The sequence below is a fragment of the Melospiza melodia genome, chromosome W (assembly GCF_035770615.1).
Source record: "Melospiza melodia melodia isolate bMelMel2 chromosome W, bMelMel2.pri, whole genome shotgun sequence".
Lineage (NCBI taxonomy): Eukaryota > Metazoa > Chordata > Aves > Passeriformes > Passerellidae > Melospiza > Melospiza melodia.
In genome coordinates this window covers 17,801,438-18,089,795 of record NC_086225.1, presented here as the reverse complement: position 1 = coordinate 18,089,795, position 288,358 = coordinate 17,801,438, and the positions used below count along the sequence as shown (strand labels likewise).

The 288,358-nt window shown below is 42.7% G+C and overlaps 1 protein-coding gene across 1 annotated transcript; it reads left to right on the top strand.

Moving 5' to 3' along the window:
• The first annotated feature begins 69,730 nt into the window (after positions 1-69,730).
• Positions 69,731-260,648, top strand: LOC134431409 (guanine nucleotide-binding protein G(q) subunit alpha). Its single transcript, XM_063179426.1, has 7 exons — positions 69,731-69,866; positions 160,395-160,579; positions 199,675-199,829; positions 235,168-235,296; positions 236,263-236,392; positions 253,667-253,820; positions 260,458-260,648. Exons 1-7 carry the CDS (start codon positions 69,731-69,733, stop codon positions 260,646-260,648), a joined length of 1,080 nt encoding a protein of 359 aa, XP_063035496.1.
• Positions 260,649-288,358: the final 27,710 nt, after the last annotated feature.

Here is a 288,358-nt window from a genome sequence, read left to right as displayed (position 1 = left end):
TCCTGGCTGCACCCCCCCCATGTCCTCAGCTGGGCTGCCTGCTGCCCGCATATATTTACTGAATTTCAAGGTAAGGACACAGGCTGCACTCTCTCTCTCTCTCTGTCTCCAAAGGGGGGGGGGGGGGAATGGCTGCCCGATGTCTCTTGTTGCTCTCCACCCTTCCATCCTCCAAGGCCTCCTCACTCCCATCTCTGTCCAGGCCCAGGCCTACCACATGGCTGCCCCTCCCCCACCCAGCAGCAGCGGCTGGACGGGGGAGAGATCCGTCCTCCGTCCCTCGAAGTCCCAAGAGAGCGTCCCAGGGCCGAAGCTCTGCTTTTAACCCCTGGGTGTTCTCGGAGGTGTGTCCTAAAACCCACTGGCTATACCAGGTGCCAATATCAAAATCCAAGCACCCATTGGTTTGACCACAACATCCCAGAATTCCCACTTCTTCCTGGTCAAACCACCACACCCCTGAAATGTGTTTCCAGTACACTCATATAAATACTTGTAACAAACAATTTTTCTTACCATTTTCACCATTTCTTTGCTTTTTACTAGATCTGCTGAGCTTGTTTCAGCAGCATCACATTCAAAGCACAACCTGGCTTCCCCTACAGGGCACTCTCCTACGAGTGGCTGCCTAAAAGTGGCAGTATTGTATGCTATCCAATACACTCTCTTATTTTTCTGATGAAGGACCAATTGGGAGGGGTTAACACAATCAGGGTTAGAACTGATGTGGACTCTCGACAAGGAGCTCACTTCCTCCTCATAGAGGGGTTGGTAGTATTCACTGCACGGCTCTGCTAGGCTCCCCAGAGCACCACCAGCAATCAGAGCCACCAGTACTACCCTTCCCAAGAGTCCGGTATGGGTCATCTTGCACAGCCTGCCCACCCGGCCTTGCCTCTTGGGGAATTTTACTGAGGAGAAGCTTCCAAGCTCTTTAGAGTCCCTTCTACCCGCTTCTCTGGTTAAACCTCTCTTGGTCTATTCCCTAACAATTTTGGTTTCCCTCAGGGGAGTGTTCTGTAGAGGATTAACCTGGAGTCTTTAAAATTAAATTGGGGAACTTAACCAGAGTTACTTATTTACAGTCTTAAACTTTTTACCCACATAGTTTACACAGAACAGTTTTGAAACATTTTAAGCAATATTAGAACTCTTGATACCAATTTTTTTTTTCCCACACAGTTCAGGCTTTTTGACTCTTCCTTCTGAGAGTCAACTTTAAATCACAATATACTCAGGTGAATTAACTTGTGATGTGTATGAATTCTTATCCAGTGCCTGGAGGTGAGTGGTGTGGACTCTGGCCCAATGCCAGAGGGAAAAACTGGGAGTCTGGCCCAATGTCAGAAGGAGAATGGGGTGGAGTCCAGTCTAATGCCAGAGGGAGAATGGGGTGCAGTCCGGTCCAATGCCAGAATGCCAAAGGGAAAAAAACTGGTTTTGAATCCTGGTCCAATGCCAGGGGGTGAGAGTGATATGAGTCCAACCTTTTTCTTTTGGTCTGCACAGTCGAATTAGTAATGAAGAGTACCTGAAACGGGCTTTCAAACACAGGCATTAATGGTCTGCAATGTTATGATTTTATCAAAACTCAGTTTCTCTGTTTAATGTTATTGGTTAATTTCTCTTTTTCCATAGCTTGCATGTTTCTCTCATCAACTTCTACATACTCTGTATTTTGCAAGGAGTTGTATTTCTCAGCTAAATTAACTCCCAAAGTATTTTTATTCCCCTATTTTTCTGTGTATTTAATTCACCGGTTTTCTGTTCTATTTTTCAAGATCTTATCTATTCATCTCTTGCTTCTGTTTCTTACTTTCACTTAGAGATTAAATACTTCTTTCAACCCCTTACACTTAAAGTTTTTTTTCTTACACCATTCCTCTACACAATACACTTCCCTCTAAGGAGATGTGGTAAAACTTATAATGCACAATCTACATTATCTCTATTCTAATTTGTCTATATTCACTCTCACACATTCCTTCACATCCTCAAGACACAAACTGGATCCTTATTGCTAGATAATCACGGCTCCCTGTAGCCCCCCTCACCCTGGGGTTGGCCCACAGGTTTCAGTATCTCTGGGCCCCTTGGAAGGGCCCTGACTCTGGTTACCACTTGTGCACTTTCACCTGTGAGGCTGTCTGCGTGTCACTCACGCTCTTACAGCTACGGCTCCCTCACACATCTGGGGAGCGCTAGTCTGGTTTGCAGGTCACACATACTCTTTGGCCACAGCCTCCACCCGCCTGGGGGACACAAGCCTGGTTTGCAGGTCACACACACACTTCCACTGCCCCCTTCCCACCTGCCCGGGAAGTTGAGGCTGACTTTGCTTGTGACTCACTCTCACGCACACAACAAGACAACAACAAGGTACCTTTTACTTTCACATCACTTATTACAAGTTAAGTATTACTGGCCAGTTTTGGTGCTATTGGATATCCTTTCTACCTAGCTGTTTTTGTCTAACCTCAGATGTTTTTTCACTATACTATACTTTTTAGTACTTCATTGAGACAGGACTTATCTGCTCTTGTATCAACCAAAAATTCAAATTCTTCATTTAGGGGTCCCACTTCAAAGTTTACCAAGGGCTCTTCTAGATGTTGCATTGGGTCCCCTATAGTGTAAAGCCCCTGACCCTCTAATCATCACCTTTAAGGATCTTCCCTAAATTATCTTGTTCCCTGGCTATTGCTGCATTGAAACTAAGCTTTCTACAAAACCTCCTGACGTGTCCTGCCTTTCCACAGTAATAGCAATGTCGTTCTCTCAAAGAGCCTTGAGGTGTCTCCATCCCTCTTGCACCTGCCAGTACTGACCTATCCTTGCCTCCTCCTGGTGGTGGACCCGCCCACCCTGCACTTTCTCTAGCTACAGCAACCATGACCTTAGGCTTGGACCTTGCTTTTTCTTCCTCCCTCCTTAAATACACCTTCAATGCTTCTCTTAATAACTCATTCATGTCCTTCTCTTGCCAATCTTCCATCTTTTCCAATTTTCTCCTTATATCAGGCCAAGATTTGGTAACAGATTGGACTTTTAGTAACATTTGACCTTCTGGGGTGTCTGGGTCTATTCTAGAGTACAACTGGAAGTTCCGCCTTAGGCGGTTAAGCGAAGCAGCAGGAGCTTCATCCTTCTCCTGTGTACCCTCAAATGCCAATTGGGTATTAGTTCCTTTGGGAACTGACTCTTTGATCCTCCGTATTATCAAAGATCTATATTCCATCATGGCCTTGCTCCCCTCCTCCTGGATAGGGTTCCAGCTGGGATCTGTTAGTGGCAATTTATGTTCACCTGTTGGCACCTGGGGTCCTGGATGGTTCTCTTTCTCCCATATTCTTATGCCAGCCGCCCTAATCATCTGGACCTCTTCTGGGGAAAATAATATACTCAGGATGGAATTCATCTCCCCCCAAATGTAGATATTTGGACCTAGAAATCGATCCACTTGGTTGACTATGCCCACTGGGTCCTCACCTAAATGCCCCAACTCTTTCTTGAATCCTCTCACCTAAGAAGCAGTTAGGGGAGCATTCACAAAGCCAACACCTCCCGCTACTCCTCCCATAGGAACCTCTCTGAGGGGAAAGAGTTTCTCTGCCTTGGAGGTCTTGGATCTGGTGCTACAGTACGGCCCATCTTCAGATGCCAAACTCTTTTGAGGGATATCTGGGTTGCCCTGAACTTTCTGCACATCAGCAGGTGTATTTGCTGATAGCTGTTTACCGGGCAAGGAGGCATTTGTGTCCCAACTAGGAGGAGGTAAAGGGACAGCAATAGGAGGGGGAGAAGAGCCCAAGTGGATATTAAGTGGAGCTGGAGAAGGGGTGGAGAATGCAGCAGGTGGGGTAGGCACTTGTGGTGATGCAGAAGGAACTGGAGGAGCTGAAGGGGGTAGTGAGGGAATGGTTACTGGAGGAGATACTGGGTCTGTCATAGGGGAAGCTGAAGGGATAGAAGGAGGAATTTGAGCAGGTGGTAATGAGTTGGCAGCCGGGGGAAGAACCGGACCTGCCATTTGAGGTGCTTGAAGAAGAGGATTATAAAGTGGAGGGGCAGAAGGAGGCAAATAATCCAGGGGGTCCCATCTTTTACTAGTCCTATCATCCCCTCCTTCATTTCCCTCTTTCTTCCTCTGTACCTTACAAATTTGCACCCCTTCATCTTCAACAGCGCTCTTTACCCAGCAAGATACATACAGTAATTGCTCAGGATCTGTATCACCTCAAGCTGTCAGATAATTATTTAATTGTTGGCACATCCACTTATCTTTTGTCCCACACCAAGGCCATCCTCCTTGCACCTCTAATTCCGGCCACACTTCCATACAGTAGTGGATCATTTTCACTTCATCTAATCCCTCCGTGGCCTCTATAGAATCCCATTTTACTAACAGTTCTCCTAAGGGACTGTTGGGATGTATATACCTCAGTCTCTTGCCGGTCTTTTTACTACTACAACATCCCATTTTTCAGGTCTCAACAGTAAAAAAAATCCCAAAGGTGCCTCTACTGACCGGGAATTTTAAAAAAACCTTGTTTGAGGAGCTTCAGGCTCCTCCACTGAACTTCAAATTTCTGCCTGATGCTCAGGACTTTATACTGAAACAACTGCCCAATCTCTTGATTGCCCAACTTCCCAACGTCAGGTCTTACATCTATCGGGACGTGAACACACGAAGCCTCGGCCAAGAATCTGGGTCGTGCCTGACACCCTCAGTCAGGAAAAACAACTGCCTGATTTTTAGTTTGCCTAACCTGCCAATTTTTAGGCTTCACCGTATCAGGACTTAAAAGCAAACCACAGCCTCCTTCGCTGGGGTTTGTGCCTGACTCCCTTTGTCAGGACTTACTTTGCCTGCAGGGCTTGTGAGCTATCCGAATCCTTCTCGGGACTGACAAATCTTACTCGAAGCCTTCTTGAGACTTACAAATCCTACTCGAATCCTTCTCAGGACTTTCAAATCTGCCTTACTTCCCTCTGTCAGGACTTACTTTGGGTGCGTGCCACTCATACAACTATTCCCTCTGCACGCCCGGAGGGGGGGAGCCCCTTTTTACCCCTTAGGAGATGACTCACTCAAACTAATTCCAAGTACTGCCCCCTGTTCCCGGCCGGCTTTCTCGTGAAAGACCTAAAACGCCGTACTAAGGGGCCCGCTCTCGCTCCGAGGGTCCGGCTGCCGGCCCTCGTCTCACTCACACATACGTGCACTCGTCTCCCACTCCCGCCACCGGATTTCTCACCTGTCCAGTGCTCCTCTGTGTCACTGGTCCTGAGCCGATCCCTCTGGCCCTGGTAGCCAGCTGTCCTGGAGGTCCAAGATGGCCAGTCCTGTCGTCCTCTTGTGGCATGGCTATTCCGGACGAGTCCCCCAGCTGAAATAAACAGGGCCAGGAGACTTCTTCTCCTTTTTAATGCCTTTATTAAAAGTGATCAGCTCAGGATTGGGCAGCTCGGCAGGGCTGCAGTCTCCCGTCATCTCTCCCAGGGTGACTCAGAGGAGGAGGATATGCGCAGCTTTGTCCACTAGGGGCAGAGCTGGGGATCAGGTCCTCATGGGAGCCTTTAGGGCGTGGTGATCCCTTTGTTTTTACTTTTCCCGGCCCCTTCCCGCCGGCTCCCGGCGTCGGGACGACTCCCAAGGTCAGGGCAAGAGGGACTCCAAAGGTGTTCTGCATCTCTGCAGGCTCAGCACTCGGCTCCTCACGTCCAGACATCACTCCAGTCTCTCAACTCTTAGGTGGCTCGTTGTTTTTGGCGTTTTCTCCGTGCATTTGGAATAGGGGTCCCACACAGCATGCTGGTCCTTGGAGTATTTTGCATATCCCTCCCCTCCAAAGTCTCTTTTCCTCACTGTTGGGGAGGTCTCCACCCTTTACTGTCTGAGAGAAGAGCCATTAACTCGCCGCAGCCAGGGCTTTTACCGATACAAAAACAACTATTAACAACAAGGACCTGTAATTACCATAACACAGGCAGCAGCCCATCAGTAGCGGAAACCTTTTTCTCACAGAAAAAAATCAACTGAATTTTTGTTCATAACATTAGCTGTGTCCGGGAATTCGTTGGCATCTGAATAGATATCTGCTCTCGGGCGGTGGGGGGGGGGGGGGGGGGGGGGGGGATGTGTCAGAGACACGTGTTTAGATTTTACAATCTTTTATAACATACATTCTTTAACAGCATGAATTATTTCTACCATATATTACAATCCCTCCCCTTTAATATCACCAATTTAATTCATGCTCTCTCTATTACCCAAATTGCTAACATCATCTATTTATTTCTACTTCTACCCACCGCCTTTAAGGGTCTTTCACAAAGACAACAAAACTTTATTATATCATTCTATGCTTTCCTTGTGGAATTCCCTGATACTCAGTATTGTTTACACTCATTTTGACTCGTTTCTCAAACTTTGCCAATACTTCGGCAGCATTGCTGGCATACTTCTATTCTCCCAGGCTCATGATTTTAGATGTGTTGCTTCCGGAAGCCAATTCCGGGTCCATGGGCACTATTGCTATTTTCATCCCCTGTACCACAGAATGAATCAGTCTAATAAAACAAGGAATTATACATGGAAGAAATAGGATTCCAGCTACTGAACACAGCACAAAGAATATTATTTTGTTCCACCAGGCCCCATCATACAATCTGTCCCACCACGATGATTGCAAAATCGAATTCCATTTTTGAACTGGGACATAGGCCACTTTCTTGATCTCAGCTGCAAATCCTCTCATGGTTTCCCCATAATCATCAATCTCAATACAACATTCTGATTCATTGAACTTTCCACACACTCCCCCTTCGTTGGCCCGCAAATACTCTAAAGCTATTCGATTTTGGTACACAAATGCCCATACCTGGGTCTGCTGCTGACTTAGTAAATCCAGGGCCTCTGACGTGTGATTCAATATAATTTCTACCACTGCTTTCAGCCTAATCAGCCAGTTCAGTATATAAATCAGAGTCCTACATCTGTAGCTTCCATCTTGAGCCCATGTGGCTGGCCTATAATAATCAATTATTCTCGCAGTCGGCCAGTCTTCCTCCCCCCAAATTTGAGCTGCCACTTATGACAGGTATCATCTTTTTCAGACTTCTTCTCTCCCTCCTCACGGTCTTGTACAAAGGAGCCCCTGGTAGGTTACTTTTCATTCAAGGGAGAGTAATGAAGACTGGCTGGATCATGCCCAGAGTGCATGATCCCTTCCACCTCGGGGGTAACTCACTGTATGCCTTTTTCCCGCAAATCCAATAAATTCCATCCGGGGCTTTCCATCTAATGTTCGTTTTCCCTGGGTCTCCCCAGTATTCTCTCAGGCCCTCCAAGGATTGGTAAGGGTTGGCTCCAGGACTTTTGACCCAGCAAAGTCCTATCTTTCTGTTCCATTCACAATTGGTCTCATTTTTCCTGCTCCGGTACCCCGTAGGGGGTTTTGGTTGCCAGACCTTGCCCTTATTGTTTGAATTTACCGTCAGGGTAGTTATACATGGAGTGTATCCCACCATTTTGGTATATTCCTTTCCTTCCCGACTGATGCAAATGGTTCCAATCACCCTTTGGTCCAAAATCCACCCTTCAGGCCTCTGTGCCAATTTTGACACCCTCGGATTGTCCCATTTCAGGAGCTGTTCTGGAGCCAAACCTTCCCCTTTCCATGGCCATTTCTCTGCTGACTTCAGCCCCCCACAAATCCAGCAATTTGACAATCCCAGTTCAGTTGCAATTTCTTGCATTAAATCAATAAATAAGTTTTGATCCGGGGAAGGTAGTTCCCCATCAGCATATTGTTTCTCAAGCAATTCATACTGTTCTCCCAGAGTTTTTAATCTCTCTTGTTCAATTATTTTCTTCCTCAATTCTGACTCCCTTCTCTTCAATTCCTGAGTGATTTCCCTCATTCTTCCCTCAGGATCCTCACCGTCTTTGTTTTTCACAAAGCAGACAACTCTCTCATATTGCAGTCACACTATCATTTGCCTCTGCCAAATCCAATATGATTGGTTCCCAGCTTAGGGTGAATTTGCTGTCAAATTTGACATTTCTTCCCATCCAATTAATTTTCCCGTTCATCATGCACATCCCCAGCCTTGCATTGTCATACACAATGGATTCACCTGGTGATATGTGACAAAAATCGATTCCATTTTTCCCCCAACCCACATTGTTCGATTACACTGATTACAAACAGGGATTGACATTTCTGCACTCCTTTTCCGTATCTCATGCTGGTGCTTGCCTGACTGCCCGTTCCGTGCCCCTTCCTGGGGATCAATAAGCCAGATCCCTTTGTCCAATTTACATAATTTGACCTTCATGCTGTTCACCCAACAGTACCTGCCAGGCTCCCTGATGCACTCCTCCGGGACTTGGTATGCTGATGTTCCCCCATCTCCTCGTTCAACTGGGACCACCTGAGTGCAATTACCACACTCGTCTGCAGAGCTCTCATTTCCACCTCTCATCGGGACCTCAATGTGCAGACTCTGCGTCCCGCACATGGCTAGGCTCAGGCCAATCATGATTCCCACCAGACGTACACCTCTGCCTTTGCCTCCGCCCCCTGGGGTGCCACCAGCGGCGAAGAAGACCATCTTCGCGGCAGCAGGAGTATTCTTCAGGGAATATATTTTCTGACCTTGCCGCATACCTCCTTTTGAAGGCGCCCCACTGTGAAATTCTGATGGCATCTGAGCTGCACAGTACCTTGATTGATTTCCGGCACTCCACATAGAGAATCTCTGCCTTAGACCTGAGCTTTCCACGCACCCCGTTCTGAAAAATGTGAAACCACTCCTGTGAGTCTAATTCAATGATTCCTAGGTTTGTGACTAGAGTTAGGATACAGTCAGTCAGCTCAAGCTCCTCTTCCAGACACTGAGTGCACAATCCCTTTGGCCTCTGTCCCCTTCTGCAGTGTACAACAAAAACACCCTGACAATATTCACACTTAAAATGTACAAACGGATAGCATACACAGTCAGACAGTATACAACTTATCCATTCGCGGTTGGTCATTTACAAGGATGTTGGAGTTTGATTTTCAAGTCGCCTGGGGAAGAAGTGACCTTCCACTTGGGTGCTTCCTCCTGGTGTTCGACTTTCTTCACCATAGACATGTGTGTCCAGCCTTTCTCTGCAGTTCCAATGGTCGTGTCTGTTGTCAGGAGCACAAGAAAGGGACCTTCCCAGTGAGGGGAGAGGGGTACATCTTTCCAAACTTTCACAAGCACTCTGTCACCTGGTTGAATTTTGTGGATAGCAAATCCCAGAGGAGCACTCTGAGATACTATCCCTTATTTCCTTAGTTCCTGTAAATTTTTGTTGATCGCAACCAAATATGGTTGAATCTGGCTGTCCTTGAGCCTGGGGTGTCCCACCGGCATCCCGTGCCTATATGGCATTCCATATAGCATCTTGAATGGTGAGAGCCCCATCTCCGAATGAGGCATCGTCCTGATATTAAGCAAGGCAAAAGTTAGGCATTTCAGCCAAGACATCCAAGTTTCTAAAATCAATTTAGATAACTGTGCTTTCAAAGTCTGATTTATCCTTTCCACCTGTCCTGAGCTCTGGAGATGCCACAGAGTGTGGTATTGCCATCGAATGCCTAGTGCCTCAGCCATCTGCTTAATGATTTTTGATGTAAAATGCGTTCCTTGGTCCAAATCAATGTAATTCATCACCCCATATCGGGGCACAATTTCCTCCAGTAATTTTCTGGACACCCTCTGAGCCGTTGCCCATGGACTGGGGAAAGCCTCCACCCAATGGGTCAATTTGTCCATGATCACCAGCACAAATTTGAATCTCCCCACTTTGGGCAACTCTGTGAAATCGACTTGAATCCTTTCAAATGGTCCGTACACAGTGGGGCGACTCCCCAGGATGGCCTGTCTTGCCTTAGTCTTGTTAATTTTCTGACAAATCAGGCATCCTTGTACCTCTTGTCTGGCCAATTTGTAAATTCCCCTGTACCCGAAAAATTTCAAAAATTGCTCTGCCAGGGCCTGTGCCCCTCAATGTGTTCGCTGGTGCAGTTTCCTCAAAATTCTCCTGGTAAAACCTTTAGAGACTAGTTCTCTCCCATCTGGCAATTTCCACTTACCTTCTTCCAATTTTGCCCCAATCTTCTCATAGCTTTCAATCTCCTTTTGGGAGGGTTGAGGAGGGTCATCTGGGACCTTGATTCCTTCAATCTCCGGGGTACTTACCATCATCAGTGCCACGGTCTTGGCTTCCTGGTCTGCCAAATTGTTTCCCCAGGTTCGGAACTGAATCCCTGTCTGGTGTCCCTTCACATGGACCACCGCAATTTCCTCTGGCCCCCTTAGAGCTTCTAAGATTTGCCAGATTAGTTCTCCATGCATCAGTCCCTTTCCCCTGGTGTTGATCAACCCCCTTTCTTCCCAGATTTTCCCAAAGGTGTGAACCACTCCAAAGGCATACCTAGAATCTGTAAAAATTGTTCCCTTTTTCCCTTCTAGTCCTTTCCAGGCTCTCAGAACTGCATACAGTTCGCAAGCCTGCACCAATAAACCCGCGCTCAGGGGACCTGCTTCAATCACTTTTCCTGTTCGTCCGTTCACGACTGCATACCCCTATTTTCTTTTCCCATCAATCACCCTGTTTGACTGTCGCTATAGGACACGAAAGATCACAAGCACACCACCACTCTCAAGGTGAAGGAAAAAAGGGGTAGTTTATTTTCTGACTCCAATATTTATAGTTTTACGAAAGTGACAATGGATTGGAGGGTGACAGTGACACCTCTCCATTGACACTGGTCAAACCAATAGTCCATCAACTCTCTCCTCCTCCATAAAGGAATGCAAAACAATGAGTTATTTACAGAAAGTGTGTGAGAAAGTTCACTACAAGAATGTCAACATCAGAAGGCTTAGAAAATCTTAAAACAACAGGGTGACACTTGACCCATCTACAAACAATTTTTCTCCTTCATCTAATTCTTCCTCCTCCAAATCCTCTCTGATCTTTGTCTGCAACTCAACCACTTCCACACAATCATGAACGAGCTCCTCTGAACCTTCCCCAAACAAAAACTGCTCAGGGTTCTGCGCAGTTGTTGTCTGCAGTTCCAAATCCTGTGAGTGAATCAAAACGGCCTCATATTTCAGCAATCTAGCATCAGTGAGCCATTTGTCAGCTTTCTGTTGTAGTATGCCCCACACATTGTGCGGCGTAAATACTACCAAAGGTGCCCCAAAGGTTACCTTCTTAGCTTCCTCCACCAGCAATGCTACAGCAACAATCACTTGCAAGCAGGTGGGCCAGCCCCTGCTGACCGGGGCCAAAAGCCTCAACAAGTAACCCACCGGTTTCCTGACCCCTGCCCAATCCTGTGTCAGCACCCCATGTGCTGTGTGATTGCTCACATCCACGAACAACTGGAATGGTCGCTTCACATCAGGGAGGCTCAGCACTGGTGCCGCTGTGAGTGCTTCCTTGACCCCCCTGAATTCCTCTTCATCCTTTTCCGTCCATTTGACCCTGTCCGTGGTGAGTTTCTCATATAGAAACTTCACCTTTTCGCTGTACCCTTCAATCCACTACCGGCAATATCCCAACAGCTCCCAAAGTTGTCTGACTTCCCTTTTTGTTTGTGGGGGTGGTAAGGCAATAATCCCTGCCACCCTCTCTGGATCCAATTTCTTTTTTCCCTTTGTTAACCAATGTCCCAAGTACCTCACCATGGGCTCTGTGAATTGCAACTTCAACACCTTCAACCCCTTTTCCCCTAAAAAGTTCAAAAGTTCAATGGTGCTCACCCTCACAACCTCCTCCCTTGGACCTGAAACCAACAAATCATCTACATATTGTAGCAATTTTGTCCCCTCTGTTGGTACAAAGTGACTCAGCACCTGATCAAGTGCTTGCCCAAATAAATTTGGGGAATCAACGAAGCCCTGAGGCAACGATGTCCATCTGAGCTGCTGCTTTCTGTTTGTCTCTGGGTCTTCCCATTGAAACGCAAAATAATCTCTGCTGCCCTTTGCTAAAGGACAGGTCCAGAAAGCATCTTTCAAATCAAACATGCTGTACCACGTCTCCTCGGGAGAGATGTTATTCAACAAGGTGTAAGGATTTGAGGCCGTGGGGAACAAAGTCTTAGTTTTCTGATTCACAGCCCTTAAATCTTGCACTAGCCTGTAGCTACCGTACATCTTTTTAACAGCCAGAATTGGGGTGTTGTGCCGAAACATGCATGGCTCCAACGTTCCTTTCTTTATTAATTCATCAATCACCAGTTTCTATCCTTTCCTCCCCTCCATGGAGATGGGGTACTGTTTGACCCGAATGGGGTCTTCTGGTCTCTCAATTTTGACACGAATCGGCTCTATGTCCAACCTTCCAGATTCCCCCCTGACATACCAAACCTTTGGATCTATTTTCTCCTCGTCCTGGATGGTGAGTTTAAACATCCTCACCCTGAGCCGGGAATTTTCCACTGCCAAGCCAATTTCTAGGGCTACCATCAAGTCCCACCCTAGCAAATTAAAGTCTACGTCCCATTTCAGTAATATATTTCCTGTACATCTTTTGTTTTCTGTCTCTATCTCTATATCTTTTATGATTGGAACCTTGAACGGCTCCCCTTTTGCCCCGTTTACCATAATTGAGTCGTCGCTCAGAGAGTATCCTTGCGGTAGCTGCTGCACTTCGGTTTGTTCCGCCCCCGAGTCTACTAAAAACCACATCTCTTGCCTGTAGGGTTATATTCCTAATTTTATCAAGGGCTCCCTCAGTGTTATGGACCCCAACCTGAAAATCCCCTGACACCCCTAATCTTCTTGAAACATTGCCTGGTCCTTGGCTTTTTTGGGACAAGTCCTTCAGATGTGTCCCTTTTGCTTGCAGTAATAGCACTTGAAATCCTTCTTTTGGCTGTTTGGTCCTTTTCCTTGGGTAGAGTTTTGCTTCTTCGTCGGCATCACTTTCGCCGTGTCTCTGACCTGTTCCTGTTTCTGTGCTTCCCTTACTGCAGCTACCAATACCTTAGCTTGAATCTTCTGTTTTTCTTTGTCTCTTCTCATGTAGACCTTCTGGGCTTCCCGGAGCAATTCCTGACACCCCTTGTCCTGCCATCTATTTATCTTTTCTAACTTTTTTCGTATGTCTTCCCAAGATTTTGCTACAAACTGAGTTTTCAACAAAACCGCCCCAGTCGGGGAATCGGGATCTGTCCCTGAATACATTCTCAGGCTCTTTCGGAGCCTCTCCAACCACTTTGTGGGTGTCTCATCCTTTCCCTGGAATTCTCTGAGTACCTTACTTATGTTCTGCCCCTTGGATACCGCTTCTCTGATACCCTGCATTATCATGTTCCTTAGATTTATAATTTTCTGCCTCCCCTCCTCCGTCTGGGCACTCCAGGACGGTTTCTGGTTTGGCCACCTCTGGTCTCTGCTTTCCCCATTGGGATTTCTCCATTCCCAATCCTTGATCGCGGCTTGTCTGATCATCTCCCTCTCCTCATTGTTGAACAGCGACCTCAGGATCGCGTTGAGATCCTCATAGGTGTAGGTGCTGGTCCCTAGAAACTCATCTAGCCTTTCTGCCACCCACAAAGGATCATCCATCAATTTTCCCATCTCTTTCTTGAATGCCCTCACATCTCCGGTATCGATTGGCGTGTGTACGAAGCCGATAATTCCCAGAGCCGTTGACACTTCCTGTAAAGGAAAGATGCCAGGCTTCTCCTCCTCATCCTCACTGTCTCCCATGGTTGCCCTCCCCATTCGCTGCCTCATCCTATGGGCCAGGGGAGAGCTGACTTTGGGGAAAGTTACCTGTTTTTCTTCAGTCTTGGGGAGGGTTGGCGGCAGTGGCTGCTCACATGGGAGCGGAGGTGCCGCCGCTTGTTCACGTGGGAGGGAAGGCGCCGCAGCCTGCTCCGGTGGGAGCGGCGGCACCAAGACCTGACCGAGTGGGATCGCCACCGCGAAAGGCAAGGCGGGCACTGGCGGTGCCTGGGCTGGTCTGGACTGGGGAGGAGGGGCAAAGTAGGGAGGTGGAAGATTGTCCAAGAGTTCCCATTCCTTTCCCTGGTTTGCCGCACATCTGAGAGCTTGTACCAGGTATAAATTCATAAAAGTGTATCTCCACATTTTGGCATACTCAATTTCCTCGAAATCCTGCAGGCAGCGATCGAATACATGGTCGTACAGGGACTCGTAAGTCCATGCCTCGAAAGTGCCAAACACTGGCCAGACCACGTATTTTCTGATCTCTTTTCCTCCCCATTTTTCCATGCAAAAATGTATCATTTTCTCCTTGGACCTCCCCTCTCTCCTGGGGCTGTCATCCCAATGTTCTAGCATCCATCCCAATGGACTTTCCCTTGGAATTTCAGGCAGAACCTTCCCAGGACCCTGGGGAGATTTTTCCTGGGGCTTTTTTTGGAACCTGCTTTTTCCCAACCCCATTTTTCCAAAAATCCCGCCTGCGAATTTTGTCACCTTGTCTCCTCCAGCTGGGACGCTTGATGTGAGTCCCGAGTCTCTGTCCAATGTCGATTTCTTGAGCTTGCGAAACGCTGCCAGTCTTACTCAGTCACGCAGAGAACTGTTCCGCAGACTTTTCAACTGATCTCCGATTTTCTTACCTGTTTTCTCCAGATCAGAAAGCAAACGGGCTCCTGGAATTTTCCAGGATCGTCTTTTTCCCCTTTTTCTGACTCAACCGTGACCGATTCCCCCCTGAACTCCCTACGAGTCCCGGGTACCACGTGTGTTAAGAAAAAGTGTCAGCTTCCCCCTTGAGCGACCATGTCCCTTGCGGGATGGTGGAAATGCGACTGTGGGGTCCACACTCGCTTGGTGATAGAATCACTTCTCACACACACGCTCGGTCACACCCCACTCAACCACGCGATATTCCCGGTTCCTTTCCCGCATGGATTCTTCATGCATGTCAATTTCAGAGTGCAAAATGCACCTTGGTCTCGGAGATCCCCCCTGGATCTTGCCAAGTTTCTGAGAACTGGGCCCGTTTTTATCCCTCTTTGGCTGTGGCTCTGGTTTCGGTTCAGTGATTTTTGATTGGTCTCGGGAACTCCCAATCCTGTTCAGACCACTGAAATCAGCGGGGCACCTTCTGGCCGGGAAGGGGTCCCCAAACCCCAAATTCAAATCACGTCGGGGTCAACAGTGTGTTATAAATGATCAGTCGTGAGCCAAATTATCAAAAATTTTGAAAATATTTATTAATCTTTCTGCGCAAGCGAATTTCGGTCTCCGAAACCACCGCAGCCAAAGAGACAGCGTTGAGTCCGGGGTCGGCACTGGACGAACACAGATCCGACCTCTATCGCATTGGACCTCCCTCTGTTCACAAATACCACTTCTAGCGGCATTGTTTTATGCAGTTTATTGTGCCGGAGGCAAGGGAGTCCAAATTTCTTTCGTAATTGTTCACATTTATGGTTGTTCTTTTCAATGTGCAGAGCTGGACAAAGATTCGCTCCAGGTGCGTAGTCAGTGTTGATGGACTCCGGGGAAGCAATGTATTCAGATGTAAAAGTTTGGTGTCGCTCGCTATCTTGATTGATGCAGTCGGCAAGGTGATGATCAATGATCGCTCTTAGGTGGTTTCCTACGACTCGAGATACCGGTGATCATCGCCCTGGAAGCGTCTATTCTTACGCTAAAGCATCTATCGTTATCTTAGCTGTGTCCGGGAATTCGTTGGCATCTGAATAGACATCTGCTCTCAGGCGGGGGGGGGGGAAGGGGGGGGGGGGGGGGGTGGGGTGGGGGGGGGTGGGCGGGGTGGGGGTGTGTCAGAGACACATGTTTGGATTCTACAATCTTTTATAACATACATTCTTTAATAGCATGAATTATTTCTACCATATATTACAAAAGTGACTTAAGGTCTTCCTTTAGGATGGGGAACTCCTGCTTGCCATCAAGCATGGTTTCATAGACATCTCTCTCTTTGGGCATTTCCCTTCCCATTCCTTTAGTTCCCCTGGCTCACCTGTCAGTAGCAGCAGACAGAGATTGCAGGCCCAAACGCGGCTCTCTCACTGTCACGATCAGTTCCAGGGGTTCGCCGACTGCCGCTAGTCAGGCCGGTTCGTTTCCTCACATGGAGGCTCCAATTGTCGGCGATGGAGAGATGAGACAGAGTAAAAGTTCCCCAGAGTAGAAATCCATTTTGATTTGGGTAAAATGTACATCTTAAGTCTGTAAGGCCTAGGCTAAAGGGGAAAACTGCATCAATGGAGGACAGAGATAAGGGGGAGAGAGGGGGAGACAGATAAAGAGAGACAGAAACTGCTATGAGAACAGGCCAACCTGACCTAGGAATTTTTTCTGATGAAAAAGAACTAGCGGCAAATGTCACGCGAAATCCGTAGAAATGAATATGTATGAACCTATTGTGAAACTGTTTACATATGTATTTGAGAAGGGGATAAAAAGGGATCTGAAGTTCTCAGAAGTACGCATGCATTTTGAGGAGAGCAATCTCTGCATGCGTCTGGTGCTGTAATAAACATACCGGCTTTACAACTTTCAAAAAGTTGTGGAGTTTTTGGCTATATCTCCACAAAACATTTTGGCACCACAGATGGGAAGCCATCTCTGTTGTTTTGCGGAGAAAAGAAGAAACCTCACAACTTTGTAAAAGTTGTAAAGCCCGGTATGCCTTTATTACGACGCGCGCCGGACGCAAGTCCCCCAACAAGGCATGCGCACTTCTGAAGACCTCGGGTCTTCTTTTATCCCCCTTCCAAATGCATATGCATACAGTTTCACAATAAGTTCATACATATTCATTCCGTGTGACATTTAGCACCAGTTCTTCTTTATCAAAGGAATTTCTAAGTCGGGGGCAAATCGACCTTGTGGTCTTTTCTGTTTTTCTTTCTCTGTCTCCTTGCTGTCTCGACATTCGAGTTTTTCCTTCAGCTTTGGCCTCACAGACTTTTCACCTCTCCTAGACACTTCACCTAATTCAGAATGGATCCCCACTCCGTCTCATTCCCCCCTTTCCTAGGAAATAAGTAAATTCTTTTACTTAATGAAAACCTTCACAACACTAAGTGTCTTTTAGTGCTTCACCATGTACTTTTGACAAAGATGTTAGTACAGCTATTTGTTGTAGCATTCTCCAGTACCAAATTAACAATATAATAGATAATCCTAAGCTTATCCCAACTAATATTAATAAAACTACAATGGGGTGGCACAACTTATAAAAGATTCCATTTGCAGTTGGTGACCACCCAAAGATCACATCCCACCAGTGATGATCCATATTTTGTTTTATTCTTTGTAGAACTCTGGTTATCTCCTTTGTATCATGTTGGACAGCAATCAAGGTTTTCTTTCCGCTACCTTGGATTCCTTTCAAGCCTTCCAATAGGTCTTGGTGCTTAATTAATTGTTTTACCAATGTAAGGTTCATCCCACTAGGGGTAGGTGGTAGTCTGTGATACAGTGTGTAATTGGCTTAAATCAGCTGGTGGGATGTTACTGGTACCAAATACGAAAAACCACACCCAATAATCTTAAAAAAATTACAAATACAGAGATGTTTTCTACTAGACAGAATAACATCATTGCTATCAATTTGTACAGCAGCACAAGCAGTTCTCAAGCATACCCCCTTTTCCAGTATATACGAGCACAGTTCTCTGGTCAGTGACAGGATGAATTCAAAGTGACAAATACTCTGTTCAGTGTCCAAACACACATCCTGAGTATTAATAGTATTGCTTTCACAAATAAATCCCATCTGTTCTCTAGTAATGCAGGATTCCAAGTTTACTGTCTGCCACTTTTCATTCATCTTTCGTGCCCACACTCTATGTTCTAAAGGATAGAGTATTGTTTTTTCATGGTTTAATCCAAGAGCAACGATGGGATGGATAACATAAACAGTGGCATTATGTATGGTAAGCACAAAGGCAGTTGCCACATTAGAAACAGGATCATAGGTGAAATTCACCATAGTCCACCAGGATTGAAACTTCTGTTCAATATCAATTGCATTATCACACACAATCTCTTGAATTTCAGCTGGAAAATTACCTTCACCCCTTTCCCATATGATCAGAGCTGCTGTTGCTTGTATCCATAACTGTGCTTGTATACAACTGAAAGCTAAAGACACATTATCTTGTACTATACTAAGTGTGTCTACTATCAACTTGTGGTCTTGGTCCCCGGCCTTTTCATACTTCCTTACTTTGGCCGTACTTTTGAAATCTGCCACTGGCTAGTTCCTAATGCCAATAGAGATTACTATAAAGGCTGCTTCAATTTTGTTAGGCTACCTGCTGCAGTGGCCAGTTTATTCACCAGTATTTCTGAATCAATTCCATTTAAAACTCCTAATCTTTTCCCTAATATGCCAGTTAGATGTTTGTTATGGGGAACAGGAACTCCTTTCTGTCCATGACCATCCCTCCCTGCCAGAGGGGCTCACACTGCAAATTCAGACACACTTCACAAGTGTATCTGACAGAGGTTTAGGTCATATTTGAGGCAGATGTTTGTTCTGAAATGTAGAGACCTCAGGGAATCTCCTTCCCCCTCCAAAGCACCTGATTTCCCAGATGTGTGGCAAGCAGGAATGTCTCTCCTGGTCTACAAAACCTCACCCACCTTGCCCCTAGCTTCAGGTCCAAGCCTCAAGTAAATAATGAAGGGGAAGTCTGAGAGAAGAGCCTAAATTCATTGCAGTGCCTCAGAAGACACTGGGATCAGGTTTCGGCTACTTGAAACATTCAGCACAAAAGTGATGCTCAAAATCCTACAGCCTGCTGCTGAGGTCTGAGGGGGGGTCACTCTCTCTACCTCTTTTAAGCAGAATCCAACCGCCTCAGACTGGGACAATCACTGATCCAGATCTCAGTAGGAAAAGGGATAGCTATAAATAAAGAAAATCACCTTACACTAATTACATCTGGTCTCTCATAAGCTACCATATTGATGACCTGGCACCCTACTTTGATTTCTTCTCCTCTGATTCCTTGAAGAGTCCACAGTTCCTGTTCCTGCCATTCTTGCTCCTCATATACCTGATTCTCGTGGATTACTACAGTAGATATGTTTAAATCTTTTATCTCAGAAGGTTTTCCTATGGATCCAGTATACTGATTAAATGCCAGGGACCAAGGCCATTTAGCATTACTTTGAATAGAGGTACTCACAAGTTCTGAAACTTCCGTTATGATTACACACAAAACAATTCTACAAACTAAAATATGAGCTACTCCCGACCGCAATATACTCATTTTGCCCGAGTAAGTTTTAGTCTCAGTTCATTGTCTCCTGGCGTCACTCCTTAAGGGGTTTCTGGGCCTTCTTCACTCGACAGTGATGAACCCAGGCATCCTGCTCCTTGATTTTGATTGCAGTGAAGGTGGTGAGAAGTACTCGCAGTGGTCTCTCTCACTGTGGTTCTGAAGTCTTCTCTGTAAGAGACATAACATATACATCATCCCCAGGCTATCTAACTCCCTGCTCTGAGTTCCAGCCACATGTTTCTCAACTACTCTGAGCTGTTTGCTTAATGCCACCATGTAGGTGGACATTCTGGACATTCCCTTTGTATTCTATATGGTCTTCTATAAGGCATTCCAAAAGGACTCAGCATTCCTTTAGCTCAAGGTTTAGTTTGAATTTGCAATAGTGCTAGTGGAAGAGCTTGGGCTAGGGTAGATTAACTTCTTGCCCCAGTCTTATTCATTCTCTCCACCTGGCCGCTTGATTGGGGGTGGTATGGGGTGTGAAGTTCCTAATCTATGCCCAGATGGCTACTAATCTGATGCCCTATTTTGGAAATGAAATGTGATTCTTTATCTGAGGATGTTGTGGCCGGAACTCTGAAGCGTGGTATTATTTCTTGTAAAAATAATCTGGTCACCTCTTGAGCTTTGACATTTCTGGTGGAGAATGTTTCTGGTCACCCTGAAAATGTATCTATCAATACCAGTGAATACCGATACCCCCCTTTCCTTGGGAGTTCTGAAAAGTTAATTTGCCACTGCTGCCCATGGCCTCTCTCAGTCTGACCGAGTTTCGGCCGGGGGGTATTTTGAGGTTAGTCTGGAGGCAAGGATCACATTGTCGGCTTACCTGAGTGATAGTGGCATATAAATTCCTGACAACAATAAATTCTTTCAATCAGATGTATGTTCTAGAAAGCCTGTGGAAATTACTACTACTTTAAAGTCAACACTTCATTTCAATGCACTCTGTATCACTCGCAGACTTGGTCATTTTGAGAAAGGAGCCACACTCTATAAAAGGCTTTTAAGTAGTTAGGCCCTAGTGTGTTTTCTAGTGTCCTTCTTTTACTAGTAACCACGAAAATGGGAAGGGATTGCTAGCTCTCTTTCAATAGTAGCCCACCCCTTGCAGTTGTACGTCTCCTTTGATTAGTATTATTGTACTATGGCTTACCTTCGAGGAAAATCTGTACCTCACCCTTTGCTGCTTTCTTTGCCTCTCCATCTGCCAGCTCATTTCTTCCCTTCAATTTTAAGCTCACTCTCTGGTGTGCCTTAATATGCTTTTTCAGGTAGCTGAACTGCTTCCAGCAGCTGGATTGTCTCTTCTTTCCCTGTGAGGTCAGCAGTCCCCTCTCCTTCCAGATGGCTCCATGTCCATGTATGACTCCAAATGCATACCTTGAGTCTGTGTAGATGGTTATTCTCCTCCCTTTTGCCCTTTCCAGGGCACGGGTCAGGGAAATTATCTCAGCCTTCTGCGCAGAGGTACCTGTTGGTAAGGGTCCAGACTCGATTACCTCTCTGCAGGTAGCCACCGTGAACTTTGCAATGTCGCTTTCCTGTCAGTGAACCAGGTCTCTGCATCGTCTGGAGGAGTGTCCCTTAAGTCTGGGCGGCTGTAGTAGGTAGCTTCAGTAGTCTCTAGGCAACTATGGTGTACTGCTTCTTCTTGATTCCACTGAGAAAAGAAGCTGGGTTGACAATATTAGTCACCACTATCTCTACATCGTCTTGCTCTACCATGATGGCCTGGTATTTCAGGAACCTCTGTGGTGAGAACAAGTGGCTGCCCTTTACTGCCAGTTCTGACGACACTGTGTGGGACACTACCACAGTCATTTTTGTCCCAGGGTAAACATGCGTGCCTCTTGAATATTCAGCAGAACTGCTGCTACAGCTCTGAGGCAACCTGGCCATCCTTTGGCTGATGCATCTAGTTGCTTAGAGAAGTAAGCAACTGCCCTTCAGTATGGACCCAAGTCCTGAGCCAATATTCCCTGGGCAATTCCTTGCGTGGAAAAATAGAAAGAAAGGTTTACTTACATCTGGAAGTTTCAAAGCTGGAGCCGACATGAGGGCACTCTTTCTAGCTGGTGAAAGGCCCGTGTGGTGTCTTTTGTCCATTGGAGATCTCAGTTTCCATTGGCAATAAGAGCATAGAGGGGTCTGGCGAACAGTCCATAATTATAAACCCACAGCTGGCACTACCCTGCCATGCCTAAGAAGGTTCGGAAGTTCTTTCGTTGTCTGGGGTTTCAGGGTTTGGCATATGGCTTCCCTGCCTTAAAGTCTGCTGCACAGCACTCACTTCTTACCCCAGGTAGATTACCTTCTGTTTCACTACCTGTGCCTTTTTCTTTGAGACTCTGCGTCCTTGGAGTTCTAGGAAATTCAAAAGGCTTACCGTCCAGGCTTCCCTCATCCGAGTGGCTACTAGAAGATCATCCACGTACTGCAACAGCCTCCTTTCCTCTTGTGGAGCTTCCTAGGACTCTGGGTCTTTGCAAGCTGTTCTCCAGTCGGAGTGGGGAATCTTGAAGCCTTCAGGCACACGGACTATGTGAGCTTGAGTTTGAATGCAAAAATTTTCTGGCTGGCTTCATGGATAGGGAGGCAAAAGAAGGCATCTCTTAGGCCTAAAACAGTGAACCAGGTTAGCTCAGGTGTTAAACAAGTTAGTAAGGTATATGGATCTGCTACCACAGGGTATAAATTCTGTGTTATCTTATTAACAGCCCTTAATCCAGTACTATCAGTTATTGGGTTGATTCCTTCCTTATCTTCCTTCTGAGGGTACTACTCAGTTCTCACTAGTTGTGTTCTTTCCTTAAGCTTGATGCTCATGGGGGATCATCTTTCAGTCTCCCTGGTACAGCAGAGGCCCATACCCTTGAAAACATTTATTTACTTATTCTAATATCTCCTTACTAATGTCTTTCTTAATTTCAGTGTCTGTTAATATTAAGCCTAACATCTTTATATCATTTGACTCCAAAGTAACCTTTCTCATATGGAAATGTTTAGCAAATTGAGCGAATTGTACAAAAGCTTTTAGGTACACATAGTACACATGTTACTTTAAATGGTTGCACAAGTATGCCTTCTCAGACTGGCCAGTTGTTCATTCCCCACACTACAACATAAACATTCTCCACAGGTACTAAAGCTTTATTAAAACTGAATATATGACCCTTGTGTTGACAAAAATTCTTCCCTTTTGGGGAGGTCATCTTTATCCTTCCTCCCTTACCTTGGGAGGAGCCTTTAGCAAATCATATGTACTCATTTTGTGAACTGTGATTGTTTTGCATTTCAGCATGATAATCCTTGCCTGATTTCATACGTTGCTATCTTATGCTGCATGCTGAACAACATGTTTGATTTGCTTTCTCTTTGCCTTGTTTTCCTTTTCAAGGGCCAAGACCAGAGGGCGGTCTGATCTTACAGTCTCTTTGCCATTCTGGGTGATTTCTTAAAACACAAAGACATTTCAGCATACAAAACTCTATCCCATTTATCCTCCTATTTTAAAACAGTACTAACAGCAATGAAGTATTATAAATCTTTTTATTTTCTGAGCTGCTCCTACTGGCAGCCTTCTCCCAGTGAGCCCCTCCCAAAAGGGGCTAATTTAGGAACCTCTTTGTTCTGGTCAGTTCTCATTATTTATTTCTCCTTGCCCTATCTCGCTTCCACTCAAACCTTTTTACAGACCTTCACAGTAGTTTCTCAACTTTCCTCCTATACACACAGCTCCAGGTGGCAGGTATCAGATGTGGTTCCCACACACAAGCTCTAAGACCTTAGGTTCTGAATCCGCTTGACCAGAAACCTCTAATTTACACTCGGGGCATGTGCCCTGAGAGCAAAACAGCAATACCAGTGTTTCTCATAAACACCGAACTGCAATAATACCTGCACATCCAGCTTTTGCTCACAGGCCATTCCCGTGTTCCCTGGGGAGATGGGGCAGCCAGAGCTGTCCCTGTGCCCAGGGGACAGCCACTGTCACCTCACACAGCATGCTAATCAAAAACGTGACATAGACACTATGTTCTGATCAAACAAAATATCAGTCTTTTCTAGTTCTCTTCTTGCATAATCTAATTAAGCACTGTGTCTACTTACTCTTGTTTTACTGCCTTGCAAAAAGGCTGTGCTTGTCCTAGCCGAAACTCTGATATGCCCACAGACACGGACACACGCACCCGCACCCTCCCTTTATCTCAAATTCACTGGAGCCAAGGCTTGAATTGCTGTGAGGGGGAGAATTCTTGGAATTCCTTTAACTCGCTTTATCGTAGTTAAGCATAAATCACCGTACTATAGTTCTCCTATGTAAAATGCTACTCTTGTTGCAACAAAATCTTAAAATCTCCACAAACACTACTATACAATCTGAGAATCAAATTACCACAATGCAGCGGAAGAAAATCACCACACAAAACCACTGGGAAAGGGCATATCTCTCAAAGTGCTCGCTTTTCTCAACACAACACAGCATACCATAATTCAGCATTTACTCACATCAATTTTTCCTGGACTCAATCAAAATAACAGCATACAGTCTAGAGATCAAGTCCAAACATCCAAGGCAAAGGAACTCTCTGAGCTCATACTCACGGTTAAAATGTACCAAATCTACACAAATCACTACATTTAAACACGATAAATACCATCACTGGCATTCCTCCACTCGCTTCTCCGCATGGCACTTCTCTCCCTGCCCCCACAGGCTGCTGCAGCCGGCGCCTCAGGCCTCACTCGGCTGCTTCAAACACGGGTAGTACTCACCCCCCCTGCACTGTAGAGCACTGTAGATTTTTTCTCTTTTATACACCATACACTTATACACTTGCACGATTAGAAACACAGTGCACCGACCACACAATGCACACATTAACCATACAGCAACACAGTGTCCGGACATCACACACACACACAAACAAAACACACACGGGCTCAGCGGTTCTGCTCCATCAGAACAATGAACCCCCAACACACACATACACGGGTTCACCCGGCTCACCCCCAGAACCGCTTGCGGTCTGCTCTATCAGAACGATGAACCCCATCTCTAATACAGCTGCTCTATCAGCTGAACCCAGACGTCTTTGGGTGGTTTACTCCCTTGCTCTCCTTTCCCTCCCCCGGGGTCCCTCAGTACATACCGTATCTTCCTCCGCAGGCCAGCAGGTCCTTGTCTGTCCTCGCAGGTGGCAAGTTGAGATGAGCGGAGTCCCACCAGGAAAAAATCCTAGGGCGCGCCTTGGAGGTCCGTCTATCCCCCCTGCCCCTGCGGGGACAGAGAACTCCTGGCTGGCTCACCATAATGTTTTGCGGAGAAAAGAAGAAACCTCACAACTTTGTAAAAGTTGTAAAGCCTGGTATGCCTTTATTACGACGCGCACCGGACGCAAGTCCCCCAACAAGTCATGCGTACCTCTGAAGAGCTCGGGTCTTCTTTTATCCCCCTTCCAAATGCATATGCATACAGTTTCACAATAAGTTCATACATATTCATTCCGTGTGACATTTAGCACCAGTTCTTCTTTATCAAAGGAATTTCTAAGTCGGGGGCAAATCGACCTTGTGGTGTTTTCTGTTTTTCTTTCTCTGTCTCCTTGCTGTCTCGGCATGCGAGTTTTTCCTTCAGCTTTGGCCTCACAGACTTTTCACCTCTCCTAGACACTTCACTTAATTCAGAATGGATCTTTACTCTGTCTCACTGTCCCCGCAGGGGCAGAGGGGATAGACAGACCTCCAAGGCATGGCCCAGGATTTTCCTGGAGGGGCTCTGCTTGTCTTGGCTTGCCTCCTGCGAGGACAAACAAGGACCTGCTGGCCTTCAGAAGATATGTTATGTATTGAGGGGCCCCCGGGGGAAAAGAGAGATAGGACGGCTGAGTAAGTCACTCAGAGATATCTGGGTGCTCAGCCTGTGGATTCAGCTGATAGGGCAGCTGGACTAGAGACTGGGGTTCATTCACCCTGGGGGTGGGTCGAGTGAACCTGTGTGTGTGTGTGGTATCCGGAGACAGTATTATTGTATGGTTAATGCATTGTGTGGTTAATGTCAATGTGTTTGTAATCCTGCAAGTGTGTGATGCAAGTGTGTGGCGTATGAAAGAGAGAGTGAACAAGTGAGTTCACCCATGGTGTGGAGGGGTGAGTTCTACCTGTGTTTGAAGTGGCCGGGTGAAGCTTGAGGCGAGTGGAGAAACAGCAGTGACAGTATTTATTGTGTTTAAATGTAGTGATTTGTGTAGATTGGGTACATTTTAACCGTGAGTACGAACTCAGAGAGTTCCTTTGCCCTGGATGTTTGGACTTGATCTCTGGAATTTTACTGTGTGCTGTTATTTTGATTGTGTCCAGAGAAAGCTGATGTGGGTAAATGCTGAATTATGGTATGTTGTGCTGTTTTGAGAAAAGTGGGCACTTTGAGAGATATGCCCTTTCACAGTGATTTTTTGTTGTGATTTTCTTCCACTGCATTGTGGTAATTCGATTCTCAGATTGTATAGGGGTGTTCGTAGAGATTTTAGGATTTTGTTTGCAACAAGTGTAGCATTTTACACAGAAGAACTATGGTATAATGATTTTTGTTTAACTATAGTAAAGTGAATAAAAGGAATTTCAAGAATTCCCCCCCACAGCTATTCAAGCCCTGGCTGTAGTGAATTTGAGATGAGGTGGGGGTGTCTGTGTCTGTGGGCATATCAGAGTTTTTGCTGTAACAAGCACAGCCTTTTGTAAGGCAGTAAAGTGAGTGTCTGTGGTGGTTTGACCAGGAAGAAGTGTGAGTTCTGGGATGCTGTGGTCAAACCAATGGGTGCTCGGATTTTGATATTGGCACCTGATGTGGCCAGTGGGGTTTAGACACACCTCCAAGAACACACAGGGGTTAAAACCAGGGCTTCGGCCCTGGGAGGTTTCCCTTCCCCTGTCCAGCTGCTGCTGCTGGGCGGGGGAGGGGCAGCCATGTGGAAGGCCTGGGCCTGGACAGAGATGGGGGGTGAGGAGGCCCTTGCGGATGGAAGGGTGGAAGAGCACCAAGAGACAGCCATCGGGCAGCCATCCCTCCCCCAGGAGAGAGAGAGAGGAGAGCCAGCGTCTGAATTTGATAGCGGTCGGCCCAGGAGGAAAAGGGGGGGGAATGCAGCGAGGAGGCACCGGCCGGAGCAGCAGCAAGTGTGGGAGTGCCGGAGCTCTGGGACAGGCAGAGACTGAATTTTTAACCCTTTCTTTCATGATTGGGACCTCGCAAAAATGCTGATCCTCCTCGGAGCTGAATAAGAAGAAAGATAGGAAATGAGATAACCAAGAACTAGGCCCGAAGGATGTGGAGAAGACTGGCTGAGTGGAGAGAGAGATGATTGGAGTGGCCTTTTGGCTGGACTTTTCTTGTGTAGCCATAGACTCACCCAGTTATATTCCTGTGACACAGAGACTGCATTTAGGGAGAGGCAGTGCCTCAGAACCTGGAGGGTTCATTGTGGGGACCCCTCGGCCCCAGGGGGTTGGAAAAAAATGGGGGGGACAGATGTCCCAAAGCAGAGATTGTGCCATTTTGGAGTGAGAAAAGGCATCCTTAAAAGACAACCCTAAAAGCAGCTCTGGTCCATGCACAGTGGTGAGAGCACTGGGCATGGAAGGAAGATGTCACAAGCGGCAAAAGGACTTTCCGGGCGGTGCTGAGTGACATGGAAGCACACGAGGTTTCAGCGTTTCCAGGGGAAGCCTATGGTGCAAGAAGGACTCCTCTCCTCTTCATGGACTGAAGTTTGAATATTCTAAAGGGTGGTGCCAGACTGGGCAGTTGGTGATGTGGGGGAATGTATTGGATTGGGAAATTTTTGGTGGTGGGGAGGAGGAAAGTGCTTTTTTGTAAGGTTTTCAATTTTTTTTTTCCCTTATAGGTTTTTCCTTCTTTTCTTGTAGTTTAGGTAATAAAGTTTTCTTTATGTTTAAGCTGGAGCCTGCTTTGCTTATTCCTGGTCACATCTCACAGCAGACATCAAGGAGAGGGTATTCTCATGGGGGCACTGGCTCTGTGCCAGGCCCAAACCATGACAGTGTCAGTAGAAACAGTGCTTTAATTAGATTGGGCAAGAAGAGAACTAGAAAAGACTGACATTTTGTAAAACAGAGTTTAGATAGAAGGGATGAATGAGTTTATGGGACTTCAGTTAGTACTATAGAAAGTCTGGACTGGGAATAACCTGCCGTAGGGGATTTAGAGTTCCCTGTAATAAACGGAATAGCCTGCCTCTGCGGGCAATTCCTGAGAGCCTTTGGTGCATCAGGAGTCTGGCACGCTGCATGAGTATTATTGCAGTGTGGAGTTTGCGAGAGGCGCTGGTATTGCTGTTCTGTGTCTTAAGTGTAAATTAAAGGTTCCTGATCAAGCCAATTCAGAACCTGAGATCTTAAAGCTTGTGTGTAGAAAATCACATCTGATACCTGCCACCTGGAGATCTCTGTGTGAGGAAAAACTGAGAAAAGACATTGTGAGGCTTGGGGAGAAACAAGATAGCATTAGGGGAAGGAGATAATGAGAACTGACCAGAGCAAAGAGGTTCCTGAACTAGCCCCTTTTGGGAGGGGCTCACTGGGAGAAGGCTGCCAGTAGGAGCAGCTCAGAAAATAAAAAGATTTATAGTACCTCATTGCAGTTAATGCTGTTTAAAATGGGAAGGTAAATGAGATGAAGTTTATGTATGCTGATATGTTTTTGTTTTAAGAAATCACCAAGAATGGCAAATAGACTGTGAGACCAGACCGCCCTCGGACCCACTGGTCTTGGCCCGTGAAAAGGAAAACAAGGCAAAGAGAAGGCAAATCAAACGCCTTGTTCAGCATGCAGCATAAGATAGCAGTGTATGAAGTCAAACAAAGATTATCATGCTGAAATGCAAAGCCATTACAGTTCGCAAAATGAGTACATATGATTTGTTAAAGGCTCCTCCTAAGGTAAGGGAGGAAGGATAAAGATGACCTCCCCAAAAGGGAAGAAGACTTAGTCTCCAAAAGTATACCCATTCAAACCCATCTCCCTCCTGGCACTTCAATTTCATCCAGAACTAGGATGTAACAGACCCCTCTGCAAGAGGCAGTGAGATCAGAAGAAAGAAAAGGGTGGAATTTTAGTTGATACAGAGGCCATATATCCAGTTTTAAATAAAGCTTTAGTACCTGTGGAGAATGTTTATGTTGTAGTGTAGGGACTGGCCAGTCTGAGAAGGCATACATTTGCAAACCTTTAAAGTAACATGTGTACTATGTGTACTTAGAAGCTTTTTGTACATGCTCAATTCGCTAAACATTCTCAAACGAGAAAGGTTACTCTGGAGGCAAATGATATAAAGATGTTAGGCTTAACATTACCAGCAACAGCCATTGAAATTAAGAAGGACATTAGTAAAGAGATATGAGAATAAGTAAATAAGTGTTTTCGAGGGTATGGGCCTCTGCTGTACCAGGGAGGGTGAAAAATGCCACCCCCCTCCATAGTAATCAAGCTTAAGGAAAGAACACAACCAGTGAGAATTGAGCAGTACCCCCTAAAAGAAGATAGGGAAAGAATCAGCCCAATAATTGATAGTATTGGATTGAGGGCTGTCAATAAGATAACAAAGAATTTATACCCTGTGGTAGCAAATCCATATACTTTACTAACTTGTTTAACACCTGAGCTAACCTGGTTCACTGTTTTAGACCTGAGAGATGTCTTCTTTTTCCTCCCTATCCATGAAGCCAGCCAGAAAATTTTTGCATTCAAATGAAAAAGTCCTAGAACACAGCTCACACGGTCCATGTGCCTGAAGGCTTCAAAAATTTTCCCACTCCGATTGGAAAACAACTTGCAATGATCGACAGTCCTGGGAAGCTCCACAAGAAGAAGGGAGGCTGTTGTGGTACGTGGATGATCTTCTAGTAGCCACTCAGAGGAAGGAAGCATGTGTGACCTAGACGGTAAGCCTTTCAAATTTCCTAGGACTCCAAAGATACAGAGTATCAAAGAAAAGGGCACAGGTAGGGAAACAAAGTAATCTACCTGGGGTAAGAAGTGAGCGCTGAGCAGCGGACTTTAGGGCAGGGAAGCCATATGCCAAACCCCGAAACCCCAGACAACGAAGGACCTCTGAACCTTGTTAGGCATGGCAGGGTAGTGCCAGCTGTGGGTTTATAATTATGGACTGCTCATCAGACCCCTCTATGTTCTTATTGCCCATGGAAGCAGAGATCTCCAGTGGACAAAAGAAGCCACACGGGCCTTTCACCAGCTAAAGAGTGGCCTCATGTCAGCTCCAGCTTCCAGATGTAAGTAAACCATTCTTTCTATTTTCCCATGCAAGGAATTACCCTGGGCATACTGGCTCAAGACTTGGGTCCATACCAGAAGACAGTTGCTTACTTCTATAAGCGACTAGATGCAACAGCCAAAGGATGGCCAGGTTGCCTCAGAGATGTTGCAGCAGTCATGCTGAATATTCAAGAGGCACGCATGTTTACCCTGGGACAAAAATGACTGTGCTAGTGTCCCACACAGTGTCCTCAGAACTGGCAGTAAAGGGCAGCCACTGGTTCTCACCACAGAGGTTCCTGAAATACCAGGCCATCATGGTAAAGCAAGATGATGTAGAGATAGTAGTGACTAATATTGTCAACCCAGCTTCTTTTCTCAGTGGAATCAAGGAGAAGCAGTACACCATGATTGCCTGGAGACTATTGAAGCTACCTACTCCAGCCACCCAGACTTAAAGGACACTCCTTTAGATGATGCGGAGACCTGGTTCACTGACAGGATCAGTTACATTGCCAGTGGAAAGCGACATGCTAAGTACACAGTGACTACCTGCAGAGAGGTAATAGAGTGTGGACCCTTACCAACAAGTACCTCTGCACGGAAGGCCAAGATAAATGCATTGACCCATGCCTTAGAAACAACAAAAGGAAAAGAAAATAAACATCTGTACAGACTTGAAGTATGCAGAGTCGTTCATGCACATGGAGCCATCTGGAAAGAGAGGGGATTGCTAACCTCACAAGGAAAGAAGAGACAATCCGGCTGCTGGAAGCAGTTCAGCTGCCTGAAAAGGCATATTAAGGCACACCAGAGAGTGAGCTCAGAATTGGAGGAAGGAAATGAGCTGGCAGATGGACAGGCAAAGAAAGCGGCAAAAGGTGAGGTAATTATGGACAGATTTTCCTCGAAGGTAAGCCAGAATACATTAATACTAATCAAAAGAGACATAAAACCACAAGGTATGGGCTACCATTGAAAGAGAGCTAGCAATCCCTTCCCATTTTTGTGGTCACTAGTGAAGGAGGAACACGAGAAAACACACTGGGGCCCAACTACTTAAAAGCCTTTTATAGAGTGTGGCTCCTTTCCCAAAATGACCAAGGCTGCCAGTGATACAGACTGCATTGAAATGAAGTGTTGACTTTGAAGTAGTAATTTCCACAGGCTTTCTAGAACACACATCTGATTGAAAGAGTTATTGTCAGGAATTTATATGCCACTATCACTCAGGTAAGCCAACAATGTGATCCTTGCCTCCAGACTAACCCCAAAATAGCCCCAGGCCAAAACTCGGTCAGATCGGGAGAGGCCATGGGCCTATACAGCAGTGGCAAATTGACTTTTCTGAACTCCCAAGGAAAGGGGGGTATCGGTATTTACTGGTATTGACAGATACAATTTCAGGATGGCCAGAAGCGTTCCCCACCAGAACTGTCAAAGCTCGAGAGGTGACCAGGGTATTATTACAAGAAAGAATACCATGCTTCAGAATTCCAGCCACAATGTCCTCGGATAGAGGATCACATTTCATTTCCAAAATAGGGCAACAGATTAGTAGCCACCGGGGCATAGATTAGGAACTGCACACTCCATACCATCCCCAATCAAGCAGCCAGGTGGAGAAAATGAATCATTTGATTAAGCAGCAGATGGTAAGACTGGGGTAGGAAGTTAATCTGTCCTGGCCCCAAGCTCTTCCCCTGGCACTATTGCGAATTCGAACTAAACCTTGAGCTAAAGAAAAGTTGAGCCCTTTTGAAATGCTTTATGGAAGACCATATGGAATACAAAATGGAATGTCCACCCACATTGGGGTGATAACACTGGCCACCTACATGGTGGCTTTAGGCAAAAAGCACAGAGAAACTGAGAAACACGTGGCTGGAACTTGGAGCAGGGAGCTAGATAGACCAGTACATAACATACAGCCTGAAGATTATGTATATGTTAAGTCTCTTGCAGAAAAGTCTTTGGAACCACAGTGGGAGGGACCACTGCAAGTACTTCTCGCCACCTTCACTGCAATCAAGATCAAGGAGCAGAATGCCTGGATCCATCACTCTCGAGTGAAGAAGGCCCCAGAAGCCCCTTGGAGAGTGACACCAGGAGAAAATGAACTGAGACTAAAACTTACTCAGGTAAAATGAGTATATTGCGGTCAGGGGTAGTTCATACTTTAATTTACAGAATTCTTTTGTATGTAATTATAACTGAAGTTTTAGAAGTAGAGAGTACCTCTATCCAAAGCGATGCTGAATGGCCTTTATCCCAGGCTTTTAATCAGCATACTGGACCAATGGGAGAACTTTCTGAGATAAAAGATTTAAACCTATCCACTGTAGAAATCCACGGGAATCAGGTATATGAGGAACAGGAATGGCAGGAATGGGAACTGTGGGCACTTCAAGGGATCAGAGGAGAAGAAATCAAAGTAAGGTGCCGGGGGGTCAATGGGACGGCTTATGAGAGACCAGATGTAATTAGTGTCTCAACTTCTCCTGGTGTATGCGAACACCAGGAAGTTTGTGATGGCCTAAGTGAATCAGACTGTTGGTGTAATTTCACCTTGATACAGCCTGTAGAAGTGACCTGCCTTTGAGCTCGAGTTGCTATCAGACTTTCATTTAAATTCAAAGTAGACACTGCACTTTTTACAACAGCAGGACCTTATACAACCCACACTAGGACTCAAATAATTCAGACTCAACCCGAACTTGAACCTGAAGTGTATGAAATAGGCCCCTACGTAGTAAAGAATGTGGGTGAACAACAACTATCATTCAATCCAGAATGGTCTCTCAAACTGTTGAGTAGCTAATGCAAAGTAACATCTCAAAAATCAAACCAGTCTGCTCCTCCTTCCTAAAAACATCCTTTGAGGGCTGGACAACGTAGTTACAAAGACAAGTATATCTCAAGAGCAGAATAAGAAAGGCTCTAACCGGGATATTAGGGACAGGATTAGGAGTTTTAAATGGAATTGATTCAGAAATACTGATGAATAAACTGGCCACTGCAGCAGGTGGCCTAACAAAATTGAAGCAGCCTTTACAGTCATCTCTATTGGCATTAGGAACTAGCCAGTGGCAGATTTCAAAAGTACTGCCAAAGTGGGAAACGGCCGGGGACCAAGATCACAAGTTAATAGTAGAAGCACTTAGTACAGTTCAAGATAATGTGTCTTTAGCTTTCAGTTGTATACAAGCACAGTTACAGACGCAAGCAACAGCAGCTCTGATCATACGGGAAGGGGGTGAAGGTAATTTTGCAGCTGAAATTCGGAAAACTGTCTGGGATTATGCAATTGATTTTGAAAGGAAGTTTCAATCCTGGTTTCACCTATGATCCTGCTTCTAATGTGGCCACTGCCTTTGTGCTTACCATACGTAATGCCACTGTTTATGTTATCCATCCCATCATTGCACTAGGATTAAACCATGAAAAAACAATACTCTGCCCTTCAGAAGATAGAGTGTGGGCACGAAGGATGAATGAAAAGTGGCAGACAGTAAACTTAGAGTCCTGCATTACTAGAGAACACATGGGATTCATTTGTGAAAGCAATACTATTAATGCCCAGGATGTGTGTTTAGACACTGAACAAAGTATTTGCCACTTCGAAGTTCATCCAGTCACTGACCCGAAAACTGTGCTCGTATATAATGGAAAAGGATGTGTGTGCCGGAGAACTGCCTGTGCTGCTGTAAATATTGATAGCAACGATGTTATTTTGTCTAGTAGAAATCATTCTAATTTCTGTATTTGTAATTTGTTAAGATTATCGGGTGTCATTTTTCGTCCTTGGCCCCAGTGAATATGTATGAACCTATTGTGAAACTGTTTACATATGTATTTGAGAAGGGGATAAAGAGGGATCTGAAGTTCTCAGAAGTACGCATGCCTTTTGAGGAGAGCAATCTCTGTATGTGTCTAGCGCTCTAATAAACATGCTGGCTTTACAACTTTCACAAAGTTGTGGAGTTTTTGGCTATATCTCAGCAAAACAGAGAGACGAGGAGACTGACTCGGTGATCAGAATCCAATTTTATTGTGGGATACAAGCACTTATATACTATTTTAGGGAGACCAGTAATGTGTACTACAATTATTAGGTTAAAATCACATACACAAACTTATGCATATAACATCTCTTGCTTGCAGAGTTTAATGGAATTTTCTTTTTCTGGTAAACCTTTTTGATTCAATCTTCTTGCGGTCTAGGTCTAATTTTCAAAGTTCTGTTTACTTTTGCCAAGGCATTCTGTTATCAAATCTCTTATGTTAACCAGGTCCAAAGTCCATCATCTGTCTTGTGTCCCCCAGCGTTCCAACAGAAACCACCTAAATCAGGCACAGGAGATCTACCCACCTTCTGCCACCTCTAGCCCTCTCCTGTACCCTTTCCAGGATAGTACTGGCCATGCTAACCTGGGCTCTTACCCAACCCATTTTCCTACACCTCTTTACCCTGTGCTTCCATTAACTTCTATGGGACAAGATGGTGATGGCCACATGGCCGTATCTTCCATTTTGAATGCTATGGCGCAAAACTTTCCTGCCCTGGGCACTCAAAATGGTGTTTGGGATCCACCTCTGTCATGATCCACTAGTGCAAGTGGGGGTTGTGATGGTTCTTTAACTGATCTCTGAGTGCAAAAACAACATAGAGGGGATTTCAGTATTAATCAAAACAAATGTACCTTTTATTGAGTGCCCACAGCAAATGCGATAGAAGGATTAGAAAGGAGATAAAGGATAGAGAGAGAGAAAAAAAGGGGGGGATATAGCTACCAACGGAGAGACAAAATCCTCGTGGTCCAGCCAATAGATCCATTTTGTCGTGTTGGGGAGAATCTTGAAGTCTTTGGTTAACTCTGGGGTCTTTTATAGTCTTATGTTGAGGAAACAAGTACAGGACAGTGGATAATAAGTCCATTGAGAACAAGTACAGACAGTTCAGTTCCGAACGGGACAAACCAGTCCCAGCAGTGAGCGGGGCCCATTGTTTCAGGACTGGTACTCATGAGAAACCACTCTTGGTCCAGCAAAGACACCTATAGGCAACACTTGGCAGACATCCGACTTCAGTCAGGCCAGCGCCCTGTGTCAGAATTTTAAGGGTGTCAGTCTCAGTCCTTGGGAGGGAGCTTCAATCTCTATCCTTGACAGCGGTCATGAGGCAGATGAGGGATCTTCTGTGGGGGACCACCAAAGTTAAAGCAAGTGGCATCTGGTCAAGAGGTGGGGAAATTCAGGGGCAGTTGTGATGAACGAGGATCAAGCACCCACCTCAACCAGGCCAGAACTCCAGTCAGCGTCTTCAGGGTCTTAGCCTCTGTCCTTGTGTTTTGCGGAGAAAAGAAGAAACCTCACAACTTTATAAAAGTTGTAAAGCTGGGTATGTTTTATTACGGCGCCGGACACATGCGGAGAAAACTCTCCTCAAAAGGCATGCGTACCTCTGAGGATTTCAGGTCTCCTTTTATCTCCCCTTCCAAATACATATGCATACAGTTTCACAATAAGTTCATACATATTCATTCCGCGTGACATTTATTGCCAGTTCTTCTTTATCAAAAGGATTCCTAGGTCGAGGCAGGTCGACCTTGTGGTCGTTTCTGTTTTTCTTTTCTGTCTCCTCACTTTGGCCTCACAGACTTTTCACCTCTCCTAGACATTTTACCTAATTCAAAATGGATTTTTACTCTGTCTCACTTGTGACGGTCATGTGGCAAATGAGGGAAACTTCGAACCGTTTCTTAAAACCTCCGAGCCCTGCCTCCGCAGTGGGTGCCACCTCTGCATTGGGCGTTCCTCCTGAGGCAGGCACCACCCCTGTTTCCACCCCCGGGACTAGTTTTCCCACCCCCTTGATCGCCCTTCCCCTCGCCGTGGCCCCTCCTCCCGTCACCGCCCCTACTCCAGAGTTCCCCATTCCCGTGTCGGGTTTCCCTGTTCCCACAGTTGCCCCTCTTCCTGCGTCTGCCCCTCCTCCCATTGCCACCCCTGTGTCGGGTCTCTCTACCCCTGCGCCTCACCCCACCCCGCCTGCCCCCGACTCAGCCCCCGTGCCGGGCGTCCTGCCATGCTTGCCACTGTCCCTGCGGTCAGCCTCCTTCCCTTCTCCCCCCCGCCAGCCGCGGTCACAGCGGCCGTGCCTGCGGCCTCCCTTCCCCTCATCCACACCCTCTTCCTTCTCATCACTGCCGGCCTCAGTCCCCGCGGTCAGTCCCCGTCCTCCCTCACTCCTGCCTGCCCCTTTCGCCGCTGCATCCTCCCTTTCCCCAGCCCCGGTCCACCTCACAGCCCCCCCGCTTGTTCAGACAGCAGTGGTTTCTCACGCGGCTGCGGTGGCACTGGGTTTCCCCGCCAAGGCACCAAGTTTCCCTACAGCTGCAGCTTCCGTGCCGAGTTCCTCCCCCATACCGGCCATCCTGGATGCGGGGATTCCCCTCCCAGGAGCTTCTCCCCCATGCCCTGCGCGGATCCCCCGCCGGGTCTCCCCCCGCCCCCTCCGCCTGCTCTCCTTCTCCCCCCACCAGGTTTTGCCCCCCCCTCCCCCCGTAGAATCCTGCTGCTGCTCCCCCGGGTCCCACCCCACACCCCACACCCTATACCCTACTTCCCTCACCAGGAGGGAAGCTAATCAAAACCAATAATGTTTAAGCATGAAAAGCTCCAAGCACCGAGTGTTCCTCAGCTGGGGATCTGGTGCTCAGGCTAGCACATCTGCCTCCTTTCCAGAGGAAAACAGTGATTCCCCAGTTCAGACAGTGAATTTCAGGATCACTGGCCAAAAGTTCAAAGGGAAGCAGTTTCTGATTCTAATTGGGATTTTGCTCAAAAATTACAAGTCCTCACAGCCCCAGTTATATACAAAAGAAGGAGAGTCCCTAAATGGGAATCTATTCCATACAGTGAACTCAAAGAATTATGCAAGGCATCTAAAGACTATGGATGAAAATCTCCATATTTTAAAAATCTGTTACAATTAACTTCCTCAGCTCACGTGCTCATCCCCCATGATCTCCAGCATGTCATGTCCCTCCTCCTTTCACCTACAGAGCTTCTTCTGTGGGAATCAATTTGGAAAAAACAACTAAAAGCATTAGTAAAAAATTACAAAACTGAGGATAACCGAGCTTATTTTACAGTAGAGCACCTGAGCGGGGAAGGACAATTTGAAAATCCACAGCAGCAAGCCCTAAATCTATACCCAGCTGTTTTAGAGGACATTAAAAATGCTGCCCAGAACGCCTTATTCCAAACACCTGATGGTACCACCCCACAACAAAGCTTTGCTGACATTCATCAGAGTATTAATGAGATATTTTGATATGCACTGAGACTGACTATTATTTAGAGATTGTTCTCAAAAAGGCAATTCAAGCCATTGAGGGAGCAGGATTTGAAATTGCTATGGAGAAGATTCAGCACACCTGCCCATGAACCTACCTTGGACTCTGAATTGCTGAAAGGACCATTGTACTCCCAGCAGCTCAACATCAAGGACAACCCAAGAACCCTGAGGGACCTTCATTAGCTCTGTGGGAGCATAAACTGGCTTCGTTCACTGCTAGGGATCACGACCGAGGACCTTACACCCCTTTTCAACCTCCTGAGAGGCTCTGATGACCTAGACTCACCACAAACAATCACACCGGAAGCCCAGGTTGTGATCGAAAAAGTATCAGAGGCACTGTCCACGAGACAAGCCCATTGCGCTGATCCTACTCTGCCTTTCCAATTTGTCATCTTAGGTAAGTCACCCAAGTTCCATGGGCTCATTTTCCTGTGGGACCCCACTCTGAAGGATCAGCTTTTAATCACAGAGTGGGTGTTCCGATCGCACCAACCACATAAGACTATTGCTACACATCAAGAGCTGATGGCTCAGCTCATTATAAAAGCTAGATCACACCTCAAAACCCTAGCGGGGTGTGAGTTCATATGCATTTACCTTCCATTGACATCAGGTGATCTGGAAGCTTTGCTCCAGACCAATGAGCACCTCCAGTTTGCTTTTGACAGCTACCCAGGTCAAATCTCTATCCACCTACAGAAACATAAACTATTTAATGAGTGTTTTAATTTGGTCCCAAAATCATTTAAAAGTCAAACTCCTTTAAAGGCACTGATTGTTTTTACTGATGGCTCTGGAAAATCCCACAAGTCAGTTATGACTTGGAAAAATCCTGACACTCAGGAGTGGGAATCTGATGTTCAAATTGTTCAGTGATCCCCACAAATTGCAGAATTATCAGCTGTTGTCAGAGCCTTTGAGAAGTTCAAACAACCCTTGAATCTGGTTAATGATTCGGCCTATGTTGCCAGAATAGCTGAAAGAGAAGAACATTCCTTATTAAAGGAAGTGCCAAATCCAGATTTATACAGCTTGCTTTCGAAGTTAACATACCTCCTCTCCCACTGAGAGCAACCATATCACATTATGCATGTGAGGTCACACACTGACCTCCCAGGACCAATTACAGAAGGCAACCACAGACCAGATATTTTAGCCATGGCAGGGCAGACCACCCTACCAGACATTTTTAATCAAGCCAAATTGAGCCATCAATTTTCTCACCAAAATGTACCAGCCCTTGTCCATTTGTTTAAAATCACAAGGGCAAAGGCAAGAGCAATTGTGGACTCCTGCCCCAATTGCCAGGAGTTTGCTTTGCCCTCCATGGGAGCCAGGGTTACCCCCCCAAGGCCTCAAAAGTTTACAATTGTGGCAAACAAATGTCACACACTATGCACTCTTTGGGAGACAAAAATACATTTATGTGTCCATAGATATGTTCTCTGGGGCTGTATTCGCATCAGCCTACTCAGGAGAAAAGGCCAAAGACATTATCAAACATTTTCTCCTAGCATTTCCCACCCTAGGCATTCCCCAAGCCATCAAAACAAATAATGATCCAGCTTACACCTCCAAAAATTTCAAACAGTTCCTAGATCATTGGGGAGTGAAACACACCACTGGCATACCCCACTCCCCAACAGGGCAATCTATTGTAGAGAGAGATCACCGTACCCTCAAGAGAGTCCTTGATCAGCTGCACAGTAGAGTTTAAACACTACCAAATGTAGAAAGATTATGTAAGGCTCTTTATGTCATCAAATTTCTTAATAATTCATTCACGGAGCCAAATCCCCCCATTGTCAGGCACTTCTCCAACACTAGCAGAGCTCAGCTCACAGAGAAACCCCCTGTGCTGATCAAAGACCCTGAATCCAAGAAAATAATGGGTCCATTCCCATTAGTAACTTGGGGCAGAGGCTATGCTTGCGTGCCCACAGAATCTGGCCCAAGGTGGATTCCCGGCAAGAATGTCAAGCCGTTCATCAGGTCACCAAATGCAGCACCCAGAGGCACTTTCCCAGAACCTCAGAGACAGCAAAGAGATCAAGCTCAGGTAGCGTGGAGGAGAAGAAAGCAAAAGACTAAATGCAGACATTTGTCACAGAAGATGACTCTCCATTGCTCCAGAAGATCATAAGACTGTTGAATTTTATTCGCTCATTGTTTTGTACTGTTTTCCCTCTTTAGTTGGTTTTACTGCTACCTCACTTTAGTTTGTTGCACTGTTATCACTTCTTGTTTTCCCACCCCTTTTCTACTCAGTAAAAACTGAGGGGATAAGATGGGAAGATGTGAGGGGCTGTAAAGTTATATAAGTCTAAAAATCCATTTTTTCAAACTCACAGATCAACTCATCACCCCCAACAATTCTGCCATATCTCCAGCAGCAGGGAATCCCCAACTATTCCAGATAGGATTTTGGATGCTCCTCATCTTTCCATCAGCTTGTACGTGGATCGTCCCTCAGCTCAATCAGAACATCTGGGTCACACTAGCCAAGACTTTGCAGCAAGACAATCTATGTCTGTCCATGGGCAGTGTGGACAACCCTCTCTCAATGTGCCTGGTAGGGATTCCTTTAGCAGCAAATGAATATACATATACAGATAAGAAACCCAATCTGGTAGACACCTGGGATGGGTGTACCAAGACCCTACCTCGAGCACCAGAGGAACCCCAGTAATTAGAGATTTTGGGGTCCTCTAAAGCTCAATACTGTGTCCAATTTCAATATCAACTTCCCGACCACCACTTGACCTGCCTTGAACTTATTAAGTCTACCCATAGGAAAGATGTAACCTCATTTAATAAAAATTATACCACTCCAAATTGGTACAATTACACCAGTCCTACACTTTCTTCATCCTCACTCCATCCCAAAGCGCTGCCCAGGAGAGTGTTTCTTATCTGTGGAGACCAAGTATGGGCCGGGATCCTCGCATGCCTTCAAGGGGGTCCCTGTAGACTTGGCCAGCTTACTACCCTCACCCCAAACATAACTTTACTCAAAAACTGGAAACAAAAAATGAAATTTTTTGAAAATTGCCATAGCCAAGTTTACAATTGGAACAAAGAAAAGAGAGCCGCAGTCTCAATGTTTTTACCTTGGGTGGCCGCAGCTAAGGCTCTTGGTGAGCTTTCTCACATGGAATGTTGGCTTAGTAAGCAGGCAAACATTACTTCCACTGCACTCAGTGACCTGCTTAGTGACACTGAGACTACCAGGCACACAACACTGCAAAACCGAGCCAACATAGACTTTTTACTGCTTGCCCATGGACATGGCTGCCAAGACTTTGAAGGAATGTTCTGCCTCAACCCTTCTTTACACTCAGAATCTATCCACACAAGCATCCAGAAGCTGAGAGAACAAATAAAGGACTTAAAGGTGGAAAAGAAACAAGATTGGATCAATGAACTTTTTGGACAATGGCGGTTGACAGGATAGGTTTCATCTTTTGTTAAAGGAATTTTTTGGATTGTAATCATTGTTTTTATTGTTTTACTCATGTTTCCCTGTTTAGTTAAGTGTCTGCAAAAGTCCATTGGGGAAGTCTTCATAGTAGGAAAAAACAGGGGAGATGTGGAATCCTCAGGATCTTTCCCCCTCAGGGAATTGCCCAGAGCCCTCTCCTGGAGAGACTTACCCTAGAGTTTCCCCCACCTGGGCGGACAGGAAGGTCTTCCTTGTGGACTCTTGCATAACAGTGATCCGTCCCAGTTCCTTCCCCTTTATGTCCCAGCTTCCCCTGGTTTCTCCTTTCTCTGTTTCATCATTGGTTGTGATATCCCTGGTGGCCAGTCCCTTCTTCCCTGTGATATGTGGGAAAAAAAAACTAACTCCACAACTTGTAAAAGTTGTAAAGCTGATATGTTTATTACAGTGCTGGATGCATGTGGGGTTCGTTCCCCCTAAAAGACATGCACACCCCTGAGAATTCCCGAACCTTTTTTTATCCCCCTTTACTTGTACATATGCATAGAGTTTCACAGTAGGTTCATGCATATTCATTTTACTGGTTTCACATTACAACTTGCAACTAGTCCTTGTACAGAGAGAACTCTCTGGTCATCCTGTCCGTCTCTTGCCTTCATTTCAAAGTTCAAGGGGCCCCTCTTATCTTTTTAGCTTGGAAGTTCACATTCTTTTTCCTTGGCTTAGGCAGTTTTTTGAGCACAGCAGAGTTAACAGACCAAACAAGTTAAAACAGCATATTTCATCTATGCTAGCAAGCTACAGACTTAATAATTCAAAGCGGCACATTTCACCTAAATCCAAAATGGATTTCTACCCTGTTAAATTTCCACTCTGTTTCATTCCCCCCTTTCCTAGAAAATAAGTAAATACTTTTACTTAATAAAAATCCCTATGATAAAAAGTGTCCCTTAATGCTTTACCATGTACATTTGATAAGGAGGTTAACACAGCCACTCGCTGCAGTATTCTCCAATTCCAAATTAGCAATATAAACGATAACCGTAAACTTACTCCAACTAATACCAATAAAACTACAATGGGGTGACACAACATATTAGAGATCCCATTTGCAGTTGGTGACCATCTAAATATTACATCTCACCAGTGATGATCTGCATTTTGTTTTATTCTTTGCAGAATTCTGGTTATTTCTTTTGTATCATGTTGGACAGTAATTAAGGTATTCTCTCCCCTTTTTTTGGATTTTCTTCAAGATCACTATTAGATCTTGGTGTTTAATTAATTGTTTTACCAATGTGAGGTCCATTCCAATAGGAGTAGGTGATAGTCTGTGATACATTGTGTAACTGGTTTTAATTAACTGGTGGGATGTCACTGTAGCCAAATATGAAAAATCACACCCAATAATCTTAAGAAAATTACAAATACAAAAATTGAAGTTATTTCTACTAGGCAAAATAACATTGTTGTTATGGATTTTTAGAATAGCGCAAGAAGTTCTCAAGCATACACAACCTTTACCAGTATATACAAGCACAGCTTTCTGATCAGTGACTGGATGAATCTTGAAGTGGGAAATACTTTGGTATCAAGACACACATCTTGAGCATTAATAGTATTGCTTTCACAAATGAATCTTAGTTGTTCCCTGTGGAGACCCTGGGAGGCATTGCCTGGTTTAGGGAGACACAAGAAACTTCCCTCAAAAATCTGTTAAGACCCTATTGGCTTATTTCCCTGTTCCTATGTCTGTTCCTATGTCCCTGAGCCACTCCCTCCCTATTCCCTGATTGGCCCTGATCTTTGTACTGCCCCAAGACCAGGTTCACCCCCAGCCTCCCTTGGTGTCGCCGTTACGGCGTGGTGACCTGGTTCGGAGTCCGGCACGGTGACCCAAAGCCCAGGGTCACTTGGTCCACATGCTACAGACACCAATGTGGTGGACAGCAAATGGCGTTTATTGGGGGGTCTCAGGGGTTTATAATGGCTTGGGCAGTCAGTGTCATTTCCTTCCGCTCACATCTGGCTGGGTGCAGCCAGGCACGGAGCAAAGGTCTGACTGCAGGGTGAGGGGGGCTTCCTATCTCACCGTACAGCCCGAGATCTTATGCACGCAGATCCCTGACTCTCCACACCTTGGGAGACTGAAAAAGGTAGACTTTCCACGTGTGTGTGCTGGGGACTCTGAACTGCTGAATTAAACATTTGTGGATATCATGCAAAGGCCCTTTTTGCTCTCTTACCCTGGAATTTGCTAGCAGCTATTCGGGCTGCTACAGTAATCTAGTAGCACAAGATTCTAAGTTTACTGTCTGCAGCTTTTCATTCACCTTTCGTGCCCACACCCTATGTTCTGAGGGGTAGAACACTGTTTTTTCATTATTTAATCCTAGTCCAATGATGGGGTGGATAACGTTGTTTTGCGGAGAAAAGAAGAGAACTCCACAACTTTGTAAAAGTTGTAAAGCTGGTATGTTTGTTTATTGCAGCACTGGACGCATGCGGAGATTTCTCTCCCTAAAAGGGCATGTGTGCCTCTGAGAACTTCAGATCTCCTTTTATCTCCCCTTCCAAATACATATGCATACAGTTTCACAATAGGTTCATACATATTCATTCTTATGGACTCCGTGTGACATTTATCGCCAGTTCCTCTCTATCAAAAAGAAGTCCTCGGTCAGGGTGGCCTACCCTTGCAGTCGTTTCTGGTTTGGTTTTTTTTGTCTCCCTCTGTCTCTTCATTATCTCTGTCCTGCAGTTTTCCCTTCAGCTTTGGCCTTACAGACTTTTCACCCTTCCTAGACATTTCACCTAATTCAAAATGGATTTTTACTCTGGGGGATTTTTCACTCTGTCTCAACATAAACAGTGGCATTACGTATGGTAAGCACAAAGGCAGTGGCCACATTAGAAGCAGGATCATAGGTGAAATTTACCATAGTCCACCAGGATTGAAACTTCCTTCCAAAATCAATCGCATTATCCCAGACAACTTTCCGAATTTCAGCTGGAAAATTACCTTCACCCCCTTCCCGTATGATCAGAGCTGCTGTTGCCTGCATCTACAACTGTGCTTGTGTACAACTGAAAGCTGAAGACACATTATCTTGAACTGTACTAAGAGTTTCTACTATTAGCTTGTGGTCTTGGTCCCCGTCCTTTTCTCACTTCGGCAGTACTTTTGAAATCTGCCACTGGCTAGTTCCTAATGCCAATAGAGATGACTGTGAAACAGAGTGGAAATTTTCCAGAGCAGAAATTGAGAGTGGTGGATCCAGGCATTCTGCTCTTTGACCTTGATTGTGGTGAAGGTGGTGAGAAGCACCTGGAATGGTCCTTCCCACTGTGGTTCCAAAGTCTTTTCTGTAAGAGACTTAACATATACATAATCCCCAGGCTGTATGTTATGTACTGGTCCATCTAGCTCCCTGCTCCGAGTTCCAGCCACATGCTTTTCAATATCTCTGAGCTGTTTACTTTATTGAAAGGTGATCCTCTAGGATATTGTTGCTGGAACTCTGAAATGTGGTATAATTTCTTGTAATAATACCCTGGTTACCTCTCAAGCCTTGACAGTTCTGGTGGGGAACGCTTCTGGCTACCCTAAAAATGTATCTGTAAATACTAATAAATATGGATACCCCCCCTTTCCTTGGGACTTCTGAAAAGTCAATTTGCCACTGCTGTCCAGGCCCATGACCCCTCCCAATATGACTAAGTTTTGGTCTGGGGGTATTTTTGGGGTTAGTCCGGTGGCAAAGATCACACTGTTGGGTCACTTGAGTAATAATGGCATATAAATTCCTGGCAATGATTCTTTCAGTCCAATAGGTGTATAGGGCATCTCTTCCCCAGTGTGTTTTGTGGTGCTCCTCCCTTACTAGTGACCACAACAAATGGGAAGGGATTACCAGCTTCCCTTCAATGGTAGCCCACCCCTCTTGGTTGTATGTCCCTTTTTGATCTTTGATTAGTTTTCTGTCTTTCTTATTATATTCTGGCTTACCTTCAAGGGAAATATGTCCATCTGGAATAAGAGCTCCTTCAATAGTTACCTCACCTTTCACTGCTTCCTTTGCCTCTCTATCCACCAACTCATTTCCTTCCTCCAATTCTGAGCTCACTCTTTGGTGTGCCTTACTATGCATAATTGCCACCTTTTCAGGCAGCTGAACTGCTTCCAGCAGCCGAATTCTCTCTTGCTCATGTTTGATGTTCTTTCCTTGTGAGGTTAGCAATCCCCTCCCGCTCCAGATGGCTCCATGTGCGTGCACAACTCCAAATGCATACCTCCAGTCTCCATAGATGTTTATTCTCTTTCCTTTTGCCATTTCCAAGGCACTGGTCAGTGCAATTATCTCGGCCTTCTGCACAGAGGTGCCTTTTGGTAAAGGTCCAGATTCTATTACCTCTCTGCATGTAGTTCCTGCATATCCAGCATGTCGATTTCCACTGGCAACATGGCTACTTCTGTCAGTAAACCTGGTCTCTGCATTGTCCAAAGGAGTGTCCTTTAATTCTGGGAGGCTGGAGTAAGTAGCTTCAATGGTCTCCAGGCAATCGTGATGTACTGCTTCTCCTTGATTTCCATTGAGAAAGGAAGCTGGGTTGACAATATTTGTCACCACTATCTCTACATCATCTTGTTCTACCATGATGGCCGGATATTTCAGGAACCTCTGTGGTGAAAGCCAGTGGCTGCCCTTTACTACCTGTACTGTGGCTGACGAGCAGTCCATCATTATAAAGCCACAGCTGGCACCACCCTGCCATGCCTAAGAAGGTTCAGAGTTCCTTTATTGTCTGGGATTTTGGGGTTTGGCATATTGTTTCCTTGTGAGCCTGCCTGTCCTAGGGTGACATTATGATGCTTGTATCTCCATTCATGTGTTCTGTTTATGCTGGATATTATGTTCTGTGCCTTTAAGACTGGCTCTGAAGAGTGAAAGTTTTGTTTGGGTTTTCTTATCAGCCGCTCCCCCATGGCTGGCAGGACACAGAGATGGGGCAGTACATAGTGCTGCTTTTGCTTTTTTGCTTTTGCTTTTCGCTTTTTGCTCTCTTACTCTTGCTTCTGCTTTGCTTCTGCTTGCTCTTGCTTCTGCTCATTAGCTAGTTTAGCTAAACAGTCCAAATTTCTTCCTGGACTGTTTCTCCTTTCCTTTTTTGAACCAACTTGAACCTGCTCTGGACTGGGACCTGGGAACACCAAGAGTTTGCACCCTATGGCTGCAGCAGCTGCCCCAGCACCGAAGGGACTGAGAACAGAGCGACCACCCCCGAAAGAGACTTCGTGAATTTGTCATCTTTTTCAGAGCGGTGAAAGAGTGGTGTCATCCAGTATTGTACATTTTGTGTGCTGGGGGGTGCTGTGTCTGTTAAATAGAACCGCTTACACAGGAGGTGCCTTCTCTGCCCTCCCTGGTATGTTAGAGGCCCATTGTGGTAGTCAGGGAAAGGCGCTGCGGAAGTTATCGCGATGTCACGGAAAGGCAGGACCCTCTGTTTCCCGTAGATAAGACCCTCTGTTACTCATAGATAAGAAATTAACATAGGAATGTGGCCCCACTAACAGTAAAGCCAGTAACTTTCCACTCCTTACCCAGTACTTTTCCATTCCCTACTAACCATAGATAAGAAGGACAAACCCCCTTTTGACGTAGAGACCCCTAAGACTATAAGACCCCATGAGAAGAAGTAATAAATGCCTTTTGACCGTCCACCACATTGGTGTCTGCGTATGTCATTGGCCCGAACGGCCCTGGAGAGTGGGCCGTCGAGCTGTTCCTCAGAACCAGGTCGCCTACCTTGATCCAGAAGGCAACAGCCCATACTCTAGGAAACACCGGATCCATTATTTTCTTGTTAATTTCATCCTTATTTTCTTTTTCGGTTTCACTAATTGTTAAAATTAAATCTATTATGTCTACATATTGTTGATCCTTTACCTCCAAAATTATCTCCCCATCTTTAAATGTGATCTTTGCTTCCAGCTGCTCCAACAAATCCTTACCCAACAGGGCCTTTGGAGATTTGGGCATATACAAAAACCTATGAATATTTTGATGGTTTGCAAAGTATGCTTTTTCAGATTGGCCAGTTGCCCACTTACCATAACTTCATCATCTGTTATAGGCATTGAGGCTTTATTTAACAGTGAGTATGTTGCTCCCCTGTCTAGTAAAAACTCCATTTTCTTAGTTCCTATCTTTCTACTCCATCCCAACTCTTTGCCTTAATTCAAGTCTTGGGGTATAAAATAGGCTGAGCACACTCAACGTCAATTATTTCTGCTGGGTTTCTTAAATTACTTGAAACTCTCTTTTCTAATAATTCAAACACCCTGTTACTTCTTTGCTTCTCACGACCAGTTGCTGCTAAAATCCTTATAGCTCTCTGAGTAGCATTTGTTTCCTTAGAATAACACAAATGCCAAAGTGCTTGTCCTGGTCTCCTCCACCTAAACTCTGGTTTACAAAATCTTAGTCTCTTCCAGTTCTCTTCCCACACAATCGAATTAAAACATTGTTTCCACTGACACTCACTTTGCTGCCTTGCAAAAGGCTGTGGCTGTTACAGCAAAAACTCTGATATGCCCTCAAACACAGACCCCCCTACCCCCCATATCTCAAATTCACAAGAGTCAGGGCTTAAGTTGCTGTGGGAGGGGAATTCCTGGAATTCCTTTTTTTCATTTTACCACAGTTAAACATAAATCACTATACTGTAGTTTTTGTGCAGAAAATGCTACACTTGTTCTAAACAAAATCCTAAAATCTACACAAACACAACCATACAATCCCAAGAATCTAATTACCACAATGCAGGGGAAGAACCACACAAACTCACTGGGAAAGGGGGTGTTATAAATTGAGCCGACAATATGCCAAGTAAAACAAATTGAGAATTTATTAATTACAGCAGGCAAAGCAATAAGCAAATCAGCGCTGGGTGACAGGGGAGTCTCCGCTGTCACACTCTTCTGATTTTCCGTGGAGTTCTTATACAGTCCTTCTTCCGGGTTGATGTGTAGTACTCTGCGTATTCTTCTTTTGTGTTTAGGTGGTCATAGTCCACCTCCCGGGGTCTGAAGATGAAGGTTGGTAATTTTCCTTTGTCTTATTCCTGGAATTTTTAGGCTCAATCTGCTGAGTTCCTGGAATCCTAGGTTTACTGAGCGGATAAGCTGATACTGTGTTATCAATCATAGCAAACCCCCCATCCATATTAACAGTTGACTAAACAGATAAACAAATCTTTGTGAAACCGATTGTCTTTTGGTTTCACCTTCCTTATCCTTTAAAGTCTGGAAATTTACTTAAACAAACGAGAGGTGATGCAGCAGTCTTACTGGAATAACTTTGTCAGTTTTGATGAACAAACTTAAAGTTTTAACCCATTACAGGGGTATCTCTCAAAGTGCCCACTTTTCTCAACACAACACAGCACACAACACTTCAGCATCTACCTACATCAGCTTTCTCTGGTCCTCACACACTTGACACAATCAAAATAACAGCACACAGTAAAATTCCAGGGATCAAGTCCAAACTACTGGGGCAGAGGAACCCCCTGAGTTCATCTAGCCATGGTTAAAATGTGCACAGTCTACACAAAACACCACCTTTAAACACAACAAATGTCCTCACCCACATTTCTCCACTTGTTACACTTCTCCGCGGGGCACTCTCTGCCCCCACAGCCTGCCCCAGCCGGTGCCCCGGGCCTCACCCGGCCGCTTCAGACACAGGTAGAACTTTTGCCCTCCTGCACACCTTGGATACACTCACTCGCTCGCTCTCTTTTATACATCACACACTCACATGATTACAAACACATGTCCGGACACCACAAGCACACAGATTTTGGGTTCACTCGACTGAGCCCTAGAGTTGCTAGAGGCCACTCTATCGAACAATGAACCCGTTCCCCAAGTCGTTCCATCAACTGGGGACTTCTGCCACCGACCGACCATGCTGTTGGTCGATAGCTGCCTGCAGGCACAGGGACGAGGCTGTGCACTTAGATGTCTCTGAGCGATTTATTAGCCTATCTCTCTCTCCCCCAGGGCCCTCCTTTGATATACATACCGTTTTATCCGCACACCAGCAGGTCCTTGTCTGTCCCCGCAGGAGGCAAGCCGAGACAAACGGAGCTGTCTGGGGAAAATCCCGAGCGTGCTTAGGAGTCTGCCCCCTCCTCCGCCCCTGGGAGGACAGAGACAGTCTCCTGGCTGGCCATGCCAAAATGATTTGCAGGTAGAAAAACTCCACAACTTTGTAAAAGTTGAAAAGCCGGTATGTTTATTACAGCGTTGGATGCATGTGGGGATCGTTTCACGTAAAGGATATGCATACCCCTGAGAACTCTCGATCCTTTTTTAACCCCCTTACTGGTACATATGCATAGAATTTCACAATAAGTTCATACATATTAATTTTATTGGCTTCCTGTTAGACTTGCAGCTAGTTTTTTTTTATCAGAAAGTACAGAAAGAACTCCTTGGTCATCTTACCCTGTCTCCTGCAGCCTCAGCTTTGGTTTTCATCTGTTTCAAAGTTCAAGGGATGTCTCTTATCTCTCTCGCATTTTTCCTTCGGCTGAGGCGGTTTTTTTAAACAGCACATTTCACCTAAATCCAAAATGGATTACCACCCTGGTAAATTTCCACTCTGTTTCATTTACACAGGTAAACCTGGGAGGGTACCCACGGAGGGGATCACAGGTACAGCTGGGAGGGCACCCATGGAGGGTAGCACTGGTAAACCTGGGAGGGCACCCATAGAGGTGTGAGAGATGTAGTATGTGGTAGAGATAATTCATGCTGTTTATGTATAAAATATTGTAAAATCCAAGCTATGTCTTTTGACCACCCCAGCCGGGAGCAGAATCTTATTTTTATTCAATTAATTCCCAGAGGACGTTAAGATAATATCAAGTTTGTTAACGTATGAATGGAACCTTCCTGAGAGATGATCAACGACTTCCCTGGAATGTAGGAGTGATCTCGCACCTCGTAGACTGCATCTACTACACTTATCACCAGCACCACCCTGTTACATGTGAATGCAGACTTCTCTGATGTGTTCTGACAACATCTAGACACCTGGAACCAAACTTTTGTCTAACCCTGCACATGTATGACCCCAGTTCTGTATGTGAAGAGACACAAAGGAACATTTGGTCATCTCTGCCTCAGGCAGAATAAACTGTATATAAGCTCGCTGCATGAAGCAGTCGGGGTGAACCAAAGGGGAGACTCTGACATTTTGGCAGTCAGATCCAGGTTTACCCAGCGCCAATCCCGGGGTTGACGCTGCCTTGGCTGTGGTGTTGTTTTTTTTTCCCCGAAATTCTGTTTCACTGACAATCTAATAAATCATTGCTGAATTTTCATATAAATTTGGCTCCCGATTTGATAATTTATAACAAGAGACAACTGCTCACTTTGAAAATTTAAAGAGGTTTATTAAACCTTAACAAAAATACAACAAAGGACTACATAAAGAAAAAGCTGCAGCGCTGGGAACTGCCCTTCATGCATACCACGCAGCCATTTTTTCTTCAAGATGGATGCTCAGTCTTTTATACCCCTGGGGGTTGCATCAGCTACTCCCTGGCCCCTCCTAAAGTTGGTCAGTCAGCTCTTCTTTGCCATTTATTGGTGGAGATTGCTTTCTTGTAACTTGATTGGAGGTCAGGTGTTGCCATGCTGCACCCCCCCCAGCAACAAGCTTTTCCATTCCCAACTGCCCCAGTTAAGGGACACATGTGCACACCTTCTTTTTACCTGTTCTATACAACCCTGGCTGTCTGATGGCAACAATACAGGGTAGGGGAAAGGGAAATATGGGGAGAACAGAGGAGATCTAAACTACAATAACATAACTATAAATCACTTAAAGCTTTTCTAAACATTCACATAATAGTTATCTTTTAATTGTGAGAGTCAATCATCTCATTATCCATCTATAAGAGGGTAGCACAGGTAAACCTGGGAAGGCAGCCATGGAGGGTAGCACAGGTGAAACAGGTGCCCATGGAGGGTATGATTTACAGAAAGAAAAACTAACTACAAAACTTTGTAAAAGTTGTAAAGCCGGTATGTTTATTACAGCGATGGATGTGGGGATCATTGTCCCCTTAAAGGACATGCGCACCTTTAGGAACTCCCAATTCTTTTTTATCTTCATTACTAATCCATATGCATAGAATTTTACAATAGGGTCATATATATTCATTTTACTGATTTTGCATTACACTTGCAGCTAGTTACCCTTGCAGCTAGTTTTTTATCAGAGAGTACAGAAAGAACTCCTGGGTCACTCTGCTCTGTTTCTCGCAGATTCAGTCCCGGCCTCTGTCTGTTTCAAAGTTCAAGGGGCCCCCCCTCTTATCCCTATCCTTCAGCTGAAGCACTTTCTTCAAGCATAAGGTTTTTTGCGAGAACAGGCAGTCAGACCAAACAGCTATGTTTGCAAGCTACAGACTTAATTCAAAGATGTACATTTTACTGAAATCCGAAATTAATTTCTGTAACTGCAGGCTGTGTTCACAGGGAATATGTTCTCCGGCCAGCTCACTCCCCAAGACCAATGGACAGTCACAAGAGAGGCCACCTCCAGATCTCTACGGAGACCTTCCCAGGTGGCAGTGCGTACAGGGGCTTGCAGCTCCCTGTAGCAGATGGTTGTGGCGTGGGTGACATAGCAGCAACCCAATACGAGGGACTGAGGTGAAGGAATCAAGAGGGATCACTTGTTTGAGTTCTAAGGAAGGTTTATTTCCCCAGAGGAGTCAGGGACAAGTGACAATAACTGAGGGCAAAAAACTGCTTTTAAGGAGGGGAGGGAATAAGGGGAGGATACAACCTTTTACTAATAGGAAGGCATTAGGGAAGGAGTGCAGGGTAAGGGCTATCCAATAGAAGCCAACAAGGGGAAGGACCAAACCTTGCAATCCAATCTTGTTTCGAGGAAGGGATGAAGGACAAGGAACACTTCAGAACAAAAGGCTGTGCTATCATTGATAGACAGGGGGATTGACATACACTTGGCGGGAAAATCTTGGGGTAAACAACTCAGGACTGAACCATCAAGGAAGCCAAATGGGGTACATGGAACGAACCATTACAAACTTATAACAAGGAATATTTAAAACCCACTACAGAAGAACAAACTGTAAAATAACAGAATACCACAGATTTCTACTCTGGAAAATTTCCACTATGTCTCAGGAAGCACAGGTAAACCTGGGAGGGCAGCCATGGAGGGTAGCACAGGTGAAACAGGCACCCATGGAAGGTTGCAAGGGTAAAACCAGGAAGGGGCCCCAGAAAAGGATGACGATCCCATAATACCCCCAGAGAGTCCCTTGGGGAGAATGCTGAGGTCTTGGAACAGATTATACATTCACCCAGAGGTAACTATGGAGATCATGGTAAAATATTGTTATTTTCTGTGGCTAGAGTATAAGTTGCTGATGAGGTTTAATTGGCCACCTTATGGAACAGACAGAATTTGTTTGTGTCAGATTTTGTGGAGGTATTTAGAGGAGAACTGGAAAGGATGGATTGAAAGGGAATGTGGATTGATATGGATTAGACAAGCAACAGGAGAAATCTGTGTGTTAAGAAAAAAAGGGGAGGAAGAGGAAAATGGTGAGGATTGGGATGCAGGTTCCCTGTATCCTCACCTCCCGGAGCAAGGGGATCAGGGAAATGCTGTTCCTATGGCCCCACCTGAGAATAATGATGGTGTGGGGGGAGGGGAGCAGCATATCAGATCTCCCCCTAGAACTAGAAGAGGAACTCAATTTAGAACATCAAAAGTCCCCTGGACCCAAGAGACAGGGTTACACCAAATGCCACTCTGCCAAGTTCCTTTGAGGGGGTCAAGAAGGACGGTTTGGATTTGTAATTGTACCACTTACTACCCAGGATATAAGAGGGTTGAAAAAAATAATTACCCCCATATTTGGACGATCTCATAGGGGTGGGGGAAAAGATAGAGGAATATTTGGGAAATACGGATTATACATAGAAGGACTGGGATTTTCTGTTGGGGATTTTGTTTGGGTCAGTTTTGCAGAAAATATTAAGAGCTTATTCCACCCTCGGGAGTTAGGTTGTTGCAGTATGTGGATGATTTGCTTTTATCAGGGGAACAGGAAAAGGTGGTTGAGGAGGCTACTGTAAAGCTAGGGGAAAAAAAAAACCAACAAATATTTGGGATACATTCTGACTGGGGGGATGATGGTGTATTGATCCAGACAAGACAGAATACAAGGGATTTTACAAGTGCCGTTACCCTGGACAAGGAAAGGAGTTGCTGCGGTTTTTGGGGGTTGGTGGGGTGCTGCAGAGCATGGATTGAGGATTTTTCTGTTGTGGGCGGACCTTTGTGTGACTTTTTAACCCAGGATAGTCCTGGTATTGTGGTGTGGACACCAGAAGAAGAGCAAAGCTTTGGAGAATTGGAGGACAGGTTGGTTGATGCCCCAGTCTTGGCTCTTCCAGACTCGGAGGGGGAATTTGAGCTATATGTGGATGTTAAACAGGATCATGCTAAAGGAATTTTGGTGCAAGAGCATGGGGGAACACCGAGGCCTGTTGCTTACTTCTAAGCTGTTAGAGCTGGTGGCCAGAGGCTGGCTCCATTGTCTGCAGAACTGTGCAGCCACAGCTCTGATGGTGGCTGAGGCCCGAGGGCTGACAAGGGAAGGGTATGTGATTGGTAAAGTTTCACATCAGATTAAAGCTTTGTTGGCTGAGAGAGCCTCTGAGTGGATGACTAGTGCTCAGTTGTTACAGTGTGAATCTTGTTTGATGGAAGAGGAGGATTTAGAATTTGGAAGTGGGGAGGGGTTTAACTCAGCCTCCTATTTGGGCGGCCCTGGGGAATGGGGCCCAGAGGAGACCCATGGCTGTGTTCAGGTGATTGGCCTCTAGACCCTGGCTGGGGAGGATTTGCAGGATGCTCCCTGGCCTGAGGGAGAAAATATGTTTATTGATGGGTCTTCAAGGGTGATAGAAGGGAAACTATTTACAGGATACTCTATCATTAATGGAAGGCAATTAAAAGAAGAGGAGGGGGAGGGGGGGGAGGTTACCACCCACCTGGTCAGCTCAGACAGCAGAGCTGTATGCCCTTGTGAGAGCCTGTGAATTATACCAGGACAAGACAGTGAATGTTCTTACTGATTCTAAGTATGCATATGGGGTGATACATGCATTTGGGAAATTATGGGAAGAAAGAGGTTTTATTAACTTGCAGGGGAAAAAAGTTAGTTTATGAGAACTTAATCTCTTGCCTATCAGAGGTGGTGAACTTACCAAAAAATTAAGAAGTTAGCAATTATACACATCAAGGGGCACCAGGCAAGGTACTCGGATGTTGTAGTGTGTTCTGTTAGTTTGTTTAATTGCTCCCCCATTTTCTGTAATGGTTCTGCCCTCCCAGTTTTTCCCGCCTTAGCTTTGTCAGTTATTATGTTCCCATGGCAACTCCCGCCATGGTATTGTCTGTCATTTGGTTACCTTGGTTACTCCCGCCACAGTTATGTCAATCCTCTCTGTTATATGATTTCCCCTCCCCTGTGTTTCCTTATATGTGAATTTGTTCTCCTCCCTGGGCCCTGTCAATCACTCCCCACTCCTCCTAGTTTGCCAGAATCTTCTGTGCTTAGGGAGACTTGATTGGCTGTGGCTCCGGGGCCCCTCCTTTACATTGCTTCTATTGGGTTATTCCTCATGTCAGTTATCCTAAGTTCACTCCCCTACCTTCCCCTATTGGTCCTTTGTAAACCCCTCCCTGAGATCCCTCCTCCCCTTTATAACCCTGTTACACCTTTTGTTCTGGGCACACGCTGGTAGACACATTAGATTCAACACCCGGGTGTCTGTCACTCCCTGGTTCTACAATAAATCTGACAAGTCTCCGGTGAGTGTCCGGACTCTTTACTCTCGTCGGCCAGCAGCGATTCCGTCCGCTGTGAGCACAGCCCGAAGCCTTCTGACACCGAGGGGTGCTCACACATTTGCAGCTGGGTGTTTGGCCGCCCTCCTGCTAGCCGGACACCTGACTTTAAGGCCACACCTCGCTGCACTCGGAGGAGATAATAGGAAACCGACTGGCTGATGAAGAAGCTCAGAAAGCTGCATTGTTGACAAAAATATCTAAGATCTTCCCTTTGCTGCCAGAGAAACTGTCTTTTCCACCAGAGGAACTTGAGATAGATAAAAAGAGTGGGGCAGAGGAAAGAGGGGATAATTGGTTTACAAGGGATGATAAACAGTGGATACCAAAAGCTCTGGCCTTACAGATATTAAAATAACTCCATGAAGGGAGTCATTGGGGCTCCTGAGGACTGGCAGTAGCCTTCCTCAAAAGGTATGCTTGTTAAAAATAGGTTAGAAACTGTTGCAAAATAGTTGATAGATTGTTAAGCATGTAGTATTAGTTTGATTTTTATATTGTAAAAGGGGTTAAAAGGGTAGTTATAAGAAATACAGTACTCAATGAAATAAACAAAGGGCCAGGAGACTTCTCCTTTTTAATGCCTTTATTAAAAGTGATCAGCTCAGGATTGGGCGGCTCGACGGGTCTGCAGCATCCGTCATCTCTCCCAGGACGACTCAGAGTAGGAGGATATGCACAGCTCTGTCCACCAGGGGCAGAGCTGGGGATCAGATCCTCTTAGGAGCCTTTAGGGCCTCCTGATCCCTGTCAGATGGTGCCCCTCCCACTCTGTCAGCTTGGTCTCACCGCCGGGGTCAACTCCCATGGTCAGGGCGAGAGGGTCCGAAGGTGTTCCGCGTCTCTGCAGGCTCAGCACTCGGTTCCTCAAGTCCAGACATCACTCCAGTCTCTCAACTCTTAGGTGGCTCGTTGTTTTTGGGGTTTCTCCATGAGTTTGGAGATGGGGGTCCCACAAAGCATTCTGGTCTTGCGAGTCACTTTGCATAACCCCCCCCCCCTCCCACCTTCTCAGGTGTCTTCCCTATTCTGAGAAAGGTAAAACAGCTTCGGGCAAGGTCCCCACCCAGGAGAAGGGCCATTACCTCGCCCCAGCCAGGGCTTTTACTAATACAAAAACAACCATTAACGACAACGACCCGTGATTACAATAACAAAGGCAGCAGCCCAGCAGTAGTGGTAACTTTTTCTCACAAAAAAAAATATTAACCAAATTTTTGTTCATAACACTCAAGGTATCATAATACACCTAAGTAAAGTGCACCACCCCCCACGCGAAACGAGCCAGCCTGGACAGAACTGTAATGGGCCAATCAAGTGCCTTAAAGCTTCATGCAAATGAAGGATCCAAAAAGAAACCAATTCAAAGGGACAAAAAACAGGATAAAAAGGGTCTTCTGACCCACTGAATCAGTGCCGCTCCGTCTGAGACATCGGGGACATCACATCGCTACATCGCTACTCAAGAAGATCCAGAGCCGTAGTTGCAGCATCCTCGATGGGAACACTCCTGCTTGCCCACAGGCCCCCGTGCTTTAGGCCTTTCTTTTTCTTATAATAAATGCTGAAATCATTTTAGTACTGGGAGCCTGCTCTCGTTTTTAACATGCTGCTGTGGGTCTTTTTACTCTGGCAAAGCAGGCTATAGAGGGTTGTTTGATTTGTGCTAAAACCAATAACAGTTACAAAGAAACTTGAGGGGGGGAAGGGGGTGTCATGGTTTGACGCTGACACAATGCCAGTGCCTCCATGAAAAATACTTTCCCCCTAGTGTCTGCTGTGAGATGTGACCAGAAATAGAGCAAAGCAGGCTCCAACTTAGGAATAAAGGAAAGAAAACTATTAACTTACAATATATAAAAGAAACACACAGAACTCTGAATGAAAACCTTCCAAAAACATTCCTCGTCCCCCTACCAAATTTCACACACATCACAGTAGTACAAAACCTTGGATTCTCAATTCAGTTACCATCCCTTAGATCACCAACTCTCAGTCCATCACCACCCTTCAGATAATCAATTCTCAATTCATCAGGAAGAGAGGAGTCCCTCCTGTACCATAGGCTTCCCCAGGAAACACAGTTGAAACCTTGAGTGTTGCCATGTCACACGTGGCACCACCCGAAGAACATTTGCCATTATAACATCTTCCTTCCATGTACAGTGCTCTCACCACTGCGCATGAACCAGAGTTGCTTCTAGGTTTCCCTTTTTAAGGATGCTTTGCCCCGTTCCAAAAAAAGCACAGTCTCTCACTTTTGGGACACCAGTCCCCCGCAAATTCACCCCCTGGGGCCGAGGGGTCTTGAGAACAGAGATCTTCTTCTCTGAAGATCAAGGGCACTAACCACTCTCCTTACCCATTGTCTCTGTTCCCGCACTCCTTCACATAACATCACCGCACTCTCTTGGCTCCAAGCCATTGCCTCCCCCTAAATGCAGTCTCTGTGTGTTATGAACAAAAATTCTGCCAATTTTTTTTGTGAGAAAAAGGTTACCACGGTTGCTGCTGGGGTGCTGCTTGTGTTATGGTAATTACGGGTCGTTGTTGTTAATAGTTGTTTTTGTATCAGTAAAAGCCCTAGCTGGGGCGAGTTAATGGCCCTTCTCTGAGACAGTGAAGCGTGGGGACCTCCCAACAGTGAGGAGAAGAGACTTGGGTGGGGGGGGATATGCAAAATAACTTCAAGGATCAGCATGCCATGAGAAGCTACTGCTTCTAGCTTGCTAAAAAAGGACCCCAAAACAACGAGCCACCTAAGAGTTGAGAGATTGCAGTGATGTCTGGACGTCAGGAACGGAGTGCTGAGCCTGCAGAGATGCGGAACACCTTCGGAGTCCCTCTCACCCTGAGCACGGGAGTCGTCCTGACGCCGGGAGCGGACGGGAAGGAACGGGGAAAAGTAACATTGGAAGGGGTTACCACGCCCCAAAGGTTCCCACGAGGACCGGGGACTGGACCCCCAACTCTGCCCCTAGTGGACAAAGCTGCGCATATCCTCCTCTTCTGAGTCGCCCTGGGAGAGGCAACAGGAAGCTGCAGACCTGTCCGAGCTGCCCAATCCTGAGCTGATCACTTTTAATAAAGGCATTTAAAGGAAATAAAGTCTCCTTGCCCTGTTTATTTCATGTGTCACAGGAAAAAATGGTTCTGTCCATGGCCATACAAGAAAAGGCCAGCCAAAGGCCACTCCATCATCTCTTCCCACCTAGGATTCTTCTCAACTCTTCTGACATCTTTCACTTGCATGGGCTTTCATCACACTTGCCCATTTCCTGCTATTTCATTTCTATCTCTCTTCTCATTCAAATCCAGGAGCATCAGTATTTGTAACATTTCCTTCATTCAAGAAAAGGGTTAAAAATTTCAGGGTCTGCCTGCCCAGAACTCCCACGACTGCCCTGCCTGGCACCTTCTCTGATGCACCCCCCCTTCTCCTTAGCTCAAATTTCAAGGTGGCACAAGCAAAGGCACAGGCTCTCTCTCTCTCTCTCTCTCTGGGGGGGAGGAGGGGAGGCTGCCCAATGCCACTCGGTGCTCCTCCACCCTTCCATCCTGCAGGGGCCTTCACCCCCCCTTCTCTGTCCAAGGCCCTGGCCTACCTCACCCGGCAGCATGGCTTCCCCTCCCCTGCCCAGCCTGCAGGCTGGGCAGGGGAGGTCTGACCTCTTTCACCCACTGGAACCAAGAGAGCTTTCCTCTGGGAGTTCTCTGCTTTTAACCCCCTCCCATGACTGCTCTGCCTTGGGCTGTACATCCCTTCCAGAGATGACAGGTGGATTTTACTGAAATGTTGTGAGTAGCAAGATTTAAATATCTTCTGGTAATACTATGTGTTGGGAAGAATGAAAGTTTGACAAGAAAGTCTCAGGTATGTATGCTTGGCAGAAAGATTTTTGAATGTAGAATCTGAAGAAGGAATAGAAATGAAAGCAAGTTTTGATATAGAAGAAAAGAATTGCTGAGCCAGTCTTACTGGATAACTAAGAAGGCAAAGGGTATCTTAGTTAGAAGAGGTTTTTATGACTTAGAGCACAGGATAAAACTACCTCAAACAAGATGTTTTTACCAAGCAGAAAGATAGCACAGGCAAACAAGTCTGCCAATGTTGCAAGTAGAAAAAAAGGTCTCAGAATTTTCCACTGCAAGAAAACTGAAAAACCTCTAGCTTAAACTGTAACGTATTAACTTTTAGTGATTTGAGAATAGTAACATGAATATGGTAATTCTAGTAGCTATGATAGGCTATAGATAAAAGTTAAGGTATAGATTGGTTCCTCTGTATTAAGATGCTCAGAAAAGTATATAATGCATTGTAACCAAAACTAAAGGGTCTTCAGGTCTGCCTGCAGCTGGAGCTGACAGCTGTAGGCACAGGCTCTGTCACCCACAGCCCTGGACTGCTGTAACTCTTGGATACAATAAAATGCATTTTGAAGAGCTGCCTGAAGTCTTGCATCTCTCATTCAGGCTCTTACTAGTATGTCTGTTAACAGAAGCATTTCCAGCCATTTCAGCAACTATGGGATCAGTTATTAAAGTATTTTTGGAACAAATAATCCCAAGATATAGAATTGTAGAAGCAATAGACTCAGAGAGGGAAACTCATTTTACAGAAAATATTCTTTAAGAAGTTATGACAGCTTTAGGGATACAATGGAACCTCCAAAACCCCTGGCACCCCCAGAGTTTGGGCTGGGTTGAAAGGATGAATGGACAAATAAAGAAACACCTCCTGAAGCTGGTGATAGAAACTAAGATGCCATGGGCATGGCTCTTGCCACTGGCTTTGGCAAGAATAAAGGCCAGACCCAGAGGAGATATTCAGTTATTTCCCTTTGAATTGATGTTTGGAATTCCTTACCCTGGTAATTCTCAGCCTAGTGGGGAGGGGGGGAGAGATAAGTGATGTATATTTGAAACAATATGTGGCCAGGATACTGTCTCTTGTGAAATCTTTTTGACAGGAAGCTCAGCTGGCACAGACCCTGTGTTTGGACTTGGCTGTTCATAACATCCAACCAGGGGATTAAGTCCTGGTTAAGGACTGGAAATAAGCACCACTGATGGTGAAGTGGCGTGGGCCTTTCCAAGTGTTGCTGACCACAGAAACAGCCATCAAGACAGCTGAACACAGGTGGACCCATCATACTCAGTTCAAGGTCTCTGAAGCCCTGGAGATTTGGACATCTCAGATGGAGGAGAAGGATGAGAAGCCGCAACTGACACTCCACAGGGGTGGAATGGAGCAGTAGCCAGTGTGTTGACCTTGGGGAAAGCCCTGTGTGCCTGCCCACAGACTGCCTGCTGAAACAGTTTGTGTGGGCATCCCTCCTCTCAGATCTCCAGTCATAGGGGGCCAATCCTTGCTGTCATTGTTTTCTTTATGTTAAGCTGTTTCTGTGCCTTCTCTTGCCACAGGTGGTGTGGAAGACAAAGTAAAAGTGAAAATTAGGTTAGGAGATTAGATTATGCTGTTAGAATGTTTCTCTTAATAATCTTACCTTTATATTGTCAGTTAGGTGGGGGCCAAAAGTCTGAAAATAATTCTTTTAACCTTGGGAGAAGAAGTAGCAAAAATCTTTAACCTTAGCAATTGTTAGGTCTGTGGAGGGCCAGAAGGATCTGAAGACTAGCCATGGGTGGCCAGCCCAGTCAAGCCTAAATGGTGGGTTAGCACCCTGAGTGAGGTCCATAATGCAACAGGATTTTGGGATGAAGAAGGAAGTCCATGGCAGCTTCATTCTTCTGAAAGAGGCATTTACTGTCTAATTAGAACAGGAAACCTATATGAGGGAAAAAGCATTTGTGACTGGACTTTATCTTTGGGATTAGCTTGTTGGACCCCCAACTGCTCTCCTTATGATTGTTCCAGATATCAAGGCAAATGGAATCAAACGCATGTTAAGCTCACTAATGGTAGCTGAGTAAGCTGTTCCTTCCATAATTACCGAAACAATGGAAAGGTGATGGTCCAAATGTTGGAGAATTTTGCTCAGACATGGCTTGAAGGAAAAAAGGCCATGAACATATACAGCTGGTTGAAAAGTAAAAGGCAGCTGTGGGCAGCAAGTTCTCAGGCTTTTTCCTTAACAACAGTAAACACCATGTCCTTGAGTAGTGATGAGAAAGCATGGTGGAAAACATGGAGGCCTTGAATGATAAATAACAAGTCAATAACAGGATGAGAAAAACAAGTATTAGTCTCAACAATAAAACCACAGGTTTCGGCAACAAAGTAAGGGTTGGTGTGTAATCTGCAACCAATGATGAGCTCGGGTTTTGTAATATGTATAAGTTTAATTAACACCACTATAAAAGTGTGTAAGTGAGATCAATAAATCGGAGTTCAATGCTGATCAATTGGGATGGGTCGACTCCCTTCGCTTCCTCAAATGGTGACACCCGATCATGATATGGCAACGCACCATGGAGGAGTGAAGACACGGGTCGGGTTCCGAAGCAGACGTAACAGCAGATAAGCATGGAGAAAAAAGCAGATAAAAAAGAATCTGAGACGTGCCGTGCCCTGGGTGTCGTATAGACGAGCCTGGCCGAAAAGTGCTGCCACGACCTTGAAGAGCTGCAATCAGAGCTGAAGATTTTAGGTATGGAAAGGCAAGCAGCATATGATTTATTTACTGCCTTTTTACAAAAAAGGCAGGTTAAGGGGATAGATTTGCAAAAGGATTTACCAGGGCTTTTGGCTTATGGCTACGATAGGGGAGTTTTTATTAACCCCCATACGGTTCACGAGTTAACGGAGTGGCGTAAATTCGGTGATTTATTATGGGAGGCTACTTTAGAGGGCGATAAAACTGCCAAGAAGTTAGGTAAATTATGGAGGGTCATCCACAATGAATTACTGCAGTTTCAGGCCGAGAAAGAGGCTGCCCAGCAGGCTGACGCTGCTCATGGGTGTAAGAAAGATTACGATCAGCACAGGGGATACAATCAGGATAGGGGAATACCATTAGCCCCTGCAATGAGTATGGTCTTATTACCTGCTTTGCCGCCCTCTTCTGCTTCAAGTCAGGCTACACAGAGCGCTTCTGAGGCTTCCACACCCCCTGAACAACACGAACTATGGCCAAGACCACCCGATAATCTCCCAAAAATCAATGAGCTGATCCCTGGGGCGGAAAACGACCTAGCGGGGGCTATTGCAAGGGAACGGAGGTTGGCCTGGGCTGCGCTTGCCAGAGACGCTATGAAAAAGGGGGATGGGGAGCTTATCAGTGCTGCTACCCAGTTGGCTTGTCCTGTTGTATTCAATCCGCAGGAGGGAGGGGGCATGCAGGCTACTATTACAGCTCTTGATTGGAAATTGCTGTCTCAACTGAGGTCTACTGTTAGTCAGTTTGGAGTGAAAAGTGAGCCAGCTAAACAGATGTTAGACTATATTTTTGATACCAGTCTCCTTCTGGTGAATGATTGTCGGGGACTAGCTAAATTGATTTTTACTCAACATCAGCAGTTGTTATTTAATGCACATTGGCAGGGGCTTGTGAACGAGTGTGTGGCGGTCCAGAGGCAGCCCGGAGACCCTCTCCATGGCATAACTGTTAATGAGCTTATGGGTCTGGGACCTTTTCTTTGTACTGAGGCGCAAGCCTTGTAAGGGCAAGAGAAGTGCTGGGAGGCTATGAAGTTGGTCAGACTCGCTATAGAGAGGGTAAAAGAGCCAGGAGGGATACCCATGTATATGGGAATTAAGCAAGGGGCAGAAGAGTCATTTGGGTCATTTATTGATAAGGCTGCTGCCGCAATTGAAAAGACTGGGGTGCCAGAATATCTTAGGGAGGCATTACTCAAGGCGTGTGCTCTCCAAAATTGTAATTCTACTACTAGGAGAGTGCTTAATACTCTGGGTGCCAATTGGACTATAGAGGAGGCATTAGAGAAGATGGTTTTGGTGCCAACAGGAGCAGAAGCCTTTGTAGTAGATGCAATCAAACAATTAGGGCTAGGCTTACAAGAACAGGCAAAATCCTCTCAAAGTCAGGTGTTAGCTGCTCTTGCACCTCTTCAAACGTCTGCAGCACCGCCTCCGACGGCTAATTGGGGCCAAAAATGCCATTCGGACACCCACAATACGAGTGCCTGCAAGCAGAAACTGGGAAGTACGAACCGCAGTGACCACGCACCAGCTCAAGTCGTCGCTGCAACATCAGCACCCTCTCCTGTCTCCAACCCGCTACCACAGGGAGCCTCGGCTTGGAACCAGCAGACGCCGTAGAAGCTATACTGATGACCCCGCACCCACGAAAAATTCCGACAGGGATTCATGGACCTATGTTATACAGGGTCAAGCTGGGTGCTTTGCTTTTCGGAAGATCATCTGCGTTTTGTTGGGATTATTTGTTTTGCTTGGCGTCATTGGTGTGGACTATATGTTATGGTGCATACTCTTTTCCCACCACTCTAAATTAACAAAGGACTGAGAATTGCTCAGCTGGTGCCACTTGAGCCAAATGACTAAGGGATTACAGACTATAAAAGGACAAGAGAGGGGGGAAAATGGTTTTGAATCCACCGGAGGACTTACCTTACTGACTTTGAACCTTTCTGAGAGACCCAAGAAAAGGGTGGAAGTGGAATTTCAAGGACAGAAAGGATAATTTTCAGGCTTGTTGGACACTGGGGTCGATTCCAGCATTATTAGCCCTAGCTGTTCGCCTCCTCTCCGGGTTCGGGTTCGCATGAATGAAAACAGCTAACAGCTTTCTTTTCCAGTAGTCCAATTACCACCTGCCGTGCAATGCCTGATAAGGCAGGACATTATGGCCCAGTTGGGGGTGGTTTTAACCCTTTGGGGTAAAAGCCATTGCTCGGACCATGGCTGAGGAACCTTGTGACATATGCTATAGAGATATTAGATGTGCTTTTAATGCTTTTACTTATTTTACCTTGTATTTTTAATTATATTCAAAATATGGTCAGTAGAATGATAGAAAAAACCTGGCAGACTAACCTCCTTGCGCAAAAAAGAAAAACGGGGAATTTGTTGGAGAATTTTGCTCAGACATGGCTTGAAGGAAAAAAGGCCATGAACATATACAGCTGGTTGAAAAGTAAAAGCAGCTGTGGGCAGCAAGTTCTCAGGCTTTTTCCTTAACAACAGTAAACACCATGTCCTTGAGTAGTGATGAGAAAGCATGGTGGAAAACATGGAGGCCTTGAATGATAAATAACAAGTCAATAACAGGATGAGAAAAACAAGTATTAGTCTCAACAATAAAACCACAGGTTTCGGCAACAAAGTAAGGGTTGGTGTGTAATCTGCAACCAATGATGAGCTCGGGTTTTGTAATATGTATAAGTTTAATTAACACCACTATAAAAGTGTGTGAGATCAATAAATCGGAGTTCGATGCTGATCAATTAGGATGGGTCGACTCCCTTCGCTTCCTCATCCAAACATGGAAAGGATGGGAATGGGACATGTTTTCGTGGTTACCTTGTAGACTATGAGTTAAACAAATGCTTTATTCCCTTCTGATGTGCTGTAGCAACTCTAATCTTTTTACCATGCATGATCCCTTGCTTAGTACAACTTATTGAACATGCCATCAAAGGGATGCAGGTTGTAGCCATACCTACTGATCCAGAGATGGCTACAAAAGGACATAAATTGATGTAACTTCAAATAATTGCAAAACCAAAAAACCCACAGGAACAGGAAATTAAGTCAATGATAACTAAAATTTGTAAAGACAATTATTAAAAAAATAAGAGAGGCGGGATTGAGAGGAATGACAGATTTGTCTTTACAAACAAGCTGTGGGTCTGCTGGTAGAAAAAACTAGCACTGAGAGATAAAAGAAACAATGGGAAGGATTCCACTGATTGATGAATGGAAAAAGATGTTTGTTTTTACAAATAAACTTTAGGTTTGATGATAAATGAAAATGGACATTGAAAGATGAAAGAAACAATGGGGAAAACCCCTAAATTCCATAAGAATTAAAAATTAAAAGGGAGGGTTATACATTAGAGGGAAATCTCTGGTATCAGGCGTATCGGGAAGTCTGTACCTCTCAAGTACCTCAGCCAATGGGGAAAGAGGGAAGGGAAATGCAGCTGGGAAATTAAAAGGAGGCTGCGTCCTCCAAAAATTTGAGAGACCCCAGGGGAATGCCCCATGGCCTCTCCCTTTATTCGAATAAAGTCAAAGGACTTCTCTGTCTCCTTTTTGGGCATAAACCTCTGATGTTTGTGAATTAATTTTCCAGACAGAGCCATCAGGGACTGGTTCTTCCATACATGGTGGAAGCTTCTAGCAATTTCTCACAGAAGCCACCTCTGTAGCCCCCTCCCCACCAAAAACCATGCCATGTAAAACCAACACTTAGTGAGAAGGCTTTCTATGGACAGAAACTTTATAATGATTTCTGGCTTGGATTCCTCTGCGGGCTGTGAGGATCCTGGTTCTGCATCATCATCCACTGGGTGAATTAATTTGTTTTTTTGTTTCCTTCTCTGGACAGGGGCAATTACTATTGGCTTAGGTTCTCAGTCTAGTTTAGCTGCAGCCTGAGTGACCAGGGTGTCTGCTGATTCATCCTCCCACCCCTCTGGCTGTATCTGCTGCTCTACAGTATCTAGCAGTGTGTGGTAAGCATTAGCCAGGGCCCAGCTTATTGCAATGAGCTGCTTCCTGTTACTTTAACATCACACATATAAAATCCATTTTAATATTTGTGAAAAGCCAATATTATAATATGTATCTATAACATAAATTAACTTTATTATAAAGATTTAGTTTTTATTTCTGTTGTTAATTAAGATTAGACATAGTATTGAAATAGCTGATATATGTATGCTTGTGTTAAAATGCCTGCTTGGATGGGATACCATCTAATGAACATGGGATGAGGACACCTGCTACAGGTATGCCAACTAACGGGCACTCACGGTCTGAAGATAGTGTGGGCTGAGGCCAAAACTGAAGGTGATGATAAAAAAGGACTAAAACCACAGCCAAGAAATGCACATGCTATAAAAAGGTGGATGTGAGGAGGAGCAATGCTAAACAGTTCTTGGAGCATTTAAACTAGTTTGGGAAAAAAAGTTTACTATGCATAATTGTTTATGAATATGTAACAGGATGATGCAATAATGTGAAGGGTGTTTCCAAAATAGCAAATAGCAGGTGTGCTCTTGGCTGAGTGCTGAGACGCACCGACCGTAACATCTTTTGCTCTATGGTCTTTATGTCCTATTGTCCTTTATAAAACTTTTTAACGTTTCACAGGAGAGTGAACGTCTTTTTCCCAATGCCTATGTGCCAGAGAGCCATTATTAAATCAAGCAGCATGGTGACAACTGATTGCTGTACACCAATACAAAGTGTTTCAAACCAGAATGTAATTTTTTTTTTTTTTTTTTACTTTCTCCTGCCCCTTAAAGATAGGCACCAAATTTTGTCCCGGTTTAGAGACGAGTTTAGGAGAAAACTCTCTGGAATGAGTGTTTCCTCTAAAGAAAAGGGCTTCAGCAATCCCTTACTGTCAATGAGAAAATGAATACCAGTGGGTCAAAGTGAAAAAATTCCAACTGTTTATTGACAAAGTGCCCACATGGCAAGGGGAAAAAGAAAGAATAAATGTTAGATATTTAACCGTCAGAACCTTACTTCACATCCTGACCCCCTCCCCTATCCCTCCGCAGAACAGAACAAACAATGAAAAAACCCAAAATGCCAGGGGAAGAAACAATCCGGCTGGCCACGTGGCAAAGGGAAACAAAATGGCGCCGGCTTTTCGTCTCAGGGAAGGGAAAAGAAGTTCATGCAACAGCTCGGGCAAAACAGATGGGAACATGTTGAACCTCTGGCATTGGCCTCCTCCTCAGAGCAGGTGAAGGTGGTGGATTTTGGTGTCCTTTCTCTTGTTGATTCAGCTTTTCCCATGGTCTGGGGCTGGGGGGAGCGGCTCCCACGGATCCTGGCCGACCGTCTCCCTATCGATTGTCTGATCTCAGACCAAAAGCAAGCCGAACAGTTCAAGAAAAAAACAAAAGCCGCTGAAGGATTGCTGCTGCAGTCTCTTCAAGGCCAGGAAAAGGGGAAAAAGAAATTTCTTGCCTAAGCTAAAAAAACCCCAAGCTAGCTAAGCAACAAAATAATGCCTATCCATAGAGCACCAAGCACGACTGGGTGTGAGCCTTTGAACAGAGCTGCTGCAAGAACTCCCCCAGGGCTCCCGCCCCTCCCCCAAACCCACCTTAAAGTTACAGCAACCATTTCTGGGCATAAAGCAGACAATCAGGAATAGAGTATCATCGTAAAATCACCCCAAGACAGTCTCAGGTACCAATAATTGTACTTTTCTATCCGTAAATATAATTTGAGCCTGCTGTTTACTTAATAGATCTCTTCCCAAAAGAGGAATTGAAAGGAATAAGAAGGAGGTGTCTTTACAAACAAACTGTGGGCCTGATGGTAGATAAGGCCAGAAAGGGAGAGGTGAATGAAGCAATGGGGGGAACCATAAATTCCATAGGAATTCCACTAATTCACAGACTTACTCAAGAATATGCTACATCTCTGGATTTAGAGAAAAAGATCAGAGACACAAGGAAAAAGAAAAACATTGGGGGGTAGACATTAGAAGGGGATATTAGGTGTTTTAGGAAGTCTGTATCTCTCAAGTACCTCAGCCAATGGGGAAAGAGAGAGGGAAATGTGGCCGGGAAATTAGGATAAAAAAGAGGCTGCATCCTCTAAAAATTTTGAGAGACCCCATAGGGAATGCCCCATGACTTCTCCCTTTATTCAAATAAAGTTACAGGGCTCCTCTGTCTCCTTTCTGGACATAAATCTCTGGTGTTTGTGAATTTTCCTGACATTCTTAGCACCAAATTTTATATTAATACATTAATCTGGGACAAGATACATAAATATATATACCTACATACATATGAATTTTAAAATCCACATCAGGTAAATAAGAAGATGCTTTTACTGAAATATCATTATTAGTAGTATTATAAAGTTTAGAATAAAATTCACATATTCATTTACTGGAGTTAACATACTTAAAAATATTTAAAATTTTCTTAAATGCTTTTAAACATTATACATAGAAAACTGTTATAAATCTAAACAAAAATTACTCATTTTTTAAATAACAAAAAACATTTTAATGCTCTAAAAACTGAGAACTATATTATTCTATTGACTATTACATTTTCATTTTTTAATTTCCTCTTAGTCATGCTTTATGGTGGACTCTACTTAATTCATATTGACAACACGTGCACAGTTGTAAGCGTGAGCACGTGATCAAAACAGGTGCTGGAGAGGATATTGCATGTGAAACTAAAGGATGGAGAGTGATGCACCCCTCTAACTACCTAATAGACTATTATGGCTTTCCTGGGAGATTTTTCAACATTCCCAGCTATTTATTTAATATGGAGGTAGGAAAAGGTAGGGCAGCTGTGGGAATTTTGAAATATTTTACAAATCCACTATTGTAGCAAGGTGACCCCCGTGGCAGGGAGAAATCATGAGGAGGACTCCATGAATATCAGAAGGCTAATTAATTACTTTATTATACTATATAATTCTATGCTATATTACACTATATTACATTACATCTAAACTGAATCTGCCAAGCACTCAACTGCACACAATCTCGTGACTGTCAGCCGAAAGTCCCCACACACACACGGGGATTCAATTGGTCAGTGAATCAAAACACTCACACCAGAATCCAATTACCAATTCCCTTCAGGTAAACAATCTTCCACAATGCATTCCACTTGTGAACAACACAGGCACAGCAAATGAGATAATAATTGTTTTGATCATTCTTTTCTCTACTTCTCTCAGGTTTAGAGAATGTGAATCCCACAATCCACAAAAAGTAGAACTTAATATTTCCATCCAATTGTGTGCTATCACTCTGGGAGCTACTAAAGGCTATGTTAAAGACAGGCTTTCTAGTACTGGAATTGAAGGCAAGCTGGTCTGGGTTTGTGAAAAAGGATGGTAGCGAAAAGCATTGGTTGAATAAAGGTTATAACAACAGGATAGAAAATGCAATATATCGATGCCTTGAAATGATAGAATATTAGGTTCTTACAAGCAAGGGAAGTATGCTACTGTTTTTATCTGTTGTAAACATCTTTTATTTCTTCTGCATATAACAGAAGTATTCAAGTATTTTCAGGATTACCGGAATAAAAAAGTTACTAGTGTCTAGTATATTTTTATCCCCCACATTTTAATTGCCATCTAAAGGTGGAGAAGATACTTCTTCCCTTGTGTAAATTATTATATTCCCCCCTTTACCTATGAACCAAAGCCATCTCTTCTAGGAAGAGAATGCAGGGGTGAAATAAAAAGGTGCATTTATCGACTAAAACCAAAGGTAGCAAAAGCAAATAAAACACGCATGATCGGGAGCTGCACCCCAGGAATTCCTGGCTTCTCCAGGCGCTCATTCCCATCGTGCAGCGGCGCAGGGAAAAAGCGAAGCGACAGAGGCAGTCCGCCATATTTCTACCTCACCACGCTCGCAGAGACAAGCCATTGAAAAGCCCGTCCAGCTGGGCTCATAATGTTTATGCTCTAGTCCCCACCTGCCTTCTCTTCCTCTCTGGTGGAGCCCTTTCTACTCATCCTCCCTCTCTTCCTTACTACCAGGGCAGGAACGAGCCGCGACAGCTCTTCAGCAGCAGTTCTCCTCGCGCGAGGGGTGAGCGACCGTGCCTGGAAAAAAGGTTCACCTTAAGGAAGTTCGCCCGCCAGGCACACGCTGAGTTTGCCGGGCAGCGGCTTTACCCGCTTTCGGAGGAGCCGAACTCTCGCTTTAGGACAGAAGGAGCGACAGGGAAACGTAATTAACGAGGAGGGGAGGGATTAACGGACATTAGCATTTCCGTGGGGGGTGGTTATTTCGGAGGGCGGCGGGGGTGTAGTTTGCGAGGGATATTCGGGTGGTGGTAGCGGTAGCAGAGGCAGAAGTAGTAGTGAGGGGAGGAGGAAGAGGGGTGTTTGTGCCGAGCAGTTTGGCTGGCGAAGAAAGCACTGCTGCCGCCACGGCTGCAGTGGGGGATGTTTTCATGTTGCTTGGTGCATAATTTAGAGGAGGAGCTGGAAGCGGCGACTATTTGAGGCAGGGAACGGGGGGATTTGTGCTGCTGGGGCCCCGCTTTTTCTTTATCTGTGAGCGGCATCGAGGCAGCTCGCTGCACTTGCCCTACAGTGCCCGGGTGGGGACTTCCGGGTAGAGAGCGTCTTGTCCCCCGGGACTGGTGCTCTGTTGGGGTGTGTGTGCGCGCGCGTTTTTAGGGTGGGGGTTGTGTCTGAACCGGTTAGGAAGAATGACTTTGGAGTCCATGATGGCGTGCTGCCTGAGCGAGGAAGCCAAGGAAGCCCGGCGGATCAACGACGAGATCGAGCGGCAGCTGCGCCGGGACAAGCGGGACGCCCGTCGGGAACTGAAGCTGCTGCTGCTGGGTGAGTGTGGGCCACCGTCAGCACACACGCCTTAAGCGCCGCTGGGGTGCAGCCCAGACATTGCTGTCCCGGGCCCTGTCCGGCTGGTCCCCCAATACATTATATGGCGTGGTTGGTTCGGTTTTCCTCAGGCGCCTGCCGCCTTCACCGCGGGGCGGCCGTGGAGGTGGTGGCAGTGAACCGCTCGTCGTTCCTCCGCCACCGCGTTGTGTGCGCGTGCTCGTGTGCAGGCTTCGCCGAGGCGCTTGTAGCTGGGTAAATAACCGTGGTTACTCTGAGTGGGTTTGATATGGTCGGGAACTCGTCCTTCCAAAATGGAAAGGGAAAGGATAGCTGGTCAGTGGAGGGGGTGTTGGGGGAATATCGGCGATGATGTGTATAGGAGAGTGATGGTAAGGAAGCAGATTAATGAAAGAACTTGCAGGGGGATTGTTTTGCAGATTTCTGGTGCATTGTTCTCTGAGTCTTAGGTTGCTGGGTCACCAGTTGCATTTTTTTTCATTGTGATTTTTATTCAGTGAGGTAAAATAGGATAAGGGGCTTATGCCCAGATTGTAGACTGACTTTTAAAGCAAAAGGAGAAAAAAAATCATAAAGACCAAGATGCATCCGTGAAGGTGAAAAGTAACCTTAAAGTATACTGGTGGATAGCAGGATCTTTAAGACCTTTGGAATTCACCCACTGTTCCAAGAAGTAAAATCTATAGTTTCATTTATCTTTAATTAAAACAGGTTGTTATTTTAGAGCCACGAGTGTGCAAAGGCAATGTTTGTTTAATAGGAATTTGGCTTGTGTTAAAATAAGCTTTTTAAATTAAAACACATTTGTTTGTATATGAGGTGCTCTACTACACTCTGTAGTTCTTGTAATACGGGTTCTGTTGTAGACTAGCAGGCCTTGAAATATGTCTGCACCAGTATTTGGGTGTATGGGAATGTTCCAAGTGGATGTGGGATGTTTATGCCAAAGACTTTAGTCTTGGGTCAGGTACATGAAAGTAATTATTTATATTGGGGAAATAAACTGCCTTTAAGGTGATTTAAAAGGATCTAATTTAATGCTTGCTTATGAATGTGTTACTTTCTACTTTAAATAATACAGCTTGTCTCCTGTATATGGAGAAAGGTATTGGCATCCTTAACTGATGTAGAAAAAGGAGGGGTGGAGACAGAAACAATGCTACCAGTAATAACATTCTGTCTCATTTCGGCCTAATTTTGGGTTGATGGAAGTGTGTGCTGTGGCTATTTCAAGATCCAAAACCAAGATAAAATAGAGGACAGATAGCTTGCATTTAAAAAATTTTATGGATGTTCAAGTATAATTACTTAACTATATGCATTTGCTGCAGGAGAGGCAATTGATGTTTGACTTGTTACTTGGGTCAAAATTGTTGCTGCATTTCCTGGTCTTGCATTAATGCTAGAGGTTTCTCCCAAGTTTTTAAAAATGCATGAAACTTACTGAATGGTACCAACATATACTGCACAGAGAAGGAATTCAGAAATTTGATTCCACAGTCAGTAGTACAGATCTGGTATTATTTTATAAGATCCACCCACTGGTAACAGTAAGTGTATGGTAATGGTAGATTAAGGCCTATTTGTGGCATTACTTTTAGAACAAATGAAATAAAGTGTTTTCAGAGCAAATAGACAAGAAGCCATCACTTAGAAGAAAACACACTGATTGCCTGTATGAATGTTTTCTTCATATATCACTGTATAAACTGTGCTTCTGAATGTGTAAGCATGATGTACATGAAACTGAGGTAAATATTCTGCTTCATACTTGATAGCATATCTGCATTTGAGTAGAAATCAGTATAGAAATTGTTCTTGTGTACACATTTTTCGTGTGGTACTTTGTCAATTGCAGTCACATTTGATTGAAAATGTTTGTGCACATGTAGCTGTTTAATAGTTAATATTGTAAAATGCAGTATAGCAGTAAACCACTGTTGAAGTCACAGGGTTGGATAGAGATTCAAGTTTCAATTTATTAAAAAGCCCCAAACAAACCAAAACTCAAAGTTTCTAAAAATTTGTTTTAATTAGTGTATTTCTTTTAGGTATCTGACAGTACTTTCAGTCACTCTCCAGCCTAATAATTTGTTCAGTTCTTAAGCTTTTGTTATTTGTTTGGGTAATTCATATGGTTAGAATGGACAAAATAGTTTTAAAAATAGGAAAATAATTTAAATGAGGAAACTGGGAAATGTCTGTAGCTGTTAGCCATCCATTTTTTAAATTGACTTGAACTTTACCGTGCCGTTAAGTATCTTTAGTCATCAAAACTTAAAGTAACAGTAGTGCTTAACTTTATTTTATGTAAATGTAAGGCAAACTTTTAAAAAAAGTGCCAACTTCTCAGTCCCACATTGAAAAGTGTTCTTGGATTTAGAAGCCTAAATGGGTTAAAGGCTCTTGAACATGGAACAAAAGGTATATCCTTTTGATAAGGTGAAAACGCAGCTTAAGCTGAGCTCAGTTAACTGACCACATGTGCTTTTTGAACTTGTTGCAAGTGTGAAGTAAAAGGTATTAAATCAAAAGGTTTTAAGGAACAAATGAGCATGTCTATGCCATATTTTTTGATCTCGTTTAAAAATTAGACATACATACAAATGCACATGTATAGCAAATATAAAGTAAAATTCTGTGTCAGAATGGAGGATATTTTTCCCTCCTTTACTTGTAGAAATTATAGTGCTTCCTTGCGAAATGAAATATTTCCCTCCCATCTATGTTGGTTACTGTTACTGTGTGACACATTATGCCGTGTGCACCTTTCTTGTGTATTAATGATATGTTTTTACTTTTCATGAGATCAGAGTTTAAAATGTTGAAAGCAATTTCTGGAAAACTTTGCATGGTAAGATTATTTTAAATTATTAGTTAAAAAATAAACTCTCTCCATGATTAAACATTAAAATACCACTTTTAGGTGCTGCATTGAACATCATTGTCCTGTTTTAATCTACTGTAAAAAATTAAGCAGTCTCTCTTACTATTGTAATTCTAAAAAGTGAAAACTCTAGCATATACACTGAAAATAGTTCACCTAGCACAAGTTGGTTGCAATGTTTAATGTACTTTGGAGCAAATCCAGTCTTCCACTGATTTGATTTTTATCTCCTGTATTTTTGAAATTCTTCTGTATTCCATTACTACTGAACATTTTGTAAAACCTTATGGTTGTTCTCCAGAGCATGAAGTTGTTAGCGTTTGTTTTTTGCCATTGTAAATACGTATGTTGCTATAGTACAAAAAAGTAATGTGTTTTTAGTGTTTTATATGGGTATGCACTGAACAATGTACAGTATTCTGCATGCTTATATTTTAAGCACGTATGTACGTATTTATTGTTAAGTAGCAAGAGGCATGTGATCTAACTTTTCTATGTATATAATTTTGACTGTCATCAGTGGAAGTTTTACCTGGTCTCAGAAAGCAATGTTTGGGCTTAAATGTTAGTTTGTAGCCATAAGCCTTCACTACTGATCATAATATGCCTGTAGACTGTATATATTTGTGTTATGCATTATTTTCTCTTCAGGAGTATCTAAGAAAATAGTCAGCAATATCTTTAAATTTTGGCAAAATTAGGTATTGCAGATTAATCAGGGAAGCAAGGTGTCAAATATGACTATCTTTTCATTATCTATATGTTACCAAAGAAAACAGGTGGGAAGTAAGCCATTTGAATTTAGCATGAATTTCAACTAGTCTTGAGTGGAAAATTTGTTTGTTTTCCAAACCTATAGGATATATATATATATGTTGTAGGGTTTTATTTGTATACCTGTGGTAGCTGAATGAAAGATTTGTGTACAGAACTCTGTAAATTAGCAGACTTAGACTTCAAAAACCTTGAAGAGGAAGTGGGCCCGTCAAGCCAACAATCAATCTTCCTTCTCTGCTGTAATCTGAAATATGTATGCCAATAGTCTCATCTACTTATATAAGTAGATAAACTGATACTACACGTTTTAGGATTTTTTGTACACAATTTAAAAATGCTGGTATTGATTAGCATATCCTAATTGACTATTTTCTTTGCTCTTCATTAAAGCAGAAAATGTAATTATTTTGAAAGAGCATTGCAACCTTTTCTTATTATCTTGTATTGATCCATACTTATATTTGCACTGAACACTTGCAAATAAGTTTAGGTAATTACAACAGTATGTATTTATGATTAGAAAACAAGCAAATAATATATATCTTGATGATGTATGTTGAAACTAGATTGGTAAGTATATCCTAATTTGGAGAAGCTGTTTCTAAAGTTATGTAATTTGATTCTGGATGACAAACACTGATCTATCTTATATATATAGACATATACATTCATTTATAAAAATAACTTTTTGAGGAAAACATAAATCATCATATTGATATCTATGTGATATCATGACTTCACATTTTCTGGAAAAGAGCATATTAATTTTTTAATGCGTGATAAATGAATATTTTATTTTTAGCTCTTTTAAAGAAGGAGGAAAATCAAAACAAAATAACCGAGAAGAAGATTCTTTATAAGTTATCTACTTTAGTTAATGGAAATTAGTTTAGAACCTCAATACTCAAAAAATTCTGACTTAGTTTTGCTCATATGTCAAAAAATCAAGGGACCCAAAATTTGTACTTCCTTTAAAATCATTATTGAATTTGTATGAGAGGGAAACATGATAAAACAGAGGACTCTCTTGAGAAGGGACTTTGGGGTATATATTGTAATGTTTAGAAATATTTCTGGTTTTAGCTACTTAAAATTGTTTGGTGTGTAAAGGCAGTGGTAATTTAATAAGAGACAGCATTTCTTTTGAAGTACTACGACAATCTGCAAAATTAATTCCAGGAAGGGAGAGTATGATAAGGTAGATGTGTGTTTCTTGCTCTGCTGAATGGATTAATACTCAGGAAATGTGTTCTCATACTTGAACAAGATGGCATGCAGCCATTGCTAATAAAATTATGGGACATTTTTCAACATTCAACTCTTATTTGCTCTACTTATTGAAAAAGTAACTTGCAAGAATCAAGAGCAACAAAGTAAAATAAAAACTGAGGAAGCACTTGAAGATTGGAAATACTATGAAGCCATATAAATAGTATTCTTAAAATCAGAGAAGTAAGTGAGCAACAGGCTTTAAGTATTGTGTTAACACTGTGCAAAGAAATAAGATACTGAAGGACACAAGTCTAAGTGATACCACAGTTTGAAAAGTTTTCCAAGTTCCCAGGGAAGTTCTAGGAACAATATATATCTGTGGGTTCTTTTTTTTTTTTTTTTTTTTTTTTTTTTTTAATGCTAAATTTGAGAATAGAATAGTTCAATTGGAAGGGGCTTAAAATAATCATCTAGTCCAAATGCCTGACCACTTCAGGGTGGATCAAAAATTAAAGCCTGTTATTAAGGGCATTGTCCAAATGCCTCTTTAACATGGACAGGCTTGGGGCATCGATCAGATCTCTGGGAAGCCTGTTCTGGCGTTTGACCACCCTCTGGCTAAAGAAACACTTCCTAATGTCCAGTCTAAACCTCCCCTGGTGCAACTTTGAACCATTCCCACACATCCTCTCATAGACATTTTGTCCAGAATGATACTAGCACACAGATGGATAAGCATGTCATGCAATGGATGAGCACCTGGCTCATGGGTCAGGCACAAAGGGTTATAGTGAATGGGGTAACATCAAGCTGCTGACCCATTGCTAGTGGGGTTCCACAGGGCTCCATCTTAAAGGCAGTTCTCTTCAACATCTTCATAAATGACTTGGATGCACGACTGGAAGGGATACTAAACAAGTTTGCAGATGATACAAAAGTGGGAGGAGCTGTTGACTCCCTTGAAAGCAGGGAGGCCCTGCAGAGAGACCTCAACAAATTAGAAGACTGGGCAGTCACCAACTGTATGAAGTTTAACAACAGAAAGTGCTGGATTCTGTACTGAGGATGGGGCAGCTCTGGATGTATGGACAGACTTGGGAATTAGATGCTGAAGAGCAGTGCTGCAGAAAGGGACCAGGGAGTCCTGGTCAATGGAAAGTTGAATACGAGTCAGCAGTGCCCTGGGGTGCATCAGGCACAGCATCACCAGCCGGTTAAGGAAGGTGATTGTCCAGCTCTGCTCTGCACTGGGGCAGCCTCACCTTAGATATTGTATGCAGTTTTGGTCACCACAATATAAGAAAGCTATAAAGCTACTAGAGAGTGTCCAAAGGAGGGCAATGAAGATGGTGAGGGGAAGCCATATGAGGAGCGGCTGAAGTCACTTGGTCTGTTCAGCCTGGAGGAAACTGAGGGAAGACCTCATTGCAGTCTACAGCTTCCTTGTGAGGGGAAGAGGTGTCTCGGTCCCTCTGTGAGCCTCTCAGTAACCCTCGGCCAGTCCCAAGTCAGCAGACACCGGGGGGGGGGGGGGGGGTGGCAGCCCCAACACGGGCCGACATCAGGGAGACACACTCTTGTGCCCCAAGGGTACTGAGGGCACCTAGGCTAGTTGCCTTTGCAGCAGAAGAGACACTAGAGACATCGGTAGAAGATAAAGGGCTGACTCTTAGCAGGGGTTAATCCAAGGTTTTATTCAGGGGCTCAGGGGAGCTCCTGCACCTTAGGGGGCCTCCTGCCAAGAGCACCGGGAGATGTGCCAAGGTTACATTTAAAGGGAGGTGGAAACCAAAAGTAGATAACATTTTACCAACCAATAAGTGACCCTAAGGGAAATACACTGGGGGATAGACATATAGGACAGTGTATGGGGCAAGGCTTGGGGGGCTGACCCCTAGCCTCTGGCTAATCACTCGATGACCTGGACTGAAACTTCTAGATGGAGGGATGGGATGCTGAGTGATTGACAGAGAGCCAGGGTAGGGGTTTGGGGATGATCTCATCCCGGGGGAGGGATAACACAGGTAAAGGGAGGGGGGTACAGTTTGGGATAAACCATTTGGGAAAAATATGGGGATACAAAACAAAACTACTTCAAAGTATTACAAAGTATAAAAATGCACTACAACAAAGAGGAAGGGCAGACACTGATCTCTTCTCTGTGATGATCAGTGAAAGGACCCAAGAGAAGGCCCTGAAGTTGTGTCAGGGCATATTTGGGTTGGATATTAGAAAGAGGTTCTTCACACAGAGAGTGGTTGGGCACTGGAACAGGCTCCCCAGGGAAGTGGTCACAGCACCAAGCCTGCCAGAGTTCGATAAGTATTTGGACAACGCTTTTGGTACATGGTATGACTCTTGGGGATGGTCTTGTGCAGGGCTGGGAGTTGGACTTGATTATCCTTGTGTGTCTCATCCAACTCAGCATATTCTGTGATCTTGTCTGGATACCAGGGAGAAGAGATCAGCACCTCCCTCTCCACTTCCCCTCCTCAGGAAGCTTCAGAGAGCCATGAGGTTGCCTCTCAGACTCCATTTGTCCAAACTAGACAAACCCAGAGTCCTCAGCCACTCCTCACAGGACATGCCTTCCAGCCCTTTTACCAGCTTTGTTGCCCTCCTCTGAGGGCACTTCAAGGACTTTCAAATCCTTTTTTAATTGTGGGGTAAAGAAGTGCATGCAGTACTCAAAGTGAGGCCACTCCAATGCTAAATACAGAGAGATAGTCACCTCTATTGACCGGCTGGTTGTGCTGTGTTTGATGCATCCCAGGATGTGTTTTGCCCTCTTGGCTGCCGGGGTACACTGCTGACTTCAATTGAGCCTGTTGCTGACCTTCACCCCCAGCAGGGCTATTCTCTAGCCACTCTTCTCCCAGTTTATACTCTTAAATTGTTAATCTGAATGTTAATTCTCTTGGTCATGTTAGAGAACGTTGGATAAGAATTCCTGAAACTACTTCTATCCATGTTTCTGGGTAAATGGGTTTCAGCCAGAAAGACAGAAGTTTTCTGTAGCAGCAAATGCTAACTTATAATGCCAGAAAAACTCAAATGCATGAATGCTGAGAAAGGTGTCAGGTGGTTTTAGGAACCTATCAGGCTTGGGAAACTGAGGATCTAATATGGGACTTTGTTTTTTCTAAACCCTGATATTTGCTTTACTAAGTATTAGGCATGTCACTTCATCTCATAGACCAGGACAATGCTAGCAATAAAAATTCAGTGCTATATCTGGATGGGATGGAGTTAATTTTCCTCATAGCAGTCTGTATCATACTGTGTTTTGGATTTGTGACTAAACCAGTGTGGATACCATCAATGTTTTGGCTATTGCTGAGCAGTGCTTTCACAGTGCTAAGATTTTATCCTTTTTTTCCCCACTCTGCCCCCTCCCCCTCCCTTCCCCCATCCCTGATCTCAAGTCATTAAGGGGGGTGGGGGGGCTGGTAGGATGTGCTCAGCAATAAAAGATCTGGGAAATAAGGAGGAAAGAGAAATGCCATTTATCTTCCTAAATAGCATTGTACATGCTGAGGCTCAAAAAGTGTCAAAACAGCCTCATTTTGCTTTACTTAAATGTGTAGCTTTTTCTTCACCTGTTAAACGATCCTTATCTTGATAGACAATGGCAAAAAATGCACTCTTGAGCTAAAAACTCTTACAGATCAACATGCTTGCACAATTCTTGGTATGTTATAAAAAATAACTTTCCCCTGTGAAACATTGTCCTGTTCTTACCTTGAATTTCTCCAGGATTTGCTTCTAGTCACTTGTTATATTTTGACCTTTGATATTAGATATATGACCCATGGGCACTTAGAAACTGAGACCAAGATAGTAATTAATCTTTGTATCGATTATGAAGCTAAATTAATTGATTTCCTAATGCTAATTGTAGGGTGAATTTTTGAATCCTTTAATCATTCTTATAGTTATCTTTCTCATCCTTTCCAACATCACTTCTAAATTACAGACTATGAGAAATAAGCACTGAGGTGTATACATTCTTTGCTACAAGGGCAGAAGTAAAATTTTTCTTGTGATAGTTGAGATGCCACTGTTGAGATTTGTACAAGGAAAACAATGACCTTTTTAGTTATGGCATCAAACTATTCATCTTTAAATGGCTATGTACCATAACTAAAATATTCTTCAAAACAATTGCATTTCAGGGTGGGTTGATTGACCATTTGCAACCTGCTTTCTCTATTCCTATATAGTTAACCTTATATTTACCTGTATTCAGAAGCACAGTCTCTGCCTGTTCCTGGTTTACAGGTTATTCATCATCATATCCTCTTTGTAATTTACCAGTTCACAGCTTTTGTATCACCTACAGATATTGTCAGTAGTAAGTTAAGAGGTATTTTTTTAATCTCATGGGAAAAGATATTTGTTTCTTATCAGAATAGGGGTATCACTGGAATCCTGTTAGAAACAAAGCTGCCTGAGGACTTTCTCTTATGTAATTTAATACTTTCTGCTTAAAGAAGGAATGTGTGCTGTTTGTTTGTTGTATGATACCAAATCAGTTGCTTAGCAGAAGCCTAGTTCCTCAAAACTGCTGCATTTATGAACCAAACCACTATAACTGTTGTAACTGCTTAACTCTTGGTATGCAATCTCTCCCACGTCCCATTCTCATCCTTGGGGTTTTGGAGGTTTTTGGTGATATTTCAAGATTTATGACAGAAGGGCTTCTTGATCAGTTATCCTTTTGATAAGAGGTGTCCTGACTTACTGAGTAACGATAATGTTCTAACTTTAGTAACTGCTCTGTAACATCTTCAGTAACTGCTGTAGTGGAAACTCTTTCGGTGTCACTTTAAAGATGATCTGTGTTTCCCTAAAACCAAAACAAATATTTGCAAACTGTATGTGGATTTTTTGGTGTTAATATGAAGAACCATATCCATTTAATAGAGGACCAATGCAGTTTTAAGTTTTTAGTTTTTGGTTGGTTTTTTTTGCATGAAAATACGAAGTTTAGAAAACAACAAAAAAAAGCCCCTCCCCAGTCTTTGGAATCCTTTAGTTATTCATTTGACTTCTCTTCCCCCCTCCCTCCCCCTTAACAATTTTTAATACTTCTGAAGGTTTTAACTTGCCTATTTCAACTTTCTCTTTACATCCCCTCTTATCCAAACTACTTTTACTGTTTTTCATGCTTTCTTGTTTTGTGGAATTGAGGCTGTCTAGCTATTTAATGAAATGTTATGAAATGTTATGAAATGTCTCTTAGTTGTTCCCATTTTAAATTTAATTGCAGCTGTTCTCACTCCTAATTCTGTCAGGTTTTGTTCAAGTATCTCTCATGAAACATGAAGTATTTGTACTACTAGTTTTGGACTTTTTTTGCTTGCATATAATAAATGTAATCAAGTCATGATAACACCCTCTAAAAATTACTTTTTACTTCGGTTCTGCCGCAAGTTCTTTTTCTTCATATGATAAGATGTATTTCTGTATGGTGCTTTTTTGTGTTAGAAAATCATCATTTCTGAAATACAGACATTCCAATGTCATTTGACTGGGACTTGTAGTATCAATTATGTTGCCCTGGGAGACTCTTACCTCCTTCTGTTTTCATTAAACTGTTTAAAGAACCCCACTCAGTTGTTTGTCAAATCACCTGTGACATGGTCATCTGACATGGTTCTAGCTTTTGTGTCAATTCTTTCTATTAGATTTTAAAGTGAAAACCTTAAAGATTGCTGTCTAGAAGCCAGTTTTGAAGCACAGAAATGTTAATCACTGCACTGACTCATGTAAATCTTTGCTTCAATTATATCTCCCTGTTTAAATTTAATTTGTATATTAGCAAGCTTTTGGGTTTACCACCTATGCATCTAGCATTTTTGTAGACAGTTAAATTTCCTCTTTTAATTTGATACTTTGTTCAATTTTAACCTTATTTTAATTTTTTTCTGCTAAATAAGTACACTATTGTTTTCCCTCTCATCCTTCTCTTTCAGTAGTGAAATAATACTCTGGCCTCTTTGTCCAGTCTGTCTTTCTGAATGTTTTTCATTTTAACAATGGGAACTATCCAAATTCTGCAACTCCATCTTCCACATACATCCAGTGATGCTCTATCATATATTCTTTACCTGTCCAGGAATTTACCTTTAGGTGATCTGGTGGGGTTTTTTTTCCTCCTGGTACGTAACAAAATTGTCATTTAAATTTGATGCCAAGCTAATAAATGTAGAATGTTTAGATATTTATTATTTGGAATAATTGCAATTATTTGTTTATTGGCAAAACTGAAGTATCATCAGTGGATATTCACAGATGACATGTTCACATATGTTCACTTTTGCTGTCATTGTCTGTGTTAAGCAAGTTCCTTCATCTGTTGTCAGGGACTTACATCCAAATAGAGTACACATTAATGAAATAGCTATCCCAGCCATATGCACCTACCCCTTGGGATACCTGCAGACTTCTCTTATGTACTGTATGTGCTGTGTTCATGGCTTGTCTACCTCATGAGTACAATATGACTATAAATTAATGTCTTTGTGAAAGGAGCAATGCTTGGTGAATGTTGGCAGTAGCTGTTTAGCATTTCTGTGAAATATGAAAAAAGTGTTGTTACACCTTGAGAAACAATGACTTTAGAGGACTATTAGAAGGCCTTCTGCAATTTCTGCAAAGGGTCCAAGTTTGTCCTTAACAGCTGTGTGGCTCTTGTTCTCCTGAAGGAATTGAATGCTCCAGGACTTAACTGCAAGTGGAAGGGTCTGGGATGCTTACTGTTTAAGAAAAGTTCAGATGCTAGGTTCTGAATTTATTAAAATTTATTACAGGTTGAGCTGAGTGCCTCCAGACAGACCCTAAACAAAGAAATCCCTGTGCCTTTATACCTTCACAGTCTGTGCACCTGATCTTCATGTGCTCTTCATGTGCCTTGCACACACCTCTTGGTCCAATGGTGATTTGTGGTCTGGGGTCTTCTAACACCTCACTGATTTTATCCACACGGGCCGTGCCAACTTTAGTAGTCCCACATCTGTGCTCATCCAGCTCCACAATATCTTTGGGACTTTTCTCAATTCTGAGGGTATTCCAAAATAATTTCTGGTTATACCTTCTTACATTTTTTCTTTTATCACATTCATTCCCATAACAATTAAATCTATTCCTTCTGGTGTCAACCTTATTTCTATATCCAAAGCCTGCAACAGATCCCTTCCCAAGAGACACACTGGTGAGTCCTCAGCTATTACATTTTCCCCATACGCTCTTATTTCCAATCCTTTGTTTCTATCCTGAAATTTTTTTTGCTGACACTGTCACCAATAAATTCCCTTCCTGTTCCTTTATCTTTCTTTTCACCTTCCATTCTTCCACCTTTTACCTTTCTTCCCTTCCATCGTATACAAACATGGATACACTCAATATTTTTTTACATGTTTACACTTTCACCATACTAGATTTCACAGAATCACAGAATCACTAGGTTGGAAGAGACCTTTAAGATCATCGAGTCTAACCCATGCCCTAACACCACCTCGACTAAATCATGGCACTGAGTGCCACATCCAATCTCACAAAAGCTGAAAATAAAGCACATGAGCCTTTATATATACATTTAAACTTGAAACAGCTCTAAACAACATCCTCCCTTAGCCTTGGCATTTTACTTCCCCAAGCTGTTAATTCTCCTGAGGACCACAGATAATGGTTGTAAAATGCTAACACCGGGGCACTACTTGGCAGAACCCTACGTTGCATAGCAGCGGGATTTGGCACCATGTGCAGGAACGTAGGATACAACTCTGCATTTTGCAGCAGCGGGGAGGTAGGAGCAGGAGCAAGCGAAGGGACAGTGAGCAAAGTGACACAAGGAGATAAAGCAGCTGCAGTTTGCCAAGGTAGGGGGTAGAAGAAAAAGCAAGCAGAGTGGGTGAAACAGCCGCAGCAGCTGCAGTGTAGGGAGGAACATCCTCCCCCATTTCAGATACTAGTTCTGTGATTGCAATCATCATTTGCTTTCTGACTTTGTTTTAGGTTTTCTCCTTGCATAAGCCAAATTATCCCATATAAACAAATAACACATATGATTAGAATGATGATTTTCTAAAGATATTCCTAAAGATGTTTGATGGTTTTGATCAAATGTGTACCTCAACATGGCCAGGTTTTCTATGGATTTATCCTTGTTTTTGTAGTGACAGATGGGCATTCCTCCTGATGCAATTCTATAGCACACTTTTTCAACAGTTCTTTTGTTCCAGACTTTTGTTTTTGTTTTGTTTTATTTTTTTCTTCAATTCTGGAGGATTTCAGCCAAGGGCATCCCCTTCTCTACTCTGGCCATATTCCCCAGTTTTACCTTGTTTCAGAGCTCTAACCCCAAATTTCCTTTTTACATAATTTCAGTGACTTGAACTTCAAATTTCTTTTTTACCAAAATACAGGTACCATTTTTCAGAGGACTTAAAACTCTCTTAGACAAGCTCCTTGTCATCTCTTCTAGAGTAAGGCTGGACTCAAACCTGCCTCCTTGGAATGCTGAATTTGAACCTGCATCCCACTTGCCTCTGTCAGAATTTAAACTCATTCTAGAGAGAAAGCTTCCACTGCAAAGAGCCCACATGAACTCACCTGTCTGCCAGCAGTATGGATATTTGGAGTCAGGCGGATCCAGAGGCAAGACCTAGGATCCCATCTGAGTTGCTGTTTGTTTAAGAAAAGTTCAGACCCTGGCTTCTGAGGCAGAGTTGGTTTATTTCAGCTTGAGCTGGTGGCTCCAGAGAGGGACCCCGAACAAAGAATCCTGTGCCTTCATACCCTCACAGTCTGTGCACCTGATCTTCACATGCTCTTCACGTGCCCCAGGCATGCCTCTTGATCCAATGGTGATTTGTGGTCTGGGTCTTCCAATACTTCATTGGATTCTTTCTTCATGTCCACCTGGGCAGGCCATTAACTGCTCTTATCTTCCAGCTTGGGCCAGCCTTGGGGCCCTCTAGGGTCTCAACCCTTCTCTGAAGGTATCCAATCTTCCTCTGTTTTCTCCCCTGCTTAGCAATTCATGCTGACCAAGTTCTTTTAGAGTTCACCTCTGCTAAGTTTTGAGCAGAGTCTACTCATGCTAAGCTGTAAGTTACAATTAAGCTTAAACTTACCCAATTAATTTCTAATATTCTATAAGTAATTTTTTAAAGTAAATTTATAATCCCCAGCACTTACAGTACATCTCTCTTTCATCATAGTCTAGCTTTTGGACATGGCCAGACAATCTCACCAAAATGAGGATTTGGAGCCTGTGGGACTATGTTGTCCTATGTGCTTGTGGTGACTAGCAGGTTATGTATAATTTTCAGATGTGAATAAACATAGCTGAAGCATGGTTGGGATTTGACTCCTGCTCTCCAGCGCTGACACATGCAGTCTGAGCTCTTGTACTCCCTGAAAATGAGTTTCCTTGTGTAGTAGAACTTTTAAACCCCTGACTCGTTCTGCTTGGTGGGCAGGGATTTTGAGGCTAGTGAGTTCACAGTGAGCATGCTGCAGCATCATCTTGCAGATGTGTATGAGCTATGTTACCAGTTCACCCAGACATTTAATTAGTATGGCTGGAATCTTACTATGCTGTTCCTCACCTATCAGTTCCTTGTGTGCCTAGGGATTTATAAAATATTATTTTGCAGACACTCCTGGGCCGCTATGACTGGCTGCTTGAGGAAAATCTGTGAAAACCTTAGTTCTGCAGTTTTCAGGACTTCCAGCAGTAGTAGGCCAGCAGACTTCTCAGGGAATAGCACCTTCTGCTAGTAGTCTTTCATGTGGGGTAGACAGCAGGATATCTTGTTACTTTGGATTACGGGCTCCAATAGATAGCCTAGGTCTGTCTTTCACCTGAGCTCTGAACATCTACAGGATTGAAGCAGAATGCAGCTTCAAGTAGTTGACTGTAAGCCAAGAGGCATTAAGAATTAACCTGGTGTATTAAACCCCAGTGTGGTCAGCTTCATACCACACCAGTACCAACACCTCCTGATAAATAAGGTTTGATCATTATAAAAACCTCAGCTTTTCTGCCCAGTGCTCTGAGGTTCAGTCTACTGCCAGCAAATTCCCTTTGCACACAAAACAAAGCCTTTAAGTAACTATATTGAGTTTCCATGGACAGGTTTTGGTAATGGGAAGGCTATTGGGGTGGTTTCTGTGAGAAGCTACTGGAAGCTTCCTCCATGGCTGGCAGAGCCAATGCCAGGTGGCTTCAAGATGGACATGCCACTCACCAAGGCTGGGCCAATCAGAAATGGCGGTAATACATCTGTGGTAATATATTTGAGAAGAAGAAAAAACCAAACAAGGTATTGCACAGATGTAATTGCAGCCAGTGAAGAGCAGGATGAGAATATGTGAGAGGAACAGCTATGCAGACACCAAGGTCAGTGAAGGAAAGGCAAGAGGTGCTCCAGGCACTGGAGCTGGGATTCCTCTGCAGCCCATGGTGAAGACCATGGTGAAGCAGGCTGTCCCCCTGCAGCCCATGGAGGACCACAGGGATGCAAAGATCCACCTGCAGCCCCTGGAGGAGACCCACACCAGAGCAGGTGGATGCCTGAGAGGAGGCTGTGACCCCGTGGGAGGCCCGTGGTGGAGCCGGCTCCTGGAAGGGACCTGCAGACCCATGGAGAGAGGAGCCTACACTGGAGCAGGTTTCCTGGTAGGGCTTGCGACCCTGTGGAGGACCCACAGTGGAGCAGGCTGTGCCTGGAGGACTGCACCCCAGGGAAGAGTGACCCACATTGCAGCAGTTTGTGGAGAACTGTTGCCCATGGGACAGACTCACCTTGGAGAAGTTAATGGAGAACTATCTCCTGTGGGAGGGACCCCATGCTGGAGCAGGGGAAGGACTCCTCTCCCTGAGCAGTAGCAGAAAGATGAACTGACTGTAACCCCCATTCCCCATCTCCCTGTGCTGCTGAGGGGGAAGAGGTAGAGCTGGGAATGAGGGAAGGGTGGGGGGAAGGTGTTTTTAAGGTCTTATTTTACTTCTCATTATCTTGCTCTGATTTTGTTGAATAAATTCAATTATTATCTCTAATTCTAGTCTGTTTTGCCCATGATGATAAACAATGAGTAATCTGTCCTTGTCTTTATCTCAGCTCATGAGCACTTCATTATATTTTCTCTCCCCTGTCCAGCTGTGGAGGGGGATGATAGGCTTTGGTGGGTCCCTGGCATCCAGCTAGGGTCAACCCACTACAGTCTTTTTGGTGCTGTGACTCAGATCATGATTTTGAGATAAGGATAGTAATTGGGAGAGGTAAAGGGGAAAACAAGTACTGAACAATGTTAGAGAATAGAATGATCATGGGAAATTAACATTTTCATCTCTTTCCTTCCCAACACTTACTAATGTAAGCGTGCTATAAAGTCAGATCTTGCAAAGGCCAAGATCTACCTGTAGGTTCCTTTTTAAATGTAAAACTGCTTTTCAGTGCCCTTGTGATAACTAGGCAGTGAAATCCTTGAAGACAGTTAGACCTTGACAAATAGGAGATTTTTAGCCTTGAATTAATAATTCTTGGCTCTTAGCAATTATTTTCTAAAAAGGGCAAGCAGACTTTGAATTTTTCCTATTAATCCCTCCTAGTGTTCCTCCATTATCAGAAGAGGCAGGGGAAAGGGCACATTGTGAGAATAGAAGCCACCCCTGTAGAACCCTGCTACTAAAATCTTGCCACACAAACCCAGTACATCTAGAAATAAGGTTTAGGCTTGCATTTGTAAATTAAGGTTTTCCTTCCTGCCATTCTCCTTTTTAATTTAATTGCCTTACTAATGATTACTCTTTCTGGAGATTGTAGGTCAGGATCTTTCTCACTGTTTTCCAATTTGGATGATGATTCAGTGATTTAATTGAAGAGATTAAATCTATAGGAAGATGACTTGAAACCAGACAGGAAATAATTGATTCCCTTATCATTTTCTCTCAGAGTAGAGGAGAGAAAATTATTCTCTCTGCGTGTTTTTTAAATGGAAAACCTCACAGACCAATTGATATTGCAAATTCAAGCTTTTAATGCTTTCACAAAATCTTGTTCTGAAATTGAGCAGACTTAAAAGTCTGTCAGCAAGCAAGGTAGATTTGTTTTCTAATAATGCAGACTATTGCAATTGTATATTGTGACAGAAATGTCACCTAAGAGTGTTTCTTCTTAAGCTAACAGTATCTCTGCAATGATAAGTATCATGGACCTTATTTACCTCCCAGTAATCTCACTAAAATTATAGTTCTTCAGAAAAATGCTGGAAATGACACTAGATTTTGTTCCTGGATAAATTAATGAATCCACACTCACCATTATTTCTCAAATAAAACACTGATTCAGGCTGATCTAGGTTTTGGCTGTTGGGGTTTTTGTTGGTTGGGGTTTATTGGTTGATCTCTCCCCCATTTGCTTTATAGTGTGTTTATGTTGTAAATCACCAGATATTTGGAAAAACATTTCTATTTGTCTTTAAACCATTTAGTGACTATGACCTGGATCCTGCTGAATGATTTGGTTTCTAAATGATCAGGAATTTGCTTTTAAGTGAGCGCTATGAATAAGTATTTTCATGTAATAACTTTTCTGTTTGGAAAAGTATCATACTGATGCTAAATATTCAAGTTGGGGGAGTAGAGAGAATATATTACTCTTGTAGATGATACTGTTATCACCCAATTTATAGACTGATATGGAAAAGAGACAAAGGTACCAAAGCAGTAGCTTTTACTAACTTATGTTGCACTAGAAATGTTTGCTGGGAATAGTAAGATTTTTGTGTTACCCAGACATAAATGCTTGAACTAAGCTTCATGTTTTAATATATTGGGGAACTTGTCATAATTCCATTAAAAAATACTATTTATAGGACTTGCTTGGAAGATGGAACAAATAATATAGAGATTTTTGCAAACTAGTTTGCATGAATAAAACAGAAGAATAATCCAGAAAATATTGCTTATAAATATTTCATAAATTTAGAAATGTTCATGAAGAATTAGACAAAAAGTTTTGTTTGAAATAAGTTGCAATAGTTCAGAAATTGAAAGTAACAAAACTCAAGAAAACAAAATATAACAAACATAGCTATTAAAAAGTGACGGGAAAAAGAAAATTTACAGCAGTTTGCAAAAATGCAGGTGGCAAAAATGCCTTTATTCCACTCGTGGCATTGTGTGGCTGTGTTGAAAAGAACCTAGTTAATCAGCAAATCTACTCTTTCAGTACACTGTTAGCCTATGTTAAGGAAACTTCCCAGTCTGACCATTCAGGAGCCACTCTGGCAGTCACACTCCTGTTATAAATGATCAAATCGGCAGCCAAATTTATAGTTAAAATTTAACAGAGATTTATTAGATCGTTCACAAAAAAATAGAATTTTGAAAAAAAAAACCACCACAGCCAAGACAGCGTCAGCCCCGGGTGCAGGCGCTGGGTGAACCAGGATCTGACTGACAAAGTGACAGCGTTTCCCCATTGGTTCACCCCGAATGCTTCAAGCAGCTAACTTATATACAGTTTATTCTGCCTGAGGCAGGGATGACCAAACGTTTCTTTGTGTCTCTTCACATGTAGAGCTGGATCTATACATGTGCAGGAATAGACAAAGGTAGGTCCAGGGATCCAGATGAATGTCTGAGCACCTCAGGGGAGTCTGCATTCCTATGTAGTAGAATGTAGTAGTAGTTTGCATGCATCAAACCTACTAGTTCTGCTCCTTGTGAGCTCATCCTTGCTGGGAGTTTTTGTGCTTCTGTCACCTGCTCCCGGCTCACCACAACACACTCAGCCCATCACTACCCTTGTAGGTAGTCGGATGGGCCATCTGCAAATAGAACTGTATCTGGGTTATGTGAGGGAACATCAGTTAAATCAGTCCATGGTTTACTTGGGATATGTATAATTTGCTCACTGGTGAAGTTCTCCATCATCAGGTAGAGGCACTAGGCTTGCTGGATTCAAGGTGTTATATCTTTTTAAGATTCCATTATCTGCTATTAGGAAGATCAGTTCATATCTGTGTGCCTGTTGTGGCATCAAAGCTTGGGTCACACACTGTCTCACCAGTATTTTCACCTCATGTGGTGTCATTTTCCACCGATTCTTTCCAGATCTATTCTTTTGATTCAAAGAAAATCACTTGAGAGCCTAAACTGTTAAGAAAGCATTTCTTTACTCAATGTCAAGAACATGTTAGGGGTGTCCTTTCCATAAGCACGCGTTCTCAAGCACTGTTCCCTCAGGTTTATTTACATTTTAATATTCAAAAATTCCTCAAACCATGCCCAAAGTCTGTCTTCCTTTGTTACGTAATAGGTATGTAATTTAATATTTCTTGGACTTCTTGGATTTTTAGTCCTTTGTGTTCTCCTGGAACAAGATAGTCACCTATTGTCCACTGTTTGGAACTGCATCCCCCTTTTTTAGGTTTCAGGGTGTTTTATTTGATTCCAGAGTCTTCCTCATAATGTTTTCTGTTTGAACTTATAGACTTGCGCACATGTCAAATTCCTCTTGTGCTGAGTTGTGCAGTTCTTATCTGGTAACATAAGACTCATACAATTAAATTAAACTCAGTGTCTCGGTTTGGAAAGACAGGAGTCTGCTAAGGAAGGCAGGAGCATCCTCTGAAATGGAGAATGTAAACCCTTCCCCACCCCTCCGAATTGCTATAAATTTTAAATTAAGGGGCTCTCAGGCAAAAAATATGGGAGCAGGAAATAACAGTTCTTTACTAGGGAAAATAAAAAAAGGATAAAATAAACAATGCAGTACACTAGAACAACACTGACAGAGTCAGAAACCCAACCTGACACCCTGTGGGTCAGGGTGTTGGTGGCAGTCCAATTGGAAATGTGGCTGCAGTCCTCCTGAAGTATCAGGTGTGGTTCTGTTGGAGCAAGGAAGATCTGTAGAGGAAGGTGTATTCCTCCTCTGAAGATCCAGTGGAAGAAGAGACAGCTGCTGTTCCTCTGGGGAATCCTGTGGAGAAAGTCGTGCTGGTGTTTCAAAAACTTCTGGATAATATTTGGGTAGCAATGCTTGGCTCCTCCCTCTGGGCGGAGCATCTCACAATGGGATGTTATAGTTCTTATCAGTCATGCAGTGACACTCAATAGTCTGTTATCAGCAGATGTCTCCTCCCCAGGGAGGTGTGAATGTGGTCACTCAAAGAGAGAGATAAAGCAAACTGCCCACTTGACAAAGGTAATCTGCCATACAGATGGTAATCAAAAACAACTTGCATTGCAATCTTCAACACTCAGCAAGGCAAAAGTTAAGGCTTTCATCTAGACAAGTTTTGACTTATTTAGTGCTCTGAAGGTCTTAGGTCATTGTGATCAAGCCACAGCTGGCAAGGTTTGCTCATCTTCTCAGCCCCATGCTATCAATATTCCAGTATGAGCTAATAGCAATTAAAACAAAGCTACGAATGTTGGTTATATGGTAAAACCAAACTATAGATTAAAAGTTACAAAGTTTAAGCAAAATTAAGTAAGCAAAGCTAAATTATAAAATGAAAGTTGCAATGTTTTAGGCAAACTACAAAAACAAGTAAAACAAACTACCGAATTAGGCAAAAATACAGGGTTCTTTGCTTAAGTCTGTTGCTGTTTTCCCAAAATAAAGCCTAAATATTTAACTTTCTTTTGACCCAGCTGAAATTTGGATGGAGATGCATGGTGTCCTCTTTTCACTAGGGCAACAAATAAATTTATAGTGTAATATAAAGGCATTCTCATCACTACTTGCTAATAACAAATCATCTACACACTATAGAAAACCTGATTTGCATGGTGATTTCATACCCTTTAAATCAACCTCCAATATTCATGGAAAAAATGGTAGTGGATCCAAAAAATCCTTGAGAAAAGCATGTCCAAGTTAGTTGCTGTCTTTTCCAAGGCAAGGAAAATGAAGGTTAATTTTTTTCATCTACTGCAATACTTCAAAATGCATTGGGCTAAGTATTGGTTTGTCTGCTTCTGGATATTCTTCTTGTCTTCTAGGGGAATAGAATCCTGTCTCTCTTTGTTTTAATACATAGGGTCTGTGTTGAGACCAACAGTTCCCCATCTTTACTGGTCCCTGCCACACTGGCATATGTTTCTTAAAAGATCTTCTGATGTTGGGGGCTGCCTGGTCTACAAAGACACTAACTGCAAGTGTGTCATTAAAGTTTTGTAATGGTCATTGCCCTGCTGAGCAAACAGACCAGGTTATAGCTGGCCAATTCTCCTGGCACAATGTTATTGCACAGTCCTTGCAAAATTCTACTGTACCTAAAATTTTTTCCTAATTTTGCACAACCTTGGCCAAGGGCATCCCCCTAATCTATGCTGGGTTTATTTCGCATAATTTCAAAAACTACAATGGACTTGATACACTTTTTACATGCTAAAAAAGGGCCTTATCATGGTTTGACACTGGCCAAATGCCAGGCACCCATGAAAGTCGCTCACTCACACTCCCCTGCCACAGCTGGGCAGAGGAAAGGAAAAACTAAACAAAGGGTTCATGAGTTGAGATAAGGACTGGGAGAAAACTCTCCAAGGGCAAAATGGGTTCAACTTAGAAGTATAAAGTGAATTAATTACTAACAAAATCAAAGGAGGATAATGAGAAATAAAATAAGCCCTTAAAAACACCTTTTCTTCCCCCAACCCTCCTTCCCACCGACAGTGCAGGGAGACGGGGGTGGGGGTCCTGGTCAGTTCGTCACCTGAGGCTTTTTTCTGCTGCTCAGGGAAATAAGTCATTCCCCTGTGAGACCATGGGGTCCCTCCCATGGGAGACAGTTCTCCATGAACTCCATCATAGTTCCAATCTCACGAGCAGCAGTCCTCCCAAAACTGCTGTGGAATGGGTCACTCTTCCACGGGGTGCAGTCCTCCAAGGACAGGCTGCTCCAGCTTGGAAGCAGGGGCCCCCTCTCTTCACTATGTCTCCCACTGGATCACAGCATCCTCCAGGCATTGCCCTGCCCCAGCGTGGGCACTTCCCCCATGGACTGCAGGTGGATCTCTGCATCCCCGTGGACCTCCATGGGCTGCAGGGGACAGCCTGCTTTATCATGTTCATCACCACAGCCTGCAGAGGAATCTCAGCTCTGGTGCCTAGAGCACCTCCTCTCTCTCCTTCTTCACTGACTTTGGTGTCTCCATGTTGTCCCTCTAACATGTTCTCACCTCCTTCTCTTCTCTGGCTAGAAAAAACTGTGCCCCACTTTATTTTGATTTTCTTCTTAAATATGTCATCACAGAGGCATTACCGACATCTCTAATTGGCCCAGTTTTGGCCAGCAGCATGTCCATCTTCAGACCCATCAGGGATTGGTTCTGCTGGACATGGTGGAAGCTTCTAGCAGCTTCTCACAGAAGCCACCTCTGTGACCCCCCACTACCAAAAACCAGGCTGTGCAAAACCAACACAGACTTCATCCCCCCTTCTGTGTGCACCAATGGACTCTACCACTTCTTGTGCAGTGTGAGTGACTCCATACCCCCTGCGTGGTACAATGGACAAGCCTGTCACCAAAATCCAGGAATAAAGCTCTCTAACACTCTAATTCCAGTATTAGAAAGCAGCATTACTTTATCTTGGTGCTGGGTGTGCAGGGAATATCTCCACCTATCACTGCAGCTAGCTAACAGACTAGTTTATATCTATGTAACTTATACATATGGGCTAAATGTCCCGGGAATTCTTTTATGGATTTAAATAACTTCTTGGAACTTATATGCATTAGAGGATCTCTGGTAGTCATTTGAGGAACATCTCATTTCTCAAATTATCCTTTTTTGGTCACAGGCCTCAAAAAACCCATTTTCTTCTTCTTGAATGCATCCCAGCGATGTAGTCTGGCCAAGATATACCTTCTTATCAGCATTGCTCAGGCCCACAGTCTTTAGTCTCAAGGCTAAGATATCCACTTGCACACATTAATCACTGATATGGGTGAATACAGGACTAAGCACTGTCTGGTAAAGCTAAAGGAATGCACAAGACTTAAACATTATTTATTACAATTAAACATTTTCCCAATATTCCTCCCCTTTGATACTTGCTGAAATTTTCAGCAAGTCTCACTTAAAAGCTATATAATATTTTGGGTTAAAAAATTTAGTACAATAGTTCACATAAATGCCTACAAAGACTATAATCACTATCATCACAGTCTCTATAATCCATTTGACCCATTGAGATAGGTGTGGAAACCAAGATGATATCTTTTCCAACAACTCCTGAAATCCCCAAATTGTTTCCTAATTAGTCACTACTTTCTGAGTTTGATCAATATAAACACAGCAACTACTGTTAGTTATGGTACAGACTCCCCCTTGGGAGGCCAATATCATATCTAAAGCCATTTGGTTCTAATTTGCTTATAAAATAAAACAATCACGTTACATTTCATATGGTTTCCTACAAAAGTGGTGTTAACACAATCCACTTTGCCTAGTCCTTTTGGGGATTACATCTGTTTATACATGTTCTAGGATAAGGTGATTCCTCCACATCCCATTCCTGATCTTCTTCTTGACTTATATTAAATGAGGTACTTAGCCACAATGCTGCCCATTTTATATCAGTAGGAATTGGAACTCCAATTAAGTGCATTCCTTTTCCCAAATGTTCAGGCATATGAACACATACCTGACAATCACTCAGATTAGCTGTCTTTGTTACTTCCTCTATCAATTTCAGGTGGAGATTGAAGCTCCATTGTTTTCCCAGATCTGATCTCAATGGTATTGCTAAACTTAGTCCACTTAACAAGATAGTTAAAGACTTCATATTGCTTTAAATAGAAATATCAAAATAAAAATACAAACACTATTGTAACATATCTTTGTTTACACATTATTTCCCAATAACTTGTAGTCCTCTCATGGACAGTTCATGTGGGATCTTATTAAACTTTAATTGTTGAGGTCCAGTTGATTCCACTTTCCATTCAAACTTCAGTATGGCTTTAAGTCTGCTGTAATGAATCCATGGACTGATTCCATCAAGCTTGGCTGCTATATGGGTGGTTAACAGAACTTAATATGGTCCTTTCCACCTTTCCTTTAAAGGTTCATCATTCCAGGTTTGAAGATAAACCCAATCTCCTGGACCCTGAGGATGTGCTTGAACATCTAAGGTCACTGGTGATGCTAAAACAATAAACCTATACAAGGATGAAAGTGTTTTTCCCAAAGATATTACATACTTCTGCAAATTGTGATTCCCTATTATGTGACTTTCTCCAGGTATAATTACAGCCTGATATAGTCCCCTATAGAGGATTTCATATGGGCTTACCTTCTCCTTAGAGCTTGGATGAATTCTAATTCTCAACAATGCCAGGGGAAGAGCCTGTGGCCACCTGAGTGATGCTTCCTGACAAATTTTACTCATTTACCTCTATGCTCTGATTCATTCTTTCAGCCTTCCCACTAGATTGTGGTCTCCATGATATGTGGAGATCCCATTTTATTCCCAGATTTCTGCTGAGATTCTGAACTATTTCTGCCACAAAATGAGGTCCTCTGTCTGAGGACATACCCAGTGGTATCCCAAATCTGAATATAATTTTTTTAAACAAACATTGGGATACTTCTCTTGCCTTGTTGGTGCAACAGGGAAAAGCTTTGAGTCACACAGAAAAGGTATCTATTAGGACCAAGAGGTACCTAGGTCCATCCTGCTGAGGTGACTTGGAGAAATCAATTTGCCAGTAATCTCCCTCACTATTTCCTTTCTTAATAGTTCCTAGTGGAGGCCTTTTAAGCATTTTAGGTTGTTTTGTAGACAAATCCAGTATTTCCCTACTATACTCTTAATAATTCCTACCATCCTGATACTAAGCACCTGTGTTTTTAAGTTCTCCATCATTGCTTCTCCTCCCCAATGAGTTTCATTATGTTCTTTCTCTGTTATCTGTTTCATTATTACTTGTGACACTATTACTTGTCGGGTTGGGGTTACCCACCAACTCTTGGCATTTAACTGAGCCTTTAAGGCTTTTGCAAGCTGTTGATCTTGATCATAGTACCTAGGAGTAATTTGGGGAAGCATCCCTTTGATGAAATTACAAGTAGAATACATTTTTCTGCAACCTTAACTTTTCATTATCATTCTACTTAACCTTATGACCTAATATGTGCCTTGCCATTCATTTCTCTCAATTAATTCCCTATCTCACAGCGTTCATCAATTGACTGCATTCTCTCTTACAGCGACCTGTGTGGGTCGCAGCTGGTGATAGAGAGACGGTGAATCTTGTATCTTGATCAGAAGGCTTATTTATTAAGATATTATATATAATACATTATGACTATACTAAATAGAATATAGAGAGAGGTTTGCAGAGCTGCTAGCTAAGCTAAGAATAGATAGAAAAGAATCCCAAACAAAGTTGTGTCCAGGGACTCAGTCCCCTAGCTTGCACTGGTGATTGGCCCTTAATTATAAACATAGGAAATGAACCAATCAAGGTGTCCCTGTTGCATTCCACAGCAGCTGATAATAATTGTTTACCTTGTCTTCTGGAGCCTCTGGCCTCCCGAAGACGCAGAAATCCAAAAGAAAGGATTTCTGTGGAGAAATGTCTGCGACATCTCACCTTTTTAAATTGTATAAAATAAAAAAAAATGCAGATGTGGAATGAACAGGAAATTCCTTCATCTATAAAATATAGAATACTAACAATTCACTAAAACAATCCTACAATATAAGAAAATTGCAAGAAACAATGCAAAGAGAATTCAAGTCCATGCAGCTGAGTTTCAGGAACAGTCCAAGAGCCGAAGTTGTTTCCCTTGGAATATCTGAGAGTCCTTTTTGTCCTGAAACAGACTTCTGCAAAAGAGTTCCATCAATAGCCATCAAAAACCATTGACCGTCTTAATACAATTTTAAACAATTTAAAACAATTTGAACAATTTTTAGAAAATCCTTTTCTGGCCCTTCAGTGCTTTCAGTGCTTCAGCGCTTCAGAGCTGCTGCCCAGTATTTTCAATCTTTTTTATTTAATTTTTAAATTTTTTTTTTTTTTTTTTGATCGAAAAGCAAAAGAGCAGCAGCCAGGCAGAGCAGTGCCAGAGAAGGAAAGGCCCTGGGGGCCCTGGTCCATGCTGGACCAGGAACCCCAAAACTGGCTCACACAGGTGGACCCGGACCGGTAGGACAAACCAGAATCCCCAAAAACATAAGGAGGCCAAGTGATGGCCCTGGCCCAGGAACCTCCTGAGCCCAACGGCCCAGGCCAAACTCATAAGGAAGGCTGTGCCTATCCAGAGGCCTGAACCCTGCTGCCAGCACAATGGCAGCACGGGTAGTGAGACGCTTCCTTTCCCCTAAACCACTGAGGCATGCCAGCAGCAGGGAAATAGAAGCCTTCCCCAGCAATCCCATCTGGGGTCTGGAGATGTTTGTTTCCCACAGCAAACCAGCTATGGTCTCCCCTAATTGTGCCCTCTCCCTCTGCAATGCATCGGGTTTGTCTCTCATCCGCCCCGTGGCATCATCTCCACCCCCTCCGGGCTGGGGATCAGAGGCAGAACTCTCTGGATGCACCTGCCCCCCCATGCCACTAGGGCACAAGAGAGGCGGCGGCCTCCATGGGACAATCCCCGAAAAACCACCCCCCAAACCGCCGAGAATGCTGATCTTAAAAACAGGCAGCTGGACTGCCGCAACAGTGAGCTGGCGGGCAACCCCCGCTCCACGGAAGGAGAGACCCCCCGCCGGGGCAGCTGCTGGGACGTCCGGTGGAAGCAGCGGGGAGGGAGCCGGAACTGGGGAGGGAATCACGCTGATCGTGGGATCCGCCGCAGGCTGCTCCGAGGGTCCCGCAGGTTCAACGCCGTTTTCTGCCACTGACTCCGGGGTCCGCTGCGGAGGTGCAGTCGCAGTCTCCGTCGCAGCGCAAACAGGCAGCAGCGGAGCCGGGAGAAATGGCGGAGCGTCGCTGTTGCTTAGCAACAGGTCAATTGCCGACAGTGCTGTCTCTTCTGCCTTCTCCGACACAGCCTCTTGCGGGGCCGGGGAGGCCGGTGAAACCGCGGGCGGGACCTCCTGGAGAGGCGGAGACGGGATCTCCTGGAGTGACGGCTCTGGCAGGACCATGGAGGAAACCTCAGAGACCGGTGCCGCCCCCATGTCTGAAGTCGGAGTCTGAGAGGCCGACGCTGGCTTGAGCGGCCACTCCCATCCCCCCGGAGAGAGAGAAGGGGGGGAAGGAGAACACTCCATCTGAGCATGCTCCGGAGCAAGAGTAAAAAAAACTTCTTCGCGCTGCGAAGTTTCGCCCCCCCCCGCCGCGAAGCAGGGGGGGCTGGGAAGCCCAAAGTCCTCCCCCACCGCGTCTTCTGCCAAAGGTGGTGGAAACGGAGCTTGGCCATAACAGTTAGAGATCCATTGAAAACAAGCTGCTCTGCGTTTCAGGACTGGGAAAAGCTTTATAAATGCTGGGTAGATAGAAGGCAACACGCGTCCCTCAATGTAGACGCGCTGGATAATGGAGTCCATGCACTCCCAGACAAAAACATCTAAAGCATATAAGACATCAGCAAAGAACCCAAAAAGCTTTGCCCATCGAAAGAATTCATAGATATCTGTTTCTGACAAAAGGAAACCGTCTTCCCTGCACCAATGTTTCCAGAGGGCCATGACTTTCTCCTTTGAAGGGGAGAATTGAATCTCTTCTGGCAAGGCATGGGTCTGCCATACGAACAGCCACAAACTACGAAGGGCTGGTTCATCAGGGATAGAAAAGTGAACAGTACCTTTTGAGAGAGTCCAGCTTGCTCTGGCCAGCTCCACAGGTCTGCTGCTCTTTTCCATCATCTTTCCTGATGGTTTTCCAGAAGAAAGGTTCTGTTGTGGTCAGCCTTGGCTGTGAACTCTATCCAAATCAGGATCTTCAGTTCTTCAGCTCCTGGCTTGAATCCACTTCTGTGGTCACTTCAAAGCAACCATCAAATGCCACACATACAGGATTTTTACCCAGTGCAGCAATTTTGCTCCTCTGGTCTTATCAGATTAATTTTTGCTCTGACACGAGGGGTCACCAGATCTTACAGCGACCTGTGTGGGTCGCAGCTGGTGATAGAGAGACGGTGAATCTTGTATCTTGATCAGAAGGCTTATTTATTAAGATATTATATATAATACATTATGACTATACTAAATAGAATATAGAGAGAGGTTTGCAGAGCTGCTAGCTAAGCTAAGAATAGATAGAAAAGAATCCCAAACAAAGTTGTGTCCAGGGACTCAGTCCCCTAGCTTGCACTGGTGATTGGCCCTTAATTATAAACATAGGAAATGAACCAATCAAGGTGTCCCTGTTGCATTCCACAGCAGCTGATAATAATTGTTTACCTTGTCTTCTGGAGCCTCTGGCCTCCTGAAGACGCAGAAATCCAAAAGAAAGGATTTCTGTGGAGAAATGTCTGTGACAATTCTCCACCAGATGATGTGGTGGTTTCAGTTCAAAACTGGGCAGAAACACCAATTTCGTGTAGTGGTTTTTGTTCACCAATTTGAGAGTTCACCAATTTTGAGAATTCCTGGCCAATGCATCAAAGAGTGTGGTGGGTTTCAGTGCTGGCCAATCACCAGTGCACTCACTTCCTGCTGTGAGATAGGATTAGGAGGAAGGCAAAGCAGGCTCAAAAGTTAAAAAGGGTATAAAGAAAAAATTAATAACGGTAGCCAAAAGAAACAGTAATAAGAATCAGAAAAAAAGCCTTCAGAACACTTCTCCTACCCCCACAACCTTTTCTTTCCCACAGACAATGTGAAGAAACAAAACCTAAAATTTCAGTCAGTTTACCACCTCTAGAATAGTCTTTCTTCAGTTCACTTAGGGAGAGAAGTCCCTCTTATTAAGATTATGGAGACTTCTCCACAAGAAAAAAACCAGTCCTCTCATGGCTCTCTCACAAATAGCAGCTGCCTGGGGAAATCTGCAATCGTGAAGTCCTTCCCATTTTCCACAAGCTTTTCCCGCAGCTGTGTTTATGGGCCATGTCAACTTATGGGGTAGTGTTTTAAAGATAAGCTGTTCAAAGGCAAAAGTTCTCATTATCTATTTCTAAAATCATCTTCATCTCTGGGAACAGAGGTCTTCTCCTGGGAGCACAGGATTACTCTTCTCTCCTTCTCTGTTCAAACTTTCCATAGGATCACAGCTACTTTAACATCTCCTTCCATTGGCATGGAGGCTTTTGCTCAATATCAAATTGAGTCCTTCATCTCCCCATGGCTTTCATGTGTTGTCGGGGACTCTCGCTGGTCAGAGTGACCTCGAGAAATGTTAAAAAGTCTCTTTTTCGAGCCTGGCGCTTGAAGAAGGAGTCAGGGCTCTTAATTTCTCGGTCTCAAGGTTGTTTATTGTTCCTTATCTATAAAATTCTTTCTCCTGTCCTGCCAAGGTCCGCTCAGCAAGACAGTCAGAGGCATTCTCCCTGCCCCTGGGGCAGTGTTATGTCTTTATACTAAAAACTACATGTACACTATTTACCATAACTTCCCAATACCTATCAACTATATTAGACAGTGAGCTTCTACTCTAAACCAGTCTAAAAGTGCCAATATCACAGCAGAAGATGGAGGCCAAGAAGAAGAAGGAGAAAGGCAGGACACGCCCAGATCCCTCCATCTTGTGCCCTGAATCCCCATTCAAAAAACCCCAAAATCTACTTTTTCACCTTGTGATAAGTTCAATATCATTCTACTTAATTTGTCGTGGCTTGCAGATCTTCATCTAAGTTTGGTAACTTGCTCCACGGGTCATGATCAAAACCACAGGCATTTTGGGCTCTGTGCCAGGGTTTCTGAGACCCCTGGCAGGGGTCTTGGCTGCTCAGGACAGCCAGAGGGATGTCCTGGGTCCTGACATCTCCCTCTTCTGTTTGCACCAAAATCACCTCTTTTTCAACTTTGTTCATGGCCCGCCGCATGCAGTGGAAGATGCATGGTTAAATGAGCAGAACTACAAGCCCTATCAAAATATAAAAACCTATCTTTAAAAGTTCCCTCCACAATGGTGAAAGGTTAAAAAATCCAACCACATCATCCATGCAGGATCTAGTGACCTCCCCAAGCTTGTTAATGCTTTCTTGTAACCTTTTGATGTTTTCATGAATTGATTTTGAATGATCTGACATGGTCATGTAGCACATACCTTCAAATTCTTCACACCCATGTCCATGTGCCAGCAACAGATAGTTGATTGCTGCCCTGTTTTGGAGGGTTGCTCGTCTCACACTGTTGATGTCTGTTAACATTTCACTCAGTGTAAGAGAAACAGCCCGAGCATGCTTGCTCAGACAGCAATCCATATGATCCAATTGAGTCAAGGCCACCCCTGATGCTGTCTGTGGTGAGAAAATTGCAACTGCAATTCTCCGAGCCTTGTCCCATGCGTGCACATCATCATCACAATTTGGACTGTGTTGTTCCACTGATCTTTTCCCCTTATGTTTTTGCTCTTTTAAAATTTTCAAATCGGGTGTTAGCAATGAAATTCTCCTAATGCTGCATGGACCACCTTTGACATTTGCAGGGATACCAGGACAAATTCTGTCCCCACAAATGAAAAAGATTCCATGTAGCAACTGTGCTGAAACCTGGAGTGATGCTTTGGCTGTCAACTTGGTGTATTTGCACCAAGTAGATGTTTTTCTATAAATTATATGATTTGGAGTGACATCAATTGTCTTATTTTCTGTTTGTGTCACTTCCGGAAGCTCGAATTTTATGCAAAAATTCATTTTTGTTGACCCTAGAATTTCCACTTCCTGAGGTTCAAAAGGAGCCACAGGAAGGAACTGTGTCCAAAGACGGCACTCATTCAAAATGACCTGTGAAATCTTTAAAGGGGTGTTTTTTGGAATTGGCCCCTCATTCACCAGCAAGCCCACCAAGCATGTTGAAAATGGTTTCCCTGGCCTTGAATGTGTCAAGCTGATGCTGTCTAAACCTGCTGCATAGGCCAAAGTTCCCAAACACTTTATTTTGGCTGGACCATGGGCAGATCTGCCCCATTGCCTAAGGCAATAGGTGGAAGAATGAGGTACATGAGCAACACTTGACTGAATCTCAAGCTCATGGCTTCATTCCTTGTGAGGAGCTTTGCAATGCCATGACGCTCAAGCTCCTGAAAGAAACCCCATGTCCTTGAACTCTTTATGTGCTGTTCGAGGAGATGTCCACGTTCTTGTCCTCTCCTTCTGTCTGTGTGCTTGCCTCTGTTTCCGGGATCTGTGTCTTCTTGTGTCTGAGTCCGATAGGGCTTCATGTGTCTCGCTGACACCCACTTCGGACCTCGCCCTGTGGAAATACAAGCTAAACCCTCGCCCCACGTGATTAGTGTGAAAGGACCTTCAATCTTTCCTGTTTCTGGATTTCTGATCAAAACTAAAGGATTCTCCCTTAGTTTTGTCTGGGTACTGGTAGAAAAATGCCTGATAATTGGTGGCTTGGGTTCTGAGAAGGAGCTGTTGAGAAAATTCAGCACATACAATGCCTTGTTCAACCTCATGTGAGATGTTGCCTCTGACTCCCCCCTTTTTTGTTTATCCAAAAGGGATTTCAGGGTATGGTGTGTTCTTTCAATGATTGCTTGACCTGTGGGAGTGTGGGGAATACGGAATATATGTCTGACACCCCACTTTTTCAGAAACTTGTCAAGCATCTTCCCTGTATATGTTGGACCATTGTCTGTTTTTATTTCCTGAGGCACCCCTAATGATGCAATTGCTTGCAAAAAGTGTCGACAGGCATGTTGTGCAGTTTCTCCTGTGTGTAACAATGCGAAAATTGCTCCTGAAAATGTATCAACAGAGACACGGATATTTTTGAGCTTCCCAAAAGATGGATATTTTGTGACATCAGCTTGCCACAGTTGGAGACTCTGCAATCCTTTCGGATTGACTGCTCCTGTGGATGGAGGTGGTTGCACAACTGACAGACTGGGCAAGCACTAATGATTTCCCTCGCCTGGCTTTTTGAGATGCGAAAGGATTCCATCAGTGCCTGTGCATTTTGATGAAAAAATGCATGGCTCAACCTTGCCTGCTTAAAAATATCCGGTAACGTCTGTGAAATGGGCATGGTTAGCTTGTCTGCCTGGGCATTCCCTTCTGCTAAAAATCCTGGAAGGGACGAGTGTGCTCTAATGTGAGTAATGAAATATTTATGTTCCCTGTTTTCCAGCAGTGTTTTCATACATGATAAGTATGAATATAAGATGTCATTCCTTGTTTCTTTCAAAAGTGAACCTTCCAATTGTTTGACCACATTCGCAACATAAGCTGAATCTGTGATCAGATTGAGAGGTTGCTGGAACAATTGAAAGACTCTGACCACTGCTGACAATTCCACAATTTGTGGTGAACCTTGGACTATTTTTACATCTGAGTCCCATTCCCCTGTGACTGAATTCTGCCACATGATTACTGATTTGTGGGTCTTCCTTGAGCCATCGGTGAATACTGTTATCCTGTCCAATGGTTCCTCACTTACTCTTGGTTTTTCCCTGTAACATATTTTTTGATTTCAGCAATCTGTGACCTGGAAAATGAATTGTGCAAATTCCTGTCTACCCTAACAATGCAATTAACAAGTCTTTTGATTTTTGCATCGCCCAGTCAAAATAATCTTTTTTCAATGGTAAATGAATTGCAGAAAAATTCCTTCCTGACATTGTCAGCAACCTTGCCCTTGCTTTTATGATAATTTGGGATGCCAGCTCCAGGTCCGTGAGGATCGTCTTGTGAGACCTCTGTAACTTTCTCGAGTTCTTTCTGTGCTTCAGGTGTAAGAGTTCTGGGAGATTTGATGTCATTGTCTCCTCTCAGCAGACTGAGCAATGATGGGATATCATCATTTGTGTTCCCCAAGATTGGTCTCATCCAGTTGATTTCTTTGACAAGCTTTTACAGGTCATGCAAATTGCTGGCTTTGGAGCTGACTTCCATTTTCTGTGGTCTTATTGTTCGCTCCGAGATCTTCCACCTTGGACAGAGGCCCAACGGCTTTTCAGTCCTTGGCATTTGTGGGCAGTTTCTCTAAAAGTGTCCAAATGCCCCACATTTGTAGCATTGTCCTCCAGAACGGTTGCTTTTCTTTTCAAAGTTTGCAAAAACTTTATTGATCCTTTCATTGTGCGCTTGGAACATTCTGTCCATCCGTTCTTCCATTCATCCTTCCAGTTGTCCTTCCAGTTCTTGGTTCACGATGGATGCAACATGCTGAAGTATTCCCACCTTGCTGCACGCCTCCACCATCTCTGCCAGGGAGGGTTGATTTGGCATCGCATTGATGACTCGCCTGCAGTCCTGGTTGGCATTGGCAAAGGCAAGGCTCTTGATGAGGTGTGGTTTCGCTCCCTCATCAGTCACCTGTCGGTCCACTGCTTGTGTGAGTTGATCTGTGAATGAAGAAAAAGGTTCAGTGGGACCTTGCCTGATGTCTGTGTAGATGGTGTTTTGGACTCCTGCAGGTGCGATTTGTAGGATTGCCCTCTGTGCTGCTTCCTTGATGTCGTTCAGCACTTCTTGTGGAAGCCTCGCCGCTTGTTGCACTGGATTGTCCTCTGGAGGATCACCTGCCAATTGTGCCAAGGTGAGGTTCACGTTTGGCCCACCCTGGTATCTGGCTCTCAGGTCACTGAGAGCTCTTCTTAATCTCTGTGTGTCTGTAAGAATCATTGACACAAGACATCTAAGATCACAAGGTGTTAAGTCATATGTGTTGAAAGTCCCCCTCCACCCTCCTCCCCCTGACTGAGTCTGTGTTTTGCGGAGAAAAGAAGAAAACCCCACAACTTTGTAAAAGTTGTAAAGCTGGTATGTTTATTACAGCGCTGGACGCATGTGGAGATTGCTGTCCTCAAAAAAGGCATGTGTACCTCTGAGAACTTCAGGTCTCTTTTTATCTCTCTCTCAAATACATATGCATACAGTTTCACAATAGGTTCATACATATTCATTTTTATGGCTTTCGTGTGACATTTACCACTAGTTCCTTTTTATCAGAAAAAATTCTGAGGTCAGGTTGACTTGCCCTTACAGCAGTCCCTGTCTCTCTCTATCATCTTCTGTCTCCCCCCCCTTTATCTCTGTCCTTCACTGAAGTAACTTCACAGAGCTTAGGCCTTGCAGTCTGGCTAAATAACTATGGTTTCTAACCACAGACTCAACTCAAAAATGTACATTTCACCTAAATTAAAATGGATTTCTATCCTGGAAAATTTTCACTTTGCTTCATCCGTGTCAGAGGACCCTGAAGGTTCTGGGGATTCTGGGTGTTCTGGGGACCCATGGGACCCTGGGAACTCTGAAGATGATGCCAATTCCTCCCACACCTAAATGAGCCTTAATTGGTCTTATCCTAGGGCAAGCTATTACAGCTCCATAGCTCAGCCCCCAAGGGGACTGAGTGCCAGAGGCCAGCTCGCTCAGACCAAGGCTGTGGGTCAGCCCCTAGCAAGCAGGGAATATTCAACTCTTATAGTGATTAGCCAGCTCTTATGATTTCAGCTTTGCTTGCTAGGTAGCTTTCCCTTGGCTAGAGGCTCCAGAGAGAGGAGAAGGAGAAGACGCCGTATGTTCCATGAGTATGGCTTTATTGGAGGGGTCCGTGAAGGGTTTCAGCTCTTCTTCTTCTGAGTTACTAGGGGTACAGTATACTACTTTTATAGCCTTGGCCCGGTTCCAATCCTGACCAATGGCAAAAGGTTAGAGGGACCATAAGTGACCAATAGTAGGGTTAACAAGATGTTGCCTTACATGGCTATAGGGATAGGTTGTAGGGCAGATGTCCCTGGAGTCAGGAAGCTTCTTTGCTGCTGTGTCAGCATTTCTATTATTCAGATTCTCCACGGGGCCCTGGCTAAACCTGTGGGTTTCACTACACACACCTGTTTTTTAGGGTTTTTTTTCTGCCCCTCCCTGATTGGTTAGAGCAACTGCCGCCTGCTGATGGCAGGGCGATTCCTTTTCTCCTATCCTTGGGTATTACCGCACCTGAGTGGGTTGCAGCTGGTGGTAGAGAGACGGTGAATCTTGTATCTTGATCAGAAGGCTTGATTTATTAAGATATTATATATAATACATTATGACTATACTAATAGAATATAGAGAGAGGTTTGCAGAGCAGCTAGGCTAGCTAAGAAATAGAAAGAAAGAATCTACAACAAAGTTGTGTTCAAGGACTCAGTCCCCTAGCTTGCACTGGTGATTGGCTCTTAATTATAAACATAGGAAATGAGCCAATCAAGGTGTTCCTGTTGCATTCCACAGCATCTGATAATAATTGTTTACCTTGTCTTCTGGAGCCTCTGGCCTCCCGAAGACACAGAAATCCGAAAGAAAGGATTTCTGTGGAGAAATGTCTGCGACACTTGGGGGAATATTTGGCTGCCTGCTGATAGCTGGCAGACCCCGTGGATTTCCGAGGAATTGCCTCTAGCATTACCTTTGCTGGGGATAAAAAGCTTCAAGGCCGTTTTATCTTTTTTCAGAGATTTTCACAGGGTGTGTGGCTGCCGTGCCCTGTAGGGCTGACAAGATGCTGAGTTACTTCTGGGAGCATCTACCCCCCGTGTTCTCAATTTTGACCTTTCTTACCAAAAGCTGAATCATCTGCAAGGTCAGTCTGGAGTTTGTCCTGGTCACTGTCCAGCAGCTCACACGTGGGTATTTCGAGGCTGGCTTCTGGTTCTCCTCCTTCTGGGTCGAGCTTAAAAGGAGTCGTCTCGGCAGAGGTTGAGATGTTTTCTCTGGATTTTTTCCTTGAGAGTGCCTGTTTTCTTCTCAGGCTGGGTTTCAGCGGCTGATGGCTGGTGGCATGGCTGCTTGCCAAGAGCCCACCTTGGTGCCCTCTTGGAGCCCAGCCAGGGAAGCCAATGTGTCGATTATGTTTTGGCTGGTGCCTGGTAGTTGCAGTGGTGCAATCTTGGCTGAGCCGGCTCGGCCCGGGGCTGCTCCTGGGGGCCAGCAGGTTCGTCTTGGCCCTTGGCTAGTGGCAAGATGTCAGAAATCACAGCCATGGCCAGGCCCACGGCATTCCCCCCTCTGCCTGTTGCCGATGGGGGGAGCTGGCAGGCACCCCGGAGGAAAGGGCCCTGTCTGGCCAAGACAGGGGGCCGTGCCGGCCGGAAGAGAAAGAGAAGTTCCCGGGTTTCTTTTGTCTTTAACGTGTTTTTCACAGAGGCGTGGACAGCGTTCTATTGGCTAAAAGCTTTGCATCACTTCCATAAATGTCTCCCATGCAAAACCATGACACATACTTAGAATCAGTCCATATATTAAGTTTCTTACCTTCTGATAGTCCTAGAGCTCTTTGTAAAGCTCTGCCTTCTGTGCAGATGTATTGACAGGTAGTGGGTTGGCTTCAATTACTTTACTGTGAGTTACTACAGCATATTCTGCTTTTCACTTGCCTTCTGGGGTAAAACTACTGCCGCCTGTAAACAGTTCCCAGTCCAGGTTTTCAGAGGGAATATCCTTTAAGCCTTTCCTGCTGGAATAAATTTGTTCAATAGTTAATTCTCTGATCTGGGATCAAGAAACATAGCAGGATTTAGAGCAGTGATAGTCTTCAATTCCTGCTCTAGCAACACAACCTGATATTTAAGCATCATGCTTGGGGACAACTGGCGCCCCCCCCCCCTTTTGTTCTAAAACAGAAATGACCATATGTGAAGCATAAACAGTCATCTTTTGGCCCAGTGTCAAATTCCAGGCCTCTTTTATAAGAACTGTGGCTGCTACTACTCAAAGGCAGGCAGGACATCCTTTACTTACATTGTTCAACCACTTGTAAAAATATCCCACAGCCCTCTTCCAGATTCCCAACTTTTGAGCTAATACACCTAATGCAAGGTGTAAGCGCTCAAATGTTTCGTCAAGTCTAGTAGTCCTAATGCCAGGGCTGACATCAAGGCTCTTTCCATATTTCTAAAAGCAGTTTGGCACTCAGGAGTCCAATGTAATGTTTCCTTAGAATCCTTTAAAGTCTCATACGAAGGCCTAAGTAACAGTCTGTAATAAGAAATCCATAATCAACACCACCTAGCCATCCTGAGAAATGTTCTCAACTTGCCCACTGACCTTGGTTCTAAGGTTTGACAAATTGCCTCTTTTCTTTCTGTTCCAAGGCTTCACTGTCCTCATGAGATGGTGAATCCTAAATAAGTCACATGTTTTTGAGCAATTTAAGCCTTCTTCTTGGATACCCTGTAACCAGCCTGTTCCAGAAAGTTGAGTAAAGTTATAGTCATTTCAGTGCAGGTCAGCAAAGTAGCTGAGCCTTATGGCCAGTTGAAGGACTTTCCCATTTGAAAGCAAAGGCTGATTTTCAGCTTCTAGAGGTATGCAGAAGAAAGCATCTTTAAGATCTAAAACTGTGAACCATTCATCACCTTCTTTAATAGTAGTCAAAAGTGTGTATGGATTTGCTACTATCAGATGTAGATCTATCACTATTTTATAAATAGCTCTGATATCTTCTCTAACCTGTATTCATCTGAGTGGGGTTTCTGACAGGTAAAATAGGTGTGTTATATTCAGATGCACATTATTTTAATAGTCCATGTAACTTGAAGGTATCAATCAACTTCTGTTACCCTTTTCTAGCTTCTAATTTCAAAGGATATTTTTTCAACCTTACTGGTTTGGCCTCAGGTTTCAATTGTATTTTTACTGGTTCAGCTGCTTTTGATTTCCCTGGAACTCCTGTAGCCCATACCAATGGAGTCACAGCATTTTTGACCTCCTCTGGAATTTCCTCTTCTTTCTTTTCAGGTTGTTGTAACATAAAAACCTGGGCTTCCAGATCTTTACTCTCAGGAATCTGCACTTGTATTTACATATCTTTGAATGAAATCTGAGCATCCAATTTGCTTAAAATATCTCTTCTTAACAGGGGTATAGGACATTCTAGCATATATGAAAACTGGTGGGTTACCCATCTTTTTCCCAATTTAAACCTTAGAGGCTGGAAAAAGGGTCTGCTTTCAGCCTCCCCCGTGACACTGATGCCTTTTTCAACCTAGAAATGAAACAACACACACTTTCTAGATAATATTAGTACGGGAGGTAATATAAAAGTGGATCTTGAATGGAGCTCCAGGGGCAGTTATGGAAGAATGTCCACAAAAGTCCACCCCCACGGGAGTGAATACAGTTTTATAAGTTTGGCAATTAGCATAATTGACAAAAAAGTACCAATTAGGAGGACAAGTGGTGATGCAATTCGCCCCAGGTCAAGCCCCTTCTCTGGAGCCCCTACCCCCCTTGGTACTATCTATACTTTGTTTATGAAAATATGTCTTGAAGAGTTGGTCTCAACCTTGGTACCCAGGGAGAACCAAGATAGGATAGGGGCCCTGGAATTTGTTTTTTCTTTCTGCCTAGGGAAAGGGCATGGAAAATTACTGGGAAACTAGCCACTAATACAATAGGCTACAAATAGATGTGCAATTCTTTACACAGAAAATATATAAGAAAATTTACAGACAATATATACGAAAAAAAGACAAAAACCAAAACGGCATCAACACCCACATAATTTACAGTCTCCTGACTAAATTTTCTTTAATATGTATTTAAAACTGAATGCACCACTCCAGTATCTACTAAGAAATCCATTTTCTCACTCCTCAGTGTTAATGTAACCAGAAGTTCTGTCGTGGCAAGGGAAAACTCGGGACGCTCAATATGAGAATCAGCAAGCTTCCTTTATTGATTAGAGCACCAGACATTTATTTACAACAAGTAATAAGCTCATGCATATTCTGTAAGCCAAACAGTCTATTGGTTATACTACAATATCAGCTCTTCTTCATTCTTTAGAACTTACATTTCTTTTTCTCACGTCTCTCTCACTACTTGTTATCGTACCACAGCTATGCTCAAGGACACAGTGTTTTTGCAGGTGTAGAAACTCAAATTAGCTGGGTTCGGTACTTTTCCAGTCCTTGGTTAGCTATTATTCCAACAAGTTCAGTTGGGGATGACACCTTTGGTCCTCATCACACATCTTACTTCCTGATCAGGAGCTCTGGGTAGAGTCCAGGGTCCAGCAGCTCTTACTTGTTCCTTTCCCCCCAGACATTCCCGGTTCCAGTGTCCCTTATTTTTAACTACCAGCATATCATTCCAGTCAGGGTCCTGGGTTTGAACAATGATTTCAAATACTTTCACAACTTTCTCTGGGTCTTCCCTGATAACTCTTTCTAGGACCTGAGGTCCATCACTGATAATGGTATCTTTAACACTGGCTCCTAAGTTACGGCTGCTTGCCTCAGTGGGACTTGCAAAATAGTTCTGGAGTTCCAGACTGTCTAGTACAGCATTACAGAAACAGTAGCACTGCCTTGGTCACCTGCCAGCCCATGGGCATCATTATCAAAACATTCCCAGGCACAATACAGTGAGGTGATCGGCAGTACAGCAAGCAGTGAAAGCAAAAAGTGGCCACTAACAAGTCCATGACACTGAAATACAGTCAGGGAAGTGGAGACCTATGGCAATTATAGGAGCCTGCTAATTATCAGCTAAGCAGCACTAACAGATCTTGCCATAAGTCTCAGTTTAACCCCATCCAGCAGTGGTAGCTGCTCGTTCATTTTCCTGTCAGCTGAATCATGGAAAGAATCAGAATGGTACAAGAAACTCATTCACTGCTTCCCATGGGCAGGCAAGTGTTCAGCTATCTCCAGGCAAGTGGGGCCCTATCATGTGTAAGTTACTTAGGAAGACAAATGCCATCACTCCAAATGTCCCCTACATCTTCCTGCATCCATTTTATCCCCTCTCTCAGGGGCTACCAGTAAATCAACCTCCTCTTCCTCTGCGCAACCATAATTTTTACAATGCTTCCCAATACTACAAGCTGAGCAGCATCGTTTTTTGGGGTTTTTTTTCCATTCCAGATGATTATGCAGCATGAAAAACAAATCTACATATGACACCTCATTCCATCAATTATAACATTGTATTGTAACTTGAAGTTCTATTCTTTGGCCATTTTCGCCATGAACCAAAGAGTACAAAAGCCACCAATTATTACAATATTCAATTAACTGTCTTCTGGAGAGATAGCCTCCCATTACACCTCCCATCTCTCTACAGTATTTCAAAATACATCCTGGGGGGGTAATTCTCCAAAACTTCCCTTTTGATGATAGGCCAGAACTCATCACAGAATATAATAAAATACAATTAAATTTCCCTTTGAGAGGGATGCACAACACCCACTCCCACCTTTTTACCCCGAGGGGTGTGCAACACTCACATACTGCAAAGCTTGAAACACAGGTCACCTGTGTAAGCTCACCTACAAAATAGCCAGCACAGATTTCAGTATGTAGGCAGTGGGACTCTAACCCACAAGGTACCTTCCTTTTTACCTTTTTTTCCATTTATTATTTTTAATCTTCCATAGGGCTGGCACTCTGGGCGTCCCCATAGTAATGTGCAAGCAAGCCCAAAACCTGGTTTCCAAATTCCCTTTACCTTAATAATCCAGTGAGACTTTCCAGCAGCCTTGTTGTACCCCCTCCAGTAATGCCTTACTAAATCCTAGGGGAACTTGCCTTGAACTCAGCAGATCTAGGGACTGAGAGGATCTTCCCGAATAAAATCTTTGGTGCATGCTGGAGTCCTCAGGATCCTGGAATCTGTGAAGTGTCAACAGAGTTGTCCCATCCGGGTTGCCAGAAAATCACTAAAAATCAGGAATAAAACTCTCTAACACTCTAATTTCGGTATTAGAAAGTGGCATTACTTGATTTCAGTGCTGGGCATGCACAGGATATATCTTCCTATCACAGCTAGCTAACAGACTAGTTTATATCTATGTAACTAATACATATTCATTATATTTCCTGAAACTCATACATATATGCTGAACGTGGCCAAAAATTCTTCTACATATTTAAATGATTTCTTGGAACTCATTTACATTAGAATAATGGTCTCTTGAGGATTGCTGGTTATCATTTGGGGAACATCCCACTCCAAATTATCCTTTTTTGGTCACAGGCCTTTAAAAATGTTTTTTCTCCTTGAATGCATCCCAGCAATGTGGTCTGGCCAAGATATACCTTCTTATCAGCATTGTTTAGTCCCACAGACTTTAGTCTCAAGGCTAATGTCACCAAAATCATTACAAAGAAATATAAAAGCTGTTTTGTTAATTATTAGACATACATTCTTACACAATTTTTGGTCAAATTAAGCAAGAATTAATAAATAAAATAAATTACCAATATACTAGCTGATATTTGTTGCTTCTGGTTTTGTAGCAATGACGTTGAAAAGAGTTCAGCTAATTAAAAAAAAATCCTGGTTGGTAAGTATGAAATATACTTCTCAGGCTTATGAAAAGCTTTTACTATATAAAGGACAAACTTCTACTTTACAAAACAGTATCCTAAATAAAATTTTAAAATGCACTTTATGTGTATGTGTCAGAATTTTATCACCTTTTATGAAATAAATATGCTACAATCAGCATTTAATTAACTGGAACAAAGTTTAACAGTGAAGATATTACAAAATAATTCTTGCTTTTACTGTTTTCTTTTTTGGATGGTGACAGCTCAATAGTATTTGTAATAAAAGAGAATAGTTATTTAGCACTTTTTACATGTTCAGTGTGTTGTACACCCACTAGCTACTTTGTACAAAAGAACATTGCTATAGGCCATGTATTATTTTATATAATAGGAAAAATAGTTATTTATTGATATGAAGAAGACAAAGCAAAATGAGTGAAAACAGGCGAGATTAGATTTGGACCTAGGAAATTAGCTAGCTGAATTGACAGGACATGAGAATCTAAACCATGAACTTTCTTGTCAGTCATTTTCTAACTTCATGGACCAAGAGAATATAAGAGAATTTTTCTCTTATGGCTTCAAATAAAATTAATATATATATATCCTGAATTTAATTATAAAGATTATAATGTCAAGTAAACAAATCATAGTGTAATTGCATTGTGCATTGGTTTCTAAGACTGCCAGTAAAATTCATAATGGTAAATATGAATACATGTATCTTTTTATGTTAGCAATCCTTCCTAGCAAATGCCAAGATATTATTCTTTAATAACATCTCTTTCCCTGTATTGGGTTTACGGGGTGGGGTGGGTGCAGGGGTGTCTTCTGTGAGAATTCATTAGAAGCTGACCTGTGTGTGGCAGAGCCAGTTTCAGCCAACTCCAAGCTGCTGGACAAAGTTGAGACAATCAGTAAAGCTGGTAGTGACTCTGTGATAACACATTTTAAGAAAGGATAAAAAATGCTGTGCAACAGCAGCTGGGAGAGAGGAGTGAGAATATGTGAGAGAAACAATTCTGCAGACACCAAGGTCAGTGAAGGAGGGGGAGAAAGTGATCCAGGTGCAAGGGCAGATTCCCCTGCATTCTGTGGCGAAGACCATGGTGAAATAGCCTGTCCCCCTACAGCCCAGGGAGGACCCCACACCACACCAGGTGTACATGTCCTGAAGGAAGCTGAAGCCCATGGAGAGCCCATGCTTGAGCAGGTTCCTGACAGGAACTTCAGTCCCTGCAGAGGGACCCATGCAGGAGCAGTCTGTTCTTGAAGGAAACCGACCCATGCTGGAACAGGTCATGAAGGACTGTATCCCGTGAGAATGACCCCATGCTGGAGCAGGGAAACAGTGTGAGGAAGGAGTAGCAGAGAGGAAGTGTTATGAACTGACTGCAACTGCCATTCCCCGGGGCTGTTCAGAGAGAGCATGTAGAAGAGTCAGGAGTGAAGTTGAGGCTGGGAAGAAGGGAGAAGTGGGAGTAAAGTGATTTAGTTTTGTTCTTATTTCTCACTATCCTGCTGTTACAATTAATTGACATAAATTAAATTATTTTCCCAATTTAAATCTGTTTTGCCCATGACAGTAACTGGCAAATTATCTCCCTGTCCTTATCTTAACCCATGAGTTTTTTGTCATATTTTCTCCCCCTGTTCTGTTGATGGAGGGGTGTAAGAACTGAAATGAGGGATGCAGGACTCCAGGCGGCTCTTCAAAATGCAGTTTATTACATTCAAGATGTTATAGCAGTCCAGGGTCGTGGGTCACAGAGCCTGTGCCTACAGCTGTCAGCTCCAGCTGCAGGCAGGCCTGGAGACCCTTAGTTTAGGTTACAAATGCATTATATACTTTTCTTTGCTGAGCATCTTAATACAGTAGAACCAATCTATACCTTAACTTTTATCTATAGCCTATCATAACTACTATAATTACCATATTCATGTTACTATTCTCCAATCACTAAAAGTTAGTACATTACAATTTAAGCTAGAAGTTGTTTTTCAGTTTTCTTGCAATGGAAAATTCTGAAACCTTTTTTCTACTTGCAACATTGGCAGACTTGTTTGCCTGTGCTATCTTTCTGCTTGGTAAAAACATCTTGTTTGAGGTGGGTTTATCCTATGCTCTAAATCATAACCCCTTGTAACTAACATACCCTTTGCCTCCTTGGTTATCCAGTAAAACTGGCTCAGCAATTCTTTTCTTCTATATCAAAACTTGCTTCCATTTCTATTCCTTCATCAGACTCTACATTTAAAAATCTTTCTGCTAAGCATACATATCTGTGAGACTTTCTTGTCAAACTTTCATCCTTCCCAACAGAGGGGAATGATAGAGGGGATTTGTGGGCTTATGAAGCAGTTCTACTGGCAGATAAGAATTGCCAAAACTTTGCCCGAGGAACTCCAGCCCCGTGGCATCAGCCTCCGGTTCTTCAGATACTGGTGCTATTGTCTCACTGCATCCTTCTGCCACCCACTGGACTCTGCCAGTGTTAGTGCTGCTGTTTCTGAGCCACGTGTGTGTGTGTGTGTTTTTGTGTGTGTGTGTGTGTGTGTGTGTGTGTGTTGAGGTGGATAAGAAATGAGGAGGAACATCAATAAGAATTTTACATTGGACCTCTGGAGGGCAGACTTTGGCCTATTTAGGAGACTTATTCAGAGAGTTCCTTGGGAAGCAGCCCTTAAAAACAAAGGAGTCCAGGAAAGGTGGGTGCACTTGAAAACAGAGATCTTGAGGGCACAGAAGCAGACTGTCCCTGTGTGCCAAAACATGAGTCAACGAGGCAAATGTTCAGCCTGGGTGGGCAACGAGGTTTTGAAGGAATTTGGGAATAAAAAGAGGATGTATCATCTGTGGAAGGAGGGACAGGTCTCTCAGGAAGTATTTAAGGGGGTTGCTAGGGTATGTAGGAAAAAAAATTAGAGGCCAAAGCTCAGTTAGAACTTAATTTGGCAATTTTTGTAAAGGATAATAAAAAATGTTTTTACAAATATATTAACGGCAAAAGGAAGGGTAAGACCAACCTTTGTTCTCTACTGGATGTGGTAGGGAACTTAGTAAATGCAGATGAGGAGAAGGTGGAAGTGCTTAACGCCTTCGCCTTCTTTGCTTCAGTCTTTAGTGGGAGGATGCTTGCCCTCAGGACAACTGTCCTCCTGGGTTGGTAGATGGTCTCAGGGAGCAGAATGGTCCGCCTACTATCCAGGAGGAGGCAGTCAGAAAACTGCTGAGCTGCTTGGATGTTCATAAATCTATGGGACCAGATGAGATCCATCCCAGGATGATGAGGAAGCTGGCAGATGAGCTTGTGAAGCCACTCTCCATCATTTACCAACAGCTCTGGCTCACTGGTGAGGTTCTAGATGACTGGAGGCTGACCAGTGTGATGCCCATTCACAAGAAGGGTAGGAAGGAGGATCTTGGTAATTATAGGCCAGTTAGCCTGACCTCAGTACCCGGTAAGGTAATGGAAGAGTTTATATTGAGTGTTATTGCTCTACACTTAGAGGATGGCCAGGGTATCAGACCTAGCCAGCATGGGTTTAGGAGGGGTAGGTCATGTTTGACCAACCTGGTCTCCTTTTATGACCAGGTGACCCGCCTGGTGGATGTGGGAAAGGCTGTGGATGTTGTTGATTTGGACTTCAGCAAGGCCTTTGACACTGTCTCCCACAGCATACTCCTGGAAAAGCTGGCAGCTCACAGCTTGGACAGGAGCACTCTTTGCTGGCTTAAGAACTGGCTGGATGGCCAGGCCCAGAGAGTGCTGGTGAACGGTGCTGCATCCAGCTGGCAGCCAGTCACCAGTGGTGTCCCCTCAGGGGTCCGTGCTGGGGCCAGTTCTGTTCAACATTTTTATTGAAGACATGGATGAGGATATTGGATCTTTCATTAGTAAATTTGCAGACAACACTGGGACACTGCAGATGACATCCTGGGAGCATGTGCTGATCTCTTGGAAGGTAGGAGGGCTCTGCAGAGAGACCTGCAATGATTGAATGGATGGGCAGAATCTAATGGGATGAAGTTCAGTAAGTCCAAGTGCCAAGTCCTGCGTTTTGGCCACAATAAGCCCCTGCAACATTATAGGCTGGGGACGGAGTGGCTGGACAGTGCCCAGGCAGGAAGGGACCTGGGGGTACTGGTCAACAGCCAGCTGAACATGAGCCACCAGTGTGCCCTGGTGGACAAGAAGGCCAACAGTATCCTGGCCTGTATTAGGACTAGTGTGGCCAGCAGGACCAGGGAGGTCAACCTTCCCCTATATTTGGCACTGGTGAGGTCACACATTGAGTACTGTGTCCAGTTCTGGGCCCCTCAGTTTAGGAAGGATGTTGAGACACTTGAGCACATCCAGAGGAGGGCAACCAAGTTGGTGAGGGGCTTGGAACACAAGCCCTATGAGGAATGACTGAGGGAGCTGGGGTTGTTTAGCCTGGAGAAAAGGAGACTCAGAGGTGACCTTATCACTCTCTACAACTTCCTGAAAGGTGGTTGTAGTCACGTGGGGGTTGGTCTCTTTCACCAGGCAGCAACTGACAGAACCAGAGGACACAGTCTTAAGCTGTGTCAAGGGAAATATAGGTTGGATATTAGGAAAAAGTTTTTTACAGAAAGAGTGATAAAGCACTGGATTTATCTGCCCAGGGAGATGGTGGAGTCACCATTCCTGGATGTGTTTAAAAAAAGACTGGATGTGCCTCTTGATGCCATGGTTTAGTTGAGGTGTTAGGGCATAGATTGGACTCGATGATCTTTAAGGTCTCTTCCAACCTAGTGATTCTGTGATTCTGTGAAACGTTCACTTCGCACCAAGGAGCGGTGGCCCAATGTTGGACCAGCTCAAGCTTTGTGCTGCTGACAGTCTGTCTTGGTTTAGAATGGGAGGAAATTCAGGGAAGTGATGCAAAGCTTTTTGTGTAACTGACAATCTGTAGAACTACTGAGAAGCTAGACAGGCTTTCTGTGAAGCAGACATGATAGAGATGAAAAATCTCAGGAATTATCTCTTTCTTTTGTGGTCGGTAAGGAAGTGGCGGGCTCTGGTCCCCGGTCCTGGCCAGGCCGGGCCAGGTGGTCTTGCCGCGAGCCGGGCCCTTTCTTCCCTCCCCGTGCTATCTGATGGCGCTTCCCCATTGGCTCCGGTCTGGCCGGGCCTGGCCCTAGCAGCTGCCAGGTAGGAAGGCGGGGGAGGCTGCCGAGCCCTGGCCGGAGCAGGTTTAGCCACAGCTGTAAAGATTTTATAATCAAATTCCTTTCTCTCAGCGCAGCTGAGACTAGAGACTCCTGCAGCTTGTGCAAAAAACTAACTATGAGGCCGATCTTGATAAAGCCTAGTTGCAGCTTTCTGCTACAAGTTACCCGGCGGGTCAGGTAGGCTTCAGGTGTAATGTTAACCTTTTCGGTGCTTCAATCTTCTCTTGAGTGAGAGAAAAGAACAAAATGCAACTGTGTAAAGGAATAACATGAAAACATCAAAGTCAGTAAAGAAGTTAAGTCTCAGATGGGAGGGGTGAGGAAATGCTTTGTTTTTAGAGTTGAAATCTTCTTGTAAGCTATGAAAAAAAGACTTTTTCCTTATAATGGATGAAGCTATGGAGAGATGAAAGTGTTCAAATTGATATTGAGCAAAAGCCTCTATGCTAAGATAAGCAGATGTTGAAAGGGCTGTGATCCCATGAGAAGTTGGTACAAAGAAAGAGAGAAATCTTTTGCTTTTAGAAGAAAAAGATTTCTGTTCTTAGAGATGAAGATGATTTTAGAAATAGATAATGAGAACCTTTTCCTTTGAACAGCTCATCTTTAAAACAATACTCTATAAGTTGACATGGCCCACTGACAAGCTGTAAGAAGGCTTGCAGAAATGGTAAAGATTTCATGATAGCAGGATTCTCTAAGCAGCTGTTACTCGTGATGAAATTGAGAACCATGAGAGAACTGTTTTTTCCTCTTGTGAAGAAGTCTCCATAACTTTAAGAAGAGAGATTTCTCTCCCTCAGTGAACTGAAGAAAGATTATTTTAGAAGTAGTAAACTGACTAGAAATCTTAAGTGTAGTTTCTTTACATTGTCAGTAAGAAAGAAAAGGTTGTAAAGGGAGGAGAAGTTTTCTAGAGGGTTTGTTTTGATTCTTACTACTTTTTTTCCTTCTAGTTACTTTTAATAAAATCTTCTTTATATCCTTTTAAAGTTTTGAACCTCCTTTACCTTTCTTCTAATCCTATCTCACAACAAAAAGTAAGTGTATTAGTGATTAGCCAGCACCGAACTTGCTACATTCTTTGGTGCATTCGAGAAATCTCAAAATTGGAGAAAAATTAGTGAACCAAAACCACTACACAAAATTAGTGTTTCTACCTAGTTTTGAACTAAAACCGCCACACAGTTGTTCCAAAATTCACTCCAGAACAGTTTCTGATTGCGAAGTGCAGCTTTCTTTTGGGTTGCTACTGTTGTGAGCCCAGAAAACCCACCCGAAACAACCCCCTCCGAAGCGGAGCCTCTGCCTTAAACAAAAGCCACCAGGTAAAAGAGGGTTTGCTTGGTTACCCCCGACTTTTTAGAGGCACCCCAGCAATCCCTCAGCTTTGTTTCCAGCTGCAATGCCAGGTCTTAAAGTGACAGTAACAGTTTTGGGGACAAATAGATATGGACTATAAGAACAATTTGGGTTACCCTGGACACCTCTAAATTAATTTTATCTGCTTTAGAGATTTAAAATAATTTAAAATCAATTATGTTTCCTCCATGAGTACATACACATGTGTCTTCTTAGAGTTGCTGAAGAAGGATTTAGAGGTGTTGTGTAGTGTTCAATAAGCCAGTTGACAGCTACTTTGTGTTTCTGTTGATAGCTGTTTGTGTTCCTTTTGCTTGTTTTTTTGTTGAGCTGAAATTATAATATAAAAATTATGAAGAATATTGACTTGTGTGGATAACATTTTAATAGCTGAAAATGTAAGCTAAAAATTTAGACTTGAATACTTCTCATTTGTCTGTTTTACAAAGAAATTATGTATAAAATAACTGTTTATTTAATGGAAGTAAAAGTTTACTTTGGAGAAAAGTTAAAAAAGTTAAAAAAAAAGAAAAAGACAAGCTACAAGGCCTCGTCTCTTCTGTGAGCTGAAATTTCATTATGATTCTTTTTAGGATCTGGTCTTAACACAGAAGCACAAAGAAAACTGTCTGTGAATAAAGCAGATTGAACCCAGAAAAGTTTGAATTATACTCCAAAACTTGATTAAAACTAAACGAGCTTAGATGTTGGTGTCAAGAAAATGGATATATTTCATTTAATAGTAAGAGAGGCAAAGAGAAAGTAATAGAAGAAGTGGGGGGGGGGGGGGGGGACACGGACGGGACGACAGGATGAGCATTCACTGCTTCTGACCAGAGATTTTTGCACCATACACCCAAACCCTTTATTCGCCCCTCCTTTGGTGTGAGGGTCTGTGTGAGCTTTGCAGCAGATAAACCTGGGGCTGCAATCTCCACCCCCAAGGTGTGAGGCTTAATCCTCCTGTGAATATATTCTTCTTCCCTCAGCCCAAACCTGAGTCACTTTATCTTATCTCTATCAAGTGCAGTGCAGGGCCTCAGTCAGGGCGTGGTGTTCTTCCATGCAGGTTTTGTCGTACAGATTTGTTATAATAGGCAAAAGTCTTTCATTAATATGTTTAAGCCATAAATTATAAGATTTCAGTCTCCAACAATTCTTTGCCAGAATATCAGAATAGGGACTGATTCCCTACCTAAGCCTATTCTTGAGTATCTTATTCCATAACAAATAAAAATAACTAGAAATGTATTTGAGTCAGTTCTGCAAAACCAGAAGCAAGTATGACTAGTGAAAAGTAGAACTATTGAAAACATTATAAAACAAAAACCTTAATTAGCCAGTGACTGTAGTGAATTTAGAATTTTTCTTCAGATGCAGAGGTAAAGCAGGATTTATAATGTCAATAACTCTTATGCCAGTAATCAGCTTGTGGACTTTTATTAAACAAAAAACCCCACATAACATTTTAAGAGAGCAGATCTGAAGAAACTTTGGGAGAGCTTGGTTTTTTCTAAGGTACATAAATCTGTACTTCAGTAGTATAGCTTATTCACTAGAGGTGATGTTGATTAAAACAGTAGTTGTAACTCACCACTTCTAATTCTTGCATTTAGTAAGACTTTTCATAATAGAAAAGTATCAGAGAGTAGATACTGTTTCTGAATGGCAACAAAGAATACCACTTATCTATAATTTTCATTGTGTTCTGATTGACATAGTGTTATGATTTTTAAGGCCTTTTTAATAGGGAGCAGTTATTTATTAATCTAGCCATTTTTGGTTGATATTTTATGTGTGTTTATAAATGCTATAAAACATTACAAAAGTAATTATAAAAACTTTTGGGGGAGTTGCTGATTGGGTATATACAAGGTTTCATAATCAAATGTAAATAAATATGTACTTTAAGCATATAACAAGCTGCTAGGTAAGTATAAAGAAAAGCAGCAGCTTTTCTTTAAGAGAATGTTGGGAGTATGAGAAACATTAGTTTTGATTTGTCTGAAAAGGCTGGAAACCATTTTTCTTTAGGTTACTGAATTAGCTCAGCTGAGCAGGTGGACAGAATGGAGCTGAATTCAAGCTAGAATGGCTGATTGGGCCCTACAGGTGAATGCTGTCCACATAATGTGATGCTCTGTTGTGCTAATAATTTTGCAGAAGAAATGGAATATGATGCTGTTCTTTTCAGTCATAGGAAAGCAGTGCTTTAAATGACATGTTAATACACTGTGCTGTTATGAATGCAAATGCAGAATGAACTGACCAGATGATTTGACTGATAAAATCTGCCCATTTGTCCCTCGTATATTCTAATCTCATGTTCTTAGTGACCCAATAAAAGCTTCTGTCCTTCCCTTCCCCCAAGAATAAATTTTGTTTTAATTTATTGTCATGAGCAAATACCACATCTAAAAATTTACATTGCATTTCAGTAATCATGTAGTTAGCACCAAAATACCTACATAGTATAGTGCATAAGGCTAGCAAGGATGTCCTCTGAGAACTTAGCTGTTCAATTTGCTTTCTCTTTTTGCTTTCTTTTTTTTTTTCTTTAATAAATATCACACGTTTCTTTTGTGTGCAGAATCTAATTATTATTTTAATTATAAACTTGTTCTTTGATAATATTGCCCTTACCTGTTTTCTTAAACTTGCAGTGCCAGTGGTATATTTGTATCTATAAAGTCTTCATCACGGTGTGTGTCTATCTATACACATTAAAGTATATGCATAGGTATATTGATATTAAACTATACAAGGAACATGATTAAAACACTAATTTATTTAATGACTTCTGATGATCTATCTTCCTAGTTTGAAATAGTTGAAATTAAACTTGGGGTCTCTTCTGAGACTATAGAAGTTGTATTGTTCCTGTTCAGCTGGAGGGCTGGCTGGCCCTGACTAATCTGTATGGGAACATGGCCACCTTCCATGGGGAATGCTGGTGAAGGGAAGCTGGCTGGGCTTCCTCCTCCCCTTGCTGGTGGACAAAGTCCATAGAGGGGATAGTTTTCTTTGAGAGGGACTTCTTGCAATAGCTGTGAAGATGTAGAAGTGCAAGAGGACAGCAAAAAATTGCTGGTGACTCTCCAAGGAAAATAGACATTAAAAAGCACTCTCGAGGACAACCCACTGTAAGCCACAGGAAATGTGTTACAATATTTGGAACTGTGCTACCCTCTGGGTAGGCTTATAATGTTGCCCTTGGAACCAGTAGGAATTTCTCTGTATGCACACACATGTGGGTGGCTGTTGTGAGAAAGAGATAAAACTGTAAGTGACCCTATAAATTCAGGACCAAGGGAGAGAAAAATAAAATGTGAGTAGTGTTTTCATTGTCTTGCTACATGTCATGCCCCGTTATGTCATGGCTCCTTATTGTGAACTTTCGTCCAATTTGGTCTATGCATACACACTGGGGGAGAAAGGATGAAGGAATACTATAAGTTTTAAGGAACAGATCTTTCAGGGACATAGCTTCTCTTAGCATTTATTAATATCCTGTGGTAAATTTTCACTTTGAACAGTGGCTTTAGTAAGGGAGAACTATGTTTTGTGCATAGCCAAGAAAGCAACAGTTGCAGTCTTGGAGCATTAATGAGAAGGGAAAGAGGGAAAGGATTTCATAATGCATTCTCAAGGCTGGTAATTGCAAAGTTTTGTACCCTTTAGCCTTGCCCTCCTACCTCCCTCCAACTGCCTCCTTTTCTATTCCTCTGTTGGAGGTTATGGCTAAAATTATCCATATGGATTCCTAAGTAAAGTTTCCTGTGTTTTGTGTGTTTTTTTGGTTTTATTTTATTTTATTTTATGGAAGAGTGCTTTTGTTTATTCCTTATCAAATTACTAATATACCTCTTCTTTCCCCTCCTCAAAGTTTAATTATGTAATTACATGTAATGACACTGAGGCAAATCTGAGAAAACAGAGTAGCCAGGATGAGAGTATATGGGAGTGAGATGAATGCTCTTTTGAGAAAGGTCTATGAATGGCCTCAAAACTAGGTAGATGTAGGTCTAGATAGTTACTGCTTTTTCAGTCTTCTTAACAAAGAGGAGTGTGAAGAAGTTCTATACACTGGTAGAAGCAAAAAGGGTTAAATATGAGAAGAAAATATTTATTGTAAGACAATATTTTACTTACACTAAGATAGTATTATCCTTATGGTACTCTTAAGATGTACTATTTGAAAACCAATAAGGATATACAGTGCGTAATAAATACTGTAAGGTATATTATTTTACAATTCATGTTATCCATGAGGATTCAAGTTGTTAGAAGGCTTTGATTGCAAGACCATGGACTTATATTTTTTGTGTTTGTTTGAAGTAAGAATTACTTTATCATTTTAGTAGAAGTGGCATGTTTGAGCCTTGAAAGAATCCTTTTTTCGGGTATAGTTCTGACTGAGCAAATAGGTATTATGGACAATTGAAACTATCAGACAAGCATCTGAATACTAATATTTGATATATAATATATCAACTTATGTTAGAAACATAAAGCTATTTTATTGACTATATTATATAACACAATGAGATCCCAAATAGTTACATGGGAGAAATGTGTTTAATCTATCATGTTAGAATGACCAGCTTGATCTGCATTTACGTTTTGTACCATCGAAACCCATATGATAATGTTCTTTCTTTCACATGACTAAACAGCAGATCAAGGGAGGTGATTCTCCCCTTCTGCTCCACTCTCATGTGACCCCACCTGGAGTACTGCACCAAGTTCTGGGGTCCGTCCCCAGCACAAGAAAGTCATGGGCTTGTTGAAGTGGGTCCAGAAGAGAGACACAAAAATAAACAGAGGGCTGGAACACATTTCCTATGTAGACAGGCCAAGAGAGTTTGGGCTGTTCAGCCTGGATAAGGCTTTGGGGGGACCTTAATGCAGCTTTTCAATATATAAAGGGGGCTTACAAGAAAAACAAAGAGAGACTTTTTGCCAGTGCCTATAGTGACAGGATTTCACAGAATATTCTGAGTTGGAAGGGACTCACAAGGATCATCGAGTCCAACTCTTACGTGAACCGCCCATACGGGGATCAAAACCACAACCTTGGTGTTAACACAAATGGTTTTAAAGAGCTTAAATAAAATTTAGATATTAGGAAGAAATTCTTCCCTGTGAAGATGGTGAGGCCCTGGCACAGGTTGCCCAGAGAAGCTGTGGATGCCTCATCCCTGGTAGTGTTCAAGGCCTAGTTGGATAGGGCTTTGAGCAACCTAGTCTAGTGGAAGGTTCCTCTGCCCATGACAGGGAGGTTGGAACTAGATGATCTTTAAGGTCCCTTCAGACTCAAATGATTCTATTATTCTATGCTATCTAGGCAAAAGCCTAGAATTTGAGTGACTGTCTCTTTTGGAAAGAGTTATTTTGCTGGTAGGCAGGGTCACCACCAAAGACAGACACCAGCTTAAGGAATAAGTATAATTTACTATAACGCAAAATTGCAAACGATTACAAAAGGATAATCTAAGAAATGCCCCAAATCATTAGCAAATAATTACAAAAGGATAAGCTAAGCAATGCATCTAATCATTACTACAAAAGATTGCCTGTAGTTATTAAAAAAGATACATCACCAGTTACCCTAGTACTTTATCCCTTCATCCAGATCCACAAACATCAGCTGGGGGAAGCTGTCATAGTGAAGGACTGGAGAACCAGATCCAGTAATTGAGAAATTCTGTGGTGTGTCCACTTTGCATTCCATGAGGCTTCTGACTTTGCTGTGAGTGGGGTCCTGTTTTTATACTGTTGAATAAACAATCCACGATAAGATCTAGGGCAGGAACATCTTGTTTCATTCTCCTTTTGGGTTTCTCCTAAAGCCTGGCCATGGCTCAAGGAGGAATCATGGGAGTTGTCTTTGATCTTACACCCCCAAACAAGGCCAGATGTGGCCTTTACCAGTTTCTAAATATGGAAAGGTAAATATATGTTTTGCCAATGAATGAATGCATATATCATATTGCTAATAATACTTTGTTAATAAGCAGATACATATATTGCCAATAATACTTTGTTCATAGAATTAACAGAATTCACACAGAATTCACAGAATGACTAGGTTGGAAGAGACCTTGAAGATCATCGAGTCCAACCCATGCACTAACACCTCAACTAAACAATGGCACCAAGTGCCACATCCAGTCTTTTTTTAAACACATCCAGGAATGGTGACTCCACCATCTCCCTGGCAGACCATTCTAGAACTTTAGCACTTTTTCCATAAAAACCTTTTTCCTAATATCCAACCTATATTTCCCTTGACACAGCTTGAAACTGTGTTCTCTGGTTTTGTCAGTTGCTGCCTGGTGAAAGACACCAACCCCCACCTGACTACAACCACCTTTCAGGAAGTTGTAGAGAGTGATAAGGTCACCTCGGAGTCTCCTTTGGATGTGCTCAAGTGTCTCAACATCCTTCCTAAACTGAGGGGCCCAGAACTGGACACAGTACTCAAGATGTGGCCTCACCAGTGCCGAGTATAGGGGAAGGTTGACCTCCCTGGTCCTGCTGGCCACACTAGTCCTGATACAGGCCAGGATACTGTTGGCCTTCTTGGCCATCAGGGCACACTGGTGGCTCATGTTCAGCCAGCTGTTGACCAGTACTCCCAGGTCCTTTTCTGCCTGGGCACTGTCCAGCCACTCCGTCCCCAGCCTATAATGTTGCAGGGGCTTATTGTGGCCAAAACGCACAACTTGGCACTTGGATGTAATGAATTTCATCCTGTTCAACTCTGCCCTTCCATTCAATTGTTCCAAGTCTCTCTGCAGAGCCCTCCTACCCTCCAAGAGATCGACACACAATCCTAGCTTAATGGTGTCTGCAAACTTACTAATGAAAGATTCAATATCCTCATCCGTGTCTTCAATAAAAATATTTAACAGAACTGGTCCCAGCATGGACCCCTGAGGGACACCACTGGTAACTGACTGCCAGCTGGATGCAGCACTGTTCACCACCACTCTCTGGGCCTGGCCATCCAGACAGTTAATGAGTGGATACATATAACATTTGGTTGGAAGATTCATCTAGAGGTCAACTTTGGCTCAGGGCCTGTTGTTCTAGCCTTAGTATTCAACAGTGGCCAAAAATTTCGAAGGGGAAAAAATCATGAGAGCACTAAGAAGCACTTGCTGTTCTTAGTCTCTTGTTTAAGATAATATTATTTAATAATATAAAAAATGCTGCTTGACATAAATATTGCACTGTAACAGAAGCATACCTATTCCTATGGCTTCTGTTTTTAATACAGATGCTTATGCTGGCTTTTGTATGATAAAGCAATTATTTTTTAAAGCATTTATACATTTTAAGAAACAAAATTCTCTTTAGTATCCTTTGATTTCCTGTATGGAGGCCCTTAATACAAGTGGCAGGTCAAAAGTTAATGTTATTTTGTCAAAACAGACCTAAAAAATGTAAAATATGTGAAATAATAACTCCCCCTTTGAAAAGTGTACTTTTATCTTTTCATAATTTGGTTTTTAACATATTCTTAAAAAGTAACAAATTGCAGAACATACGAGGTTTTAATTTGCATTTCTGATGTATACAAACATATATCAAGTATACTTTCCAGATAGTACTTATTTAAAATATCAAATAGGAAATTGAGTAACAAATATTTTATCTACAGTTTATGAAAGATAGATGTACAAAGTTGTATTTCTGTGGTAAATGTGTGGGTTCAGTTTTTTCCTAGATATGTTTTGGTACATGATAATTATGTATAAGACTAGAAAACATCAAGAAATCCAGACCCCTCTTTTCCAGTTATAATGATTGAAATTTCATTCAGTGGAGAAAAATGTTACTCAGTGAGGTTGGAGGGGGAAGACAAGACAAAATAGGAGGAGCTGTTGATTCCCCTGAGGATAGAGAGGCCTTAGAGAGAGGGCTTGATAGATTAGAATGCTGGACAATTGCCAGACTTGTGAAATTCAAGAACAAATGCTGGATTCTGCACCTGGGACAGTGCAATCTTGGGTGTAAATATAGATTGGGGAATAAGAGGCTGGTGTGCAGCCTTGCAGAAAGGGATTTAGGAGTTCTGGTTGGTGGTAAAACTCAGTATGACTCAACAAAATTCCCAGGTGGCCAAAAGGGCCAACTATGTTCTGGGGTGCATTAAGCACAGTAAAGCTATCTGATCGAAAGAGGTACTTGTACCACCATACTCAGGATTGGTCCAGCCTCACCTTGAGTATTGTGTGCAGTTTGGGACTCCTCAATATAAGGAGGGCAACAAAGATGATGAAAGGCCTCAAGGGCATGAATTATCAAGAGCAGCTGAGGATACCTAGGTTTGCTCATCTTAGAGAAGAGGAAACTGTGGGATGACCTCATTCCTGTCTGCAACTTCCTCAAAGGGGGCAGCAGAGGGGAGGTGCTGAACTATTCCATGTTGTGTCTGGTGACAGGACATGACAGAATGGCTTAAAGCTGCATCAGGGGAAGATAAGAAATATTTCTTCACTGACAGGGTTGTCAAGCACTGGAACAAGCTCTCCAGGAAAGTGGCCATGGCCACAAGCCTGTTGGTGTTCAAGAAGCATTTGGACACTGCTCTTAGGTTAATGTTTAGGTTGCCCTGTATGGAGTCAGGAGTTGGACTCGATCCTCATGGGTCCCTTCCAACATAGGTTATTCTGAGATTAAAAGCATATTCTATCTTACCATTTTGTAGTTTCCTTTCTGCAAGATGTGTGCCAGGAAACAATAGTATTAATGCAACAAATTGTGCATGATGTTTGTATATAAGGGGCTACTGCTGCCTTTAAGCAACTTGACTACCTTCCTGACTCTGCTATAAGTGTGCTATCAGCCAATGCTTTGATCTTTTCATAGTGCCAATCATGGAACTTTAAAAGGTCAAAAATATATAAAAATAGTTTGATTTCAGTGCTGTAATAATAGTCTTAAACATCACTTTCCACTGGTAATAAGGCTGTAATGATTGCAGCTTTTTTTAGCTAACCTTTGAGATCCATTAATCCCAACTTTTCCTTGTTTTGTTGTAGCTAATAACACTGCTCATTTTCTTCCAAGTTATTTTAGTTGTGGGGAAAGTATCTGAGCAAATCCCTATACATGCATATATTTCATGTTCTGCCACTACTAAGCAGCTTTATTTTCACCTAAAGAGGATTTTTTAAACAGAAATATGTGATTTCATAGTTAAAAAAACTTTTTCTGTGCGCTTTTTTTGTGACTAACAGTAGAAAAATATTGACTTACTTCCCCTTGATCATATCTAAGAGAAGTTATTAATGTTAAGATTTTGTAAGTTCCTGTATATTGTGTTGAAAATTGCATATTCACTTCCTAATAATTTCTGTGTAATCCCATAATTTCTATAAGATCACAAATTCATATGGTTTTATCCAATTTTAATGCATTCTGTGATGGAAATTTTCCATTATTTCTTTTTTTATTAGGATTACTCTTAACACTTTTCCCCTGTACATAGAAACATGGAATCATTTAGGTTGAAAAAGTCCCTTTATATCATCAAATCCAACTGTAGTCCTAATGCTACCAAGTCCACCACTAAGCCATGTCCCTTAAGCACCATGTCTACATATCTTTTAAATCCCTTCAGGGATGGTGACTCAACCACATGCCTGGACAGCCTGTTCCAATGCTTGATAACTCTTGTGGTGAAAATTTTTTTCTTAATATCCAATCTGAACCTCCCCTGTCACAATTTGAGGCCATTTCCCCTCATCACTTGCTACTTGGGAAAAGAGCCTGGCACCAACCCCACTACAACCTCCTTTCAATTAGTTGTAGAGCGATAAGGTCCCTCCTCAGCCTGCCTTCCTCAAGACTAAGCAACCCCAGCTCCCTCAGCTACTCCTCATAATCACATAAAATTTCAATTGCCAAACCAAATTTCATTTTTATATATTTTATTTTAGAGAAAGCAAGCAAGCAGCGCTAGGTGGCCAGGGAGTCACTGCTCCACTCACGGCACACACCACTTATAAGTTTGGCAAGGTATATATGCTGTTTTTAAGCCTACAAAGCATTTTCCAATGTGCTTGGTTAGTCCGAGTCAGCAAATAAGCTGGGATCAGCAATTTCATAATCTTTCCAGGTGGTTGTTGGCTTCCGGTCCTTCTTGTGGTTGTCTGGAGGGAGGCCTTACACTGGTGTCTGCTACATGATTTTGTCAAGTGCATCAAGCTTTTTATTATACATAAGCATTTAGTTCATTTGTTGCAGTATCTCATAGCTTTACCACAACTTCCTCTATTTTAGTCTAAGCACCAGTCGTCTTGCTACGTCATCTCTTTTACTCTACTATACTTTTATTTCGATGCTTTATTTGGCTATTCGGTCAGAAAGTTTCAAAACCATTCTTTGTGTCTATTTTTGACACAGCAGATACAAGCATTTGCTGATTCCATTACCAATTGTCATGAATCACAAAAACAGTTTTCACAATAAAACTTGTGCTTCAGACCTTTCCCCAGCTTTGTTGTGCCTCTTTGGACACCTTCCAGCACCTTAATGTCTTTCTTGTATTGAGGGGTCCAAATATAAACACAATATTTGAGGTGTGACCTCACCAGTGCCGAGTACAGGGGACAATAACTTCCTTAGTCCTGCTGCCCACACTATTGCTGACACAAGCCAGGATGCCATTGGTCTTCTTGCCTACCTGGGCACATTCTGGCTCATATTCAAAGGCTGTCAACCAGCACCCTCAGGTCCTTTTCCTCTGGGCAGCTTTTCAGCCATTCTTCCCAAGCCTATAACCTTACATGGGGTTGTTATGGCTGAAGTAGAGGACACGACTCTCCATGCAGTTAAGGAGGGCTGTAAATATTTGCTTCACTGTTGCTGCTGGCTTAAACACTGTGGGAACCCAGAACATCCCTCTGGCTGTCCAGGATGGCCGGGACCCCTGCCAGGGGGCTCAGAGGCCCTGGCACGGAGCCCAAAGCACCTGTGATTTTGATTATGACCCGTGGAGCAAATTACCAACCTTATATGAAGATCAGCAAGCCACAACAGTTTAGGTAGAATAATAGTGAAGTTATCACGGGGTGGAAAAGTAGATTTTAGGGTTTCTGGAATGGGAGTTCAGGAGGCAAGATGGAGGGAACTGGGCATGTCCAGCCTTTCTCCTTCTTCTTCTTGGCCTCCATCTTCTGCTGTGATGTTGGCACTTACAGATTGCTTTAGAGTAGAAGCTCACTGTCTAACATAGGTGATAGGTATTGGAAAGTAATCGTAAACATTGTATACGTAGTTTTTAGTATAAAGACATAACACCACCCTGGGGGCAGGCAGTGTGACTGGAACTGTCATGCTGGACAGACCTCGGCAGGGCAGGAGAAAATTTTTTATAGATAAGATACAATAAACAACCTTGAGATCGAGAAATGAAGAGCTCTGACTCCTTCTTCAAGTGCCGGGCTGGAAAAAGAGACTTTCTAACTTTTCTCAGGGTCACTCTGACCAGCTAGAGATCCCGACAAAACACAAGATCAGTCTATGGGAAGAAACAGGATGGTTTATTGAGCATTGACCTAAGAAGGGATGGACTTGAGAAAGCACAGAGAAATTACATTTTTTAATATGTATGTCTAGTATTAAATTTTCTTTTGCATGTGTGTGTGTATGGCTGTATAAAAACGATATTGGATCCAGTTCTGTTCCTTTAGAGACTTCTAGAAAAGCTGAAGCCAGGAGTAAATATAGTTTTAATTCATCACCATTGCATCACAGTCTTTGCAAAATTTAGTATACCTTTAGATCTCCAAATATAGTTTATTATTGGCCTTAGGCTGACAAAGCCTTAGTACAGTGCCACTCAATTAAAGAATCACAAAGCTGAATAAGATATAGACTCCTTCAGTTTTATTTTTGTGAGTTTAAAAAATTTAGTTTGTCTATACATCGTAATTTTTTTATACTCACAAAGAGTAAATAATTGGAAGTACTGTTTTCTATAATATAATGCAGATGGCTTTATCAGCATGTTTTCTTTCCAGTTGTGTATGATTTTTATTGCTACCTAAACTCCCAATAAAGAATTACAAGCTTCAAGTTTTATTTTATTTTAAAGCAGAGTAGATAATACAAACATGTTCTTACCATCTCAATGGCTAAATTTGTATTTTATGATTTCTTATTGAGGAGTATGGATTTCCTCCTAAAGAAGCAATATTTTGACCAAAAATGGAAGTTACTTTGTGTTCCAATGATTTAGAGATACATGGAAAATCACACTGTGAAAGACCAGTGTCCCCCAAAGGACAGAGGAGTCCTGCAAGAATCAACTTTATTTGAATAAAGGGAGAGAATCCACAAGGTCATACCCTCATGGGGTCTCTGTCAAGTTTTTTCGAGGACACAGCCTCCTTTCATCCTAAACTGTTGACTGCATGTTGCCCCCCTCCTTTCCCGACTGGCTGCAGTACTAGGAAGGTACAGACTTCCCCAACTGCCTATTACATATTCCTCCCTCATCATGCATTGTATGACCATTAAAATTAGCTTTAAGCCTCCCTGGGCAGAAAAGTTAATATTCATAATTCTATTAAGCCTGAGCATTTTCTTCTGAAGTTCAGAAGTTCAGACTGCTGGGTTCTGCAACAAACTTGTGCAGCTTGATGTTCATGAAGACTCCCACACCCATTCTTCCAGAACCTGATAAGTTCTTTCAGATCGAGTAGTTTGTGCAGACATTAACAGCCATTTCTCCTGTCAGGGGGATTTGGTGCATATTACTTTTTAATGTGTTAGTTAAAGGAAAGTTTTTAATAAGAGTAAATCCTGTCAAAAATGAATACCGTATATTATTCTGTGCTTTTTGGGTTCGTATTGAACACTCTTATACTAAATGTATCACATATCTTGCAGGAAAAATAGAAAATATTACAGAATTATTAAAGCAATGTTTGATATGGTACTTACTTCATATATATAAGAACATGACACTATTGCATAAGTTTCAGAAGAAGGGGAAAAACTGAGATCTGAGGTGTCTTGGTTTAGGGCAAATTTGGGAGAAAATTTCTAAAGGGTTTTTTTTAGAAGGTAAATTTAAATGGCCTTTTTTAAAATGGTTTGGGTAAATATTTATGTGGAGAAAGGTGGAAAAAACTGTTATTTAATAGGCAAAGCATTTCTTAATATAAAAGAAAATGAACAATATTAAACAATAAAATCTCTTGCCACTCTGAAAAGATAAAAAACTCAGAAAGTCTCCTTGATGGGCTGTAGCTTGGCTCACTTAGTCTTATTAGTCTTTCTGGTGCTGGAAATGCTGCCTCCTAGGCCAGGCCTGGTGGGCTATAGGTGTGAACTGCTGGTGTTTTTCTGGGTTTTTGGTCTAGAGCAGGTTGAAACAGTTTTAGGAAAAAGAAAAATTATAGTTTAGGGAACTTTTCTGCTTTAGTTAGTTAAAAATTAATTAAAAAGTAAAAGAGAGCTCTCGCTGTCTGTGTTGCAGACAACAGAGTCTAGGAGAAGGATGTGGGGGCATAAGTGCAGTTTCTGATAACAAACTTTGCACTTCTTTTCTCCTCCCCTTTGCTTTTGGAATTAGTCTTAAAGGTGCAAAACTTATTTTTGGGCTAAATACAAGAATGGGGTTATAAGCATCATAAAATCATTTTAGTACATTTTACTCCTTATTCCTATATTGTTAGGTTATTACTAAAACTAATATATATTTTCACTTTATAAACATACATTTTAGATAGGTAGATAGATAGATAGATAGATAGATAGATAGATAGATAATGGTAGTGATATTTAGCAAATAATGATATGTATATATGGTTCTTATTTAATAATTAGATCTCTTTGAGGTATGCATTGTGTTGTTCTATCTTTTGTATAATTTACTATGTGAAACCTGGTCCCTGATCAAAGACAACTTTATGAATGGGTTTGTTTGTATTTGAGGTAGAATTGATCTAAACTGTTTTTCCTAATAAATTTTAGATATGTATTATTGGGACTTTGTTTTTGTTTATTGTATGCAGGGGCTTAGATTGGGTACGGCCTGCTTGGTTGATGGAGCCTTGGATGTTAACTAATTAGGTGGTCTTTGCTAGATGTTGGTCTTAATTTTTGAAAGATTTCTTGCTTAATGTTTTTAAGGTGTTTTTTAATTATCTATTGCACTTTTTTACTTTGTTTGCAGCTGGTGTATGGTAGGGGATATGGTATCCTTACATAATGTTATGGTTTTTAGCCTAGGTGTTGATAAGGTTGTTTTTGAAATGATTCTCATTATCTGACTTAATTTTTTTAGGGGTATTATGCTGCTAAAAGACTTGGTTTTTAAGGCTTTGGATGGTGTACAGGCTGTAGCATGAGGTACAGGGTAGGTCTTTAGCTATTTAGCAGTGGTTTTTTTCATTGTGAGTATATAGCACTTGCCTTGGTGGGTTTGAGGTAGTATGATGTGAATTAATCTGCTAGGCCTCCCCATACTTACATTTGGACTACTGTCTACTATACTATAGGGATTTTACCTTCCTTGGCTTGCTTGCTTGCTGGCAGTACACGTCTCACAGTCATGGATAACTTGAGAAATATTGTTTATGATTAAATTTATTCTTTGGTCTTGTGCCTACTTATAGATGGTATTTTTATTTTGATGACTTGAGACATCATGGGCCCATTGAGTTAGGAATAACTTTTTTTGTGTTGCTAATTTAAATCTATCTTTGACACTTTTATTTTTGTAGCATGATTTACTTGTTGATTGTTTTGGTGTTCTTTATTAGTTCTACTCTTGGAAACATGGGCATCTGCATGGCGGACTTTCGCAGCTAGTTTTTTTTATCTTCGTAGTGATGTTTTTTACTCTTTAGTAGCTTAAATTTTTTTTCAATGCTGCTAATTAGGGTTTTTTTTATTTCTCCAGCCATCCCCACAGAACATTGGTTACTATCTATGAATTGGTATAAAGGTATAGTTTTGGCCACTTCTCTTTTTTAGTAATGTTTAGGGTTACTTGAATAGTTTTGAGTTTAGTAAGTTGACTTGATCTACTTTTTCTTTTAGTAGCTTTTGTAACTTGTTTTGTGGGGCTTTCTATGGATGCTTTTTACTTTTGTTTTATCTTTATAATGTGGTAAGAATTATTAGTAAAAGGAGTAAAAAGATTGCAATGTGTTTCTTCTCCTGGAGTTATTTGCTCTTGTTCTTTTTTGTTTATGAGACTAAAGTTTTCACTTTCAGGCTAATTTGTAATTATTTTTAAAATGTTAGGGTGATTTAGTTTTTTAATATGAGCATGTTGTGTGATGAGGGCAATTCACTTGCTCCATGTGGCATTGGTGGTATGGTGGGTAGAGGGAACTTTTGCTTTGAACATTTACTCCAGCACCAGTAGTTGGGGTGCCAGGAGGAGTTGTGTTTTAGTGCTTATTACTTTTGTGGTGGCTTGGACTCTTTTATAGGCTGTTAAAATGTCTTTTGTTTTTGTTGAGATTGAGTTGGTTTTAGACTCTTTCTGACTTTGACTCTAAAATTTTAGTGGTTGATTTTGAGTCTCACTAGGCACCTTCTGCCAAAGGCTCCGGGACAGACTATAACTCCTGGATGAAGAGTAGAGTATGTTTTTTATATCTGGTCCTGTCCTGACTGGGCTAAGGGTTATTGTATGAGTGATTTTTTGCTTGATTTGGGTAAAGACTTGTTGCTGTTTAGGGCCCCACTGGAAAGTGTTCTTCTTGTGGGTGACTAAGTAGAGGGCTCATAATTTGGATATATTAAGGAATATGCATTTTCTAAAAGCTTATGGTGCTTAGGAAAGTTTGTGCTTCCTTCTTGGTCGGTGGAGACATGACTGTGATTATGTGGATGACGTTGGTGGGAATCTGATGCTATTTTGTTACTTTATTCTTAGGAACTGGATTTCTTGAGTAGGTCCCTTAACTTGGATCTTCTGGGTGGTAAAATGAGTTTTAAGAAGAATTTGGATGCTTTTCTCTCTTTTCTTAAACACTTTTGCTGCTGTGTTCCCCCACATAATAATGTTATTAATGTACTGTAGATGTTCTGGAGCTTTATCTTTTTTTTTGAGTGTAGTCTGGATTAGTCTATGGTAGATGGTAGGATTGTGTTTCTATTTTTGGGGCAGTTGGTTTTAGGTGTATTGCACACCCCTATATGTGAAGGCAAACTGAGGTCTGTATTCTGCTGTTAGAGGAATGGAGAAAAATGCATTGGCAATGTTATAAGTGGCATATTATTTTGTTGCTTTGGGTTTTAGCTCGTATTGGACTTCTAACATGATTAGTATAGCAGTGCTCAGCAGTGGAGTCACTTCATTTAAGGTATGATAGTCTACAGTTAATTTCTATTTTTTTTTTTTTTAGATTTGTGTATAGGCTAAATGGAGCCGTTGAAGGGTGAGTGGGTTTTGGTGACTACTTTTTGGCTTTTTAGCTCACAGATTATTTTGTGGATGGGAATCACTGTATCTTGAGTTGTTTTGTATTGTTGGTAGTGTACTGTTGAGGTGATAGTTGGTATTTGTTGTTCTTTTACCTTTAGGAGTCTTATTGTAGATGGGGTTTTTGATAGTTTAGGTAAGGTGTTTAATTGCTTAATGTTCTTTGTTTTTATAGCTGTTATTTTAAACAACCACGTGAGTTTTTTGGGTTTTTGAAATATTAATTTCAGAGGAAGTCTGTTTAAAATGCATGGGGCTTCTGGGCAAGTCACAATTGGGTGATTTTTTAAACTCTTTTTTAGATAGGTTTACATTAGTTTTTACTAAAGCAAAATCCTGGGATCCCCGTGTAATGCCAGCAATAGAAACAGATTCTGCCCCCATATGTCTTGATAGGATTAATGTGCAGAATGTTTTGCGGAGAAAGAGAAAAAGAACTCCACAACTTTGTGCAAGTTGTAAAGCCGGTATGTTTATTACAGCGTTGGACGCATGCAGAGATTGCTCTCCTTAAAAGGCATGCGTACCTCTGGGAACTTCAGGTCCCTTTTTATCCCCCTCTCAAATACATATGCATAGTTTCACAATAGGTTAATATTGATTTTTACGAATTTTGCGTGACATTTGCCGCTAGTTCTTCTTTATCAGAAAGAATTCCTAGGTCAAGCTGACCTGCTCCCACAGCAGTTTCTGTCTCTCTTTATCTCCCTCTGTCTCCCCTGTCTCCCCCCGCCCCCTTATCTCTGTCTTTCATTGCCGCAGTTTTCCCTTTAGCCTAGGCCTTGCAGCCAGGCTACACAGGCTTAAAGATGTACCTTTCTCCTAAATCAAAATGGATTTCTACTCTGGGGGATTTTTACTCTGTCTCATTCCCCCCTTTTCTAGAAAATAAGTAAATTTTTTTACTTAATGCAAACCCCTTTGACAATAAGTGTCTCTTAATGCTTTACCATGTACATTTGATAAAGAAGTTAACACAGCTACTCGCTGTAGTATTCTCCAATTCTAAATTAGCAATATAATGGATAATCTTAAACTTATTCCAACTAATATTAACAAAACTACAGTGGGATGACACAACTTATTAAAGATTCCATTTGCAGTTGGTGACCATCCAAAGATCACATCCCACCAGTGATGATCCACATTTTGTTTTATTCTCTTTAGAATTCTGGTTATTTCTTTTTTATCATGTTAAACAGTAATTAGGGTTTTCTTTCTGCTTTCTTGGATTTCCTTCAAGATCCCCAGTAGGTCTTGGTGCTTAATTAATTGTTTTACTAATGTAAGGTCCATCCCGATAGGAGTAGGTGATAGTCTGTGATACATTGTATAATTGGCTTTAATTAACCAGTGAGATGTCACTGGGGCCAAGTACAAAAAATCACACTTGATAATCTTAACAAATTACAAATACAGAAATTAGAATGATTTCTGCTGGACAGAATAACATCATTGCTATCAATATTTACAGCAGCACAGGCAGTCCTCAGGCACACACATCCTTTTCTAGTATATACGAGCACAGTTTTCTGGTCAGTGATTGGATGAACTTCGAAGTGGCAAATACTCTGTTCAGTGTCTAGACACACATCTTGGGCATTCATAGTATTGCTTTCACAAATGAATCTCATCTGTCCTCTGGTAATGCAGGATTCTAAGTTTACTGTTTGCCACTTTTCATTCATCTTTCGTGCCCACACTCTATGTTCTAAAGGGTAGAGTATTGTTTTTTCATGGTTTAATCCTAGTGCAACGATGGGATGGATAACATAAACAGTGGCATTACGTATGGTCAGCACAGAGGCAGCGGCCACATTAGAAGCAGGATCATGGGTGAAATTTACCATAGTCTACGAGGATTGAAACTTCCTTTCAAAATCAATTGCATTATCCCACACAATTTTCCAAATTTCAGCTGGAAAATTACCTTCGCCCCCTTCTCGTATGACCAGAGCTGCTGTTGTCTGCATCCATAACTGTGCTTGTATACAACTGAAAGCAAAAGACACATTATCTTGAACTGTACTAAGTGCTTCTACTATTAGCTTGTGGTCTTGGTCCCCAGCCGTTTCCCACTTTGGCAGTACTTTTGAAATCTGCCACTGGCTAGTTCCTAATGCCAATAGAGATGACTGTAAAGGCTGCTTCAATTTTGTTAGGCCACCTGCTGCAGTGGCCAGTTTATTCATCAGTATTTCTGAATCAATTCCATTTAAAACTCCTAATCCTGTCCCTAATATCTCAGTTAGATCCTTTCTTATTCTGCTCCTGAGATATACTTTTCTTTGTAACCACATTGTCCAGCCCTCAAAGGATGTTCGTAGGAAGGTAGAGCAGGCTGGTTGGATTTTTGAGATGTAATTTGCATTAGCAACTCAACAGTTTGAGAGACCATTCTGGATTGAATAATTGTTGTTGTTCACTCACATTCTTTGCTACGTAGGGGCCTATTTCATACACTTTAGGTTCAAGTTTGGGTTGAGTCTGAACTATTTGAGTACTAGTGTGGGTTGTATAACGCCCTGCTGTGTCGCAGACATTTTTTCATAGAAATCCTTTCTTTGGGATTTGTTCATCTTCTGGGAAGCTGAGGCCCCAGAAGAAGAATGTAAACAATTGTTATCGGCTGATGTGGAATGTAACAGGTGCAGCGTGGATTGGGCTTCTGTGAGTGTTTGGATTTGCTAACCACTCACAGGACAGTTTTGTCCTTGCTTTCTGCTGGACACAGAACTTTGTTATTCATTCTTTTCTATGCTATTCTTAGCTTAGCAGCCTCTGCAGCTTCTCTCCTTATTCTTTTTAGCATAGTTATAATGTATTATATATCATATATCAATAAATCCAGCCTTCTGATCATAAACCAAGATTCTCGTCCACTTCTCTCACCCCTGAAGACCTAATCAGGTTGCTGTAATACTGCTGTTTTAAAAAGTGCAGTGTCTACTTTGAATTTAAATGAAAGTCCAATAGCATCTCGAGCCCAAAGGCAAGTCACTTCTACAGACTGTATCAAGGTGAAATTACACCAACAGTCTGATTCACTTAGGCTATCACAAACTTCCTGGTGTTCGTATACACCAGGAGAGGTTGAGACACTAATTGCATCTGGTCACTCATAAGCCGTCCCATTGATGACCCGGCACCTTACTTTGATTTCTTCTCTTCTGATCCCTTGAAGTGTCCACAGTTGTCATTCCTGCCATTCTTGTTTCTCATGTACCCGATTCCCGTGGATTATTACAGTAGACAGGTTTAAATCTTTTATCTCAGAAAGTTCTCCCATGGATCCAGTATTCTGATTAAAAGCCTGGGACGAAAGACATTCAGCATCGCTTTGGATAGAGGTACTCTCTAGTTCTAAAACTTCAGTTATAATTACATAGAAAACAAGTGTTTTAATCAAAGTCTGAACTACCCTCTACCGCAATATACTCATTTTCCCCAAGTAAGTTTTAGTCTCAGTTCATTGTCTCCTGGAGTCACTCCTCAAGGGGCTTCTGGGCCTTTTTAACTCGAGAGTGATGGATCCAGGCATTCTGCTCCTTGATTTTAATTGCAGTGAAAGTGATGAGAAGCACTTGGAACGGTCCCTCCAACTGTGGTTCCAAAGTCTTTTCTGTAAGAGACTTAACATACACATCATCCCCAGGCTGTATGTTATGTACTGGCCCATCTAACTCCCTGCTCCAAGTTCCAGCCATGTGTTTCTCAGTTTCTCTGATGGCCAGTTTACCTCCCCAATGTGGATGGACATTCCCATTTGTATTCCATATGGTCTTCCACAGAGTATTTCAAAAGGGCTCAACTTTTCTTTAGCTCGAGGTTTAATTTGAATTCGCAATAGTGCCAGTGGAAGAGCTTGGGGCCAGGGTAGATTAACTTCCTGCCCCAGTCTTATAATTTGCTGCTTACTCAAATCATTCATTTTCTCCACCTGGCCGCTCGACTGGGGACGGTATGGAGTGTGAAGTTCCCAGTCTATGCCCAGGTGGCTACTAATCTGTTGCACTATTTTGGAAATGAAATGTGATCCTCTATCCAAGGACATTGTGGCTGGAACTCCGAAGCGTGGTATTATTTCTTGTAATAATACCCTGGTCACTTCTCTAGTTTTGACAGTTCTGGTGGGGAATGCTTCTGGCTACCCTGAAAATGTATCTGTCAATACTAGTAAATACCGATACCCTCCTTTCCTTGGAAGTTCTGAACAGTCAATTTGCCACTGCTGTCCAGGCCCATGGCCTCTCCCAATCTGACCAATTTTCGGCCTGGGGGTTTTCTGGGGTTAGTCTGGAGGCAAAGATCACACTGTCGGGTCACCTGAGTAATAGTGGCATATAAATTCTTAGCAACAATTCTTTCAATCAAGTAGGTGTATAGGGCATCTATTCCCCAGTGTGTTTTCTGGTGTTTTTCCCTTACTAGTGACTAGAATAAATGGAAAGGGATTGCCAGCTTCTTTTCAATGGTAGCCCACCCTTCCTGGTTATACGTCCCTCTTTGATCTTCAATAAATTTTCTATCTCTCTTATTATATTCTGGCTTACCTTCAAGGGAAATCTGTCCATCTGGAATTAGGACTCCTTCAGTAGTTACCTCACCTTTTGCTGCTTCTTTTGCCTCTCTATCTGTCAGCTCATTTCCTTCCTCCAATTCTGAGCTCACTCTTTGGTGTACCTTCATATGCATAATTGCTACCTTTTCAGGCAGCTGAACTGCTTCCAGCAGCTGGATTATCTCTTGTGCATCTCAGGTTCTTTCCCTGTGAGGTCAGCAGTCCCCTCTCTTTCCAGATGGCTCCATGTGCATGTACGACTCCGAATGCATACCTCGAAACTGTATAGATGTTTTTTCTCTTTTTTTTTTGCCATTTCCAAGGCACGGGTCAGGGCAATTATCTCAGCCTTCTGCACAGAGGTGTCTGTTGGTAAGGGTCCAGATTCGATTACCTCTCTGCAGGTGGTCAGTGCATACCCAGCATGTCGCTTCTCATTGGCAACATGGCTACTCCTGTCAGTGAACCAGGTCTCTGCATCGTCCAAAGGAGTGTCCTTTAAGTCTGGGCGGCTGGAGTAGGTAGGTTCAATAGTCTCCAGGCAATCATGGTGTGCTGCTTCTCCTTGATTTCTACTGAAAAAGGAAGCTGAGTTGACAATATTAGTCACTACTATCTCTACATCATCTTGCTCTACCATGATGGCCTGATATTTCAGAAACTTCTGTGGTGAAAGCCAGTGGCCACCCTTTACTTCCAGTACTGCAGACACTGTGTGGGACACTAGCACAGTAATTTTTTGTCTGAGGGTAAACTTGCGTGCCTCTTGAATATTCAGCACGACTGCTGCTACAGCTCTGTGGCAACCTGGCCATCTTTTGGCTGTTGCATCTAGTTGCTTGGAGAAGTAAGCAACTGCTCTCCGGTATGGACTCAACTCCTGAGCCACTATTCTCAGGGCAATTTCTTGTCTTTCATGGGAAAATAGAAAGAATGGTTTACTTACATCAGGAAGTCCTAAAGCTGGAGCTGACATGAGGGCACTCTTTAGCTAGCGAAAGGCCCATGTGGCTTCTTTTGTCCGCTGGAGATCTGTTTTCATCGGCAATAAGAGCATAGAGGGGTCTGACGAGCAGTCCATGATTACAAACTGACAGCCGGCACCACCCTGCCATGCATAAGAAGGTTCGGAGTTCTTTTATTGTCTGGGGTTTCTGGGTTTGGCATCTGGCTTCCTTGCGAGCCTGCCCTAAAGTCCGTTGCCCAGCACTCACCTTGTACCTCAGGTACTTTCTCTTTCACTACCTGTGCCTTTTTCTTTGAGACTCTGCTTCCTTGGAGTCCTAGGAAATTCAAAAGGCTTACTGTCCAGGCCACACATGCTTCTCTCATCCGACTGGCTACTGGAAGATCATCCATGTACTGCAAAATCCTTCCTTCTTTCTTGTGGAGTTTCCCAGGACTCCAGATCTCTTGCAAGTTGCTCCCCAAAGAGAGTGGGGGAATTTTTGAAGCCTTGGGGCAATCTCGACCATGTGAGCTGTGTTTTGTGCCCACTTTTAGGGCTTTCTCATTCGAATGCAAAAATTTTTTAGCTGGCTTCGTGGATGGGGAGGCAAAAGAAAGCATCTTTTAGATCTAAAACAGTAAACCAGGCTAGCTCAGCTGTTAGACAAGTTAATAAAGTATATGCATTGGCTACTACCGGATACAAATCTTTTCTTACTTTATTGACAGCCCTCAAATCTTGTACTATCTGGTATGACCCATCAGATTTCCAAACAGGTGAAATGGGAGTGTTGAAATCAGATTGGCATTCTTTCAGTAACCCTAAATGCAGAAAATTTTCAATTATTGGGCTGATTCCTTCCCTGTCTTCTTTTTTTTAGGGGGTACATCTTAATTCTCACTGGTTGTGTCCCTTCCTTGAGTTGAATTACTGTAGGGGAGGCATTTTTTGCCCTCCCTGGTACATCAGAGGCCCATAACCCGGGAAATACTTTACCTAGTATTTCTTCATTAATTTTTTCCTTGATTTCAATACCTGTTAAGGTTAAACTTAATACCTCTATGTACTTTTGATCATTCACTTTCAGAGTAACCTCTCCATTTTTGAACGTAATGGTTGCTTGTAGCTGCTCCAATAAATCTCTGACTAAAAGTGCCTTTGGGTAATTTGGCATGTACAAGAATTTATGAATACCCCATTGTTTTCCCAATTTATATCTCAAAGGTTTGCAAAAATATGCCCTTTCAGACTGGCCAGTTGCCCCTTGCACTACAACATAATCATTTTCCACAGGTAATAAAGCTTTATTTAAAACTGAATATATAGCCCCTGTATCAACCAAGAATTCTACCCTTTTCCTTTCTCCCCCCAGACTCATTGTTATAACCAGTGGATCTGCTGGGGCAGAATTCTCTGGACCTCTTCAGTTGTTTTGTACGTGTGCAGCCATTTGTTGGTGACCCCGTCTCCATTCCGGGCATTGATCTTTCCAGTGACCAATTCTTTTGCAGATTGCACACTTGTTGCTGCCCAGCCGAGGTGGTCCTTGTCTGGGTCGTCCCTGGTTGTATTTTCTTTGCCTTTCTTCCTGTACCACTGCCACCAACTTTTTCATTCCTTGTTTATATCCTTCTTCCCGGTTACTAAATACCCTCCAGGCTTCCTCTAGCAAGGCTTCGAGATTTCTCCCTTCCGGTCCTCGAATTTTCTGAAGTTTACGTCTAATATCTCCGGCAGACTGCCCCAAAAATTAATTAACTAGCTGATTCATCCCTATCTCAGGCCCCGAATCTAATGATGTATGACAACGCATAGCATCCCTTAAACGCTCTAGAAACTCAGATGCAGTCTCTGAAGGCCCCTGCTTAAGGGAATATAAGGCAGACCAATTTATGGTTTTTGGAATAGCTCTTTCCACCCCTGTTGCTATCCAATCTTGATAATCTGCTAATTTCTTTACCTCTGCTGATACATTAGGATTCCATTCTGGGTCTTGGAGGGGGAAATGTTCCTTTACATCTAGCTGCTTGTTCTTGCAGTAATCCTCAGCCAAAGTCCCTGCTTTCTTTAAGATCAGCTGTTTTTCTGTTTCAGTGAAAGCATCCAGTAGTAACTGGATGTCAGCCTAATCTGGATTGTGTTGCTTGATACCATATCGTAGACGTTTGGCAGTAAGTATTGAATCAACACAATAATTCCTAGCAATCTTTTCCCATGCCTCTAAATCAAGAGTGGTAAATGGAACTTTATTCATTAATATCCCCCCTTCTGGTCCCACTACCTCTCGCAGAGGGGCCTGTAACACTGTTTGCCTCCTAGTTCTAGATGCAACTGGACTGTCGGGGGGGGGGTTGGATTCTAGTGGATTTGCCTTCCTCACCTGAGTCCTCCTTCTTTTTGGGGAAGTTCCCTTCCTCTTCATCCTCATCCTCAACCTCCTCAACCTCCTTCCTCCCAGGAGGAGCTTTCATCTGCTCAAATGTGTCTCCTTGCTCCTTAGAATGATAAACCTTATGTGATCTCCCACACCGTTGTCCTATACTACATGCTGAACAACAATGTTTGATTTGCCCTCTCTTTGTCTTGTTTTCCTTTTCAAGGGCCAAGACCAGTGGATCTGAGGGCGATCTGATCCCACAGTCCTTTTGCCATTCTTGGTGATTTCTTAAAACAAAAAACATATCAGCATACGAAACCTCATCCCATTTACCTTCCCGTCTTAAAAACAACATCAGCTGCAGTAAGGTATTATAATCTAAAGTTCCAGTGGGCAGCCACTTCGCTCCATCCTCTAACCTGTATAAGGGCCACCAGCGTGTGTAATATTGGATTAGATTCTTTTTATTCTCAGAGCCCCCCCTACTTGTGACTTCCTTCCAGTGGGCCAAGATGCACCCCAAGGGGTTAGCCTGAGGGACTTCTTTGCTCTGGTTAGTTCCCATTATCTCCAACTCCTTGCCCTATCTCGCTTCCACCCAAACCTCTCTTCACAGAGCTTCACAGTAGTTTCCCAGTCTTCCTCCCGCACACAGCTCCAGGTGACAGGTATCAGATGTGATTTCTCACACACAAGCTTTAAGATCTTAGGTTCTGAATCAGCTTGATCAGGAAACTTTAATTTACACTCGGGGCATGTGCCCTGATGCTTGTTAGAACAGCAATACCAGTGTCTCTCACAAACTCCACACTGCAATAATACCCACGCAGAGTGCCAGACTCTTGATGCACCAAAGGCTCTCAGGAATTTCCCCCAGAGGCAGGCTATTCCGTTTATCACAGGGAACTCTAAATCCTCTATTGCAGATTGTTCCCAGTCCAGACTTACTATAGTACCAGCTGAAGTCCAGTAGAGCCCCTCCAAATTAACTCGTTCGTCTCCTCTATCTATCCAATAATTCACAGGATTCACAAACTCCCAGGGGTCAAGTCCAAACCACGGGGGCAGAGGAACCCCTTGGGTTCGTCTAGCCACAGTAAAAGCGTGCACAATCTACACCACAAATCACCACCTTTACTCAATGATCGTCCTCACCCATGCTTCTCCACTACTTCCTCTGTTTTTCTCCCGGGCATTCCCTGCCCCCACAGCCTGCCCCTGTTGGTGCCTCAGGCCTCACTTGGCCCCTCCAGTTGCAGGTAGAAAGCCCCCCGCACTTTAGATATACTCTCTTTTATACACCATACACTTTTACACTTGCACGATTACAAACGCAATGCACTAACCACACAATGCATTAACCATACATTGATGCAGTGTCCGGACGCCACACACACACATACACACACACAGGTTCACTGGACCCACCCCCAGGGTCGCTAGCGGCTGCTCTATCAGGCAGTGAAACCCCCTTTAGCCACTCGATCGGCTGCAACCACAGGCCAAGCACACAGACGTCTCTGAGTGACTTACTCAGCCATCCTATCTCTCTTTTCCCCCGGGGCCCCTCAATACATACTGCATCCTCCGCAGGCCAGCAGGTCCTTGTCTGTCCTCGCAGGAGGCAAGCCGAGACGAGCGGAGCCCTTCCAGGAAAATTCTGGGGCACGCCTAGGAGTCCGTCTATTCTGCCATCCTCTGCGGGGACAGGGACGGTTCCTCCTGCCTGGCTCGCCAGAATTTTTTGCGGAGAAAGAGAAAAAGAACTCCACAACTTTGTGAAAGTTGTTAAGCCAGTATGTTTATTACAGGGCTGGATGCATGCAGAGATTGCTCTCCTTAAAAGGCATGTAACTTCAGGTCCTATTTTATCCCCCTCTCAAATACATATGCGTACACTTTCACAATAGGTTCATACATATTCATTTTTACGAATTTCGCGTGACATTTGCCGCTAGTTCTTCTTTATCAGAAAGAATTCCTAGGCTAAGCCGACCTGCTCCCACAGCAGTTTCTGTCTCTCTTTATCTCCCTCTGTCTCCCCTTTCCCCCCATCCCCCTTATCTCTGTCTTTCATTGCCGCAGTTTTCCCTTTAGCCTAGGCTTTGCAGCCAGGCTAACCAGGGTTAAAGATGTACTTTTCTCCTAAATCAAAATGGATTTCTGCTCTGGGGGATTTTTACTCTTTCTCAACTGTGCACTAGTGTTCGCTAAGGTCTTATATTTTTATGGTTCTGATGTGATAGGCTGATGAATTTATACAGTCTAAAAAATATGGGTTTTTTAAACTTTTACTTGTCTAGTGGTAGGGCCCCTCTAAGCCTCTTTTTTCTTGGGCATATGTTTTGGAGGTTCTTTTAAGAAGATTGGATATGTTGTCATTATTATTATACTTGGTAGTTTTGCTATGGGCAACTGGAGTTGTTTCTTTTTTATTGAAACTTTTTCTCTGATTCTTGCTTTTTAAAAATTTATGCACTTCTTGCGTTAAAGCAGTAGTAGATTTTCTATTCTATTTTGTTATGGGCTTTTTTATAATCATGTTGGAAGAACTATAGTTCAGCTTGTGGGGTGTACCTTCTCTCCCTGTCTGGGGGATGTTTATGTTTGGTATTAGAACTTCTGATCTGTATTGTTGAGATTTGGAGAAAGCTTTCTTTAATTACTTCTCTGAGTTTTTTGTGATTCTCTTCTATTTTATCTTTTAATTTCATTAGACGTGTTTCTCTAGCTGTGATTTTTGTATATGTTGGGCTATGCATGGCATCTGCATATGTTTGGAACTTCTTGGTTATATTAAGTATGGTCTTTTCCCTGTCATCCTGCTTTATTATTGTTAAAGCAGAAGTGTATTTTTGTGGCTTAAGTGTTGCCTTCTGGATCAAGGCAGGCGACCTGGTTCTGAGGTACAGCTCGACAGCCCTCTCTCTAGGGCCGTTCGGGCCAATGACATACGCAGACACCAATGTGGTGGACGGTCAAAAGGCGTTTATTACTTCTTCTCATGGGGTCTTATAGTCTTAGGGGTCTCTACGTCAAAAAGGGGTTTGTCCTTCTTACCTATGGTTAGTAGGGAATGGAAAAGTACTGGGTAAGGGATGGAAAAGTACTGGGTAAGGGATGGAAAGTTACTGGCTTCAGTGGGGCAACATTCCTATTGTTAGTGGGACCACATTCCTATGTTAATTTCTTATCTATGAGTACCTGAGGGTCTTATCTATGGGGAACCGAGGGTCCTAGCTTTCCGTGACATCGCGAAATCTTCCGCAGCGCCTCTTCCCTAGCTACCACACTTAAGTTGTATAAGTTTTTGTTACATTATGGATGTATATGGTATTAAGTCTGGATTTATAGTGTTTTGGTTATTTGAGAAGACAATCTTTGCTACTGATTTTTTAAGTGTTGAATTTTTTGTTCTATGATCTTTTACTGGGTTTGCTGTATATAGAGATTGTCTGCACACAGATATTTTTGTGCCACGCTTCCCAAGACTTGTGCCTAGATACTGAGGGTTAGCCCCTCTCATCATTTTTTGGTTGATAACTGGATTATGTGACAGAGATTTTAATTGCTTTACTTCAGTACCATACAGAATTGTATCTTTGCTTGCAGTATTTTAAAGATGGACTAACCAACTAATTATAAATTCATCAGGTTGTCGAGTATAATCTTTTTTCTGGCTATGAAGGTCCTTCAAGGAAAAGGACTTAATAGTGAATTTTGATTTTGTGTCAGTAATTGGCTTAGAGGGTCCTTCCCCCAGATCATCATTGTCCACTGGCCAATCGGCTTTGGTTGTGTGTTTTCCACCTCTCATGGTAGGAGCAATAGTAATTGGTTGAGGCTTATTGTCTGGTTTAGCTGCAGGCTTAGGCTTACTATATGGTTTAGCTACAACCTGAGTAGCTGGGGTGTTGGCTGCAGCCTGAGTGACTGGGGTAGTTGTTGATTTATCTCCCTGCCCCCTTGTTTCTATTTGCTGTTCTTTAGTATTTAGTAGGGTGTGATAAGCATAGGCCATGGTCTACCTTACTGCAATGATCTTTTTTTCTTTAGAGTCATCATGGCAGTTTTTTTCTAGGTATTTCCCCACCTTGTCTGGGTTTTGAATTTGTTTACATGAATATTTTCAGGCTGGGGGATCAAAAAATTCTTTTAGGGTTCGACTTATTTTTTTTCATTCTGTATACTACTTAGAATTTTTCACACCTGGGTTTACTTTTGGGTTAGGGGGTCTCATCAGGTCTTTTGGACATCTCAGCCCTCATTCTAGAGAAGTTGTAGACCATATAGAGCTAACTAGATTAAATACTAGGAAAGTGATCTCTTTAACATTTAGGGGAAACTTTGTGGGGACCCTGGGAGGCATCCCCTGGATTGGGGAGACACAAGAGGCTTCCCTCAGAGGCTGTTGGGACCCCATTGGCTCCTCCCCTTGTTCCTATGTCTCTGAGCCACTCCCTCCCTATTCCCCGACTGGCCCTCATCTTGGAACTGCCCCAAGACTACTGTGGAGCCCCTACCTCTGGGGAAAGAGAAACCTGGACTCCCTGGATGAGTGTGCCCTGGGACCCTGAACATCTTACCACGTGGCTGAATTAAACATCTGTGGATACTATGCAAAGGCCCTTTTTGCTTCCTTACCCTAGACTTTATTAGCAGCTATTCCAGCTGCAGCAAAACTGAACATATTCAAAAAGTGACTTAACAGATTCAAAGGAGAAGAAGGAAAGGCTGAAAAGGCTCATTTCCTGCTCCTCCTCTAACAAACTGGCTGTAATTACTAATAAACTAAAACATGCTATTGGAACTAGAACACAGGGTAGGATGAAGAAACTATAAACTATATATATTTTGAACAGATTCTATGATGGGTTTCTCCTCAAGCCAGGTCTTATGAGCTCTCGGAAGACCTATCACACCTGAGATAGCCCAGCTACCCCAAATAGCATAAAATTAGCAGGATGGCTTCTGAGGTAGTGTTGGAAACTGAAAAAGGTTTAATAAAAGGCAAAATAACAAAGCCCTTACAGAGAAAAACTGAGCCAGGGGCAGGAAGTTCTTGCTCCTTCTAAAACACCCCACAAAAGCAATTATTTCCTTTGTTCTCTTCCTTTTCTAGTGAATTACCTAGGCGGGACCTCTTGGCCTCTGTCCAATCGAACAGCCCCAGGTCTGAGGTGAAGTCCCAAAGGTCCTGTGAGGTGTCTTTTGTACCAAATTGGGAGAGAAACTTCTGGGCTTTTTGCCTTTTGAAGCAAACAAAGAATAATTTAGTCACGCTGTCAACAGGGGACACATTCCTACAATTCTAGTACCTTTGTAAACTCTATAAATTATTATCACTGAGCTTAGCACAATAGTTATTCTAATTCATGCCCCTCTACTGTAAAAACTGTGTTAGGGACAATACTGGAGCTATTTTGCGATAAGAAAATAAGCTTAGGGACTAGAAAGACATTAAAACTTCAAAAACTTTTAGGGACTAGAAACACCTGAAGGCTTCTTCCTAGAAAGATTATGAATTTAGGTAACATAGGTACTGACTGATTTATCTTAATACAGCGTAAGTACAACTAAAATGTAATTAGTATAGGTTTTTTCTACTTTCTTGAGCCCCATGTTATGCGCCAAAAAATGGTTTTGTCCTGGTTTAGGGCAAATTTGGGAGAAAACTTCTAAAGGGGTTTCTCTAGAAAGCAAATTTAAGTGGACCCTCCCCCAGCTGGTTTGGGAAAATATTTCCTTGGAGAAAAGTGGAAAAAACTGTTTATTTAACAGGCAAAGCATTTACTAGCAAAAAAAAAAAAAAAAAAAAAAAAAAAAAAAAAAAAAAAAAAAAAAAAAAGAACACTATTAAACAATAAAACCTCTTGCCATTCCAAACATTCCAAACTCAGAAAGTCCCCTTGGTGGGCTGTCGCTCGGCTCACTCAGTATGTTCTCAGTCCCTCTGGCACTGGAAATGCCCTGGCCCAGGCCAGGCTCAGTGGACCAGAGGTGAGAGCTGCTGGTGGTCTTCTGGGTTTTTAGTCTAGAGCAGGTTTTAACAGTTTTGAAAAAAAGAAAAACTACAGTTCAGGGAACTTCTCTGCCTCAGATAGCTAAAAACTAACTAAAAAGTAAAGGAGAGCTCTCTCTCGCTATCCGTGCTGCAGACAACACAGTCAAGGAGAAGGATGTGGGGGAGTAAGTGCAGTTTCTGATAACAAACTCTGCACTTCTTCTCTCCCCCCCTTCGCTCTTGAAATCAGTCTTAAAGGTGCAAAACTTATTTATTTCTGGGCTAAACAGATGAATGGGGATACAAGCATCATAATACCACCCCAGGACATTAAGATAGCCTGAAACTTTTTTTTTTTTTTTGAAGTATGTAGTATTTTTTCTTTGCCTGGGTTTGTAATTTTATAAACTCTTGGAAAAAAATCCATGTTCTCTCCTGTCTGGTAAATTACATCCTGCTGGCCAGTTTTTGCTGTGCAAAGATGGTATGCATATTTGGTGCTTTGCTCTTGATCACATCACAATCTGGAGATTATAGTGAAGGCTGATTGTGGAAGCAGGTTTGGTCTAACCTTTCAACTCTGGAGAAGTTTCATTGCAGCAATAACCATTTGTGTTTCCACAAAAAAAATAAATAGGTCTGTATATAACATTGTGCTTGATTTTGTGAGAATGTGTGTGTAAGGAAGACTTGTATTTGGTTTATACACATGGGAGATGGGTCTGAATGTTTCAAAACAAAGTCAACAGTGTCAGTCTCTTTTGATCTCAAATTTTCAGGATGACATACTCTGTGATTTAAACTTTTTATCATAGTCTCAAGAAGAAATACAACAAATGGGCTCAATCCCCTTTTGCCCAGATTATCACGCAAATTCACTTATTCATCATTGAAGTCATAAGGTTTCATAAGTTATAACCCATAATTCCTAATATTATTCACCTGTTAACAAAAATTTTGTATTGTTAGTCTATTTCTGAAGGTAGATATTTGGGAAGTGAAAATGTGATGCTGTTGAGTCAGGGACGGAAAGACTCCAGTCTTCAGGTGGATCAGAAGGCTCAAGAAGAATCTTTATTAGCAAGAAGCAGTGAGCTTTATAGTCTCACTTGCTAAGTGGGACTGGATTGGTCTCAAAGTAGAAAACATCTCACATTATTGGTGCCTATGAATAGCACGCTGTGGAGAACCATAACTATAAACAATGGTTACAGAAAGAGAGATAATAATTGTTTGAATTCTTTCATCTAAGATTCCCAGGCTCAGCCTGGGAGAAATTGTCTCTGTTCTCTCTTCAACTGAACTGAGAATATCCACAAAAATGGATTCTAAAATCCATCCCACTATGATTCCTCTACTGGGGTGTTTCCAAGTCTCATCACGTTTAACTTTTCCCCATAGTTGGGTTCCCAATGGTGACTCCTTCCACAAGGGACATAAGGTTAATACTCCCAAGTGTCTATTGCACTCTCGATTCTCCCAAGGGCAAATGTGTGGTCCAGATCCCATTACTTCCCACCCATACTCTGGGTCCTAATGATTTTACCATGCCCTGCTTAAAGTCTATATCTCTCCAAGTCTTGTTATTTGTTAGGTGAGACCAGGTGTCATTAAGAAAGGTAGAATAATTTCTACAAACATATCCTAAACTTAGAGCTTGAGCCACAGTCATGAGTTGCTGTATCTCAGGATTCTTACTAGTACAAGTGTATACTTGAGTGCAATTCCACTTTTCTTTTATCTTTGGATCCTTTTGCCTTGACCTAATTAAATCAGAATATTTTATACCAACCTGTAAGGGGTCTTCTGGGAGGCCTGGATTCCCTTCCCAGTCCAGACACCATTGAACTGGCTGGATATATTCCCATTGTCCCATTTGAGGGCTGTTCCATATTTGGGTATTTGACATCTCCAAGGGGTATTAGTGCAGTCTGTCAGCCGATAAATATTCCCTGAGGTTATTTCCAGATCTGGTTTTAAGATATTACAACTCTCAACATTGTTACACATCCATTGTAAGGAGTATTCTTCTTCCGTCCCTGTCCAATTGGCATGGGTGCTATTTCCTTGCCACATGTGTTCCCAAATTTTTGTCAAATTGCTGACTAAAACTTCCCACGGAATTGGATTTTCTGCACAAGTTGGTGTTGGCAAACAAGCTGTTATAGAGGTTACATTCTGTAATCTGCCAAAATCTTGCACTAGCTTTAAGATCACATTTCCCTTCTCAGAGATTAGCAACATAGTTTTTATTATTATTATAAATATGCAATTATTTATCATCTTCATTTAGATCCAATAAATAATATCCCTCTAGAAAATCATATTGCATACCTAAAACAATAGGGTTTACAGATAATAAAAACTCTGTGGTGTTAATTAATGGGTTTTTTGTTGTGTTTAATGCGTGGTTGCTGGTTTTATCTGTGTGTGATGGACCCAGGGTTTGATTCCTTCCACCTTAAGTGCCATGTAGGTTACCAGGAGGATGTGAAAGTGTCCTTTCCACTTTTCTTTTAAGGGTTCAGAGTTCCAGGTCTTAACATATTCAAAGTCCCCAGATTGGTATGGGTGAACAGGTGCATCCAAAGCAACTGGTCCCAATAGGGTTATAAAATGGCAGAATCCTGCAAGGGTTTTCCCTAAAGAAATTAAGTATAGATTTAAATCTGTTTCTCCCTTTGAATGCATTTGTCCTAGGTTACAATATAAAGATGCATTCTATCCCCATCTTCCAGAGCTGTTGAAACCAGGAGGAGCATTGTTTTTTCCTTTATCTCCTGTTAATGGACCCATCAATGCCTTGCCACAAGACTCAAAAATAACTCCCTTCGGGAGCCATTTCTGTTTAATGGGCAATCAAGGACCCACGGAATGACTCGTAGAATTATATCAGCCCATTGCGCGATGCTCTGCCCAGGGGGGAGGAGCTAATCATCCCCACCTGGATATAATCTGGGTTTTGGGACAGAACAAGTTGCCCTTACCCACTGGTTTCCAGAGGACAAGATCTACCAGATCTTTTCTACGGGATCATCACTTCAACAAGACCATTTTGTCTGGACTGCTACCACCATCCTAACTAGCAGGGTTTTAGGTTGCATTCTGACTCTGTCAGTGTTTTTTTTTTCCCTTTTCCTAATAAATTGTATTACTGACTTGGAGTCTCTCACTGGTTTTGCTTTTAAACCACAACAGTATTTCTCCAAGATAGGATGGTGTCTGATACAGGCATCCATACGGCAATTCATAGGGACTTTAGTTTTTGACCTTGGCTGAATTCTGACTCGCAAAAGAGCCAGAGAGAGGGCCTGTGGCCATTTTAAGCAAGTTTCTTGACACATTTTGCTAATTTGTCGTTTCAAAGTTCGATTAATCCTTTCCACTTTCCCACTTGATTGTGGTCGTCGCCAAGGTGCGTGTAAGTCCCATTTTATACCTAGAGTTTTGCTCAGCTGTTGCACCACATCTGCTATAAAATGTGGGCTTCCATCTGAGGACATCCCAAGTGGTACCCCAAATCTCGGTATGATTTCTTTAAGCATGATTTTTACCACTTCCCCAGCTTTATTGGTGCGATAGGGAAAGGCTTCTGACCATCTGGAAAAAGTATCTACCAAACCAAAAGATACCTCTACCCGTTTTGTCTGGGTAATTTAGAGAAATCTATTTGCCAATAATCTCCAGGTGAATTTCCCTGTTTAATTATTCCAGCAGGTGGTCTTTTCCTATATATGGGATTACTTTTTAAACAAATTGGACATTTCACTAGGTATGATTTTGCTATTTCAGTCATTCCTATGCAGAGTACAGAGCTTTGGAGACTAGATATCATGGACTTACTTCCCCGATGGGTTTTGTTGCATTCTTTTTCCATTATTTTTCTCATTACAGAAGTTGGAACTATACCTGTTGGCTGTTACTCACCATCCCTCCTGATTCTTAGTGGCTTTTAATGTGCTTGCTAAGCACTGATCCTCACTGTCATAAATAGGCTTTAATTCAGATATGTCAATTTGTCTTTGTGGTACTAAGGCTAGGATGCCTTTTTCAGCTACTCCTTGAGCTGCTTTGCCTGCCAATTGGTTTCCCACTATAACATTCGTTTGCCCAGGTTGATGTGCTTTGTAATGCATCACTGCCACCTCCTTTGGGTTTTGAATTTCTTCCAGAAGTTGTAAAATTTATTCTTTGTGTTTAATAGCTGATCCTTGAGCAGGAGTCCCCTTTCCTTCCATATAGCTCCATGGCCATGAATTAGACCAAATACATACGTAGAATCAGTCCAAATATTCACCTTTTTGCCTGCTGCCAAATTCAATGCTTGTTTTAGTGCTATTATTTCTGCCTTTTGTGCTGACATCTTAACTGGTAAAGATCGAGCTTCCAATACTTCAGTAGTGGTTACCACTGCATATCCTGCCATCCATTTTCCATCCTTCACGAAACTGCTCCCATCTATAAATAATTCTAAATCAAGATTCTCTATTGGATCATCTCTCAGCTCAGTTGTGCTGGAATATACCTGTTCAATAGTTTGGAGACTTTAATGTGCCAGGGCTCCCTCATCCACTGCCTTTGGATCAAGGAATACAGCTGGATTCGTGGCTGCTGTTGTCTTGAATTCCACATCATCCTGTTCCAAAAGCACAACTTGGTATTTGAGCATCCTGCTGGGGGACAGCCAATACCCCCCCCCCCCCCTTTCACTCTAATACAGGTATCACCATGTGAGGGACAAAAACAGTTATGTGCTGTGCAGTCATGAGCTTCCTGGCCTCTTGGATCAGTAGAACAGCTGCAGCAACCACTCGCAAGCATCCTGGCCATCCTTTGCTCACATTGTCCAGCTGTTTGGAGAAATAGCCTGCAGGTCTCCTCCAGGTTCCCAGCTTCTGTGTCAGGACCCCCAGGGCTAAATGTTGCCTCTCATGTACAAACAGTTCAAAGGGCTTGGTTAAGTCAGGAAGCCCTAATCCAGGTGCTGTCATTAATGCCTTTTTCAGTTCTCAAAAGGCAGTTCAGCACTTGTGAGTCCACACCAATTGTCCTTTTTTTGTTTCTTTTAGGGCTTCATAGACAGGCTTCACTAAAAGTCCATAATTTAAGATCCACAACTGGAACCACCCAACCACTACCAGAAAGCCTCATGATTCTCGGATGTTCTGTGGTTTTTGAATTTGGCAGATTGCTTCCTTTCTGTCAAGGTCAAGAATTCTCTGCCTTTGAGTGATCTCGAAGCCCAAATAGTTCACAGTTGTCTTTCCTATTTGAGCTTTTCTTTTAGCTTCTCTGTAACCATTCTGTACCAGAAAGTTCAACAGACTTATGGTCATTTGCAGGCATTAGTGTTAGGTCTCTGCTGCCAGCAGAATGTCATCCACATACTGTAAAACTGCCCCTTCGGTGTTATTTTTTTTTCCATTGTTCTAATTCTTTTGCTAGTTGATTTCCAAATATTGTTGGACTATTTTTAAAACCCTGTGGTAGGGTAGTCCAGGTTAACTGAACTTTGAATCCAGAGGTGGGACTTTCCCATTCAAAAGCAAATTATTGTTTGGCTATTTTCATCCAAGGGTATGCAGAAAAAGGCATCCTTAAGATCAATAACTGTAAACCATTTATATTCCCATTTTAGTACTGTCAAAAGTGTGTATGGATTAGCTACTACTGGATGAATATCTGGTACTATTTTATTAATGACCCTTAAATCTTGTACTAACCTATATTCCCCATTTTGTTTTGTATTAGGTAGCATTGGTGTGTTATTTTCTGATTCACACTCCTTCAATAACACATATTTAATGAAATTTTTATGAGCTTTTCCAGCCTCTTCGTTGCCTCCCAATTAACAGGATATTGTTTTTGCCTTACCAGTTTAGCTTCAGGTTTTTGAGTAATCCTCACTGGTTTGGCTGCTTTTGATTGTCTAGTGTTTTCTACCTCCTATGGGATTTCTTCCAATTCATTTGACTCCTGTAACATAAAAATCCTTGCCCAAAGGGCTTTTGATTCTGGTGTTTAAATTTGTATTTCCCCATCCTGAAAAATTATTTGAGCATTTAATTTTCCTAATAAATCTCTCCCCAGCAACGGGTCTGGGAATTCAGGCATATATAGAAACTGGTGAGTAATCCAATTATTTCCTAATTTAAATTTCATAGGTTGTAAAAAGGACCAAGCTTTGCTTTTCCCTGTAGCATCAATTGCATTTACCACTGTCTTGGTTTGAAACAAATTAGGAGGAAATGTCCTGAAAAGAACATGTTCTCGAAAGAGAGGTAGGTTTCAAGAGCCCCTCCCCCACAGGTTCAAAAGGAATTTCTTGGAGGAAAATTTAAAAAAACTCTGTTTATTGAAAAAGCAGAGTGCACACAGGCACAGAAAAGAAAATTAATATTGTTAGATAATAAACCTTCTCATTGTGGAGAAAGATGGTGGATTTTTAGAGTCCTGTTTGGTTTCTCCTGAGATCTGGAGCCAGAATGTGGCATCCCTGAAGCCTTCCCCCCACTGGGCCATGGCGTGGGGCTCCTGGCAATGTTCAGGTGTTTCAGACTGGAGCAAAGCTTAACAGTTCCAGAAGAAGAAGCCACAGTCCTGGGAGAAAAACTTCTTGCCTCAGCTAACAAAAAAAAAGCTAGCTAAAAGCAGACACAACTACCTTTTTTTTTTCTGCTGCATACACAGAGCTGAGTGCTGGGGAAAAGCCAAGGGAGTTACCTGTGTTTTTGAACATAGGCCACCGAAAGAATTCCACCGCTGCGCCCCCCCTTTGAGCTTGAAATTACAGGACCCATGTCTGGGCATAAAGCAGACGATAGGAGATACAGTATCATAACATCACCCCAAGACAACCACATTTCTACGAAGTTTCCCTTTACATGTATTCTATACAGAATAAGTTGCTCCTGTGTCCACCAAAAATTCCACTTCTTCTTTTCCCAGCCTCAGTGTAACCAGGGGATCAGCTGGGGTAGAATCCCCTGGTCCCCTTCAATCTTCATCTTCTAATGGTCTAATCTTTAAGACCAGGTCCAGCTTTCCAGCCTGTGGGCATTCTCCCTTCCAATGCCCCTTTTCCTTGCAGATTTCATACTGGTCTTCCCCTAACTGTTGTCAGGGAAACAGTGGAAGCCTTCCACCTCCCCTTCCCCTTGTTCCCCCCACCCGACCTCTCCTGTTGGCCGGTCCCTTAGTACCCTCCACAGGTCCCCTAGCCACCCCAAAAGTCGCAAGCAATTTGTCATGTCTCTTGTTTTCCCTTCTAGCCTGCCATAGTTCTTTTTCCCTATCCCTGTCGTGATATACTTTCCACACTTCATCTAACAACTTTCCTAAGTAATGTGACCCCATTCCTTCCAGTTTCTGGAGTTTCTTTCTAATATCTGGAGTAGACTGCCCTATAAAGGTAGTTGCTAACTGTACAGCCTCTTCTGGATTCTCAGGATCCAGATCAGTATATTTTTCTGGCAGTCACCTTCAATAGTTCCATGAAAGCTGTAGAGGATTCAGTACTGTCCTGCTTTACCTCATACAGTTTTGACCAGTTCATGTCTTTTGGTGTAGCATGCTTTACATCAAACAATATTCATCTCTGATATCTTGTTAAACAATCTTGGAGTCCCAATAAATTAGGGTTCCACCTTGGATCTGTTGAAGGAAAAATCTCATCTACAGTTCCTCCTAAGTCTCCATTAGCATGTGCCCCCTCCACCTGCTTTCTGGCCATGGTCAAAACCATCCTTTTTTCTGTGTTATCCAACAACATATCTAACATCATTTGTATATCATTCCAGTCAGGGTCCTGAGTCCTAATTATGGTTTCAAATACTTTAGCAACTCTATTCGGATCCTCTCTATAAACTCCTGCTGCCTTTTCCCATGACATTAAATCCACAATTGAAAATGATGTCTTTACTTTTCCTGGACCATGTTTCCCAACCGCCTGCCAGAAGGGAGCCATCAGAATATCCCCAGCATCCCTCCAACTTCTCCTTGCTGCCTTCTAGTGGGTCCTGCAATCAGGCTAAAATCCTCTGATCCCCTAAAGTGTTCTCTCCATTCCAGTCCACTGTCCCATGACCTACTTATGCATCTAGCCGTGTTCCCTGCTGATTCATCATTCACCCCACCTGTTCCCGGCTGATTCACCATTCACCCCACCTGCTCTTTGCCGTAGAGTAACCATCATCTCTAAATCATCCTTGTCCTCTCTTCCACACTTTAAGCACCTCTGCCCTAGGCTGCAGACAGAACATCACCTTTTCAACCCTTTGCCTTTCTTTTCCTTTTCAAGTGCAAAAATTAATGGATCTTGCAGGGTCCTCCCACATTCCTTTTGCCGCTCTGGATGATTTATTAGGGTGAAAACCAAGTCAACATAAGGAGCTTCATTCCACTTCTTTTCCCTTCTACAAAACAACATTAATTGCAACAGGGTGTTATACTGTAAGGTTCCATCCTTAGGCCACTTCTTTTGATCTTCCAGCATGTAAAGTGGCTACCACTGATTACAGAATTCTAAGTTTTTCACGCATGAGGGGAATACCCCAAATTTGTTTCCAGTGTTTCAAGATACATCCCAGCAGTGACACCTGTGATGCCCCTTTTGAGGTTTTGTTTCTCATTATAACAAATTACTGTTAAGGAGCTCCTTAGAAGGGAGTCTAACCCTTCCCTTTTGAAGGGACTCTAACCCTTTCCTTTTCTCACTTCAGGTACCTTTAAACCAAACACTGTGTAGTTTTTGCTGTGCCTTATAGGTAGGTTAACAGTTAACATCTTTAGAGTGAAGTAAAGAATGCCTTTATCTTACCAGGGATCTTGTTCCGATTTCCTTTGGACCAGGGATCGAAGGTTCTCTCCGAGAATCCCTCGGTGCTGGCTGGAAGTCCTGAGATCCCTTGGATCCGTGGAAAATCAGGAGTCTGTCCCATCTGTGTCACCAAAACTGTTACCAAAAATTCGGTAAAATAAGAAACCCCTTAACACCAATGTAGCATTAAGAAGCAGGCATTCTTTATTTGACTGGATGCTCGGGGGAATAGCTCCTCCCAAAGCTGTGCATGCTGGGTACAAGAAAGTTTCTGTTTAGATACTGTATTTTGCATACATATTTATTGATTGTCCCAGACTAAACAAACATGTGATAATCATTTCCCTGAAATCATAAACATATTTCCCCTCCCCTTTACTCGTGAGTTCTTCTGTCCTGGGGGTCTCTCTGGTGGTCCCTGGTGTTCCTAGACCCTGGTGTTCCAGGTGACCTGGCTGAGTTGGCAGAACACTGAGGCTGGCTAACTTCCAGTTCTCCTTCTTACACAATGGGCATTGTGCCGTAGGCCAGTAGTTTCAGAGAATAAGCATTGTGTTAGCTCACCAGGTGAAGGCCATTTATTATCTGGTAACACACCTATGAGGAAAAGAATTAGTTGCCTAGCCAACAGTGAGTGTGCTCATCCTTCCTCTTCCATCACGGTGCAGGTATGTCCTGTATCACACCAGGAAGCATGAAAGCCTCAGCAGTCCAACTGCTGTTGGATATACTTCAAAAGCTTTTTAGGTAAGCTGGTGTTCTATACTCTCCATCTTGGAGATTTGGTCTATATCATTTCCATAATTTAGCACATTCTGACCAGACTGTCAAACAAAAGATAACAGCTCCTGGAAACAACAATTTGCAGGTGATAATGGTTGGTTAATGGCCCTTTAGTTATTTTTGGCCACCTGTCCTGCTGACTCTAGTGCTTGGCTTTGACTTAATGACTCTGCTCCTAGCATACATTATTCCTTAGCATGAGCTGTGATAGCCAAAAATTTAAGTGGGAGTTTAATGAACAGTCACACAGAGTAAAGACAAAATCTTGTAGAAACTTTGAGGTTAGATTTTGAGGAGTACTACCTGAAACATTAAGAGTTGCAAGCACAGAATCATGCTTTAACCTTGCATTGCACTGTCACATGATGTTCATGAAATAAACACGGGCAGGAGACTTTTCTCCTTTTTAATGCCTTTATTAAAAGTGATCAGCTCCGGTGGGGAGAACTGACGGGTCCACGCTCACGCCACCGATGCTCCCAGGAGTGACTCGGAAGAGGAGGAAGAGTGCAGCTTTGTCCACTGGTCTGTGGGCAGAGCTGGGGGTTCCGTCCTCATGAGAGCATCGGGAAATCCCTTGCTTTTCGGTTCAACATTCAAGGTCCTCTGTCTAGCTGGCATCTTTTTAGGTTAGGGTGAGGGGTAAAAAGGCCTTGGCGGATACTAGATTCTGTTCCTCATGTCTGTTGCAGACATATTTTCATTAAAATCCTTTCTCAGGATTTTTCCTGCTGGAGCTGAGAAGTTTCAGCAACAAATGTAAACAATTGTTATCTGCTGCTGTGGAATGCAACAGGTCCACCTGTGATTAGCCCATCTCACATGTTTACAATTAATAGCCAGTCAAAGACTGAGCTCTCTCGGACAGAGTCAGAGCGAGCTCCTTTGTTATCATTCTTTTCTATTCTATTCTTAGCTAGCCTTCTGAAAACTTTTCTTTCTATTCCTTTTAGTATAGTTATAATGTAGTATATATATCATAAAATAATAAATCAAGCCTTCTGATCATGGAATCAACATTCTCACCTCTCTCTCATCCTGAAAACCCCTGTGACCACGGTCACACACGTCTAGTCATCACTTTGATTCGTCAATTTTCTGTTGGCTCGTTGTTTTAAGGGTTTTTGGCTAGGTTTGGTGAGGGGTCTCTCCAGTTGCATGCTGGATCCGATGTCATTTGCATGTCGATGTCCCTTCCCCTTCACCTTCTGGGTGTCATCCTCTAGGAAGCAGCAGGGTGTCACTCGACAAAAGGGGGAATTCTTAACCATCAACGACAGGTAGTTAACAAAAATGACCAGTGATTACAATAACAAAAAGTTAGAACTCCACCCCTGGCAGCAACTGGCCCAACCTGCTAACTCTGCAGCCTTAAAAAAAAATAATGGGCAGCTGTTCTACTCATAACAGTTTATGTGTCTGAGACATAACACATGACAGACCTTCGTTGCTCCTCAGCCAAACAGTGTTTTTTATTGTTCGGGGCTTGCTGTTATAGGCAATTCAAAAACTCTTGGCTCTAAACAGTCATTGGTCTAATCTCCACACCTCCTAGATTCTGAACCAGTCAAATGCTTGTACTTTAGGAGAGTTGTTATTGGTTGAAACCTCTGTCAGTCAGCCCATAGGCTGGTTTATGGAACTAGGCTGGATTTCTTATTTATAACCGGATTCATGTTCAGTACGAATCAGCTTGTACTGCAACATTGCACTGCTTGTGAAATACACTACTCTGAGACACCTAAAATATCATGTAAGGCATAAAACTTTATTTGTCCTGGTAGTCAAGTATTATATCATAAATGAGGCCTGAAAGCTTTATAAAAATGATCAAAATAGAATCTAGGCTGCAAGGCTAAGTACTGCATGCATTTGAATGCATTGCATTTCTTAGGGAGCTAAATAGCTAGGTGTACATACAGCATTCATGTGGCTGTGCAACTATTTTAAATTTCAGTTACTTCTTATAAAATATTCATACGATTTGATTGCTTAGATAAGCTCAGCTAATCACAGAGAGACTGAATTTTGCCAAAAGAAAAAATGCTATGTGATATATTTTGTGCAAAATTCCAAACAAGCAAATCTTAACTTTAAATTGGTAAACATGCAGAATATTAATTTATTAGTTATTTATGCTTTGTGTAAAGTACAAAGATACAAAGAAATGTAAAGCAAGTCGTGACTGTGCATTAACAAATACAAGCCAAATTTTACTTAAAGCTGATTTTATATATTTCTGAGGTTGAAGTTTGCACAACTATAATTGGTACATTATTTGGCTTTCTAAGAATTATGCATTGGTTGTATATTGCTGCTTACCATAATGTTCTGAAAGTTGGCCATGCAAGCTAATTTTTGTTCTTACTCTATGATTTTTTGTGATAGAACATCTAATAGTAATTCCGTGTAGTTGAGAACTATTTCTTTGGGATTGGAATTTTATGCTTATAATTTTAAATACCCAGTGGTGTATTCTAGATTTTTTGGAGAAGTTTTGTTTTAGTTATTAACTCATTGCTTTTTTTTTTTTTTTTTGCTTGTATTTTGTCTTCAAAAAATTTTTTTAATTCAATGTTGATGCAGTTGTTACTGTGTTACTGCTGTCTTGATATTGAAGCAAGCACCTTGCAAGCACCATAACCACTTGACAGTGTTTTGCCCTGAACTTAACAAGCTGTCCACTTTGTGCAGAAAAGTCATGTTTGTGTCCATTGGCTGAAGTATATTCTTATTTGTCTTGCAGGCACAGGAGAGAGTGGCAAAAGCACATTCATCAAACAGATGAGAATTATTCATGGATCAGGTTACTCTGATGAAGACAAAAGGGGCTTTACGAAATTGGTGTACCAGAATATATTTACAGCAATGCAGGCCATGATCAGAGCCATGGATACCCTCAAAATCCCATATAAGTACGACCATAATAAGGTGAGATTTTTGTTTATTTCCATAGCTGAAATTTTTCCTCTTTTATCTTTAGGAAATGTACTGAAGGCCTCTAAAAATGATAAATCACAAATTATATTCTACCTAAAGTTTGAAAGGAAAGAGCTTCTTCTAGTCCTGCCTCGAGTTCTCTGCCCTTTGCACTGCTCTGACAACACAGGTGCTGTTCTTATCAAGATGTTTGGGAGGTTTGTGACAGCAAGAGGGTAGAGGGCAGGCTGCCATTTGCCTGTGACTTTAATTATCTTTTTTCCCTTCCTCCCAGCTCATGTTCTGGCCAGAGCATAGTTAAGTAATTTTTCTGGTTTGTACCAGTACTACTTAAGGTTTTCCATAAATATTATGTGGGGGAAAAAATATTAGAAAAATAGGTGGGAATATCTGCTTGTATGTGAGTATATTATGAAATAAAACTTTTGATACAAGGCCTTAGAATAAGCAAATTCTTTTGAAAGTGATAACATCATTGAAACTTTGAAAGAAAACATATTTAAAGCATTTTATAAGGTTTATCTTTGATTAACCTGACTTCTTTTAATTTTTGTTCCATTCAGAAATTTTCCATTTAAAATCAAATGTATAACTGGTATAACTAGTGTTAAAATTGAAATTTGCATGTGTATTTCAGGTCCATGTTTTTGCTGTACATAAAGCACTGAATTTCCTAACAAGCTGACTTGAAGACTTAGTTGATTGTGAAGCGCACTTTTTTTTTTTTTCAGAATCGGTACTGACAGCCATTTTGCTGTAGTATATGGAAGTCCTAATCATAAATCAGTAAATTGTTTTCTTGTATTATACTGCAAAGTGTTTTGCATTGTTCAGATTGAGTGTTCAATTCATATAGGCTGTTTTTGTATAGTTGTAGTGAATTAGATGTGTCATACCTGTATATGTGTGGCCAGACCTTTCTAATTAGAGCTGTTAATTTCTCTATATAAAAATACCTTGACTTTAAGTGAGTCTATCTTTGCACTCACCTCCTTCACAAGCATTTCCATCAGTTCGAGGTGTGAATTAAAGTACAACTTGCCAAAGTTGCCAGGTTCTAGATGCAATTCCTTTAAAAACTTGGGGATTTTTCAATTCAAAGAAATTAAAAATGCAAACTTATTTCTCCACTTCCCTCCTTTTTTTTCCTCCATTAAGAAGGTAAATTCATTAGCCTCGCAACCTAAAAAACACAGGAAGGGCATTTCCTATTAATTTGAATCTCATAAAAATATTGGTCTCTAGAAAATATCTCACAGTTCGAGTAACTGCATATTTTTAGCACAGTACTTGTCTTGTACAGTAGCTTAGAAAACTACAGCTCAAGCTGATGTTTGTATTGCTGAGCCTAAAGAAAAGAGAGTGAAGTCACACTTATCAAATTCAAAAAGTCCAGTTAGGTAGACATTTATAATCTTTGTACAGTGTAAAAAAAAATCACATCCAGGCTGGATTATTTTAATATCAGTGCAGGAAGAAGCATGTTGTAAGTTAAGGAAGTTAGTTCTTCCAGTGTTGTGTTGGCTTCATAGTAAGTGATATAATTAAAGAGGCAGAGTCTGAAATTCATTGTCCTATATTATAATAATCTAGGATCTTTGAAATATTTATTATCAGAATAATGAAAGTCAATTGAGAAATGTAAAAATTATTGTTTACATAGTAATGTCTCAAAACTGATGGTAAGGCATTGTATCATACTTCATCACACTTTTCTGTCTTGTCAGTTTCAGAATATAAGCTCGACTGAGCTTTAAGATAATAGGTGAGGGTTATCTCTTAGGGATCTGACATAGGAAATGGTGGCTTATGGACTAGGTTTTTAGTTTCCATTTGAGTAAACTGTTACTGTTTCCATTTTATTTAACCAGAAATTTTGAATTTTTTATATGCATCTTGAATTTTAGAGAAGCAGTTTATGAAATTCAGAAAAGCCTTAGATGGAGTTTTTTTGTCCTGTTTTTTTACAGAAATGGACTTGAGCAATTCTCAAAATTGCCTGTCTGCAAGGTTTTTGTGAATGTACAATAGTATCTCATGTGCAGCCACTGACACTCAAATTCAATTAAAAAATCTTATATATATTTTAAAATAATTTTAAAAATTATCTTTTTAGAAATCTGACCTGTGTATTTATGTTCCTGTCAATCCTTTCAAATTCTGAATTAAAACATTAAATTTTTTATCTTCTGACATTCCCAGTGTTGTCCATAGTGGCTTAAAAGTCATTGCTCCAGGTAATGTAGTCCCCCGTTTCTCCTTTTCTATCTTTCTTCATGTCTAATTGCTGAAGGAAGGCTTTTTATTTTTCCTCTCCTGTTGTTACAGAACTTTTACTAAATAAATTTACTACTGTGCTAAAGAAATACTAGCACTTTTACCCATTATTGTTCCCTTTCAGTGTAATTTCCAGAAGACAGTTGCCTCTTCTTACAGACTGTCAGGAAGATGTCACTCAGCAGTGGTTATCAGGCAGAAAATCTTATTTAAATCCATATACATAATTTCCCATGATACTTCTTAAATGTTTATAACAAGATACCTTATGTAAGATAGAGCAAGTTACAAGAAACTATAGGCACTAAAAACGTAAAATTATGCCTTAAAGTAGACCAAGAATTTTGCTGTAAGTTGTTTCTATTGGTGAAGTTGTTTCTTTATTTAAGCCTATTTCCCTATAGGAAATGTTTAAAAATTAAAAAAAGCAGATATGGGAAAATGGTTTTAAAGTCCAAAATCTTACTGAAATTGTCTTCAAGGCCAAGTTTACTTTGTTAATAGCTCCACATCCCCACCCCCATAGAAGCAATCTACTGTAACAAACTGTCCTGGTTTAGGGTAAATTTGAGACAAAAGCTCCAAAGGGGTTCCTCTAGAAAGCAGATTCAATCGGCCCCTCCCCCAACTGGTTCAGTTGCTTTGCCTGTTAAATAAACAGGTTTTTTCCATTTTTCTCCATGGAAAAAGCATTCACCAGCACAAAAAAAATTAACAATATAAACCAATAAAGCATCTTGCCAATCTGAAGAGATGACAACCTCAGAAAGTCCTTTTCGTGGGTTACAGCTCAGCTCATCCAGTCTATTATCAGTCCCTCTGGCACTGGAAATGCCACGGCCCAGGCCCAGCCTGGTGGGCCACAGTTGCGAGCTGCCGGTGCTCTTCTGGGTGTTCAGTCCAGAGCAGGTTTAAACAGTTCAACAGAAAAGAAAAACCACAGTTCAGGGACCTTCTCTGCCTCAGTATAGTAGGAGTCCTAGTAAAATACATGTATTATGTAGCAGCCTTGCCCTGATCCTAGTTGTTCTAAATGGGCTGCAGCTGTGATGTCCTTAATTGGGTGGCAGCTGTGGCTAATGAAGATAACTGGGATAAAAGGAGGAATGGGGTGGGGGGTTGGCTGGTTAGGGAGAGCTTTTGAGGAGCCCTGACAAAGAAGCAGGAGCAACTCTGCTGTAGAGCTGCTTGTGAGAAAACCAGCCAGGAGGTATGGGACTCTAGAATTATAATAACAACACCTCAGATAGCTAAAAACTAGCTAAAAGCAAAGGAAAGCTCTGTCCTGCTGTTTGTCCGTCTGCAGACAACACAGTCCAGGAGCAGGAATGTGTAGGAGTGAGTGCAGTTTCTGATAACAAACTGCGCGCTTCTTCTCTCCCCCCCTTGCTCTCAGAACCAGTCTTAAAGGTGCAAAACTTATTTCTGGACTAAGCAGATGAATGGGGATACAATTCAGCACCATGAAGTCACCCCAGGACAGAAACACACAAAAGTAAGATATCAGGATCAGGTATGGAGTCAAATTACATAAATTCTCATCTCAAGTAGTGGAGTCTTAAAAGTTTTGGGTCTCTTCAGTGAAATTTCATGTTGAGCAACAAAGTAGTAATTTCACATGACATTTTTTTCTCCCTGGTTAAAGTAAGTATGAAGTCTAAACATTAGGGCTATGTGAACAACATAGGTTGGAGAAAACGACCTCCCTCATATACCTTACCTGGTATTCAAAGAGTATGAAGGTTAGAATCCCAAGCATCAGCATGCAAGCTGTGTGTGAGATGCATTGACTCTCAGATGAAGAATCTGCAGGATTTATGGCCTTCTAAAAAGAAATTATTATATTTTTGGGATGTTGAAATGAAATGCTTCTAAAGAATAGCTTATTGGTCTGGAATACACATAATAAAAAACTGAACTGTGAATCTTTGTAAAAAGTATTCTTCAGCATCTCAAAGCTGAAGCAGAGAGCTTAGAAGCAGGTTGCAGGAAAAGGGGATTTATACTAGTAATGGTAGTTAGTGCTCCTAGTACTCTTAGATGTCTTCCTCCAGACACACAAAACTAAAGAAAAATTACCCAGTAAATAAAAGTCTTGCAGTCAGTTAAATGCTTCTAATACTATGAAGCTACTGATGCAATTTTTTCCCACAAGAAATAGATTACCTAAGAGCAAGCTGATATGGAGAAGAGTGCAGTAAGATTTCAAGTATTGTAATCAATTAACATCTGTGCAGATAAAGAAATTAAAGATTACTTGTTTTGTTCATGAGCCTTGTTTAATATGAGGTAAAAGCTGGTTCCCCAATAGTTTTACATTTCCTCCTACGAGGATTTGCTTTAAAAAGGGCTTCAATAAAGCCATGAACATTTTTTCTTCAGTGCTTCATAAAGAATAAACTTCTACAATCCAAAACAGAACTCAGTCTACTCCTAACTGCTTTTCTTTTTATCTTCCTCTGTCAGTCATTTATTTCTCTCTCACCTAGCTGGTGTCTATTCTGTTTTATTTTACATTTGACATTATAAAGTTATCTGTTTATCTGTGACCATATTGTCCTACTCTCTATTGTTTTCATTTTCCATTACATTTAAAGCAAATTTTTTAAAGCCATTGCTTACTTCCCTTTTTTGTTTACCTTTTGGTTAGAGCTGAAATTTCTTGCATTTGCCTGTATTGCTCTGTGAGTGAAGCCCCTCTCGTTGGGCCCCAGAGGCTCCCCTGATGGGGGAAAACCTCCTTTTAACAGTTCTGTGCCAGGATTGAGAGACGCATAGGACTTTTTTTGGTCTTCAGGTTGCTGTGCATTGTTATCAGAAAATTGGCATGTCATCTGCCAGACTTAGTGCGCAAGAAAGTACAGCAAAAATGGTCGCAAGATGTATGGTTTCAAGGTCTTTTAAAGCTGTTTTATCCAATTAACTCTTAAAATGTACTTTATTTCTACCTTTCTACCAATAACTAATCCTTTGTCTGTCCATGTAACCTCTGCACTGCGGCTTCCTGTGGCAAATCACCCTGTGCCACCAACACTGCAGAAAATGGAGTAGATGAAGAAGAAGCTTGAGACAACACCCAAGATCGTCCATCTTGCCTCCTATCTACCTCTATACTAAAATCCCAAAACTCTAAATTTCTCACCCTGTGACAAACTACACTATTCTCTATGATCTATTTCACACACTTGTAGACTCCAGTCCATCCCAAAGTCTTGGAAGTCTTCTCCATGGGCCAAGGTTAAAGGCAGTGCTTCTCTGGGGGCCAGGACCCATCAGGGCAGGCAGAGAAATATTCCCTGTGCCCTGGGTTCTAACATTGCTCAAATGATTTTATAAATTATTTGTTTCCATCTCCTATATTCTTCTTTACTTTTTCATATTTTAGCCCAACAGAAGTGACTTTTAGATTATATTTTTTCTGAGTGTAGGAAAACTGATTGTCTATCAGAGGTAAGATAGGTTAGCAGCGTCACTCAAAGAACTAAAAATATCTTTTGATTGCATTTTAAAACAGCTGCAAGCCCACAAAATTAAATTAATTAATCACACTGAAGTTCATGCATCTGCTAATATTTAATTTTGAAATTAATAGGACCTAGATTATTTAATATATATGCCAGATATAGAATACTGTAGGCATAAATTTGAAAACTCAATGTTAGCTAATCATATTTCAGTGCATTAAAATTTCTTCATTCCTTCTTTTATATTTTAAGAGAAGCACTTTATCTTTTTTGGAATATAATGTTTTAAGTGATTAACTACCCTTTGCTAATGGGAAATGAGAAGTCAAATACAAAAGCATATGTGTGGGGTGTGATATCCATGTTTTATCTTTCCAATTCCACCATTTTACTCCTAGTAGAGAGAATGGGTGGTTAAAATGCTTGCTTACAGATTCTTGTGGATTTTGTGATAGCTCCTGCAGATGTTAAAGGATGTTAATTATACAAGATGCTTCCAGCTTTTTTTTGTCATTGTTGTTTCTTTTTTATAAGTATTCTTTCTCTTTTACTTTAGATATGCTTGATACAGTTATTTTTCTTACTATCTGAAAAGAAATATTCATATGACCATGCATTCTGACAATAAAAATATTGAATACTCTCTGGGCAACTTTTCTATGTAATAGAGGTCTGGAGTTTATTTTAAGGTAATGAGTAAGATGTCACAGTCTTGAAATGATTCTGATTTTTTTTCCTTCATTAGCAGTAGTTTAATAGCTGTATGGGTATTCATATTATATATATTTTTTTCTGAGAGCAAAATATTTAACTTCCTATTTAGTTAATTCATTTGTACAAATTGTGTTTACATAATCCAGCATTCAATTATGAAATAATTTCATATTGAAATATTTTCTTAAAACTCTCTGAAACTTTAGAAAATATTTTCTGCCCCCAGTAAACATTTTTTTGGGAAACTAACTGATGCAGTTATGTTCCATTTATGTTATGTGAAATTACTAAATCTTTTCAGTCTCATGTCTTTGTTCATTTCTACTAACTCACAAGATTTGCTTGAAATAAGATTTACTGCCATGAATTAAGAAACTGTCAGCAAAAATGGACCATTTTTTCTCAAGATTTTATTGGTGTCTCTTTTTTAGTTTGCACTTCCTATGTGGTAAAAGTTGTAACATCCTGTAGTGGTTTTGGTTTGCTAATTCTTTGTTTCTTGGGTTTCGGCACCAAATAATGTGGTAGATTGAGTGCTGAACAAATGCCAATGCACCCACTAGAATTACTTACTCATTTTCTGTTGTGAGATAAGAATTAACAGGAAAGCAAAGCAGGCTCAAACTTTAAAGGGTATAGATAAAACTTTATTACAGAACTAAAAGAAAAATAATAAGAATCAGAATAAACTTTTAAAACATTTTTCCTCCCCCCAACTCTCTCACTGTCAATGTACAGAGACAAAACCTGGTATTTTCAGTCAGTTTACCACCTCTGGAATAGTCTTTCTTCAGTTCACTTAGGGAGAGAAGTCCCTCTTATTAAGATTATGGAGACTTCTCAACAATAAACAGTTCTCTCATGGCTTCAATTTCCAGGAATAGCAAACTCTCTCACTGTCAATGTACAGAGACAAAACCTGGTATTTTCAGTCAGTTTACCACCTCTGGAATAGTCTTTCTTCAGTTCACTTAGGGAGAGAAGTCCCTCTTATTAAGATTATGGAGACTTCTCCACAATAAACAGTTCTCTCATGGCTTCAATTTCCAGGAATAGCAGCAGTCCATAAATCTGAATTTGTGAAGTCCCTCCTATCTTTCACAGCCTCCCCACAGCTGCATTCCTGGGCCATGTCAACTTATTAGGGTGCTATTTTTAAGGATGAGCTGTTCTAGCATAAAAACAAAAGTTCTCTTCATCTATCTCTGGGAAAGAGAGGTTTTCTTCTTCTATTCCTGGGGCAAGGTTTCTCATCGCTCTCATTTCTCTCTGTTCAAACTTCTCATTTGATCACAGCTCCTGCAACATCTGCTTATTTTAACACTAGTGCCTCTGTTCATGCCTGTGGTTAGAATGCTACATCCCTCCAATGCATTTAATGAGTTATAGGGAAAAAGAGTATGATGTATCAATTATATTCTTTTCCATATCTTTACAAGAGGATTTCAGCCCAAAACTAAGGCATCTCCTCATTCTCCTCCAATCTGGAATTTGACTTCTTTACTGACCTCAGTGTCTCATGTTGTGTTTTACGTGTCTTTGCTCTTTTCTTTCACTCGAGATAGGAGCAATGTTTTGCAAGTTTCATCTGTGCAGTGAAAGAGTTAATATCTTGCTCAGGCCTTCGGGTGGTCATGTGATTTTTTGCAGGAGCTGTTTACCATGAAGATGAAAGTTTCTTCAGCGGCCATGCTGGGAGGATGGGGGAGCAGCTAGGATTTCAGTAGCCAGGCTAGGACTCAGCTGCAGCACGCTGGGGCTGATGGCCTCCCCTCCCCTGCCTGGCAGCTTTGAACTGGTCCCACAGCCTAGTCTCCCCCTACCCGGCCAACACACTGGGAGGGGGAGAGGGAAATTCTCTCTCTAAAAGCCAGAAGAGAAAGAGCTTTTCCCAGGCTTGCCTGTCTTTAAAATATGAATCTCACAGAGGCGGATCTAGTTTTTTTAATTATTTAATAGATTGTTATTTCTTAGAGCCTAGCTAGCTATTGGTTTTGCTAGACACAGAGGAAGCTCTTTGTAGCTCTTCTCAAAAATTACTTCCATAGTTAGCTCTTTCCCTTCTCACCACAAATCAATTAATGCAAAACCAGCACACATCTGAAATGCAAGAAAGCTTCCTCTTATTATACAGTTCAGGTTTGGTTTAGAAAATTGGCTAAATGTTAAGCAAATTAGTTATGGAGATTTTTTAAATATTAGAAATTAACCAACTTTTTTTTATCAAATGTTTGGTTTTTTATTATTAGTGGCACTACTACTAGTTTTGTATTTATAGTGGGATATATTGCCTGATAGAGGTATTCTCATAATTACTTTGATTGCTGAAATATTTTTGCATTCTTTTCTCCTTGCTTAAAGTAGGTATAAAATCGAAACTTTAGAGTTTATTACATTTTCACACTATGCAGTTCTGGTCTCATGCCTGCCTGATTTCAGAATATGGACCTATGCGCCTCCATTCTTACAACAATGTGAATACAAAATCTAACTTTAGGTGTCTACCTAAAAGTGAGGCATGAGAAAAAGGACCAGTGTTTTATTTCTGGAACAGGAGGTGGGTGAAAAAAAACTTAGGTATGACATTATTGGTGTTAATTTTGTTTTGACAGTATGCTTTTCCAGAATCAAAGGGCAAAGCCTCTGTTGCATGCCTTAATTTTGGAAAAATGTATATACATTTTGACTGGTTTCTGTAGATTATTTATTATTATGGTGGACCTAAGATATTGGATAAGAAGGAGATGATTTGTTATGAGCAAGTGGCTTCTGTGGACAGTCTTCAGTTTGACAAAACCAAGCTTAGTATTGGGTTCAAAGGGTAACTGAGACGGGGTTGCTTTGAATCCCTTCTTTCACTTCTCTAATTCTCATGTGCATTAGAATTCATGAAATGTATGCATTGGGTGGGGTAAGTAATACTGTGAAAAAATTGTTATGATTATGGTATTTTCATGCTAAATAAGTTTGTTTAAGGTTTGTGACTTTGCGTTTTTCTTCCCATGACCAATAGGGCAGAGTTTAAATTTGACTTTTGTTTTGGTTAACCTTGTTAGCTAATTTGTATACAGTGCAGCTATAGATTGCATGCACATGTTTTGCAAATTTGGAGCTTTCCTTGAATATTTTCAAAATGTAACTTATGTGACAAGTAGTTTGTTTGGAGATGTTCCTCTATTTTTAGATTTTATTTTATTTAATAAGCTATGAACTTTGTTTTGAGAACATATGCTCTCAGTATGTATTGTTGCTGTACAAGCAGATAAATGAACACTCTTGGGATGTGCATACTTTCTTTGCATCTTGCCTTCAGTCCTTATCCAGCTGGTTTTTTGGGCCAGAGAACCAAGTGCAATTAATTGTACAGGTTATACAAAAAAGTAACTGTCACTGGAGCATAAAAAAGGTCTTGGGCACACTTGTTCCCTTTATGGACTCTGGTACAGACATATACTGGGTGGAGACAGAATGGAAACATACCCTGGAGTAAAGAGATATTAACACTGCAGTTGTGTAACCCTGGTGAATCCCATAGCCGTCTTTGGGGTGCCAATTGCACCACTTCATGACTTTTTTAAAATGTTTTTATTTCTGTTGATCCAAAAAAAGAAAAACACAGAGATCAAAATTATTGACATTGAATTTTGTTTGATCATATTTTTCTTACGTAGTCTATATCTATTTGTAATCTACAGAAGGTTTGCTGTGTCTGTTGTAGTAAAGAAGCACTACCTTGACTTTGGAAAGTCTGACAGCAAATGTTTTTTTCTAACTGTACCATTTATAGGGCCGCACTATGTTGTTTTACATTTGTTAAGAGGTTTAGAACAAAATGGAAATCAAATTTTTGTGTGCTCATTTCTATTAATGTTTGTTAAATTTTTTTGCGGTAGTCCAGTAGTTTATTCTTGTATTGGGTTTGCATGGCAAGGTTTTGCTAGGGAGGCGGTACAGGCGTGGCTTTTGTGAGAAGCTGCCAGAAGCTTCCCCTATGTTTGATAGAGCCAATGCCAGCTAGCTTCAAGAGACACATTGATGGCCAAGGCCATCAGTGATGGTGGTACCACCTCTGGGATAACATATTTAAGCAGGGAAAAAAAAAACCTGTGCAACAGCAACTGCAGCCAGAAGAGAGGAGTGAGAATATGTGAGAGGAACAACTCTGCAGGCCCCAAGATCAGTGGAGAAGGAGGGACAGGAGGCGCTTCAGGTGCCAGAGCTGATTCTCCTGTAGCCCATAGTGCAAGACCATGGTGAGGCAGCTGTGCCCCTGCAGCCCAGAGAGGTCAATGGGGGAGAAGAGATCCACCTGCAGCCTGTGGAGGAGACCCACACTGGAGCAGGTGGATGCTTGAAGGAGTCTGTAAGCCTGTGGGAAGCCTGCACTGGAGCAGGGTCCTTGCAGGACCTGTGGAGAGAGGAGCCCACACTAGAGCATATTTGCTGGCCAGACTTGTGACCCTTGTGGAGGACTCATGCTGAAGCAGTCTGTTTCTGAAGGACTGCACCCCGTGGAAGGGACCCACGCTGAAGCAGGTGAATGCCTGAAGGAGGCTATGACCCCATGGGAAGCCTGTGCTGGAGCAGGGTCCTGGCAGCACCTGTGGACCTGTAGAGAGGAGCCCACACTCAAACAGGTTTGTTGGCAGGACTTGTGAAACTGCAGGGTAGTCATGTTGGGAGCAGCCTGTTCCTGAAGGACTGCACCCTGTGGAAGGGACCTGCACTGGAACGGGGGAAGAGTGTGAGGAGTGGTCCCCTTGAGGAGGAAGGAGCAGCAGAAACAGTGTGACAAACTGACCACAATCTCAATTTCTTGTCCCCCTATACCACTGGGGGAGGAGATAAAGAAAATTGTTAGTAACATTAAGCTCAGGAAGGAGGGAGAGGTGAGGGGGAGGTGTTTTTAAGATTTGGTTTTCTTTCTCATTATCCTGCTCTGATTTGATTGGTAATAAACTCATTTCCCTGAGTCTGTTTTGCCCATGACAGTATTTGGTGAGTGATCTCTCCCTGCCCTTATCTCAACCCATGAGCTTTTCATTATATTTTCTCTCCTCTGTTCAGCTGAGGAGGGGAGTGATAGAGGGGCTTTGGGCACCTGGCATCCAGCCAAGGTCAACCCACCACAATTCTTTACTGCTGCTTCTGCTCAACTAGGTGCTTGACATTGGAGAACTATAGTAGCACCAATAATTCAAAGATCCTTCAAGGATCATTTAAAACACAAATCTGCTGAGTACAAAACATGAATAACTTTTACACCTGCAGGGTGCACTCGGACTACACTAGAACTTATAGTTGTGCAGAAACAGGCTTCCTGTCTCATCTAAGTATTTTAACAGGTGTTCTGACATAACAGAACTTTTCTGCAGTGTATTTCAGTATTTCTTTTGAACTGGGTGTAGATGCAAAGTTAATATGTTATCAATCTTCTTTTTAAAAAACTGAAAAGATGTGAATAGTTTGGTTTGGAAGGGTTTTCCTTACTGTTATGATTTTTATTAAGAGTTAGAATCATAATGATATTCCATTAAAAAAAACCCAGCATCCTCCATTTCTATGACTAAGCTACAATGTCATATGTTGCTATATCATTTAGTAATAAAGGTAAAAAGGCCAGAATAATTTCATTGTACCGGTCTCTGAAAGCTAAACTTAAAGGCACATATCACAGTCAAATAGGAAGAATCTTGTATAATTTTAAGTTTTTGGAGGGTGGGAGTTTTTTACTTAATTCACAACATGTGATCTGATAAAATTGTGTGTTTTCTGGCATGAAATATTTGTATTTTTAAGAAAATTTTTTAATACATTTTTAATGTTTTCTTTGATGTTCCTATGCATTTTTTTAAAGCTGGCTTCATTCAAACTCTGGATTGAAAAGGGACTTTTGAAAGCTGAAATCTTTTGCGGTAAGGCTTTTAAATACTTTTTTCCCCATGAAACCAGTACTTTCTGGGTTTCATTTGGTTCTTTTTTTCTGCCTTTCCTTTCCTCTACTTTCTCTGTCAGCTTGAAACTTTAATACTCCCTTGACCTTTTAAAATTTAAAACATTAAAGGATTGAAAATAAAGCTGTTCAAAAAAGCACAAAATATACTGGATATTTGTGGTGGGTTGACCCTGACTAGATGCCCGGTGTCCACCAAAGCTGCTCTATCACTCCCTTTCCTTAGCTGGAGAGGGGAGAGAAAATATGACAAAATGCTCATGCCATGGGTAACCCAGAATGTTATTGTATTCCATATCCATCTGTGCCCAAAAATTGTTACTGTCTCTTTAAGGACCAGCAGTTCAGGCAGAAACAGAATCAGGAGTTCAGGGGATGGTAGGGCAGGTACTTTAAAGTCTGCTCTTTCCCAGGCAGCTCACTCTTTTTTTTGACTCATGATCTTTGCCTTGCTGGCTTCTTGGGTTTTGCCTTAGGCAGAGCTTGCTCTTTCTTGGTTGCTTTGTTTGGCTCTTGGTTTCTTGTTATAGAGCCAAGGCAGCATGGGCAGATGCTTTTCCTTTTTGGACTCTCTTTTTGGTTTTTTTTCTCAACTTGGAGAGACTGCCTTGGGGCGAATTCTGAGCAGTGGCCCCAGCTCCAGCAAGCCAGTCTAGATCGCCATTGGTGCCCAGCCAAGGGGAGAAGACCGTGAGCTGCCCCAGCCCAGCCACCTTGTTTTGCCTGCTCCTGTCATCTCCTGCTGCAAGGAAGGTGAAGTCCCATCCCTCTGTGAGTTTCTAGCCCTTGATCCAGAGAATACCAGTTGTAGCTCCAGACGTCAGGGAGATAATCAGAGCGGGACATGGGAGGAAGACTGACACCATCTTTCCCTTTGTCCTTCAAACCACATGCTTGGCTGCAGAGGGCCATCTTGGGGGGATATGCCTGGCATTTTGGGTCTCTCTGTTCTTGGGGGAAATCTGTGAGATTTAGCAATGTTTTATCTAGCAGTTATTTACTGGTTTGGTTGTTTTGGGGTTTTTTGCCTGTTGCTGTTCCACTTGTTAGTAAACAGTTACTGTTTCACCTATATCCACTTGTATTCATTCCTCATTGGTGGAAAGGGATTTGTTAGAACTTATAAAAAGAGGCAACTCATTCCAGAGTGTTGTCCTTTAATTTGTCTCAAACCAAGACAAATTTGTCACCCAATTTAAGGGGCATGAGAGAGAAAGTGGAAAAATTACAATTTTGTCTGGAACATTTTATACTGGATACAGAACTCACTGGTCAACATGCTGCCCTGTTTAATCATGGGTCTCTGGCACCTAGGCTTATATACATCTCCATATATATGGTACAATTTGCCTGGGAAATGGTTCTTTTTCAGATCGGGGACACAAGCCAAGATTGCTTTGTTGGTGCACTCTGCAATATCAGTTTTTGTTAAAATAACATCAGAGGCAATGAGATGTGTATTCGCTGCTGTTTTGCCTGTCTTGGTCTCAGCTGCAACTTCTGGGCGTTTAGTAATAATCACCCCCAGCCTGTTGGAAGAAAAGTAGGGGATGATTTTTCCCAGCCTTTTACATCCTTCTCCCCCTTCAGGTCTGACACATCACCTTTTGAGAATGTTCATTTCCGTCTGGATGTTAAAGACACCATGTTTTTGTTGTTATTTCTGTTAACTCTCCTCTATATGGCCTATAACACATTTAGAATCAGGGCTGAGATTTCCAGGGTGGTTGCTCAGAGATCTGCCTCAGTGGTGGAAAATCTGGAGTGGCATGGGATGTGGGAGGATATAGGCTAGATCCTGAAGAAAAACTCTGCCCCAATAGTTTGGAATTTTGTCCCTGAACAAATTCAGAACCCAGATAAGGTAGGGAAATATCTGAAAGAAAATTGCAATGACAGCTTCAATGAGGGGTAGCTCATTGCACTGTGCTGGGTCCTGGCTAATGCTTATCGCACACCTTACAGCAGCACCTACAGCTGGAGGGTAAGGAGAGCAAATCAGAGGACACCATGGTCACTCAGTGTGCAGTTAAACCAGAAGGGCAGCCTAAGCCAATAGCAGTTTCCCCCATCCAGAAAAGGAAGTATAAGACCAAATCCATTTGCCTGATGGATGATAACAGGGAGGCAGGACCCTCACAGGAAGCAGAAGAATCAGAACCAGAAATAATCACCAAATCTTCATCCTTAGAAAGTCTCTGCAATCTCAGGAAAGACCTCACCTGACAACACGACAAGTATATTGAGCTTGTTGATCTGAGTCTGGGACACTGCAGTGATGGTTCAGTTTTGGATGGTATTAAAGCAAGGCACTTGGGATCTCTGTTGTGTCATGAGTATCGACCAGGGGATCGTGAGGAGGTCTGAACCCCTCAGCCTCTGGATGCAACTCTTGGCCATTGTGAAGGAGAGATACCATTGTCCAGAAGATCTCCAGCTTCAGCAAGGCCCTAGGAAGACCATGGAGCAATGAATCCAATGCTTGCGAGAACGGGTTGTGCTAGAGATCCTTTTCTCAAATGACAAAACCACTAAGAGTCCAGACCTGGTAAAATGTACAACACTGATGTGACTCAAACTCGCATGACACAGGCATACTCACATTTCCTAGCATCACCGCAGTGGAATGAGGAAAACGAGACAGTGGGTACTATGGCTTCCTCTTGTTAGTTATTCAGGTACAGGGAGGGCCTTCCTCCACCCATCAGAGGTGATTTGAAAAGGGAGCTGAGCAGGTGGTTCCCTTCCTCTCATTAGCCATTCAGGCACAGGAAGGGGCTTCCTCTGCCCATGGTAGATGGTTTAAAGAAGGCTTTAGGGAGCATACTGACCTAGAGCAGGCAAACAGGGGCATGGCATGTCTTGGAAGGCATTGCGTGGCAGTTTGTGCAGACAGGGCAAGTGGGCAGGGTTGCAGCCGTTGTCCTGGTAGTGGGGTTTTATTTTGTGTTGGGATTTTGTTTGGTTGGTTGTTTTTTTGGTTTTTTGTTTTTTTCCTTAGTAATGGTCTCCAAACAATCAAAAGCTATAGCTAATAGAAGTATACCAACCCAAACAGAACCCCTCAAGGAGGACAGATTTGTCAAGACCCCTTTGTGCAAGGAGTGTTTGAGCCTGTCAGTAGTACCAGGGGATGGTGCAAAAGATGCCTGCATGCAGTGCAAACAGGTGAATGATCTGCTCTATCTGGTGGTGGAGCTTAAGGAGGAAGTAGAAAGACTAAGGAGTACTAGGGAAAGTGAAAGGGAAATAGACTGGTAGAGTTTCACCCTTCCATCCCTGAGAGAAGCTCACCAGGAGTCAGAGGACTCCCATGCCTCTTACCATCAGACAGAAGGAGGAGACCTAGTAGATGAAAGGGAGTGGAAATAGGTCCCTACTCGAGGAGTTAGTAAAAATACCTCCCGACCCCTATCACCCACCCACATGTCACTTCAGAATAGATATGAGGCCCTGGATGAGGAGGGTCAGCCAGATATCAAAGAAAATGATCTGGCTGGAGAGCCTCCCAATTAGACTTTGTCTGTCAGATGGATCACTACCTCTAGTATTAAAAAGAAAAGAAGGGTAGTCGTAGTAGGTGACTCCCTCCTGAGGGGAACAGAGGGCCCTGTATTTTGACTGAACCCATCCCACAGGAAAGTCTCCTGCCTCACTGGGGCCTGGGTACAGGATATCACTGGGACACTGCCTTAGCTGATTCAGCTCTCTGATTATTACCCACTGCTGATACTCCAGGTTGGCAGTGATGAGATTGAAAAGAAGAGCACCAGGGCAATTAAAGGGACTTCAGGGCTCTGGGTTGATTGGTTGATGGGGCAGGAGCAGACGTGGTGTTCTGCTCAGTCTCTTTGATAGCAGGGACAAATGATGATTAAAGAAAGATAACCCACATTATCAAAAAGTGGCTTAAGGGCTGGTACCATCAGCAGAATTTTGGGTTCTTTGATCATGGGGCAAGTTTTATGGCACCTGGCCTGCTAGAGCCAGATGGGCTCCATCTGGCTAACAAGGGCAAAAGGATTCTAGCCCATGTATTGACAGGACTCATTGAGAGGGCTTTAAAATAAGTTCAGGGAAGGGGATGCCACTAGACTATCCAGAAACAAGCCCAGAGGTGGTAAGCCAGTTGGGGGTGAAATCAGTAGCCCATTTGAAGTGCGGGTATACTACTGCATTCAGCATGGGTAACAAACAAGAGGAGCTGGAAGCCATGGTACAGCAAGAAAGCTATGATGTACTTTCCATCATGGAAACATGGTGAGATGACTTGCATAACTGGAGTGCTACGATGGGTGGCTACAAGGCCTTCAGAAGAGACAGGAAAGAGAGAAGAGGTGGAGGGGTGACTCTGTATATTAGGAAGGCCCTCAACACCATGGAAATTGAAATTAATTATAAGGTTGAGTGCCTATGGGTAAGAATCAGGGGGAAGGCCAACAAGGCTGACATCCTGGTGGGAGTCTGTTATAGACCACCCAACCAGGATGAAGAGGTGAATAACTTATTCTACAAGCAACCAGAGGATGTTTCAAGATCACCAGCTCTTGTTCTTGTAAATGACTTTAACCTGCCAGACATCTGCTGGGAACTCAACACAGAAGAGAAGAGGCAGTCTAGGAGGTTCTTAGAGTGTGTGGAGGACAACTTGTCACAGCTGGTGAGTGAGCCTACCAAAGGAGGAACTACACTAGATCTTCTGTTTGCAAACAGAGAATGACTGGTGGGAGATGTGGTGGTTGGAGGCCATCCAGGGCACAGTGATTATGAAATTATAGTTTTCAATATTTGGTGAAACGAGGGGCATCAATGAAAATTCTACACTGGACTTCTGGAGGGCAGACTTTGGCCTATATAAGAGACTTATTTGGAGAGTACCTTGGGAAGCAGCCTTTAAAAACAAAGGAGTTCAGGAAGGATGGGTGTACTTGAAAACAGAAATCTTGAAGGCACAGGAACTGACTGTGCCTGTGTGCTGAAAGAGGAGTCGACAAGGCAAACGTCCAGCCTGGGTGGGCAACAAGGTTTTGAAGGAACTTAGGAACAAAAAGAGGGTGTATCATCTTTGGAAGGAGGGACAGGTCTCTCAGGAAGTATTTAAGGGGGTTGCTAGGTCATGTAGGGAAAAAATTAGAGAGGCCAAAGCTCAGTTCAAATTTAACGTGGCAACTTTTGTAAAGGATAATGAAAAATGCTTTTACAAATATATTAACGGCAAAAGGAAGGGTAAGACCAACCTTTGTGCTCTACTGGATGTGGGAGGGAACTTAGTAACTGCAGATGAGGAGAAGGTGGAAGTGCTTAACGCCTTCTTTGCTTCAGTCTTTAGTGGGAGGATGCTTGCCCTCAGAACAACTGTCCTCCTGGTTTGGTAGATGGTATCAGGGAGCAGTCAGTCCTGGCTCACTTGGGAGGTCCTAGGTGACTGGAAGCTGGCCAATGTGATGCCCATTCACAAGAAAAGATGGAAGGAGGATTTGAGAAACTACAGACTGGTCACCCTGACCTCAATGCCTGGCAAGATTATGGAACAGTTTATATTGAGAGCCATCACATGGAGGATGGCTGGGGGATCAGACCCAGCTAGCATGGGTTTAGGAGGTACGGGTCATGCCTGACCAACCTGATCTCCTTTTATTACCAGGTGACCCACCTGGTGGTTGTGGGAAAGGCTGTGGATGTTGTCTACCTGGACTTCAGCAAGGCCTTTCACACCGTCTCCCACAGTATACTCTTGGAAAAGCTGGCAGCCCATGGCCTGGTCAGGAGCACTCTTTGCTGGGTTAAGAACTGGCTGGATGGCCATGCCCAGAGAGTGGTGGTGAATGGTGCTGCATCCAGTTGGTGGCAGACACTAATGGTGTCTCCCAGGGATCCGTATTGGGTCCTGTCCTGTTTAATATCTTCATTGATGATCTGGAGGACGGGATTGACTCTACCATCAGCAAATTTGCAGATGGCACCAAGCTGGGAGCATGTTGATCTGCTGGAGGATAGGAGTGCTCTGCAGAGAGATGTGGACAGGCTGAATAGATGGACTGAGTCCAATAGTATGAGGTTTAATAAGACCAAGTGCTGAGTCCTGCACTTTGGTCACAACAACTCCCTGCAGCACTACAATCTGGGTACAGAGTGGCTGCACAGCAGCCAGGCAGAAAGGGACCTGGGGGTACTGGTTGACAGCTGACTGAACATGAGCTAGCAGTGTGCCCAAGTAACTAAGAAGGCCAATGGCATCCTGGCCTGTATCAGAAACAGTGTAGCCAGCAGGACAAGGGAAGTCATTTTTTCCCTGTACTCAGCACTGGTGATGCTGCACCTTGAGTACTGTTTCCAGTTCTGGGCCCCTCAGTTTAGGAAGGACATTGAGATGCTCGAACGTGTCCAGAGGAGGATGACAAGGCTGATGAAGGGCCTGGAACACAAGGCCTATGAAGAATGACTGAGGGAGCTGTGGTTGTTTAGCCTGGGAAAAAAAAAAAGGTTCAGGGTTGACCTTATCAGTTTCTACAACTTCCTGAAAGGAGGTTGTAGTCAAGTGGGGTTTGGTCTGTTTTCCCAGGCAACCTCTGACAGAATGAGAGGGCAGAGTCTTAATCTGCACCAGAGGAAGTTTAGGTTAGACATCAGGAAAAAATTCTTCATGGAAAGAGTGGTTTGGCTTTGAAATAGGCTGCCTCTGGACATGTTGGAATCACTGTCCCTGGACATGTTTAAAAAATGACTGGACATGGCACTCAGTGCCATGGTTTAGTTGATAAGTTGGTGTTGGGTCACAGGTTTGACTTGATCATCTCAAAGGTCTTTTCCAGCCTAGTTAATTCTGTGATTCTATGACAAGAAGGCTCCAGACACATGAAGACACTGTCCATGCCCTCAAGAAGAGCCCAAATCCTGGCTGTGGAAACAGACTTGACCAAGCATATGCAGAAATTGGAAGACAGGATTGAAGAGACACATCAGAAATTCAGCAAGGAGCTTAAAGAGAGCCTTCTCCAAGTCTCATCAGTACAGACCAAAGACCCTGTTATCAGAAGCAGACCTTGCCTAGCTAGGGAGCGGAGGTACACTCCATGAGCAAACCCATGGTTCCTCCTGTGCAAAAATGGGGAAGACAGGAGAAGATGGTATGGAAAACCCACTTTTGTCCCTACAGCACAGGTGCATAAGCTAAATGAGGAAACTACTAACAAAAGGAGTCCTACAAGAATGAATGTATCTCCTGAGTCTTGTGACCAAGCTGCTAAACATAGCAGAAGGCAGGATGACATGTCAGATCCCCTTGAAGGAACCTCCAGAATGTTTTCCCCCCACCCACCACCAGATAATGTTCTGTTGATGGCCATTTATCTCTTTGGGTATCTTTGGGCTACTCCCTGTCTGTTGGTATATTAAGCCTATCTCCTTAGAGTGATGCTATATCTCTTTAAAAAATAAAGAAAATTCCTTTCCCCAAGGCAAAGTCAAGTTAAGCCTAACTAGAGAGACAAAATACAAATTTAATAGTTGTATTGTTTCCAACAGTGCCTACAGGCAGAGGTTTTTCTTCTGGTCGGAGAAGAGGAGGAAGTGAGTAGATGTGAGGGAAAACAACATGGCGGCACCAAGGTCAGTGGAAAAAAAGGCAGGAGAGGAGGTGCTCCAAGCACTGGAGATGAGATTCTTCTGCAAGCTGTAGTGAGGACTGTGGTGAAACAAACTATCTCTCTGTAATGCATGAAGTCCACAGGTGATGCAGAGATCCACTTGCAGCCCATGGGAAAAGTGCTCATGCCGGAGCGGGTGGATGCCAAGGAAAGCTGTGATCTAGTGAGAGACCCAAATAGAGAGAGAGGACCCCTGCTTCCAGAGATAGAGAAGGAGAGCCCTTGCTTCCAAACTAGAGCAGCCTATCCTTAAAAGACTGCACCCCATAGATGAGTCACACATACCACAACAGTTTTGGGAAGACTGTCCATGAAAAGAACCCCAGGGCATAGCAGAAAAAAGACTTCTCTCCCTGACCAAACAGAAAAGGATTTTGAATGTCAAACTGCCCAAAAACCTCCACACCGTCTCCCTGCGCTGTCGATGGGAGCGGGGGGCTGGGGGGGGAGAAAGGTGTTTTAAAGGCTTATTTTACTTCTCATTATCCTCCTCTGACTCTGTTAATAATAAATTTACTTTATAACTTTAAATTTGAACCTGTTTTATCCTTAGAGTATTTTTTCCTAGTCCTTATCTCAACTCATGAGCCCTTTGTTAATTTTTTTCTTCTCCTCTACCCAACTGTAGCAAGAGAAAGTAAGCCAATGACTTTTGTGAATGCCTGGCGTTTGGCCAGTGTCAAACCATGATAGGACAGAACCTATTTCTATTACTGGGGTGACAGAGGTATCTCAGCATTTGACTTTGTTTGAAGCTGAGGTGAGCTTGACTGGGAAGGAGGGGAAAAAACCACCCTATTGTGACTGGTCCAGAGGCTCTGTGCATCCTTGGTATAGATTGCCTCCAGAGTGGTTATTTCAAAGACCCAAAAGGACTCACGTGGGCTTTTGGGATAGCTGCTGTGGAGACAAAAGGCATTAGACAGTTGAACGCCTTGCCTGGTCTCTCAGAGGAACTTTCTACAGTAGGACTCCTGTTGGTTGAAGAACATCATGTACTGATCGCCTTCAGAGCAGTGCATCGTCAGTAATACTGCACAAACCAAGACTGATTCCCATCCGTATGATGATCCATGAACTGGAGACACAGAGACTTGTCAGTAAGACTCACTCTTCAACAGCCTCATTTGGCCTGTGCATAAATATAATGGGTAATGGAGACTAACTGGACTATCACTGAGTGCTGCCATGACAAACATGCTCAAACTTCAGTATGAACTGGAGTCCAAGGCAGCAAAGTGGTGCCACTATTGACATTGCTAATGCATTTTTCTCCATTCCTCTAGCAGCAGAGTGCAGGGCACAGTTTCCTTTGACCTGGAGGGGTGCATAGTATACTTGGAATCGACTGCCCCAGGGTTGGAAGCACAGTCCTACCATCTGCCATGGACTGATCCTGCCTGTACTGGAAAAGGGTGAGGCTCCAGAACACTTGCAATACATTGATGACATCATTGTATGGGGGAACATGGCAGAGGAAGATTTGAGAAAGGGGAGAAAATAATTCAGATTCTCCTGAAAGTGGATTTTGCCATCACACAAAGTAAAGTCAATGGCCTGCCCAGGAAATTCAGTTCCTAGGGATGAAGTGGCAAGATGAATGCAGACAGATTACAACAGCTCATGAGTTTAGATAAGGACAGGCAGAGATCACTCACCGATTACTATCATGGGCAAAACCGACTTGGCTCGGGAAATTAGTTTAATTTATTACCAATCAAATCATAATAGGATAATAAGAAATAAAACCAAATTTTAAAACACCTTCCCTCCAACACTCCATTCCTCCCAGGTTTAACTTCATTCCCAGTTTTTGATACCTCCTTCCCCTGAGCAGCGATAGGGGATTTGGGGTTGTGGTGAGTTCATCACATGTTTCTCTGTTCCTTCACCCTCCCATTCTTCTGCTCTAGTGTGGGGTCCCTCCCACAGGAGACAATCCTCCATGAACTTCTCCAACATGAGTCCTTCCCACAGGCTGCAGTTCCTCACAAACTGCTCCAGCATGAACCCCTTCCACAGGGTACAGTCCTTCAGGCACAGCCTGCTCCAGCATGGGTCCCCAGCAGGGTCACAAGTCCTGCCAGCAAACTGCTCCAGCGTGGGCTCCTCTCTACATGGGTCCACAGGTCCTTGACAGGACCCTGCTCCAGCATAGACTCCTCACAGGTTCACAGCCTTCTTTGCACATCCACCTGCTCTGGCATGGATCTCCTCCACAGGCTGCAGGAGGATCTCTGCCCTGCCATGAACCTCCATGGGCTGCAGGGGCACAGCTGCCTTATCATGGTCTTCACCATGGACTACAGGGGAATCTCAGCTCCAGTGCCTGGAGCACCTCCTGCCCCTCCTTCTTCACTGACCTTGGGTCCTGCAGAGTTGTTCCTGTCACATATTCTTACTCCTCTCCTCTGGCTGCTGTGTGCAGCAGGTTTTTTTCACTTTTGAAATACGTTATCCCAGAGTCGCTACCACTGTTGCTGATTAGCCTGGCCTTGGCCGGCAGTGGGTCTATGTAAGCCACCTGGCATTGGCTCTATCAGACATAGGGGAAGCTTCTGGCAGCTTCTCACAGAAGCCACCTCTGTACCACCTCTGCTACCAAAACCTTGCTGTGCAAACCCAATACAATCTTATAAATTCTCTTGAAGTCAGTCTGAAAGAAAATATTTTAATATTTTTCAAAAGTAATTTGTGGAACATTTAATTTAGATCTACAGTAACAAATTGGGAAAGAAAATTTCAACATTTATTCTCTTTTTAAAAAATTTTTTTCAGCTCCCTGCCATTTCAAAACTAGCATGTTTTTTAAATCCTTATCTGTAGTGAAAAGGTCAACTGGTTCTGTGGTAATGCAGGTGCTAACAGTATTGGACTGAGATATCACTAAAATATATGGAGACCATTTGACTAGCATGTTTGTACTGTGGCTGACTGTATAAAATGGATTTTTCTAAAAGAAAATTGGAGTTACTTCTCTGTTTCAAATTTGCTTGTGGGAAAAGGTTTTAAGGATATACATGAGGAAATTGAGGAATATGTGAATGGACAGATTTTTCAGGGGTTGCAAATGAGTCTCTTGCACAATGGGATGTCTGCAAGGGATAACAAAGCACTCAGGTAGTTTCTAAACTACCTTCAGGAAGTTTCTAAGAACCCTATCTGTTCCTTCTTGGATGCTTATCATCTTTTGTGGTCTTTATGCAGAGCTTTGTGTGTGCTGTTCTTGGATACCATATGAATCAGCAGTGTGTGTGATGTTTTACCCATCTGATAAATAAAATTGCAGCAACAATATTTTTAATATTCTTCATTGAGACTGGCTTTAATAAGAGAACTGCTTTCTTAAGTTGCACTGCAATTAATTTATGCAATCCAGTAGGTCTTTTTTAATTTCTGTCATTTACTAGCTAGGATAGGCAGTAGAAAACAGCTTTTTATGAATGCATCCCAAGCAGATGGTACAATCGTCTGGATGTGCTGAAACAGATGCCATATTTAGAAGCATTTTCTACATAAAATCAAATCATGTCTCTTTCACATTCTAATGTACATTCTCTTTGGGTCCTGCATTGCTAGGTTGAACTACATGAGAATTGGATTATATGATTTCTTTCCCCTTCGGAAAGGAATGAAAATTAGATCTCTCATATAAGGCTGTCCCAGTGAGACTAAATATACATAAATATACTTTGGAGAGGATTTGACAGTATAAGAGTAGGTGATATAGCTGAGATGCAGGTTGAAATGTCAAACCTACTTTTAAGGTTGGGGTTAACACCTGACTAAGTATTGTATTCAGTACTGTTTCTCCAGTGTTGAGATAGTCTCATTAAGCCATTATTCCTTAGAATGACAGCTATTTCTCAGCAGGGTATCAAATTAAGTTTTTTTTTTCACTAAACACCTGTGCAGGTTTTGCCTGAGATAGAGTTCATTTTCTTCACAGTAGCTAATATGGGGCTGGTTTGGATTTGTGCAGAAAAAGTTTTGATAATAGAGATGTTTTAGTCATTGATAAGCAGCAGTTGCACAGTGTCAAGGCCTTTTTTGCTTCTCACCCCACCTCACCAGCCAGTAGGCTGAGGGTGCACAAAAAGGTGGCAAGGGACACAGATAGGAAAACTGACCAAAGGGGGATATTCCATAAGATATGAGGTTATGCTCAGCATATAAAGCTGGGGGACGAAGAAGGAAGAGGGGGATTCTCAGAGTTATGGCATTTTGTCTCAGCGAAGCTATGATTACAACAGCAAAGCTATGATTTCAACAGCAAAGCTATGATGTAGTCGCCATCACGGAAACATGGTGGGACGACTCACATACCTGGAGTGCTGCACTTGATGGCTACAAGCTCTTCAGAAGAGACAGGAAAGGGAGAAGAGGTGGAGGGGTGGCCCTTTATATTAGGGAGGCTTTTGATGCCATGTGTATTGAAACTAATGATGACGAAGTTGAATGCCTATGGGTAAGAATTAAGGGGAAGGCCAACAAGGCTGATATCCCACAGGGAGTCTGTTATTGTCCACCCAAACAGGAAGAACAGGTGGACAACTTATTCTATAAGCAGCTGGAGGATGTTTCAGGATCACCAGCCCTTGTTCTCATAGATAACTTTAATCTACCAGACATCTGCTGGGAACCTAATATAGCAGAAAAGAGGCAGTCCAGGGAGTTTTTAGAGTGTGTGGAGGACAACTTCTTGTCACAGCTGGTGATTGAGCCCAGCAGGGGAGGGACTATGTTAGCCCTATTGCTTGCAAATAGAGATGGGCTGGTGGGAGATATGGTGTTTGGAGGCTGCTTGGGGCATAGTGATCATGAAATTATGGAGTTTTCAATATTTGGTAAAATGAGGAGGAACATCAATAAGACTTTTACACTAGCCTTCCGGAGGGCAGACTTTGGCCTATTTAGGAGACTTATTCAGACAGTTCCTTGAGAAGCAGGCCTTAAAAACAAAGGAGTCCAGGAAAGGTGGGTGTACTTCAAAACAGAAATTTTGAGGGCACAAGAACTGACTGTCCCCATGTACCAAAAGATGAGTCCATGAGGCAAACATCCAGCCTGGATGGGCAACAAGGATTTGAAGGAACTTAGGAACAAAAAGAGGGTCTATCATCTTTGGAAGGAGGGACAGGTCTCTCAGGAAGTATTTAAGGGGGTTGCCAGGTCATGTAGGGAAAAAATTAGAGAGGCCAAAACTCAGTTAGAACTTAATGTGGCAACTTTTGTAAAGGATAGTAAAAAATGTTTTTACAAATATATTAACGGCAAAAGGAAGGGTAAGACCAACCTTTGTGCTCTACTGGATGTGGGAGGGAACTTAGTAACTGCAGATGAGGAGAAGGTGGAAGTGCTTAACGCCTACTTTGCCTCAGTCTTTAGTGGGAGGATGCTTGCCCTCAGGACAGCTGTCCTTCTGTGTTGGTAGATGGTCTCAGGGAGCAGAATGGTCCCCCTGCTATCCAGGAGGAGGCAGTCAGAAAACTGCTGAGCCTCTTATATGTTCATAAATCTATGGGACCAGATGGGATCCAGCCCAGGGTGATGAGGGAGCTGGCAGATGAGCTTGTGAAGCTGCTCTCCATCATTTACCAACAGCCCTGGCTCACTGGTGAGGTTCCGGATGACTGGAAGCTGACCAGTGTGATGCCCATTCACAAGAAGGGTAGGAAGGAGGATCTTGGTAATTATAGGCCAGTTAGCCTGACCTCAGTACCCAGTAAGGTAATGGAAGAGTTTATATTGAGTGTTATCTGTTATCGCTCCACACTTAGAGGATGGCCAGGGTATCAGACCTAGCCAGCATGGGTTTAGGAGGGGTAGGTCATGTTTGACCAACCTGATCTTCTTTTATGACCAGGTGACCCGCATGGTGGATGCAGGAAAGGCTATGGATGTTGTCAAATTGGATTTCAGCAAGGCCTTTCACACCATCTCCCACAGCATACTCCTGGAAAAGCTGGCAGCTCACAGTTTGGACAGGAGCACTTTTTGCTGGCTTAAGAACTGGCTGGATGGCCAGGCCCAGAGAGAGTGCTGGTGAATGGTGCTGCATCCAGCTGGTGGCCAGTCACTAGTGGTGTTCTTCAGGGGTCCGTGCTGGGGCCAGTTCTTGTCAATATTTTTATTGATGACACGGATGAGGATACTGAGACTTTCATTAGGAAATTTGCAGATGACACTATGCTGGGAGTGTGTATCAACCTGTTGGAAGGTAGGAGGGCTCTGCAGAGAATTGGAACAGTTGGATGGATGGGCAGAGTCCAGTAGGATGAAGTTTAATAAGTCCAAGTGCCAAGTCCTGCATTTTTGCCACAATAACCCCCTGCAATGGTATAGGCTGGGGACAGTGTGGCTGAAAAGTGCTCAGGTGGAAAAGGAACTGGGCGTACTGGTCAACAGCCAGCTGAACATGAGCCAGCAGTGTGCCCTGGTGGCCAAGAAGGCCAACAGTATCCTGGCCTGTATCAGGAATAGTGTGGCCAGCAGGACCAGGGAGGTCATCCTTCCCCAATATTTGGCACTGGTGAGGTCACACCTTGAGTACTGTGTCCAGTTCTGGGACCCTCAGTTTAGGAAGGATGTTGAGATGCTTGAGCACATCCAGAGGAGGGCAATGAGGTTGGTGAGGGGCTTGGAACACAAGTCCTATGAGGAATGACTGAGGGAGCTGGGGTTGTTTAGCTTGGAGAAAAGGAGGCTCAGACGACCTTATCACTCTCTACAACTTCCTGAAAGGTGGTTGTAGTCACGTGGGGGTTGGTCTCTTTCTCCAGGCAGCAACTGACAGGGCGAGAGGACAGGGTCTTAAGTTATGCCGAGGGAAATATAAGTTGGATATCAGGAAAAAGTTTTTTATAGAAAGGGTGATAAAGTACTGGAATGGTCTGCCGGGGGTGGTGGTGGAGTCACCATCCCTGGATGTGTTTAAAAAAAGACTGGATGTGGCACTCGGTGCCATGATTTAGTTGAGGTGTTAGGGCATGGTTTGGACTTGATGATCTTGAAGGTCTCTTCCAACCTAGTGATTATGTGATTCTGTGAAAACAGAAAATATTTGCGAAGATTTGTTTTCCCATGGAAGAGAGATTCTTTAAATGGGCATCTTAAAATCAATTAGTCCACATAGATCATTGATACAAAACAACCTTGCCTGCTGCATCTCAAGCATATTGCTTTCTTCTGTGTATCAGAATACTCTTTAAAAATGGACTGCATTTGTGTATGTCTATCATAAATCTTTTTGGTAAGTTAGAAAGCTGTGACCAAAACTGCAGGAAAAACAAAACTTTCTAACGACATATTTTCAGTCTAAGAGAATCAAGGCATCACTTTATTCTAGCCAGGATGTTTTTCTTGCCAAGATGTGCAACAGAAATAATTTCATCCACACATTGCCTGAGTTGTGCAGAGAAAATCATTCCATCACATGATCTTTGCTAGATTTTTGACATACTCATACAGTCCAAACCCAGAGAAAGTCATTGGTTCAATCTTCATTTGTCCCAAGTTATGCAGTTCTTAGTATTTGATTTCCTACTGATTATTGATCCCTTTGCCTTCAATGCTAAATAGGTTCTCATTCTTTTTTCTCATTCTTTGTTCTCTTATCTATCTTTTCCCAGACCAGCTATCTCTGTCCATGCCAGAGGTGATGTTTGGAGTTGATGGTTGTTATCTTTTGTATATCTCCTGTTCTTCTCCCAGTCTGTTGAGATGTTAAGCTCATCAGGCCTTGAGTAGTGAAACAGTCCTTTGAAAAGAAACTTCAATTCCTTTCCCCCTGGGCAAAGGAAAACAAAACCCTTGACTAAAGTTATATAAACATTTAAAACCTTGTATCATTTCCAACAAAACTAGTTAAAAAAATTACATAGACAATATCAAAAGGAATATTAAAAAAACCAACTTCTTGCTAAGTTTCTTTTAACATGGACTGTGTGAGATAATGACTCTCACTTTTAAAATTTTAATGGTTTGTTAAACTTTAACAAAAATGCAACAAAGGACTGAATAAGGAAAAATTACAGTGCTGGGAGTCTCCATGACTAGCAGCCAGGTGCTTGTCTACAAATTGGATGCTCTGACTTTTATACCCTTAGCGCCTCCCAAAGTTTATTCAGTTAACTCCTTCTGTGCTGTCTATTGGTGGAGATCACTTTCTTACATCTTGATTGGAGGTCAGGTGTTATTATGATGGGCCTCCTAGTAGTAAGCTGGCCCTCCTCAAATGCCTTGACTACCAAAGCTATTACAAGGGGGAGGGGAAGAGGACTATGGGAGGACATATTACAATAACATCTCTATACATCTTAACATACACACCATATCTATTTCTTAATTGTGAGAGCCAACCATCACATTACTCATTCATAACAACTGTAACCACTTGTAATGGTTCTAAAAAGAAAAACTCAGTGGGGAAAAAAAAGTTAATACTCCTCGAGCTCCTCCCCCCTGCCCAAGTGGAGGGGAAAACAGGACTGTGAGAAGTAAAAAAAACCCATTAGTCACAATTTTACTGAGGCAAAAGGTGCAAACAATACAACAATACAGAGAGAAAAATGGTTTATCTATAAAATCAGCAAAGGCAAAACGTCACCTGGCCCCCCACCCCTAGGGGAAAACCAAAATGGTAGCTCCCCCCACGCTGTCTGCCACGTGGCACCTGGGAGAACAGGCAGCACACCGGAGAGGGTCTTGTGGCTCAAACCTCCTCCCCCCAGACTGGGAACAATAGAAAAACAGGAACAAAATGAAACCCAATGAGATATTTCAAACCAGGAACTATGCTGCCAAGATGCACGGTCCTGGGCAAGCTCCCTCCCCCAGGCAGCAGCAGTGGTAGTGGCAGTGGGGCATGCTGTCACTGTCTGGATCTTCCCTTACTTGTGGTGAGTGTCTCTCCCCGACAGCGAGTGGCAATGGCAGTGGGGAGTGCTGAGTCGTTCTCTCAGTGAAGGCAGCAGCAAACCGGCAGGCAACATGCAGCTGGATCCTGAGCAGGCTCTGGCTGCACACAGATTGACTGAACTGGGGGCCACCCCCTGCTGCTCCATTTTCCAAGGCAATCTCTGAGTCAGAAGCTGTCTTTTCAAGGCTTTGCGCTCCATGGCTGGAGAAAATGATGAACCGGGGACCTGTGGTGACGATGTGGTCTGGAAAGCCCCAGTCCCTCCCCAGCTCCAGGCCAGAGAAAGAATGGCAGACCTTATGCTTCCCACTACTGCCTTAAAAAAAGACAATGCACTAAAGATAATGTAGAAGAGTCTAGAATACATGATTTTGTTATCCCTAATGCTAAACTCTGCCTTCTATCCCTGTAACTAGGTCACCACTGTTGTAAGATTCCAAAAGGTTAGTGCATCTATGGAAAGAATATGGGAACAGATCCATTTTCTGTCCCGCTTAGTCACTGAGGAACATGAGTGCTTTCAAAAAATTAGAAAATAAGTAGAAAACTGAGACTATGAAACTGTCATGGTTTAGGAATGGTACTCCTCAATTTAGTTCTCCCAATGAGACTTTGCAAACAAGACTGCTGCTTAGTCATTTCTCCCACCCCCTCTTCCACCCCCCCCTCACGGTGGGTGGCCAGAGAGGAGAACTGGATGCACAAAAGGCAAAAAGTATCAGTGAAGACTAAGAAGTACTGGGTAAAGGTTATACTGCGGAAACTGGATGAATGATGAGTCCTCAGATTTTTCATGCAAGCAGTTTGAGTGCTAACATCAAAAGTAATGTTCCAAGATTGATATTATATTAGTGGAAGGAAACTAAACCAAATATTTAGCAGTTTTAGCACCACACATCATGCATACTTGAGTCTTTTTCTGCATTAAATTCATGCTTTTGCATCTCATTAGGCTTCAGTAGAATTACTTTTGTTTTTATGGGATTGAGAAAAAAAGCCAATAGATGAGATCCTGGTTTTAAATCTCTTTTCGACCAGAAATTAGAAGCCGGTAAAAGATACCAACTGACAAAGACTCAGAGAAAGAAAAAATGTAATCTACAGCAAAGTATAGTACCTCTGGGGAACAAGACACCATAGCCTAGACGTAGCATAAAGACTTGAAATCTGTGTGAAGGGTTAGTACTTTTTTAAGAAAAGCAGCTTTGTTGTCAAGAGCTGTATGTCAGTAGGATACAAGTAGTCATAAGTCTACCAAGGGAACCAGAAACATTTTTTATTGAGGAAAGAATGTTCCTATGTTTCTTTTAAAAGGCTGAATTAGATTTCTGCTGGATATGCGTCACTGGTATATATTGAACTTCATTTCAGAGGTTTTTGCCACATAGTGCAAAGTCATATTAGTTCTGGGGCAGGACAAGCAGAACTGAGAAACAAAGCTATTTAAAATCTTCATCTATTTTTTAGTAATTACATGTCTAAATTATTAACTGAAAATAGTAAATACCTTTTATGATGCTCCTGATGTATAATACTTGAGCATCTGTCAATTATGATGAATTTCCAATGAAAGCTTAAGAGCAACTTCTGAATACTAAGTCCATCTTTTACCTATGTTAGCATTTTGATATCAGCTGGCCATACTTTCAGAGCTCAAGAACAATAAAATAAATAATATCTGAATATATTGTGTATCGGTTTGTCGCAAGTAGTGAGCAAATACTTGGAGTATCATTCTTTTGGAAGACTATAAAGCAAATTGAATACATAACTGGGCTTCAGCAAAAAATACAAAATATTTTGGGAAAAAATATATCTTCCTGTTTCATAAGAGTACTGGCTTGCGCTTAGTTGAATACCATTTTGTAAAAATTTTGTTATCAGACAGTAGAAACCCTTTATGATCTGTCCAGTTTTGGGATGGGTGAACATGATGTTCCAGAAGAAAATAAACTTTGTTAGAACTTGGAGACTTGAATTCTTAGAATAGAGAACATATATTCTCCATATCTCAAAGACAAACATTTTTTCAGATTGAACTTGGGGTTCTTGATTTCCCTATGAGTAGACAATAGTTGCAAGCATAAAATTTTGTTAAGTAATGAGTTGTAGCATTCTCCTGGACTGCCTAAAAAGAGAGGTGACAGGTTGTACATGTGAAAGCAGGACAAATTACTTTAAAATTAACAAACCCAGTCCTTATTTTATGTACTTACCTGATTTAAAATGGAAAGGGGTCTGTGTCCTTACTGAAATGAGTCTAGTCTGAAATGTAGACTAAATTTGAGAATAGAATCCCTTCTTTTTTTTTTGCTAAGTTTTCATCTGTTCTTTTACTTTCTTAGTGTATGTACATATAAATGAATCTCTCTAAAAGACAAGTTTTCTTCCTCCTTCCCATTCTTTCTGCTCCTATCAGTCTAACTCTGTCAAGTTGCTTAAGAAATGATAATTTTAAAGCAAGCATATTATATGCCCTAAAATTAGATCTGAAAAATGAGAACTTTCTTAAAATGTAGCCTAATTAAATGTAAATTTTCATAAGAATATTTTATCAATTTCAGCTGCATAATACTGGATTAGGATATGCTTATTCTGAAATAATGGCCCATATACTCATTTATTAATTTACCTTCTCTCATAGAATTCCGATTACTATTTTTGTTAGTTTGAACACACCTTAACATCATTCAATTATAACCACACATTGGTAAGATGGCCAGTCTGAAAAATTATTCCTGTTATCACATTCACAATATATGAATGTCTTGGTTTGAAAAGACGGGTGTCTGCTATGGCAGGCAGGAGCCTCCCTTGAAATGTAAACCCCCTCTCTCCAAATTATTATAATTTTGAAATTCAAGGGCTCTCAAGCAAAGATATGGGAATAGGAATAACAGTTCTTTACTAGGAAAATTAAAAACACAAATGTAATAGTACAAAAAAGAAAACAAACTACTGACAGAGTCAGAATACAACCTAACACCCTGTGGGTCAGGGTGTTGGCAGCAGTCTGATTAAATGGTGGCTGCAGTCCTCCTGGAGTGACAGATGCGATTCTGTTGAAGCAGTGATCCTGTATAAGGGTGTAGTTTTCCTCTGAAGGTCCAGTGGTGGTGTAGATGGGCCTGGTCTTCCTCTGAGAATCCAGTGGAGAAGAAAGCTGCTCCTCTGGGAATCCAGTGGGAGAAGGCTGACTGTGGTGTTCCAAATCTCAGATTATATCTAGGTAGGAATGCTTGGCTCCTCCCTCTGGGCAGAGCATCTCACAAGGGGATGATGTAATTTTATCAGTCATGCAGTGAGACTCAATGGCCCATTAACAGAAGATATCTCCTCTGAGGGAGGATGGGTAGTGGAAGAGATAAAGAAAACTGCACCACCTGGTTTTAACAGATGGCTCAATTAACAGAAGATAACTGCCCCACCTCTAACAGATGGCAATAAAATACACACTCAGCTACACTTTTCAACCTAAGACATTTTCCACCCCTTATTCTATTACCATCTGCATCTTAGCCAAATCAATAAACTCTACACAGTGAAACTTTACATACAGTTTTCACTTAATAATAGGTTTCCCCGTGGTACACAATGGGCTTCTCCATCTTTCTGTATTACCCACTAAGTGTAACCAGGTCCTTGAGCAAAAACAATCCTGCAGATGGGTTCATCTTTGCCTGCGGTCAGACTAATCCAGTCTTTCCTAAAATACCTTTTATGTGTACCATAGGGACTTTATGTCCATCCACTGTGTGCAAGGGTTCAGACTCGGCAGGACTAGCGCTATTGATGGACCCATGGGTGTTGACCATCCAGGTGGCTTTTGCCAAGTTAATGTCTCAATTTCTAAAGGTTACCCTGCCACGTTCCTTCAGGGTGGTCTTAAGCAGTCCGTTGCACCAATCAACTTTCCCAGCAGCTGGTGCATGATAAGGGATATGATATATCTTTTCAATACCATGTTCTCTGGCCCAGGTGTTTATAAAGCCATTCTTGAAATGGGTCCTGTTGTCTGACTCAGTTCTCTCCAGGGGTGCCATGTCTCTACAGGACTTGTTTTTCCAGGCCCAAGATGGTGTTCTGGGCAGTAGTGTGAGGTACAGCGTAGGTCTCCAACTAGCCAGTGGTGGCTTCCACCATGGTCAGCACATAGTGCTTACTGGGGCAGTGTGATGTAGTCAATCTGCCAGGCCTCCCCATAGTTATATTTGGACCACTGCCCACCATACTATAGGGGTTTCACCCGCTTGGCCTGCTTGATCTCAGCACACATCTCACAGTCATGGATAAAGTGAGAAATACTATCCATGGTTAAATCTACCCCTTGGTCTCATGCCTTATAGGCGGCATCTCTGCCCTGATGACTTGAAGCATCATGAGCCCACTGAGCTAAGAACAGCTCTCTTTTGTGTTGCTGATCTAAGTCTGTCTTTGACACCTCTATCTTTGTAGCCTGATTTACCTGCTCATTGTTTTGGTGCTCCTCATTAGCTCTACTCTTGGGAACATGGGAATCTACATGACAGACTTTCACAGGTAACTTCTCTACCTGAGTGGCAATGTCTTTCTACTCATCGGCAGCTCAGACTGGTTTTCCTCTACATTGCCAGTTGGCCTTTTTACACTTTTCTAGCCAGCCCCACAGAGCATTGGCTATCATTCGTGAATCAGTTTAGAGGTAGAGCTTTGGCCACTTCTCTCTTTCAGCAATGTCCAGGGCCAGCTGAACGACCTTAGTTCAGCAAGTTGGCTTGATCCACCTTCTCCTTCGGTAGCTTGTGCAACTTGTCTTGTGGGGCTCCATACGGCTGCTTTCTACTTCTAGTTCATCTCTACGATGCAACAAGAAACATCTGTGAAAAGAGCGTATCGTGTTTCTTCTGCTGGTAGTCTGTTTTACAGTGGAGCTTCTTCAGCCTGTGTCACTTGTTCCTGCTCTTCTTCATCAGTGAGACTAAAGTTTTCAACTTCCAGCACGTTTGTAATTATTTCCAAAGTCCCAGGGCAATACAGGCACGCTGTGTGATGAGGGTAGATGTCGCCCTGGTTTTTTGAGATTTTCTAAGCCTTCTGATGTTGACATTCTTGTAGTGAACTTTCTCACACACTTTCTGTAAATAACTCATTGTTTTTCATTCCTTTATGGAGGAGGAGAGAGTTGATGGACTGTTGGTTTGACCTGTGCCATTGCAGAGGTGTTACTGTCACCTTCCAATCCACTGTCACTTTTGTAAAACTATAAATATTGGAGTCAGAGAATAAAACTTCCCTTTTTTCCTTCACCTTGAGAGAGGTGGTGTGCTTGTGTTCTTTCGTGTCCGTCAGCGACAGGTAATCCATTTGCTCCATGTGGCATCAGTGGCATGGTGGGTAGAGGAAACCTTTCCTTTAAACATCCATCTCAGCAGTGGTAGTCAGGGTGCCAGGAGGAGTTGTGCTTCCATGCCAATCACCTCTGAGGCAGCTTGAACTCCTTCACAGGGGGCCAAGATTTCCTTCTCTGTTATAGTGTAGTTGGCTTCAGATCCTCTGTAGCTTCGACTCCAAAATCCCAGTGGTCAGCCTCGAGTCTCTCTAGGCACCTTCTGCCACAGGCTCCAGGACAAGCCATTTTTCCTGGTGGCAGAGTAAAGCACATTCTTCACCTCTGGTCCCGTCCTGACTAGGACAAGGGCTACTGGCTGAATGATCTCCTGCTCGATCTGGGCGAAGGCTTGTTGCTGTTCAGAGACCCAGTGGAAATTGTTCTTCTTGCAGGTAACCAGGTAGAGAGGGCTCACAATTTGACTGTACTCAGGAATGTGCATTCTCCAAAAACATGGCGCCTAGGAAAGCTTGTGTTTCCTTCTTGCTGGTCAGTGGAGACATCACAGTGATCTTATTGATGACATCAGTGGGAAACTGACACTGTCCATCTTGCCACTTTACTCCTAGGAATTGGATCTCTCAGGCAGGTCCTTTGAAGTTGCTCTTGATGGCGAAGCCAGCTTTCAGCAGAATATGGATGATGCTCTCTCTCAAATGCTTCCATTGCCGTGTTCCCACACACAATGATGTCATCAATGTACTGGAGATGTTCTGGAGCTTCACTCTTTTCTAGTGCAGCTCAGATCAGTCCATGGCAGATGGTGGGACTGTGTTTCCACCCCTGGGGCAGTCGGTTCCAGGTGTACTGCACTCCCCTCCAGGTGAAGGCAAACTAAAGCCTGCACTCTGCTGCCAGAGGAATAGAGAAAAATACATTGGCAATGTCAATAGTGGCATACCACCTCGCTGCCTAGTCTCCAGCTTGTACTGGAGTTCCGGCATGTCTGGCACAGCAGCGCTCAGTGATGGAGTCACTTCATTCAAGCTACGATAGACCACCGTCAGTCTCCATTTTCTGTCAGACTTGCGCACAGGCCAAATGGGGCTGTTGAAAGGGTGAATGGGTTTTGCTGAGCACCCCTTGGCTCTCCAGCTCACAGATCATCTTATGGATGGAGATCACAGCATCTTGATTCATCCGATACTGCCCGTGGTGCATCATTGAGGTGGCAATTGGTACTCGTTGCTTTTCCACCCTCAGGAGTCCTACTGCAGATGGGTTTTCTGATAGTCCAGGCAAGATGTTCAATTGCCTAATGTCCTCTGCCTCTACAGCAGCTATTTCAAAAGCCCACCTGAGTCCCTTTGGGTCTTTGTAATAGTTATTCTCAAGAAAGTCTTTGCCTAGAATACACGGGCCCTCTGGGCTGGTCACAATAGGATGTTTCTGCCACTCCTTCCCAGTCAGGCTTCCCTTGGCTTCCAACAGGGTCAATTGCTGTGACCTCCCCCATTACCCCAGCAATGGAAACAGGTTCTGCCCCCACATGTCCCAATGGCATTAGGGTACATTGAGCACTAGTATCAACTAATGTTTCAAATTTTTGTGGCTCTGATGTGCCAGGCCATTGGATCCACACTGTCCAGAAGATCCAGTTTTCCCGTGCCTCTTCCTGGCTAGAGGCAGGGCCCCTCTAGCCCTGGTTATCATTCCTTTCCTGGGCATACATGCTAGAGGTACCTTCAAGGGGATCTGACAGATCATACCCAGCAGCTCAGTCATGAGAGGCTGAGGCTGCTTTCACTTTAGTGGAACTCCCTCAGTTAGTGTTTCCCTCCTTGTGTTGACACACCCATTCTGCCAGGACAGAAGTAGGTTTCTGTTGTATTGCACTAAATAGTTTATTTAGTTGTTGTTTTGCACTGGGTTTGGTATTTTGCACTGAATAGTATGTTTGTATCCTCATGGGTTTCCCCCCTCATATCCCATGGTCTTCCCCTCTCCCCTAAGCCCCAGTAGTGGTGGTCTCTCCCCATGTTACTCCTCCCCTCACCCCTCCCCTCACTTGTATCACATTGGCTGTGGCCCCTCTCCTCTGCCTCCCTTTCCCTGGATTTAAAATCTCCTGCCATCAGACATTCCAGCCTCTTTCCCCCCAGGGACACCGCCTTTATTCCCAGGCGGCTTCTATCCAGAATAAAGTGGGACTCTGGTCCCAAGAGGAAAGAGTGCCTCGAGTATTTTTATTTTGTCCTTGTAAGACTGCAAGGGGCCAAGGTCCAGAGCTAGCCGGATCGGACCCCCGAAAAGGCCCCAGAGATCACTCTTACAGGTTTCACATCTCATGTCTTCCCCATGGTCACCCATTAAGAACCACAGGTCAGCTCGGAGGGTGTGCCATATCTCTCTATCGGGGGGACGTTGGGCTCTGATTTTGCTGCCTTTGACTTTCACTGGTGCCATATAGGAACTGTTCCTCCTCACCTCCTCCCTCATCTCCTCTTGGAGGCTTCTAATTACAGCAGGGACATGGGCCTACATCAGGCCATTGATCATACTCTCATAATTTCTAAGCTTGTTGGTGACAGAACCTACTGTCTCGGTTGTTATCGGCATTAATAGTTGCAATGAAGGTGGTGTATAGAGATGGCCCTAGATTTGCCAGTCTACAACAGTTGCCCTGTGCACCTGGCTTTGTCAGGGTCATTATCATGCTGTCCATCCCTCCCAAAGAGTACCTCCAATACTGCTGCTTCTCTCAGCTGTTGGATCCCTTCCTCAAGGGTCTTCTAGCGCATTCTATGATGGTGCCCTTGCATTCTCTCCCTGTGGACAAACCTCTCTTTGATGCTCATTAAAAGCCGCTCCCAGAGGGAAAGGGGACCCTGGCTTCCTTATGAATACCTGATTCACACCTGAGTCCTGGGTCAAGGGTCCCACATTCCTTGCCTCACCACCATCTTGTTGCACACCTGTACCCATAAGGTCTCAGACCCAAAATTACCAGGTTATATAAGCCTGATGTCCCTGTCGTATGTCTTTGTGCAGATTACAGAGACTTTCATATGTCAGGGACTTTGTGATGATCTCAACTGTTGGCTCCCCTGCAGGTTGTGAAGACGCTCCATTCTTATCCTTATCTGGCTGTTTTGTTTTCATCTTGGACTTCCTCATTTCCACAGGGGCAACTGTTGCTGGCTGTGACCGCCCTTGCAGTTCAGCTGGAACGTGGACAGTTGTAACATCTGTGGGTTCCACTGCTGCACCCTTAAACTCTCCCTCTTTGAGGCAGGAGGAGGGTTTCTCACCAGCTGGAGAAATGTACTCTTTCAGCATCTGGCTCATCTCACATATCTCCTTTACCAGAACTCCCACCCAATCTGGGTGTTTTATTTCTGAGGTGGGCTGTGGGGCATGGTCAGGCTCTGGGGCAGCATCCCTAGTCCCCAGGGCAGTGTCAGGTTCTGTGGCAGCATCCCTACTTTCTGGGATAGGTGTCAGGGTGGTTATGCAAGTCAATCTTCCCTTATCTCTGAATGCTAAATAGAACAGGCTTAACAGGCGTATCAGCAACATCAACCACTGTATGATGTCATTAGCATTTAGAGAAGATTTGAACCCATCGAAAACTGGTGGGGCAGACCCAAAGAGATGGTTAAAGGGTTGGGAGAAAACTTCCCCCGGTGTCATTTCCTCACAGTAGGTACCATTATTAAAGTAACCCCAAAAACATACAGTTAGTGTGTGATAGCTCTGACTCCATGTGCCTGCCTTCCAGAGGAAGTTAAATATCCATGAATTCCTCCCCCTATTAGCCCATAAAGCAAACTGAATAACAGCCACAATAGCCTTAGTTATAGGAACCATGTTTAGATAAGGGCATTCAAATGGGAGAAATATAGCCATGACCACATGCCACCCGAACCAGGGTAAGCTAGACCACATGGTGACACTTAACAAGTTTTCTGTATCCAGCACACAAAAAATTAGGTTACTCAAGAACTGCTATTTCTTTTTCACCCTTTTTCTCTCGATACCCTCGAGCCTCACATTGGGCGCCAAAATCTGTCTTGGTTTGCTAAGGCAGGCAAGACACGTCCTTAAAATGGAAAATGTAAAACCCCTCCCTCCAAATTATTATAATTTTGAAATTAAGGGCCTTTCAGGGAAAGATATGGGAGTAGGAATAACAGTTCTTCATTAGGAAAAAATAAAAATAAAAATGCAGTAATACAAAACAACAGTGAAAGAATCAGAATACAACCTGACACCCTGTGGGTCAGGGTGTTGGCAGCAGTCTGATTAAATGGTGGCTGCAGTCCTCCTGGAGTGACAGATGCGGTTCTGTTGAAGCACTGATCTTGTAGAAGGGTGTAGTTTTCCTCTGAAGGTCCAGTGGTGGTGTAGATAGGCCTGGTCTTCCTCTGGGAATCCAGAGGAGAAGAAAGCTGCTCCTCTGGGAATCCAGTGGGAGAAGGCTGACTGTGGTGTTCCAAATCTCAGATTATATCTAGGTAGGAATGCTTGGTTCCTCCCTCTGGGCAGAGCATCTCACAAGAGGATGATGTAATTTTATCAGTTATGCAGTGAGACTCAATGACCCATTAACAGAAGATATCTCCTCTGAGGGAGGATGGGTAGTGGAAGAGATAAAGAAAACTGCCTAATTAACAGAAGATAACTGCCCCACCTCTAACAGATGGCAATAGAATACACACTTAGCTACACCTTTCAACCTGAGAAAATGAACTATTTGTAAACATAGAAAATGAAATAAATTGTTTTCTTTGTTTCAAATTAGGTTCATGCACAGTTAGTTCGAGAAGTCGATGTAGAGAAGGTGTCAACTTTTGAGAACCCCTATGTAGATGCACTGAGAAGTTTATGGAATGACCCTGGAATCCAGGAATGTTATGATAGACGACGAGAATATCAGTTATCAGATTCAACAAAATAGTAAGTATATAGTGGCTACAAATAACTGTATCTTATTTTCTGTTCTTTCTATCAAATTAATTCATACTTTTTATCTTTGTATACTGTATTTTTATGTACTTACACGTACAGTTTCTTTATGTGTGTGTGCAAGGATCTGCGTGTGCATGCATATTCAGCGCAAACCTGCACTGAATTATGTGAATGTAAAGACTACTGTAAGGAAGGTAGTGAATCTAGTTTAGTATTATGTGTGTGTTTCTCAAAACATAAGTGTATGATAATTTGAAATCTTACATTATTACTAGGAAAGTGCAATCAAAGGTAGACCTCTATGCAAATCACAAAAATTGCAACGCCCTTGAACATCTGTTTTCCTTGTTTAAAATAGCAATGCAATTTAACATTGGACCCTGAGCATTGTCTAAATGTCATCTCCAAGAAATTCAGATGCTCTGAGTAATATACTACAGAGGTCTGGTAAAATTTTTCATCTGGTAAAAAAAAACAATAGTTAAGTCAATGGAACATGGCCATACACATAACAAAAATCTGGAGATTTATCTGCATAGTAGCCTGAGGGTCCTTATCTAGCACAATCCTTTATATGTGATTGAGTCAAGAAAAACTTTAAAATACCTTGCTGATACAGTTTAGGCAGCTAGAGAGCTACTAGTGTGTTAATTAGGTCTGCTGAGATTGGCTCAAATGCTCTCTAATTACCATACATTTTGCTTCTGCTTTATCAGCCTCTCACGCGGGCTGTTCTATGTTAGGTCACGTGTAGGGGGGTGAGGGGCAAGGAGACAGAGACCACTCTCCCCAGATGTTCATGTGGCACAGAGACCTTTATTTTCCATGCCCTCCCTTATATAGAGGATTTGAAAGACCCAGTCCGGGTGCTCTCATTGGTTTGAACTCCACACCCCTTCGGGTCCTGGACCACTGAAATGGCTGTAGTCTTATGAGAGATCTGATTGGCCAAAACCCTTCTCACTCAGCCCAGGGGCTGGAAACATGGCACCAACATCTCACCCTTTGTTTTCTATAAATTTTGATTTACGTTATAGCTGCAGCATTTATGTCCAGGACCCGATAGGGGAGAGCTCAGGTAAATATGCCACAGGCATTAGGCTTATAGGTTACAGATTGCAACTTTTTTTTAAAAGCAGCAAACCATTTAACCAATGAAGAAAATGAAACCGTCTGTAAGAACAAGAATCATTCAACCCTTATTAAAGAAAAAAAAACAAAAACAAACCCAACTGGAAAACTAGGAAACAATCTGTAGACAAGGAAAACAGTTTGTAAACAGAGAAATAATTTGTAAACAGATTGAGTCTTTATGTGAACTGTAGTCCCAGATTTCCATGAGGTAGTCATCAATCACTCTGATCACATGGCTCTGTGATGTCTGCTGAGGGTTTATCAGGAGGGTGCTGTCTGTGGTCCTGAGCAGGACACAGTGCAGGTCGGATGCATCTGGCAGGTACCCAACATGTCTCACGGTCTGTTGGAACACATACATATCCCCGACCCCAAGTAATGAGATCCCAAGGACCCTCCTATGTATTGGTAAGGAGGTTGTGTACCATTACCTTGGGTTTGGGCAATTGAACATTGCAGGATGATTGTAGTGATAAGAAGTGATTTAAGATAACTGGATTCTAATACTTTTAGGTGATTCAATGTGTATATACCTTTAGCTATTCTGCTTTGTGGAGTCTCACCACACATACCTCCCTTCTGTTTATTAAGTATACCTTTTAAGGCACCATGTGCCCTTTCCACTATGGCTTGTCCAGTTGGTAAATGAGGGATATGGGTTTGGTTTGATACACCCCAGAGCTGTAGAAATTGCCTGGTTTTCTGTGAGATGTATGCAGGGCCATTATCAGTTTTGATGGTTTGGGGAATGCCCAAGGATGCACAAGCTGATCGCCAGTGTGCGATGGCATCCTGTCCTCTTTCCCCTGTGTGTACTGTAGCCCATGTTGCTGAGGAAAAGGTGTCAATTGAGACATGGGTGTATTTAAAATGGCCAGATTCAGGGATGCGTGTGACATCAGTTTGACAGATTTGCAAAGCACGCAGTCCATGGGGGTTCACTCCCATCTGAAATGGTGCAGCGTGACCTTGACAGTCAACACAGATGCTAACAATATTATGAGCCTCTGTGTTTGACAGCTGAAATTGCCACTGTAATGCTCAAGCACCTTGGTGGAAAAAACTGTGTGATGCCTTTGCTTGTGCCAGCAAATCTGGTTTTGGTGCTGTCCAAGCATAGATAGCTAGCATATCTGCCCTGGCATTGCCCTCTGTGATAAAATCTGGTAAATTTGTGTGGCTCCTGATGTGTAGGATGTAGTACAGGTAAGTCCTGGCCTGGATGGTTAGACATAGAAATTTTAGCAATTTAAACAGTTGCTCATTATCAATCTCTTTTAGTAGTGTTCAGTCTAACCTTTGTGCAATGTCAGCCACATATGCAGAATCAGTTATGACATTTAGGGGAGAGTGGGGAAAACATGGAAAAGCCATAGCTACAGCCTGTAGCTCTACTATTTGAGGTGATCCATTCTTGTGTCCCTCCAATGTTTGCCACTCACTCTCCTCTATCTATGTCACAATGGCCTTTCCTGTTTTCCCAGAGCCATCAGTTAACACTGTAACACCCTTTAGGGGTGTTCAGCTATTTAGGGGTTTTAGAGTGTAGTTTCAACACTTAGCTTTAGTGATTTATGGCTTGGTAAGTGGTAAGTGATTTGTCCAGTAAAGTTTTGAAGGGTGCATTGCAAGGCTGTGCAGTTAGCAAGACTCCACTTGAATTCCTCTTGTTTTATAGGAATAATAATTTGTGCAGGGTCTTTTGCATTCACTTGCAGACACCTGTGACGGCATTTAATGATTAGCTGTGCAGTTAGCTCAGACACAGTAGGTGCCGACTTTTTTGATCGGTGAGGTAAGAATACCCACTGTAGGATGTGCAAAGGGTCAGGCCATTGTGTGTTCCACTATCCAATAATGCCCGTAATATGAGAGTCAGCAATGATAAAGAATATGGTGATACATACCTCTAGGCATATCCGGTGGACCTGTCTGTTTGTGATAGCTTGCTCTACTGTTTCGAGAGCAGCTTTTGCGTCTGAGGTTAGTTTTCTGGGGGAAGTTAATTCGGGATCCCCTTTCAGGAGGTCAAATAAGAGTGCTAATTGTGAACTATTTACTCCCAGATATGGTCTGACCCAGTTTATAGTACCCAAAAGTTTCTGTGCATCATTTAAATTCTCAACCTTGGTTGAAAATTGAATTGGCTGTGGCTGTATTGTTTTGTTCATAAATTTAAGTCCCAAATATTTCCAGGATGCTTGTTATTGCACTTTAACTGACGCCATCTGTAGCCCAAATGATTTCAGTGCTGGCAGCAGGTTTGGCTGAATCTGTAAGAGTTCCCATTTTGTTTGGGATGCAACCAAAATGTCATCCATGTAATGATAACAGTATGCCCCTGGAAACTTCTCTCATGGATGAGAGTGCTTGTGCAACATACCACTGGCAGATACTGGAACTGTTGCACATTCCTTGTGGAAGTACACGCCATCGATAACACTGTGCTGGTGCAGCGTTATTAATGGAGGGCACCGTAAAGGCAAACTTTGAGGTATCGTTTGGGTGCAGTAGAATAGTGAAAAAGCAATCTTTTAGGTCCACAATCAGGATGTCCCAGGAGCCAGGTATCATTGTAGGGGAAGGCATACCGCCTTGCAAAGCCCCTGTTTTGCGGAGAAAAGAAGAAACCTCACAACTTTATAAAAGTTGTAAAGCTCGGTATGTTTATTTGCGGCGCCGGACACATGCGGAGAAAACTCTCCTCAAAAAGGCATGCGTACCTCTGAGAACTTCAGGTCTTTTTTTTATCTCCCTCTCAAATACATATGCATACAGTTTCACAATAGATTCATACATATTCATTTTTTATGGGTCTCTTGTGACTTTTACCACTAGTTCCTTTTTATCAGAAAGAATTCCGAGGTCAGGCTGACTTGCCCTTACAGCAGTCCCTGTCTCTCTCTATCATCTTCTGTCTCCTCCCCTTTATCTCTGTCCTTCGCTGAAGTAACTTCACTGAGCTTAGGTCTTGCAGCCTGGCTAAATAACTACGATTTCTAACCACAGGCTCAACTCAAAAATGTACATTTCACCTAAATTAAAATGGATTTCTATCTTGCAAAATTTTCACTTTGCTTCAGCCTCCATGCCCTCCATCACTGAATTGATTCTTCTCAGGTCATGGAGCAATCTCCATATACCCAATTTCTTTTTTACCACAAATAAAGGGGCATTCCAGGGGCTCATAGAGGGTTCTATGTGTCCTTGTGCTAGTTGTGCTTTTACAAGTGTTTTTAGGGCATTTAACTTTTCTTCCTCAAGGGGCCACTGTGGTATCCACACAGGCTGATCTGTAAGCCATTTTAAGGCTGGTGTGGAACACCTTGCACCCTTCAACACAGCGGCCCCTGTTAAAAATCCCTTCCTACCCGGACCCCCCATGCAGACAGAACATCCCTCCCCTACAGGTTCAACGGTGCAGTAGTGATGTATGGCCATATTGTAGCCGTTTGGCCCTCAGGATTCTTTATCAGCACAGGACTGCTGCTTCAGCATCTGTGTGACCCCTCCTAGGCCAGCAATGGCAGATCCCAAAGGTGTAGTAGGCCACGATGGTGGTCACATGTTGGCAGAGATGATGGTGATGTCTGCTCCTGTGTCAACCATCCCACTGACCTTTATCTGTGAGGGCTTTGCCTTAGGCATCATCATAGTACAAACCATGTTGGGTCTTTGATTACTCACGATCTGAGTCCAGTTCACCTGGGGTTGCCCTGTGGATCCAAAGCCTTGATCTTCTTGCTTTCTAGAGTCTGTTTTGGGGATATAAGACTTAAAAGGGACAAGTTGAGCAATTCTAGTTTTTTCAGGAATGGTCTAATGGTGGAGTAGAGTTTGAAGCCATTGCATGTATTTGTCCAGCAAAACTTGTATCGATAACAATAGGGTACAATTATACCTTGCATTGTGGTACTGGACTTTCCAATTAACAGTGTACTTAATTCTTCCCCGATCGGCCCCCAAGTCTAGAGAGGGACCCTGTGTACCTGTGAAGTGCATATAGTTATTGTGACAGAGTTGGACACATCCATTCCAGTTGCTCCTCGAGTCCCTCTTGTGAGCTGATCACATAGGCTTGTGCTGAGGCGTGGGAAATTACTTGTGCCGCCAAGCGATTTCTGTCCTTGCTCGGTATCCTGTTTTCCCGGTTCTTAAGAAATTGACCATTAGCATGAAGTCTTGACATGCATACCTTGGCCACATGTCCGGTCCTTCCTCATCAGCTACAGTTGGTATATGCTCTGTTCTGTCCTTGAAACATCCCCCGTGGAAAGGACTTTTGGGGACAGTTTGCTCTCAGGTGGCCTTGCTGACCACACTGGAAGCATTGAGGTGCTACCTTTGCAGCTGCTGTTATAGAATCTGCTTACATAGTCATGTTATGAAAATTGGATCCAACCTTAGCACAGGCATTTATCAGGTCATTTAGTGATGGGTTCTCATTAGGTAACAGTTCTACCACCCTCCGGCAATCCTCATTGGCATTGTCTTTTGCCAGCTGTAAAATTAGCTGATTTCTGCACTAACAATTTGTTTTTCCATTGCATCTTGCAATCTCTCTATGATTTTTAAGTACAGTTCTTTGACTCCTTGCCTTATCTTTGAGTGTGTTTGGGTCAGGTTTGTCATGCTAGCTACTTTGAACAGTGCTTGCAGACCCAATTCCTTTACTTGTGCCAGTATTAGTGGGTGTAACCTGGCTTGGAGCTTCATATCGTCCACTGGCGTGAGACCCAGAAGCTGAGGGACCCTTGCCCCATAACGTGGGTCCTCCCATGGAATCTTTAGATTTTTTAACCCTTGTTTATAAGCACCGCTCTTCCATGCTGATTCAAAAACCATATATTGGACAGTTGTAAACATCAGTTTTTCTAGTTGCTTTATAGCAAAGGGAGTTATCTCCTCAGTGGTTAAGAACTGTAGCATATTAGCAACTGCAGTAGAACCCAAACCATGCTTGGCCACAAGTTGACACAGTTCAGATAGAGCTGGCCATTGAAAAGGGGTATATTTGTCAGAACTAGTCCCATTGCCTCTTATTACAGGATAAGCTCCTGGTGTCTCATCCTCTGGTTCTCCGTCCCCCGATATAGGAACATTAATGAGTTCTGCTCCCTCATAGTCTCCACTCATGACAGCAGCAAGCTTTGCCTTTTCCCAGACACTTGCAGGATCTGGCAGGACTGTCAGCAACAAGACGACTGTGGTATTGTCGTGGTGTTCTGCAGGGGGACGATGATACCTTGTGTCCCTTGCTGGCATGTAAGGCTGTAGTTCTGGTAGAGGCAGGGCTGAGGGGGTAGCTGCTCTGCTTCTGGGTTGGATGTCTGCTGGGGTTCCTGGTGGATGCGTTCCCAGACCCGCCCTTGGGGGTTAGGTCGGTGGCGGGACCACTCCCATCGGAGGTGAGGCTGTGTTCCACGGAGGCTGGCTTGGGTGCAGGGGCCCGCCCCCTGTCGCAGGCGGGGTCACGGGGGTAGGCACATCCCTCGAAGGTGTGGCTTTGGAGCCAGCCCACTAAGTCTCCGGAGAAGTTGGTGTTTCCATGGTGATGGGAAGTACAGGCGGACCCGGTGCGAATGGTGGGGGGGCGATGTCAGCGGCCACGTGACACGGTGTAATGGCTGCGGAATTACCCTTTAACCTGGGAGGACTCAGAGCGGCCGCATGGCATAGTGTCCCGTTGGGGTAAGAAGCACCCACAACGTGGTCTGTTCCCCAGAACGGGGTGGCATGGCATACCCTCCTGGATCGGCGTTATATTGGCCCGGGGTAGCTGCATGGTGATTACAGCAGTCCGGACTGGACGGAGGGCATCCCGGAGCTACGGCGGCATCCCTCTCTCCACGTGGTCGGATTGCGCAACCGGCGCTACTGGTTCCCTGGGCATTGCCGACAGTTGCAGCTCGGGCAGCCCCCGGATGGTCTCCGTTTCCCGGGATTCCCCCACTCCCTGGGGCTGTGCGGTTTCCCACGATCGCTCCACAGCGGTCAACCGTAGTCTCAATGTAGCAGGGCACGTCTTCACAGCAGCCGGGGACAGACGGCTCCCGCGCAGGGTGAGACAGAGGAATGGTTGCGCTACTGCCCTTCCCTCTTTGCCTTTCATAATCTAATTGTTTTACCAAGTCCAGAATGAGCGTTCATGGTTTATAATACCGATGGCTGCATCATTGCCAAATAAGACTGCCTCAAATATATTTTGTCCAACCCTCTCCCAAACAGGCAAATTTAAAACGTCCTCTTCTGATATGTGCAGCTCATGGTTTTCGCACCACCTGAATAAAGCTTGTAGAGCTCGTTCATTGTGCATTATCCCTCTTCTTTGAAAGAAAATCAGTACCTTCATTACGGAGTTATCTGGTCCTGACATCTAAGCTCCCATGGTCTCCTAAGAGATTCCAGTCCACAAAAACAGGGCTAGAAACCTTGTAGCACTTTCCGCTACTTAGCAAAGTCCTGTTTTTTCACCGTATCGGCTCTTCCACTGTTCCCAGCTCCCAGGCTGTATTCCTCCGGTTCCAAACATCAATCCGGGCTCTGATGCCCTTGTAATCCGGCTCCCACACCAATTCCCAGCTCTTACACTTCTTATAATCTGGTTCTACACCGATTTCCAGCTCTAATGCTGTGTGTCCCCTTTGCTCTGTGCTGCTGAGTTCTATAACTTCAGGGTTCACCACGTCTTAGGTCACGTGTCAGGGGGTGAGGGGCAAGGAGACAGAGACCACTCACCCTAGATATTCGTGTGGCACAGAGACCTTTATTTTCCATGCCCTCCCTTAATATAGAGGATTTGAAAGACCCGGTCTGGGTGCTCTCATTGGTTTGAATTCCATGCCCCTTCGGGTCCTGGACCACTGAAATGCCTGTGGTCTTATGAGAGATCTGATTGGCCAAAAGCCTTGTCACTCAGCCCAGGGGCTGGCAACATGACACCAACAGTTCTATGCAATATGCTGTCCCATAGAGCTGGTTACCTTCACAGTCTATCACTTTTACTACTTATATATACATATTTTGATGCACAATGGTTCAAAGTACAGTAAAATCTCTCTTGTACTGCATGGATTCTCAGTGTCCCCAAATATAAAATATTGTGGTTTATTTTTCAATGGTAAGAAAGCTAAAAATCATAGGAAATTACATATAAGTGAAAATTTCTAGCGTACATAAGTAGGAAAAGAACATTTTAAAGCCAAATTAAGCTAACAATGCTTTCTGATTGTTTTAATTTTTAAATGAACAGCAAACAAAAGTAGAAGGTAAAACAGAGCTTTATTTATACTTTGAGTTTCTTATATTTGTATGTCCCAACTTTGATTCCATGATAGATGTAATACTGATTTCAAATTTGAAATTAATGCATATATTTTAATGTTTACCTTAGAATAATACAATAAAATTAATAAATCTCCAAAGTAAGGAATAGGCATCTGATCTCACTTCAGATCAAATTGTACTGAATCTGTGAGAAACAACTGCTCACTTTGAAAATTTAGAAAGGTTTATTAAACCTTAACAGAAATACAACAAAGGACTACATAAGAAAAAAGCTGCAACACTGGGAACTACCCCTCATGCATACCACGTGGCCAGTTAGTCTTCAAGATGGATGCTCAGTCTTTTACACCCCTGGGGGGTTGCATCAGCTACCCCTGGCCCCTCCCAAAGTCTGTCAGTCAGTTCTTCTTTGTCATTTATCGGTGGAGACTGCTTTCTTGTAACTTGATTGGAGGTAAGGTGTTGCCATGCCGCACCCCCTAAGTAACAAGCTTTTCCATTCCCAACTGTCCCAGGTAAGGGACACATGTGCCCTCCTTCTTTTTTACCTGTCCTAGACAACCCCGGCTGTCTGATGGTATCAATACAGGGGGGAAAGGGAACTGTGGGGGACAACAGAGAACATCTAAACTACAATAACATAACTATACATCACTAAAGCTTTTCTTAATATTCACACAATAGTTATCTTTTAATTGTGAGAGCCAATCATCTCATTATCCATCTATAACAAATCTTAGTTTTGACCTAGTTCTAATGAAATCATCACCATAGCAGATCTTTGGAGTAGTATTAAAATAGTACAGCTCATTAATGAGCTATAGAAACACAATTTTCATACATTTTCTTGCAGAAGGGAAATATAGTAGTTGATTGGTAATTTTTAAAGCACAGCATATGTAACCCTTTAACAACATGATTTATTGAGGATTTTGTAGATTTTAATTATAAAATAATTCAGTTCATTTTATGGTCTGCAAAAATTGTTTTAGAACAAGTAATAAAACATTAGAATTATGGAGCATTATATATGAATCTTTACCTCAGCTTCTCTTATATTTATGCTTGCAAATAGAGTTTCTGTAAGTCCAGGAAAAGCAATTAGCAGAAACCAAAGAGGCATTATTTAAAAATACAGAAAATACAGTCCGCATGTCAACAATCAGGGTCAAAGAAACTTATCCAAACTTATCCTTTGATGCAAATAAGCAGACACTTCTTTATTCAGGTTTCCGGGGACACTTAACAAACAAACCTCATCCATTTTATTTACTTTTTCTGCTGAATCATTGTGATATAAATTCTTTTGCATACTATGCATAACATGCCTGCTCTTAAATTTACCCTTTACATTGATTGAGTCCAATAGTTAATAACTTCATTAATATTCTTATCCTAAAACAATCATTGGTCATCTCTACTGAGGTCTACTGATTCCAATCCTTAATATTAAAATCAAGATGGGAAGGGCAGTGGGTTTCCAAGCAGCATAATTGGAGAGCATGACAGTCTCCATCGCTTCTTGACTGAAACATAAGGGTCCAGTAACTTCTTAGCGAGATTTCTGTGGTTACGCATTCCAAACACATAATTCTTGATATTTCTATACTTTATACTTCACAATGTTCTATTTATAATCATAGCTAAACCTTTAATATAATTAAATTGATTATTTGATCAAAATATTCATGGCACACATGTTTAGGGATAAAACATCGTCCTTGTTTTAGCCAGGACAGGGTTAGGCTTTGCAGTAGGCGGGAGGGGGTGTGGCCAGGGCCCGGAGGTTATTCTATACCATCTCACATCCTTGCTGGGGGTGGGGGAAGGGACTCCCTTCTGAGGAGAAGGGATTCTTTTTGGTTGAGCAAGTGTGGCAGACGGGGCAGTCAGGATGGGGTAGCAGTCACATCGGGTTGGGCTATGCAGAGAGCATTTTTGCATGTGAATCACTCTCTTTCATACACTTTTGTTGTTAATATTGTTGCTGTTGCTGTTTGTTTTCTTGTCTCATTGCTGTTTCCAATAAATTGTTCTTATCTCAAACCGGGATCTTTACCTTTTGTGCCTCCAGTTCTCCTTCCTGGCCAGCTGTGGGGGTGGAAGAGAGGGATGGGGAGCAAGTAAAGAGCAGTGGGGTTTGGAGAATCTTAGTGGGAGAACTAAATTGGTGTTATAGATGGGTAATGAAATGATTGGCTCTCACAATTAAAAGATAACTATTGTGCGAATATTAAGAAAAGCTTTAGTGATGTTTTAGATGTCCTCTGTTCTCTCCATGGTTTCCTTTCCTCCCTGTATTGTGACCATCAGACAGCCTGAGTTGTCTAGGACAGGTAAAAAAGAAGGAGGGCACATGTGTCCCTTACCTGGGACAGTTGGGAATGGAAAAGCTTGTTGCTTAGGGGGTGCGGCATGGCAACACCTTACCTCCAATCAAGTTACAAGAAAGCAGTCTCCACCGATAAATGACAAAGAAGAACTGACTGACAGACTTTGGGAGGGGCCAGGGGTAGCTGATGCAACCCCCCAGGGGTGTAAAAGACTGAGCATCCATCTTGAAGACTAACTGGCCACGTGGTATGCATGAGGGGTAGTTCCCAGTGCTGCAGCTTTTTCCTTATGTAGTCCTTTGTTGTGTTTCTGTTAAGGTTTAATAAACCTTTCTAAATTTTCAAAGTGAGCGGTTCTTTCTCAGAAATGGGGTGTTTTAGGGGATATAAAGCCTCTTCACCCGTGGCCTAGGAGATTTCAGAGGAATGGCGCCGCTGCTGATTTTAGCAGGTCAAACAACTTCTCTTGGGACCATCGGTGACTGCAGGTAAACCTGGGGACTGCAAAGGACTATATAACGAAAAAGAAGAAGAAGGATCAAGAAGATTTGTGAGTATAAGTGTGTGTGTGTCCGAAGTGTGAGTGAAGTCATTTTGGGACTGTGCTTAAGATTAAAGATCCTCATAATTGTTTTGACCAAAATATAGTTCCGTAATTCCAGTATATGAACGTGGGCTTCACATTAGTAATATACGGATCCATCATGGTCTGTTGAAGCTTCAGGATAATGGATGGTTGGAAGCAGGGCGGGACGCTTATGAGAAGAAGGGGGGGAACCCGGTAACTGGTGGGATGCATGTAAAAGAAGGGCTGAAATGCGGTGGGCAGGATACGTAAAAGACAAAAGCAGGGACTCTCAGCTTGGTGGGATGCGTGAGATTAAGGGATTTGTAAGAGCTCAAAAGCACTTGGAAGCCGCCAAGTGGAGAGATACGGTGTTGAAGTGATAACGAAAATCATTATTCAGCAGTGTTTGCAGCTGCGTTGGATGCAGCGAGTTTAAAATAGCATCCATTTGAGGACAGCTAAAAGAGGTAACTTTCCAAGACCGCAGATGGTGGGAGGTGGGAAGGACATCAGCATTTAGCAGAAAATGGCGCTCAGAGGCGGGGGGGGGGGGGGGGAGATATAATAAGGCCTCAATCTTGGCCTTATCATCGAGAGATGCAAGGTAGTCTGGATAGCTCAATACCTCTGGGGCACAGAGTGCCCGAATACCCAGTCAGCTCGCAGCCGTCAGCTACCCTTAGCAAGCTCAGTGATTGTCAGCTCTTTAGTGATTATCAGCTCTCTTAGGTTTTCAGCTCTTTACTTGCTTGCTAGGGCGCCCTTGGCTGAGGCAGAAGCAGACGCGAGAGAGAAGGAGAGGTCCTGGCGTTCCACTGTGATGGTTTATTGGGGGGTCTGTGAAGGGTTCCAGCGACAGCTCTTCTTCTGTCGATTGGGCTAAAACAGCCCCTTTTTATAGGGTATAAGGGGATCCAAACTTGTCCAATAGTAAGGGTCAGGGAGAAGTGGCCTATGAGGTTACATAGATAAGCTGTGGGGGCGAGGGGTAGAAGACAGGAGCTTATTTTGCTGTCTCATCATGACTCAGCATTTCCTACTGTTAATCCTCAATCCTTCATGGAGCTCTCGCAAGCTCTATGGAGTCCGCTACAGGGGGGGGGGGGGGGGCGTGGGTAGCGGGAGGGCTGCCGGTGTTGCCTTTTGCCAAATGTTTGGAGTTTCCGGGCCGGGGGCATGGTGCCGAGGTTATGCGTGGCACTGTTGGCTGTCACAGACCGGCCGGAGTGCGAGGTCCGCCACGGCTCCTCTGTGGGAGCTGGCTGTGGTATTGGGACACCACGTGGGTGATGGTTCCCGGAGGCGGCGTGAGTGCTGCCGGCGGTGGCTTTCGCCAAATGCGTGGTGAAATAAACAGGGCCAGGAGACTTCTTCTCCTTTTTAATGCCTTTATTAAAAGTGATCAGCTCAGGATTGGGTGGCTCGACGGGTCTGCAGCGTCCGTCGTCTCTCCCAGGGCGACTCAGAGGAGGAGGATATGTACAGCTCTGTCCACTAGGAGCAGGGCTGGGGGATCCGGTCCTCGTGGGAGCCTTTAGGGCGTGATGTCCCTGTCAGATGTTAGTTCGGTCCGAGTCTCGCTCCCCTCCCAGACCTGGCCCGGGGGATCTTGAAGACAGGGTGAGGAACGATGAAGGTTTCCAGCATCTCTTGCAGGCCCAGCACTCCGCTCCTCACATCCAGACATCACTCCAGTCTCTCAACTCTTATTTGGCTCGTTGTTTTTGGGGTTCCTGCACATTTGGAGTAGGGGTCCCACAGCATTCTGGTCTTGGGAATCACTTTGCATAACCCCCCCCCCCCCTTCTCAGGTGTCTTCCCTATTCTGAGAAAGGTACAACTTAGCCTCGGGCAAGGCTCTGCTAATACAAAAGGAGCAATTAGCCACAACGACCCGTGATTACAATAACAAAACACACAGAACTTCGGCAGGGCCAGTGATCTGGCTGCCTCTTTGTAACTTTTTCTCACAAAAAAAATATTAACCGAATTTTTGTTCATAACTCGTGGGGTTTACCAGCCAGGGACCGCACGGGCCCGCATGGGCGGTAGCAAGCCAGGAACGTCTGGTTTAGTGGCTTTCAGCAGTTCTGACCCAACTGAGGGTGACCGCGGCCATCAGATGCACTGGAGCCCAGGACTGCCGGTAGTAAAGGCTGCACTCGTGGACCAGGGGAGTTTAAAGGCACAGGACAATTGTCGCCGAGTGCCTTTGAGCCTGGCGCTGCCGGGTGTGGAGGCGTTAGAGCTCAGAGTCGCGGGTCCATCAGTGCGGGCTTCCGCTTTCGTAGACCGAGAGATTTAGAGGTGCGGTGCTACCAGGGTAGTGGGCGGGCTCAGTTGTGTAATCTTGCAAATCACAGCAGTCACCAGCCTGGCGGCTGTGCCGCGGGATGTGTTCCTAGTCCCCAGGCAGCAGGTCTCGCTGAATCCCGAAGCCGAGGGAGAGGCGGGACATGTGACAAATCACTGTAATTGAGCTGCCACAGCCCGCGGCGACTCGGGACTGCCAGGGTGGCGGGAGGCAGCTGAGCCCAGTGGGGCTGGCCGGGGCATCAAGCTGCAGAACCCCCCCCCCCCGAAATATACATCAGCGTAGAGCCGCATGAAAACAAGAGCAGCACATGAGTGGCTTAGCAGCTGCTTCCACTAGTGTTCCAAGAATATAATTTGCTTTTACTTTCCAAGAAGAAGGCAAAGCTTCTTCTTTCTTTTTCTCCCTTTTATCTTCTTTCTTTCTCTCTCCTTTTCACTAATCAAGGAGACAAGTTCTGTCAAGGGGACTAGTAGTCATCTCAAAGCACACCCTTTTAGTTAAAAGGTAAAAGGTATTGAAATAAACAGGGCCAGGAGACGACTTCTCCTTTTTAATGCCATTATTAAAAGTGATCAGCTCAGGATTGGGCAGCTCGGCGGGGCTGCAGTCTCCCGTCGTCTCTCCCAGGGCAACTCAGAAGCGGAGGATAAGCACAGCTCTGTCCATTAGGGGCAGAGCTGGGGAATCATGTCCTCGTGGGAGCCTTTAGGGCATGGTGACCCCATCCGATGTTAGTTTTCTCTGTTCCTTCCTGCCCGCTCCCGGTTTCGGGACGACTCCCATGCTCAGGGCGAGAGGGGCTCCGAAGGTGTTCAGCATCTCTGCAGGCTCAGCACTCCGTTCCTGACGTCCAGACATCACTCCAGTCTCTCAACTCTTATTTGGCTCCTTGTTTTTGGGGTTTTCTCCATGCGTTTGGAGTAGGGGTCCCACACAGCATGCTGGTCCTGGAGTCACTTTGCATAACCCCCCCCCAGGTCTCTTCTCCTCACTGTTCGGGAAGGTCCCCACCCGTCACTGTCTCGGAGAAGGGCCATTACCTCAGCCAGGGCTTTTACTAATACAAAAACAACCATTAACAACAACGACCCGTAATTACCATAATACAGGCAGCAGCCCAGCAGTAGTGGTAACTTTTTTCTCACAGAAAAAAATCAACTGAATTTTTGTTCATAACAGGTATCCCTTAACAAAACACAACGGTGTAAGTGTGAAAGGGGTAGAGAATATGATGACCTATTTATTTACTCTTTGAGCAGTGCATTTGTAGAGATTTCTTGTTCACTGTCACATATTTAGATGTTGTACATTACTAGTCAGTTTTACGTGCAGATCCAGTTGTGATTGATGTTGTAAGATAGGTTGGGAAGCATCTGCTGACATTCCACATTTATTAATGCATTTGAGATCACTTCATTTGCGAACTTGCAGGACCTTCCAAAGAAAGCAGTTTCCGGGTGCCTTATAGAGACTTTGCACATGGATGCTGTTAGCAGTGTGAAATCTTACTAGTATTAGAGCCGAGCTATTCTCTCTGTGTCTGGGATTTGATGCACTGCCTGATTGTGTTGAATAGTTTGGGCAGTTCAAAGACTAGTTTGATAGAAATTTTTGTGTTGTGTTTCTAAGTGCTTCTCATTATATCAGAAATCCTCTTAAAATTTTACCTGGCAAGGGAGGAGGGATAGCTTCTTGTTTGAGTGGCTGGGAAAAGGAGACTTGGGTTTAGTTTTTGTGTTGCCCTCTCCCGAGAGGATGCAGTGAGTCTACTTGGCCTTGGAGGAGGGGAGGTACAAGATAAGACGTGTTGATGTGTGCCATGAAAACATGGAAAGTTTGAAGGTTTGGCACCTCTTCATTTCAAAGCCTTGGGTCTCTGCTAAGAAGTGCCGCAGTGTTTTCATCGTTCTGGGGGGAGAACAGAACAACAAAAAGCACTCCGTTTTGTGCCCTCCAGGCATTGTAAGGTGAGAGATGGAGGATGGAAGTCCAATACAATCTTACTTTAACCTTTCCTTTAAAACAACACTGTCTGATCCCACCCCAAAGGCACAGAGGGTAAAATACTACCTAGAAGTGGCAGGGTGGTAACAAACAGTAGGTATCCTACTACTCTCTTCCCAGAAGAGCTCTGGGGAGTGCTTTACACATATGTGCCAGTGTGTATCTATGGGTACATGTGTACCAAAGTGTGAATCTGCACATGCAATACCTGTGTGTGCCACTGTGCACAACTCTGAGTGCACACACAAGTACCAAAGCATATGCATGTTGTGTGCATTATTATATGCGTGTTAAATTTTCCTCTTTCCTCTCAGTATATGTTAGTGTACAGCCCTGTGTTTGTGAGTGTGCACAGAATCTGCAAGTGTGAGCATAGCCCTATGTAAGATGTGTGTTAATAACATTACCCATATTAGTGTGCACAGATTTATATGCTTGTGTTAATGTACACAAGTTCTACGTACAAGCAAGTCACGTGTTTGTGAGCATGTGTGCATTAGTAGAGACTGTATATAAGTGAGTGTCTCTGTGGCACACGTGTGCTAGAGTGTGCAAGTAGAGTGTGCACAGCTCCATGAGTGTGTGCAGGTGTGTGCTGCTAACAAGTACCTCTGTATGCCAAGGCTCTATACCAGTAAACAAATACCTGTGTGTGTGTACAAGTTCTGCACGTAACCCTACATGCAGACATGAGCTGAGCACGCCCAGAAACACGGCTCTGGATGCACAGCTCTGTGCATCTAGCTGCTGTCTCACCTAAGAAAACATGTATGTGTTTGTGTGTGTCAATGTGTATGTATCACTACTGAGCTCTACTGACCAGAGGAGCCCCTAACTCCCTGTGTACAATATGTAGAGTTCAACTTAGTTTATAACAGTAATACAAACCAACCCAGTCAAACTGTTGTTATTTACATTCTTACCTTGTGCCTTAGTTTTGTTATAGACGTGTTAAAATGTATAAATGTGTACCGTACTTTGTTAAAAGCAAGTAAAAGCCTCATGACTACTCTTAAGTGCTTTAAATAACTGTTTAAGTAACATTTTTGAACAAAAAACTTAAATTAAATTAGTCATTAATATAATTGTGCAATGAAAATTACAAGTATCTGTTAAGGGGAGGAACAATGAGAAACATTAAAATGATTCACTTAAAACTGAAGTATAGTGAGAACCAGAGGGCAAAACCAGGTTGGCCCCTGTACTTGCCACCAAGAAGATTATAATAACCCTGCTGCAGGCAGCAACCCTTTAGGCATGGGAGGTTGGGGTAAAAGCCATACTGGACCTCTGTTCACAAACTCTACCAATCATTTTGCTTAAAACCCTTTCCCACTGTCCTCACCCACATCAACAGATACTGTTAAAAATAAGTTAATTACTCAAGCCAAATAACTTATAAAATAGAAAAAGGGGGATTGTTATAGATGGATAATGAGATGATTGACTCTCACAATTAAAAGATAACTATTGTGCGAATATTAAGAAAAGCTTTAGTGATGTTTTAGATGTCCTCTGTTCTCTCCATGGTTTCCTTTCCTCCCTGTATTGTGACCATCAGACAGCCTGAGTTGTCTAGGACAGGTAAAAAAGAAGGCGTGCACATGTGTCCCTTGCGTGGGGCAGTTGGGAATGGAAAAGCTTGTTGCTTAGGGGGTGTGGCATGGCAACACCTTACCTCCAATCAAGTTACAAGAAAGCAGTCTCCACCGATAAATGACAAAGAAGAACTGACTGACAGACTTTAGGAGGGGCCAGGGGTAGCTGATGCAACCCCCCAGGGGTGTAAAAGACTGAGCATCCATCTTGAAGACTAACTGGCCACGTGGTATACATGAGGGGTAGTTCCCAGTGCTGCAGCTTTTTCCTTATGTAGTCCTTTGTTGTGTTTCTGTTAAGGTTTAATAAACCTTTCTAAATTTTCAAAGTGAGCAGTTGCTTCTCACATTGGGGAGTACCATGCCTAAACCATGACAAACATCTAAACAAAATTTGCCAGCTTTAAGTCCCAATGTCACAAAGCAGAAAAAAAAGAAATTTATTACTGCAATTGACAAAGCACTTAAAAGGAAGTAAGCATCCAGTGCTTACTGACTTGGTGAGATTTCAGTAATTTCATCTGACTTAATATATAAAACTGGAAAAATTGTTGGCCACCAGCTCTCTTGTATATGTTTTTAAACATGTGTCAATCTCATTCTTCTTCTTCCTTCATCCCTTGCATGAATCTCTCCTGTAGTCTTGTGAGGTTTTTTGCCCCAGCATTTTTACAATAGTGGTATTTTTAATCTGTTCAGTGTTGCTTTTTCCCCCTCACCATTGGTATGTGTTGTCTTTCTAAATCTCTTTCCCTGTATTTTTGTTGTTTCTAAATTCTGTTGCTAGCTTCTAATATATTCTGTAAGTTTCTATACTTGCACATTCTGTCATCTTCTGATCTGCTTTGTCAATCTTAGCAACACTTTTGATGTTTTCTATCCACTGCTAGTACACTGCAAGAAGACATCTGATAGATGTGCATTTACCAGAAGGGGTTAGAGGAGTGTCTAAGGAAGTAAGTTTCCTGAAAGGTGAGAGTTGATCTGCACCTCTTGGTAGCTCAGCAAATGGATTCCATATTTTACCACTGGGTGCACCAATGGTTGTATGTTCGTACTGTTTTCTAAGTAATTTCTAGACTTGTATCTGCACTAAAGTCAAGAGCGCAACTTATAAAAAGATATTCACTTCCCACATACATTGCTGGGTGACTTACCCACTTACTTACCATTAAACCACTTCCATTTATGGCTTCAAAGAAACCATTCACAGTATGAGACATGCAAACCAACACCACAGTGTGGATAGCCTGAAATTATAGCTGAGTGAGATTAGATATTTTTCTATATATAAACTCTACAGACCTAAACCTAAATAGGAACAAGTTGCTAGTCAGCAGTTTGATTATATCACGGTTTTTCAAAGTCTAAAGGTAAGAGAAGCAACAGTTTTGCCAAGATACAGTTGTTAGAAGTATCATCTCACATTTGTGTTACAACTTGCAGAATTTGTGAAGACTCATCACCATAGGAAACTTTTAAAATCTAACTGGAAAACTTGCCATAACCTTGCTAAGAAACTTCACTTTCATTACCCCATTAGATAGATGAGTTATGGCATTGTGTACCTCCAACCAAGGGTTTTCTAGTTGTTACCCAAGCACTGAGGATATTAGTTTAGCTTCTCTTCCCTGTGTTTTATTACATTTTGGATAATTAAATATCATTCTCCCTCAAGTTCCTACCCCACTTTATCTATGCCAGTCAGTATTTAATGCATTTTTTTAGTTATACACACATGGTTATTCTATCATGCAATAGACATACTAAATCTAAAAGAAAGGTTTGAACAAAGGCATGGAATTTGCTTTGTAATGGTGCTTCCTGTAGAAAAACTGAAGATTAAGCAGTTGAACTAGGGAAATTCAGAAAGGCAAGTGAGATTGCATTAAACAGTATACAGGATGCATTTCTTTCAAGATTTTTTTTAATGCAGTACTGAATGTGCTTTTCATATCTATAATTTTTAACTCCATTTCCCATTTAGAAGTTTTTAAAAATTTGCACAACTGTTTTTTCATTTGATGACTTTAGTTTCTTAGCTGCCTCCTAATTTTGGTTTTGAGCCATGTAGAAATTATAAATTCAGAGAAGTAATTAGGTAGGATTTGGATGGGGATAAGAATAAAAAGAACATAGTGCATCTTTCTTCTACACCTACTAAGCTTTACTATATTTATTTTACTTTAGACTTAGATTAGATTTTTCTGGAAGCTGGTAAGCATGCCTCAACTTTTTGCAAGTGGTAAAGAGGCTCAGAGATGCAAACATCCACATCTCTGAAAATGCAACCAGTACTTTACATTTAGCTTTGCTCACAGCATGTGTTACTATAGTGGAAATTTATTCCATTTACTGTACTGGATGTTCCCAAAGAGGATGCTTGTCTCAGTCTGGCAACTCTGATGTTGGAAAAACTCCTGCTACAACTACTTTGATATTTTGCTTATGTGGAATTCAGAGATGATAGTTATATGTATTTTTCAAAAGTGCATAAAAACTCAGTTGCCTTCAGAGCTTATTGTTTTCTAGCACATGGTCAAAATTACTGCTTGTTTTGGGTAGTCTCATCAGTCAGTGCAGTTTTTAGCAAAAAGAAAACTGACAGAACTCCCCCACCAAATCCCAACAATAACTCAGTAAGTGTAGCGCCATCCAATTCCAGAAGAAACAGGTCCCAAAGAACAGAAATATAATAAATGGAGTTAACCAAAGCTTATGACTTATGGCTACTTAATCAGATTATTTTGTGGGTTTTTTTAATTTGAACTGTCAGTATGACAGGTAGTTGTAGAGAGCAATAAGGTCTCCCCTAAGCCTCCTTTTCTCCAGACTAAAAAACCCTAGTTCCCTCAGCTGCTGTGCATATGACTTGTGCTCTACATCCTTTAGTTGGCTTCAACCCATTGATCCAGTTGGCCCAGATCCCTCTGTAGAGCCTTTCTACCCTCAAGCAGATCAACACTTCCACCCAATTTGGTGTCATCTGCAAACATACTGAGGGTGCACCCAATCCCCTCATCCAGACCATTGATAAAGATATTAAACCTGACTGGTCCCAGTACTGAGCCCTGGGCAACACCACGTGGGACCAACTTCCAACTGGGTTTAACTCCATTCACCGCAACTCTTTGAGTCCAGTCTCTGAGCCAGTATTTTACTCAGTGAAGAGTATACCCATCTGTACTGGTTTAGGGCAAATTTGGGAGAAAACCTCCAAAAGGGGCTCCCCCAGAAAGCAAACCCACACTGCCCCTCCCTCCAACCAGGTCAGGAAAAATTTTGACGGAGAGAAGTGGAAAAAAACCCTGTTTATTTAACAGGCAAAGCACTCCTCAGCACAAAAAATGAACAATACCAGAGGACAAAACTTATTCGCTGCTCTGAAGAGATGACAAATTTAGAAAGTCTTTCCTGTGGGTGGTCGCTCTGTTATCAGTCCCTCCACTGCTGGGAAAGGCTGCTGCCCAGAGTAGGCCCCGGTAGGCTACAAAGTGCGAGCTCTCGGTGTTTCCCCAGGTCCCAGTCTGGAGCAGGTTTGAACAGTTCCAAGAAAAGGGAAAGAAAAACAGTCCAGGGAAAACTCAGACTGCCTCAGCTAGCTAAACTAACTAAAAAGCAACGGAGCGCCGTGTTCTGCCCTGTCCATGCCCAGACACCACAGTGGCGTTCTGTGTTCCAGCTGAATGTGGAGGAGTGAGTGCAGGCTGATAACAAAACTCTGTGCTTCTTCTTCTCCCTGCCTTTGCTCTCAGAGCCAGTCTTAAAGGCACAGAATATGATATACAGCATAAACAGAACACCCAATTGGGGATACAAGCATCATAACGTCACCCTAGGACACCATCCAAGCTATAAGTGTCCAGTTTCTCCAAGACAATGATGTTAGCAATGATGTTGAAGGGTTTACTAAAGTTGAGGTAGACAATACCCACAGCCTTGCCTTAGTGTTCTTAGGTGCTTCCATGGTTTCTAATGCATTGACAACCTCTCCATCTTTGCTGCTGCAAGGATCTCCATCCCCTACCTCCACTGAAATGGCTATGGTTCTGTGCACATTAATACAGGGACATTTCAAATGTACTCCAGAGTAGTCAACATATAGTGAAACGGATTGAAGGACGTTACTATCACACTGTCCCTCAAACATTGGCATGCTGATTCCAGGCTTATCTATAGCAAGCTTGGTTTTATCCCTTAATGAGGCAACTCTGGTTTTTTTGGGGTCTCTCAGACCCCAGCTGTCATGGGTGCCCAAGACAGAGAAATCCAATTAAGCACGACCTGTCCGGGCCCCTCAGGCAGGCTCCAGAGCCACAGGCAGTCTTAGCAAGCTCAGTTCTTAGTGATTATCAGCTCATTTGTGATTTCAGCTCTTGGCTTGCTAAGTACCTTTGGCAGATGCCAGGAGACAGAGGAGAAGGCTGTGTCAGGTTCCACAGAGATGTCTTTATTGATGTCTTCTGTGAAGGTTCTCAGGGACAGACAGCTCTTCTGCCGAGCTGGGCAAAAGTAGGGCTTTATATAGGGTACAGGAGTTTTAGAAATTGTCTAATAGTAAGGGTTGAGGCGAATGTGACCTATAGTCTTACAGAGAGATAAGCAAGGATCTGAAGGCAGAAGAGGGGCTTCTTAGGTCCAGTCATCATGACTAGGCATTTCCTATCTTAGGTTGCTGAATGCCATGGAGGCATTGCAGGCCCTGTGCCTGCTACACCTTTACCTCTTCAAATCTAGTTTAAAGCTCTTACAATGAGCCCTGCTAACTCTTGCACAAATACCCTTTTTCCCTTTTGAGAAAGATGTATCTCATTTGACACCAGCAGGCCTAGAGTCACATGAACTGACCTGTGATTAAAAACCCAAAATTCATCAGTCACAAAGCCAGGTATCGATCAGCTGGCTCTTCCTGTTACTTTCCTCATCATTCCCTGCAACTGGAAGGACAAAGGAAAACATAGGACCTTTCATTCCCCACAAAAGAGAGTCTGCTATGACAATAATCTGCCTATTTTCTTTATGTAAATGGTTTGGATATGGTGCATAGGCCAGCTTAACCTTGACAACACCTCCAACATAGATGGACCATCATCCTCATCATTGTTTGGTTCCACCTGCAGACCCTCATACCTAAGACACCTGGGAAAGTGAGGTAGTCACAGAGGAGATGCTCCTGCTGCATCAGGCAGGATGCCACCACCCCCATATCTTAAGTCACTGCATTTTGCCAGGTGGAGAGAGCATAGGGAATCCTCCATATCATGTGTCCTGTCTGCCAGACAAGACTATCCCAGGGAAGGTAGGGTGCAGTTCCAGTAGTCAATCTTCTTAGACTTCCTGATGCTGCTTAACCTACTTACCTCCTCCCTGTAATCTCCTGAACAAACTTTATGTTAAATAATAAACCTAATTTCTTGGGTTTTCTCCCTTCTTTCTTCCCCTGTACTCCCACTCTCCTCATATAGATTAAGAAAAGGTCTAATTGCTGACTGTGTTGTAATAAGTCATCTTTACTAGTCTTAGATTAACCATTTTATTAGTGTGAATAACCAGCTCTATCTCAATAAATTTATGTGTAGAGATTTTGCTTTCTAGTGTGGTGCCAGTCACATTCCTTCTCCTAAGCAGTGCATTTCAGAGGCAGTATATCCCCAAGAATTTCTCCTGTGTTCATAAGGACTTCCAGCAGGACTTCATCTAAGCATGGGGTTTATTAGCATGTCAGTATTAATAATTTAGTATCTCACTCCACCAGATACCCTGAGTTTGGGAAGAGGTACTAGGCAGTATTCCTAAATTAAGCAATCTTATTCTTGGCCTTGGAAAGGAAAAGGACTTTGAAATAGATGAAGGCTATAGCTATCTACCTTTGCCCATCCCTTAATGCCGTCTCTTGATTAATTGGAGTATATACTAGATTGAGTTGAGAGTTACAGAAATTCATAGAATCATAGAATGTTTTCAATTGGAAGAGACACGTAAAGATCATCTGGTTCCATTGCCCTGGGAGCTGGGATCCTAAGGACAACTGGCTTTGGTATTACAGACTGAGGCAAAGAAGGCATTAAGTACCTCGGCCTTTTCCTCATCCCGACACTATGCTATTCTCTGCATCCAGCAAAGGATGGAGACTCTCCTGAACCATCAAGATGGTATCCCTTCCCTGAAGTGTATCAACCTCACCATTCAACATTATGCCATCTGCAAACTTGCTGAGAGTGCACTCAATCCCACTATGTCATTAATAAAGTTATTGAACACTAAAGGTCCCAACATGGACCCCTGAGGGACACCACTGATTACAGGTCTCCATTTGGACATTGACCCACTGCTCTCTGTAAAACCATTTTAGCTCTCTCTAATCACCTTTCTGTCTTCCATGGTTTTTGACACATCTTCCAGGATGATCTCTTCCATGATCTTCTTGGGCACAGAGATGAGGCTGGCTGGTTGGAAGTTCATCTGATTGAATACATCCTGAGAAAATGCTAATATATCATGGGACTATTTCCAACAGAAATGTGACTTCAAAGATACTGAAAAATAGTAATTATTGGATGGAGATGGATGTTAGTTTGAAGTGCCTGCCCCATGTTTGTTTATGTTGAAAATGTTTCAGAAGTTCATTTATTGAAAGTAAGTTCGGATATGTTTCAATGGCCAGTCTTCATTAGGTGGCATAACTTGGGATTTTAAATAAAGCTGTCAGGAAAATGAATCCACAAACAAAAGAGGTTTATGTCCAAAAAGGAGACAGAGGAGTCCTGGAACTTTATTCAAATAAAGGAATAGGCCATGGGGCATTTCCCCATGGAGTCTCTCAAATTGTTAGAGGACACAGCCTCCTTTTTATCCTAATTTCCCAGCCTCATTTCCCTCTCTCTTTCCCCATTGGCTGAGGTGCTTGAGAGGTATAGGCTTCCCAAATCGCTTAATAAAATCCCCCTTCTAATGTATACTCCCTGCTTTTTCTTTTCCTTGTGTCAATCAGTGGAATTCTTATGAAATTTATGGTTCTTCCCATTGTTTCTTTAATCTCTCAGTATCTAACTTTATTTGCCAGCTGAACCACGGTTTGTTTGTAATGACAAATCTCTCTCATTCCTTTCAAAGCTGAATGTTCAATTACAAGGTTATTTTGAATAGAATGTATTAACCATATTAATGAAGAGTGTTATTAGTTAAAACTACTCTTGTTCTGATACTGAAATTGGTCAGATAGAAACTTGCTAACACAGTTTTGAGTATTAGAAAGCAGGCATTCTTTAGTGCAGTGTTGGGTACTTGGAGGATCCTTCCTCTAATTGAGCACACGGAGCATCAGGTAAACAGTTTTTATCATACACACTGGTTACATAATCATTAGCTATCTCTGCTTACTTGATCTATATGTATTACTTTATTTTACATAGTCGCACCCCTTATTGGAAGTCCTTATATGGTCTTTTGGGGGGGTCTTCTTTGGTGGTCTTCAATGTCCCACGTCCTAATTTCTAGGTGGCCATTCCTTGACCCCAGCGCTTAAGTAAGCACCATACTCTTATAGATGAGTAATGTGATGGTTGGCTCTCACAATTAAGAGATAGATATTATGTGTATGTTAAGGTATATAGTGATGTTATTGTAATATGTCCTCCCATAGTCCTCTTTCCCCTCCCCCTTGCAATAGCCTTAGTAGTCAGGGCATTTGGGGAGGGCCGGCTTATTACTAGGAGGTGTGGCATAACAACGCGTGGCCTCCAACCAAGATGTAAGAAAGTAATCTTCACCCATGGACAGCAAAGAAGGAGTTGACTGACAAAACTTTGGCAGAGGCTAAAGGTATAAAAGGCAGAGCATCTATTTTGTAGATGAGCATGTGGCTGCTGATCACGGAGATTCCCAGCTCTGTAATTTTTCCTTATTCAGTCATTTGTTGTATTTTTGTTAAGGTTTAATAAACCTTTAAAATTTTAAAAGTGAGGGTAGTTTCTCATAATACTGTTGTTTTGCATAACTCCTGCTTTGTCAGCCTTCTCTAGGTACAGAAAGTTGTAGCTAGCATCCTTTTCTCACTCAAAAGCAAAAATCTCTTGACTTTCAGTACTCAAAGGGATAGAGAAAAAGGCATCTTTCAAATGTAGTACTGTAAACAATTTTAATTTTTCACTCAAGGTTGTTAGCAAGGTGTAAGGATTTCCTACTACTAAGTATATATCTTCTACTATCTTATTTATGGCTCTAAGGTCCTGTACCAGCCAGTAATCCTTTCCATTTGCCTTCTTAACTGGCAAAATAGGGGTATTAAATTTGGATTCACATTCCTTCAATAGGCCATGTTTTATAATTTTTTCCACAAAGGGTTGTAACCCCTTATGGCTTTCTATTTTCAAAGGGTCTTGCTTTTGCTTTACCAGTCCTGCTCTAGGTTTCAATTCAGTTCTTACAGGCTCTGCTCTTCTGAATCTCCCTGGAACCTCTCCAGCCCAGACTATCGAAATCACGGCATCCTCAAGTGATACAGGCAGATGAATCATGCCTGATTTTGGAGACTGTAGTGTAAAAATTGAGGCTTCCACATAATTAGGTTATAGAATAATAACTTGTATTTTGCCATTTTAAAATTTGATTTCAGCATTTAGTTTTTCCAATAAATATTACAGCAACCTGATGAGGTCTTCAGGGGTGAGAGAAGTGGACGAGAATCTTGGTTGATGATCAGAAGGCTGGATTTATTGATATATGATATATAATACATTATAACTATACTAAAAAGAATAAAGTGAGAAGTTGCAGAGGCTGCTAAGCTAAGAATAGCATAGAAAAGAATGAATAACTATTGAAGTGAAGGGAGACGACCATCTGATTGATGCATCGAACTCCAATTTATTGATCGATCAGCCACTTTATATAACAGTGTTAATTAACTTCATGCATATTGCAAAATCCAAGCTCACGATAGGTTAACAGAGAAAACTCTAACCACTCCTTTTATTTTACAATACCTATGATTGTTTATTAAAAACAGGACCAGCGTTCCCACTGTGATATGAAAGGTTCCCAAAACTTACATATCTGTTCCCAGGGAGCTATCTTTTCCCAGAGAGCTCAAGGACAGAGTGTTTTGCCTGTTATGGGAAGACTGTCTGAGAACCTTATTGTTTATAAAGTGGTGCTTGAGAGAGCCTAATTGTTTATAGAATCAAGCCTGGGAAATGCTTTACAACTACCTTTTACTTTTCCCTCTGCTGTATACCTTCATGGCCTCTTTCTTTAAGCCATGCTAGAACCAGACTCTCCAACAAATAACAAAGTTCTGTGTCCAGCAGAAAGCAAGGACAAACTCTCCTGTGAGTGGTTAGCAAATCCAAACACTCACAGAAGCCCAATCACCACTGCACCTGTTACATTCCACACCAGCCGATAACAATTGTTTACATTCTTCATCTGGGGCCTCAGCTTCCCAGAAGATGAACAAATCCCAAAGAAAGGATTTCTAAGAAAAAATGTCTGTGACAAATAAATCTTTCCCAAGGAGAGGCTTTGGTGAATTGGGTAGATACAAAAACTAGTGAGTCATCCACCCTTTTCCTAATCAATGGGCTTGAGAAATTGCCGAGTTTCACAATTCCCTGTTGCACCAACAAACATTATGCAATCATTACTCAAGTTTCCTTTTACTGGATTTAGTACAGAGTAACTAGCTGCTGTATCTACTAAGAATTCAACCTCTTCATTTACCTCCTCATTCCCCAGCTTAGCTGTAAGCAGAGGTTCTGCAGGGGAAGAACCCTCCAGTCCTCCTCAGTCCTCATTGGTGATGGCCATGACAGGGAGGCTTTTGTGTTTCAACTGCGGACAATCCCTTTTCCAATGTCTGTCTTTCTTACAATGTGCACATTGATTAATACTAAATCTCCCAGGGAGGTTCAAGGTAGGTTGTCTATGCCCTTGTCCTCTTCCTTTCCTCAGGGGCACCATTCCTTTGGAAATTGCTTCCACAACTGCAATTACTTTTTGTTTGGCTATTTCTTGCTGGTTTTCTCTATTCTGATAAACTCCCCAAGCAACATCTAACAGCTTCCCAAAATCAACTGGTCTTGTCCCTGAGCCTTTTGTAATTTCCTTCTAATATCATCTGAGGTGTTGGAAGCTAGGATTTTTCTTTTTTTCTTTTTTTTTTTTTTTTTTTTTTTTTCTTTTTCTCTCAGGGAATTTTCTCCCATATATTGCCTAAGAGATGATAACGACAATACTTAAAAGAGACAAAATGTAGCCAAGGAGGAGGGTGAGGGGTGCAGCTGACTGCACTCTCACAGCTGAGGGGCTTTCTCTTGGGAAAGGCAGAGATACCTTGAGATTTTGGCTGGGGGGTGAGGGGCTGGGCTTGGCTCCTTTTTCCCTTGCTCTCGGGATCAGAGTGGAGAGGTACGGTTTTTGGTGCTGGACTGTTGCTGATGCCTAAATAAGCTACCTAGAACAGAGACCAGGCAGTGTTAAAGGAATAAGCTAGGTATTTATTAAAAAGACCTTCAAAGGATACACTTTGGGCAGTGCAAGAGCCCAGCCGTGGCTCCACCCAAGATGGACTAAGATGGACTCCAAGTAATGAGTTTTCAGACTTTTATAAGTTTTGGTCCATTTACATATTGCAGTTAATTGTCCAATTACAGCTTCAGGTCATGAAGTCCGATCTTCCCAGTTTGCTCTTAATTCACTGTTGTTTATACCTTTTGGGCCTGAAGCTGCAACGATGTCCTTGGTTCTCAGGCTGGAAAAGGATTGTTTTGTCTAACTACCCTGTGAAGAGAACTTGCTAACACTTTATTTGAAGTTCAGAGTTATATACTAACACAGTACAGAATCTGGAAAATATGAAAGCTAAAACTTAGGGCATCATTGCTGCCCTGAGGATTTGCTTCCATTGTGGAGTTCTCATCCTGTACAGCTCCTACTTATTGTGGGTGAACTTCTACACGCAAGAGCAGCTGTTGAACTGGGACTGTTCCAACACCTGACCTCACTGGGTAGGGGACCCCAACCTCCTCCCCCTTCCCAGAGGGTGCGTCACCCAGCTGTGTGTGACAGCTGCTTGCACAAGTCCAGCTGCCACTGCCTAGCTCAGCTGTTTTTCTGACACTGCTTCAGGCTTTTTGCTACACTTTACCCAGCACCCTGTCTGCCTGACCCCCCATGGTTCCTGCCATGGCTACAGAGTTTCTGCTACATTTTGTTTGCTACCCTGGGATCTGCTTGCCTCTGCCATTCCAGCTTGCTGCTCTGAGGTTCCTGCTACAATCCATTATGCCTCTCGGAGGGGCACTGAGACCAGCTCCCCCTGTGGGTTTGTAAAGGAAGCTCCTTTTCTATCTCTCCCACCGGCTTGCCCACCATTGGCTATGTGGAGAGAGGCAGCTGAACTAGCACCAGAGTGCCCTCTGCAGCCATGGGGAATCATTGCAACTGCCCTGCCCAGCCAGGAGCCAACAGCACCTCCTTCTGGCTGTGGCCATAACTACACCAAAAGGGAAAGTGCTTTACAGCTGAGATAAGGCTGCTATTGGGTTTCTGGTTTTGGTTGTTGTTGCTCTTGTTTGCCTTATCATGTATATAGATATATTCTAGTAAAAAACTATTATTCCTTTTTCCATATCTTTGCCTGAAAGCATCATAATTTCAAAGTTATAAAAATTTGGAGCAAAGGGAGTCACATTTTCCATTCCAAGGGAGGTTCCTGCCTTCCTTGGCAAACACTTATCTTTCAAACCAAGACATGATGATTGCCCCACAAATATGGGGGCTAAATGAGTTTCTTCCTCTGTTTCAGAATCGATATTAATATACTTTCGAACCATTTATTTCAGGTGATTTAAAAATTTGGTAGATATTTACCTGTCAAAATTTGCTCTTCCACCAACCTCCTACTCGTTTTAACAACCATCTCTTTCCATACTATCAAAAAACATTTCTAACATAGTATCTATATCCTTCCAGTCTGGGTCCTGAGTTTTAATCATAATTTTAAATGCTTTTGCCATTTTGTCTGGGTCATCTCGGTAGGTGCCAGCCATCAACTTCCAATTTTTAAGGTACATTAGTGAAAACTGCACTTTTACTGTGATTGGACTGTCTGCACCTACTGTCTGATGGAGGGGAGCTACTATTACATCTCTGTGTTTAGCTCTAGTTCTCCCTGCAATGAGGCTAAAACCCTCTGCTCCTTGATACATCCTCCCCATCCTCTCTATCTTCTCTTCTAGACTTGCCAATTCCCCCTTAATATCAGTCTTGGCAACCTGATTATCTGTTTCCCCATCCAACCTGTGATTAGGACTGACCATAAGATCTAAATCATACTCCTTTTTGAGGAGATGTTTAGAACAAATTTTTCTTATGCTGCACATAGAACAAGGTTTTAACCCTTTTCCTTGATTCTTTTTTTTTCAAGAGCCAGATTAAAAGGGTCTGAGTGGGCTGGATTCAAGCCACAATCTTTCTGCCATTCCAGATGATTACACAAAGTGAAAAACATACCAGCATACATAACCTCATCCCATTTCTGTTCCCATCTTAAAAACAGCATTAACTGTAACAATGTATTATACTTGAATGTTCCATTTTGTGGCCACTTTTCTCCAGAGTCTAGTTTGTACAATGGCCACTATTATTTGCAAAACTTAATCAAATTCTACTTGATAGCTGGTCTCCCAGGGGGCCCGCCAATCTTTCTCCAATGTCACAAAATGCAACCAAGTGGGAATTTTTTCAAAATTATTGTCTGCTACCCATCTCCAAATAGTTGATCCAAAATGTTACAATACAGATACAAATACAAAACAATTAAAACAATTATCAATCAATTGAAAAAAACCAAGTCATACACTGAATTCCAGAATACCAAATAATCCACCAAACATGCTGGAAAATCTACATGCCTTATATGGTCAGGATTCCCAAAAAAATGCCTTAGTATTGAATGTGATCCTACCTGTGTCCCAGACTGGTCCGAAGAACTGTGGTCTTCTCCAGGAAAGTCTTGGTGCCAGCATGAAGATCCAGAGATCACTTGTATCCACAGGAGATCAGGCAGAGTGTCCCATCTGGCGGCCAGAAAATGATACTGAAATCAGTCAGACAGAAACTTGATAACACAGTTTTGAGTATTAGAAAGCAGGCATTCTTTATTGCAGTGCTGGGTACTTGGAGGATCCTTCCCCTAATTGAGCGCACTGAGCATCAGGTAAACAGTTTTTATGATACACACTGGTTACATAATCATTAGCTATCTCTGCTTACTTGTTCTATATGTATTACTTTATTTTACATAGTCGCACCCCTTATTGGAAGTCCTTATATAGTCTTTTGGGGTCTTTGGTGGTCTTTAGTGTCCCATGTCCTAATTTCTAGGTGGCCATTCCTTGACCACAACTCTTGAGAAAGTGCAATACCGTTGTTTTGCATGACTCCTGCTTTATCAGCCTTATCTACTTCTCCAAGTCTACATTGTTCCCTTTATTTGGTAAGAGTAAAATGTTCTATTCTACTATCCTTATCAGTTTTTTTATTAAGTTTAGGAGACTTTTCACTTCTCTGTCTGATTTCTAGATGAGAAAAATATGGGAAAATGCAAAGCTAATTAGTCTATTCCTATTATCACATTCTTTTTCCTTTTGTAATATGGACAGATAGTTCCTTTGAAAGTCTTTCAAGGGTATTATTAGCACCTTCATAGCCTGGTAACTTCTTTGAAGGCTGATTGTAGTTTTGGCCCTTGTCACAGGGAATATATAATTCATTAAAAGTAAGTGCTTTTTTCCCAACACTGACTAGGAAACAAAGGGTTTTCTTCTTTTTCTGATTGGTTAGTTTGCAGATCACAAGTATACTTTAGCAGTTTTTTCTGATGTTAAGAAATAGCTACTGTCAGCAGCTTGTTACATACACATTACTTTGGTAATGCACCTTCTGCCTATTGCGATAGTAACCTCAGAACCTCAGCAGCCAGAGAAATTAATTTTTACAAAAGTAAAGTAATTATAGCTACAATTAACTTCTTAGACTCGGTCTGTAGTGTAAATTTACGCAGTTACTAGGTTACTGGGGTTTTTTAAAAGTAACTTTATGCAATTTTTTTTGTTTGCTTTGTTTTGTTCCTTTGTAAAATGCTTAGCTTAGTACATACCATTTGGGTGAGAGGTCATAACCACAATTTGTCTCATCAAAATATTTCTTATCAGGTGGTAAAAATAAAATCCTAGTGCCATGTAGTTCTGCTCTAAATTGTTTGCACAGTTGCTGCTAACTGTATAACTGACTCCTCAGTAATAATAGTGACTATCTGGTTTTGGACTCTACCTTAAGACAATGGTCAGGATGTTTCCAAGATCTGTATCTTTAATATATTTTTAAAATTTGAAGTTAATAAACTAACAAAACATGTTTTTGGCAATAGTTGGCAACACTTTTTGTGAAAGTTCATGTTTATGACAATTTCCTTGTTTGTTTGAAAGAGTGCATGTGTGTAGCAACTTCTTGTGTATACTGAACCAGCAGTTGTGTCACAATATCTGATTGCAGAATTTGTGCATGCATGTATGTGGTAAAGCTTCTAAGGGCTTCTAATTTTATCTAGGCATTGTCTTTTTTTTTTAGTTAGACCCTTATCCTAAAATCCCTTATGCATGCCTGTTATGTGATTAAAATTTTTATATGTGCACATGTCGCGCGTAACCCAAAATGCTGTTGTATTCCATATGTATCTGTGCCCAAAAATTGTTAGTGCCTTTTTAAGACCCTGCAGCCAGAAAACAGAACCGGGCGAGGGGGGGGAGAACTTTGCTGCGGTCCTTTTTTAAGTTGGAGCCTGGAAGCTGAGATGTCTCTCTCTCCTGGCAGCATTTGCTGACAGTGGAGGCTCCACTTTTGAGGGGCTTGTTTTGTGTTTTTTGGCTTTTTTTCTGGGCTTGCAAAAGTAGCCACACAGAAAAACTGCATTTCACAATCAAAAACTGTTTCGGAGTGAACTTTGCAATGCAAGCCTCAGTCCCTGGGACCAGGTCACCCTGCATCGGTGCCAACAGGCCAGTTCTTTTTCCCCAACACAACTGCAGTGCAGAAGACAGCAGCACTAACACCAGCGGACTCCAGCGGGTGGCAGGAGGAAGCAGCAGGAGACGGTGCTTACTTCACACATGACGGCAAGTCTTCATCTGCCACTAGAACTGCTCCGCAAGCTCCTACCTTCCCAGAAGGGTTTGCCACCATCCTTCCCCCTTGTCTCCCAGACCGTGTGATCACCTGTAAAGGCTGCCATCTTGGGGGAAGGGTCAGATGCCATTTTGCCTGTCTCCTTACATGTGGTTGCCAATGGCAGGAGCCATTTTGGAAAGGGAATTTCTACCATTTTAGGTGTCTGTTCTCTGGGAGTTTGTGAGATTTAGCAATTTTGTATCTAGTGATTATTTACTGGGGTTTTTTGCCTGTTGCCATTTTGCTTGTTAGTAAACTGTTATTTTTTCACTTATGTCTATTTGTCTTTCACTTCTCCGTATTGGTGGAAAGGGATTGGTTAAAACAAAGGGAAAGAACTCAGAGTGTTCCCCTTTAAATTGTCTTAAACCAAGATTGCATGTTTTCTCACATGAGTACTGTATTTGTCAGTAGTTTGATTAGAACTTCAGTAGATGAATGCTTTAAAAGCCATGGTGAATTGTCTTTAATAGGTAATGATAAAAAAAATAAAAATATTCATTTTCTGATAGCGTTCACTTTTACTCTTCATCCAGAGTAGTCTGAATTCAGCGATTCTAAAGACATTTCATGTAGCCCTATCATTTTGTTATATAACTTTTAAATTAAATGTCCTCTTCTGGTTGCAAATAAACCAGTGGAAAAGGTAGCTCCATCCTGCTTCCCTGCTGGAGGTTACAAACTTCCCAGTCTGTATCAGTCAAACAAGCTGAAATAATTTTCACAGCAATAGATCATGGAGACATTGCACAAGAGCAAGAGTTAAGCATGGACTGTGACTTATGGTAAAAGGTGTAGTTAGAAGCAGCTGGAGTGAGGATTTGGCCTGCACAGTTGCAGTTGGAAAAGGTGCTTGATGTGTTGATGTTTTCATTTAAAGCTGCTGCTTGTGCCAGAGACAATACCAGCGTGATTGTCATTACTGTTCTCTATTGTGTGCTCACTGTCAGGATGCTAGGCATCCTCAGGTGTCAGGAGGGAATATGTGGATTGAAACTTATTCAAGCCTGTTGCTCTCTTCAATACTCTTCTGCTAGCTGTTCAGTTCTTATACTCTTTATTGAGCTTAGCCATGTATATGCTCCTCCCATGCTGGACTGGCTAACTCAGAGATATTTGCACTCATAATGAACTCAGATAAAATCATTTACATCACCAATTGATCCACTCAACTCATTGATCCAACCTGATATGAAGAATCCTTGAATATAATTCACTGCAATAATAAAGACTTATAAAATATGATCAACCAAATCTATGATAAACCCTTTATCAATGAGTTATCAAAGGTGGAGCCTCAATTTGAGTGCTGTATGCAGTTTGGTGCCCACAATTTAGAAAGAATGTGAAGTTCTTTGACTGTGTCCAGAGAAGGACCACCAAGCTGGTGAAAGGGCTGGAAGGCATGTCCTGTGAGGAGCAGCTGAGGACTCTGGGTTTGTCTAGTTTGGAGAAAAGGAGGTTGAGGGGTGACCTCATGGCTCTCTGCAGCTTCCTGAGGAAGAGACATGGAGAGGGGACGTGCTGAGCTCTTCTCCTTGGAATCCACTGACAGGGTGTATAGGAATGGTTCAAAGCTGCATCAGGGGAGGTCCAGATAAGGAAACATTTATTTACTGAGAGGGTGATCAAACACTAGAAGAGGCTTCCTAGAGAGGTGGTTGAAGCCCCAAGCCTGTCAGTGTTTAAGAGGCAATGCCCTTAATAATATGCTTTCAGTTTTGGCCAGCAGTGAAATGGTCAGGCAGTTGGACTACATGATCGTTGTAGGTCTCTTCCAACTGGAACTATTCCATACTTTTCTAAAAAAATAAAAATCTAAATGTTCTGTATTATTGTAACAGCTATGATAATATTTGAAAATTGTGTGTGCTGGTAGTGTGCATTTAGGTTATAATAGTATTCCAGTAATCTTTTCCTTTTATGTAAATATCCACTTTTATTAATTTCTACTTTCCATATTCCTGCTCAGCATTTTGAAATGGTCTGTCAACCTAATAAGTTACTTTAAAAAAATTTTGCCATTACCCCATTCCTTCTAATGGAAAATGTGTATGCAGTTCTAGAAAAATAAAAGTATACTCTTACATGGTTAATACAAAAGTCGTTTTAATGGTATTGAGCATGTCTGATGATTTCTTCTACTGGCATTTTGGGAAGATTGTACATGAGTAAAGAGAAACAATTAATTGCTGCTATATTCCAAAATATTCAGATGTTGTACAAAGCAGTGGGTGCAGTAGAGCAGAAATACTCTGATGACAATCCCTATGATACACACGCTTACCCACTGATGATTTTTAAAAAAATTAATTATATTATTTTGAATCAGAGGGAACATGAGCTTTAAAGAGAAATATAAGGAGATTTTATTGATTTTAGCGTTTTGAATGAAATTTTGTATTGCTGATGCAGACAAAGCTTTCAGACTGATTGTCAGAAACATGTTTAATTCCCTCTAAGTTGATAAAATAATCGAAAGTTATATCCACTGCGAGCAACTAAGTACGATGCAGCAGCTCACTCCCCTGCTTTTCTCTTTCCCGGTGGGATAGGGAGGAGAATCGGGGGGAAAAAAAGTAAAACTCATGTGTTCAGATAAGACCAGTTTAATGAAACAAAGTAACATATAATAACAATAATAATGATAATAGCAATAATTATAATAAAAATGAGAGAGAGACTGGAGCACTCTTTTTAATTTCCTTTCCTCTTTTATGTCATTATTGCTTTTTTTTCCTGTTGTACTTCTTCCTATCCCACACCTCATTTCTTTTCCTAAGACTACCTTTCTCTTTTCCTCAGTGACATTATGGTCTCACTGTCTTGCATTCCTGTTGTTTCTTCCCATCTATAGTTACCTTAACGACTTGGACCGCATAGCAGATTCAGCCTATCTGCCAACTCAGCAAGATGTGCTTAGAGTTCGAGTCCCAACAACAGGGATCATTGAATACCCATTTGACTTACAAAGCGTCATTTTCAGGTAGAAAAAAGTTTAACACCTGTTTGTTTTGTTTATTTTGTTTCCTTTTACATTAGTAATACCATGTATAAGATATTGGTCAAATATACAAATGAGTCAATGTTTTTTTTAAATTTGAGCTTGGTGTTAATTTTATTTTCATGTTTTTGTCCATATATGATTAGCAGCTGTTGTTAAAAGTGTAAAGAGAATGAGAGACAGATTTGTCTTTTTCTGAAGGTAGTTATTATTGATAGAAAATCTGGAAGTAATTTTTCAATAAAATTAGTACAAATGTACTATTATGAATAATTATGAAATGGAAAGGTACCACTTCTGTACTTGATTTTTATAGAGAAGTGATATTTTGCAAATGTAATGCCATTCTTACAATTTTCCCCACAGCTCATTTTGAGGGCAAATACAATTGCTAAAGAATAACTATGCAGTTACAAGTACAAGTTAGACACCTGAGTGTCTAGTTACATTGAGATCCATAATAAATTTGGAATACACTCTGCCAGCAAATTTGAGTTTCTATTTTGGCTAGTAACAACTTCAGTAAAACAGATTATATACTATTTATACCCTTAAAATTGGGCAGCCTTGACAAGTTTGGAATTTTGACTGGCAATTTCTTGGGAGAATGGCAGGCCACCAACTAAATTCCGTGGATGCATTTCTGCTGAATATGCAGAGCATACATTCTAGAATTGTGACTCAAAATCATAAGTGTTTAGAATAACAGAAGTTTGAGGGCTTTGAGACCCATAATAATTTAAATTCAGAAAGCAGATCAAACTAAAAAGCAAATAGGATAACTTATTTATTTACAACACATTCCATTAGTCTTTAATAGGAATGATAACAGTTTTAAGAAGAAGAAAATTGTTTTCAATTAAATTCTTGAATTCAGTGTTTCATGTGTTTGTATGTTTATCTGCAAAGGTATTTGTGGAGTTGATGCGATCATTGTTAATTTTGCAGAATGGTGGATGTAGGAGGCCAACGATCGGAAAGAAGAAAATGGATACATTGCTTTGAAAATGTCACATCTATCATGTTTCTAGTAGCTCTTAGTGAATATGATCAAGTGCTTGTGGAGTCCGACAATGAGGTAAGCAAGCATTAGCATAAATCACCAGTTTTAAAGAAAAAAAAAAACCTAAAATTAATTTTAAATTTTATTTGAAAATTGATTATAACACAAATTTGTAGAGAGTTTTGGTATGTGTGTTTTTACATGTATATTTGGATATTAATTTTTTTTGACCAGTAAAGTTTAATGATAGTTTGAATACTTCATGCTAAGCAGCAAAACAAAAGGTTGCTAGTCCTTTTAAGATGCTTTCAAAGCAGGCTGGCTTGTTTTCCAAATATCTACCAGCAGTTGTATGCAACTGCATGGAATGAAATGAGAAGTTCTTCATGGATTAAGATGCTAATCTTCAAATAATATGACACAAACTAACCTCTTCCATGGAAGGTCAGTGGAACCCATCTATTTTGTGTTAAAGGTGGAATAGCTGACGGAAATGTTCTTATTGTAGCTATTTGCATGGTTAATGTTGTGTAGCAAAGCCATAAAAATACAATGGGAATTAAAACAAAATTCATATATTCTTTGCTAGAACAGACCCTATAGTAGTAAACTTTATTCCATTGACTTAAAGTATAGGATTTATATTGGCTTATATTTCCTACTTCTGTTTCTATTTCAAAAGATAACAGAAGTAAAAAACTCATGGGTGGTGATACATGAACTAAGTAGGAAAAGTGCAGGAGTACCCAGTGTTATGCACACAATTTTAAAAAGTAGGGGGGAAATTTAATGTTTGGACTTTTTCTTTCATAAAGACTATTCCCATTATTCATCAAACTTACATGAGTTACTCACCAACACTGTTCTATGCAAGTTTTTAGCATTCATTTACAAAATTTAGGTGAAAAATAGAAAACATTTTGTTGTTCTTCATGACTGTATATATATGTTGATTTCATTATTTAAGAGAAGGGTTGATATACCAAGGTAAAACAGATGTCCTGGGGCAGTCATGATTGTATTCTCAACTTTTTCGATATTAATTTTTTTCAAGAAAGACTAGGAGTTCTGAGAGCTTTTAAATTTATACTTTTCCCATAAAAGAAAGAAATCTCATTACAGTCTTTATATCATCAGACATCTCCTTAAAAAGTACAGATGTTACAAAGAAAAAAAAATCAGTTGCTTATACAGTGAATATATCTTCTCATTTATTTTTGTATTTTTTTTTAACTTGGAAGGTATCAGAATGCTTTTATTTTGTTTTGTAAGGCATATATTTGATGTTGTGGTCCAAACAGTAATGGAGTCTGGTAATACATCATAAAACAAAGCTTTATTGAGAAAGAAAGATGAACAAAAATTCCCCCATATAGCAACTCACCCAATCACCAATAGTGAGTACAGGATCATAAGCAATGCCATGGCTCTGGTGGACTGCCAGGGACATTTGATGTCAGGGTCATCTGGCAGAAACAGCCAATCATGCAAATGCATTTTAAATGTGGAAAAGAGTTTTGACAATGTAGGTCGGGGGCAGAGTGTTGGCAGACTTTCTAAGATAACAGTATTGGTTAAGGGACAGGGTGTCAGAAGGCAAGATGTCACTTCCACCCTGTGATTCTCTCAAATCATCATTTGACATGGAGTTATAGGCAAGGGTTTTATTTTGATGGGTTGTTAGTTATATAATAATCTAGGTGAGGTTGGTGTTCCAACACCTACAGGGTATGTTATACAGTCAGAGTTTGAAAGGTGGTGTATCACAAGACAGGTACTGTAGAATCACCTCTATCAAGTATCAGTTGTGCAGGCATCTGGAGGTGATTACTGTTATGAATGGAGAGGAGAGCTTAAAAAAGTCCTGCCTTTGACTCAGATTTCTGGCAGTAGCTCTGTTGGGGGGAGGCCTGCACCCCAGATCCCTCTTGCTCGTGTGTTCTTAATCATAGCCAAGTCAGTATATTACAAAATGAATAATTTATTTACTAGACACAAATTTAACAGATATAAGACTTTTACAGATTACTTCCTACACAGGATAAACAAAAGAAACACTACTAGTAGATAAACAATAGAGTGCACAAGTGAGTTACCTATTATTACAGCTAGCGAAGAAATAGTATAGATTAGGATTCAATGTATCTTACCATCCAATTTCTGATGGGGCACACATAGGATCCTTTCCTCTTGTTTCCAGAAAAGTAACCACAAAGATGCATCCAAGTTTTGAGAAGTCCTACGCATTTCCAGGGAGTGTGTAGGAGACTTCTACCTCCGTGAAAATTTGTGTAGCTTTTATAGTTGTAAAAGTAGTGCCTTTCAGTCTAGGATTCCTGGCTTATCTCTCTACATCTTGCTATCAAGGCAAGGGATGTTTATTATCAGCTGGGGATCTCACCTCTCTCAGTAATTCATGTGAGGGGAGAGAATGGAGCTATGCACCAGCTGATGGACAGAGAAGATAAGCAGATAAGTTTTTTTGTGGTAGAGAGGGGATGTCCTGCCACAATTGCTACTGCATTTTCCCAATTGCTGTGAGAGGCTGTGAAAAAGATTACAACCAGCTTTTGTTTATATCTAGTGGCCCTAACCCCAGTCAGGGAGTGGCTTGACATGACTGGAAAATGTTTTATAACACAGTCCACAACCCCATACACTGATATGAAGCAAAACATAAATAATGACAAATTAGATAATTTCAAAAAGCACAGCCAAAATATTTTGACAGATGCCCTGAGATATGGGAACTAAGAGGTAAGCCATGACCACAATTTGCCAATTCCCCAATGAATATCTTCAGTTGCTACCTGGTGCAAGGGCTTTAGTTGTTCCTGGATTTTCTTAAGGTCAGTCTAAATGCATAGATTTTGGCTGACACAGACATAGCAGGTAGTATTTACTAATGTGCAAATCCCACTTTGTCAAGTACTCTGAAGCTAGTGGTTTTGAACAGTAGCCTGTGGTACTTGAGCAACTTCTTGCTGCAGTGCTTGGATGGCATCAATTGTTACATTTTCTATATTTTCCAGAGTAGCAGAGAGATTGATGATTGCTTTCTCCAGCTCAGAGACCCCTAGACAAGGAAGTTCAGGGAAGATGGTGAAATATGCATGCTCATTCTACTAAAGGGTTAAAACCACACCAGTGTCACAGGGCATCAGGATATTTATGGACATGAGTCCTGAAGAGGTTTACTTCAACATGCATTGCAGACACGATTAGTCTGGGTGCGTAGACCTCCTCTCTCTCCATGGGAGCATTGTCATGGCACAGCTGCTGCACAGCCAGTATAGGCCAGGGGCACCTATTTTGATAAGGTCACAGCAGCAAGTGGTGTCTTTCAGGCAATTGTCAATATTGGCATGGTAGGTTTGCATGGTGTAAGATGAATCCTGTTGCATGGTTTGTTATTGTTCATGGGACAGATGATAGCCCATAAAGTTTTGGAGGGCATAGAATTCTGATCCATGATTTACCAAAGTGGCAGTCAGTAGTCAGTTTTTGAGAGACTAGCCTAAATAGAGTAATATCTAACAAAGATTTTTCATGCACAGCCCCACAATTCCACCAATACCAGCATTCCTACCGCAGGAAAACCTTGGTTCACAGATGCAGTATGCTATGTACAAATCCAACAATCAGTTCCCTTCCTGACATTCACCGTCAGCTGAGAGAATTAGCAAGTTAGGATACCAACCGACAAGGTTCTGGTGTACCTCTTGGGGAAAAGTAGCTTGAAAGATGCTCTGCAAAAAAGGACCTGGGGGTGTTGGTCAACAGTTGGCTGAATATGGGCCAGAAGTGTACCCAGGTGGCCAAGAAGGCCAATGTCATCCTGGCTTGTGTCAGTGTCATGGTTTAACTCCAGCCAGCAACCAAGCCCCATGCAGCCACTCTCTCACTCCCCCACCAGTGGCATCTGGGAGAGAATCAGAAGGGTAAAAGCCAGAAAACTCATGGGTTGAGATAAAGACAGTTTAATAGAGAAAGCAAAAGCCATGCACACAAGTAAAGCAAAACAAGGAATTAACTGCTTCCCGTGGGCTGGCAGATGTTCAGCCATCTCCAGGAGAGCAGGGCCCCATCACACATAATGGTTACTTGGGAAGACAAATGCCATCACTCCAAATATCCCCCCCTTTCTCCTTCTTCCTCCCACTTTATATACTGAGAATGATGTCATATGGTCAGGAATATCCATTTAGTCAATTTGTGCCACCTGTCCCGGCTGTGTCTCCTCCCAACCTACCATGCACCCCCAACTTCCTTGCCAGCATGGCAATACAAAAGCAGAAAAGGCCTTGGCTCTGTGTGTGCCCTGCTCAGCAACAGCAAAAACATCTCTATATTATCAACCCTGTGTTCAGCACAAATCCAAAACACAGCCCCATACCAGCCACTGGGAAGAAAATTACCTCTAGCCCAGCCAAAACCGTCACAATCAGAAATAGCGGGGCCAGCAGGACTAGGGCAGTGATCATTCTCCTGTACTTGGCACTGGTGAGGCTGCACCTTGAGTACTGCATGCAGTTTTGAGCCCCTCACAACAAGAAAGACACTGAGGTGCTGGAGCGTGTCCAGAAAAGGGCAATGAAGCTAGTGAAGGGTCTGGAACCCAAGTCTTATAAGGAGCTGCTGAGGGAGCTGGGGATGTTTAGTTTGGACAAAAGGAGGCTCAGATGAGAACTTATTGCTCTCTACAGCTACATGGAATGAGGTCGTAGGGAGGTGGATATCAGTCTGTTGTCCCATGTAAGAAGCAATAGAACAAGAGGAAATGGCTTGAAGTTGCACCAGGGGAGGTTTAGATTTGACATTAGGAAAAAAATTATACATCAAAGGGGTTGTAAAGCATTGGAACATCGTACCAAGAGAAGTGGTTGAGTCAGCATCCCTGGCAGTATTTAAAAGATGTATAGGCATGGTGCTTAAGGACATGGTTTAGTGGTGGACTTGACAGTGCTGGGTTAATGGTTGGACATGATGATCTTTGAGGTCTTTTCCAATCTAAATGATTCTATGATTCTATGACTATCCTTAAGAACAGTATCTACAGCATATTCAAAAGAGGGGCATGCTTGGAATAACCAACAAGAGTACAAGTAAAACAACTACAGTAAACAGCAATATAGCAGGAGGATTTTTCCAGATTGTTGTGGTTGAGATGAAGACAGTTTAATAGGTAAAGCAAAAGCTGTGCACACCAGCAAAGTAAAATAAGAAATTCATTCACTACTTCCCATTGATGGGCATATGTTTAGCCATTTCCAGAAAAGCAGGGTTCCATCATGTGTTAACAGTTACTTGGGAAGACAAATGTCAATACTGAATGTTCCCCATCCCTCTCCCCTCATCCTTCCCATATATTCTTGTCCACCTCAGCCTACTTACTGGCAGGGCAGTGTGAGAAGCAGAATAGGCCATGATGTTGAAAAAGCACTGTTCAGAAATTAACTCTATCCCAGCCAGAACCAGTACACATATCAGTCTGTACATCCAGGATGGTCCAGTAATTGGGCTGAGTGAATGGCTCCTGTCTCATTATGGATCTTATCACTTCCAGAAATGCAAAATCATTTTTATGACAGACCAAAGGGGCAGTATGTGGATCCAATGACTGCCAACCTGTCAGCCTCAGTTCCATGCCCAGGAAAATGATAGAACAGAACCTCTGAGAAGCTATGCTGAGGCACGTGGAAGACAGGGAGGTGATTCGAGACAGCCAGCACGGCTTCACTAAGGGCAAGTCCTGTCTGACCAACTCAGTGGCCTTCTGTGATGGAGTGACTACAGCAGTGGACAAGAGAATAGCTACAGATGTCATCTATCTGAAGTTCTGTAAGGCTTTTGACAGTGCCCCACAACATCCTTCTCCCTAAATTGGAGATACATGGATTTGATGTCTCATTTATTTATTGGATGAGGAATTGGCTAGATGGTTGCATCCAGAAGGTAGTGGTGAACAGCTCAATGTCCAGATATAGACCAGTGGCAACTAGTGTCCCTCAGGGGCTGTACTGGGACCAGTGCTGTTTAATATCTTCACTAATCATATAGACAAAGGGATGGAGTGCAACCTCAGCAAGTTTGCAGATGACAAAGCTGAGTGGTGAGGAACGGGATGCCATCCAGAGGGACCTGGACAAGCTCAAGAACTGGGACCATATAAACCTCATGAAGTTCATCAAGGCCAAATGCAAGGGCCTGCACCTGGTTTGGAGCAAATATAAGGCCCCAAAAGCTCACTTGATGAGCCTCTTAAAAGGGCTTACGGTTTTTCATGCACTCTGAGTTAGATGTACAGAAAAAATACTGACAAAATATCCTCAAAAGGCCAAAACAGCAACAACAATATTTACTGGCAGCATCAGAAAATCAGAGAACTTTGTCAAAAGTTTAAAGCAGCATTCAATCAGCATAAAACATTTCACAAAACATTAACTTAGTCCATTCGATGCAGCAGACTCCAAGCCCATTGGATTTTAAGTTACTCAAAACTCTGAGAAGAAGGAATTAGAAGAAGAAGGAGAAAGAGAGAAAGACAGAAAAGATATAGAAAATAACAAGTATAGCTTCCCCTCCTGGTTCCAGTGGTATTCAACTGATAGAAATCCCAAGAGGAGGTAGAGTTAAGACATATGCTTAACTGCTATGAAAGTCTGTCAGCCACTGAGAAGCCTTGAGCCAGCTCCAGCTGCACATTTCTGTACATTAACTATTCACAAATTTTTGTCTTTAGCCTTTTCACTCTCTACAGCTATCTGAAAGGTGGTTGTAGTCGGATGGATGTTGGTCTCTTTTTCCAGGCAACAACTGACAGAATGAGAAGACAGAGTCTTAAGCTGCACCAAGGGAAATTTAGGCTGGATGTTAGGAAAAAGTTTTTTATGGAAAGAGTGATAAAGTACTGGAATCATCTGCCAGGGGAGGTGATGAAGTCACCATCCCTGGATGTGTTAAAAAAAGATTGGATGTGGCACTCAGTGCCATGGTTTAGTTCAGGTGGTATTAGGGCATGGGTGGATCTTGATGATCTTCAAGGTCTCTTCCAATCTAGTGATTCTGTGATTTTCCATTGCAGCTGAAATAGGCTTTTGCTGAAAGCAATTTTGTGAGGTAGAGCTGGCTCATAAAATCAGAGCTAGAAATTGAACGAGGTATTAAATATTGCCTGCTCCCCACTGCTCCTGTCCTCTCTGCAGAGCCATACTGTCTTGCTTGGTTTTGGCAAGGCTTCCTTCACATTGCATCTAAGGTCAGATCCCCAATAGAGGCCTTTCCCTATATTCCTTGTTATCCCATCTGTATTTCTAGAACTAGTTCATGTTTCTTCAGCTGTACAAACAGGTATTTAATGTGTTTGTAGGAAACAGTTTTCCCTTGGAGATTAGTTTAGCACTGGAAAAGGGAACCCAGGGAGGTGGTGAAATCTCCATTCTTGGAGGACTTACCTAGACAAAGCAATGACTGCCTTGGCCTTGTGTTGCTAATAACTATACTTGAGTGAAAGGCTGGACTAGATGGACTTCAGAGGTTAATTTCAGCTCACACTTCTGATATAATATTCTAAGGTTATTTCAGTGGTATTTCAGTGAGATATGTGTGAGTACTTACAGATGTTTACATTTCACTAGATTAATTATTTGACCGTTGGTTGTTCAGTGGTAACTAATGGTCTCAGCAATGCATCAGTATACTTGCTACAGTCATGCTCTTTATGTTCTCTTAGGTTATAAAAATAACTGCTCTCATCTAACTGTGGTGTTTTACCATTGATAAACCTAACCCTTACTCTGAAGCTACCCATGTAGTCAAACTCTACATTGGGTAGGACCAGTGGTATTGTATGATAACTCTGATTCTGGAAATAAACTGTAAATTCCTGCTCCTAATGTTATAATGAGTAATTTATGGTGAAATGAAGGGAAAATTCTCCAAATGTAAGTGCCTCAGTATCTTAGTGCAAAGAATGTAGGAGGTTCCCTCTTGGGAAGAGCTATTCAGCAACAGATGTGCATATGATGAAATTTTCCTACTCAATTCCTAACAGACCACCTTACAATACAATTTCCCTCTTATGTCTAATGATAAGCAAAGGATCAGTTTTGCAGAAATACATACATATTTACAGTTAAATTTAGACTTAAGTACTTTGCTGAATCACAGAATGCTTGAAGTGGGAAGGGGCATCTCGAGATGATATAGTCCAACCTGCCTGTTTAAGCAAGGTCAGCTAAAGCAGGTTGCCCAAGAATAATAATAAGACATTCATAACAGTAAGAAATTAATTCTCCTAATATTTATCTGGTAGGCTTAAATTGAATATTTATCAGCTACCACAAAATAAATTTACTGCACTTGTTTCTCATTGTAAATATGAGTGACAAGTTTAACAGTTTATAAAGTCATACAAATTGTAATATTTTCATTAAAAGTCCACTACTTTCTATTAGTATTCTATCAGTATTTAAGCTATAACATTTCATCTCTTTGCTTCTTTATTATGCCTCCACTTTCTTTTAAACTTTCTGATTCTATCAAACTACAAAAAGCAAGAGGTTTTATTCATGTGAGCCTTTAAATAGAAACAAGAGGCTAATACTTTTTCACAATCAAACATTTTAAATTCAAGTTTACAGTGATGGCTTTTGGGACAGTTTTTTAAAAGTGCTTAGAGTTTAATATGTGTTTAACAAAATCCTGTCTACCTTCCTTATAACAACAAGGAAAGGGAAAAAGCCTGATAAATATTTTTATATACTTCTGAAGGAGGGGCTCAGTTTTGGAAAGACCACCCACCCAAAGGTGGCAATTGCAGGGACAGAATGGAAGATCTAAATTCTACAGGATTGTCCTGGTTTAGGGCAAATTTTGGGAGGAAACTTCCGAATGGGGTCTCTCTAGAAAGCAAAACTCAAGCGGCCCCTCTCTCTACTGGTTTGGGAAAAGATTTCCTTGGAGAAAAGTGAAAAAAACTGTTTCTTTAACAAGCAAAGTACTCACAAGCATAAAAATTAATAATACTAAACAATAAAACTTCTTGCTGTTTTGAAGAGATAGAAAATTCAGAAAGTCCTTGTCGTGGAATGTAGCTCAGCTCTTTTAGTGTCTCATCAGTCTCTCTGTGCTGGAAAGTGCCACGGCCCAGGCCTGGTGGGCCACAGGTGCGAGCTCCTGGTGCTCTTTTGGGTTTTTAGTCTACAGCACGTTCAAACAATTTCAAGAAAAAGGAAAAACTACAGTCCAGGGAACTTCTCTGCCTCAGTTAGCAAAAAAAAAAAAAAATAGCTATAAAGCAAAATAAAGCAAAGGAGATCCTCTCCCACTCTCTGTCTGTGCTGCAGACAACACAGTCTGTGAGAAGGATGTGGGGGAGCAAGTGCAGTTTCTGATAACAAATTCTGCACTTCTTTTCTCCCCCTTGGCTCTTTGAACTAGTCTTAAAGGTGCAGAACTTCATATCTAGCATAAACAGAATAGATGATTGGGGATCCAAGCATCATAAAGTCACCCTAGGACATTTCACTTTTTCACTTCTTATCCTTATGTCGTCAGCTTACTACTAAAACTAATATATATATATATATATATATATATGCAGCATACAGCTATATACAGACAATGGTAGTGATATTCATCAAACAGTAATATTTACACATGGTTCTTACTCCACAATTAGATCTTCCTGAGGTACACACTGTGTTGTTCTGTCTTTCTGCATTATCTACTATGTGCAACCTGGTCCCTGAGCAAAGACAGCCCCAGTCTCCGTTCTCGGCCTGTTGTCTCTGCCTGGTTAGGCTTAGGATGGCCTTGAGGCAGCCCGCACTCCAAAGGACAAAAGCAGTCTTCAGATTTTTCGGTCTTCAATATTGTTTATTAATTCTTATCTACAAAGTTGTCTCCCAGCCTGACAGAGGTCCACACAGCAAGACAGCCATGGGCACACTGACCTCCCTCTGGGCGGTCATCTATTTTTATACCAAAAACTACGTATATTTACCTTTACCTTCCATACGTATATTTACCTTTACTTTCCAATACCTTTTACCCTTATTAACAAGTGCACATTTAGTGTGAACCAATCTCAAAGTGCCACCATCACCATCAAAGATGGATGACAAGAAGGAGAAGAAGAAGGACAGGACACACCCTAATTCCTCCATCTTGTCTCCTAAAACACCCCTGTACCAAGATTCCAAAACCTGTGTTTTCATCCTGTAATTAATCAATCCCTTCACCACTTATCCCCAAGTGATCCTCTCATCCTCACACAGGTGTCACATCCCGTGCAGGGTCAAAGTCTAACCACCAAGCACTTCTGGCAACATTCCAGGATTTCCGAGCCCCCCAAGGGTTATCTCGGCAACTCTGGACATCAGGAGTGATGTGCTGAGTTCCCACACCACAGATCAGTTTGTCTGTACTCGAAGCAGAACTGATTTAAACTGTTTTCCCTGATAAACTTTTGACATATCACTGGGACCTTGTCTCTGTCTACTGTATATAGGGGCTCAGATTGGGCAGGGCTTGCTTAGTTGGTGGAACTTTAGGTGTTATCTAACCAGGTGGCCTTTGATAGATGCTGCTCCTAATTTTTGAATGATCCTCCACCCAATGCTTTCAAGGTGGTTTTTAACAGTCCATTGTACTTCTCTACTTTGCTTGCAGCTGGTGCATGGTAGGGGATATGGTATACTCACTCAATGCTATGTTCTTTAGCCTAGGTGTTGATAAGGCTGTTCTTGAAATGAGTCTTGTTGTCTGACTCAGTCCTCTCAGGCGTACCATGCCTCCAAAGGACTTGCTTTTCAGACCTAAGATAGTGTTATGGGCCATAGCGTGAGGCATAGGGTAGGTTTCTAACTATCTAGTGGTGGCTTCTATTATTGTGAGCACATGGCGTGTTTGGGGCAGTGTGATGTAGTCAATCTGCTAGGCCTTTCTATACTTATATTTGGACTACTGACTATTATACCATAGGGGTTTCAACTGCTTGGCTCGCTTGATCACAGCATACATCTCACAGTCATGGATAACTTGAGAAATACTGTCTATGGTTAAATCTACTTTTCGGTCTTGTGGTTACTTATAGGTGGCATCTCTACCCTGATGGCCTGAGGCATCATGACCCTATCGAGCTAGGAACAACTCTTTCTTGTGTTGCTAATCTATCTTTGATAACTTCTATCTTTGCAGACTGATCTACTTGTTATTTCAGTCCTCTTCATTATCTCTGTTCTTGGGGACATGGGCATCTACATGGTGGACTTTCACAGATAGTTTTTCTACTCTGGTAGTGATGTCTTTCTACTCTTCAGCAGCCTAAATTGGTTTTCTCTTATGCTGCTAATTAGTTTTTTTCTACTTCTCCAGCCATCCCTACAGAGCATTGGCTACTATCTATGAATCCGTGTAGAGGTAGACCTTTGGCCACTTCCCTCTTTCAGCAATGTTTAGGGTCAGTTGAATGGCTTGATCTACTTTTTCTTCTAGTAGCTTCTGCAACCTGTCATGTTGGGCTTTATATGGCTGCTTTGTATTTTTGTTTTATCTCTACGATGGGACAAGAACGATCAGTAAAAAGAGCATATCGTGTTTCTTCTGTTGGCAGTTGGTTGTATCGTGGAGCTTTTTCACCACATTACTTGTTTTTGTTCTTCATCAGTGAGACTAAAGTTGTCATTTTTAGGCTAATTTGCAATTATCTTTAAAATCTCAGGGTGATTCAGTTTTCTATTATGGGGACATTGTGTGATGAGAGCAATCTACTTGCTCCATGTCGCATTGGTGGCATGGTGGGTAGAGGGAATTTTTGCATTAAGCATCTACCCCAGCACTGGTAGTCAGGGTATGAGGAGGAGTTGTGCTTCAGTGGATATTACTTCTGAGGCGGCTTGGACTCTTATAGGCTGCTAAGATTTTTTTTCTGTTGGAGTGTAGCTGGGTCCAGACCTTTTGTAGCTTCAACTCCAGAATCTTAGTGGTCGACCTTGAGTTTTGTTGCAGTGCAAGCTGATCTGTAGTTAGCATTAATCCAGTTATAAATAAGAAATGCAGCCCAGTTCCATGAACTAGCCTCTGGGCTGACTGACAAATGTTCCAACCAATAACAACTCTCCTAAAATGCAAGCATTTGATTGGTTGAGTCTGGGGAGGGAGTGCAGAAACCAGACCAATGTCTGTATAGCACTGGGAGTTTTTGAATTGCCTATAAAAGGTTGTGGGAAACAATAAACCAGGCTGTTTGGCTGATAAAGCATGGGAGGTCTGTTGTGTGTTACGTCTCAAACATACAAACACCAATGCATCAAAGTTTCACCAGGCACCTTCTGCCAAAGGCTCTAGGACAAGCCATTGCTGTTCCCGGCTGCAGAGCAGAGCATGTTCTTCACATCTGGTCCTATCTTGACTGGACCAAGGGCTACGGCATGAGCAATCTGTTTGATCTGGGCAAAGGCTTGTTGCTGTTCAGGGCCCTATTGGAAAGTGTTTTTCTTGTGTGAAACTCGGTAAAGAGGGCTCACAATCTGGCTGTACTCAGGAATATCCATTCTCTAAAATTTTCTGGTGCTTAGGAAAGCTTGCATTTCCTTCTTACTAGTCGGTGGAGACGTTGCTGTGATCTTGTTACTGACATCAGGTAGGAGTCTGACACTGTCTATCTTACTACTTTACTCCCAGGAACTGGATTTTTCGAGCAGTTCCTTTAACTTTACTCTTCATGATGGTGAAACTGGCTTTTAGGAGAATCTGGATGATTTTCTCTCCTTTCTCAAACACCTCTGCTTCCATGTTCTCCCACACAATGATGTCATCAATATACTGTAGGTGTTCTGGAGCCTCACCCTTTTCTAGTGCAGTCTGGATTAGTCCATGGCAGATGGTAGGACTGTGCTTCTCCTCCTGGGGCAGTCAGTTCTAGGTGTACTGCACTCCCCTCCAGGTGAAGGCAAACTAAAGCCTGCACTCTGCTGCCAGAGAAATGGAGAAAAATGCATTGGCAATATCAATAGTGGCATGCCACTTTGCTGTCTTGGACTCCAGCTCATACTGGAGCTCTAACATGCCCGGCACAGCAGCACTCAGTGGTGGAGTCACTTCATTCAATGCACAGTAGTCCACCATCAATCTCCATTTTCCTTCAGATTTGCGCACAGGCCAAATGGGGCTGTTGAAGGGTGAGTGGGTTTTGCTGACCACCCCATGGCTCTCCAGCTCTCGGATCATCTTATGGATGGGGATCACAGCATCTCGAGTGGTTCTATACTGTCGGCGATGCACTGTGAAAGTGGCAATTGGTACTTGTTGCTTTTCCCCCTTCAGAAGTCTTACTGCAGATGGGTTCTCTGATAGGCCAGGCAAGGTGTTTAATTGCTTAACACCCTCTGTCTCTACAGCAGCTATCCTAAATGCCCACCTGAGTCCTTTTGGGTCTTTAAAATACCCACTTCAGAGGAAGTCTATGCCCAAAATGCATGGCTCCTCTGGGCCAATCACAATAGGGTGTTTCTTCTACTGATTTCTAGTCAGGCTTACATCAGCTTCTACTAAAGTAAAATCTTGTGACCCTCTTGTCACGCCAGCAATAGAAGCAGATTCTGCCTCCACATGTCTCGATGGGATTAATGTGCACTGCACACCAGTGTTGACCAAGGCCTCATATTTTTGTGGTTCAGATGTTCCAGGCTAATGAATCTACACATTTAAAAAAACATGCTTTTCCCTAGCCTCTACCTGGCTCGAGGCAGGACCCCTCTAAACCTGACTATCCTTCTTTCTCTGGACATATGCCTTGGAGGTTCCTTTAAGGAGATTGGACATGTCATCATCATATCTGGCAGTCCGGCTATGGGCTACTGGAGCTGCTTCTTTTTTGTTGGAACTTCCTCTCTCAGTCTTGTTGTCTTTTAATTCAAACACCCATTGTGCCAGAGCAGTAGTATATTTTCTATCCCATCTCCTCATATTTTTTCTACAATCACACAGGAAGAACTACAGCTCAGCTCATGGAGTGTACCTTCTCCCCCTATCTGGGGGATGTCTTCATTTGGTACTAGAACTTCTGATATGTACTGCCGAGATTTGGAGAAAGCCCTCTTTAATTTCTTCTCTGAGTTTCTTGTGATTCTCTTTCATCTTATCTTCTAACTAACTAATAATAGATTCATCAGGTCATTGAGTGTAATCTTTTCTTAGGCCAAGAAGTTCCTTCAGGCAAAAGGACCTAATAGCGACTTCTGATTTTGTGTCAGTTGCTTTGACTTTTGATTTTGTGTCAGGAAGTGGCTTTGACAGTCTTTCCCCCGGATCATCATTGTCTACTGGCCAATTGGTTTTGGTTGTGTGCTTTTTTCCTGCCGCGACTGCCAGTGGCTTAGGTTCACTGTCTGGTTTAGCTGCTGGCTTAGGCTCACTGTCTGGTTTAGCTACAACCTAAGTGACTGGGGTGTTGGCTGCAGCCTGAGTGACTGGGATAGCTACTGATATATCTCCCTGCCCCCCCTGCCTCCATCTGCTGCCCTACAGTATCTAGCAGCATGCGATAAGCATGTGCCAGGGCTCAGCTTATTGCAATGATCTTTTTCTCCTTAGAGTCATCATGGCAGTTCTCTTCCAGGTATTTCCCCACCTCATCTGGGTTCTGAATTTGTTCATGTGAAAATTCCCAGCCTGGAGCATCAGAAAATTCCTTTGGAGATCAGAAAATTCCTTCAGGATTCCGCCCATTCTCTCCGATTCTCCACACTACTCAGGATTTTTTACTCTTGGGTCTACTCCTGGGTCAGGAGTCTCATCAGCCCCTCTGGAAATCTCAGCCCTCACTCTAGACAAGCTTCAAACTATGTAGAGGAAGTCTACTAGATTAAATACCAGGAAGGTGGTCTCTTTAACATTCAGGGGGAACTGAACATTCTCCAAAAGTGACGTAACAGATTCAAAGGAGAAGAAGGAAAGGAAAGGTTGAAAAGCCTCATCTTCTGCTCCTCTTCTAACAAACTGTGTGCAATTACTAATAAATTCTTAAAACATGCTACTGGAACTGGGATGCAGGGTAGGATGAAGAAACCATAAACTATATATATCTGGAACAAACTATAGCACTTTTGTAAATTTCCTATAAATCATTATCACCATGCCCAGCAAAATAGCTATTCTAATCCATGCCCCTCTACTGTAAAAACTCCGTGTTAGGGACAATACTGGAGCTATCTCTGGATTAGAAAATAAGCCTAGGGACCAGAAAGGTATTAAAACCTCAAAAAAGCCTAGGGACCAGAAACACATGAAGTCTTACACCCACAGCACTATGAATTAAAGCAACATGGCTATTGACTGCTTTATCTCAATACAGAGTAAATACAACTAAAATGCAATTAGTACAGTTTTTTACAAGAAAGACATTGAGGTGCTGTTGCACATCCAAAGAAGAGTAAGGAAGCTGATGAAACATCTGGAACATAAGTCCTATGAGGAGTAGCTGAGCATAATGAGTGTTTTTGGTGTGGAGAATAGAAGGCTCAGGGGAGACCTTATTGCTCTCTACAAGCGTTTGAAAGGAGGTTTTAACAGTGTCAGTCTCTTGTCCGATGTAGCAATTGACAGAACAAGCAGAAATGGCCACAAGTTGCACCAGGGGAGGTTCAGGTTGGATATTAGGAAATAATTTTTCACTGAAAGGATTATAAAGAATTTGAACAGGTTACCCAGGGAAGTGGTTGAGTCACCATCCCTTGAGGGTATTTAAAAGATGTGCAGATGTGGCACTTAGGGACATGGTTTAGTGGTAGACTTGGTAGTGTTAGGTTAATGGTTGGACGTGATAATCTTTTAGGCCTTTTCCAACTTAAACAATTTTATGATTCTATGTCTCAGCAACATCAGAATCTGCAAGATTCACTTTGATTTTGTTCTCTAGAAGCCTGTGTGAGGACTTAAAGAGTGCAATTACATGTCTTAAAACACTATTCCCATAAGATAAGCCACTACAACAGGAACTTGAGATAAGCACGGATGGCAAAAAGGAAGGCACTAATTCCAGGCTTAAACAGAGGTGAAGGTTTGGAATTAGCACACCGGACAAAATTCCACTGTGCAGACTGTGGGAAAGGAAACCACTACTTACACCCATGCCAGTCCAAGTTGTGGGAACATCTGCGACCACCCCTTGGATACCTGGAACTTGGACTGTATACAGGTGGTACCTCCAGTAAAATGACTCTGGGACCCCCACCACCGAAGACCAGGGTGAAGAATGCTGCAGGAATCCACATGGTGGTGGTATCTTTTGCTTAATTTCTTTCTCACTCTCTCTCCCCCCCTGCTCTCTTTCTATTTCTTTCTCTCTACCTCACATTTACTGTTAAATAAAATCTGTACTATTGACTTTGGCATATGGTCTTGTTTGCACATTCATTTGAGCAGAGGCATCTCTCATTAATCAGATCATAACAGCCTGTTTGATGGTGAAACTGTTGTTTTCAGGAGGCATCTCCTAAAAAAAGCTTCTGCAGTAGCTAATCACGTCTGCCTTAGAATTTTCAAATAATAAAGAAGTAGAGTTAATTCCTGGTTCTGAACTCTGTTCTGACTCTGTATTAACTACGTGTCAGCCTAACAGTTCTTCACAATTGTATTGAACCACACAGAATTTTACAGTGTCAGGAAGCCCTTGCAAACAGAACTGTATGCTTCACTTATTTAAATTTCCACTATCACACAAAATGCTTTGCAGGAGCAATTAAACAAGGCTTAAGTAAAGGCTAACTTGATGTTAGAAACAAATATACCATTTGTAAGATTTTATGTCATAAGCCTTTGATTTGGGCAAATATTCTCAGGTTATCAATGAGTAAATTCTAAATTTACCCGGAAATATTTTAATGTCAATCTCTTTCAAAAAATTAAGGATTACATGCATTTAAAATTCAGAAAATTCATATAAAATAAATAAGGTTCTTGAAACTTGGTTATTATATCTTGTTGTACATTTATCTCTGCCTTGAACCACATGCATTTCAGTGCCCATGAATTTGTTGACTGATCATAACTGTGCATAATCAGTATTTACAACAGTACCTGTTACAGCTATTGTGTCCATGACCTGTGTTCTAAAGAATAATCATGCTTGAGTCATTGAGTTTGCAAAAGGAAACTGCCTGCATATTTAATACACCACATACCTATGAATTGTAAATGAATCAGTTAAATCTTACATTTTGGTATGAAAGTGGAAAACATGAAATTGATATGTTTATCAACCAAAATGGAATTGCATTGATTGATTAAAAAAAAAAGTTATTTTCACAAATGCATAAATGTATCTCTTTTATTTTTAAATTCCAGAATCGAATGGAAGAGAGCAAAGCCCTCTTTAGGACAATTATCACATATCCATGGTTCCAGAATTCTTCGGTCATTCTGTTCTTAAATAAAAAAGATCTTTTAGAGGAGAAAATTATGTACTCCCATTTAGTTGATTATTTCCCAGAGTATGATGGTAAGTATATTGCCACCAGAGCTCATACTCCATTTAAATTGCAGTAGTGACCAAATGTAATAACGTTGCCAATATTTTGCTTGGAGGTTCTTAGGACAAAGATAATCACCCATTCTTCATTAAATCCATTTTCTTCTTTATAAATTGTACTAAGTACACCAAATGGTTAGTTTGTATTTGAATGACTTACTGGTCATGTTTTTTTAAAAATTATATGAGAAGGAAAATATTATTAAGAATAACAGTTTTTAATGCTTCAAATTTTTAAAGTCACTGAAGTCTTGTGGAATTTTCTAGATTGCTAGGAATTCATCTTATACCTCCATTAATAGTGGACAAAACGGCAGTACCTTTCGTGCCAAATTATTGATTCTAGATGAGTAACATCATATTTGCAATGGACCTTATTCTGTCCTTGTTCATAAGTTGGGGTGAGGATTTGAACTGAAATATAAAGCTAAAATTATATAAAAATACATTTTTCATTCTACTCAACATCTCACATACTCTTTTATAATTGGGTTTGTGTTTTGTTGCTTTTTTGTTTAAGGCTGGAAATCTGTATACAAGTCATAAATTCTCTGTGGTTCTCAGATAAACCAATATCACTTCTCCCACCCTTTTATTGTACCATTTCTTCTTTGTTTCCATTATTTTAATTTTATGTTTCTTATGTGAAATTTAATGTGCTTGTCCCTGAAAACATTATGTGGAACAAACAGCTGTTTCCAAAGAAGCTGTACTTTGAGAAAGTTCTCCTGAGGTGAAAACCTACATATTCAAAGGTAACTGAGTAGAGGTTTTGGCAACAGAGAAAAAAATCATATTCAAATAATAACATCTCTTTTGTCACACCAGAGAGTGAAAAGCAGATTCAAAAGCGACAAAAGAAATTAAATCTCTCATTTTCAAAACAAGACAGTTATAGAAGGAAAAAGTTTCATGTTTTTCCTCTTTGAGAGGAAAGGATGTGTTCACAATGAACAGCCTGCAGGATCAGGCCATACTTAATTATGAATCAGTGTAAGTTTAGTTTGATAGTACTAAACAGAAGATAACTGAAAGTTAAATAGAATATATTCTTGTATTTTCATGTTAGAAGTGTGACAGGTGCCTTAGATGACATCCTGCAGGTGAGAAGGCTATACGGGCCCTTTTGTTATGATCACTCAAGTAGAGGTAAACCTGTGTTAAATTCTTGTTCAGAGAAACCAGACAAAAATTCATACATAAGAGTTGACATTGGAAGGGAGCTCTGAAGATCATCGAGTCCAACCTTTCTGCTCAAACAAGGTCATCCAGTGACTGCTTCACAGGTATATGTCCAGATGGCTTTTGAATATCTCCAAGGAAGGAGACTCTACAACATTTTTGGGCAACCTGTCCCAATGCTCAGTCACCCTCACAGTAAAAAAGGAGTTTCTGATGTTAAAATGGAAACTCCTGTGTTTCTTGTTCTGTAACTGGGCACCATCCACAAGAGCATGGCTTCATCTTCTTTGCATGCTTCCTTCAGGTATTTGTACACATTAATAAGATCTCTATCTGAGCCTTCTTTTCTCTAGGTTAAACAGTCCCAGGTTTCTCAGCCTTTTATCCAGTCCTTTAATCATCTTTGTGGCCTTTGGCTAGACTCTCTCCAGTATGCCCTTGTCTTCTTATACTGAGGAGCCAAGAACTGGACACAGAACTCCAGGTGTGGACTCATCAGTGCTGATTAGAGGGGAAGGATCACATCCCTCGACCTGATGGCAACATTCCTCCTAATGCAGCCCAGGATACCATTTGCCTTCTTTTTGCCAAGGGCACACTGATGGTTCATGTTCAACCTAGTATCCACCAGGACCCTCAGGTGCCTTTTCTGCCAATCTGCTTTCTAGTTGGGTGGCCCCCAGTATATATTAGTGCCTAGGTTTGTTACTCTTCAGGTGCAGGACTTGACACTTTCCCTTGTTCAATTTCATGAGGTTCCTGTCAGCCCATTTGTCCAGCCTGTTAAGGTCCCTTTGGATGGAGCCACTCCTCCCAGTTTTGTGTCACCAACAAATTTGCTGAGGGTACACTCTGCTTCCTTATTCAGATCATTAAAGATGTAAATAGGATTGCATCCAGTATTGGCTACTGGGGTACTCCACTAGTTACTGTCATCCAACTAGACAATATCCACTGCTCTCCCCTCATCTACTAGGCCAGTCATTTCAACATAGAGGGTTGTCAGATTTTCAATCAGTCAGCTCAGAGAAACCTTCTTCCTCTTCTCCTTTACCATGGGTAAGGGAAACAAAAAGGTTATGGACAATTAGGGCCATAGCAAGTAGGCCAGACCTGAAAGTCATTTAAGTATCTAATTCTGCAGATCTTGCTGAACTTAACCCCTTAGAGAAGGTTATGGTTTAATTTGATTTCTTTTGGTGGAAAGATGGGGTGGATGACTTGTGGTTTACTCCCATCTGGCAACTTAGTATCACACAGTTGCTTACTCATTTCTCCGTGCCTGGGGAGAAGAATCAGAAAAAAGGCAGAATCCATGGTTTGAAATAAAAACAGTTTAATAATTGAAGTAAAATATAGTCATAATACTAATGACAACAATAACAATAATAATAGTAATGAAAAGGACAGAATAAAAACAGTTGATGTACAATAAAAGCAATTAGTGCATAATATAATTGCTCACCACCCCACTGACTAACGCCCATCCCATTCCTAAGCAATGATTGGCCCCTTCTGGCTAACTTCTTACAGTTTATATACTGGGCATGATGTTTTATGGTGTGGAATATCCCTTTGGCTACTTCAGGTCAGTTGTCCCAGCTGTGGTCCCTCCCAACTTCTTGTGCACTTCCTCACTGGCGGAGCATGAGACACTAAAAAGGCCTTGACTCAGAGTAAGCACTGCTCAGCAGCAACCAAAACATCAGTGTGTTATCAGCATTATTCTCATACTGAATCTAAAACACAGCACTGTACCAATGTAGTGATTTTACCTTGGCTAGATGCCAGGTGCCCACCAAGCCACTCTATCACTCCCCAGTGGGACAGGGCACAGAAAATAAGATGGAAAGCAACTAGTCGGTTGAGATAAAGCAGTTTACTAAAGCAAAATAAAAGTGAAAGTTTGAGTGCACATAAGCAATGGGAAAAGTGAATCTTTACTTCCCATCAGTGAGCGATGTTCAGCCACTTCCCAGGAAGCAGGGCTTCAGCATGTGTGGCAGTGGCTCCAGAAGGCAAACATTGTAGAATAATGAATGCCCCCTGTTCCTCTTCTCTCCCTTAGTTTTTATATCTGAGCTGACATTATGTGGTATGAAATATCTCTTTGGTTACTTTGGGTCAGCTGGCTTGGTTGTGTCCCCTCCCATGATCTTGCCCACTCACAGCCCCTTGATGAGGGTAAGGAATGTTAGAGGGACAGTGCTGCTCAGCAGTAGACAAAACACTGGTGTGTTGTCAACACTCTTCCAGCTACCAATGCAAAGCAAAACACTGTGAGGTCTGCTAAGGCAAAATGAACTCTATCTTAGTCAGACATAATACAACCAGCTACTAAGAAGAAAATTAATTCTATCCCAGCTGAAACCAAGACAGTTGCAAAGTCTTTGGCTTGCACAGGTCACTGTGTCCCTCTCTGCTGTTCCAACACCCTCTTTGGAGATGTTGAAGATGGATGCATTTGGAGGACTTATCAGAATTAGGTATTTTTCAGTCGGATCACTTTTCCCATGTGGGTAGTACAATGGAGAAAGCAGCATTTGTCCTGGTTCAGGGCAAATTTGGGAGAGAAGCCCCAAAGGGGTTCCTCTAGAAAAGCAGATTCAGTTGGCCCCTCCCCCAACCGGTTTGGTAAAAAAAAATCTCCTTAGAGAAAAGTGGAAAAAACTGTTTATAAAACAATAAAACCACTTGCTGCCCTAAAAGAGATGACAAACTCAGAAAAGTCCTCTCCCTGGGTTGCAGCTTGGCTTACTCAGTCTCTTATTAGTCCCTCCGGTGCTGGAAATGCTGCAGCCCAGGCTCCGCCTGGTGGGCCACAGGTGCGAACTGCTGGCGCTCTTCTGGGTGTTCAGTCCAGAGCAGATTTAAACGGGTCCAAAGAAAAGGGACAAAAAACCCCACAGTCCAGGGAACTTCTTTGCCTCAGCTAGCTAAAATAACGAAAACAAAGGAGAGCTCTGTCCTGCTGTTTGTCCACCCAAAGACAACAACAGTCCAGGAGGAGGAATGTGAGTGCAGTGTCTGAAAACAAACTGTGCGCTTCTTCTCTCCCCCCTTCACTCTCTGGAACAAGTCTTAAAGGTGCAAAACTTATTATTCAGCATAAACAGAACAAGATGATTTGGGATAAAAGCATCATGTAGTCAACCCAGGACAGGATCAGAAATGGTAACCAGGATGGCAAACTGGACTGATTAAACCAAGCAGTTGTACTGCACAGTATGTCATAACAACATTGGATGAGAGACTGAGACGTGCTCAAGGGTCAGAGTATCACATGAGGATATGCTTTCAGAGATCATACTAAAAGACCAACTCAAAGACTGGAATGAAGAGCTGGAAGTAAGGAAAAAGACAAAAAGTGACCATGTTTGGAAAGGAAAGAATTCAAAAATATCTATCTGTGGGAGTGCACTCCCCTCCAGAGTCTTCAAAGAAAATAAATGCTGACAATTCCAAGTTAATGTAGCCAAGCTAAATTGTAGTGCTTTTTATACAAAACTTGACTATCATATAGAGAAACCCTTTGAAGATTGCTAAAAAGGGAGCTATGGACAAGAAACCTACTGATTTGTATTAGAATTCTTTTCCAAGATTAGTTAGATTGTAACCATTTAGCATTGTAAATCTAGCATTGGTTCATTCCCTTTTTCTAAATACCTGAGATGGTAAACTTTCTTTTTAATCTCAGTTTTCTGTACTTGAATTCCAGTCTGAAAAAATTGAATTACGTTATGATAACCAGACTTATTATTAGGCAAGCAAAATTTGGATGTGGCCTTTAAATAGTGCTGTAGATTTTAAAAGAGAAACAAAACCTCTCTGTGCCTACCCACTGTAAAAGTGTTTAACAAAATTCTAAGAAGTTGATTAAACCAATAAATGTCTTATTTTTAAGAAATCATTGTCTTTGAAAATGTTGGAGTCTTCTTTACAAATATTTAAACTTCCTAAGAATAAAAAAAAATAATAGGGACATTAACTTTGCTGCTGTTTCTATAGAATATGTGATGAAACTAAAGGCTAGAACCTGTTGTGTTTAGACATTTTAAAAATTTAGAAGTCGTCTTTGCCCTGGTTCAGAGAAATTATTATGTTTACATGTCCTCTACATCTCAGAAAATGTGTAAGTCTGTGTATATGTCTATATATAGACATACATATTCATGTGCATACAAGATATTGTAGAATCACGTTCTCCTTCCACAAGGCTTTGCAACCAATAGATACCAGAAAGTATTTTATCTTTTGTGATGCCATTGTTACATAATTTGTGCATTTATCCAAATTAGAAATGCCTAAATTTGTATTTAAATATTGAAAATAAATTTTGTTTTGCAGGCATTGAAAGTTATGTGGGCACATTCTAACTTCCTAAGTAGAGAATTCATAACCATTGAAGGACAGAACTATATAACAGCTGAGTGCTGGTATTTATACTGTCATATAACAAGACCAGAACTAATGAGGAGATAGGAGGAAGAGGCACAGCAAACATACGTGTTCTGTATAAATTCACATTGCAGAAACAGGAGGACAATGGAATAATGGCCTATGAAAATTGCACTGGAACAGTATATGTATATACAGTATAAGAAAAAATAACTTGTGGCTGATGTTCCTACTTCTGTGCTGCTCTTTTGGCTGTGAACATGAACCAATTCTCACTCCTAAAGATTGGAAGTCATTATTTTGCCTTCTGCCTTATGCAATGCAGAATATGCAGTTTGGTTACATAGACTTCATGCTCTGAGAATTACAGACTTTGCTTAAATTTAATAGAATTGTTATATATCATTTAGATATTTGATTTGTTAGAACATTAAGTTTTGTGATTGAACAGCTTCAACTAGCAAGCATGTATATCTTGCTATCACTAAATGTGGTGGTTTGAAATTGGAATTGATGCCCCGTGTCAGGAAATTGAACCAAACCCGCTACGGTAAAGTAAATTAAATTCCATTGGGGACAGTGTCAAACTAGTTTAAGATGCAACTTGATTATGCTACATTTTAAAAGAATGTGCTGTTTAAATACAGTAGACTGAAAATGGGCCAGATCTGTTAATTTTTTTTTATGAGTATAAAGCAACTAATTATTCTGTTGTTCATTTTGTGGGGTCATCAAGTTCATCTCTCCATTTTTAACACCTTATTGAAGAAAGAAGAAAGCACAAAAAGAACAGCTCTTCTATTATCACCTTCTGGAATTTCCTTCAATTTTCATTTTTTAATGGTCCCCACTGGGAAAACAATAGTATATGGTAGTATTTGTTATTAAATTTTTTCCCTTCCTCTCTTATACAAAGATAACAGAGTGAGTCTTTCTTCTGTTTTCTGCTCCTGAGGTTCCCCTCCTAAGTAAGCTCAAATACTGAATTGACTTTAAGAGAAACTGACTTTTTCTTCTTAATTATCAGGACCACAACGGGATGCACAAGCAGCACGAGAGTTCATCTTGAAGATGTTTGTAGACCTGAATCCAGATAGTGACAAAATTATCTACTCCCACTTCACTTGTGCTACAGACACAGAGAATATACGCTTTGTCTTTGCTGCTGTCAAGGACACAATTCTACAATTAAACCTGAAGGAATACAACTTGGTCTAACTGTACCTAAAAGGTCCTCCAAAACCACCTTTGTGTGATTGAAGATGCACAATAGGGATGGGATTACCTGTGAAAACAAGTTGCATAATACTAATTTATTGCTGGCCTGCACTCTGTGACTGTTCAGAGTTTTTTAGTTGATATTATGATTTTATTTAAACTATATGGAGGAAAACCCAAAATATGCTGAAGTACAGTCACAGTACATTTTCTTATTTTTTAGGCAAAATCTTGCGACTCAGTTGTTTCTAAATTCTCAGTCATACACTCACAAAGGATAACAGGTTTTTGCTATTGCAGCAAAATCAAGCTGGTTTCCTCTTTCCCTGACCTATTGCCTCCCTCCTTCCTTTCCCACTATGTTTGAAAAGTACAATGGCCATTTTACCACTTGAATTCCTTGATAATATATTTTCTGTTGAGTGACTTGGCCAAGAAAATTACTATCATCAGAAGTGAATTTATCAGTCATTCAAATTTTACAGAATGTGCTTTCTCTGAAGGATCAGAAGTATTGATAGCATGATATTTTTTCATTCTTAAAATTAGTGTTCTCATTCTGTCTTCACTTCTGAGACTAGAATATTGGGAATTTGCAAAATAGAAATAGTTGTGTATGGATTTAGAATTTAAACATACTTTCACAGCTCAGAAAGATGCATAGAAGACAGCAATAAAATAATTAAAGACATAAACCTCAGATGTTCATAGAATATAATCGAATCTCTTTTTAATTGCCATGTGCCATTATTTTCTCTTTTCTGTAATCACTAATGACAAGTAGAAATGTCATGGACTCTACATTTTCCCCAGTGACTACAGCCGGAAACAGGGGTAGGGGTTTATTTTTCAGTTGTGTGCATTTTTTCTTAAGTTAGAGCCTTTTTAAAGTGTTTTTTTTTTGCTATATAAAATCTTGCCAAATATGGCTTATTATGAGACCAATACTTTTGAAACATAAGATAGTGATTGAAATGCCAAACTAATGGATTGGGAATTGACCTGATTGAGTCAACTGCCAAATGATAAACATAGTTTTAACTCATATGTTCCTGTTTTTATTGTGTTCCATTTTCTAATGCCAAAAACAACAGTGTGAGTGAACATGCTACTAAGTATACGTGTATAGAAGACAGTTTAATTCTCTCCTTATGTCAGAGATGGCATGAGATTGCATACAGTGTTTTTTTAATAATATCAAGCACCTCGTTTATTACTGATGAATGATCACATTCAGAAACCTTTCTTGATAAGGTTGCCTCTTAACCTATTCACAGACATTTTATAGGTTTCATGCAAAATAGTCTCTCTTGATGTTCTTTAGAAAGATTTCTTAATGCAAATCACTCTTGAAATTTAAACATGAAAAATTTTAATAACAAAAATGTAGCACCCATCAATGAGCAGCTTGAGTTGAAAGGTATTTTTTGACCAGGTGCATGATTGCTAGCAAGCTACAGAGAACTCTGAGGTCAGACATTGCCAAGTAGCAATAGGGTGCACTTAGCACAGAAGCTGCTGCCTCTCAACAGCAAAGGAGAGGTGGGAAAACAATCTCTTATTACTTGAGTAATGAAGTTAACAATAAATACTAATGAGATGTTTTTCATCCTTAATACTCCCTACTCTAAAACAACATTAATAAGAATAGTTGCTAGGTTTTGTTCCCTCATAAAACACCTTATAATTGGAAATTGATTGTAGGTATAGTGCAATTATGAATGCTATAGTCATTGTACATGCATATATGCCAACATCCATATTGGCTTTATATTCATTAATTTTGGGCAAATTGATTGTGCTGTGTTGATATGTATCTATGTAATTGTATAATATGTCTTATAGCTGATTCACATTTTAAATAATGTTATTTTATTTACTTTTTAAAGAGAAGAATGTACATTTTTTTCAGTTTATTCCTGTCTAGGTATTTGTTGGTTTTATTTAAAAAGCTTATAATAGTAAAGAACTGTAGTAGCATTGTGCTATATAGAATCATTTGAACATTCCTGAGTAAGAGTAAATTGGAGACACACAGAGGACAGTCAAAAGCAAAACAATGCTTAAATCTTGTCAGGGCTTTATACAGATGTAGAAGCTGTTTTTGTTAGAAGAATTTATGCCATTATATCTAGGATTAGAATATAAGCTCTTAAATATCAATTTGTATTTGGCAGATTCAACTTCAGTTAATTTTACCTTTCTAATAGCCTTTTTTAGAAAAGTGAAATTAGAGACATTTCAAACCATTGAACATAAGTACTAATGGGTATATTCTATTTCCCTAAAAATATAATAAAACCATCAGATCAGTTAAACATTAATTCAGGAATTACAGAAACCTTAGACTTAACAATCACAAAGTTGCTAATGTTAAAAATTTTAATCAGTTAAAATTTGCTTAATAAAGCTAAAGCACATAGTTGAAGGCTATAAAAAGTGACACTGACATTCTAAATGTATCATCTGAACAGCTGTTCTTATTATATATGTAATTCTAACATTAGCCATGATCTTACTTATAAACATAACAAATCTTCTGTTTTAACTGTTGACTGGAGTGTGTGATAATATCCTTTCTTTCAGCCTGTGAATACATTGGCCACCATGGATTTAGTGATATAAATAGAACTGTAGGGGAGAAAAAAGCAAAAACATGCCAGTGTTGTCTAATGAAGGTTTGGGTTTGTTTTATTATGGGATATCAGGGGATTGTATGGGGTTTTAAGTTTTAATATAAAAAGGATTTGTATAAAACAAACCAAAAATTTACTCACACTTTATAGACATATTGTGATTGCAAAATTCAAATGTTTGTGCCACTGGGCTACTTCTGGTATATTTTAATTGAGTTGAACCTGTGAGAATGTTTAGATCATTTAAACATATTCTGAAAAAATATAATCAGCATGTTAACGCAAGCCTTACATAACTCACCTAACACAGCATTGCAGTGTGACAGTGTTTACAAAAGCATTTAATTTTTAAATGACAGATGTTCTCGTGCAATATATTTCATTGCTGTTGCTGTTTTAATTAGTGATTTCCACTATGCATTATAGTGCTTGAGTCTAGAAGTATGTGCTTCTAACATGAAGCTGAAGGCAAAAATAAGACAGGAACCCTTTTAATTTTGCAAAATTACATTGTTTCATTGAATGTCATAAATGGGAGAGGAGAAAAGGAAAACATTGGGAAACTATTCTAGGTGTAAAAGAAAGCTGTAAATACGTTTTACAAAAACCTTAAACTTGCTTTTTCACTAGTTAGCTGGCACTTTGTTTACATATATAGGATGATGAAGCTATAAGGGCAGTTTACTTTTATAATTCAGACTTCTGATTTTCAAGGTAACCTGTAATTTTAAATCATACTGCCACATGATTTTGAAGCACTTTTTAAAGTTTGAAAGTGGAGAAGAGGCTTTATGCTGGTTATCAGTCAGAACTGCCTGCATGATTTGCAAAAACTTTAAAGGTGATAAAAGGGCTGCATATGAAGATATTGCTAGACTCTGAGCTTTTGTTCATGAGAGGCAAGACTTTCAGATTGCTCAACTTTATGGTCCTTCCCTTGTTATGCATTTTTCACAAAATATTGAAATAATAGGAGAAAACAGAGACATGTTAACCCATATGGAAAAGAAAAATAATGTCCAAATTATTATATGTGCTGCTAGTATTGAAGGTCTGCATGATTATCCTGCATTACATTAGCAAAATAATGAAGTGTGCACAGTATATTAACAAGGCCTACAAACTACCTACCTGTAGTTAAGAAAACAATAAATTAAATATGTTTTTGAGGGTGTCACAAGTAAGGAAATTAAATGGCCTGTTGTTTATAATTAATGGTTATTTGAGGCCTTCACACTTTTGCAGATAAAGTCCCTCTTTGGACATAAACAACTAAGATAGTATGTCCCCGTCCAATTTGCTAGTTTAGTAGTGATCATGAAAAACAATGTGTTTTGGTTTGAAGAGAACAACTGATAGTTCCTCTTTTTTGTTGTTGTTTTTGCTTTTATTTACCATTTTATTTATCAGTCAAAACAAACATTTCCATGTAATCAGTAATTCATTGAGGGTCATTGTTTATCTAGTTACAGGGTTTTTACTGTAACTTTCTCTCGAGCTTTTTTACAGTAGCTATGTTGCAGGAAAAAAAAGAATTGAAGAATCATTTGGGCAAAGCTGATGTTGAAGGTAGTGTCAAAAATGCAAGGGAATTCAACCAAATCAATCTTACTCTTGGTAATAAGACTGCTGTTTTTGTGATGTTAAGGGGTTTTCTATCAAAAGATGGTCTAAGATGAAGTCTTGCTGGATTTCTTATTTATCACGCTGCAGAAAATCCTTTTTTTTGGCCAATATATTGGAAGGGTAGTCAGATATATTTTTAAAATTTGCAGTGTTTAACAAAATAAAGATCATATTTGTTATTCTGAAGTGTCATTTAAATGCATGTATCGTGTATTGTTTGGGGGACAAAAATAGGGTGTGGTTTTCTGTTTTTCTGTTTAAAAAACTAATGCATAAATGCTGCTCCTTAACAATCGTGTTGGTTAAAAATACAGTACTTTTCACCATAGCTTTGTACTACAGTATCTTCTTCATTCCTTGACATTTAGCTTTTCTCAAATATATTTGGGCTTGTTCTCCCAAAATATTTCTTATGACAAATATTTGTCTTGGGAATGGCTTTTATCCCATAACAATTTTTGGGGGTTTTGTTTTGTCTGGAAATGGTCACTTCCCCCCCCTCCGAGCTTCAGGAGTATGGCAAGGAGGGCCAGCACAGGATTCTGAGGGTTGGGGGCAAGGGGTTGCTTCCTTCTGGTGGGGCAATTCATCTCAGCGGCCACACTGCACAGTGCCTCTTACTAGAGATACTGTTGCTTTGTGGTTTTTGCCTGGTATTTTTTCTTCTCCTTTGGCACTGTGAATGGGCTTACTGGCTTGCTTCTCTGTTCCTCTGCTTGCTCGGTAGCCCAGAGATAGTGCTGCGCCGGGAGCCCCCTGGGGGCACCCCTCTGTGCGGCCCCACCCCGGGACCAGTCATCGCCAGTGAGCTATCTATGGGACCAATTCCCCGCCCAGCCCTGCTCTTTTCTGCTGCTGTTTCAGGGCTTCTTGCTACATTTTAACCTGACACCTGGCCACCCCGCAGCTTCTAGCACGGCCCTAGAGACTGTGCTACACTTTGTCATCCTGGGTGTGCAGCTTCTGAATTTCCTGCTACAGTCCATTTCGCCATCCGGAGGGACACCGGGACTGACGGCCTCTGTGAGTTTGTACAGGAAACCCCTTTTCTCTCTTCTGCCAGCTCACCTGCCATCGGCCATGTGGAGAGAGGCCACTGAGCTCGTGCCACAGCGCCCTCTGCAGCCGTGGGAGAATCAGTATACCTGCCCAGCCTCACCAGGAGCCAACAGCGCCCCTGCCTGTTGTGACTATAACTACACCAAAGGGGAAAGTGCTTGACGGCCAGGAGAAGGCTGTTATTGGGTCTCTGTTTTTTTTCTGTTTGTTGTTGATACTGTTATTGTTTGTTTGCCTTGTTATACATACACACATACATATATACATACATACATACATATATATACATATATATATGTGTATGTATGTATGTATATATATATATATACACTAGTAAAGAACTGTTACTCCTTTTCCCATCTTTGCCTGACAGCCCTGTAATTTCAAAGTTATAAGAAGTTGGAGGGAAGGGGGTATATTTTTCATTCCAAGGGAGGTTCCCGCCTTCCTTGGCAGGCACCTGTCTTTCAAACCAAGACAATATTGTATAGATGCATTATCCCCATAATTCGTTTTTTAATTATACATGCTCTGTGCTCATAGTCCATATATTAATATTTCCTGATTATCCTTATTACAGTCAGAAAGTTCAAAACATTTAAGGTTCAGTACAGTGAATGCAGTTATTTGGCATTATTACTAAAGATTTTTTTGGTTTGTGTACAACAGAAACTCAAAAGCATGGGGGAAAATAAATAACCATCTGTCTTTATTAATAGAAAACATTCAGAATTTGTAAGCTTTTAAGCAAAATTCTGAAGTATTTTGCATGATTGCAATAGTTCTGCAAAAGCAGACTGTTTCTTTGTTTTGTTTGCCTAAGTGATGATTGAAAAAACAGAAAGAGGCCTACATATCGCTTTTCAAGATTGACTCATACTTTAGCAGCAATCATCGCATCTCACATCTTTATGACTGAAGAAACAGAATTTCAGGACGCTTGCAAAGATGACTTTGTTCTCTATTATGTGATTACAAGTTTAAATAAGATTTTTGGAATGCAAATAATTTTCCTAAGTAAGAATTTCAGTGAATTGCTGTTGCAGAATGCAAAGGCGAGGGATCAATGAGGAAGGACTTCTTTTACCTTTATGTCTTGGTGAAAATAACATCAACAAAAATACAAGTGCAAGTTGTGATATTTAGATATGTGAAATAGGTGCTGAAACTATTTATGAGATAAATTGTTTATAGATGTGTGTCATGGTTTGAGACTGGCCAAATGCTAGGCACTCACAAAAGTCATTCACTTACTCTTCTGCTACAGCCGGGTAGAGGAGAGGGAAAATATTAACAAAGGGCTCATGTGTTGAGATAAGGACTGGAAGAAAAAACACTGTAAGGACAAAACAGGTTCAAATTTAAAGGTGCAAAGTAAATTTATTATTAACAGGGTCAGAGGAGGATAATGAGAAGTAAAATAAGCCTTTAAAACACCTTTTCCCCCCCAGCCCCTCCCTCTTTCCCACCAATAGTGCAGGGAGATAGGGTGTGGGGGTTTTGGTCAGTTCATCCCTCAAAATCTTTTTTCTTTTCACTCAAGGAGATGAGTCTTTTTTTCTGCTATGCTGTAATATGGTCTGTGCTCTCAGGGTCTGTCCGACCCCAGCTGCCATAGGTGTCCCAGATAGCGAAGTCCCGCTAAGCACAACCTGTCTAGGTGTCCCAGGCAGGCTCCCAGCTGCAGGCAACCTTAGCAAGCAGCTTAGCTCTTTAAGTGAGATCAGCTCTTTGGTGAATTCAACTCTTTAGTGATTTCAGCTCTTTGCTTGCTATGTGCCTTGGCAGACGCAGGGATGAGAGAGGAGAAGAACTGTGTGAGGTTTCACAGATGTGTCTTTATTGTCAGCCTCTGCAAAGGATGTCAGAGACAGGTCTTCTGATGAACTGGGAGAGGCAGGGGTTTATATAGGGTATGTGGGTTTTGGGAAACAGTCCAATAGTAAGGGTTGAGGTGTATATGACCAATGGTCTTAGAGAGATAACAAGGATCTGAGGTGGAAGAAGGGTCTTTTGGTCCAGTCATCATGACTAGGCATTTCTTATCTTAGGCAACAGACTGCCAGGGAGGCCTTGCAGGCCCTGTGTGTTGTAGTGTGTTCATTAAGTTAATTTAATTCCTCCCCCATTTTATGTATCTGCTCCCCCCATTTTGTGTAAAATGGTTCTGCCCTCCTCAGTTTTCCCGCCACAGCCCTGCCAGTTATATTGTCAATCTTTTAGGTTATATAATTCCTCCTCCCCTTTTTCCCTTATATGTATGCCTTTTCTCCTCCCTAGGCCAAGTCAATCACCCCCTCCACTCCACCTAGTATTCCAGAAGCTTCTCCTCTTTGGCGGTTGTGGTTGGCTGTGGTCCCGGGACCCCTCCCATACCTGGTACCTATTGGGCTCTCCACTATGTCATTTGTGTTAAGCTCATCCCCTCTTCTCCCCCTATTGGTCTTCTGTAAACCCCTCCCGGGTCCACCCCCCTTCCCTTTATAACCCTGAAGCACCGTTTGTTCTTGGTCATTCGCTGATACATCGTGGGCTTTCCAGTAAACCTGTTTCAGCCCCCAGCGAGTGTCCAGCTCCTTCCTTCTCGTCGTTTAGCAGCGATCCAGTCCACAACCAGCACAGCCCGAGGCCTTACGACGCCGAGGGGTGCTGGCAGACTATGCAGCTAGGTGTCGGCCTTAACCTCAGCTAGCCGGACTCTGACCTCTGTTGTAGAAGGCAAAATATACTTCTCTGCAGTTGACGCCCAATGCGGGAGCTTGTTCTGGACAGCTGGGCGACTTAACGCCAGGTCCCTGGATCCCGCGGATTGGATTATAAATTCCTCTGGCCGTCAGACTACCTCCGGTGGTAGCAGACCCTGTTTTAGGGGTGGTGCTCCCGGGGAATTCGAAGCCGTAACTCCCCGCACCTGAGGAGGGCTTCGAGACGAGAAACCATCCGCCTGAACTTTTCGTTTGTACAGCTGCTGGATTAGGTGAGGCCCGGACTCGGTGGTTACCCCCCCTGCCTTTTTAATTTTCCCTGGGAGCCCTCCCTGCACTGGGGACCGCTCCCGACCCTTTTTCCCTTGAGGGCTGATTCCCAGGCATTACACGCGGCCGGGGGAAATTCTCTCTCGGCGCGGGGCGGGGGGCCGCGGTCTGCCGCTTTTCGCGTGCCGCGGGAAGCCCCGGCAGGCGCCGCCCGCCCCGCCGCGCGGCGGAGCTCTCTGCCGCTTTTTCGCGCGCGCGGTGTCCCTGCACGCCGCGGCGGGGCGAGCTCCAGGCTCTCTCGGCGCGGCGCAGAACGGCTGCCGCGGCTTTTTCAGCGCGGGGCGGCTTTTCTGCGTGGTTTGCCGCGGCGGGGCCGCTCCCCCAACCCCCCCCCCCCCCCCCCCCGCCGCTTTTCGTGCGCCTTTTTGCCGCGTGGCTGGGGGCAGCTGTTCTCTCGGCTCTGCGGGGGGGCTGCATTCCACGGCGGGGGAGCCTTTGTGTCTGCCTCGGCTCGGCAGGGTGTGCCCCGGCTCCCTGCTGCTGCTGCCCGGGAATTTTAAAAGCAGTATACACAGCTGCATTGTGTCTCTCTGCGGCGTGTTTTGCTGTCTTTTGGAATTCGTGCCGGCGGGCGCGGGGTGTTCTTCTGGGGGCAGTCCTCTTCCCTTTCGTTTTTTGTTTTACCTTCCCTGCGGGGTTTGTCTCCCCAGACTTGGGGTCAGATCCCACCACCAAAAATCCCTTTTTTCCCTTTCGTTGAAACCCCAGACTTGGGAACGGCGGGGGGAGGAGGGGCCGGCAGCGTGTGCTTCTTTGTTTTAGTTTGCATTTTTCTCGGGCGGGTGGAGTGTTCCATCGTGGGTGCTTGCTCCTCCTGAAGTCGCCTTGTCTAGGGTGCTTTAGGAGCACGATCATGGGTGCGGGTCTGAGCAAAACCCAAAAAGGAGTTTGTTTTGTAGTTAAGGATTTGTTACTTGGGGGAGGGTTTACTGCCCCCAAGAAAGAGTTGATAGTGTTGATTAGATGGGTATTCTCCCATTTCCCCGAAGTTTCCCCAGAACTTGTAAGGGAGCCACGGTTTTGGGCAGCCGTTGTGGCCAAATTAGATAATGCAGGTAATTCTGGAGAAACTCATCTTTCAGCCGTGGCGTACTGGGCGGGCAGAGTGCATTCTACACTCCGTCTGTCGGGGGAATTGAGGAAAAGTCCCTCACGTTCTAGTTTGATCCTCGGTTTTCCCAGTTCTGGTGTTCCTACCCCTCGTTCCTTACCCTCTACCCCTAGGCAGGAGCCCTTGAGAGGGGTTCTAAAGGCCAACAGCAAGCAGGGGGGTCACCTTGCCCCTGCTCCCTCTCGACCGGCTCGGCCCCCCCGTCCGAAGAGCCCTGGCCAAGCTCTCCGGAGTTCTCTTCATGATCCCTTTATCCCTGTCCTCAAGTCCCCAGTTTCGGTCCCCAAAGTTGTCCGGTTTATTGAAAATTCCCAGGATGGCTCCCTTGGAGCCCAAAATGGAGGCTGCCACATGGTTTTTCACACCCTTACCCCTTCTTCTCCCCAGAATCCCTTTCTTTCCAAGTCCAACCCTTTCCTCTCCCTTGACCACTCCCGCTCCTCTGTTTCTCCGCCCCTGGTTCCTTCCTTCTCGTCGTTTAGCAGCGATCCAGTCCACAACCAGCACATCCTGAGGCCTTACAACGCCGAGGGGTGCTGGCAGACTATGCAGCTAGGTGTCGGCCTTAACCTCAGCTAGCCGGACTCTGACCTTCTCTGCTCTAGAAGGCCAAATACACCTCGCTGCAGTGTGTTACACAAAATAAAGGCAGAGGAATGTCTCCACAGATAGAACCTTCACAGCATGCTGTGGGAAAATACATCCAGGGTTTATCAGTTGCTGTATGAAAGCAGTGTTGAAAGAAAGAAAGCATCTGAAGGGTCTCAAGATTTACTCGCTATCCGCGTTCCTCTTTTTATTTTGACTTATTAAAATAGCTATTTTATTAGGCTATTTCTTGGCTCACATTTCTTACTGAGATCTGGAAAGAATCCTGCACTGCACTGTTCCCCACCTCCCATACATAACTACATGTATTTGCGCATTGAATCCTTCAAAAAGCACTCAACTTTAAAGAATAATGACAAAAAATGTTAGTCTATCAGAGGACATTGAACTAGTAGTAGCCATTGTACAAAAGATTCATGCATTTCAGTTGCACTTGTAAACTTGCTCAGTTTTGTCATGTGTAGCTTCACTATTACTAATTCTCCACTTGCTTTTTGCAGCACTGAATGACATGCTGTCATGAGCAGACTTAATTATTGCACAGGGTTAGGAGTGAGGGAGTTTTTTAGTTTGTGCTTGAGAATGTAGAATTCCAATATTAACCATAGCGTAATTTACTGAAATTGTCTATTATCCTTTTGGCTAGTTTTGTTGTTATAGTGTTTAGTTTTAAGCAATGGAGTAGAAGATAGCTTTCTTCACAAGTCAAATTTACTAACTCCTTCTTTAACCTAAATATCTTTGGCCATTTTGGAAGGATTTGAACTTTACCTACCAAAATTTTATCAAATTGATTTTGACTCTGACATTCATTTTCACCCCAGATTAGATCTCTGAATAATTTCTACACTCTTGATAGGACTGCTGTCTCATGGTGACTTACATTTATTCTTGTTTTGGCTTAAAATATTTCCTAGGTCATCTCTTCCAAAAGAAATCTTAATGAAGTTATTTCATGCCTTGGAGGAGAGAATAGGGAGATCTTCTTCATGCTCAGCTCAGTTTCTTTCTAAAGCATAGCAGATGGAAAATATACTAATTTATTTAAACTAGTGTACTGGTTTTGGCTGGGATACAGTTAAATTTCTTTGTAGTAGTTTGTATAATGCAAGTGCAGTTGTTCTGGGTTTGGGACCAAAAGAGTGTTGGTAACATCAGAATGGGTTTTTTTATCTGTTGCTGGATAGTGCTTCTAGAGTATCAATGCCTTTTCTATTAAGAAGGAAAGGGGGGATGTTTGGAGTGATGCCATTTGTCTTCCCAAGTCCCCGTTACATGTGATGGGGCCCTGGTCTCCCGGAGATGGCTGAACACCTGCCTGTCCATGGGAAGCAGTGAGTTGATTCCTTGGTTTGCTTTGCTTGTGTGTGCAGTTTTTGCTTTCCCTATTGTGAAAAGTGCATATTATATGGCTCTATGCAGGTATTTACTATATGTATTATGTTGTATTGATTAGTAGTGCTGTACTAACATTTTAACACTATGGTAAAAGTAGTTTTGTAGTTAAAATGTAACTTTTGTAGTTAAAATAGAAAATATGTGGGATATTTTTTTAAAGAGAGGAATGAGGTACTCGCACCAGATAGCACCCACAGGACACCTAAATCTTTCAGAGAAAGAGAATTTCTTGGTCCCTTATCAGAAGAAACTAACTTCTTCCCGCCTTGCTCAGCCCTGAAGATGCCGTCAGGATTAAGAGGAAAAAAGTTGACACTGACCAGACAGAATCCTTTGTTTGAATGCAATGTATGCAACGTGTATGAATATGCAAATTGCATTTAAGGGTTAATCCTTTGTTAACCGGTGTCCTTTTCCGGGCTTATTTTGCCCGGAAAGAGGTACCCGGAGTCTCCATAATCCTTTGTTTTTTATTGTCTCATACTGTCCTAATCTTGTTGCCCGATTGATAAATGACACAAAACTCGGATAAGTTTTGTGGGTGCTTTATTAAGGGCCCGGGGAACTGGGGAACTCACGTCCCAAAGTCCGAGCCCCCAAATTCACGTGTGGGTGCTTCCCTCTTATACATGCGATTCATAACAAAGTCTCCAAGAAACAGTTTCCCCGTTCCCCTTGCCTAGTCTCTAAGAAACAGTTCCCTGTTCCCCTTGCCTGGTCACAGACCCCTTGTGATACATTCCTTGGTTCACAAACAAGATCATTAATCCTCTGCTTATCTTATTCTAAGAGCATTGTATGCTGCCTCCAGACAGGTTAGCATTCTTACTTTCCTGCACTAGTTTAATTATTTATTAAATCCCTAAGACTACCTGCTAGGTTACACACAAAACCCAACACACACTTTCAACGGCTACAAAACTACTTTTTAACAAACCAGTTCACACACAACTCACTATAATTAAATATTTTGCTAAATTTAATTTTTTTTCCAACAATCTCAATTGTTCAGAATTTTATTACCCTAATTATATTACTATTTTATAACCATTTTATTATTATTAAACTTTTAAAATTTTAAAAACAAGTGATTGGCATTTTTCACACTGCCAAAATCCATTTTGAAGTAATTAAAAAATTAGAACAAAGAGGCATTATATATAGGATGCTTTCTGTTTGAAATTCTCCTGTTTGGACAGAAAAAAAAAGCAGACAGGAGCTGGTGTTTAACGGTTGATCATCGAAGGCTTAATGCTAACTCACTGCAGCTGTGCCAAATATTGCAAACCTCACCGCTACACTGCAGGCATCTGCACATGAATGGATGACAGTTTTGGATATAAAAGGCATGTTAGCTGCCTTTAGCTAGGTGCCAAGGTCCCTCTAAGGAGGTGAAATTCCTGGGAACCTGGTGGGTAGCAGGCCAAGCTGTAATTCCAGATGAAACCATTACAAAATTAGATGGTATATCTACCCCCACTACCAAAAAGGGAACTTCAGAAGAGCATGGGTACTTTGGGATAGTGGAGTGTCCTGGGGTGACTTTATGATGCTCATATCCCCATTCGTCTGTTGTTGTCGGACATGGAGAAATCACGTTCCTGGATTTTCTATAGTAGCAAGACCTTTGTAGACATTAATGAGGAAAAACCAAAATGGGGAATGGCTTGACAGTCACAAACAGGCTTTGCAAGCACCAATAGAAGAGTTGAAAACATATCAATCACTTGGGCCAGTTCATCCCAGTGTTCCCATGATAGCTGAAGGGGGTTTTGCTGAACATGGCGCTTACGTTTCAGAAAGGCCCACATGGACCAAAACAACCATTAGGATTCGATTCCACAGCATTAAAAGATACTGAGAAGAGAAACAGTGACTTGGAAAAAAAGGATTATTATTGCTGACCTGAGCTCTTAAAAAAGTGGAAACAATTCAACAGCGTCAGCATGGAAAAACCCAAGGGCCTTTCAATCTGTTAGCCAGCATTAAAAAAGACAGTGCTTGGACAGAGAGAATTGCACAAAGACCGACAATGCACAAATGGTGTGCATATATCTCAGGGTCACAGATCAAATGGATGTCACTGATGGGTCAACAAAACCTACAAAATTATGCCTCAGCCAAATGCATTGATGGTAAATGGAAGTTCAGAGCAGTAGCTCAACACTGAAACAGGAGTGGAAGTAGTAGAAGAAGGAATGGGAAGTGCACAAGTGGGAGAGTTGAAAGCTGTGTTGCTGGCCGTAAAGGAGAAAGCGATGATGGTGTATGTTGATTCTTATGCAGTGTGGGCTGGTGCCATACGGTGGTTGTGTCAGTGGGAAGTGTTAGTGTCGTGGTTTTACGCTGGCCCAATGCCAGGCACCCACAAGAGTCGCTCGCGCACACTCCCCTGCTACAGCTGGGCAGCAGAGAGGGAAAAAACAAATTAATAAATGCTTCATGAGTGAGATAAGGACTGGGAGAAACACTTCAAGGGCAAACCAGGCTCAAGTTGAAGGTTACAAAGTGATTTTAATACCAATCCTTCCAAAACTGCTGTGACGTGGATCTCTCTTTCCACAGGGTGCGGTCCTCCAAGGACAGGCTGCTCCAGCCTGGAAGCAGGGGCTCTCTCTCTCCACCAGGTCTTCCACTGGATCACAGCCTCCTTCAGGTATCCACCTGCTCCTGCGTGGGCACCTCCCCCACAGGCTGCAGGTGGATCTCTGCATCCCCCGTGGACCCATGGGCTGCAGGGCGACAGCCAGCTTCACCATAGTCTTCACCATGGCCTGCAGAGGAATCTTGGCTCCGGCGCCTGAAGCACCTTCTCCCCCTTTTTCTCCACTGACCTTGGTGTTGCCATGTTGTTTTCCCTCACATGTTCTCACCTCCTCCTCTTCTTGGTCTATGAAAAAAACTGTGGGACTTTGTTTTGATTTTCTTCTTAAATATGTCATCACAGAGGCATTACCAACCTCATTCATTGACCCAGTTTTGGCCAGCATTATGTCCATCTTCAGAGCCATCTGGGATTGGCTCTGCTGGGCATGGTGGAAGCTTCCAGCAGCTTTGCACAGGAACCATCTTTGTGGCCCCGCTGCTACCAAAAACCAAGCTGTGCAGAACCAGTACAGGGAATGGAAAAGAGGTTTTCCAGAAGGAAGACTGGAAATGGTTGTTGTTACAGGCTGTCTCAACAAATCCAAATAGGATGGGTCAAAGCTCATGCAAATGACCAAGCTTTACAGACTCATTGGAACAACAAGGTGGATCAGCTGACAAAAATCAGAAAGATAAAAATTGATCAGTTGGAAGATCCACGACATTCATATCAATTGGGTGAATGGTTCATAAGTTCCGGTGTTTTAGTTTCTCTAATAAACTTGGATCTTCAAGTATATCCTCACCATATCAGTGATATTTTTGCCCGATGTCTGGGAAGAATGATGCATCTGACTCCATGATATCAGAAGGCTAATTAATTGCTTTATTCTAGTATATTATCACAGAATCACAGAATAATGAGCTTGGAAGGGACCTCTAATGTGACAGTGGTCGCAAGGGTTGCAGGATGAAGAGAGAGGCGAGAATGATGACCTCAGGTTCAGAAGGCTTAATTTATTATTTTATGATATGTATACTACATTATAACTATACTAAAAAGAAACAGAAGGAAAGTTCTCTGAAGGCTAGCTAAACTAAGAATAAAAAAGAATGAATAACAAAGCTCTGTGTCTCAGAGAGCGAGAGCCAGCTCTGCCGTGAGTGGTCATTAAATCCAAACATCCACAGGAGACCAGTCACGGATCCACCTGTTGCATTCCATAGCAGCAGATAACCATTGTTTACACTTTGTTGCTGAAACTTCTCAGCTTCAGCAGGAAAAATCCTAACGAAAAAATTTTAATGAAAACATGTCTGCGACACGTTACACTTTTTTTTTTTTTTAGTTAAATTAAAAAGAAAAGTGTTTGTAATTTTCTCTGCTGGGCACATGCAGAGGAAAGAACAAACACTTGACAGGTTATCTGTTGCCAATCCAAATCTCAATCAAGTGCTGGTGTGGAATGAACAGGGAATTTCTTCACCTGTAGAACATACAATTCTATCAAATCACTAAAGCAATCTTACAATATAAGAAAATGCAAAAACAACACAAAGAAAATTCCAGTCCAAGCAGCTGAGTTTCAGGAAAAGTCCATGGACTGAAGATGTTCCTCTTTGACATCTCTGAGACTCCTTTTTGCTCCTGAAACAGGCTTGCTGCAGAAAAGTCCATCAATAGTTGTCAAAAGTCCATTGACAGTCATCAAACAATTTCAAACAATTTTGAGACAACTTCTGGGATCTTGCCACAGCCCTTTATTGAACAACTTGCGCTGAAGCTAATTTTTGGCCCTTCAATGCTTCAGAGCTGCTGCCAGCTATTTCAACTCTTTTTATTTAATTTTTTTCTTTTTTTTTTTTTTTTTTTTTTTTTTTTTGATAGGAAAAAGCAGCAGCAGAGCAGCCAGAGAAAGGCCCTGGGGGGCCCTGGCCCATGTGGACAGACAAGAAACCCCAGATCTGGCCCACAGAAAGGTGGGCCAGGACCAGAAGGAGAAAACAAAACCCCCAAACCCAGCAGGAGGCCGGGAGGAGGCCCTGGCCCAGGGACCCGAGCCCAACAGCCCAGGCCCAACCCGCCAGGCAGGCTCTGCATTGTCACAGCCTGGCACCACACTCACAATGCAATGGCAGCATGGGTGGCCAAAAGCTTCTTTTCCCTGAAATCACTAAGGCATGCTAGCATCAGGGAGACCGAAGCCATCTCCAGATATCCCATCTTGGGTCTGGGGATGTTTTTTCCCCACAGCAAACAAGCCATGATCATTTCCCACTGTGCCCTTTGTTTCTGCAATGCAAATGCAGAAGATGTTGTTCCCATCTTTTTTCCTGCACCACCCCCTCTGGCCTGGGGAGCAGGGGCAGAACTCTCAGGACCCACCTGCCCCTCGCCGCTGGGGTGTGAGAGGGGCGGCAGAGATGGCAACCTTCAAGGGGCAATCCCTGACCGAACACCCGCCGAGATTACTGATTTTGAATGCAGGCAACTGGGCTGCCCCTGCTGTCGGGCCATGCCTCCTCCACGGAGGGAGAGGCTAACGCCCTCTTCCCCTGTCCTTGCTTCCCCCACAGTGGCAGATCTGGAACAGCCCGAAAATCTCGGGGGGGGAATCACTCTTGGCGCAGAAGCCACCGCAGCCTTCTCCGAGAGTCCCACGAGTTCGACGGCGTTTTCAGCATCATCCTGAACAGGGACTGGCTCGATTTGTGGTGGTGGGGGTGTGCGGGAACACACCGCTGTTGTGTCGCTTTGCTCCGTTAGAGGCAGCAGGCACGGCACTGGGGCGGCAGCGTCTCCTGCCCCTGGCTCTGGGGTCGGCTGCGGAGGCGTCGAGGCCAGAGAGGGGGCATCTCCTGCTGAGCTGGAAGCAGCAGCCGCGTTGTTGTCGTGTAGCAACAGCGGCGCAGCCGCAGGGAGCAGTGTTTCTGAGCTCTCAGGCGCAGGCATGGAAGCCGGTGAAGCCGTGGGCAGGACCGCCCGGGGAGGCGGCTGCGGGGCGGGTCCGGAAGGAGGCCCCACAGGCCCGGCAGGTGGGGGGGCCTTGGAGACTGGTGCCGCCCCCATCTCTGAGCAGGGCGGGGTCCAGGAGACCGGCCATGGCGGGGCCTGCAAGTCTGCCAGGGGCAGTGCTCACAGCACCAGCCGGGGCGGCACCGCCCACTCTTCACCCCCCAGAGAGTGAGAAGGGGGGGAGAAAGATGGCCCCATCTGAGCATGCTCCAAAGACACAGTAAAAAAAAATTTTTCGGCTCCAGGCGAAACTTCGCCCCCCTGCCGGGATGCAGGGGGCCTGGGAAGCAGCAGATCGTCCCCCTCCAAAGGTTCTTCTCCTGCTGGAGTCGGGGGAAATGGGGCGAGCCCGTTGCAGTTAGCAATCCTGGGAAAAACAGCTGCTCTCCGCTTCAAGACTGGAAAGAGCATTCTAAATGCTGGATAAATCCAGAGGTGTCCAAACCCACGGTTCAAAACGAATTGGAAAATGGAGTCCATGCACTCCCATACGAACACATCAAGTGTATACAGCACATTCAAAAAGAACCCAAAGAGCTTTGTTAATCGAAAAAAACTCATAGAAATCTGTCTCCAACAGAAGAATTCTGTCCTCTTCACCCCATTTTTGCCAGAGGGCAATAAGTTTATCCTCTGAAGGGGAGAATGGAACCTTATCCTCTATGGGAGAAGTCCTCTAGATCAGCAGCCACAAACTACGAAGGGCCGCATTTTCATGAAGGGAAAAACCAACAGTACCTTTTGAAAGAGTCCAGCATGCTCTGGCCTGCTGCATGGTGCTGCTGCGCTTTCCGAACATCTTCCTGGAGGCTTTTCAGAAGGTTCTCTTTGTGGTCAGCCTTGCTGTGAACTCTGTCCAAATCAGGATTTTCAGTTCTTCAGCTCCTGTCTAGAATCCACTTCTGTGGTCACTTGTGAAGCAACCATCAATGCCACACATTCGGGGTTCACTCAGTGCAGCAATTGCTCCTCTGGGGTCTCATCAAGTGATGATTTGCTCTTTAGACTAGAGGTCACCAATTGATAATTTGTCCTCCTCAGTCACTCGGGGTTCACCAATTGTGACAGTGGTCACACGGGTTGCAGGATGAAGAGAGAAGTGAGAATGTTGACCTCATGTTCAGAAGGCTTGATTTATTATTTTATGATATATATACTACATTATAACTATACTAAAAAAAAAATAGACGGAAAGTTCTGAGCAGGCTAGCTAAGCTAAGAATAGAAAAGAATGAATAACAAAGCTCTGTGTCTCAGCAGAAAGCGAGACCCAGCTCTGCCGTGAGTGGTCAGTAAATCCAAACATCCACAAGAGACCAATCAATGCAACCACATTCCACAGCAGCAGATAACCATTGTTTACACTTTGCTGCTGAAACTTCTCAGCTTCAGCAGGAAAAATCCTAATGTAAGGATTTTAATGAAAAGATGTCTGCGACACTCCAAGATCATCAAGTCCAACCTATGCCCAAACTTCATCATTGCACTAAGATTAAATCATGAAAAAGCCTGCATCTAATGATGTATGACACATAGACTCTCTTCAACGCTCTAGAAACTCAGATGAAGTCTCAGAAGGCCCCTGCTTAAGGCAGACCAATTTATGTTTATTGGAATAGCTCTTTCTACCACTGTTGCAATCTACTCTTGATAATCTGCTAATTTCTTTACCTCTGCTGATGTATTAGGATCTCATTCTGAGTCTTGGAGGGGGAAATATTCTTTCACATCTACATGTTTGCTCTTGCAGTAGTCTTCAGCCAAAGTCCCTGCTGTCTTTAAGATCAGCTGTTTTTCCGTTTCACTGAAAGCATCCAGTAGTAACTGGATGTCAGCCTAATCTGGATTGTGTTGCTTGATAACATATCGTAGATGTTTGGCAGTAAGTATCAGATCAATACGATAATTCCTAGCAATCTTTTCCCATGCCTCTAAATCAAGAGGGGTAAATGGCACTTTAATCATAATTCTCCCTCCTTCTGGTCCCACTGTCTCTTGCAGAGGGGCTTGTAACACTGCTTGCCTCCTAGTTCTAGATGCAACTGCACTGTCGGAGGGGGGGTGCATTCTAGTGGATGTGCCTTCTCAGCTTGAGTCCTCCTCCTTTTTGGGGAAGTCTTGTTTTGCGGAGAAAAGAAGAAACCTCACAATTTTAAAAAGTTGTAAAGCTCAGTACGTTTATTTACGGCGCCGGATGCATGCGGAGAAAATTCTCCTCAAAAGGTATGCGTGCCCCTGAAGATCTCAGGTCTTCTTTTATCCCCCTTCCAAATGCATTTGCATACAGTTTCACAATAGGTTCATACATATTCATTCCGCGTGACATTTATCGCCAGTTCTTCTTTATCAAAGGAATTCCTTGGTCGGAGGCAAATTGACCTCGTGGTCATTCCTGTTTTTCTTTCTCTTTCTCCTTGCTTTCTCGGCATGCGAGTTTTTCCTTCAGCTTTGGCCTCACAGACTTTTCACCTCTCCTAGACACTTCACCTAATTCAGAATGGATCTCTACTCTGTCTCATTCACTTTCCTCTTCATCTTCAACCTCTCTCCTCCTTGGAGGAGCTTTCATCTACTCAAATGTATCTCGTTCTTGCTCTTCAGAATGATAAACCTTGTCTGATCTCATACACCGTTGTCCTATACTACATGCTTAACAACAACGTTTGATTTGCCCTCTCTTTGCCTTGTTTTCCTTTTCAAGGGCCAAGACCAGTGGGTCCGAGGGTGGTCTGATCCTACAGTCCCTTTGCCATTCTTGGTGATTTCTTAAAACAAAAAACATCAGCATACGAAACCCCATCCCATTTACCTTCTTGTCTTAAAAACAACATTGACTGCAGTAAGCTATTATAATCTAAAGTTCCAGTGGGTGGGCTCTTTGCTCCGTCCTTTAACCTGTACAATGGCCACCAGCGCGTGCAATATTGGATAAGTACTTTTTTATTCTCAGAGCCCCCCCTACTTGTGACTTCCTTCCAGTGGGCCAAGATGCACCCCAAGGGGCTAGCCTAAGGAACTTCTTTGCTCTGGTTAGCTCTCATTATCTCCTTCTCCTTGCCCTATCTCGCTTCCACCCAAACCTCTCTTCACAGAGCTTCACAGTAGTTTCCCAGTCTTCCTCTCACACAAAAGTCCAGGTGGCAGGTATCAGATGTGATTTCTCACACACAAGCTTTAAGATCTTAGGTTCTGAATCAGCTTGATCAGGAAACTTTAATTTACACTTGGGCATGTTCCCTGACGCTTATTAGAACAGCAATACCAGCGTCTCTCACAAACTCCACACTGCAATAATACCCACGCACCGTGCCAGCCTCTTGATGCACTAAAGGCTCTCAGGAATTGCCTGCAGAGGCAGGCTATTCTGTTTATTACAGGGAACTCTAAATCATCTACGGCAGGTTGTTCCCAGTCCAGACTTAGTATAGTACCAGCTGAAGTCTGATAAAGCTCTTCTAAATGAACTCGTTCGTCTCCTCTATCTATCTAATAATTCACAGGATTCAAAAACTCCTAGGGGTTGAGTCTAAACCACTGGGGCAGAGGAACCCCTTGGGTTCGTCTACCTATGGCAAAAGCATGCACAATCTTCACCACAATTCACCACCTTTACTCAATCAACGTCCTCACCCACGCTTCTCTACTACTTGCTCTACTTCTCTGCTGGGCGCTCCCTGCCCCCACAGCCTGCCCTGGCTGGTGCCTCAGGCCTCACTCGGCACTTTCAGTCGTGGGTAGAAACCCCTCCCGCACTGTAGATATACTCTCTTTTATACACCATGCACTTGCATGATTACAAACACAAAGCATTAACCACACAATGCATTAACCATACAATGATACAGTTTCTGGACACCACACACACACATGCGCACACACACAGGTTCACTCAACCCACCCCCAAGGTCGCTAGTGGTTTGCTCTATCAAATATTTAACCCCCGTCTCTAGTCTAGCCCCTCGATCAACTGCAACTACAGGCCAAGCACTCAGACGTCTCTGAATGACTTATTCTGCCATCCTATCTCTCTTTTCTCCTTGGGGACTCTATATAAATACCGTATCCTCTGCACACCAGCAGGTCCTTGTCTGTCTCCGCAGGAGGCACGCCAAGACGAGCCGAGCTCCTCCAGGAAAATCCCGGGGCGCGCCTAGGAGTCCGTCTGTTCTTCCCTGCCTCTGGGGGACAGAGACGGTTCCTCCTGGCTGGCTTGCCAGAATGTTTTGCCGAGATAGCTAAAAACTCTACAACTTTGTGAAAGTTGTAAAGCAGGTATGTTTATGTGGAGGTTACCCTCTTTAAAAGACATGTGTACTTCTGGGAACTTCAGGTCCCTTTTTTTATCCCCTTCTCAAATACATATGCATACAATTTCACACTAGGTTAATGCATATTCATTTTGACTAATTTCGTGTGACATTTGCTGCTAGTTCTTCTTTATCAGAAAGAATTCCTAGGTCAGGTTGACCTGCTTTCACAGCAGTCTCTCTGTCTCTCTTTATCACTTTCTGTCTCCCCCTCCTTATCTCTGTCCTTCACTGAATCAGTTTCTCTGAGCCTAGGCTTTGCAGTCAGGCTACATAGCTATGTTTTCTAACCACAGGCTCAAAGATGTACATTTCACCTAAATCAAAATGGATTTCTACTCTGAGGAATTTCTACTTTGTCTCAGCACCTCAACTAGACTATAGCACCAAGTGCCATGTCCAGTCTTTTTTTAAACACATCCAGAGATGGTGATTCTACCACCTCCCTGGGAAGAGCATTCCAGTACTTTATTATTCTTTTGGTGAATTTTTTTTCCTTATATCCAACCTATACCTTCCCTGACGTAGCTTGAGAGTGTGTCCTCTTGTTCTGTCAGTTGCTGCCAGGTGGAAGAGACAGACCCCCACCTGTCTACAATCTCCCATCAGGAAGTTGTAGAGAGCAATAAGGTCACCTCTAAGCCTCCTCTACTCCAGGCTAAACAACCCCAGTTCCTTCAAATGTTACTCATAGGGCTTGTGTTTCAAACCCCTCACCAGACTTGTTGCCCTCCTCTGGATGCGCTCAAGCATCTCAACATCCTTCCTAAACTCAGGGGCCCAGAACTGGACACAGTACTCAAGATGCAGTCTCACCAGTGCCGAGTACAGGGGAAGAATTACCTCCCTGCTCCTGCTGACCACACAATTCCTAATGCAGGCCAGGATGCCATTGGCTTTCTTGGCCACCAAGGCACATTGCTGGCTCATATTCAACTGGCTGTCGACCAGCACCCCCAGGTCCCTTTCCACCTGAACACTGTCCAGCCACACCGTCCCCAGCCTGTAACATTGTAGGGGATTTTTGTGGCCAAAATGTAGAACTCGGCACTTAGACTTGTTAAACTTCATGATGCTCAACTCTGCCCATCCATCCAACCGATCTAAGTCTCTCTGCAGAGCCCTCCTTTCTTTCCAATCGATCAACACAAGCTCCCAGCTTAGTGTCTTCTGCAAATTTACTAATGAAGGACTCGATGCCCTCATCCATGTTGTCTATAAAAATAATAAATAGAACTGGTCCCAGTACAGATCCCTGAGGGACACCACTGGTGACTGGCCACCAGCTGGATGCAGCACCATTCACCATCACTCTCTGGGCCTGGCCATCCAGCCAGTTCCTAACCCATCAAAGAGTGCTCCTGTCCAAGCCATGGGCTGCCAGCTTCTCCAGGGGTATGCTGTGGGAGACAGTATCAAAGGTCTTGCTGAAGTCTAAATAGACAACATCCACAGCCTTTCCTGCATCCACCATGCGGGTCACCTGGTCATAGAGGGAGACCAGGTTGGTCAGACATGACCCGCGCCTCCTAAACCCATGCTAGCTGGGTCTGATACCCTGACCATACTGTAAGTGCTGTGTGATAGCACTCAGTATGAACTGCTTCATTATCTTACCTGGTACTGAGGTCAGACTAACTGGCCTGTAATTACCAGGATCCTCCTTCCTACCTTTTTTGTAAATGGGTGTCACATTGGCCAGTTTCCAATCATCTGGAACCTCGCCAGTGAGCCACAACTCTTGATAAATGATGGAGAGCGGCTTCGCAAGCTCATCTGCCAGCTCCCTCATCACCCTAGGATGAATCCCATCTGGTCCCATTGATTTATAAATATCCAAGTGTCCCAGCAGTTCTCTGCCTCTTCTTGGATAACAAGAGGACCGTTCTGCTCCCTGGCACCACCTACCAATCCTTGAGGACAAGCTGTCTTACCACTAAAGACTGAGGTGAAGAAGGCATTAAGCATTTCCACCTTTTCCTCATCTTTAGTTACTAGGTTGCCTGCCTCATCCAATAAGGAACAGAGGTCGGTTATACCCTTCCTTTTACCATTAATATATTTGTAAAACTTTTTAAAATTATTTTTAACAGAAGTTGCCAAGTTAAGTTCAAACTGAGCTTTGGCCTCCCTAATTTTTCTACATGCCCTAGCAGCTCCCTTAAATACTTCCTGAGAAATCAGTCCCTCCTGTTAAAGATGACACATCTTTTTTTTTATTCCTAAGTTCCTTCAAAACCTCGTTGCTCATCCAGACTGGACGTTTGCCTCGTTGACTCATCTTTCGGCAGACAGGGACAGTCTGTTCCTGTGCCCTCAAGATCTCTGTTTTGAAGCACACCCATCTCTCCTGAACTCCTTTGTTTTCAAGGACTGTTTCCCAAGGAACTCTCTGAATAAGTCTCTTAAATAGGCCAAAGTCTGCTGTTGCGGTGTGATGTCATAGCTTACCTCAGTTATCCCGGTCCTTCCCCAGGTGCCAATCACCTCTCCTTTCCCCCACCATGACCCCTGCTGAGGGCTGTCAGTCCTGGCATTCCAGAAGGGCGTCAAGTGATTGGCAGAATTCAAAAGATGCCTTCCACCCCTGGAGGACATTGGGCCATCCAAGTGTCATTTGTGCCCTGAGACTTCCCCCCCCCCCCCACCTGGTTGGTGGGATCCCTACCCCTTCCCTCCCCCTCTCCCCGGGGTTAAAAGGAACAGCAACCACGCGGTCTGGAAGTTCTGTTGGAGCTGTTACTGGATTCAGAGGCCTGTGGGCCAGGAAAAAAGCTCTGGATCGAAACCCTCCATCAGAACCGACTCCTTTCCTTCATCCTCGCCTTAAAGCTTCTCCACCAAGGTAAACTTGAGCTCCTGCATGTCTGGACTTGTCTTTATGGACCCAGCTGCAGCATCTAGCTAGCCAAAGGTGTCTCTGAGGTAAAATCACCACAGCTGCCGCCTTTTGGTTAAGCAGCAAGGGCCAGACAAGCTCAAGCACGTCTCGTTCCAGCTATATCTGGCTATATTGGTATTATTCCAATAGTTTGCCCTCTGGAAGTCCAACGAAGAGATCTTATTGATATTCCTCCTTATTTCACCAATTATCAAGAATTCTATAATTTCATGATCACTGTGCCCCAAGTGGTGTCCAACCTCCACATCACCCACCAGTCCATCTCTATTTGTGAACAACAGGTCTAACACAGTCCCTCCCCTGGTGAGCTCTCCCACCAGTTGTGACAAAAAGTTATCCTCCACACACTCTAAAAACTTTCTAGACTGCTGTTTTTCTGCTGTATTAAGTTCCCAGTAGATGCCTGCTAGGTTGAAGTCACATACAAGAACAAGGGCTGATGATCCTGAAACACTGTTCAGTTCTTATAGAATAAGTTTTCCACCTCTTCATCCTGGTTGGGTGGATGATAGCAAACTCCCAGTAGGATGTCAGCCTTGTTGGGCTTCCCCGTAATGATTACCCATATGGACTCAACTTCATCATCATTAGTTTCAATACCTATGACATCCAAAACCTCCCTAATATAAAGGGCCACCCCTCCCCCTCTTCTCCCTTTTCTGTCTCTTCTGAAGAGTTTGTAGCCATCCAGTGCAGTGCCCCAACTATGTGAGTCATCCCACCATGTTTCTGTGATAGCGACTACATCATAGCTCTGCTGTTGCACCATGGCCTCCAGCTCTTCCCGTTTGTTACCCATGCTACGCGCATTAGTATACGTGCACCTCAGCTGGGCCACTGATTTCTCCCCTAACACAGTCTTACCACCCTTGGGCATGCTTCCAGACAACCCAGATGCATCCCCTTCCCCCTTCAGACCTAGTTTAAAGCCCTCTCAACAAGGTCTGCCAGTTCATGTGCTAAAAACCTTCAGCCCTTAACAGAGACATGTATCCTGTCAGAACTCAGTACATCCATCTGGGTGTCCAGAGTTGCCAGGGCCCCTGCCAGGGGGCTCGGAGACCCTGGCACGCAGCCAAGAACACCTGTGGATTGGATTATGACCTGTGGAACAAATAACCAGCTTTGTATGAGGACCTGAAAGTCACAGAAGTTTAAATAATGCAATAATAAAATTACCACCAGGTGAAAAGGAAGATTTTAGGATTTTTGGAATGGGGGTTTTGGGGATAAGATGGAGGGACTTGGGCGTGTCCAGTCCTTCTTCTTCTCTGCCTCCATCTTCTGCTGTGATGCTGGCACTTTGGGATTGGTTTAGAATACAAGTTCACTGTCTAACATAGGTGATGGGTATTGGAAAGTAATTGTAAATATGTTATATGTAGTTTGTAGTATAAAAAGACAACACCGCCTCGAGGGCAGTCAGAGTGCCGCTGGATGCCTTGCTGAGCAGACCTCAGCTGGGCAGGAGGAAAATTTTATAGGTAAGATTTAATAAACAACTTCACAGACCAAAAACTGAAGAGCTCTGACTTGTTCTTCGGATGCGCGGGCTGAAACAGAGACTTTTTACATATCTCAGAGCTGCAATTAACAACTAAGCTCATGAGATATTTTGCGTCCCTTGGGTGGGCTCCAAGAGGCTACTGATAAGCCTCTTGGGAAGCAGCCAGAATAGCCTGGGAAGCAGCAGGCACTCTCAAGAACATCCAGAGAGCTTCTGCAGAAGAGACTCGTATCCAGACTGATCCGAAGTAGAACCAGAAGGCACCCTGGATCCTTTCTCCTTTGAACTGCTGGCCAGTGACCAGGATGACCTTTGGACTGACCTGACGACTCAGATTTGGTAAGAAGGTCAAAATTAAGAACATGCGGGGGTACATGCTCCCAGGAAAAATTAAGGATTTTGTCAGCCTTACGTGGCAGACACACACCCAGTGGAAATTTCAGAAAAAGAACTTAGAGATCTCTTGGTATGGGTACGATGTAATTACCCGCACTCAGAAACACGTCTGTTGTTCAAAGTAGGCTTTTGGCAGGACATCAATAAACACCTTTACCATTCGGCCATGAGAAAAAACAGCCTTGAAATTGTTACCATCTGCACGGGTAATGCTGGAAGCAACCAGAACTAATACTGGGAAGGTTGCCAGACATCAGCAGGTTGTTGAAACTCCCACGGGGGCCGAGGGAGGGGAGCAAAGCCAGAAGCGGAGGGCTGGTTTTCTCTCACTCAGTCCAGGGGAGACAGAAACTGCTCCCATAGAAGGGGAGTAGGAGGGAACTTTATCACCTCCAATTCCGTCATCACCCAAAAAGTCCGTGGGATCCCCAAAGCGTCCAAGAACCCCAGATACTTCAGGGCCATTGGACTCAGATTCCAACACATCCCTGTCACTTCTGGGAGAGCTTAGGGTGGAAATTTCCCCAAGCGAATTCGAGGAGTTTGACTGTGCCCTTCTTGAGACATGTCCTCCCGATTCGCAAAGGCCAAAAAAGCGGTCGAAGGGCAGGGAAAACAGTGGAGTTGGCAGGAAGGGGGGCCAAATCAGGACCAGAGGGGGAGGGGGAAGTGCCCTCTCGTGGGAGGCGCGGTTTCACAGAGCAGCCGGCGACAGCAGCCTGGGGTGGCGGCAGGGCCAGCCGGCGGGGGGGCAATGGAGGTGGTGGGAGACTTGGAGCTGATGCAGTTTGTGTGGGCGCTGTGCTGACGACGGTGGCAGTATTGGGCGGCTCGGTGCAAAAAATGCTAGCGAGAGGCAGGATTCGCTAGACAATTGCGGCGTGGGAGATGCAGCCACCCAGGGAGCACTCTCAGACCTCAGCAGGTGCGTCGGGTGGGGATAAGTCAGCTGGGACAGCTGCAGAGTCGCACCTGACACCCACGGGGAGACGCGGCAGGCGCGCGGTGATGACGCAATACCCAAAAGTTGTGACGCGGAGATCTGTCCGGATCACTGAACAGGCACGAGCCGAATGGGAATTGCATATGTCAGTTGTGGGGACGGATACAGTGTCAGAGGAGAAGGAGGAGGATTCCAAAAGGGATCAAGCTAGGGAAGAAACATTGGAGACGGAACGGGACTGTGACAGCGGAGATGTCAGTCTCGGGGAGGAAGGGGGCATTCCCGAGATCGCGCGTGTGCAAAGGGCGTGGGCTAAGCGCGGTGGGGGACAGGCTGCCTGCTCCCCAGTGACTACACAGGCAGAGAAGGGGCGTGATGGAGGCTCGGTCATGTCCTGAGGTTCCACCCCCTCTCCGGTCCCAACCTCTCTGGTCCCAACCTCTCCAGTCCCAAGGAGACAGACACGTATCCAATTTTACCAGTCAGCCAAGACAAAAACTGTGCAGCCTCAGCTTCAATCAAAATGGCAAATGTTGCAGGCGGTTGCAGTGCCAGTTCCAACCAGGCAGGCGACAGCGT

What these genes read in the sequence shown, in the direction of transcription:
- LOC134431409 (XM_063179426.1), top strand. Translation starts at nt 69,731, where the DNA reads ATGACTTTGGAGTCCATGATGGCGTGCTGCCTGAGCGAGGAAGCCAAG. An exon ending in ATAAGTACGACCATAATAAG is followed by an intron (nt 160,580 to 199,674) that starts GTGAGATTTTTG and finishes GTTTCAAATTAG; the next exon opens with GTTCATGCACAGTTAGTTCG. An exon ending in TTATCAGATTCAACAAAATA is followed by an intron (nt 199,830 to 235,167) that starts GTAAGTATATAG and finishes TCCCATCTATAG; the next exon opens with TTACCTTAACGACTTGGACC.